This window comes from Canis lupus, chromosome 5, assembly GCF_011100685.1.
Source record: "Canis lupus familiaris isolate Mischka breed German Shepherd chromosome 5, alternate assembly UU_Cfam_GSD_1.0, whole genome shotgun sequence".
NCBI lineage: Eukaryota > Metazoa > Chordata > Mammalia > Carnivora > Canidae > Canis > Canis lupus.
The window spans coordinates 81814712-82101714 of NC_049226.1; the positions used below are offsets into that span (position 1 = coordinate 81814712).

At 43.9% G+C, this 287003-nt stretch overlaps 8 protein-coding genes, 1 long non-coding RNA gene and 1 pseudogene across 36 annotated transcripts; 5 read left to right on the forward strand and 5 right to left on the reverse strand.

Annotated features, from left to right (window-relative positions):
• Positions 1 to 208: 208 nt before the first annotated feature.
• On the reverse strand, positions 209 to 38210 carry SLC7A6 (solute carrier family 7 member 6). 6 transcript variants are annotated; one of them, XM_038538518.1, is made up of 11 exons: positions 38061 to 38210; positions 35563 to 35690; positions 22700 to 23255; positions 13542 to 13667; positions 11497 to 11641; positions 10525 to 10648; positions 10218 to 10321; positions 6169 to 6265; positions 3492 to 3641; positions 3198 to 3381; positions 209 to 2732 (listed from the first exon to the last, which is right to left on the reverse strand). In XM_038538518.1, the coding sequence occupies exons 3-11, from the start codon at positions 23217 to 23219 to the stop codon at positions 2638 to 2640; spliced, it is 1545 nt and encodes a 514-aa protein (XP_038394446.1). In that variant the 5' UTR covers positions 23220 to 23255; positions 35563 to 35690; positions 38061 to 38210; the 3' UTR covers positions 209 to 2637. The 6 variants fall into 6 exon arrangements, with proteins under 6 accessions (XP_038394446.1, XP_038394444.1, XP_038394445.1 ...); XM_038538516.1 differs by lacking the exon at positions 38061 to 38210 and adding an exon at positions 37489 to 37577; XM_038538517.1 differs by lacking the exon at positions 38061 to 38210 and adding an exon at positions 36865 to 37250.
• Positions 38211 to 40891: 2681 nt separating this feature from the next.
• On the reverse strand, positions 40892 to 51675 carry PLA2G15 (phospholipase A2 group XV). Its single transcript, NM_001002940.1, is given in 6 exon segments — positions 40892 to 42824; positions 44931 to 45155; positions 45558 to 45656; positions 45905 to 46023; positions 48320 to 48476; positions 51525 to 51675. Coding segments are annotated over 6 exon segments (1227 nt in total). The 5' UTR covers positions 51640 to 51675; the 3' UTR covers positions 40892 to 42312.
• A 6649-nt stretch (positions 51676 to 58324) lies between these two features.
• On the forward strand, positions 58325 to 68509 carry ESRP2 (epithelial splicing regulatory protein 2). Of its 11 annotated transcripts, XR_005360213.1 has the most exons (17): positions 58330 to 58597; positions 58684 to 58812; positions 60267 to 60380; positions 60489 to 60603; positions 60938 to 61036; positions 61255 to 61309; positions 61383 to 61493; positions 61569 to 61701; positions 61787 to 61829; positions 61990 to 62291; positions 62405 to 62617; positions 62734 to 62932; positions 63078 to 63264; positions 63564 to 63729; positions 63806 to 63911; positions 67036 to 67200; positions 67618 to 68509. XR_005360213.1 is itself a non-coding variant. In XM_038538528.1 (16 exons), exons 1-15 carry the CDS (start codon positions 58400 to 58402, stop codon positions 63893 to 63895), a joined length of 2154 nt encoding a protein of 717 aa, XP_038394456.1. In that variant the 5' UTR covers positions 58330 to 58399; the 3' UTR covers positions 63896 to 63911; positions 67581 to 68509. The 11 variants fall into 11 exon arrangements, 2 of the variants coding, with proteins under 2 accessions (XP_038394456.1, XP_038394455.1); XR_005360214.1 differs by having other exon boundaries at positions 61386 to 61493; positions 63806 to 67200; positions 67618 to 68503; XM_038538528.1 differs by lacking the exon at positions 67036 to 67200 and having other exon boundaries at positions 67581 to 68509.
• NFATC3 (nuclear factor of activated T cells 3) lies at positions 65631 to 204934 on the reverse strand. 6 transcript variants are annotated; one of them, XR_005360210.1, is made up of 12 exons: positions 204517 to 204934; positions 154285 to 155419; positions 151156 to 151318; positions 131941 to 132140; positions 123257 to 123429; positions 119859 to 119999; positions 112080 to 112135; positions 110549 to 110675; positions 97147 to 98154; positions 93115 to 93208; positions 77256 to 77359; positions 67716 to 67854 (listed from the first exon to the last, which is right to left on the reverse strand). XR_005360210.1 is itself a non-coding variant. In XM_038538522.1 (11 exons), the coding sequence occupies exons 1-11, from the start codon at positions 204617 to 204619 to the stop codon at positions 67755 to 67757; spliced, it is 3336 nt and encodes a 1111-aa protein (XP_038394450.1). In that variant the 5' UTR covers positions 204620 to 204934; the 3' UTR covers positions 65631 to 67754. The 6 variants fall into 6 exon arrangements, 5 of the variants coding, with proteins under 5 accessions (XP_038394450.1, XP_038394451.1, XP_038394452.1 ...); XM_038538522.1 differs by lacking the exon at positions 93115 to 93208 and having other exon boundaries at positions 65631 to 67854; positions 77256 to 77385; XM_038538523.1 differs by lacking the exon at positions 77256 to 77359 and having other exon boundaries at positions 65631 to 67854.
• LOC609675 (prefoldin subunit 6 pseudogene) lies at positions 108361 to 108950 on the forward strand (annotated as a pseudogene).
• A 5190-nt stretch (positions 204935 to 210124) lies between the features above and the next one.
• DUS2 (dihydrouridine synthase 2) lies at positions 210125 to 260761 on the reverse strand. 6 transcript variants are annotated; one of them, XM_038538534.1, is made up of 19 exons: positions 260608 to 260677; positions 257656 to 257731; positions 247658 to 247800; positions 237145 to 237428; positions 235727 to 235772; positions 233334 to 233425; positions 232267 to 232310; positions 230831 to 230891; positions 227098 to 227145; positions 221819 to 221854; positions 221178 to 221243; positions 220924 to 220994; positions 218858 to 218944; positions 217353 to 217521; positions 214917 to 215038; positions 213459 to 213608; positions 212154 to 212241; positions 210926 to 210999; positions 210125 to 210699 (listed from the first exon to the last, which is right to left on the reverse strand). In XM_038538534.1, the coding sequence occupies exons 4-19, from the start codon at positions 237151 to 237153 to the stop codon at positions 210462 to 210464; spliced, it is 1401 nt and encodes a 466-aa protein (XP_038394462.1). In that variant the 5' UTR covers positions 237154 to 237428; positions 247658 to 247800; positions 257656 to 257731; positions 260608 to 260677; the 3' UTR covers positions 210125 to 210461. The 6 variants fall into 6 exon arrangements, with proteins under 6 accessions (XP_038394462.1, XP_038394461.1, XP_038394459.1 ...); XM_038538533.1 differs by lacking the exon at positions 237145 to 237428 and adding an exon at positions 243125 to 243406; XM_038538531.1 differs by lacking the exon at positions 237145 to 237428.
• On the forward strand, positions 260741 to 262785 carry DDX28 (DEAD-box helicase 28). Its single transcript, XM_038538529.1, has one exon. It carries the CDS (start codon positions 260756 to 260758, stop codon positions 262337 to 262339), a length of 1584 nt encoding a protein of 527 aa, XP_038394457.1. The 5' UTR covers positions 260741 to 260755; the 3' UTR covers positions 262340 to 262785.
• Positions 262786 to 262926: 141 nt separating this feature from the next.
• On the reverse strand, positions 262927 to 265482 carry LOC111096054. Its single transcript, XR_005360220.1, has 2 exons — positions 265019 to 265482; positions 262927 to 263170 (listed from the first exon to the last, which is right to left on the reverse strand). It is a non-coding gene; the product is annotated as an uncharacterized LOC111096054 (long non-coding RNA).
• Positions 265411 to 267762, forward strand: DPEP2NB (DPEP2 neighbor). The gene is given in 3 exon segments (XM_038538539.1): positions 265411 to 265683; positions 266816 to 267013; positions 267016 to 267762. Coding segments are annotated over 3 exon segments (360 nt in total). The 5' UTR covers positions 265411 to 265616; the 3' UTR covers positions 267111 to 267762.
• An 8670-nt stretch (positions 267763 to 276432) lies between these two features.
• LOC611083 (dipeptidase 2) lies at positions 276433 to 282350 on the forward strand. 3 transcript variants are annotated; one of them, XM_038538538.1, is made up of 11 exons: positions 276433 to 276841; positions 277454 to 277572; positions 278286 to 278412; positions 278678 to 278807; positions 278891 to 279032; positions 279318 to 279387; positions 279506 to 279682; positions 280032 to 280116; positions 280748 to 280823; positions 281769 to 281904; positions 281998 to 282350. In XM_038538538.1, the coding sequence occupies exons 3-11, from the start codon at positions 278296 to 278298 to the stop codon at positions 282241 to 282243; spliced, it is 1179 nt and encodes a 392-aa protein (XP_038394466.1). In that variant the 5' UTR covers positions 276433 to 276841; positions 277454 to 277572; positions 278286 to 278295; the 3' UTR covers positions 282244 to 282350. The 3 variants fall into 3 exon arrangements, with proteins under 3 accessions (XP_038394466.1, XP_038394465.1, XP_038394464.1); XM_038538537.1 differs by having other exon boundaries at positions 277457 to 277572; XM_038538536.1 differs by lacking the exons at positions 276433 to 276841; positions 277454 to 277572 and adding an exon at positions 277740 to 277971.
• The last annotated feature ends 4653 nt before the right edge of the window (positions 282351 to 287003 follow it).

Genomic DNA, 287003 nt, shown 5'->3' on the forward strand with positions numbered 1-287003 from the left:
TCCTATCTACATGTTAAACCTACTTGAGTAGTTAAGTTCTGTATGTACACATACTTAGGCTCTACTCTTGTGGCTAGAAAACTAACAGACTATCCACAAAGGTACAATTCAGTATTGCAAGTAACAGGCAGCAACTTATATGTCTAATACTAGTCATCTTAGTCTCCTGTAGGCATAGAAACAAAGGATTAAAAACCACTCCATGCCATTTTAATGTGCTCACTGCTGTTTATGTACTCATTAAGGTTTGCAAACATTAAAGGACTGAAAATTTCACATACTGTACCTACTGAAAAGGGGATTAACACACCAGGAGAAGGATTGAAGGAGACAAACAACAAAGACCTTGCAGAAATTTAATTCCACCATGAAGCTTGAGTGCTGTAGGGCGTCTCTGGCTTCCTTCCGACAAAACAGTTCCTGGGTAAAGACTGTATCCAGCACAGAGGGGAAGAATGCGATTGCCATCCAGTAATGAGAGGGGGATGACATGGCTCACTAAGCTTGCATTGGGGCACTTGGGGTGTGAGGCCCATGCTTCCTCCCAGGAGCCACTGGGGGGCAGCAAGTTCCTGGGATTAGCTGGTCATTTACTTCAGTGGAGATAGCTAAAACCTGGGTCAGGAATCCTCAAGACAAGCATACTCTGCTTAAAGGATTAGCTCCAGAGGATCCCTGGGATAGATGCCATCTTGGCTCAGACAAGAGTCATGTTTACATAGTTTAGGCAAGTCAGCCTTTGCACAAGACTCCCTATTGCCAGGAAGGAATTTGCTGTACAAATCCCCAACCCGTGACAGTAGGAATGTCCCCCCATTTTCTCATCCATGTGTATCCTGAACCGGAGGCAGCTGTGATCATGCTTCCCTAAATTGTCTTCATTGAGCAAGTATGACCAAAGTTACTCCCCAGGCTTCAACGGAGGCCATTTGATGGAAAAGATGATTAGAAAGGCAGCTTGCCTCATAGTTTTGTCTTTACCACTGACCAGTTCTCAAACGAAAGGATAAGAAGTCCAGGCATGGGATTAGCCAAGTCAGCAGGTTCCTCTGGATCCAGGATGACAATGTCTGGAGGCTTCACAGGACAGCTGTACAGTCCCCTGCAACCATAGCTGCCCATGAGGGAACATCCATTAGGCCAAACCTGCTCTGGCCTGACCTGGATGCTAAAGTACACCCTGAGCACCAGAATTAGTTGCATCCACTCATGCAGTCTGCTGAGGAGCCAGATTGAGGTTGAAGTAGTTTTTCCCCCCAAGGTCTTCTCTGATCTCCACAGAGAGAAAATAGAAGTCCACATAAGTACCAAGCTCTTCCTGAGACTGCAGGCCCACCAGACCTCCCACAAGGGGAGGCAGACAGGACAGGAATGCATTATCCTGATGATCCACACCAAGACAGTTCAGAGTATAAACAAAGCCCAGTGTCAGGGACAGAAGAGGAGGATGCAGTCTCGTGTGAGGTTTTGGGAAAAGGAAAATGACCACTTCTAGCACCAAAGTGGGCTTGTGTGGGTCTGCACAGCAGTCCCTCAAACCAGCCCTTACAGAGAGAAACAAGCTATTTGGTTGCTTGGGTCCATGAGATGTTCTCTAAGCCATTGACAGCTGAGAATTCTGGTAATACACTTGAACTCTAAAACAGTTTATGTCCTCTTAAAGTTCATACCAGAAACCAGAGATCTACCTTCTGTCATCTAAGACAAAGACCTAAGGTCTCAAGTAAAACAAAGGATTATCCTTCAAAATAGTATTACCAGACTTCTGACTCATGAATTTTTTCATTTGTCCTTGCTGATTTGAGCCAGGTACGTGTAATCTGTGACTTACTAACTAAAGTGTAACCAATACATGAGTTTAAAAAAATATATATATATATGTTTGAAGTTCACCTTTGCAGCTAAGACTCAACAGAAGATTGTGTTAAAACCAAGCAAAAAAATCTGTGGTCAGAGGCTGGCCCACCACCACACAGAGACCCCTCCTAAGAGCAGAGGGACTCAGTTTGGGGTACTTTGAGTTTTTAAACACAATCAGCCTATTGCAGCCTGTAGATGAATGAACACCAATGCTCTGTTAGAACTGGTATTCTGGATTAAATAATATCAATAAATAATGAAATACCACTATCTTCCCAGGGAAAGATTTTGAGTCAGAGAAGGAAATGGTAGCATTTCAGGCCTCTAAAGTCAGGTGCTTGGACCTGATCAGAGGGGCTCCCATAAAGCAGCCCCTTTGTAGAGGCTCCTGATTCAAATATCAAATTCAGAACCACCAGCCACAGCTATTGACCTAGCACTTTCTCTTGCCCCAGTACAGTTTGCTGAGTGTTTGGTAAGCTATACCAAGTTCACCAAGAACAAAACTAAACAACTATTCCCCTGACTTCAAGCCCTCCCCACCACCACCCTCTATAAAGTTCTCACCTTCAGGCTGGTCTCAGACCCTGAGTCTCCTCCCATAGCTTACCAGTTAGAGTAACCATCAGAGCAGGCCATCAGCCCTGAGCCCCCCTTATATAATATGGGCCAACAGGCTCCTTTAGAGAAAGAGGGTTGGGCCTGCACAGTCTTGTCATCTGGACTTTGGTGGCTCTGGCTGGCCTTCCAGGCCTCAAGGGACATCACCTCTGGCCTCTAGTCAGCTTTCCTCTCAACCTTTTTTTCTTCAGCTACATCAAGCTCAGTCAGGACACAAAAGCAAAGCTGCTGGGTGACTTTGGTGACAGCAGCTAAATGAAAATAGAGAACAGAAGTCAGCAAGCTGACAGCTACAACCTCAGTATGAATACCCCAAAGTTGATTAAAGCATATCTGGACTCCCTCCCATCTGTCCCTTGGGCATCCTATGCCAGGTTTTGCCTCTTACCGCCCCCCACCCCCCAGCAAGCCTCACTGTCCTTCATTTTGTGCCCAATCAGAAAAGGATGCATGACTCCTCATCTTCCCATATGGATTGCACTTTCCAAAGGGAGTGTTTTAACCCCTTTGGGGTTAAAATAGGACTCTAAAGTTAGAACTAAAATGCTCACGTCAAGATCGAAAGGGGAGAAGTCATGTGGAGCAACCAGGTCTCATGGTCTCCAGCACATCACTAGTATAGGGGAAGCCGTTAACCACCACTCCCACCTCTGCACACATCTGTACACATACACACATATCCACACAGGCCATGAGTAATGGGCAAAGAAGCTCACCCAGGACATTCCGAATAAGGGCTGGCCTCTGGGACTCAGGTAGGTAAACACCCACGAAGTAGACAGGAACCCCAGAGAGGGCAATCGCGATGCCAATAAGGGAATTAATGGTGTCACCAAACAGAGGCACAATCACCAGAAACAAGGAGCATATGCAGAACATGATGGGGAAAAACAGGCTCAGCTGAAATGGAAGGAGATGAGTTATTAGGTAAAGTGCTATTGGGGAACAAGGTACAGAGAGTCACCTTGGGGAGATGGCCCACCCCTCCTACTCTGTCCAGAGTCACTGACCTTGAGAGGCCGGGGCCGCTCGGGCTCCTTCCAGCGAAGATAGAGCTGTCCAGCAACAGACAGGCCCACGAAGAACCAGTAGCTGAAGCTGAAGTAGTTGATGAGCAGGAAAACATCTTCCACAGTGAGGTAGATGAGTGTCATGGTACACTGGAGGGGGAAAGGATGGGAAGGAGGAGTGGGCATTGTCACCACCCGGCCATCCCAAGAGACCAACAACCCAGCCATCAGCACCAGATCTGTCACTCACTGCTGAGTTAGCTTACCAGGTTACCTCCAGTTCTTTTCAGTGACCCCTTGGCATCAGATATGCCTGTTCTCTGCATTAACCTTCAAGGTGGCATCTCTCCCTCTCCTGTTGGGGTCCCTTCCTACACACAGTGCCTCCCATCTTCTTGCAAGCACTGCAAGAACAAGCCAGACTCCTTTCCCCTTTTGATAGCAGAGAGTGAGGCCCTCCTCACTTCGATGCACCAACCTCAACATGAATCACACCACCCTCTGGAGACCATTACTCCTGAGTCCCAACTACCTGGCATACAAACAGAGTAAATGCCTCCAGAAACACCTCACTGTCCTGGGGTCTTAGAAATGCAGACTGACGAAATGGATCCATACTTGTTAAGAAACATATGGCAGAGTTTGCCCAGTGGGACCAGAGTCCTAGGAGACAAAGGGACTAGAGTGCAGTGGCGTGATCAGATTTACTCACTTCATTTTTTTTTTTTTTTAAGATTTTATTTATTTATCCATGAGAGACACAGGCAGAGGGAGAAGCAGGCTCCATGCACCGGGAGCCCGACGTGGGACTCAATCCCGGGTCTCCAGGATCACGCCCTGGGCCAAAGGCAGGCGCTAAACCGCTGAGCCACCCAGGGATCCCAGATTTACTCACTTCAGAATATGGAGTTCCCCCACCTCATCCTCTCTCACCCAGATCATCAACAAAGGACTTTAAAAGGGCCCATTCTGGGGAGAGATGGGGGACTGTATCGGGGAAACTGGGGCAGTAGATGATTAAAAGATGTCACATCTCCCCTAAATTTACAAATTCAATGGTATCCCAATCAATATACTGAAAGGATTCTTGTTATTTTGACAAAATAACAAAGTTCACAAAAACAAATATAAAAATACAAATGTGATAATTGCCAGGAAAATTCCAGGGGTAAGAAGAAACTAAAGTATACTCAAAAGAAAAAAAAAAAAAGTATCCTCAAAATAAAATCTTTAAAAAAAAAGGCGGGGGGGGGGGATGGCTGAGTGGCTCGGTTGAGCGTCTGCCTTCAGCCCGGGGCGTGATCCTGGAGACCTGGGATCGAGTCCCATATCGGGCTCCCCGCATGGAGCCTGCTTCCCCTCTGCCTGTGTCTCTGCCTCTCTCTGTCTCTCATGAATAAATAAAATCTTTAAAAATCAAAAGAAATTCAGTACAGAGCTAAATAATGAAGCTTGATGCTGATGGGGAGGAAGAGTTGAGCTGCTGATACTATAAGGGGTATGTATCATTCACTTGGAACATGAAGCACCATCTACTATATATAAAACTAAAGGCACCTGGCTGCTCACCTAGTGGAGTGTGCAACTCTTGATATCAGGGTTGTAAGTTCAAGCCCCATGTTAGGTATAGAGATTACTTAAAATCTTAAAAAAAAAAATCTATAAAGTGTATAACATGAATAGAAGTCCCTAGGTAGTTTGTATACAACTGCCCTGGCTTTTCTAAATATGATTTAATTAAAATTTTTAAAACAGGAGGAGCACCTGGCTGGCTCAGATGGTGGAATGTGTGACTCTTAATATCAGGATCATGAGTTCTGGCCCCACATTAGGCTTAGAGCCTACTTAAAAAAAAATTAGGGGTGCCTACATGGCTCAGTCAGTTAAGCATCCAATTCTTGATTTTGGCTCAGTCTTGATCTCAGGGACATGAGATTGGGCCCTGCATCCAGCTCTGTGCTCGGCGCAGAGTCAGCTTAAGATTGATTCTCTCTCCTGGGCAGCCCCGGTGGCGCAGCAGTTTAGCGCCACCTGCAGCCCAGGGTGTGATCCTGGAGACCTGGGATCGAGTCCCACATCAGGCTCCTTGCATGGAGCCTGCTTCTCCCTCTGCCTGTGTCTCTGCCTCTCTCTCTCTGTGTTTCTCATGAATAAATAAATAAATAAATCTTTAAAAAAAAAAAAAAAGATTCTCTCTCCTTCTTCCCCTCTTCCAGTCATACAATAAATAAATACATAAATAAAATCTTTCAAAAATAAAAATAATCCCACAAATTTTATAATTTTATATTTTTTGTACCATTTGCCCTCCCTCATATAACTGTTTTATATTTTTAAAAAATTTAAGAAACACTGAGAGGATGGGAAGTAGCTTAAAAACCTAGTATAGGGCAGCCCAGGTGGCTCAAGCAGTTTAGCACTGCCTTTGGCCCAGGGCCTGATCCTGGAGACCCAGGATCGAGTCCCACGTCAGGCTCCCTGCATGGTGCCTGCTTCTTCCTCTGCCTGTGTCTCTGCTTCTCTCTCTCCTCTCTGTGTATTCTCAGAAATAAATAAATAAAATCTTTAAAAAAATAAAAAAATAAAAAATAAAACCTAGTATACCTCCCCACCCACAGTCTTCTCATAAAGCCAGGAGAGATTCTACAATTCTCCACACTCCCCCAGCAGAGCTTACATTGAACAGTAAAGCAGGAATGGGTGTAAAACGCTCAATGTGGATCATGGACAGAAGGTCTGGGAGGTGGCCCTCACGGGAGCCCACGAAGAACAACCTAGAAAGATAAGAAGTGTCAGGATGATCCTTTCATTTGGCCATGTAGCCACACTCCTCACTTGGACAAACTACGCTCAGAGCTCTAGAGCTAGGAGGCAGTCTCTCAGGACCATCCCATATTCTCTATACATGCCTAACCCCCACCTTCACCCCTCAACTTTACCCATAGATGTCTCCAACTTCCAACCATTTGTACTTCAACATTATCCAGGAATGCCCTACCCTACTATTGGCCACAGACACCCCCCAGCCCCTCAGCTATGAAACCCACCATCACCCAATGGATGCCTCACCCGGCCATCGCTCACTGCCACCCCAATCCACTCCATCAGAGGTACCTCCACTCTAACACCCCACAGATTTCATACTTAACACAATGGCTTTTTAAAGAAGGGCAGCCAGCCTTCTGTTGTGCTCTCTATATATCTTCCCTGAGCTCCTGATATATGATAGGCCAGGATAAGCCCAGGGGCTTAGAGATAACCCAGGTTTCCTCTCTTTAGGGAAAGAGCCCAACTGATTGAGAAGCAAAGCAAGAGAGAAATGAACTACCATCTAGAGTAGTCAGCATCATCATGAAGTACAAAGCACTCAACAGGCTTGGCAGTGGGCTGAGAGAACAAAAAACTTCACAAGAGATGACCACATCTGGGCTGGGAAGAAGAACTGGAGTTTGCCAGAAGGTGAGCAGGTGGGTGGAAACCACCATTGGCAAAGGCAAAAGAGGCTTAAGGAATGAAAGAGGGTGAGCTTCCTGAGGTCAGTACCAGAATGCCTACAGTCCCAGGATAAGGTGCATGAGGAGACAGCTGAGAATAACCTACACATGAGGCCATGCTATGGAGTCTGAACAAACACTGACAGTCTGTTGTGGCTTTGAAGTAAAGGCCTCACAGGATTTGACAGAGACTCTGGTGGCATCATGGAGGCCAACTAAAGCAGGGAGAGGCTAGGGTATAGAAAGAAGGCCAGATAAGAAAGTAGTCTGTGGGGTGCCTGAGTAACACAGTCGGTTAAGCCTCCAACTCTTGATTTGGGCTCAGGTCATGATCTTAGGGTTATGGGGTCAAGCCCCACGTCATGCTCCATGCTCAGCAGAGTCAGCTTGGGACTCTCCCTCTTCCTCTGCTCCTCCCCCACTTGTCAAATAAATAAATCTAAAAAGAAAGTAATTTGCGATAACTATCCCATCAGAGAGGAGGCCTGAATGAGGGTAGACACCGTGGCTGAAGAGAGAACAAGAGAGATATGACCACCTCAATCAAATTTGGTGATCCTGGGACACCTGGGTGGCTCAGCGGTTGAGCACCTTCCTTCGGCCCAGGTCGTGATCCTGGAGTCCCAGGATCGAGTCCCACATTAGGCTCCCTGCATGGAGCCTGCTTCTCACTCTGCCTGTGTCTCTGCCTCTGTCTCTCCATGTCTCTCATGAATAAAAAAATACATTCTTTTTTTTTTTTTAAAGGTATTTGGACTTTTTTTTTTTTTTTTTTTTTTTTTTATGATAGTCACACACAGAGAGAGAGAGAGAGAGAGAGAGAGGCAGAGACATAGGCAGAGGGAGAAGCAGGCTCCATGCACCGGGAGCCCGACGTGGGATTCGATCCCGGGTCTCCAGGATCGCGCCCTGGGCCAAAGGCAGGCGCCAAACCGCTGCGCCACCCAGGGATCCCAATAAATACATTCTTAAAAAAAAAAAATTTGGTGGTCCTTTGAGTGTGTGTCTATGTGTGTGCACATGTGTACATGTGTGAGCTGGGAGAAGAGGGTGAACACCAAGGGAAAAACAAAGAGGTCAAGGAAGGAGAACTGGCAACACATAATATCACAACTAAAGACAAAGCATAAGTGGAGTGCATTTAGATACTTGTGAGCCATCTAGGTGGAGCCACAGGAGTTGATGATAGCATCTGGAAAGGTCACAGGGCAAGATGGTGGGAGTTGGCTCACACAGGTTAATAATCTGTACTAGGTAGAGAAGAAATAGGGTAGAGGGGATGCTAGGAGATACTATGCAGGTACAACAAAAGTGTCTAGTACAAAACCAAAGACAACTACATAGGCAACAAAGAAAAAGTGAGAAGTTAACACAGAAACAATTGTGCATTACCTCAACATCACTGCAGTCCCCTTCATGTCCAGACTCTTACTCTCTGAATCCTCTATCCCCACCCTCAAAACCCAGTTTGGGGTGCCAAACTGTCAATCCCACAGTATAGCTGAGTGAGGTTAAAAGGCACCTACTGTGTAAGTATTTTAAGTTTGGCAGAGCCAATTAGAATGTCTTGGGCACAGCGCCTGAGTGGCTAAGTTAGTTAAGCATCTGCCTTTGGCTCAGCTCATGATCCCAGGGTCTGGGGATCGAGCCCTATGTCAAGATCCTTACTCAGCAAGGAGCCTACTCTCCCTCCTCTCCCTCTGCCTACCCATACCCCCTGCTTGTGTGCACACTCTCTCTCTCTGTCAAATAAATAAATAAATAAAATATTTAAAAAAATAGAATATCTTGGGCATCAGTAAGGGTGAGGTTATGGGAAACACCATCTTTGGGTGGGGTAACTTGTGAAGAGTCACACTCAGTGCAACCTTGGCCACATCAGCTTGAAGTAAAGGAAGAGGACACCATACTATTTTCCAGGACTGATCGCTCTATTGCTCTCTGTAGGGAGGCCCCAAGTACCTGGACTGGGGTGTCAAAACCAGTAAGAAAAGAAATAGGACAAAATATTATTTCTTTTACTAATTCATCCTCTACCTGTTCATGCAGAAGATATTTTTTTTTCAAGATTTTATCTATTTATTCAAGAGAGAGAAAGAGAGGCAGAGACACAGGCAAAGGGAGAAGCAGGCTCCATGCAGGAAGCCCAATGTGGGACTCAATCCCGGGACTCCAGGATCACTCCCTGAGCCAAAGGCAGACGCTCAACCGCTGAGCTATCAGGTGTTCCTCATGTAGAAAATATTTACTGAATGCCTGTTATACTCCCAGCCCTAGGGACAGCAACGTGTATAGGGTGAGTGGAAGAGAAATCAGGAAAGAAGGCTTCCTTTCAAATACCAGAGTGTCACAGAGTCACAGGAGTAGTTTCAGAAGTAGAGGGTAGTAAGCATCACTTGCTATAGGAGTCCATAAGAATAAGAACTAAAAGCAGGCTAAGAAGGAAGTCACCAATACACTTAAGAATATTTTTTAGGTAGCAGAAGTCAAAGTATAATGGCTAGAACAATAAGTGGCAGTCAAAATGCAGACCATTCCCTCAAGAAGTGTATCCAGTAAGGAAGAAGAGAGATGAGAAAAGCTGTTTTGTGACTTCACTGAGCAGAGATGAAGCTTGTGCAGAGCTGCTTCCCAAATGAACATCCACCAAAGAGAAGGGCCAAATGATGAAGCAAAGTGCTAAGAAGAGGGATGGTGCTGGAGCCCTGAGACCAACCAGCTAGCAGGGTCAGCCTGGAAAAGCGGAACTACTCCTTTCTCTGAAACAACAGGAAGGAAAAATGCTCTTATAGGTAAGTCTCTACACAGAGAGGAGAGCAGAGCCTACCTATCAGCTTCAGTGATATCTGTGAAGTGAAGGGCAGGGTCACCCTGTACCAATACCTGGTATACAGCAAGTGATCACTAATAATCTTTTAAAGGAAGGAGTCCTGAGCCTACAGTATAACCCACAAGGAGCCTAGAGTATGGTCCCTGACAGGGTCTCTACTCCAGGCTATAACCTTCCTTCCCTCCACTTCTAACCAATCTGTTCTCACCTCAGATGGAAGTGTGAGCTTCAAGCACACAAATGTCAGCACAAAGGCCGAAATACTCATGCACACAAGTGTACACACACACACATACACACCCTATACATCCAAAAGAGGTAAGAAGGGCTCTTATGGGCTCACCTATATCCTCAGAAGATTAAATATTGCAATCTGTTATTGGTAAAGCAGAAATACATTACCTTGAGGAAGCAAAGATAGATGCATTGAGGCCCCCAAAGCAGGACAGGGCAACGGCAATGGGAATGGTCCAGCTGAACATGCCAAATGTCTGGTCAGCAAATGTCTAGGGAAAGAGCACAGAAGTCACTCAGCACAGACCAGGATTTCATAAGCCTCCTATACCTATGCTTTCAGGACAAACACCATCACTACTGAGCAGCCCACTCTCTGGCCTAGACCCATCATCTCACCCTTCAGAGCTGGAGTGGCTGCAGAAAGAGATTGAGCCATACAGTATCATAAGATGACAAGCAAATAGGGACTCACCACAGCCACAGCATCACTGTCAAGGACATCTGAAATGCTCAGCACTGTGTAATAGGCCACATTGGTCAGGATGTAGATGAGCGTCACAATTGGCATAGAAATCCCAATGGCCAGGGGCAAATTTCTGTCAGGACAAGTGAGACAGGACTACCTAGAATCAACTCTTTTTGGAGTCAGAGTTCACCCAGGGACTTTTCTGAAATTTAGCAGTTCCCTGACTCTAAGTCTTTGAGGCAGGCTCCTCTTTCCCACATTGTCTAAGGTGGGTATGAATCCCATGCCCCTTTCTGCTAAGAAACGAGAGAGAGAGAGAGAGAGACCCTTCTCTGTGAAGATAGCTGGGGATCAATATTTGATCCTTGCCACAATAGGACTCATGAGTCCCACTGAAGGAGGAGCAGTGTCCTCCAGGGACTGGAAGCCAGGCTGGGGACCTGGCTGCCCAAAATAAGCTTCTGGCTTCCCAGGCTTCAGTGTCAGCACCAGAGTATGAGGTTCTAACACTTTAGCCCCCGCTGGATCAGCCACTGCTAAATGGAAGACCTCTTCTTTTCTTTTTTTTTTTTTTTTAAGATTTTATTTATTTATTCATAGACACACAGAGAGAGAGGCAGAGACACAGGCAGAGGGAGAAGCAGGCTCCATGCAGGAGCCTGATGTGGGACTCGATCCTGGGTCTCCAGGATCACACCCCAGGCTGCAGGCTGCGCCACCGGGGCTGTCCTGGAAGACCTCTTCTTGAGCAAAGACCTTGGGAATCCTCCAGTGTAAACCTGAGTGTGAATAGCAAGGGGCTTTCCCTCCTTCACTCATCCCCAACCTAGCCCCTTATCCCTCCGAGCTAGAGAAGGAGGAGTAGGGAGAAGAAAGGATGAGAGAAAGAGAAAGGGGAAGAAAGAAGGCAAGTGTGCCCACTATGAGCAGGAGGAGTTCCAGCCAAGTTGGGAAGTGAGAGTGTGATCCCACCGTTACCTTTCTGGGTTTTTGATTTCTTCTGTTACAAAATTAAGGGTGTCCCAACCTGAGTAAGAGAAGAGGGCAGAGTAGAGGGCGAGAGAGAGGTCTCCCATGTCCCAGGAGGAACCCTCAAAGGCGTCTTGAAAGTGCTCAGAGTGTCCTGTGGGGACAAAGGTAAGTAGGGGAAAGAGTTCAGGGAGAAGAAAGAGGAAGAAGAAAGAAAAGAGACATAGTAGGTATAAGGAGAAGAGGAGGAACAGGGAGAGGCAGTAAGAAAAAGGAAGCAAAGATGGGGAAAGAAAGGAGGGTCAAGAAAAAAAAGGAAAAGCAAGTGGGAAGAGGGAAGAAAAAAAAACATAATTTAACATCAAAAGAACAACCATCAGCCATCTCTATACTTTATCACCCCACCCACTCCGTCAAGAAAGTGCATATTCCTCTAACAAACCTATGCAATCTTAGAAAAACAAAGGCATTCCTGGTTGCCTTCTGAAGTGATAATACCATTTCCAGAAAAGCTCTAATAAATTTGCAGTGTCCTCACAGTAGGCCAGAGATCTTCCTCCTTTTTTTAGAAAGAACCCTGTTTCACATAAAGGAAGCATTTTTAATTAACAATTAGACCTTCCTGTGGAACTATCTCTTGTGGCCAAAACCAATGCACAATTTGGGTCAAATAGTTTTCCCATTCTCATGAAAAGAACTCCGTTGCTCTACTTGCAGAAGCTGTGATTACATGTGGCAGGAAATCACAGGCTATGTATGAACTGGGGTCTTCTTATCTCTCATTAGGCCAGGGGTAGGCCTGGGCCACTTCCTCCCTTAGGGAGACAGCCTAGGCACCAGTCATTCTCCTTGGAGGCCTCTGGAGACCATACACTAGAAAGCTGAGGAGGCAGCACCTGCCTGGCCCAGCAGAGAGACCTTTTGGACACACTGGAGGTTTTTAACAAGATCCAGACTTCTAAGGAAGCCTGCTGTCACCCCCTGCAAAAAGTAGACCTAGTCCTTCAATGTGTCAAAAAGGGCTGGATATGCAGCAAGAGAAGGGAAAATAGAGGTTTTTATGTCCCGTGTCAGTCATCATATACAGGAGTGGTTTCCTCAGGCATAGATCTTGGTATAAGGATAACTTATCTACCCAATTTGACCCCAAGATGTTCCTGAGACTCATGGACATCAAGGTGGCTGGCTGTAGTAACTTGGTACATGTGCACTAAGGTACTGGACCAGCTGCCTAAGAATCACTCAAGGCACTTAAAAACAGAGCTTTCTGAACTCCCGAACCAATCAGTGTTTAATCCAATGGATCTGAGATGGGGGAGCCTCAGCCCCCTCCCCAGTAAATATAAACACGGCTGAGTTTAGAGACAATCTATAAAACTAGGTTGTTAAGTAAGTGATTGAGATCCCCTTAGCCAAAAATACCTTAGGGATTTCCCTAAGAGCTCGGGAAATCTTGTCTACCCTCATTGCCAGTCTACTTTGATTCAGGAATGAAAAGCTTCCTAAGGCCAACATGCAGGAAAGTCAGTGCCAACTTCATACTATTTTAATATTTTCCTGAGAGTTGACTTTGAGACCGAATGTTAAATAGAAGCAAATTCAGATGAAAAGTAAAGGCTGCAAAATAACCACTCATTTCTACATTCCATACCTTCCTTCCCATTCCTCTCAAGGATGGCCAGGTCTTCCTACTCACTGCATGGCAGTCACAGACCAAAAACAGGGCAAGAGCAGGGCTCACTCTATCCCCATCAACTACACTTATGACCCAATTATACATGATCCAGGTTTCAAAAACTCCTAGGCTTCCAGCTGCCTTCTTGCAATGTTCCCAGCCTCCACAAAGGGAAAGCAGCCCTAGGGAGGGACTGTTCAGTTGGCCAAGCCAGCCTGGCCCAAGAAGCTCAGGAACAGATGTCTCACTCTCACTGATAGTCCAGGATACACATAAAAAGAGCTAATCAGTAAAGCCAAGATTCCCTATGTCCTCCTTAGGAAATCCATGCAAACTCCCAGAGTCACCCACCCTCCTTCCCAGCCCAGGCCCATCTTACCCTGGCACAGTTTAACGAGACCCATGACAATGATGGCAATGAGCGCTAGGACCTTGGCATAAGTGAATGTGTCCTGAACACGTGTGCCCCACTTGACATAAGCACAGTTCACAAATGTCAGCAGACCTAGAAGGAAAAACATAACATCACTGACAGGCTTGAGCTGAGGGCATGTGACCCAATCTCACCTTGTAGAAAGCATCACATCTGCCCTATCTGCCTAAAGCAAAGGGGCCAATAGATCAGTCAGAACCAGAAGAATAAGCAATGGAGGGACATCCACCATCCGCTCATCACTGTGGACAAGTAAAGATACAAACGCATGCATTAACACATTCTTAAATTCTAACAGCCAGAATCATTTTTTGGAAATTGCCCCCAGGCCCAGGAATAATGGACTTCACCCACTTTTTCCCACTCAGACTCCCAATGTTCCAAACCATCCAAGGCATAAAACATTTCCATGGCCACAAGAGAGGCCCATCAACAAATGAGGTGAATTTGAATGCAGGTGGCAAGTCACCTAGGAATTACAATGTTTTACGTGTAAGTACCTGACAATTTCATATACATCCTCTCAATTAATTCCCACAACCCCAAAATATAGACAACCCTATTCCTGTTTTTAGATGAGGAAACTGGTTGAGAGAGGCAACCTCCCCCACCATCCTCTGCATTTCTATCCAAACCTCCCAATTCTCACTGAGGTCCATGGAGAAGTAAGCTTGCCTGGGCATTCCCTAGGCTCCTGTCTGTGCTGCCGGCTTTAGGGCCCAGCTCCTTGTGGGCTTCAATGATATCCAAGCCCTGTGCTGAGGGTCCCAGCATCTTACCCTGCTAAATAGGGACTTCTCTGACCTACCAGGAGGACACAAGAACAGAATAGGGGTTCTCAAGGGGTTCTACAGGCCTCAAGGGGTTCTACAGTGATGTGGCTAAGTACTGTCACAAGCCTCCAAAAATAGAACTTTTATGTGAACCCCAAACATTATTACCAAATCCTTGGGGCTGATCTTCCAAGCCACCTCTACCTACCCCTACCCATTTTGCGCTCTCTTCTTCAGCCAGAAACTCTCTCCTTACTGGTGCCATATATACACTTAGAAGAAGTGTCCTTTACTCTTCCAGCTGCCACAGCCAACAGCAACTCTCGCTTTCAAGGTCTAGCTCACTCACCACTTCCTCTGTAAAATCTTCTTCAAATATACCAGCCAGTCCCTCACTGAGCTCTCCCTCCCTGAACCCTATAGCACTCCCACTTCACAGCACAGCTTAGTATCTCATGCTATGATCATGTAGACACCTGTCTCAAGAAGGTCTCTCCCTTGGGCATTTGCACAGTCACAAATTATTGGGGAGGGGGGAACAAAATCATATTGTTTTCTTTTCCTTTCTTTTCTTTTTTTTTTAAGATTTTACTTATTGGGACATCTGGGTGGCTCAGCAGTTGAGCATTTGCCTTTGGCTCAGGGCGTGATCCCAGATTCCAGGGATTGAGTCCCACATCAGGCTCCTTGCACTGGAGCCTGCTTCTCCCTCTGCCTAGGTCTCTAAAATAAAAAAGATTTTATTTATTTATTCACAAGAGACACACACACACAGAGAGGCAGAGACACAGACAGAGAGAGAAGCAGGCTCCCCGCAAGGAGCCCGATATGGGACTCGATCCTGAATCCTGGGATTGCACCCTGAGCAGAAGGCAGACACTCAACCACTGAGCCACCCAGGTGTCCCAAGCATATTGTTTTCTTAAGCTTATTGCCAAGAAAAAAGGGGAAATGATAAACTCTGGTTGGAATCAAGATGGTGATGACTTTTCACTTAATCACCGATTCCCTAGAGCAAGGAAACTATCAGAAAATTGACATTCCTCTACTCAAATGGCAGGAGAGCCAAGAGCCTACGGAAATAAACATGGTGGCTAAACACCTCCATGACACTTTAAGAAATTTCACTCTGTAATACGCTAGCAAGTAACACAAATGCTCACTAGTCAGTCATGGGGAGTGGGAGGCAAAAGTCATATGGGAAGAAAGGCCAAAGGAATGCATGCATGGTGCTGCCCTGCAAATCAAAGTTCGCTATGTGGGGCTAAGCCTAGAACAGCTAGCATAAGGATTACCTGATTAATAGCCCAGTAATCCACAGACCCCAGTGCAATACAGTAAGGATATTTTGAGGTATCTGCCTCAAATTGCTCCCCCTCGCCTATCATGGCTGATTACCCAAGCTGAGCCTATTCAGTTGCCTTTCCCAGGAACATAGTTTGGGGTACCAAAAGACTGAATCTACCTAACAGTAGCAGAGTTGGGAAATATAGCAAGTCAAAGTCACATTCAGACCCTTGTAATAGAGGAACAAAAACCACAAGAAAACAGAGGAAGGAAGCAGAACTATGCAAAGCAGAAGTGAGAGGGCGTGCAGCCTGCGAGAAAAAGACTAACAGAGAAAGATAAATACACGAAAGACAGAGGACAAAGAGACAAGAGACAGAGATAAAGAGACATAAGGGACAAAAAGAGAGAGGGACAAAAAGATGGACATATACATGAAGAAAGAGATTATCTCACCATGCCCTGGCTATGCTCACTATGCTTCTGCCTTGTAGCACCAAGATGTGGATGTGAGATGGAGAAGAGGAGCAGACTTACTCCTCAGCCCCACTGACAGGCACTCCCTCTCCCTCTCACTTCTACCCCTCCTTCCCTCCATCCTGCTACAACCTCCCCCCACCCCCCCAAACACACACACACACTTGCTCCTCTCAGCACAGGAGTAAATATTGCGCGCAATTCAATGACTACTGCCAATAAGTGAAAGAAGGCAGCTCCTCAAGAAGTCCCTGCAGAGCCCATTCTGAAGGACAGTCAGAAAGATACAAAAGAGCCTGTCATAGTGGTTGCCTCTGGGGAAAAAGACCAAAGCACTGGAGAGGGAGAGAGACTTTTTCCATTGTATACTATTTTATACTCTGACTTTTTTACTATGCACATACGCTTCTTCCTCAGTAAAAATTAAACTATTTAATCTAAAACAATGTGCAAAGGAGCAAGGCCAGGAGCAGGGTGAGGCAAGGAAGGCACATAATTTAAGGAGGCACTCACTTTCAGGACCACTTGGAGAACCTGAGGTTGAATACACCCTTAAATGCTGGCCACAGGAGTCTTGCTTGCTTCACTGTACTCTCAGCTCTGCCAGAGAACAGAGAGCTCTGACAACAGTCTACCAAACAGAAGCCAAGTCCCCTGAATGTTTTCCTGATTCTAATTAAGAAACATTTCACCATCTAATCCCCACCCCTCCAAACATCCCAAAATTCCCATCCCCATCTAGTGCCATAGAGTCCATCAGAGCCCAAGCACAAGACTGGGCCTGGAGGCCAGGTGCTCAGATAAAACTACCACAATGACAACATCCAAGCCTTCCCTCCTCTCTAGATCTCATCTCCTTGCTGGAAAGCCTGCACCAATGAGTGTGGGGTTTGTGTGAGGGTCTTCAAGCTCTGGGGGCTTGTTGCTGGGAAAGGAGTACTCAAATAGCAGATCCACACCTAAAGCAGAAACAAATGCCCAAGGTCGCTTTGTGGCAAAAACTGCTAGTTATTTTTTAATATCTGTTCTTCCATTTTTCCTTACTAATAGAAACTTTAGCTAGGGTCTAGGTTGCCCAAAACTTTTTTTTAAAGATGCATTTATTTATTCATGAGAAACACAGATTGAGAGAGAGAGAGAGAGAGAGAGGCAAAGGCATAGGCAGAGGTCTCCTCACAGGAAGCCTGATTCAGGACTAGATCTTGGATCCTGGGATCACAACCTGAGCCGAAGGCAGGTGCCCAACAACTGAGCCATCCAGGCGTCCCAGGATTGCCCAAAATTAAGCTGACATTTACCAGGCTTTCTTGCAGGCAGGTATGGCCAAATAAGTAAGTTCTTGCCCCAGCATATAAGCAAAGTTTCATATAAAAAAGGCCTCAGGAAGTCTCTTTGAAGGACAGAGCCTGCCTTTTTTTGTCTTTCCTGTCAGCCACAGTACAGACTTGACAGCTGGGGCTTGAGTAGCCACCTTGGACGACCAGCTAAAAGTCACACGCTGAGGATGGCAGAGCAGTAAGGCAGAAGGAAGGAACCTGTCTCCCTGAAAAATTCTGAAGTCATCCTACCAGCCTCACACTGCCTACCTTAAATATGTGAGAGAAATAAACTTCAGTATATTTGAGCGATGCTGCTTTTGGTTTTCAGGTGCTTAAAATCCAAATTAATCCTGGGTAATACATGCACTCTAAGAACTATGCCCCTCATATTCTCTTTCTGATGAGGAGGAGCTCGTTTGGCAATCTGCAGCTACAGTCCCAGTTATGCTGACAGTCACAGCTCCCTTTTCCACAGCAACGAGGAGAAGAAGGAACCCTTCCAATTTCTCCCAAAAACAAGCTGGATGTTACTAAGAGGCACTCAAGGACAGAGGAATGCAATCCTTAACAACAGCAGCAACATGGTGGAAGAAAAAAAAAAAGCAGGGGAGAGATATCTACAAGTCTATTAGGAGAAAATTGTTCTATAACAGTCCAAGAAAGGTAAACCCTTCCAAATGGAAATCCTGGAATCTGGAGCTACCTCTTGGGATGCATATGAATATGTCAGGTATATGCCTTTTTAAGAATCCTCCTTGTTTTTAATTACACAAATATATACATTTAGTATTATTATCAAACAATTCAAGCTCTATACATGGGTAGACTCCCGGGTCTTTGAGGCTATGGTAAAGACCCAGTCCTTCTGAGGCATGTCACTTCAGAACACGAAAGCTGTTGATCCATAACAACTGACCAAAATAGGGGAGCATATGTTTACTTCTCAGAACTCTGCCCAGGCCAGAGTCCAAGACAATAAGAGACAACAGAAAACTATTCAGGCACTATCAGTGTTTCTTCACTTCAGTCTCCCGCTCAGAAGTCTCCCTCCCCCATCTCTTCCTGTTCCTGCTCCTCCTATTCCTCCTCTTCCTGTTCCTCATCACTGTCAGCCTTCCCAAACAAATCCTGAGGGGTGAGGGAAATGGAGACTTAGCAGTCAGCAAGCCTCTGCTTTGATACCAGTGTCAATGCGGAATGACTTCTATATGGACACCTTCACGGCAAACATTCTCTAATGACGTGTGTAAGCCTACACAACAGGCCGGACTCCACAAAGATAAACAATGTAAGACAGAAAAATCACCCTTCCACAATCAAATCTACTACTCCTGCTCACCTGAGTTACCAAGAATACTGTTGGTCACCAGGCCAGAGAAGGGACCTATGGACCTCAAGAACTGTCATTTCCCCTGACAGTCCCATAAGAGCCTCTAAGCACACTGAGCCCAGTAGGCAGCCAAACGCCCCACCCGCCATAGAACCACGCTCCGGAATATATATGAATAAAATGCACCTTTAGGCTAGAGCTTCTCAACTTCAGCAATATTGACGTTCTTTGTGTGAAGCTGTCCTGTACTTTATAAGATGCTCAATAGCACCCCTGGTTTCTACCCACTGGATGCCAGTAGCACCCCTTCCCAGCAGGTGTGACAACCAAAAATGTCTCCAGACTTTTGCCAAATGTCTCCTGGTGGGCAAACTCACCTCCGGTTGAAAACCACGCTCTCAGAAAATGAGTAGCTAAGATAGTCTGAAATCTAAGAAAGTTGCTAGGCTCTCTCTGCCAGTGTAACCTGGGAATAGGGTGGGGGGCAGCTGAAAAGCCAGGATCTGAAACAGCAATACCTTCAAGGGCCAAAAAGGCAATGCGAGTGAGCAACTAGGTATAAAACAAGAGGGAGGGGTGCCTGGGTGGCTCAGTCAGTTAAGCTTCTGCCGTCAGCTCAGGTCATGATCTCAAGTTCCTGGGATGGAGCCCCACACCAGGCTTCCTGCTCAGTGGGGAGTCTGCTTCTTGCTCTCCCTCTGCCTCCCCCTTGCTCCCTCTCTCTCACTCTTGCTCTCAAATAAATAAAATCTTAAAAAAAAAAACAAAAAGACTATAGCTTTACATATTTAAAAAAAAAAGCCCACAAGAAGAAGTAGAGGGCTGTGATTGACGAAAGAATGCATGTTCCTTTAAAGGGAGCAACCACTAGGCAAGGCAGCTGATTGTGTCAGGAAGGAATTTGGGTCCAAGGTTGCCAAACTTTTGATTTTACAACAGAAAATGCTGGTCCTGATTTTCAAATGTTGCCAAATAATTCAAAATTGCTTACAACACTAGGCCAAACAAATATATCTGTGGGTCAAGTCTGGCCCATGAGCCACCAGCTTGCAGCTCCGACCTACAGTTGTTATATGAAGAATGTCGTGCCCTTTCTTCTAGAATAGAACTTTAACTGCCTAGCTTGCATGGCTATAATTTCTGTAGACAGTTTCCCAAATAACAACCTGGACCCCTCTTATGTCTTAATTTCAAGACTAACTTAATTCTCCTATCCTACCTAAATTTCAGCATGGAATCAGTGCAGATTTTTGTATTTTTCCCCCTAATTATGATCTATTTGGTCGTTTCCAATTTTTTTCTCTTAAGACCAAGCTGCGGGCAGCCCGGGGGGCTCAGTGGTTTAGCGCTGCCTTTAGCCCAGGGCGTGATCCTGGAGACCTGGGATTGAGTCTTAAGACAGGCTACCTGTGTGGAGCCTGCTTCTCCCTCTGCCTGTGTCTCTGCCTCTCTGTGTGTTTGTCATGAATAAATAAATAAAATCTTAAAAAAAAAAAAAGACCAAGCTGCTCTCACTGCCACCCCTGCCCAGAGAGACTCCCTTCGGCACATTCCAGCTTTGTCTGATGATGCATCAACACAATTCTACACCCTAAGTTCCTAGAAGGTAAGCTGAACCCCACAGTCTTGTCCATTAGGACGGGACATCATTTTATGACTTAAGCTCATCTCTGACAAGTTCCTACCTGAAGGTACACGTTAGGGGAAAGCCTGGGCTTCTGGGATAGGGGCCTGAAGGAATTCTGATAGTGAGTGATCTGGGTAAAAGTACACTTGAATAAAAGAAGCTACAGATACCATGACTGTACTTCTAAGAGGCAAGATCTCTCCTCCAATCAAAAGAGCAGTTCCTAGCAAATAAACAAACAAATAAATAAAACAAACAGTTCCTGGGAATGGGGTTCCTAAGCACAAAAACAATGAGGAAAATCATAAAGGAAAAAAGATTTACCAATAAAAGTCTTCTGTACATGGAAAATTATATATAGAGGTGTCCTTTCACTGAGTTACCCTTGGAATTCACCCTAAGGCCATACACATAGGCACTCCCTGGTGCTCTGATAAGAGCACAAAGTCACAAAACCTTCTAGAAGGAAACTGGGTAATAGATGAAGAATCTTCAAACAGTTTATTTCTTTAGACATAGGTATTTCTCCTGTATAATTAATTCTACCCTAAAAAAAAGATGCAAAAACTCTGAATTTTATATACAAAGAAAACTACTTACATGTTCCTAAACCATGTTTTCTAAGAATATCTAATGAAAGGGATTAAATATTAAAATTTTTAAGCATTATACAAATCACAGAGAGAATGATCTCAAGAGTACCTTTAAAAACTGAGATAAGCACCGAAAAAAATACTAGAAGGTATTTCACACAAACAGCAGTAGTAGTTCTGTGGAGTTAAAATTATGGGTGATTTTTCTTTTTTCTATTTTTTTTTTTTTTTTTTTTGCATTTTCAAAGTGCCTGTAATGTCTGTATTATCTTTAAGTAATAATAATAATAATAATAATAATAATAAAATGATACTACTTTAAAAAATGTTTCTTTTAAAGAACATTCCACAAAAAGAGGGAAAAAAATGAGATACCAAATTTAAAAAGCAGAATATAAAATTATATGCAAAGTACAATACCAATTCCATAAAAGAAAGAGATAAAGACACAACTTAATTATAAAAGTGCTCATCTTTTGGTGGTGGATTATGGGTGTTATGAGGGTAATTTTCTCCCTAATGAACACATTTTATAATCAGAAAATTATTTTTTTTAGAGAACTCAGTCAAGCCAGAGGTCCCCTGGCCAGACCCTACCACGCATACCACTGAGTACCTACCCACCTTTCCTCCTCCTGGGGCTCTATGTGGAGGAGTCCCCTTTAACATTTGTTTTTAACAAATTCCTTAAAGTCAGGAGGCACAGTTTACCGTACAATCCTTTTTTGCTAACTCCAAGGTACTCTCGGTCTATTTTTAACACTGTGGATAAACTACATATACTGCCAAAGCTTTTGCAAGCAGAGATATGGAAAGAACAGAGTATAATTAAGTGCCTCTGGCAGCACAGTGGTAAGGAACACAGGGAATTCTGGGCTACTTCTCAGCTAAAACACTAGCTCTATGAGACTAGGTAAATTCACAGTAATCTTCTCTCCTTTTCAGCGATTTCACACAGAATCCCTCCTTACCACCTCATGAGAGAAAAAGGAAAATAAAGAGAGATCAACTGGGATCTCTCAGGTTCTGTCCTCAGAAACCCAAATACGGGGTAGAAGCCACCTTCCTGTCACTGGCCACAGGCAGAGCTTGTTTACAAAGTCAGTATAAAGAAATCTGAAACACCAATGAGAAAAAGCCATTTTGGTGTGGTGCCTGCTGCTTAGAATAGGCTGCAAAGAGTGGCAGTGGCAGAAAACTGTAGTCCTGTGGGCTGAGGGATAACACCTTGGGACCTCAACAATCTAGAGACGCCTCTTTCCTCAGCCTCTAAACTGGTTTAAAATAAAAAGCTAGGAGGCAACATAATTTATTTTTGAGAAGTAGAATAAAGTCTTTACCACTGATGTTTTTTTCTGGGTTAAGTTACAACTAGTGTTGTTGACTCCAATCAAAACATCTGATAAGACAAATTTAAGACATGCACCAACCTGTCACATAGACAGGAACAGAACTCTGGGAACAGTCAAGAGTCAAAGGAATGTCATGCACCAAAAGCCCTACAAGGGATTCAAACTTCTCTCATTCCTGACTTATCTCTCAGGGTTAAATGACTTTGGTGAAATTACTTCTTCAAAAGGTAAGATGCCCCTTTTCCCCCAAAACAGCAAAATATGGTGTTCAAATATCAGGTACCATTAGCATTATTAAAGGAACCCACACCCTCAAACATATGCCCCCACTAAACCCCAGACTTACATATGCAAGCAGCAGCGAGGAGACGGCAGGCCACGTATGGGGGATCACAGGTTGGGAACGAGGGCTGGATGATGTAGTTGGCGAAGGTGATGGCAATGATGGCCTGACTGGTAGGCTCAACAATTAGCAAGGAGGCCCATAGACGGATGAATGCAATGAAGCCTCCGAAGGCCTCTAGAATATAAGCATAGCTGGCCCCAGACTTGGTAATGGTGGTTCCCAGCTCCGCATAGCAAAGGGCACCAAACACGGAGAAAAGCCCACCAATGGCCCATATGACCAAAGACAACCCGTAGGAGGCAGTGTATACCAGCACACCCTTAGGTGAGACAAAGATTCCTGAGCCAATCATGTTGCCCACCACCAGGCTGACCCCATTCAACAGCGAGATCTCCTTCTTTAGCTGCATAGTTTCTGCAGTCCGTTGAGGTTGCACACTGACATCTTCCTCCCTGGGCTGGCTGGCCTCAGGAATGAGATGGTAGGCTGGTGTGGGATTCTCCAGCTCCCTGGCTTCCATGGCAAATGTTTCCTCCACACTTGTGTTTACTGTGGCCTGGCAAAGAATATAATAAGTATGTTAGTCTAGTGCAGGAGCTGGTGAGTCTCTGGTTTTGAACTGCAAAGCCAAAGCCAACCTCTTATGTATGAACAGGAAGCCTTACACACAGACCTAAATAAAATGAGCTCATATCCATTTCCACCACAGGATATAGAGAAATAAATGGAGGCAGGCAGACACCTAGGACTCCCAAGAAAGATAACTGTTAGTGTTTAGCTGATGGCAACTTCCAACAAGAGATACCTGGCTTGACACCCAGAGTAGGTTGTCATTAGATTTATTATAGCACAGATTCTTCCTGAGGTATAGGTTTTGGTCTGGTCTTACCATTTTAAAATCTACAAACCTGCCCTACAAAGACCAGACTCCCAGTAGCAGATTCACAGCCCTAGCTAGCTTGATATGCCTCTCATTGCCCACAACCACTTACCTCTACCCAAACATAAACAGGAACTTCTTTTTTTTTTTTTTAAGATTTTATTTATTTATTCATGAGAGACACAGAGAGAGAGAGAGAGGCAGAGACACAGGCAGAGGGTGGACGAAGTTCCATGCAGGGAGCCCGACATGGGACTCGATCCTGGGACTCCAGAATCACGCCCTGAGCCGAAGGCAGTTGCTTAACTGCTGAGCCACCCAGAAGCACCTAAACAGGAATTTCTGCAGTATCCAGCAACATGCAGAGAAATCTGTAGCTACTCTCAGTCCAGCAAAGAAATGAGCAGGTGGTAGAAAGGGCTAGGAAGATGCTAAGACTAGAACAAGGAAAGGGTTTTCATGAAAATCACACCTGTGTATTGTTGCATCTACAACATCAATCTTACTTCCCACATTGCTACTTGCCCATTCAACACATCTCTTTTTCCAAAGTACCCAGAAAAGAGAAAGAACATAATTAAGACCTAATGGAGAAAGAACATCCAGAGGGCAACCTAAGCTGGGGCTTGACTGCTATTAGTTTGTTTACTTCCTCAGCATGCCGCTCACTATCATTTAGTGTTGCACAGAGATTCTCCCAGAATAGGACCTAGAAATTTTGACACCTCATCAGAGCTACATAGCTTCTCTTATCCACAGACCTGGCATTAGAAGGCATTCTGTAGGGAGATGGCACACACTACTACTTTTGGTCTAGAGTTAGGACAGTCCAGAGAACTAAAAGAAGTTGGAATCCACACCAACTTCTACATACATGAAGAACCCAGAGTCTATCAGAAGAAGACAAACACCTTTCTGATCTTGCACTCAGCATGAGCTTGTCCTCTCTCTCAATTCCTGTGCCCCAATAATCAGGAATTCAGATCACTTACTTACTCCCACCTCATCTTCTGGATAAAGGAATTCTGTAAGCCATATGATTCCCACTCAGGAATCAGTCTTTTAAGGTCACAGAGATAACTTTCAGAGATAAGCATGAAATCAGTACATTATCTTCCCAGAAGCCTCTCATCTACTCAACAAAGACAGAGGTGCCAGAACCTTACCCCATGGAGCTCAGAGCAAGGGAACCATAGCCACTCAAGAGTAAGTAGTTCTCAAGGAAAACTTCAGTCTCCATGGTTCCATCCAAAACTCCCGCCTTACCTGTCACGGTGCCCTGCCAGGGTCTGGACTGGAGATCAATTAAGAAAACTCCTCTGGGGCACTAGGCCTTCTTACTCCCAGAGTTGAGCCAGCCTACCTCTGCTTAGATGAGACCTGGCTTCAAGGCAACACCATTCTTCCTTTCCCTCCTGGCACCAAGCCAGGTAGGTTTCCCTAGGCAAGCACAGGCATGTGGGTACATACTTGTTTTCACGTGTCTGTCAGGTGAGCTAAAGCAACTATGAAAACAAACTTGGAAATAGCAGAGGAACCTATATTCTCACATAAGTCAGGTGCAGAGATCTAGACTGCATTTTTCCACCCAGCTCAACACAGAGTCAAGCAGAGAGACCTGGTCCCCGTGACCACTTTAACCTCCCCTCTATTCTATCAGACCCTAGCTAGATGGGGAGAGGTGGCTGAGGCTCCCATATATTTTTTTGGACTTCTGACACCAGATGTATGGGTTTTCTACACATCAAGCAATTCTGCAACACCAGACAATTTAACTTAATTCTGACGATGAAGATACAGAAGGCAGGGGGATCCCTGGGTGGCTCAGCGGTTTAGCACCTGCCTTTGGCCCAGGGCCCAATCCTGGAGTCCCGGGATCGAGTCCCGCGTCGGGCTCCCGGCATGGAGCCTGCTTCTCCCTCCTCCTATGTCTCTGCCTCTCTCTCTCTCTCTCTCTCTCTCTCTATCATAAACAAATAAATAAATCTTAAAAAAAAAAAAAAAAAGAAGAAGAAGAAGAAGATGCAGAAGGCAAGCTGAGGACAAAGCACAAGCTGACATCCCAAACCATCCCCCAAAGTGGGATATGCGTGATATTGCTCAGCACTCCTGGCTGCCCTAAAGCTAAGGGAAGAAAAAACAAATGGTTAACTTATAAAGATTATAGTCCTGCATCACATGGGCCTCCCTCAATTTATAAATGTCTGGGATCCCTGGGTGGCGCAGCGGTTTGGCGCCTGCCTTTGGCCCAGGGCGCGATCCTGGAGACCCAGGATTGAATCCCACATCAGGCTCCCGGTGCATGGAGCCTGCTTCTCCCTCTGCCTGTGTCTCTGCCTCTCTCTCTCTCTCTGTGACTATCATAAAAAAAAATAAAAATAAAAGTAAAATTATAAATGTCTTAGTGGTTTACAGAAAAAAGCATTCTTATCAATAACCTAACTTCCACAAGGAAGTGTAGATAAAATTAAATGTCCTTATAACCTGCAGCCTATTGACAAATACTTTAGGCTGGCGTGTATAAGGAAGCTCCCAATTGTCTTCACCTTAATGCTTTACTAGAGGAAAAAACAACCTTAACAATGGCAAGGCCCCCAGTATCTCAGGTCCTTTTTAGCATGTGAAAGTTCTTTTGAGGGACACCTGGTGGCTCAATGGTTGACCATCTGCCTTTGGCTCAGGAGCTTCTGCCTTTGGCTCAGGTCGTGATCCCAGGGCCCTAGGGTCCTGGGATCAGGAGTCCTGAATCAGGCTCCCCATGGGAAGCCTGCTTCTCCCTCTGCCTGTTTCTGCCTCTCTCTGTGTCACTCATGAATAAACAAATAAAATCTTTAAAAAAATTTTATTTTGAAAACTTCCCTTTTCCTTACCTCCCCCAACTCCAAGTATATAATCAACTGCTCTTCAAAACTCCAGGGCAGCTCTTTCTGTCCATGGGTCCTGTCCCCTGAGCTTTAACAAAACCAGCATTTTGTACCAAAGATGTCTCAAAAATTCTTTCTTGGGCAGCCCCGGTGGCCCAGTGGTTTGGTGCCGCCTTCGGCCTGGGGTGTGATCCTGGAGACCCAGGATCGAGTACCATGTCAGGATCCCTGTATGGAACCTGCTTCTCTCCCTCTGTGTCTCTGCCTCTCTCTCTCTCTCTCTCTCTGTCATGAATAAATAAATAAAATCTTTTTTTTTTTTAATTTTTTTTTTAAGGTATTTATTTATTTATTTGTGATAGTCACAGAGAGAGAGAGAGGCAGAGACACAGGCAGAGGGAGAAGCAGGCTCCATGCACCGGGAGCCCGACGTGGGATTCGATCCCGGGTCTCCAGGATCACGCCCTGGGCCAAAGGCAGGCGCCAAACCGCTGCGCCATCCAGGGATCCCAAATAAAATCTTTAAAAAAAAAAAAAACTTCTTTCTTGGTTGTGGTCTCCGGACCTCACCCCACCAAATCTCACCTATATTCCAAAACGTCATCACTGACACTATCTACCTGGAGATCCTCCAGGGTAAGGGCTCAGTCCCACAAAACTGCCCTCTGGGGGGGTGGGGGGGAACCTGCCCTCTCTTCAGATGCCAAATGCTTCCAACTGACTGGCTAGGAATTGGAGGGTCCCACTACCCCCTCCTTGGGTTCAAGGTATTCAGGAAGGGGTGTGGTTTTCATGCTTTCTCCAGCCAAGCCACTTGCCCAGCACCTCCACTTGTTCACCAACCTGAAAGCTCTCCAACTCTGTCTTTTGGGGTTTTTATGAAGGCCTCATTACAAAGGCACAACTGATTGTGACTGAAAGTCCCAATCTCCTAATCACAGGGTTGGTTCCTCTAGCAATGAGCCCCCATCCTTAGAAGATCTGGATACTTCCCAAAAATCACCTCAGTAACATAAACTCAGAGGTGGGTGGAAAGGGGCTTGTTATATAAATAACAAGAGAAATCCATTTCATTGCCCTGGAGCTATTTCAGGTATTGAGAACAAAAGCAAATATTGTAACAAAAAAATGCCCTTATAGCTCTTAAAACAGAAAATTATAGGAGTTGTGTCTAGAAACAGTGGATGCAGACCAAATATATGTATTTTTATCACAGTATCACAGGGAAAGAAAGGTAAATTAATTTCACTGGAAAATAAAATTCATATAAAATGGAATTGCCTTGACTTCTAACTTCCATTTAGGATGTGGAAAGCTGGGAAGAGCATCACTACAACTCCAATGACAAGAAAAAAAAAAAACAAATAATCTACAAAACCACAACTTTTCTTGAAGCCATCAGAGAGCTGAGGTTACAGGGCAACCTACTAGACTGAAATTTAAGGAAAAACAGGCACCTCTGTGGAGAGATGCAAGCTCTGGCTCACCTGTGGCAAAAGGAGAATGATGGGACCAAGATATGAGCAAGTAAGTAAGAATAGGGGCAGTCCCGGTGGCTCAGTAGTTTAGCGCCTGCCTTCAGCCCAGGGCTGGATCCTGGAGACCAGGGATCGAGTCCCATGTCGGGCTCCCTTCATGGGCCTGCTTCTCCCTCTACCTGTGTCTCTGCCTCTGTCTCTCTCTCTCTCTGTGTCTCATGAATGAATAAATAAAATCTTTAAAAAAAAAAAAAAGTAAGTAAGAAGAACTCAGGTACAATTTTTAATGAATTACTAAATGTCTCGTGTGGGTTAGCAAGAGCCTAAACATTCAGAGATTTTTCTCCACAGACTTCAGTGGATTGGATGTTCATAAAAAATACTAGACAAGGGCAGCCCTGGTGGCGCAGCGGTTTAGCGCCGCCTGCAGCCCAGGGCATGATCTGGGAAACCTGGGATGGAGGCCCACGCCGGGCTCCCTGCATGGAGCCTGCTTCTCCCTCTGCCTGTGTCTCTGCCTCTCTCTCTCTCTCTCTCTCTCTCTCTCTCTGTGTGTCTCTATGAATGAATAAATAAAATCTTAAAGGAAAAAAAAATACTAGACAAGAGGCCAGAGCCTCTCAGTAGTGCTAATCTGGAGAAGGAAAGCAATCACTACTCTGGGAAAAATGCAAAGGTCCACTTGGTCCCTTCTCTAAAGAATAAAAATCGTACACCACCAGGGTTAGGGTGGCAAATTCTGTCACTCCCAAGGCAGCTGGGGCAGAGTAAAAGAAAAATAAAACAACCCTTTATGCCTGGGGGAAAGACAGGAAATTCTGATCCGGGCCATTAGAGGCGTCCTACCTCTGGGACAAGGGCAAGATCACCAGAAAGATCTACACCCCTCTCCCCCAAGACCCAGAAAAACAGGGGCTGAACCCTGAGGTAAACCAAGATAACAGAGAATCCCTGCTCCCACCACCAGGTAAGCCAGCACCCAGCAATAAAAGAAAGACCTAGAGCTGAGTGTGAAGCGTAAACACTGAAGAAAAACCCTCCCTCCAGCAAACCAATCCTAAACTGGAGGAATTTGAAGCTCTGTGTGCACCTAAGGCAACAATAAAACCCAAACCTAACTCATCTTCTAACTGGAACTCCCACACTAATAAACCTAACAAAAGAAGAGATGTATCCAGAATAAATACTAAATACTATGTACGTAAGTCTCTACTGTTTTAAATCCTGTATCTTGCAATCAGTAACAAATTATAAGCAATACATAAAAAAGCATGTTCATTATCCAGAAGCAAAGTAATCAGGGGCACCTGCTTGGCTCAGTAGTTAAGCAACCAACGCATGATTTCAGCTCGGGTTGTGATCTCAGGGTTGTGAGATCAAGCCCAGAGTCAGGCTCTGCTCTCAGTTAAGGAGTCTGCTCAGGATTCTCTCTCCTCTCCCTCTGTCTCTCCTCCTGCCCATGTACTCTCTTGCTCTCTCTCAAATAAACAAAATCTTTAAAGAAAAAGGAAAGAAGCAAAGTAATCAACAGGATAAGACATGGAGATGACCCAGATATTGGAACTACCAGATAAGGAATTTAAAATAACTATTATTAATAAATTAAATGCTCTAGTAGAAAAGTTGAACAGCAAGTAGAAACGTCAAATTTCAGCAGAGAGATGAAAACCCTAAGAGTCAAAGTGGGAAAAAGTGAAAAAAAAAAAATAGAATGGCGCCCCCAGGAGTTCTAGAATAATATCAAATGGTCTGAAGTAAATATTTAAAAAAATAGGGATCCCTGGGTGGCGCAGCGGTTTAGCGCCTGCCTTTGGCCCAGGGCGCGATCCTGGAGACCGGGGATCAGGTCCCACGTCAGGGTCCCGGTGCATGGAGCCTGCTTCTCCCTCTGCCTGTGTCTCTGCCTCTCTCTCTGTGTGTGACTATCATAAATAAATAAAAATTAAAAAATAAAAAATAAAATAAAATTTATAAAAATAAATAAATAAATATATAAATAAATAAATAAATTACTTTTTGGGGAAAAAAAACGTTTTTTTTTACATGCTTTAGAATATAATTGACTGCCTCAAGTAAATATTGTAGCAATGAATTGTGGATTTGTAGCATATATCAAAGTAAAATGTATGAGGGGTGCCTGGGTGGCTCAGTCAGTAAAGTGTCTGCCTAGGGTCATCATCCCAGGGTGCTGGGATTGCCTGCATCAGGCTCTCTATTCAGTGGGGAATCTGCTTCACCCTCTCCATGCTCATGCTCCTTCTCTCTCCCTCTCTCAAGTAAATAAATAAAATCTTAAGAAAAAAAAAGTAAAATGTATGACAACAGCACAAACAAGGAAGAACTGGGAGTTATACAGTTGTAAGTTTCTTATATGTGAAAAAATGTAGTGTTACTTTAAAAAAAAAAAACACTAAACTAAAAAGATTAAAAGAAGGGTTATAGGGGAGCCCAGGTGGTTCAGCGGTTTAGCGTTGCCTTCAGCCCAGGGTGTGTGGTCCTGGAGACCCAGGATCGAGTCCCAAGTTGGGCTACCTGCGTGGATACTGCTTCTCCCTCTGCCTGTGTCTCTCTGCCTCTCTCTCTCTCTGTGTCTCTCATGAATAAAGAAATAAAATCTTAAAAAAAAGAAGGGTTATAAATAATAAACCAACAGTGGAAATAAATCATAAAAAAATGCTCAAACCAAAAGTAGGCAGCAACTTAGAAGGTATTACATTAAATAAAAACTCGGTTAAGAAAAACAAGTATCAAAAAAAAAAAAAAAGAAAAGAAAAACAAGTATCACATAATTTCACTTATCTAAAAAATGAAACAAATGAACAACAAAAAAGAAACTCGGGGTGCCTGGGTGGCTCAGTAGGTTAAACATCTGCCTTTGGCTCAGGTCACGATCCCAGGGTCCTTAGATCAAGCCCCACATTGGGCACCCTGCTCAGTGGGGAACCTGCTTCTCCCTCTCTCTCTGCCTCTGCCTCCCACCCCATGCTACTATCTCTGTTTTTGTTTTTTTAAGATTTTATTTATTTATTCACAAGAGACACACAGAAAGAGGCAGACACAGAGGGCGAAGCAGGCTCCTCGCAGGGAGCCGTATGCGGGACTAGATCCCAGGACTCCAGGATCACACCCTGGGCCTACTGCAGGCACTCAACTGCTGAGCCACCCAGGTGTCCATTCATTCATTCATTCATTCATTCATTCATTCATTCATCATTTTCAAAGGCAGACGCTTAACTGCTGAGCCACCCAGGCATCTCCCATCTCTCTGTCTCTTAAGATGAATAAATAAAACCTTAAAAAAAAAAAAAGAAAAGAAACGGACTCATAAAAAACAAACGGATGGGGATCCCTGGGTGGCGCAGCGGTTTGGCGCCTGCCTTTGGCCCAGGGCGCGATCCTGGAGACCCGGGATCGAATCCCACATCGGGTTCTCGGTGCATGGAGCCTGCTTCTCCCTCTGCCTGTGTCTCTGCCTCTCTCTCTCTCTCTGTGTGTGACTATCATAAATAAATAAAAATTAAAAAAAAATTTAAAACAAACGGATGGTTGCCAGAGGGGGAGGGGTGAAGGGATGAGCAAAAGAAGTAAAAGAGGATTCAGATGTACAAACTTCTAATCATAAAATAAGTAAGTCATAGAGATAGAAAGCACAGCATGGGGCACTGGGTGGTACAGTCAGATAAATGTCTGACTCTTGATTTCTGCTCAGGTCAGGATCTCAGAGTCGTGGGATTGAGCCCTGAGTAGAGGAGTAGGGTTCATGTTCAGCAGGAGTCGCCTGTCCTTCTCCCTCTGCTCCTCTGCTTCTCATGCACCCCTATCTCTCTTCTCTCTCTCTCAAATAAATAAATAAAAATCTTTTTAAAAAAAAAGTACAGCATAAACAATTTTAAAAATAAAAAATAAATTTAAAAAGTACAGCATAGAGGGACGCCTGGGTGGCTCAGAGGTTAAGTGTCTGTCTGCCTTTGGCTCAGGGGTAATCCCAGGGTCCCAGGATCGAGTTCCACATCGGACTCCCTGTGAGGAGCCTGCTTCTCCCTCTGCCTATGTCTCTGCCTCTGTGTGTGTGTGTGTCATGAATAAATAAATAAATAAATAAATAAAATCTTTAAAAATACAAAAATAAAAAATGTTTAAAAATAAATGTTTTATGTATTTATTTATTTTAAAGATTTTATTTATTTATTCATGAGAGAGATCAAGCCCCATGTTAGGCTCCACACCCAATAAACAAATAAGTAAATAAACATACATAAGTTATAGGTAAGAGATAAAAGAAATAAAAGAGAGATAAAAGATAGGAAAAAAAATAAACCATGCAAAACTAATCTAAAGTTGGAGTAGCTATATTAACATCAGAGAATATAGACTCCAGAATAACAAAGACTGCTAGAGATAAAGAGGGACATTATATAATGATAAAGAGGTCAAATCACCAAGAAGATGATTCTAAATGTGTATTTCCTCCAACAATATAGGTTCAAAACACATAAAGCAGTACCATAGATCTGAAAAGAGAAATACACAAATCCACAATTATAGTTGGAGACTTCAAAGTACCTCTCTCAGTCATCAATAGATTACGTAGACATAAAGTCATCAAGATCTAGGGGGACTTGACTGGCTCAGTTGGTAGAACATAAGACTCTCAATCTCAGAGTCATGAGTTCAAGCCCCATGTAGAGTGTGAAAAAAAAATTTTAAAAACAAGATCTAGAAGACCTGAAAATGGTATGTCCCAACATAGCTCTTACCTAAGTAACTGTGAAAATTCCAAGTGTGGGGAAAAAAAAAAAAAACCCGACATCTGCAATAGGGTTTGTCTCCATACAGGAGATGCTGGACAGGCACGGGTGGGAGACAGGCTTCTAGCAGAAAAAAACACTACTTTGGCTCCTTGAGTTTCACAACAGAGTATCAACCCTATCTCCTCAGTTGGTATCCAAGCACTGTCAGGAACCCTCCCTCAGGTGCTGCCTAAGGCCTTTTTTTTTTTTTTTTTTTTTGCCTAAGGCCTTTAAGACCAATTCCAATCTTCTTAACAGGGCTCTATCACTAGGTCTCCCACCCCACCCCCCCATCCCACTCCTACCCCCAAGTCCCATCCCCACCGCCTCCCCCATATTCCCACCCCACTCCTACCCTCACAGTCCCACCCCCACCCCATATTCCCACCCCCACAGTCCCACCCAAGGTCCCGTGCCACTGAATACTTGCAGCTTCCAGAACCTAGAGTAGTCCAGGGTTTCCAGAGTCCATCAGACAATCTCATCTTTGTTCATACTGAGCCCTCTGCTTCCAAAGCTCTTCTGCTACCACCTTGTCCCTAAAAGCTTGGCTGCCATCTTTCGCCATATATCTCCTTGTGCCCATAAGATTTCTAATACGTACTTCTGCCTTAGCAGCCACCTCATTTGGTTGCATTTACTTACCTTCAGTCTCCCAACTAGTTTGTGAATTGCTTATCTATTTTAACAGCACCCAGTACAAGGCCTAACACAGGCTCAGTACTCAGTCAGTGATCAATGAATAAAATTATAGAAATGGCAGAAAATATCTGTGAGAGAAAATATACAACAAACCCTACTGAAAATCTAACACCTTGAGCCACCTGCTCGCCAGCACAATAAGCAAAACAAGGCTTAAGTGAAGGTAAGTGATCATTAAAAAAATTCAGTCTGAGATAGTGGTTCCTATCATTTTGTCAAAGCACTTGTTCTTTAGGTAACAGATAATAAGGGGGGGGAAATGAGAAAAAGCAACTATGACTCCAAAAATGCTTTTGAATTCATTTGTGTTTAATTAATCACCACAGTATCTACATACATTCTCAGAAGGGCAGTCCATATCTGTATAAGATGCACTGTTTATCCTATCCCCACAGAGTAGATTTGCAAACCTTCTGCAACAATGGGACAAAAATCAAGGAACTCATAACTAAGTCACTAACTCCAGCTCAGTAGCCTGGTATTTGGGTGAAAGAGTATGCAACAAAATCTTACCAAATCACCCTCTCCGAACTCGCTTTCCTTCTGCCTTCAATTTTTATCCATTGGATAAGAGAAATTGGTATGTGAAGATCACACACAATATCACATTCTCAGTCTCTCTTTCTCACACATAGTCTTTAAAATCATGTTGAAGACAATTTCCATTAAATCATTCAGCGTACCCTATAAATTCCTGTCTTGAAAAACTAGTGTTAGGGATGCCTGGGTGGCTCAGTCCACTGAGCATCTGCCTTCAGCTCAGATCGTGATCCCAGGGTCCTGGGAGGGAGCATCAAGTTGGGTCTCTGCTCAGTGGAGAGCCAGCTTCTCCCTCTCCCCCTGCTTATGCATGCATGCTCTCTCTCTCTCTCTCTCTCTCTCACACACACACACACACACACAAATAAAATATTAGAAGAAAAAAAAAAACCCAAAAACAAAAGACTAGTGTTAAACTCTGCCTGTAAGGACACAATGCAGTTTTCAACCTATTTTACAGGCTTCTGCAGCAGATAGTAAAGGAATTCATCAGACTACTAAAATTACCTCACAAAAATTTTTTAAAAATATTTTATTTATTTATTCATGAGAAATACACAGAGAGAAGCAGAGACTAGGCAGAGGGAGAAGCAGGCTCTATGCAGGGAGCCGGATGCGGAACTTGATCCTGGGACCACAAGATCACGCGCTGAGCCACCCAGGCATCCTGCCTCATGAAAATTTAACCATAAAACTATCATATGCAATTTTCAGGGGAAAAGAAGAATCTTTCAAAGTTCAATTACAAAAAATGTTTTACAAGCTGTATTTATTTATTTATTTATTTATTTATTTATTTATTTATTTATTTATTTTACAAGCTGGATTTTAAAAATCTTTTATTTTATTCATTTATTTTAAAATATTTTATTTATTTATTCATGAGAGACATAGAGAGAGAGACAAAGACATAGGCAGAGGGACAAGCAGGCTCCATGCTGGCAGCCCAATGTGGGACTCGATCCCCAGACCTGGGATCACAACCACTGAGCCACCCAGGTGTCCCTAAAAGCTCTTTTAAAATTGATGACTATGAGGGAAAATGCTGTTGAGAAAAATACTAAAATCTTTACTATGGTGAAAACCTAGAGGATTCTTTCTTTTCTATATCTCTCTGAGTTTTATATATTTTCCAGAATAGGCATCAATTTTTTAATGCTTAACTCTCCCTCTTTCTCTCTCTCTCTCTCTCTCTCTCTATATATATATATATATACACACACACAGTATTCCTATCAAATGAAAAATTTATGTAATTCTACATTTATCTTTTTACCTAAGATACCAGGAAATTCAATATCAAATTCAGTACCCAATCACAGTGAATAAATACCCTCACTTTTAACAGTATGTGATGCGTAGTCTTTTCTATTGTTTTGGTTAATTTCCTTTCAATAACCTCATTGGAAGTATCTTTAATTATAAGCCACAATTACTCTTTAGAAAAAGATATAATTTAATAAATACACCAAAATAGTGTTATGTAATTGTTCATTATATGTGAGCCAGTCTGATTACTAGTATCCTGTTCATACTGTGCACAAATAACTGAAACTTTACAAATCACAAAGATCCAAAATCTAATAGAGAACAGAGCAATAATATTCACCTGTGAGGAAATAAGCAAACATCACACTTTCATAAGCTGCCTCATCACAAATGGTCAGGTACTGAGAAGAAAATGGAAGTCTCCACAGCAAGGCCTAATTCCACATGTCTGGCTTGGCCATTTAACCTCTGCAACAAAGAGTAAGAGGCAGCTTATCAAAAAATGAACCTAGTAAGCAGCAGGATGAGATTTCCCTTTGGAAAATTTTAAGTTGCACAGGCCTTGCAGGGGCAGCACTCAGTTACTGAGAAGTTCCGTCACTCTCACGGTGGAGTGTAACTGAAGCAACCAGCCTACACGTGTCAGAGAACTAGCCCGGCCCGGTCATCTCAAATCATGCATGTCCAGACAGCTGCTACTCCCTGAGACCCGGGTCCTCTGAGCCCTACTTGCGTCACTTTTGTAGAAATGTATCCACATCCTGGAGGCTACAGCAGGAAGCACACAGGACGGAGGTCAGGAAATTTCCTGTACCGAGAAGGGCCATAGAGATCAGTCACATAACTGGTATTTACTCTTGGGCTGCAATAAAAATATGTCCACAGCCAGACAGGGAAGAAGGAAGATAAAAAATCAGGTTTGTGGTTTTCTGCATATTTGTCAGGAGAGGGAAATCAAATAGAAGAACTTAGTGGCAGGCTGAGACCGAAGTTAGGGGGCAAAAGTCATTAGCAAGCCAAGGCACCTGAGTAAGGGAGGCAGCCTGGGCGGTTTCCTCCTAAAGGGCTTCACAGCACGCAAAGAGAGACAAAAGTGAGCTCAGGAAGCCCTAGACTTTCAGAAAGTCTGCTCCTCCCGGATCTTCAAATCAGGGAGCAGCTCTCGCAGAAGCACCAGATGGCTGAGCGCTCTGCTACCACAAGCTAGATTTGCTGGCAGTGCTTTTTTTCCCCCCATCAAGGGCAGAGACTGGATTCTTTTGAACTGTGTCACCAAGCACACAGCCCAGGGCGCACAAGAGGTGCTCGAAAATATCTGTTAAATATTGATTCCTATTTATACCGCCCATTACACAATGTGGTACCCGGACTGTTTGCTTAGCGCTTAGTCAAGAATTCTCAGACTGTTTTACAAATCTCTCCTTCCATTTATAACATGAGATGATCAAACAACATGACAGGACATGAAGACACGAGAAGGAGCCATCAGGGCGGGAGCACATGGTGGCCTGGTGCCAACACAGCAGGCCGGCGGCTCGGCCCACCATCTGCAGCATCCTAGGAAGCTGCGACCCTGGTGCACAGCCTTGCACGCGGTCTTCCTCACTTGCCGAGTGGCCACGGCCCAGGTCCTCTTTCTTACCACACTCAGCCTCCGTATTTCAGTCTCGCACTCGGTCCGCATCGCACTCCGCTCCGGGCCTCTATCACTGCGGTGTCCTTCACACTCTCCCCTCTTCCACACTTCTGGAGTCACCCTCACCCTCGGGCTCTCACACCCTCAGGGGAATCACCCCCAGACTCTGGGGCTCACGCGCGCGCGCTCTCCTTCAGCTGTCTTTCACACACACCGAGTCTCCTTCACACCAAGGTCTCTCCCGCACTGTCAGGGTCACCTCCCTCACGGTGTTTCTTGCACACTCACTCACAGGGCCACCCTCAGGCTCAGGGGGTCTCTCACGCTCACACACGTAGCCTCTCCCCCCCGCTCAGCCCCACACTCAGGGCTCCCCACGCTCCCGGGCCACGCTCACGCTCGCGCTCCGTCTTACACGCACAGCGTCACCCTCCGCACGTCCTCGCCGCGGCGTCCCTCACGTGCCCCCGGCCCGCCCGCCCCGCGCCCCGCGCCCCGCGCCCCGCTTGGCGGGCCCGCAACCCGCACTCGGGGGCGGCGGCGGCGGCGGCGCGGAGAGCGCGGCCCCCAGCACGCGGCCCCGGCCCGGCCCGCCCCGCGGCCCCCGCGCGCCCGCCCGCGGCCCGTTACCTCGCAGTCGCCGGGCGCCCACAGGATGCTCCGCCGCTCGAGCGCCGCGGCCGCCGCAGCCGCTCAGGCCCCGCCCCCGCCACGTCACGCGCCGCCGGATCGCGACAGCGCGCCCCGCGTCGGGACAGGACGCCTCGCGGCGGCGCTTCTGACCCCCGGGGCCGCCGAGGCCTCGGGGAGCGCCCGGCCTGCCCGGGAGTGCGGTCCCCGCCTCCGCGTGCGCTGGTGCCGGCGACCGGGCCCGGCCGCCCTGGCTCTGCGTGGCCGGCACAGCGCCGCGGGGCGGGCCGGGCCCTAGAGCGGCTCCCGGAGCGCCCCACAGCCTCGTGCCCCTCCGCCCTCCGCCCTCCGCCGCGGCCTTAGGAAGACTCAGACCCGGGACCTGGGCCCCGCAGCCCCGGCCCAGCTCGCGGCCACTGAGGCCTCCTCAGGCCCTTGGACGCTGTTGCGCTCCTGTAGCCAACCCCGCCACCCCGGGCTCAGGCCTGAGGACGTTTTCCCGTCCTCCTCTTGCCTGGCCCACTGACATCCTCTGGGGGAGCTGAAACCTCCCGTCCTCCCTCTTCCTGTACCTGCCGCTGCCCCCTCCTGTCCTTCTAGGGGCCTTTTCCTCTGGTAGCTCTGGGGCTCTTCTGGTCCCCTCACCTCACGGCTAAGCCCTCCCCCTTGGCTTCCTGTCTACAACCTCAGCCATGCCTCTCTCCTGAGACCTGGAGTCATTTCCCCCAGACAGGCGTCTTGAACTCCAGACAGAGCATACCCGACCCCCTGCTCCGCATCACCAGTAAACCAGCCAGAGCCGAGCAGCACCCTGGAGCTTCCTCCTCCTGCCCCCCACAGCCCTGCAGGTTTTCTCGTGGTTTTCTTCTCCCCAGCTCTGCTAGACTCCCAGTCCCCACCCTCTTCCTTCGAACCCATCCCCACAGGGGAACGACTTTTTATCTCCTCTGCCTGAAACCCTTTCATTCTCCTACCTATAGACCTGAGACCATGATCCTTGAAGAGCCCTCCTCCGTACTCCCCTCCTTGGGCTCTCTGCTTGGAATACCTTGCCTAAGTGTGAATGTTAGGAGTCGTTAGAATCTGACCCTTTGGGGCAGCCCAGCTTCAGCCCAGGGCCTGATCCTGGAGACCCGGGATTGAGTCCCACGTTGGGCTGTGTCTCTGCCTCTCTCTCTCTGTGTGTGTCTCTCATGAGCAAATAAAATATTTTTTTATTTTTTATTTATTTTTTTAATAAAATCTTTTTTAAAAAAATTATTAAAAAAAAAAAAAAAAAAAAAAAGAATCTGACCCTTTGCCCCCGGATCAGTTCCTTCTGTCTCCCTGGCCAGGCAGTCCCTTGTGTCACTCAATGGTAGCTACCTTTCCGACAAATGCATATAGGACTTGCCAGCATCCAGATCTCTGGCTTTGCGGTCTCCTACCTGTTGCAACAACCTATCATGGAAGCCCACTATGCACCAAGCACTGAATCAGATGTTCTCCAATAATATCTGTGTTCCTCAGGGCTACTCTGCAGGGCACCTTTATTCAGCTCCATTCCTTAGATGAGCAAGCTGAGGCTCAGGGAGGTCAGGAGACTCCCAGGCCACTGGTAGAGCTCAGATTTGAACCCCAGTCAGCTGGGGGTAAAGCTTGCTGTGACTCCTTGCCCTCTCTCTGCAGCTATGAAACTGAGGGTGGCAGTGGGGCTGAAATAGGCTAGGGAGGAGTAGGTAGCTGTAAGGCCACCACAAGGAGTGGCATGGACGGTGGTGGGTGGCAGGGCAGAGCTGAGACTCAGGCTGGACAGGACCTGGAGGTAAGGATTTGCACCCTTTTGTGTTGTTATCCTTTTACCAAGATCAGCAATTGCAACTGGACCTTTGTATGGCTAGGCATCCTCACCCTCTCTGGGTCACCCTTCTTCCAGGTTGGGCCAACAACTAGTGCAGTGAGAGGGATCGGAGCGCCCTCTTGTGGTCGAGGATGCACTGAGGCCTAGAGCCCTGGCTGGCCTGGCTCTGTGGAGGCTGAACTGAATGAACCCCATCCCTATACCTCTTCCCTGTCTCAGAACTTTTTTTTTTTTTTTTAAGATTTTATTTATTTCTTCATGAGAGACACAGGCAGAGAGAGGCAGGGGCTCCCTGCAAGGAGCCCGATATGGGACTCGATCGATCCTGGACCGGGAGATCACGCCATTAGCCAAAGGCAAATGCTCAATCGCTGAGCCACCCAGGCGTCCCTCTTAGGCTCTTTCTTTTCTTTTTTCTTTTCTTTTCTTTTCTTTTCTTTTCTTTTCTTTTCTTTCTTTTCTTTTCTTTTTTCTTCCTTCCTTTCCTTTTCTTTCCTTTTCTTTCTTTCTTTCTTTTCTCTTTCCTTTTCTTTCTTTCTTTCTTTCATTTTATTTATTCATGATAGACATAGAGAGAGAGAGAGAGAAGCAGAGACATAGGCAGAGGGAGAAACAGGCTCCATGCCAGGAGCCTGACGTGGGACTCGATTCCGGGACTCCAGGATCGCACCCTGGGCCAAAGGCAGATGCCAAACTGCTGAGCCACCCAGGGATCCCTCTTAGGCTCTTTCTTTCTCTTTTTACCCATCTCCACTTGGTTCCCAGTCTTGGTCCCTTTCTTTGGCCATCTTGGTCTCTATCCTTCTCTCAGCCTAGTGTCTCTTTCTCCCTCAGCCTCTGTCCTCGGAGAGAGAGACAGATGGTGGGCAGCCAGACCGTAGAAAGAAAGTAGAAGGGTGGTATCTTACAAAAAACTCTAGGCTCTGGGGATCCCTGGGTGGCTTGGTGGTTTGGCACCTGTCTTCAGTCCAGGGTGTGATCTTGGAGTCCCGGGATCGAGTCCCACATCGGGCTCCCTGCATGGAGCCTGCTTCTCCCTCTGCCTGTGTCTCTGCCTCTCTGTCTCTCTGTGTCTCTCACAAACAAATAAAAATTTAAAAATCTAAAAAGACAAACAAACAAAAAAACTCTAGGATCAAAAGATGCTGACACCTGAAAGCTGAGAGAGGACAAAAAAGGCTGGGAAGGAAAAAATATGTATATAAATAAAAAAGAAAGCAAGCAAGCAAACAAACAAACAAGCTGGGAAGGAGAGTCCAGCCAGGGTAACCTGCACGTTGTCCTCTGCCCCAGCTCTGAGGCAGCTTGTGGAATCTGCCAGCCACGCAAAAGTCACATTCCAATGGAAATGTTTCAGGTCCTTGTTCTTAGTCCCTGGAGGGGAAATAGATTCCAGGAGAACAGGCAGGAGGATGAAGCCCAAATACGTGCACAGGAGCCATGCTTTGGTGCTAGACCTAGGAACGGTCTAGCCCCTGATTGCCTGCCTCTCTAGCCCCTTTGCCCCTCTGCTACCTCCCTCCTCTTATGCTCAGAACAGACCCTCAGCCAGGGCACTTTACAGCATCCAGAACATTTTTATTGCCAGAATCAAGGTACAGCCTGCTTAGAGCTCCACGAAGAGCCCACCATCCAGGAATGAAAGGAGAGATGCTGGGTGTGTTCATAACAGAGAAAATCCAGCTCCACAGAAACCCTGTGGGAAAGCAGCACAGTCCAGTCCAGCAGCACAACCCCAGACTCTGGCTCTGGGGTCCCATCCTATAGGCTAGACTCAAGTCTTGGCCTATAGCCGTTGCCCACTTGGAGATGACTGCCACCAAGGCAAATCCAGACTCTCCATCCCTGCTATTATAGGAAGATCAGGGAAGCACCTCTGGAACAGACAGAAAACTACCAGGGGAGCCCCAAGCCACCCTGCTCTTTCGGGGGCCCACTCAAGGTTCTGGGCTAGTGTCTGCAGACTAAACACCACTGAGCTGCCTGGAGGGAGTAGGTGCTGTGCAGGATGGACAAGAGCCCCATCTCCTCTCAGCCCTGTGCCAGCCCACCCGGATGCTAGAAAAGCCCTAGAGTGGTAATGTGGTGGTGGGATTCAGGGTAGTTCTGAATGGCCTCAGCTGCATCCTTAGTTTTTCTTCATGAGTCCCTAAAAGGCTATGGGACTGGGCCCTGCTCTCATCCTTGAACCACAGTCCCAGGGCAAAGGGAACCAGCATCAATACTGTGGGTAGGAGTCCAAGGGAATCGAGGCTCCTGGGACAGAGTCCCCAAGAACTGGAGGGCCATCTGCTGCTCAATCCTGAGCTAGGCTGTTCTTAGAGGTGAGGGAGGTAGGAATGAATGCCCCAGGACCTGGGAACCATGGAGAACACAACTCGCCCCTGCCTGCAGGAGGAACCAGGCTGCCTCCAGAAAGCCACAGTCAGGCTCACAGCAACTAGGCCCTAGGGAAGCCAGCAGCTCCAGCCACCCACAGCCAGTAGCAAGCCTACCTGTTTATGGCCAGTTTATGGGAAGATCACCATAGGGACCGGCCCATCCCTGGGACCTTTAGGGACAGGGAACACAGCTCAGTAATATCCCTCACAGGAAGGCTGAGGGGCCAGGGCCTGGTGGGTGAGTGTGAAAAGGCCACAGGGGTGTGAGGAACAAAGAGGCCCCTGAGTTCAGGATTGGGGCCAGATGCCAGCCAATCCTTGCCTGTGGAGCCAGTCCTGAGGTCACAGCAATTCCAGCAGCAGCAGCAGCAGCATTCTTCCCAGCAGGGATCCCTCAAGTGAGTCCAGACTATTTCTTCCTTCCTCACTCCCACAAAGGAAGGGTAAGAAACAGTACCTCCCAACGGCAGGCATTTCACAACCCAAGACTGAGGACCTTTGGCAGTCAGTCACAAACTGCTAAACTCGTGGGCCATGATAGCCCCAGAGGACAAGAGAAACAGCGGTGGCCAGGCCATCCCCCAGTCCCGCCTGGCACAGGAATCAGGGCCCAAGGAGCACACGTTTCAGATAGGCCAAGGTAGTGGCATTGGCCAGCATCTCTATGTGCTCGCTGCCTGGCAGTGCCTGCAAAGACACTTGGTGCTCCTGGTGGCCACGCCAGGCCTGGCACTGCAGGGCACTCTGCAAGTTCACGGTGCCGTCACCGTCGCCAAAGCAGATTTTGGGATCACGGTCTGGGAAGCTCTCATAGTAGAAGGAGTCTGGCGTGGGGACACCAGTGCCATAGAGGCAGTGCAGCGGCACGCCGGGCGGCACCATGGCTTCCACCAGCCCCTCCGTGTCCTGCCGCATGAGCCATCCATCTTTGAAGCCAATATCCTGGAAGAACTGGTGATAGTCCCGCAGCGTGTAGTTGGCTGTGGGCGTATGCACGAAGATCTTTTCAGGTGACCAGGTGTAGTTATAAGGCAGCAGCCAGCTGGTGGAGACGGCTGAGCGCTGCTGCTCCCGGATCTTCAGGGGCCTAATGACGGGGATCCGATTGTTGTCTCCTGCAGGGAGAGGGCTGGCTCAGTCTGCGCTCAGGAACGCAAGCCTCCGGGCAGCACAGTCCTGCCAGGCCCTCTGCTGGGCCCCAGTCAGGGGCCCAGTCAGCACTCCCGCAGCGCTACACTGTCATCATCCTGTAACTTCCATGGTTCCCTTTAAGTTTGCTATATCTGGGAAACACACGACCATGACTGGTTTCTTTCCTTCTGCATTTTGTTACCAGGGATTTGGGCAGCACGTACCCACAGGTGATTCACTGTGTAAACGGTACCCCCTGAGCACTCGTCACCAGGCTTGTGGGCACAGACCTTCGTGAAGGTGAATCAGCAGGTTGGCAGCCCAGACACATTCTTCTTTCTCTTTTCTTACACTAAGTTATGAAAATGTCTTGTTTTGTTTTTTAAGATTTATTTATTTATTCATTAGAGACACAGAGAAAGAAAGGCAGAGACATAGGCAGAGGGAGAAGCAGGCTCGTCACAGGGAGCCTGATGTGGGACTCGATCCTGGGACCCCGGGATCATACCCTGAGCCGAAGGCAAACACTCAACCACTGAGCCACCCAGGCGTCCCTGAAAATATTTTTCTTTTCCTAGGCTCAGACCTGCAGCCAGTCACCCCCGGTCATACTCTACTCATCTACTCATCTGCCTGTCACTGACCCAGACGGCCAGGCCTGCAGGAGACAAGGCAGGAGGGGAGGCTGCAGGCTGAACGACAGTCCTTCTCACACAGGAATTCCAACAACACAGCCAGTGAGGCCTCTGGGGAGTGAGCTGGAACTTGGAAACAGGGGCCCTGTGATCTCTTCAGGACACAGCCTCCCATCTCCCCGCCCCCGCTCTGACTGACTTACACACCTTCAGCTCTGCCTTGTGGGGTCTGGTGGTAGGACCCCTGAGGAAAGGGAAGCCCCTTGCTAGTCCACCAGTCCCCTGTCAGGGCCTAACAGAACAGTTTCCCAGAATCTGAGGCAAAGCTCTAAGGGGACTTACAGGAAGGCTCTGAGCCCCACCACAGCTGTCTCAAATGTAGTTGTGCCCACATCTGTCTTTTTAGGTCCAGGTGGCTGTAATGAGTCCTCATTAGATCTGGATTCACTGTCCAGCCAATCCAGGGTCTACTACTACTGGGAGAGGCACTAGGTCTGACCTGACTGCGATTATCAGTTGACCAACAAGTAGGTGAGGCAATGCTAATGATAGGAGGAAGGAAGCTCTTCAGATGCTTGGCATAGCCATGGCTCCAGGCTCCTAAAGTAAGGGGCCATGGGCTCATCCCCAGGACTAGCAGAGGAAGGAAAGCCCCACGGCTACAGCTGGCAGGCTCTCACAGTCATAAAGAGGCAGGTGAACTGGGGAGGAGTGGGGAAGGAGATGGCCTTCCCCAATGCCAGGCAAGCAGGCCCAAAGAAATCTGCACCTGCTTCCTCCCTGCATTACCCACAAAGGCTCCCCACTGCCACAGATGGAGGTATAACTCATAAACAGGAAACTGTAGCCCAACCTTCCTTCTGTGGGGCTAAGGTGGGCATGAAGAAAGGGAGAAGGCGGGACGCGTGGGTGGCTCAGCAGTTGAGCATCTGCCTTCAGCTCAGGGCGTGATCCTGGGATCAAGTCCCACATCGGGCTCCCTGTAGGGAGCCTGCTTCTCCCTCTGCCTATGTCTCTGCCTCTGTCTCTCATGAATAAAGAAAATCTTTAAAAAAAGAAAAGAAGAAAAAGAAAAAGGAAAAGGGAAAGGAAAAGAAAAAGAAAAGGGAGAAGGCTCCCCCAAAGAACTCTGGATCAAACCAAGTTAGGCCAGCCAGGCTGGAGCACAGTGTATGTGCACACATATGCAAGTACCTGTGTGACCAGCAGTTGTGCCACTGCATGTACTCGCTGTAAACCAATTTACACAGATAACCAAGACCATCAGCTAGAGAGATGAAATTAAGTAGTGTTCTCTTTTGGAAGAAGAGATGTTTGGAAAAGTGTACCACTCTGGAGAAAGAAGGATCCTCATCCAAGAGAAGAGATACAAGGGGGCCCAGGAGGACACTGCTGAAGGAAAGAGGGCACCATCCCTGACATCAGTCCCCCACACTGGCTCAGGCAGGGTCTTACCTGAGGCCAGGACACGCAAAGTCTTGGCCACGCCACCCCAGGGCGCACCCAGTGCCACAAATGCTTGAATATACTTGTTCTTCCAGGCCTGTGGCTGCCGCTGCAGAAAGTAGAGTGTGTACATGTTGCCCATGCTGTGGGCAACCAGCACCACAGGTCCCCCATACAGCTGGTACATCTCCTCGATCATCTCCCGGAGGGCCAGGAAGTAGGGCCCGTTTTCATCTGTAGGCCAGAGCCAGGCAGCAGTCAGGAAAGAAGGGTCCTAGGGCCTGAACCACTAAATGTTCTTTAGGCCAGTTCCAGGACTCAGTGGGTGGGGAAAATGTTAAAACCCAAGTGGAAATGGTCTGGTTTCCCCTCCTTTTCCAGGAAGGGAGGAAACCTAGAAGCTCCTCTTCCCCTCCTCAGCCTCTTTATCTCTCCCCAGGGCTCAGAGGCCCAGGAATCCTAGGGTGAAGACTGGGGAAAGACCGGACAGATTGACCAGGGGTGACAGCTGTGACTGCTGAGCTGGACAGAAGGGCCCTGGGGGCAGGGGACACATGCCTTCAGGGCCCATGGTGGCTGTGACTTCCTCATCCCAACCTCCAAGGCGTCAGGGAGGAAGCAGGAGTGACCACTTACTTGGGGCTCGGCGCCAGTCGTAGGGGGCACCCCGGACATCCTCACCCCGTATATAGCCCCAGTCCACAAGGCTCTCTACCATGGTATGGAAATAGGAACCTGTAGACAGAAATGTCTGAGAATTAGAGAGAGTACAGCCAGTGCCAGCCACCCACACCACACCCAACAAGGAGACTGTGATATCTACTGTAGAAAAATCCTAAGGAGTGCTATAAGGCTCTACGCCTACACTGCTTAGAGACAGTTTACAGGCTATCCTTCCAAACTAACAGCATTCCTCCCACTCTAGGAATATAGCAGAACTTGCATCTCCATTCCCTTGGAGGGCATGAGGAAGGGCTACATACCCACACTACTTTTGCTGGGGTCCAGGAACTCCAGTGAGAAAGTCTTTCCAAAGCCAGGCACGCGTACATCCACACCATCTGGGAACTGGGTGGCCCGGGATGTTCTGTTGTAGACCAGCCTGTCGGGTGTGGGTGTGGGGGGGATATTGAGCTGGTGATCCAGAGGTGACACTGAACCTGGTGTGTCCTAATACTGCGCTGTTTCCTGAGCCATATTCCCTTACTACCCTTATATTTGGTAAGAAGTATAGAGGAGACTAAAAAGTAACAAAGCAAGTTTATAAAGCACAGATCAGAGTAACCATATCCGTCTGAGAACCCTAAGACTCATTCAAAGTTGACCCAATAACCCCCATCAAGGCAGTATTTCCTTCTCCATGTCATCCACCTCAGAATTGAGGTCTTGGATTGTGAAAGGGAAGTGTCAGGCCTGGCTCTGCCATCAACATATTACTTGACCCAAAAGGCAGTCAGCCTAATCTTGCAGGCTCCCGTTGCCCTATCTCCATAGATTCAGCTCTTGCCACCCACAACAACACATCGCAGGGCAAAGGAGGGGATACGTGCAGCATGCCACGTAATCAAACAGAGAAACCCCCACCTTAGAGCCTAAACACCTGTGGCTGCTATGTGGATGGATGGACGAGGCCTGGAAAAACAATGGGACAGGGTGGTGGGAGACAGGAGGAAAGCTTTGTGGTAGGCCAGGAACTCTGTTCTGGTCTCCCTGATACCAAGGAGGAAAATGTGCCCAAGAAAACACAGGCTACACCTGCCATCCCTGGTGGTCCTGAGTCTTACCCCCCTAATATCAGCGAAAGAAAGCTGACAAGATACCCAACATTGACCTAAATACTAGGTCTGGGGGCCCATTTTCTCTAGGGCAATCTGTAGATTAACTCAATGGCCACTCAGCAAATTATAGAAAACTTTCTAGAAAGCCAAAGCAGCTCTAAACAGGTCAGATGTCCAGTGAAGGTAGGCAAGCCCCTCTCAGTATCGCCTGACCCTTCTATTGGCAGTACCTGAGACCATGTCTCGGTATAAAAATAGAATTGCAGATCAACAGCCCAGAAATAACTCTGATCACATACAGAAGAAGAAAAAGGCAACAAAGCAGGTGTCATCAACAACATAGAAAGGCAAGGCACCTGGAGAACCAGCTAGTATGTCTCCGGGGAAAAAAAAGATTTGTGATACTCCGTTCAGCTCAAACATATACTGTGCACCAATTGTGTTCCTGGTTCTACTGCTATAAAGATAAAAGAGATACAACCTCCGACTTCAGGGAGCTGGGTCTTAGCTCAGGGTCACACAATTCTGGGCTTAAATCTTGGTTCTGCCGCTTACTAGCTGAATGGCCATGGGCAACTCTGTAACCTTTTTGAGCTTCCAGATGTCCCCACCTGTAAACAGGGTTGAAAACAGCACCTGTTTCATAGGGTTGCTCTAAGACTAAATGAAAAAGAGTATGTGATATGGACAGTGCCTATATTAAATAAGCAGTAATTCCCAACACATTATTGTCTTACCAGGGAAATATTCTTGGAAACAAAGTTTGGCACCTGATAAGGATGAAAGGAAACAGGTCTGGAGGAGGGGAAGGTTAAGAGCTCTGGGGAGTGGAAAGGGAAACTTGACAGAAGGATCAGGCTCAGGGTTTTCTGTTTGTTTGTTTTTTAAGATTTTATTTATCTATTCATGAGAGGCAGAGACACAGGCAGAGGGAGAAGCAGGCTCCTTGTGGGGAGCCCAATGTGGGATTCGATCCCAGGACCCCAGATCACGACCTGAGCCAAAGGCAGACACTCAACCAGTGAGCCACCCAGGTGCCCTCAGGCTCAGGTTTTAAAGGGTGAATGGAAGGAATTTACCAGGCAAAGGGTGTAGACATAGATTCCAGGCTGAAAGAACTGCATCTACAAAGATATGCAGACCTGGTATGTCCCAGGAGGAACAAGAAGCTCAGGGGCCAGTGGCCAACTCAGAGGCAGGGAAGAGGTGGAGGCTATGCTGAGGATATGAATAAGGCCCAGAGCATACCATCTACAGGGAAGGTGGTGCCTGGCTGGCTCAGTCCAGAGAGCACAAGACTCTTATCACGAGGTTGTGAGTTTGAGTCCCACATTAGGTGAAGAGATTACTTAAAGATAAAATCTTTAAAAAAAAAAAAAAAAAGGAATTCATGCAGAGGGTGTGAAGCACAAGGCATAAATTGGAGAAGGTGGGACAAAAGTTGCAGGAAAGGGAAGAAAGTTCTATCTGGGAGAGTGCAGAGGTGGGGCAGGCCAGACTGAGGAAATGAGAAAGGCAAGACCTCGGGGCCTGTTGAAGCAGGAATGAGACAGAAATGAGTTCTAGAGAATTTTTTAGGCTGTGTCGGTGAGCAGCACCCATCTGTGCCCCAGCCCCCACCTGATATTGTCAATCCAGCAATCAATGATGACAGGCAGCAGCAGTTCGAGATTCAGCCAGAGTGTGAAGTAGCTTTCCGTCCTCTTGGAGCAGAGGTAGTGCACAACCGTTGGCTTGTCTAGCTTTGCCTCCAGCTGGTTGCCCAAATCACCAGGCACTGCAGGCGGACACAGAGCATGCATGAGGCACTGGATCTGACAGCCTGGGGACCTCTGAGGCTTGAACCCAAAGGCCTTCTACCCACTGCCATCCCAGGTTACAGAGTAGGTAGGGCCTTGTTCACTCAAAGAAGGAGTGGGAGACAGGACAAAGCACTGGGCCACTTAACTAGCCAAAACTGAATCCAGGGAAGGCACTCAAGGACAGGCTTGTGGATGGGGGGCAATGAACAGAAGCACCTGCCAGCCTCATGAGAGCCCAGTAAGATTCCAGAGAGCAGGTCATCTGGAGGGCCCTCGCCTCTCGGCACACCTGGACCCTGTGTCAGAAACAGCTACCCTGAAACATCACACCATTCCAGCCACAGCCCAGTAGGGGTGGGTGTGACCAGGCCCCAAGGACGCCTTCTCTCTGTTCAAGCTGGTTAAGAGACCAGCTACACCGAGCCTGGTCTGCACAGAACACTGGGAACCTTGTGACACCTAAACCCATCCCCATGGTTTCACAGCCCCACATTAAGTCCCTTCCCAGAGTATTTACTCCCATTGACCTTCCAGGCCTCACCTTCTTCCACAAGCCATGCTCTTGACACCTTCCAAGCACATTTCCATTTAGAATCCATGACCACTGAGTGAACATCCAGATCTTGGCTCTCCTGGTCTCGGCCTGGGCTCTGTGAACCCAGATCTAAAGAGGGCATGCCCTCCCTGTACATCATCTCACAAAGTCCTCAGGGCAACCATGGGAGGCAGGTATGCACCTACCTTCACCTCCCTTAACAATACAGATGCAGAAGTGAGGAGTCCTCAGCACGATGGTGCAGAGACCTGGGTCATTATCTCCACCAAAGAGGAAATGGCTATAGGAGGAAGTCACCAGATTTGCTGTGCTTGAATGCCCTTAGTCCTGGACAGGCTGTGTGACCTCTAAAAATAGCAGTGGTCACTTCCTAAGCCCCTTTTTTGCTTATAATTAGGACATCTATGTACCTTTCACCTCAAATAACACTAGGAGAGAATATCTTTACTATGCCCACTTTACAGATGAGGAAACCGAGGCTGAGAGGGGTAGAAATGGCTTGCTACAGTCTCCTCCTGCCCAAGGTCTTCTTCTGTCTCTGCTTCTCTGGTCTCTGCTTCCTCTACCACCAATTTGGGCCTCACTCATAGACGCTGGTCACCCTTGGATGCTGATCCTCTGATGGCCAAGGTCAGGTCTATGCTTTGGGCCCAGAAACAACAACTCTTCCATCGCCCACCATGGGGTTTCTCAGGATTAATGCCAACAGCTTCGCTCTCTGAGAAGCGAGGCAGATCAGGATTCTGTGACTCTGGGTGGAGCTTGAGGCTCCTCCACCGTGACCTAGGATAACCAAGAACTGAATGAGTTAATGAGTGCAGTTGGCTACCCGCATCAGGAACCATACATTTCCCAATGCCACACCCTTCATACTCAAGACTCCTTAGGCCTACCCATGGCTTCCTGTGGGCCTGCAGGATAAAGTCTAGATGACCCAACCTGTCACGGGCTCTGCACAATCCACTCCTCCCCCAACTCCATTCCAAACAGCCTGGACTGCTTACTTCCTTCCCTCTCATATGTAGTTTCCTCTGCATGAAACTCTCTCCTGGCCTCAGCTCTAACCACATACTCCAGGAAGCCTTCCCTAACTGGGTTGGTGGACTCTCTGTGCTTGCCCAACACAGATTTCATCTCTGGGGATCCCTGCAAGCTTAGGGAACACATGGCCATGTCTGCCCAAATTCCATGTTGAACCTGGAGTATTTCCTGGCTTAGAGCTCCTGGTGGGGGCCCACCTAAGACCACACAGCCTACCAACCCTACCCTTCTATGACCTGCATCATCTCCATTTAAAAACTCCCATTAGAAAGAACACAGGGGGCACACCTGAGTGGCTCAGCAGTTAAGTGCCTGCCTTCGGCCCAGGGCGCCCAGGGCGTGATCCTGGGGCCCGGGGATCGAGTCCCACATCCGGCTCCCTGAATGGAGTCGGCTTCTCTCTGTGCCTCTGTCTCTGCCTCTCTCTCTCTGTGTGTCTCATGAATAAATAAATAAAATCTTTAAAAAAAGAAAGAACGAACGAACATAGGGGTCATGCTGTAGCAGATTCAGTATGTAGCATATACCTTAAAATGTCTCTGCCCTTGGGAATCCTGGTTGGCCACCAACTCAATACTTGAATGAAGCATCCAAGGCCCCCCAAGACAGAAGTCTCACCCCTGTCCACCGCCACAAGGAAATAGTGTGGCTCCTGTATAGTTGCAGGGGCCAGGACCAAGGGGAGGATAGGCAGGGGAGGTCACTTAGTCTCAACATAGCCCAGTCCAAATTGGTGTGGCAGGGATGAGTACAGGCAGGTTTCTTGACGTCTGTTCATAGCGATTGTCCCAACCCTAACCCCTGTCTTTAGTCATCCTCAGGTTCCCTTACGCTCCTGCCTTAGGCCTAAGGTCACTCACTGGCTAGGTTTGAGGGTGGGATAAGGGAGCCATTCTTTTCCCAAAAAGCTTCCTTTCGGTAATGTCTCTTGAAACATACGGGCTGGAAGGGTGGCGAGAGAGAGAGAGAGCGAGAGCGAGAGAGAGAGAGAGAGAGAGAGACTCCTAGCCATGCCCAAATCAACAATGAGGACCCTGGGGATCAACTCCGAGAACACCCCCACCCACAGCCAGGCACCGGCCCTCGGGAGTGGGGCCAAAGGCCCTCGGGTTCTCCAGCTAAAAAATGGGCAGAAGGCGAGGCAAAGCTTGGGGCCGACGCGCACAGGCGGACAGCCGGAGAGTCGGCCCCAGCCCTCGCACCTACCCCACGATCCACAAGGGAAGGCGAGCGGGCAGCGGCGGACCACACCCGCGCCCAGCACGGCCGAGGTGGAGGCGGACGGACAGACCCAGGTGACAAGACTGACAGTCATACGCTCCCCCACCCCACGCTGGGGGCAGATGCAGACCTGGACGGCAGCCCCGCCCGCATCCCGTCCAGACGGACGCACGAACCAACGGACCCGCCGCCTGGACGCGCTCACCTAGCACCACCGGAGGGCGGCGTCCAGCGAGGAGCGCCGGGTCTGCCAGCAGCAGGAGGAACAGGAAGCCCCCCGGGAGCAGCGCCGCAGGGCAGGGACCGCGGCGAAGGCCCATGGCGGGAGGCCGCCGCTCCAGGTCCCGGGTGCGGATTCAGCGCTCCGTGCTCGCGCCTAGGCCCGGGCGGCGGCGACGCGCTTAACCCCGCCGCCCGCACTCGGCCACGCGGCCGGGCCAATCAGGGCCCGCCTCCCCGGCCGGCCGGCCAATAGGGAGTCGCCGCCCGGGCCGCCCCTCCCCGTCGGAGCTCGCCGCCCCGCCCCTGCGGGTCCCCGGCCCGCCGCTCGGACCGCGCCGCGCGCCGAGCGCATCGATTGATCGGGGCTCAGCCGCGCGTCTCGGCGGTCCCGGAGCGGCCAGAGCCGGGTCGCTGCTGCCGGATGCGCAGCCCAGCCCTGTGCACCCGGACCCCACGCTGCGCAGCCCTCACGTCCGAATCCTGGCTCGCCCCTGACCTGGGGTCTGGAACGGGTCGGGCCGAGCGCGGATTCAGTCCAGTGCGGGCCGCTGCTGGAGAACCGTGGCCAGAGCAAAGGGAGGGAGGGGAGAAGTGAGTCCTGGAGTTATTTGGCCTTAGGGGACCGGGAGCTGACCCGGACCTTTGTGCAATCCCCACACCGATTCTTCACGCCCTGCCCCTGACGGCACGTGGGCTCAAGCAGCGTGTCCAGGGGCCCCGTGCGTCTGTCTGTCGCCTGGAGGCCAGGTCAACGTGTTTCGCCTCCAAGTGAGAGGGCTTCCGGGCCCAAAGTTGTAGTTGGAGTCCCCCCCGCCAGACCGAGCAGTTCTGGTGCCCCGGAGAGGTGGGCTTGAACCTCCACCCTGCGGCCATGGCCCATCGGCAAATTGCCCAGCAGAGCAGGACAGGCCTCGTGACCTTGGAGTCCACCTCCCATCCCCACCCCACTCAAACTGGGGATCCAGAGAAGACACGTAGACTCTCTGCTGGAGGAATCATTAGCAAACAGAATGGGCAGTATTGACAGCTGGCAATGGGACCAGCACCATGGGTCGCTGTAGGATACGGAGACCAGTATGTTTGGAGACTGGAAGTCTTGATCCTCCACACACCTCCTCCAGAGGGTCAGACAACACCCTGATCATCCTCTGGCTGGTCTTAAGACCGCTAGCCAGCCCCTTCTTTCCTTCCTCCCTCCCTTCCTTCCTTCCTTCCTCTTGGTCAATGGCTGACCCTCACTAGCCTTTCAGAGTACTCCTGGATGAATCAACTCACCATCTTGGCCTGCCCCTCCTGCGTTCTTATAGTGAAACACATTGGTGGTTGGTGTACACTACTCTCCTAAGGTCCAACTATCTCCCTCCGGCCCTGGCAAGGGCCCAAAACCCCTCTCCCTCATCTCCAACCTGGGCCCCAGAAGAGGGGGTGCTGAAGACCAATCTAGTGCAGGCCCACAGTGGAAAACCACAGAGATCCTTTTGCCAGTACTAGAGATAGGCAGGGGCCACAGTCAAGGGTTAAGTGGAAAGAGGGTAGGCATCAGGATGGCCTGGGCTACCTTGGACTGTGGCCAGACTGAATGTCTTATCAACTAAGTAACCTCAGGTGACCATGGGCCCTTCATAGGGTGCCCCAGCCCCCCAGGCCCTGCAGATAGGAACCATAGTGATTTCAGGGAGAGGATGTCAAGACCTAGCAGCAATGACCTGTGCTGACACTGTGGAGAGGGGAGGAATCAGAAGGCAAGGATGCCCCCTTCTCACAATGACCTTGTCATCCACATGATTCCCACCCCCCCACACACCCCTACCCCCTACTGACTGCTGGCCTGGGCTCATCCTGGACTCTAGATACTATCCTGATTCTCAGACCTACAACCAAGTGGTCACCAAGTCTTGCCAGCTCTACCTTCCCAAAGCCAAATTACTTTCATCCCCATAGTAGCCTCTTTGCTAATGTCTCAATTTATACCCTTATTCCTATGGGTTGCTCTCCATGTGTCAGGCTGACCCATCAGACATTAAACTGGGCCCATCACTGTCCACTTACCCCCACTCACAACCCTTCTATTGCATGCATCATATGCATCTCACTCATAGTGAAAGAAGACCCTGCAGGGGACTCTGGCCTTTTCCCACAACTTTCACTTCTCCTCTTCCTCAGCTCACAGGTCTCCAGCTTCTGCAGCTTCCTCACTGCCTAAAACAGGACAATCTCATTCTCACTCTGGACTTCAGCACTTGTTGCACTGGAATCATTTTGCAGCCCCCATTTTTGGGGACTCAACTGAGCTCTGCCTTTAGGCCTCAGCCCAGACATGACCATTGACTCTGAAGCAGCCCCTACCTGGCTCCCATTAGAATATAATCAATGGAAGGAACCCTTCACCTGCCTGTTACTGGTACAACTGCCTTCTTGGTTACTGGCTCCCATCAGCACAGTCCCAGGCACACAGCAGGTGCTTAACATATATTGAGTGACTGAGTCATATACCCCATTCTCCAACACTTCCCATTTCTAGGACATGGTCCTGATGCCTGTCAGGCCTGGAGGAGATAAAGGCCTGAGAGGTTCACAGGGCTGGTTGTGAATTCTGGAAAACACTGGGCAAAGAGGGATAATATTCCTGTGGAGGAGAATATGCTGGGCAAAGACCAGATGTAGGAATAAGTCCAGAGACCAGGGAGCCAGGCCAGTTGTGCTACCTTCCTCAGGTGAGAATCCAGCCAACAGCCTTTGCCCTTTCTCTGTTACCCTGGGCCCTTTGCATTCATTCCCTCTTGCTCACACAAATTCCAAGCTACCCTGTCTGGACCAGGTGGGTGCCTGGGTTTAGGGCAACCTAATCAAGACCATGGCTTCTGAGCTGGTTTGGTAGCCAGAGCTGAACCTATTTGGAGGCCAAATGATTCTCCCTAAAGCTCACAGCTCATCAGGCTCCTATTCCTCTGCTGTGGGAGCCTCCCTGGGGTCACAAGAGGCCAAACACTGACCAAATCATGACAGAAAAGGGGCCCAATCCCTGGGTGGTGCAGCGGTTTGGCACCTGCTTTTGGCCCAGGGCACGATCCTGGAGACCCGGGATTGAGTCCCAGGGCGGGCTCCCGGTGCATGGAGCCTGCTTCTCCCTCTGCCTGTGTCTCTGCCTCTCTCTCTCTCTCTGTATGACTATCATAAATAAAAAAAAAAAAAAAGAAAGAAAGAAAGAAAAAAGAAAAGGGGCCCAGAACAGGCTTAGGCATCAACAAATGTTACGTGGTGGAAGAATTATTAGAGATGGGTCTTGAAGAATAAATACGAATTTGCCAGGAAAACAAAGGGATGAGTAGGTGGGTGGGTGCTCCAGGTAGGGTATGTGCTAAGTACGAGCAGCAGCCTGCAGACCTGGTCACAGTAAGTGTGTCTGGGACACAGGGCGGGTGGGAGTGGAAGAGAGGTTGAGGGTCTTGAAAACCAAGCTTAAGAACTGGGCCTAGGTTCAGGTAGCCGGGAGTCGCAAAGATGCTCAAACCAGAGGAAGGCGGTGTCAAGGGCTTTCCCTTTTCACTTCTGTCCCGGAGCTTGGCCCGGGGTTGCACTCTTTGCACTCTCCCGTGCAAGTTTCCTCTCCCAGCTCCCATCACCTGGTTCGGGCGACAGGGTCGGTGCGCCCTCTGGTGGGTGCTCAGTGGAAATTCGGCAACGGCGCGTAGCTGGGAACCTGGGAGGGGAGCAGAGCGCGGTCTGCCCCGAGGCCCAGGAGTTCAGCAAGGCGATCACTTGCGGGCCACCCACCGGGCCACCGGGCCGCACAGGGCGTGGATGGGCCAGAGCCGGCGAGTGCAGATCGCCGCAGTGGATCCCACAAGGCACCCAACGTAGAATCCTCTCCCACAGTGGGATATGTTCTGGCCTGGGAGGGAGAGGAGGGGGCTTTCACACCACTCATCGATACCCGGTAGGTCAAGACCCACACTCCGGGCCCCACGTGAGGATCCCCACCTTGTGTCTGCCCCAACCTTCATGTAGGCGGCTGGAGGGCCAGTTGCCTTCGTGGAAATGCCTCGAAGGGCTGAGGTAAGGATGGGATTCTGTGAGTGTGTGGCCTGGCTCACATAACCAAGTTCCTTTCCCTCAAGTACCTGGATTACATTTTGGGGAACGCTACCGGCTGGACCTTTGGAACCTTGCTCACCCCTTTCATGTATGTTATTATTTCCAATTCATTTGACAGTTTGTGAACCCTAGTAGCTGGGTTGGGATGAGGGCTGTTTCCCAATGAAATACAGAAATCTCAAACTCCATTAAGGACCCCTGCTACAGAGGAAAGTGCCTTGAGAGAAAATCTGGAAGAGCAGGGATTAACTGGGGCAAGGGACAGGTGGAGGGAAGCTCAGTAGAGGAAAGATCCTTAGCCCCAGGGAAGGTTACTAGTGTGAAATATCCAAAGGCTGACAACGCAAAGCAAAGCAAAGCGCTTAGACAACTACTCGTTCATGAAGTCTGGATCAAGCACTACATGCCAGGTACCATGAAGGGCACTGGGGATGAGCCTGTCCTCCAGGAACTGAGTTCCCGGTGTGAGTGGTGAACGGAGACAATGATTTGCTGTGGTAGAAGTTACTTTAGTTTTGGGGGAAAAGGAATGAGGATTGTTTGGCATTCATGGTGTGATCCGGGAGGATTCATCTAAAGATGAGTAAAGGAGGTCAGCAAAGCAGGGGCTCTAACCTTATTATTATTATTTTTTTCTAACCTTATTTTTAAAAATTTATTCTTTCAAGAAGAGTCCAAGTATCGGAAATTGGGATCCCTGGGTGGCGCAGCGGTTTAGCACCTGCCTTTGGCCCAGAGCGTGATCCTGGAGTCCTGGGATCGAGTCCCGCGTCGGGCTCCCGGTGCGTGGAGCCTGCTTCTCCCTCTGCCTGTGTCTCTGCCTCTCTCTGTGTCTCTCATGAATAAATAAATAAAATCTTTTTTTAAAAAAAAGTATCGGGAATTGTGATGCGGGCTGGGGGCAGGCAGACAGGCGCGCAGGAGGTTCAGGGGAGTTGCCCACACTGCCAGGACGGCCAGAGGTGCCACACTGGAGAGGTCACCTCAAGAAGGTGGCTTCCCTGAGGCCCTGGCCTCGAGACCCACGCTGAAGGAAGAATAGGGAAGGGCCTAGCGTGAAGCCCTAACGGTTTAATGGACGGGGGCTCCGGGAAGGCTGAGGTCGAGATCGAGCGCTCCGCCGGCAAGGCGGTGCCGCCAGGACTGTCCCCTGGAAGCTGGAGCCCCGACGGGAGCCCGACAGGGAGCGATGCAGGCCGAGGGGGCGAAGGCGCTTGCGGCCGAGGACGGAAGGCCGACTCCGCCAGGCGCACGCGCGCTCCCCGCCGCCAGGGGGCAGCCTCGCTCCCCGGCGGGCCCCGCCCCCCGAACAAATATTTGACATTCCAGGCTTATCTAGAGCCGGGCCGGACCCGAGGAGCGACGTTCCCGCTCCCGCCGGCCCGATTGGCCTAGCGCTCCGGCGGGTGGGGACCAGCGGGCGGGCGCCGGGGTGGGCGGCCCCGAGAGGGGCGGAGGAGGCGCCGGGCCCCGCGCCGCTGGGAGGTTGCTCCCCGCTCCCGGCGGGCCGCAGCGAGTCGCTTCCGTACGGGGCACCTCGGTCTCTATCCGTTGAGTAGGGACGCGCTGAAGTGTGGGCTCTCTGGGCAAGGCCTCGGAAGCGCCCCCTCCACCCCAGGGCGCCCATCTCCAACGAAAGCGCGAGGTGCGGCTCCCGCCTCGGCGTCCGCGCGGGCCTGGCAGCCCCACGTCCCTTCTCCCGCCAGATTCTTCCGTTTCTCAATCCTATAAATGCGGGAACGTAGGGAAGTCCGGGGCGGCCTGGAGACGCGCCGGAAGGGAGGCTCCCCAAGCACGAGGGGGCAAGAGGGTGTTGGGACGGACCTGATCGCGTCGCCGGCCTCGGAGGGAGCAGCGACGAGGACCCGCGGCCCGTGCGCGCACGCCGCACCCTGGTCGCTGGCCCCCACCCCCGGGCGCTCGGTCTCCGGGCAGCAGGCCCGTCGTCGGGCGGGGAGGGCGACGGAAACGGGCAGCCGTCTCCACGTGGGGCAGAGTGAGCCCCCGGGCCCGGCCGTCCGGCGCCGCCCGCCTCGAGGGGCTCCCCGGGGCTGGGGCACGGCGCTCCCACCTGCGCACCCCAGAGCCAGGCTAAGGCCAGGTGCTGACTTGTGTGGACAAGCCCTGCCCGTCCCCTCGGTCCCCCGATCCCAAGGCTGTAAGAGCCTCCGCTCACCCCCGGCCCGTGGGTGATAGCGGGTAATTCACCGCCCTCTTTGGTGACTTTCATCAGCCCCCACACCGGCCGTCAGGACCCCCACTGGCCCTGGAATGGCTCCCGGTGATTTTCACAAATGCCATGTGACCCCTACGCCCTGCAGAAGGTCCCTGGGCGCAGGCCTCACGGCGGGGAGGGGCAGAGGGCGGCGGGATCGCCCCAGGAGGCAGGCACGGCCCACGGACCGAGTGGGAGTCTGGGCGGCGAGCGCGCACCCGGGCCGGCGAGGGAGCGCGCGCGCTCTGGGCTGGGCGCTGGGCGCTGGGCGCCGGCCGCCTGCGCCGCGCTCCCGGGGCCGCCTGGGTCACGTGGCCGGCGGGGCCGCCAGGTAACTCGCCCGGAGAGGGCGGGGGCCAGTGGCCGCCCCGCCCCACGGGGCGCCGCGGGCGGGTCTCAGCGGCGCCCACTGCGCCGGCCGGGCCGCAGGTGCCGCCCCCGACACACCGGGTCCCGCCCAAGCTGATTGGTGTCTGCCGTCGGCCGGTGCGTGCGTGCGCCTCGTCGGTCCGCGTGTGTCTGGCCGAGCGCCCCCTTCCTCTGCGGCCATGACTCCGCCGCCTCCCCAGCCACCGCCCCCCGGCCCGGACCCCGCCTCGGACTCGGTCGCCGACCCCCGCCCCGCGCCTGGACCCCTGGTCGTGCTGTTCGGGGCCACGGCCGGTGCGTTGGGGCCGGACCTGGGCTCCGACGAGACCGACTTAATCCTCCTGGTCTGGCAAGTGGTGGAGCCGCAGAGCCGGCAGGTACGGCGAGGAGGGGCGGTGGGGCTCCCGCGGGCTTCAGGGTCCGAGGGGAGCGGTGGCTGATCGGCTCCCCCCGCCGCTCGTAGGTGGGGACGTTGCACAAGTCATTGGTTCGCGCCGAGGCGGCGGCGCTGAGTCCGCAGTGCCGCGAGGCGAGCGGCCTGAGCGCCGACAGCTTGGCGCGGGCCGAGCCGCTGGACAAGGTGCTGCAGCAGGTGAGCGTCGGGGCCCGGCCGGGCCGCGGGGACATCGCCCGGCGGGACCGGCGGCGGGGGGCGAGGCCTGGTGTGCTGCGACCAATCGGCCTGGGTGGTAGGACGGGTTCCTGTTGTTTAAAAGTTTCAGAGGTTCCCGCGTGTGCCGGCCCTTCCTGGGGGCGCCCTGCTTCTCAGCCTTCCCGGGATCCACTCCTACTTACGCGGCGGGACGGAGGCCGCGAGACCCCTCCCAGGGCCGGCGGGGCTGGGAGGCCGAGACCGAGACGCCTTTGGGAACCCGCCTGGCCGGGTCTCCCAGCCCAGCAGTCGGAAGCTGAAAGGGCCGAAGGGGCCCAGCCTTGGCCATAGGTCACGGTCCCCGCCGCCTGCGACCTCGGCCCACCCAGCGGCCTGGGCGACGCGGGAGCGGGGGCGTAGGGCGGGGTCTGCCTGGGAGGCAGACGCCGCCAGGTGTAAGCGGCTCGTCTAGGCCTGCCCCGGCCGGCTGGCCAGGCGTGGGCGCTGTCCGGACCCCGCCTGGAGGCTACCTGCCTCCCGAGCGCAGAGGCCCGGTGCCTCCCAGGCCTGGCTCCAGCGGGAGGCGGTTCCCACTGCTGTTTTCTTTCTCTTATCTTCACTAACTGCACTCACCCTGTGCCTGGTCTCGAGCGTAAGGGCTTTAAGTGCTTTACGTGCACAAATTCTTTCCTTTTCCAGCAACTCCGCTGGTTCTCCGCTGGTGAGGTGCTGAACCTGATCCTGTTCCAGGGGCTCCCAGGCTACACCGTACTTGGAGAGTGTGCTGGAGGAGCACTGGGTTGGCTTGCCCTGGGCCTGCGCTTAGTGCTTCTCCCTCTCCTCTGGCTGGGAAGGAAGGCCGGGTGGGGGGCGGGGGCTGGGCAGCTTGGGGAGTGCCACCCCCTCTGTGAGCAAACAACTCCGTGCCAGCCGGTCGATAGGGTGTGGGTCAAAGCTCGCACTGCCCCTGGCGTCCAGGTGTGGAGCTCTGTCCTTGGATTTTCTCTGCCCATGGGTTGGTCAGACCTAGAGGCGGGGCTGCCATTGACCATGAGCCAGCTGGGCCTCAGGCAGGATTGGGCCTCCCCCACCTGTCTGAGGGTGGTGCCTGGTCAGGGACAGGTTTAACCTGCTTTGCCCCGCCCCTTCCCACCTGCTTGTCCCACTCCACCAGGTGTTTGCTCTGGCCCCACTCCAGACTCTTGGGAGTGTGTGTGATGGGGGCTTGGGTGATAATGTGACTGCCCCCATTTGGCCTGGAGAAGCTGACAGTGGACTGGGGGAGAAAAGGGACACAGGACCAGGCCCAAGGACTGTGGCCAACTCCTCCCCAGGCAGGGCAGAGCTGAACATCTAGCTGAACCAGCTTGGTAGCCTGTGTCCTCCCTCCTCCTTCCTCTTGCCCGCCCAGCTCTGAGTCTGTGTCTGTCTCTCTCCCCACTCTCTGTCCCCAGTTCTCACAGCTGGTGAGCGGGGATGTGGCTCTGCTGGGCGGGGGCCCCTACATGCTATGCACTGATGGGCAGCAGCTGCTGCGACAGGTCCTGCACCCTGAGGCCTCCAGGAAGGTATGCCACCGAGGGCACAACGGGGTAGGGTGCCCAGGACCTCCTGTCATGGGGGTGGGCAGGGCAGCTCAGTTCCCCCTATTCATGCCCACTCCCATGTGCCGCCAGAACCTGGTGCTCCCCGACACCTTCTTCTCCTTCTACGACCTCCGCAGAGAGTTCCATGTGCAGCACCCAAGAGCCCGCCCTGCCAGGGAGCTCACCGTGGCCACCATGGCACAGGGTATCTGTGACCCGGCGGGGTTAGGGTGGAGGGGAGGCTGTAGGCTGTTTTTGAGTATGTGCGTCCTGGGGGGTTATATAAACACACGCGGGTTTACGCTATCTGCCAAGTCCTGAGGACACACGCTTCTGTGTCTGCGCTGGGGTGTGTTTGGAATACGGACGTGTGTCCACATAGGTCTGGGCTGGAGACTTGTAAGGACATACAGGAGCTGGATCAGAACCAACATGTTTGCTGGGATTCTGCATGTGTCCCCCAAAGGGACTTGGGCCTGGGTAGGACCAAGATTGGTGCTCATGCTGGGATTTTCTCACGGTTCTTTCTCTGCTCATAGACTTGGGGCTAGAGACAGATGCCACAGAGGATGACTTTGGGGTCTGGGAAGTGAAGACAATGGTAGCGGTCATCCTCCACCTGCTCGAAGGGCCCAGTGGTAAGGTTCGCCTCAGCACCGGTCACCTGCTCTAGGACTGGGCATCTGCCTCTTACTCCCTCAAAGTCCCCATCCCCATTTGTTACCTTCTGTGAGAGACCATAGGTAGGAGCTCCTCTGTCACTGCCTTATCCCCCTCAACTGTCCTCTCTTTGCAGAGCTTGGTGGGGAGACCCCCTCCACCAGACCCTGCTGACCCCCATGCCATATCCTCTCAGGTCAATTGTTTTCGAAGGCAGAGGTGGTAAAGCAGAAGTATGAGACAGGTCCTTGGTGAGTGTGGGGGCCGGGGTGGGCGGTGACACGTGTGGGGGGCGCAGCTCTGACTCTGTGCCCGCCCCCACAGCAGCAAGGCCGACGTGGTGGACAGTGAGACCGTGGTGCGGGCCCGCGGGTTGCCCTGGCAGTCATCAGACCAGGATGTGGCTCGATTCTTCAAAGGGCTCAACATTGCCAGGTAGGTACGGCAGGATGGGTGGGCTCCGGCGGGCAGGCCTGCCCGGGAGGCACTAACGCAGCACTGGCTCGGCAGGGGCGGCGTCGCACTCTGCCTCAACGCCCAGGGCCGCAGAAACGGCGAGGCCCTCATCCGCTTTGTGGACAGCGAGCAGCGGGACCTAGCGCTGCAGAGACACAAGCACCACATGGGTGTCCGCTATATTGAGGTGGGCCTTGGGCCGGGGGAGCAGCAGGGCAGAGCCGAGGCCGGCCAGGCTGGAGACACACGGGCTGTCCCCGCTGTCCCCACAGGTGTATAAAGCAACAGGAGAGGAGTTTGTCAAGATCGCGGGGGGTGAGTGTGCTCCCAGCAGCAGCGGCGGCTCCCCTGGTTCTCCGTCCATGTCCCACTGGCCCACCGCCCCCTGCCTTTCTGCTCCCCATGTGCCGGCGTAGGTGGGTGTTTGGAAGGGCACGGATGAGGTCAGTGGGTGACTCCCATGCCTCTCACCAAGGCACATCACTAGAGGTGGCTCGTTTCCTGTCACGGGAAGACCAAGTGATCCTGCGGCTACGGGGACTGCCCTTCTCAGCCGGGCCAGCGGACGTGCTGGGCTTTCTGGGGCCAGAGTGCCCGGTGACTGGGGGTGCTGATGGGCTGCTCTTTGTGCGCCACCCTGACGGCCGGCCCACTGGTGATGCCTTTGCCCTCTTTGCCTGTGAGGAGCTGGCACAGGCTGCCCTGCGCAGGCACAAGGGCATACTGGGTAAGCGATACATTGAACTCTTCCGGAGCACTGCAGCTGAGGTGCAGCAGGTGAGCACCCAGGGCTCCCCCTACCCACCGTGTGCTTCTCCAGGGTACCCCTTCCATGCCTTGGACCCCTGCCCTATGTGGCGTGACCGGCCTGTCGCTGCCTTCCTTACCAGGTCCTGAACCGCTACGCATCCAGCCCACTCCTTCCCGCACTCACGGCTCCACTGCTCCCCATCCCCTTCCCACTGGCAGCTGGGACTGGGAGAGACTGTGTACGCCTTCGGGGCCTGCCCTACACCGCCACCATCGAAGACATCCTGAGCTTTCTGGGGGAGGCAGCGGCCGACATCCGGCCCCACGGTGTGCACATGGTGCTCAACCAGCAGGTGGGGCTGGTGCCAGTGGGGAGACCTCCATAGTGAGAGAGGGGTTTGTGGTTGCGGGTCAGGTGCTCTAGCACGTGACAGATCACAGACCCTTTACAAGACCACCATGTGCGCAGGGCCGGCCATCTGGCGATGCTTTCATCCAGATGACGTCAGCAGAGCGGGCCCTAGCTGCTGCTCAGCGTTGCCATAAGAAAGTGATGAAGGAACGCTATGTGGAAGTGGTCCCCTGCTCCACAGAGGAGATGAGTCGCGTGCTAATGGGGGGCACCTTGGGCCGCAGTGGCATGTCCCCTCCACCCTGCAAGCTGCCTTGTGAGTGTCCCAGGGGCTGGGGAAGGTGGTGTGTGGGGGCCGAGCTGTTACAACTTTCACTTTCTACAGGGAGACACTTTACTGGCTGCCTCACCCAGGGCAGTGCTGGGCTCCCTGCAGATGCACTCTCTACTTCTGCCTCCAGGCCTCTCACCACCCACCTACGCCACCTTCCAGGCCACCCCAACACTCATTCCCGCTGAGACGGCAGCTCTGTATCCCTCTTCAGCACTGCTCCCGGCTGCCAGGGTGCCTGCTGCCCCCACCCCTGTTGCCTACTACCCAGGGCCAGCCACTCAACTCTACATGAACTATACTGCTTACTACCCCAGGTACCAGCTGCTTAAGAAAACTCCACAGTCTTGCCCCAATTCTGGTTTGGGGGAGGCTCATGATCCCCTTTCTGGGCCAGACAGTCCAAGGTCTGTTAGAGCTGGGACTTATTCTAAGATGGTCAAGGGAGTGACAGGTATGGCCTGGCGGATACCATCTATAGATTGGAATGGAGAGGACGGACTCTAGAGACTGAGGTTTTAGGGAGGAGGAGTTGAACTAAGCACAAGGCAGAGACCAGGGCAGGAGAGAGGCAGGTGGGACTGCACTCCTAAAATCCCTGCCTCTCCCATCCTAGCCCCCCAGTGTCCCCCACCACAGTGGGCTACCTCACCACACCTCCTGCTGCCCTGGCCTCTGCTTCCACCTCAGTGTTGTCCCAGCCAGGAGCCCTGGTCCGTATGCAGGGTGTCCCATATACAGCCGGTATGAAGGATCTGCTCAGCGTTTTCCAAGCCTATCAGGTGAGGTGTGGCTGGAGGGCATGGGAACGTGGCTGAGCCAGGGGCTCCCTCCCCTAAATCTCTTTCCCTCCTACAGTTAGCCCCTGATGACTACACCAGTTTGGTGCCTGTTGGTGACCCGCCTCGCACTGTGCTACAGGCCCCCAAAGAGTGGGTGTGTTTGTAGGTGAGGGAGCCAGGAGGTAAGAGCTGGCTGATGTCTAACATGTCTCTCTTGCGTCCAGAGAATCAGTATCCTCAATCAGGTGGCTTCTGGCTTGTCAAAGCTCTCAGAAAGCACCTAGAGGAGCTCAAGCCCCAGGTCCATCTCCCACTTGTTGCTGTCTGTTCACCCCAAAGATGATGGCTGGACCCCTGCATGCAGGGCTGGGGGTGGAATGGTGTTACCCTGCTCCCAATGGCCTGATCTAGGCCTCCTGAGTAGCAGCAAGAGAGCCTTTGGTTGGTTTTGGCTGTGGGGCTGATGTCCACAGCAGGCTTGGTTTTCTTTTTAAAATGTAAGCCCTGGTGCCTTCAGTGTATGACTCCTGGGAGCTTCTGAGTAAAGATCCCAACGTTCTACCTTCCCCTGTCCCTTCTGGTAGGGGGCAGGGAGACAGAGAATGCTGGCCCCGGCCCCCAGGAGGATACTTGGACCTTAGTGGCCACATTGTGCCATGGGTCTGAGGATGCTAACTCTCCGCTTGGCACAAGGAATATCAGGTGGCAAAATCACAGTTGGTTTTGATGGACTGTACTGCAGTATCCCCAGAGGACACTAGAGGGCAGGAAGCCCTCACACAAAAACTCAGACTTGAATTTTAAAGGGGACTTTCTGCCTACTTTTCATGCACACCTTGGGCGGGCCAGTGGTCTTGAACTCAGCAGACTTCGTGGAATGCCCTTTGCACCCATTAAGAGGGTACATAATTGAAGCTTTGGAAAGAATTTGGAATTCTGCTTACTTCTCCGTAAAATAAAGGTTCCTAACCAGGTGGATTTTTTAAAAGCCAAAGTGCCCTTAGCTTTGGATCCCAGAGTGTGGGGCTCCACCCTTGCCCCAGGCAGAGGAAAACTCAGGCAGATTTCAAGGACACTGTTAACCTGTCATCATTTATTATTTCAGCACTGTAACTGAGGAACCTGAATTGCTGACTCTTCCCTTTGTTATTTGTGTAAGGAGCACTATACTCCTAGAAAAGGTTTTAAAATACAAAATGTCTAAGAAAACACAATTCCAAGTGCTGTAAACATAACTCAGAACCAATTCCTTAACTGAACATCACCCATTTTAAAAAACATAAGGTTTCAGCTTGAGCCCATCTGAGTGTTAAAGATAACCATCTGTACTGAATATTAAAAACAGGGCTTCAAGGCCAGAGGGCGCCTGGTTGGCACAGTCGATTGAGCCTACACTTGGTTTCAGCTCAGGTGGTGATCTTGTGGGGCTCTCTTTGCCCCTCCCCCTGTAAAATAAGTAAGTCCTCAAACAAATAAGAACCACCACCCCAGGGCTTCACTGCCAGATCCAGCAGAGCTCTATAATGGTTAGCCTCGGGCAGGGGTGGGTTGCACAGGCAGCAGCACCAAACGTAAACCCGAAGACAAGACATCTGGTCCCTTTCAAGATGTTTTCAGCCATGTTTCTCTGAGAATCTCTAGTAAGCAAAAGGCTGCTTATCTCATTCCTCAACCCAGAATCAGCACAGGTTGGTTGGGGTAGGGGTAGGGGCCAGGGCATGCTGAGTTGCTCAATGTTGCTACTAGAAGTCAGTTTACACAATCCAATGGATATGTGCTTTAACACCACTTCTGTTGCACAAAGTTTAAAGTCTTTACTTACCTACAAAGCCAAAGAATATTGATTCTTAAACCAAAGATTTTACAAAATGATATAAGACTGCCCACATAGTATACAAAGCTCTATTTTAAAATTTAACTTTTATTTTAAATAGGAAAGCATTTCTAGTGCTACAGGCATCAAGGTATTTAAAAGGCATCGAAATTTGGTGCATAGCAACTCTGGATCATAGAGGCTTTTATTCCTGAAGGCAGCAAAGCAACCCCCAAAGGGTCTTGCAAAAACCCATGTGAGGCAGCTACCCCAGGGGCAAGAGGGTAGAGGCAAGTCCGGCCAGCTGTCTGGAGCTTCCTGTCAGGGGCCGCCTCTCACAACCCCTCCAAAGGCAGCTGTAGGCTACCAACTACAGGCCCTGAAGCAAATCTCACTATCCACACTCTGACACAAAACTTAAAGAAAATATGAAAACACCCAGCTCCAAGAGGGACTAGAGTGATTTGTTGAAGGATATACATTTTTCTCTAACTAGTTTTAGGGGGAAAATTAAATCATCATGGTTTGAAGAGGGCATAAAAATAAAAAGACCATACTTCATCCCGTAGGAGGTGAACATTTCTACCTGGCTGACTAGAGGTGGTGGCCAGTGACCCGGCTCCCTCTGCCCAGGCCTCAGCTGACCTCAATAGAGTCCTGGTATCTAGGACTCATTATCCCCTGGAGTAACATCAAGCCTTTGACCAGCTCAGCACACTGTCGCACATATAGGCACTCAAAAGAATTTCCTTCCTGAATAAATGAAATTACATGATTTTGTGTGCAAGCATTCTACAAACTTCAGGTGCTTTGAAATGGCCCCAGCCTTGGAATAGGTACTAATCCCATTAATGGGATGGGTAAGGGCAGAGTTTGGAAAAAGCACCCAACTCGGGCACCTCCTTTGGTAGACAGCAGGCTGGAGTTTCTTACTGGCCCCTGCGTTGGGCACCAGCCTCACCAGCAGCAGCACCAGGGCATCTTTGGTGTGGAGGGTTAGGTCTATGATGCTACCTCATGTTTGGGTTTGCCTCAAAGCCTTTTGGGGAAAAGGCTTGGTTTTAGGCCATGCAGAAGGGACAAGGTAGGCCAGAAACATTTTAGGCTGTAAACAGAATGAGGGATAAGCCTTTCATGCCACTGTGAACCTTAAAAGCTTCCCATCTGGAGTCCTGTATTTTCTCTGCTCCTTTTTTTTTTTTTCCTGCTCCTCTTTTGAAGCATAGCTTATTTGTGCTTAGCTTCTGACACAGCCTGGCCTCTAGAGATGAGCTAGAACCAGCAAATTTGCCTAAACCGTCATAAGGCTATGGCTTCAAAGGATATAGAGCAGCCAAATGCAGATAAACTACCATTCGGAAAAGGTCTGGGACCAGAGGACACAAGAAAAGCACTCCACAGCGTACTTGTTTGCAGGATGGCAGGATATTAAAGCTATCAAGCTAAAAAACCCACCTTTCAAAGTCACCTTATGTGTCGCTATCTTATCCAAGGCCCTGAGGGAAAAAAGCAATTTCAACATGGAGTCATTATGGAGAGACTGCAGGAAGATTACCTAAAAAGTTATAAAAAGGCTATGCTCTGGAATGTCGTTTTATATTCCAACACTTCAATGATTGGAATGGTCTCCTCACGTTAACAGTTTACTTTTATAAGAGGTATGAGCTACATTTGGCTTTATTTCCTATAAATCTATGAAAGGCTTTAGGGCATGCTGAGTTTCTGAGGCATAGGTGTGGGCTTGGGAGAATTTTTTTTTCATGTTTACCTCTGGAAGGTTTTATCAAAAGTTACTACTTTAAAAATATCATCAAAGCTAAAGAGTCCTTCAAATGACCATAAAGGAGTACAAATCACCAATCACAGCTAAGCAACCAGGTCACTTGCAAAAGCAGCACCTCTGAAATGGAGAGCCTGCTGCATTCACACTCAAAGCACCCATCATATAAAAGTATCCTATTTAAATATAAAAAGCAAAGCTCATTTCCCCAAAGCTCAGTCTATGCTGCTCCTGTTCTTTTACAAAAATCTACCCAAGGCCTGAGGTGGAGGAATGCTGCTTTCCCCACATACAGTGATCCCAACTCCTGGCGCCAGTCCTGAAGGCCACAGAATTGGAAACCCAAGGTCCAAGGAGAGAAACATGCTGAGAAGTCCATGGTGGTGGACACATGGCTGCAGCGAGCACTGTTAGAGCCCATCGGATCTTCCTCTATCCAGGGAATTGGGACCTGGGAGGGGAGCCTCCCTGCTCGCCCCTGTTCCTTGGGAAACAGAAATCTGGGACATGTCTCTCCCAATTATCTCGTTCACTGAAAAACAAGAAAAGGGAAAATGATTAGTGACCTGTGTGTGACTGACCATAGGATGCTCAAAGGCAAGTTCCATTTCAAACACATTTTTTCGCTTTCTGAAGTTTTCTATAAAGGTAAATGCAGTGCTTAAAGCCTACTCCTAAACTGAATGGAGACCTAAGTCCAGAAGTTATTCCAGCCCCTGCTTTTCCCTTTCAGTTCAGTTTGGGTTGGGAAGGGAGATGGCTCAGGGAACAGGAAACATTCTTACCCTCACTCTAAAAAGCTCATGCTTGGGATCCCTGGGTGGCGCAGCGGTTTGGCGCCTGCCTTTGGCCCAGGGCGCGATCCTAGAGACCCGGGATCGAATCCCACGTTGGGCTCCCGGTGCATGGAGCCTGCTTCTCCCTCTGCCTATGTCTATCTCTCAATCTCTCTCAATCTCTCTCTCTCTCTCTCTCTCTGTGACTATCATAAATAAAGATCTTAATAAAATAAAATAAAATAAAAAGCTCTAGAACTGAAGATAGCATACTTCTTAAATGTGTTTACCTTAATCTAACTTTTCCTTAATTTGCATCCCTTTAGGAGGGTCTTCCCCTTCTGATTCCTGGAGAGTACTTTGTATGTAAAGTGAGTGAAAATAAATGCTTTGGTGAGAATAAAAGAATATTTGGGAATTGTTCTGTTACTTTATGCTAATACAAAAGTATCCTTTATTATGTTGGGGGCATTTATACTGTTTCTCATCCTTTCAGAAAAGATTCTTGCTTTTTTGTTGGTTTCTATGACAAGCCAAGCAGTAAACATATAATGCTTTGTGAAGTCCAATGCAGAAAACTTCAGTCTTAAGTAACCAGTATAGAAATTCTCCCAGTAAGAACCTTAAGTTCTCTCATCATGAGAATTCTTTGCTTTGAAATGAAAATTCTTTATCAACTGAAGATTATACTCCTAGGCACATTCTCAAAAGAATTGAAAACACACGTAAACTTGTACTCGAATACAAGGTCACAGCAGCACTATTCATAACAGTCCCAAAGTGGAAACAACCCAGATGTCTACCAAGTGATGAATGGATAAACAAAATATGGGCTATCCATACAGTGGAACACTATTCAGCCACAAGAAGGAATGAAGTTCTAATACATGCTACAACATGGATGAACCTTGAAAAGATGATGCTAAGTGAAAAAACAAAAAAAAAAAAAAAAAAACAGACACAAAAGATCATATACGGTTTGATTCCATTTGTATAAAATAGCACAAACAGGTTAACCACGCACCTCATTACCAGGAGTATGGTGGGAGTGACTGCTAACAGGTATGGGTTTCTTTCTTTCTTTCTTTCTTTCTTTCTTTCTTTCTTTCTTTCTTTCTTTCTTTCTTTCTTTCTTTTTTTGGAGGGATCAAAGTTTTATAAAATTAGATAATGGTCATAGTTGCACAACTGTGAATATACTAAAACCACTGAATGATACATTTTCAAGGATGAATTTTACAGTAATGAATTATATCTCAATATAGCTGTTATAAATGAAAACAGGCCAAGACAAAACAACAACTTAGAAATGTGATGTGATCACAGAGCAAAGGAGACACTATCAATCACTTAAAAAAAAATCTTCAAGTATTAAATTAATATCTCTTTATAGTTTAGGTAATCAAAAAAAATTCTTGAAATTCATATACTGATGGCTAGAAGAAGGAACTAACATTCACTTCACAAATATTTACTGAGCATCTATGAGAGTTTACAACTGAAATTTTATAACTTATTTCATCTTCAAAACATGTTAAGGTAACTACTAACCCACTTTATAGGTCAGTTAACTGAGGCTTTGGCAGTTCACATCATTTGCTTAGTAAATGGTGGAATTAATTTCCAAACACCCATCATTTCTTGGAGGCCAAGAGTAGAGAAACAGAGAAATCTTTCAGACAAAGAAAATATGAAAGACCTGGACAAATGTGATGCTTGGGGAGGGAGAGGGAGTATGTTGAGAGTGAGGAAAGGGAGACAGAGAAGAGTGTATAAAGGGGACAGAAATAGAAAAGGCAGCCGTTGGCACCTGTTATTCCAAGCCCCATAACAAGCAAGGAACAGAGTTTTCAGTGTGGACACCATGTATAGTCTATGGGCTAGTCTTATGCCAAGATGGAGCACAAATATGGCCCATGATCTGTGTGTGTGAACTCTCACATAACTCACCACATTGAATTACTGGTACGGGTCATCATCATCTGTCTCTCAAATAGTTTGTGAGCTCTTAAAAGGCAAGGACCTTACTGATGAGGAAACATGAGTTGTTTTTTTTTTAAGATTTTATTTATTCATGAGAGAGACACAGAGAGAGATGAGAGAGAGAGAGGCAGAGACACAGCAGAGGGAGAAGCAGGCTCCATGCCAGGGGCCCGACGTGGGACTACATCCCAGGTCTCCAGGATTACACCCTGGGCCGAAGGCGGTGCTAAACCGCTGAGCCACCTGGGCTGCCCAGAAACATCAGTTTTTGATGACTGAATAAATGGATCCTAATTCAATATAATTACTTGGAAACTATTGGGATTGGTATACAGAAAGGTGGTAGGGTAGGAAAAGGACCAGAAAATGTTATTAAGACTAATGCATGACATCTGATTTTGATTTTGACAGTGTTTATTTTATTTTATTTATTTATTTTAACAGTGTTTATTTTAGATAGGTCTCCCAGCAGTGGCAACAAGCCAAATATAGAAGGGAGTACCAGCTGACAGTCCTCTTTTCCCAGTGCTTATCCCTTCCAAGGACAGTTAACAACAACAACAACAACAAAAAAGGACAGTTAACTTTGGAGATGTTCCAAACTGCCATTTACCACACCTTCTTAAATTATCTCAATTTTCAAGTTTTACATCTACACAGTGATGAGAAATGGTGCTTTATCATCATCAAAAGTCACATGAGTATTTTTTCCCTGTATCTTATGTTTTCTTTTTTTTTTTATTTTTATTTATTTATGATAGTCACAGAGAGAGAGAGAGAGAGAGAGAGGCAGAGAGACAGGCAGAGGGAGAAGCAGGCTCCATGCACCGGGAGCCTGATGTGGGATTCGATCCTGGGTCTCCAGGGTCGCGCCCTGGGCCAAAGGCAGGCACCAAACCGCTGTGCGACCCAGGGATCCCTCTTACGTTTTCTTGAGGATGAGGGTATATATCCAGCACTATCCACCCACTTAACAAGTACACTTTGATGATAAGGACAAACACATCATTTTCTGAGGTAGCCAGGTGATGTTTACAGAAAAGCTTGATCAAAGCTATTTTATTTCTGTTCCCCCTTATCAAAGTTCTGTTGTTCTTTTGCCTGTGGCTTAACCTCACTTAGCTCCAGCAAGCTGGAAGGTTCTTGACTGGGATTTTCAGACTATGATAAAGCCAAGAAGATTTTCCACAAAGAAGCATTCAAGCTGACTGTACTCAAATATACTTTGATACAGAATATTAGTACATAAAATTAGATTTACATACATATTTACATAAATACATAAAAATTAGTAGATTTAAATTCCAGTAGAGCAAGGACCTTATCTATCTTGTTTTCCACTGAACCCTTAATGCTTGGTACCTACTGCATGCTGAATACAATAACTAGCCAAGTGAATATTTTAATATAATTTGGGTACTTGGAAAAACAACAAAAATTATGCTCAAATAATTGCTACAGGTGAATGCTGAATATGAATTTTAGGACAAGGAGTCAGAACTAGAACAAGGCAGTCCTTTTGTCGCCCTTTAGCAATGACTTGAGCACAGTATTGCACAGAATCCGCTGTTCTTCTCTGCCTCTCACTTCTCCCTGAGGCTGGGAGCTTTGGGCTCAGATTCCTACCTCTGGATTCCTGGAATAGCTTTCTGTTAGAATTGGCCAAAATTTGAGCGTCAACTTAAGCAAGTCAAAATTATTACTGGTAAACAAATCTATGATGTAAATTATTTTTTTTTTTAAATTTTTTTTAATTTTATTTATTTATGATAGTCACATAGAGAGAGAGAGAGGCAGAGACACAGGCAGAGGGAGAAGCAGGCTCCATGCACCGGGAGCCCGACGTGGGATTCGATCCGGGGTTCCAGGATCGCGCCCTGGGCCAAAGGCAGGCGCCAAACCGCTGCGCCACCCAGGGATCCCCTATGATGTAAATTATTAACAATACTGATAAACACAGTATTTTTTTTAAGTATAATTGATACATATTTACATTAGTTTCAGGTGTACAACTTAGTGATTAAAAAATCTTAATGATTTGACATTGTTATTTCTTAAAAATACCAACAGCTTGGTAAATTTGGAAACCAAATTTCATTTTCTACTTTCTTTTGAATATATATGACTGAATTTATTCATTTATTTAAACCCTAGTCCAGAAGGTGTTTGAGGTGGCTTTATGTTTTTTCATCAATTTTTTTTTTTAATTTTTATTTATTTATGATAGTCACACAGAGAGAGAGAGAGAGAGAGAGAGAGGCAGAGACACAGGCAGAGGGAGAAGCAGGCTCCATGCACCGGGAGCCCGACGTGGGATTCGATCTCGGGTCTCCAGGATCACGCCCTGGGCCAAAGGCAGGCGCCAAACCGCTGCGCCACCCAGGGATCCCTTTCATCAATTTAATTAAGAGCAGAAAGAGTTTACAGCCCTATTATGCAATTTTATCATTCCCCCTTAAAAAGAGTAAAGTGAATTAAAAGCCTAAAACAAGAGTCAACAGCCCTCAACACCCATGTTAATAGTTTATGTAGGTCACAGCATTTGGCCCACTTGTGACAGCTGCCAGTTACTCCAACACCTGGGTCTCCTGTGCCACCACAACAGAAGTAGTCAGAGCCATCAGCAGTATTTGCTATAAGAACAAGTTCTTTATCCAGAAATTGCTATCCAAATTAACAGTTTACTGGAATGCTACTTCTATACACAAGAATGAGGTGTTGTAACAACAGGTCTCTTATTTAGAGCTATTTCCAATGCTTAAAGGTTTCAGAGCTGGAAGTGACAATCCTGGTGTGGTATGAAATCTCACCACCAGGTGGAGAGGGGCAGAGTAACCCAGGACACTGCCTCTGGGGTAGGCACATAGTCATATGCGCAAAAGCCCAAAGGGCCTTTCTAACTAGCATCTGAGCATCTTGAGAATTTTTTTTTTTTTTTTTTTTTCATCTTGAGAATTTTTGTAAATGATTTCTGGGTATAATTAGACTATTTATATATATTATTTCATTTTGAAGCTGCAATGATCATTCATCCAGGTTTGGCAAATCCATCTCTTCTTCCCTTCTCTCTACCTAAAGCTTAAAGGTATAATCCATTCTTTGGTGAGCAATTTTATGGAAATGTTATTTTTTTTTTATAAACGAAGTGTGCAATTATTTTCTGAGTTCCACTTGAAAAGAAAAACATGAGAAATTTAGAAGGAATGATTTTAAATGGATGAGAAATCTAATTTTTTAAAAGATTTTCTTTATTTATTCATGAGAGACAGAGAGAGGCAGAGACCCAGGCAGAGGGAGAGGCAAGCTCCTACAGGGAGCCTGACTTCGGACTCGATCCCAGGACTCCAGGATTATGCCCTGAGCCAAAGGCAGACGCTCAACTGCTGGGCCACCTAGGCATCCTGAGAAATCTAATATTTATGGGTTTATTATTCTATAACACAGTTCTGCTAAGATACACTTTTAGTTCTTTTTTTTTCAAAGATTTTATTTATTCATTTATGAGAGAATCAGACAGAGAGAGAGAGAGAGAGAGGCAGAGACATAGGCAGAGGGAGAAGCAGGCTCCATGCAGGGAGCCCGATGTGGGACTTTGTGGGACTTGAACCCAGGAATCCGGAATCATGCCCTGAGCCAAAGGCAGGCGCACTCAACCACTGAGCCACTCAGGCGTCCCATTTTCCAATTCATTCTTAGTAACTGAATTTAGCTATTCACATGGCCACTCAGCTATAAACTACATTTCCCAGCTTCCCTTTTGTAGTTAGGTATGACCATATAAATTTGTTTTTTTCAAATGATATGTGAACAAAAGTGATGTGTGCATCTTCCTCATACCCAGCTCAATAACCTCTTCCCTTCTTTCCCCCCTACCTCTTGCTTTGGGCTAAGTCTCAAATCAAAGTGGTGACTCTTGCTTTGACAATAACTAAGGAAACAGAGAAACAATGAAATAAAAGGAATCCTGATCTCTGAATTACTATGAAGTGTGAGAGAAATTTCCAATGTGGTTAAGTCACTGTATTTTAGAATCTCCATTAGAGTAACCTAGCTTATATTAACAGAATAAAACTCCTCACCATAGGGATCCCTGGGTGGCGCAGCGGTTTAGCGCCTGCCTTGGGCCCAGGGCACGATCCTGGAGACCCGGGATCAAATCCCACGTTGGGCTCCCGGTGCATGGAGCCTGCTTCTCCCTCTGCCTATGTCTCTGCCCCCCCCAACCCTCTGTGACTATCATAAATTAAAAAAAAAAAAACAAAACAACAACAAAAAAACTCCTCACCATAAAGATAACGCAGAAAGAATATTTAAGTATTTTAAGCAAGAACCAAGATAGCTTGAGCTCTACCATGCCAAGTTTTTAATTAAATCATTTTATTATTTTTTTAAGATTTTATTCATTTATTCATGAGAGACAGACAGACAGAGAGAGGCAGACACACAGGCAGAGGGAGGAGCAAGCCCCATGTAGGGAGCCCACGCGGGACTCAATCCCAGGTCTCCAGGATCACGACCTGGGCCGAAGGCGGCGCCAAACTGCTGAGCCACCTGGGCTGCCCTAATTAAGTCATTTTAAATTTTATCCTAAATGTTACACAGCTTTCAACCACAGAACAAAGTGAAAATGTATGCACAAAAATTAGAAGATATCCTTCACTTTTTAACACTAGCTTTATTACTCGTAAAGGAAAATTATGATAGTTTTTTTTTTACCACACACGTAATAACAAGGGAATCAGTCTTGTTATTACGTGTTCTTTCTTCTTTTTTTTTTAATGTATTTTATTTTTTCTTTCTTCTTAAGAAATCTCTTATATGTATGATACCATAGTCAGTGTCATATAGATATTTCCTCTAAAAAAGGTTGTAAATCAAAACATTCTTCAAAGACAAACATTAAATCTGTAGCTGAGTAAACAGTACACAGGTACCTAAAAGTGTATTCAAGTATCAGCATGTATCCTTATTTTAAATCAGCAAAAACTAAAATATGAAAAATTAAAAGCCAGAACCCACTTCTTTTTAATTTGTGTGAAGATGTTGGATTCAGAAGGATTTTAAGATTATAAAAAGATTCCTTCTTTTTCCCTTTTTGTTTTTTTGCACACTGTACATATTCTCTGGATTATCTTGTCCATTTCTATATATGCTCATTCCCAAATCTGACCTCCGGGGACCCAACCTGAGCTCCAGAACCATAAACTCACATGTTTCATTTCACCACCTGTGCTATGGACCCTGTATATACTTGCCTCTTCAAGACATGCTTCAAAAATTTTCTTCATTCTTTCAGCTCTTCAATCAATCTACCCACCTTCCCTCCTGGATCCTTCTTATCATTACTAAGTATGGTAAGGCTTTCTACCTTAAACAAGCAAGCAAACAAATAAAAATCCTAGACCCCACATAGCTCCCTATGTCTAATTTTTTCTTTCATTGCTTAACATCTTAAAGGAGTTATCTACACTGCTTGCTCTTTCATGTTTCTATGTTCATGTTTCTGTTCTTACCTCTTGTTCACTCCTTAGTCATATATTGATCCCTTCATTCCACAAAAACATTTCTTACCAAGATCACTAGTGACCAACTTACTTGTTGCTACATACATAGGAAGAGCTATGGGGTAAACTCTAGAAGAGATAAAACTTTCATTTTGGCTCAGTTGTGACATAATTAGGGTGATTTACTTAATCTTTCTTCAACTGATCTGCTCCATCGTAATATGAGGAAATTCATTTAAATCTTTCTGGTTATAGGGAGGAAGGTTGGGGAAGTGGTCAAAATAGGTAAAAGGGAACTAAGAGAAAAAACTTTGCAGCTGTAAAATAGATAAGCCATGGGGTTGTAATGTAAGCAGAGGAAATATGGTCAATAATATTGTAATAACTTTATATGGTGACAGATGGTAACCAGCCTTTTTTTTTTTTTTAAGACTTAATTTATTTATTCATGAGAGACAGAGAAAGAGGCAGAGACACAGGCAGAGGGAAAAGCAGGCTCTCTGCAGGGAGCCTGATGTGGGACTCAATCCCTCAATCCCGGGACGGGGATCACGCCCTAAACCAAAGGCAGCCACTCAACCGCTTGAGCCACCAGGTGTCCTAGATGGTAACTAGCCTTATCACGGGGATCGTTTTGTAATATATAAAAACAACAAATTACTGTGATGCACATCTGAAAGGAAATTGTATGTCAATTATACTTCAATTAAAAAAAAAAAACCCTCCAGGTTATGACTCTTCTTAGAGAGATGCAGGAATTTAGTTTCTCTTTTTATTCCTCTCATGACTGGAGACAATTAAGTGAGACCAGGGTAGGCTCAGCTTCTGGGAGAAGCCAGTGTTTTGGTGCCTTGTCTAAAGAGGAGGCTTTAGGATCCTAAATATAAAGATTTGGGTAGCCTTTTCCAAATCTAAATTCATTAAAACTAAATTCAAATGGCATTTTGAGAATTATAATTTGTATATTTACAATTTCTATCACATACGTTCATAAAAGGCTTTCGGAGTCTCTGAAAAAAGGAGCTGCATGACCGTGAGGGACTGAAGTGTTCCTGGCGGGTTACTACGGTATAGAAGCCTGAGGCCCAGGCTCTCACTCACACAGACTTCATTTCTATGAATTCTTTCCAAATGGAGTCTCTGAAGAACTATCTAGAGTACAAACATGGGCCTACAAGGCAAGCAGGCTCAAGGGTAAATAATCCAGGTTGCCTCTAACAAATGGATAAAATTTCCTGCTTTATTTCCATTTCATATTGCCTCACATCAAAACTTTATAGAGTACATGACCAGAAATCAGTAGGCTTTATACACCTGATTGGCAACCAGGTTTACTCAGCCACCAACCCATAGAATTCTTTTTCCCCTAAGTCACAGAATTCTTATAGATGGGCTTCTCTATTTTGATTTAATAAATTCAGTTAGACACTTCCCTTCTATTCAAACCCAGATTAAATTTATAAGCACTTTATAAGGCTACAAACCTGAATGTGGTTAGATTTAAAAAGCAGAGTCTTGTAGTCAGAGTGTAGCTCCAAAAAAAAATGAGTGGACCTATCAAGAAGATTGCCCGTGTATGCCCCATCCTCTGTAGCACATGCAAATCCAGCCACTGCATGCAATACCAGACTTGGGTATAAAAACAATGACATATTTCAGTCAACACTCACCCTCTAGATTCTCCAGAAAGGAGCTGGACATGAGAGCTCACTGTGGTTAGGCCATTTCTCTGCTGAACCTGATGGCTGGTGTTCCAAGTCAGACATAAACTGGTCTGTGTCAAAGAAGACAACATCACTACTGAATGGAACAAACCAGAGAGTAACTTAATCTACTACATGCCCAGCCTGTTTTTTCTATTATCAAGAGGAATTTAATCATCCTTCATCTGTCAATCACTACATAAAATGGCTCCCCACATTTTATTAAATAATACAAATATTGGAGTCCAGAGTTTATTTATTTCCAAAAATTAAAAGGACAATAATTTTAAAGTCACAATGATGGTTTCAGCAATTTTATTTTTATTTACTTTTTTAAATAAAGTAAACTCTACCCCTAATGTGGGGCTGGAACTCATGACTCCAAGATCAAGAGTCATGTGCTCTACCGACTAAGCCAGCCAAGTGCCCTGATTTCAGCAATTTATATGACAGATTTAGTTTTAAACAAAATAGTTTATTTAGATCTAATAGTTTATTAGATTGGATCTATTAGTCGTTCCCAAATACTTGTCTATGGCTACCTTAGAATTATCTGGATACTTAATAAAAACAGAACTCCTGGGTTCTACTTCAGACCATGGAATCAAAATGTCTAAAGGGTAGGAGCCAAAAAAAACTATATGCACAGGTAAATCTGAGGGTCATTGGAGGAATACTTTTTAAACTAAAGCCCACATTTATTAGCAGGTTATGAAATCAATTAGGAACTTGGGAACAGCATCTTTTAAAAAGAAATAGAACAAAATACAAGATAGCAGGCTGCATTTTCTTTAATAAAGGTTAAGAATTGGCCTCTGAGACCTTCATGTTAGTTGCATATATATTTTCATTTGTTATATACTAAGTTATGCTATAAAACTTGCTTATTGTAGGGAGCTATCAAAAATGTTTGAAAGTCGCTGTATTCAAGAGTTATCATTGGTCAGTTTTGTGATAACGGCTAACACATTCAGATGCCTAATTAGAGAGCCCAAACACAATGATGCAAAGCCTCCTCCTTTAGCCTAAAAGGAATTATTTTTGGCCTGTGCTTGTTCAACCTCAAACAAAAGGACTTAACCTTTTAGATTCTAGAAGAATGCTTATTTTATCTTAGCACAGAAGAATCTGTATATAGTCTCTGTGAACAATAATTAATACCCTTGTCTTAGGCTGATAAAGGAGGTAAAACAAAGGAGGAGCCAATCTGTGCAAAATGCAATCTCCATTAAGGGATCAAAACAAACAAAACAAAACACAAAAGCCAGAAATCCTTTGTGCTTACAGAAAAAATTTTTCTGCCCTAAGCTTTTTTATAACTAATTTGAGATCACCAAGTTTTCAAAGAGGATTTAAGGACTACAGTATATATGAAGTATTTTAAAGACTAAATATACAGTCAAAAGTCTCCTTTCTGAGGATGCCCAATCTCCATAACAGAATCTTCCAAAACAGACACGAAAGTATAGATCATGTGATTCATAAGTAAAAAGAAAGAAAGAAGTCCAGGAACAAAGCTAAGAGGCCAGCAGACCCTAGTGACTTTTACAAGTAGATTTATGCAATGGTAATTGCATATTATGCTATGGAAATATGCAGTCCCCAAGACATCTTTCTAGTTCCTTGAAACATTGTTGACAGCTTCAAAAAATACCTGATTCATTTCTGTCACAAAAACTTTGACAAAACACCTGAAGAATTAACACCAATTCTTTCTTTAAGATTTATTTATTTGAGAGAGAGAGAGAGAGAGAGAGAGAATATGCAGGGAAGGGAAGAGGGAGAGAATCCCAAGCTGACTCCTCTCAGAGCCCCAGTGTGGGGCATATCACAACCCTGTAATTAAGACCTGAGCTGAGATAAAGAGTTAGAAGCTTAACCAAATGAGCCACCCAGGAGCCCCAATATCAATATTTTCTTAAACTCATCCAAAAGATTAGAGAGGAGGGAATATTTCTTAACCCATCCTAGGGCCAGCATTACTGATACCAAAGCCAGACAAAGACATTACAAGAAAACTACACAATATTCCCTGTAAAGACAGATGCAAAAATCCTCAAAAAATACTAGAAAACTAAATTCTGCAGTACACTAAAAGTATTATATATCACGGCCAAGTGAGATTTATTCTCAGAATGCCAAGATGGTTCAGCATATGAAAAGCAATGAATGTAATTGAAATGATTAGAATGAAAGATTAAAATACTACATGATCAATGATGCAGAAGCAGCATATGACAAAATTCAATTCACTTTCATAAACACCTAATAAACTAGGAATAGAAGGGAATTTCCTTAACATGATAAAGGCCATATATGAAAAACCCACATTACACTCAATGGTGAAAGACTGAAAGCTTTCCTACTAAGATCAAGAACATGATAAGGATGTCCATTCTTGCCACTTCAATTCAACATGGTCCTGAAATTTCTAGCCAGAGCAATTAAGCTAAAGAAATAAAAGGCAGGGGATCCCTGGGTGGCTCAGCGGTTTGGCGCCTGCCTTTGGTCCAGGGCATGATCTTGGAGTCCCGGGATCGAGTCCTGCGTCGGGCTCCTGGCATGGAGCCTGCTTCTCCCTCTGCCTGTGTCTCTGCCCACCCCCAGATCTATCATGAATAAATAAATAAATCTTAAAAAAAAAAAAAGAAATAAAAGGCATCCAAATTGTAAAGGTAGAGGTAAAATTTTCACTGTTCAAAAATCATCTTTCTGTTTGTTTTTTGTTTTGTTTTGTTTTTTACAGAAAGCTTGAAAGAACTGACATACAGGGATGCCTGGGTGGCGTTCTGGTTGAGCATCTGCCTTTGGTTCAGGGCCTGATCCTGGGATCTGGAATTGAGTCCCACATCGGGCTCCTTGTGTGGGGAATCTGCTTCTCCCTCTGCCTATGTCTCTGCCTCTCTCTCTCTCTCTCTCTCTGTCTCTCATGAATAAATAAAACCTTAAAAAAAAAACTGACATAACAAAAAATGTTAGCAGTAATAAATTAAGTCAGCAGTTATAAAATATCAACACACAGGGGCACCTTGGTGGCTGGGTGGGTTGAGCATCTGACTCTTTGTGCTCAGGTTTTGATCTTGGGGTCGTGGTATCAAACTCTGTGCTCAGTGTGGAGTCTGTTTGTCCCTTTCTCCTCCTCTCCCCACTTGTGCTCTTCCTCAAATAAATAATTTTTAAAAATAAACACACAATATTCAGTTGTATTCCTTTATTAATTTTTTATATTATTTTTTTTTTAATTTTACTCATTTATTCATGAAAGACACACACACTGAGAGAGGCAGAGACACAGGCAGAAGGAGAAGCAGGCTCCATGCAGGGAACCTGACGTGGGACCCGATCCCGGGTCTCCAGGATCACGCCCTGGGCCAAAGGTGGCGCTAAACCACTGAGCCACTCGGGCTGCCCCTGTATTCTTTTTTAAAAAAAGAATTTATTTATTTATTTGAGAGAGAAAGAGAGAATGGTGGGGAGGGGTAGGAGAGGGAGAGTCCCAAGCAGACTATGTGCTAAGCACAGAGCCTGAATCAGAGATCGATCCCACAACCCTGAGATCAAAACATTAGCTGAAACCAAGAGTCTGATGTCCAAGTGATTGTGCCACCCAGGTGCCCCCAGTTGTATTCTACATACTTTCAATCAACAACCCAAGAAGGAAATTTTTTTTTAAAGATTTTATTTATTTATAAGAGAGAGAGAGAGAGAGAGAGAGAGAGAGGAGAGACGCAGGCAGAGGGAGAAGCAGGCTCCATGCAGGGAGCCCAACGCAGGACTCCATCCCGGGACTCCAGGGTCACACCCTGGGCTGAAGGCGGCGCTAAACCGCTGAGCCACCCAGGGATCCCCTAGAAGGAAATTTTTAAAAAAAATATTTTATTTATTTACTCATGAGAGACACAGAGAGAGACACAGAAAGAGGCAGAGATACAGGCAGAGGGAGAAGCAGGCTACATGCAGGGAGCCTGATGTGGGACTCAATCCCAGGACTCTAGGATCACGCCCTCTGCTGAAGGCAGATGCTAAACCGCTGAGCTACCCAGGGATCTCCCCAAGAAGGAAATTTAAAAATCAATACCATTTACAATAGCATCAAAAAGAATAAAAATATTTAGGAATTACCAAGGAAGCTTAAGATTTGTATGTTGAAAACTAAACATTGTTGAAAGAAATTAAGATTTCTAAATAAATGGAAAACATCCCCTGTTCATGGACTGGGAGACTTACTAATTTTTTAAATATTTTATTTATTTGGAATAGAGAGAGAAAGCATGCAAACATGTGTGCACACAAGCAGGAGGAAGAGGCTCCATACTGAACAGGGAGCCCAACGTGGGGCTTGATCCCAGGACCCTGGGATCATGACCTGAGCCACCCAGGTGCCCAGGAGACTTAATATTGTTAAGATGACAATACTATCCAAAGCAATGTACAGATTCAATGTAATTCCTAGCAAAATCCCAACTGGATTTTTACTGATACATTAAAACCAATTCTGAAACTCATATGGAATCTCACGTCTTAAGCGAGATTTCCCCCACTTTTCAAATCCCTTGTTTGTGCGGGTCTGGGGGGGACCCCCTGCAGCCAGCACCCTGGTGAGGACAACTGACAGTAGAAGAGGAAAGGGGTTCTATACTAGTCCTGCAGGAAGAACCACATGGCACGACGTCTGCCTTACTGGCTTTCTGGGAGGTATTCCTTCCATTCCTTCCACTCTTCTAAGTGTTCACGTTTAGTTTCAGTTTTGGAAAAATGTTAAGCATTTATTTTGAGGTAAAAATAAAAACTAATTTCATACTAAAAAAAAAAAAAACAGTTTTGAAAACAAGAACAAAGATAGAAGAGTCACATTTCCTGATTTCAAAACTCACTACACAAAGCTACAGTGTGAACAGGTATAAAGACACACACAAACCAAAGGAACAGAACAAAGAGCCCAGAAACAAACCCTCAAAATATATGGCCAATTCACTTTCAAACAAGGGTTCTAAGACCATTAAATGGGGAAAAGCAGTCTTAAACAACAATACAGGGAAAACTGAATATCTATATGCAATAGAATGGAAACTGGACTCCTACTTCACACCATATACAAAGTTAACTCAAAATGGATCAGAGACTTAAACAGAAGAGCTAAAATTACAAAACTCTTAGAAGAAAACATAGGGCAAATCTTCATGACCTTGGATTAGGCGATGATTTAAATATAACACTAAGGGATGACTGGGTCGCTCAGTGGTTCAGCGTCTCCCTTTAGCTCAGGGTGTGATCTCAGGATCCGGGATCGAGCCCCCCATTGGGCTCTTTGTGAGGAGCCTGCTTCTCCCTCTGCCTGTATCTCTGCCTCTCTCTGTGTCTCTCATAAATAAATAAATCTTTAAAAACCAAATAAATAGCAATAAAAGAAAACAGATTAACAGGGTCTCATCAAAATTTAAAACATTATAGGACACTATCAAGACAGTGAAATGAGAATGTAGAGAATTGGAAAAAATATTTATAAATAATACGTCTGATAAAAGATTAATACTCAAAATATATAAAGAACTCCTACAACTCAACAACAAAAATAATGAAAAAATGGCTAAAGATCTTAAAAGTAAAGACTTTTTCAAGAGAAGAAATAGAAATGACCAATAACCTCATGAAAAGGTGTCCAACATCGTTAGTTCTCAGGGAAATGCAAATTAGCGTCACAATGCGATACTACTTCATATCCATTCAGGATGGCTATTATTAATAACAAGTGTTGGCAAAGAAGCAGAGAAATTAGAACCCTCATGCATTGTAAATGTAAAATGCTGCAGCCACTATGGGAAAAATACCAATCTGGCAGTCTCTCAAAAAGTTGAACAAGGAATTTCCATATAACCCAACAATTCTACTCCTAGGATACCTAACAGAACTGAAAACAGATTCTGATACCTGCACACCAATGTCATTGCAGCATTATTCACAAGTCAAAAGGCAGAAGCAAATAAGTGTTTTTCACCAGATGAATGGGTAAACAAAATGTGACTATATACATAATGTAGTATTATTCATCCATAAAAAGGAAAGAAATTCTGATACACGCTTGCAACATGGCTGAACCCTGGATAAAACATTATGTTAAGTGAGGTAAAGCCAGACAAAAAAGGACAAAAGTTGTATCATTCCATTTATATGAGATATCTTGAGTAGGGAAAGTCATAGATACATAAAGTAGAATAGAGATTACTACTGGCTGGAGGGAGAGAGAATGGGGAATTACTGCTTAATGGATACAAAATTATTTGGGTTGAGGAAAAAGTTCTCAAAATAGTGGGGACAGTTACATAATGTGAATGTGCTTAATGCCACTGACCTGTACACTTAAAATGGTTAAAATGCTATATTTTATGTATGTACATTTTACCACATTAAACAAATTCCAAAAACAAACTTTGGGTTTTCTCATACCTGTATGAAATGACTGAATTAAGGTTTTTACAGCTAACCATTAAAGCAAGACGTGACAGATCCTTGTAAATCCATCTTAAAATTTAAAAAATCTGTAATAGGGGATCTCTGGGTGGCTCAGCGGTTTGGCGCCTGCCTTTGGCCAAGGGCACGATCCTGGAGTCCCGGGATTGAGTCCCATGTCGCCTCCCAGCATGGAGCCTACTTCTCCCTCTGCCTGTGTCTCTCCCTCCCTCCCTCCCTCTCTCTCTCTCTCATGAATAAATAAATAAATCTTAAAAAAAAAAAAATCTGTATACAAAATCTGTTCCTTTTGGGATCCCTGGGTGGCGCAGCGGTTTGGCGCCTGCCTTTGACCCAGGGCGCGATCCTGGAGACCCGGGATCGAATCCCACGTCGGGCTCCCGGTGCATGGAGCCTGCTTCTCCCTCTGCCTGTGTCTCTGCCTCTCTCTCTCTCACTGTGTGCCTATCATAAATAAATTAAAAGAAAAAAAAAAAAACAAAAAACAAAAAAACAAAATCTGTTCCTTTTATCTTAAAGTTTTAACAAATTAAATATTTACAGATCCTGAAATATGTTTGTGGAAAGGAAAGCAAAATTTCCCCACTTGACCAAGCTGCTTTCTTTAGCCACCTAATCAATATATATAGACATTTCTGGTTTATACAAACAAGGCAATGACCTGGTGGGTAGATGAAAATAAAGGCTTTGAATCCCTAGTTTCATCACTTACAGTACTGGTGACCCAAGGGAAGTCACTTAATCTGTGTGAATCTGTTTACTTACTTACTCAAAGAAGGTAGAGTCTCCTGAAATGTATGTGCAGGCACTCTGCAACATTTTATAGACATGCAATTATTATTATTTAAGTTGATAAAAGCAGGACATGAATTGATCACTTAGTGCCCTCATCTAGTCTCATGACTAAATAGCATATGCAAGCCAACAACTCTCAAATTTGTATCTTCAGTCTATAACTCACTTCCAAACTCTAGACTCATTCATCCAAATGACTACTTGATATCTCTACTTCAGTGTTCAACAAATATCTTAAATGCAACACATCCAAAACTGAACACCTGATCTTTCTCTAAAACCTACTCTATCCACAGCCTTCCCCATCTTAGCTGATGGCAATTTCATCTTTCTAGTTTCTCAGGAAAGAAACAAAAAAAAAACCTTAGTGCCAATTTTAAATTCTTTCTCTCACACACCTTATATGAAATCTGCCGGGAAATGCTATTGGCTCAACCTCTAAAATATATCCAAAATCAGACCATTTCAAAGCTCCTATACACTACTACCTCGTCTAAATCATTTCTGGCCTGGATTACTACAATTGCATCTTACCTGGTCTCCTTGTTTCTGCCCTTACTTCCCTACAGTCTTTTTTCTAATAACCAGGAGCCAGAGCAGCCCAGCTAAAACTTAAATCAGATCATGACTCATCTGTTCAAACCTTACAGTGGCTACACAACTCTACATAGCAGTTCTTAAAGTATGATCAGGGACACGAGGTTTTGTCCAGAGAACCTTTAAGAGTGCCTACGACTGTCAAAAGAATAATCCTAAAATGTTTTTTTTTTTTTTTTTGCTTTTGTCACTATCATTCTCTCATTAATCTATAGAATTTTTTTTTAAGATTTTATTTATTTATACATGAGAGAGAGAGAGAGAGAGAGAGAGGCAGAAAAACAGGCAGACGGAGAAGCAGGCTCCATGCAGGGAGCCTGACAAGGATGTGATACCTGGTCTCTAGGATCACGCCCTGGACTGAAGGCGTTGCTAAACCGCTGAGCCACCTGGGCTGCCCTATGGTGGAGTTTTCTAGTGGAGCTACATGATGGTGACTTCAGTGCTATAATGGAATGTGTGCCTGTGTCTTGTTTTTAAAAAATAGATATGTGCCACATAAATATAAGTTCTTGGTGATCTTCAATTAACTCAAGGTTATAAAGGAGTCTTGGAACCAAAAAGTTTGAGAACTGTTGCCCTAAATGTTATGGTTCCCTGTTATTTCCTTGACCTCATCTCCTACTACTTTCCCCCTAGATCCCTTTTGTTCCAGGCACATTAGCCTCACTGCTGCTCCTCTTAAATGAAACCAGGCATGCTTCCACCTTAAGGTCTTTCCTCTGGTTGTCACTTTTGCCTGCAATACTCTTCCCACAGGTATTCACGCTGGTAGTTTCCTCATCTTCAAGATGTTTTTTGTTTTTTAAAGATTTATTGATTTATTTATTTTGGAGAGAGAGCGCCTAGAGGGCAGAGGGAGAGGGAGAGGGAGAGGGAGAGAGTGAAGCACAATCAGACTCCCTGTGGAGTGTGGAGCCTGACATGTGGCTTGATCTCACCACCCGTAAGATCATGACTTGAGCTGAAATCGAGTCAGACGCTCAAATGACTAAGCCACCCAGGTGCCCTTCATCCTCAAGTTTTTGATCAAATGTTACCTCATCAACAAAACTTAGATTGCTCTACTCAAAACTGCAATTTGCTCCCCACTTTACTCTTCACAACACTCCAAATATTCTCTACCTTGCTTGCTCTTTTTCTGTTTCAAAGCACTTCCAACATTTTATAATTTACTTATTGTATTTATTGTTTACTGTCTCTTCTTTTTTTCCCCAAAGATTTTATTTATTCATGAGAGAGAGGCAGAGGCAGAGGGAGAAGCAGGCTCCATGCAGTGAGCTGATGTGGGACACAATCCCTGGACCAAGGGATCACGCCCTGAGCTGAAGGCAGATGGCTCAACTGCTGACCCACTCAACTAGAATGTAAGCTCTGTGATGGTAAGAATCTGTTTTATCCACTGAGGGCCTACAATAATGGTACTTAGCATATAACAGGCATTTGATAAATGCTGTTTGAATAAACCAATGAGTACAGTTGGGTTAAAGATTTAAAATTAAAAATTTCTTCTTGTAAGAAGTCCAGAGAGAGAGATCCAAATATACAGGGAAGTTAAGTATAAGATAAAGCTGGCATTTTAAATCAAGTAGAAAAATGATTTCCTAATAAATAATGTTTGGACAACTGGGTAGGCATCTGAAAAAAGTAAAATTGGATCAATTCTTCATACATTCCACCAAAGTACATTCCTGATCAAATAAAGACTTAAAAAATCATAGAAGTTCTCTATGGGAGACAAAACAAATGTTTCAGAAGTTATAAATGTAGGGGCCACCTGGGTGGCTCAGTTGGTTAGGTGTCCAACTCTGTTTCAGCTCAGGTCATGATCTTGGGGTCTTGAGATGGAGCCCTCTGTCAAGCTCTGTGCTCAGTAGAGAGTCTGCTTGGGATTCTCTCCCTCTTCCTCTGCCCCTCCTCCCTGCTTTATTCACGCACATGCTCTCTGTAATAAATTAATAAATCTTAAAAAAAAAGTTATATAAAAGTAAAAAAATTCTTCATGGAATGAATTCATGTTAGATTGGTGAAAATTTTTAACTCATTGCTCAATGAGTTAAGGAACTTAACACATATATTCTATATGTGTTAGGCTTCTATATTCTATAAATTGGTAAGAAAAGGATCAATAATCTAATAGAAAAATAAGTAAATACCAACAGAGATGACAGATGTGACAAAGATTTTCTTAAGCAGTTTTATAAAAAGGTACACAACCCTACTCCTTGGTGAAATGTCAACTAAACTTATAGTGAGAAGCTGTTTTCCACTTGTTCCACTGGCAAATAAGATGTTTGATAGTAGAATGTACTGGTGAAGGTAGGAGAGAAATAGATATTCTCTTACAATGCCAGTGGCAATATAAATTGGTACAACTTTTATGAAACATATCTGGTAATCTTTCTTAAAAAATACTAGTCTAGCAACCTCACTTCTAAGAATTTATCATATATACGTACATACATGGGTGTCTATAAAAAGAATGGAAATAGGCCAGTCGCTGCTAGCACACACTGCTTGGTCCCGAGCAGTTCGGGGCGAGACTCCCAGCACCGTAAACAGAGTCCAAGTGGGCGGGGAACCTCCCCACGCCACCCGCTCCTGTCCCTGCAGAGCCAAGTGTCCGGCCGCCTGGCACAGCTGTGCGCGGAGGAGCAGGTGCTCCGTGTCCTGCGCCCCTGGCCCAGCCCCTCGGCAGGTGCCACGTGGACCCACAGCAGCGCGTGCGGTTCCTCCCCGCGACCCTGGGTGCGGACGGCCCCGGAGGTGGGGCGGAGAGGAGAGCCAGGGCATGCACCTGGGCCCCCGGGCCATGGCGGCGAAGGTGGACCTGAGCACCTCCACCGAGTGGAAGGAGGCAAAACGGCCCCGCCGTTGTCAGCCCTGTCCACGTGGCCTTCTCCAGAAGAGGAGCCTCCCTCCGTGCCAGCCTGTCCTCACCTTTCTGAACACCGTCTAGCCAAGTACCATAAAGACACTTCTTAAAATACATCACTGAATTCCCATTCACCCACTGCACTTTATGGCTCTGGTGCAGCCGGCTTCCTCCAGCTCAGCTTTCATGCCGGGAGCCGCTGAGAGCTTCCTCCAGGGTCAGGCCTCCCCACCAAAATTCACTGCAAACATCTTTTTACAACACCTGTCTCACTGAGCTGTGAAATACTCTTGCCTCTCCACAAAAGAAAGAAAATTAAGACGTATATTATACATCTTTTATAGAAAAATAAAACTCGGGATCCCTGGGTGGCGCAGCAGTTTAGCGCCTGCCTTTGGCCCAGGGCGTGATCCTGGAGACCCGGGATCGAATCCCACGTCGAGCTCCCGGTGCATGGAGCCTGCTTCTCCCTCTGCCTATGTCTCTGCCTCTCTCTCTCTCTCTGTGTGACTATCATAAATAAATAAAAATTTTACAAAAAAAAAAAAAAGATTTTATTTATTCATAGAGATGCAGAGAGAGAGAGAGAGGCAGAGACATAGGCAGAGGGAGAAGCAGGCTCCATACAGAGAGTGACGTGGGACTTGATCCAGGGTCTCCAGGATCACGCCCTGGGCTGCAGACAGCACTAAACCGCTGCACCACCGGGGCTGCCCAAAATTAAACTTTTTTTTTTTAATTAAACTTTTTTAAGAAAAGATTTCTATTTATTTATTTATTCATGAGAGACACAGAGAGAGAAAGGCAGAGACATAGGCAGAGGGAGAAGCAGGCTCCACTCAAAGAGCCTGATGTGGGACTCGATCCCGGAATCCCGGAATCACACCCCGAGCTGAAGGCAGATGCTCAACCGATGAGCCACCCCAGGTGTCCCTCATTAATTATTTTTAAATATATTTTGAAGTGAATTTCTTTTGAAGACTTTTTTTTTTTTAAAGATTTATTTATTTATGATAGAGAGAGAGAGAGAGAGGCAGAGACACAGGCAGAGGGAGAAGCAGGCTCTATGCCGGGAGCCTGATGTGGGACTCGATCCTGGGACTCCAGGATCGTGCCCTGGGCCAAAGGCAGGCGCTAAACCGCTGAGCCACCCAGGGATCCCTCTTTTGAAGACTTCTGATATGCTGTGACATATGCCAGTTAATTAGTCATAGCCTCTCTTAGGCTTTTCTAAGTTTATGTACAAATTTTTTAAAACAAAAATAATCTTTATTTATAAGAGACACACAGAGAGAGGCAGAGACATAGGCAGACCGGGGAGCCTGATGCGGCACTTGATCCCAGGACCCCAGGATCCCAGCCTGAGCCAAAGGCAGATGCTCAACCACTGAAACACCCAGGCGTCCCAAGTTTATATACAAATTTCACTGTCAAGTTGATTCAAACATTTTTTTTTGTTTGAATGGAGTACAATTAATTTGTGTCTATGCAGATAAAAGATACATTTGATGTAAGAAATAAAAAATTCTCTCGGGATCCCTGGGTGGCGCAGCGGTTTGGCGCCTGCCTTTGGCCCAGGGCGTGATCCTGGAGACCTGGGATCGAATCCCACGTCGGGCTCCCGGTGCATGGAGCCTGCTTCTCCCTCTGCCTGTGTCTCTGCCTCTCTCTCTCTCTGTGTGTGACTATCATAAATAAATAAAAATTTAAAAAACAACAAAAAAAAAAACCAAAAAATTCTCTCAAATGCTTGCAGTTGCTTCACTGGGTCTAAAAATTTAGCTTTCTTATCATATACCCAAGAGACACTATGTCTAAGGTCCTGAATCCCCATCATGGTCTGTTCTGCATAAGCCACTATCCAAAGCCTACATGGGCATTATTTATGGGGATTTCCCGCTTCTGGAGTTATTCTCATAAATGTTTGATGCTGGATATTACATGATGCTTTCCAGAAAAGCATTCATGAGCCACCTAGAGTCCCGGTTAAAGGAGAACGTTCACTACTGGTCTCCCTCCACCTCATTTCCCTAAAGTCATTAAATACTTTGTGACCCACTCTCAGTACTGACTATATGTGGCTTTATTTAGTTTTATTTAAATACAATAATCACCAGTAAAAAACTAATATTCAAACAGGTAGAACACAACACTGACAATAATATTTACCTCTGCTCCTCCATACCAGCCTCCTACTTTCCTCATTCTGAATCTTGTCTTTTATCATCCCCATGCTACTTGAAAGGAGACACTTCAGCGTCTGAGGTCATGTCTAGAGTCCCTGTTTACAGTCGAATTTGTAACTGCCCTACATTCAGGATCGGCATGTTACTGCGCAGAGCCTGCAAGTGGCAGTTTCAGTTTTCACCATAGCAGCAGGTCAGGCTATATTTAACATGTACCCTCTTCTCTGCTGAAAGGCTGCAGTGCAGCTCTGTTAGTTTGTGAACAAAAGAGGACAAGTGGGAATTGAGGGATTCTAATGGAAAGCTGTAAATGGATTCAGCTCAGTCACAAATTAAATGGCCTATATTTAAAGGTCAAAGGCAGTCTAGTTTAACAATATTATAATCTTAATTAAATGCTTAAAACACAGCAGTGACAATTTCTATATTTCTGTACTGTTTTAATGTATATCGTTTGGTCCAAAGACTGGGACATACACACTATAATGAATGGAAATGTTTAGGAAAATTACAATTCCAGGAATAGGAACTGTAACAAGTAAAAACTTATCAATAATTTTATGGATGTAGAGAGCACAATTTTCAAGCGGGGGCAATGGTACACCTAGATAGCAAAGAAATAAGAAGTATCAAAAGAACTTTGAATAATGCCCTAATTGGATAAGAGATATTACAGCCTTCCAAGAGGACTTCTTGAAAGAAAACATCCCTTGGTAAAAATCAGTATTCTGCTGTTGTTATTCCCCCAAAGAATACACCTTGGGAAGAGACCCACACTACACTGAAACAGACTGTTCTTAGCTTGGAAGGTTGATATGAGGGGCCAAAATCACCCCAAGGAGACTGAACAAGGATAATTGTAAAGTTTAGTGTTGGATTCCAAAAACAACATACGCAAAAAACAAGGGGGTAGGGAGTGGGGAGAGAAAGGATGTGATTTAGCAGTACTTATGACTCACTAAATTAACATTAAGATGGAGCTAAGAAAATCCACTGACCTCAGACCATATTGATAAAATAAAGCCTTCTGAACAAGGAAGGTAACAGTCCCAATCCACTCTGAGCTGGCTACGAGTGTGCCCTTCTAGATACTGCACTACAAAAAGGAACTAAAACATCAAGGTCGAGCAGAGGTGGGTGAGGGAGAGGGACAGATGAAGTCGCTAGAGTGTTTTTTAAGAAAGGGAAAGAGATCAAGATTTCATAAATGTGAAGGTCTATTACAAGAAAGATTAGGTTTGTTCTACATGATTCCAGAGGCATCAGAGCCCACATAAAATATGGGCAACGAGAACTCAAAAAGGCCCTGAGATGTTGCAAAGAAGGTGAAGAGGAAGACACACAGAGGAATAAATACCAGAGTATAAACTCCAGGGTGAAAGAGAATGGACCAGAGAGCCTTTAAAACTTCTGAGAATTGGGCAGCCCTGGTGGCTCAGCTGTTTAGCGCCGCCTTCAGCCCTGCATGTGATCCTGGATACCCGGGATTGAGTCCCACATCAGGCTTCCTTCATGGAGCCTACTTCTCCCTCTGCCTCTCTTTCTCTCTCTCTCTCTCTCTCTGTGTCTCTCATGAATAAATTTTAAAAATCTTAAAAAAGAATAAGTTGGAAACGTGTGTTAATAACAACAACAAAAGTAATTAAAAAAAAAACACTTCTGAGAATCTTTTTTTTGAGAAACAGAGTAAGAGTGGAGGAGGAGAGGAAGAGAGGAAGCAGACTCCCCACTGAGCGGGAAGCCCAACGTGGGGCTTGATCTCATGATTCTGAGATCAGGACTTGAGCTGAAATCAACAGTCAGGCATAACTGACTGAGCCATCCAAGGCATCCCTGGGAATCTATAATCTTAAGATTGTCCTGGCCCCTCTGACAAAAGAGGCTCTACAGAGAAAATGGCAGTTTTTTTCAACATATTCCGATTGCTCTACATCTGCAGTCTCATTTCATAGACCAATGAGAAACATGACTGCAGATACAGGAAAAATACCTGAAGTACTGAATTAGGAGCCAAGAGACAGGTTTTTAGTCTTTATATGCTATTAACTGTGTGTTACCCTGGACGAACACCACAGACTCTGTAAAACTCAGATTATTCACCTATAAAATGAGAGTTGTATTATTATTATTTTTTAAAGATTTTATTTATTCATGAGACACACAGAGAGAAGGCAGAGACCCAGGCAGAGGGAGAAGCAGGCTCCTCGCAGGGAGCCTGATGTGGCATTCAATCTTGGAAATCTGGGATCACATCCTGAGCCGAAGGCAGATGCTCAACCTCTGAGCCACCGAGGTGTCCTGAGGGAGTTGTATTAGAGGTATTTCTAACATCTGTTAAGTCTTCAACTTTTTTTTTTTAAAGGTTTTATTTATTTATTCATGAGAGACACACAGAGAGAGGCAGAGATGCAGACAGAGGGAGAAGCAGGCTTCCCGAGGGGAATCTGATGTAGGACTTAAGTCCCGGGACCCTGGGATCACAACCTGAGCCAAGGCAGATGCTCAACCACTGAGCCACCTAGGTGTCCCAAGTCTTCAATTTCTTTTTTTTTTTTTTTTCCAAGTCTTCAATTTCTGAGGTGAGGTACACTAATATCTTCTCTGTTAAATGTCATTGAACTGTGTTAATGTCCACATTTCTAAAAATAAGAGTCAAGTAATAATTGGATGATTACTGACTCTATCTATTTAAAAATGCAAAGTAAAAAGAATATTTTATCTTTAATCTTTTAAAATCTTTAATGTGATCTTCATGTATTTTTATTTTAAAATTTATTTTTTTTATTTTATTATTTTTTCTAGAGGGAGGTGAGAGAGAGAGAAAACACAAGTACAGGAGGGGGAGAAGGGGGGGTGAGAGAGAGAAAGAGAGAGAGAGAGAACCTTAAGCAGGCTCTACACCCACCGTGATGCACGACACAGCCTTGATATCGTGAGCCTGAGATCATGACCTGAGCTGAAATCAAGAGTTGGACATTTAACTGAGCCACCCAGGTGCCCTAAAACAGAAATATGATTAACAAAATTTAAGACTAGATGATAAATATATATATATATTTTAAAGATTTATTTATTTATTTATGATAAACATAGAGAGAAAGAGAGACAGAGACACAGGAGGAGGGAGAAGCAGGCTCCATGCCGGGAGCCCGATGTGGGACTCGATCCCGGGACTCCAGGATCACGCCCTGGGACAAAGGCAGGCGTTAAACCGCTGAGCCACCCAGGGATCCCCGATGGTAAATATATTTAACTAGTGTAACACAAATTAAAATAATTGTGTCCTCCAGTTGTAGAGTGGAAATTACTTTGTACTTAATATTTAACACAATATAGAAAAGTTAATAATAAAACCTGAGCTTAGGCTAACTGCAAAGTTCACCTAAGTGCTTCTAATCATTTATGGTGTGTTTTATGGCTTCCTTTCATTTATTTTTATTTTTAAAGATTTTATTTATCTGAGAGAAAGAGCATGAGGGGTGGGGAGGGGCAGAGGAAGAGGGAGAAGCAGACTCCCCACTGAGCTGGGAGCCCGATATGGGGCTTGATCCTAGGACCCTGAAATTATGACCTGAGCTGGAGGCAGATGGTTAACGGACTGAGCCACCTAGGTGCCCCTATGGCTTCCTTTTAAAGCTAACCAAAAGGGAACATTCAAATGCTATGAAGTTTCAAATGTTGTTGTTTTTTAGTGAATTTGTATTAAAACTTTGCAAAATTGTAGGATTAAGTACCTAGAACTTTACCTTTAAAGGCAAATCAAAATAACATCATCAATGAGTCAGCTGGCAAATATTATACATCTAATAATCCAAGATGCCCAGGAGTGCATTTTAGTTCCTTCCCCTTTAAATACTGCTAGAACCAATGGCAATGAGAGGACTCAACAGATCTTCTGTAGGGCTACCATCTGGGAACTTTTCTTGACTGTGTGGCCTCTATAATGAATGGAACAAATATGAAAAAAATTTTATACCTGCCCTCATATTTCCAGATTCTTTGTTTTGACAACATATTTTCACATATTCAAAGGGTAAAATAAAATTTTCATAAAACCTTTCCAGAAGTTCCAATTTGTTGCCCCCAAAATATCAAACTGATAAATTGGAAAAAGCAGTTCCACTACCTCTGGTCCCTTTTTAGGAGGAAAAAATCTTCATTTGGAAAGAAAGTGAGCTGGAATACACTTTGAGGTGTGCTCAATAAATCTCGTGTCTTTAGTTCCATCACAAATGGGTGGCAGGTTATCTATCACTCAAGGTCTTGCTCTTTGTCTCAGGATTAAAATTCTAATTATAAACCTTAAAAGCACAGTGAATAGTCTAAAACTGCTAAAAGAATGAATAAGGAACATTTTAAAAGTATGTATATTTGAAAAAGCCTTATTTTAAATTTGTTTTGTATAATAGAAGTCTCCTCTTTACCTGTTGTTCACCATTATTAAGTAGGCAGTGACACTTATGCCAGCTGTACAAAAAGAGAATAGCAAGACATAATACCAGAGCCCTCAAGTACTCCCGACACAATTGTGATAGATCAGATACAGTTGTGAACATGTGTTCATGCAGTGAAGTTCTGCACACATGTTCCTCTATGAATTAAAGAAAAAAATTAAAAGTTCAAGGGATCTCCTTTAGCACAGAGTTCTAACCACCATGGCCTGCTGTTGCTGGAGGCAACTATATAGTACTGCATGAAAAAAGATTAGACTAAAAAGATCTGATTCCAGTTTCAACTCTGCTCCTTACCAGTTGTGTGACCTTCAGAAAGTCCAATTCTCTAAATGATCACTATCTCAGAGACATAGGATTAATAAGGATTAAAAGAAATAATGAATAGGAAAATACTATGCAAATTGTAGGTGTTGCTTCAGTTTACACATACACAATTGACTCCTGAATAACATGGGTTTTGGGGCACCAGGGTGGGTCAGTTGGTTGAGCACCTGACTCTTGGTTTTGGCTCAGGTCATGATCTCATGGGCTGTGGGATGGAGCCCTCTGTCAGGCTCCACACAAAGATTCTCTCCCTCTACCTCATACACACACTCTCTCTCTCAAATCTTTTTAAATTTTATTTATTTGTGAGAGAGAAGGAACACGATGGGTGGGAGAGGAAGAGACAGAGGGACAAGCAGATTCCCCACTGATTAGGGAGCCCAAAGCTGGGTTCAATTCCAGGACCCTGAGATCATGACCTGAGCTGAAAGCAGATGCTTAATGGACTGAGCCACTCAGGTGTCCCTTCCTTATGATTTTCTTAATAACCATTTTCTTTTCTCTAGCTTACTTTACTGTAAGTATATAGTATAAAATACATATAACATATAAAATGTGTTAATTGATTGTTAATGTTATCAGTAAGGCTTCTAACCAACAGTAGACTATTAATAGTTAAGTTTTTGGGGAACTGACAGTTTTAAGTCAATTTTTTGACTGAGTGAGAGTGGGTGTACCTAACTCTCAAGGTGTTCAAGGGCTAACTGTACTTTCTGTTTACACACAAATGACTTGGCACATTCCGTCGTGGCTTTGAGAGCCATCTTTTACTATGTCATTTGCCCTCCAGCCATTAAGGTGAATCGTGCTTTCCCAGACACAGCTCTCTTTCTACTTATGTTGCCTGATTTGCCCTCTGATATTCATTTACTGAAAACACATACTCATACTCTAAGATCTGGCTCAAATATCATCTCCTCAAGGAAGTTTTGAAGAATCTTTTTTTTTTTTTAAAGTAAGTTCTAGGTCCACTGTGGAGCTCAAACTCATGACCCTGAGGTCAGGAGTCCTAAGCTCTACCAACTAAGCCAGCCAGTTGCCCCACTACTGAATCTTTCTAATGGAATCTGTCCCATCTCTCTGATGATCTCCTAATGTGCTTCTTTTAGACCTTGACTGTAAGTGACTTAGGCCTACTATACTGTGTAGTCAGTCAGGTACTGATCTGGTGGAAGCCCTGGGCAATGGGGATGCCTTATTTACCTTCCTTCCCCTTATGCTTGGTATTTGGGATTTAATACCAGCTTTGCAACTAAGTAGTAAATTCAGCTTCTCCAGATGTGTAAAAGAGATGGCTGACTTAGAATCACTATTCTCTACAGAAAATACAGAATCAGAGAATTAAAATTCTATATCCATGTTTTTAGAGTCTTTACAACTTTCATATTGAACACTTACAGGTAGTTTTCACTGAATTTCTATTTAGACAAAATTTGACTACCATATAAAAGATAAAGCCAAGAACAAACTCTAAAATTATTACCTGAAAATACTTTCTTGGGGAATTTTCAATTACTGAAATAACTAATATTCCAGAGTTTGTTCTCTAATTTAAAAACAGGGATCCATCTGCCAACTTACTACATTTATATAAATAGCTTTTTATCTTGGTGCCGACAGCTGTGCCAGCTACAGTCAACCAGTCTGGTCTTGTACCATTACCACTATCTGACTCAGCAAGCTGGCAGGGCCACAGAGGAACAAGTTCTTTACTTGTGTGAGTCTCCTCAAGGACAGGAATTCTATCTAAACATATTCCTGGTATTTCCAGCATCTAAACTCTGTGCCTTCCAAACAGATGCCATTCAGCAATATTTATTGAATTCCATTCTCCAGGCACTGTGACTTCATCATACATTCTGAAAGAAAAGATGCCCAATCAATTTCATGTCCTTAGTTCCATTACAAATGGGTAATAGGTTATCATTCAAGGTCTCATCCTTTGCAACAGGTATTAGTGGTAAAACAGACTTTAAAGCATAGATTTTCATGTCTGCATGAAACTATATTAACATATTTCTAGTAACAACAACCATTTAAAAAAAAAAGCCCAATCACATGCCATATACCAGTAAGCAATCCATGGTGACCTTTTTAGGACTATCAGAGAAGGAAGTTTCCGAATCTTCATTGCTTCAAGAACATAAAGATAAACTTACCATCATCTAAAGTGATGTCCTGTAGACCAATTGTTGAAAAGTTAGGTTCCTGCTCTTCAGGTTCAGGCTTAATGTTCACAGTTGCCTCATCAGGTGGAAATGAAGCTGGATCACACAAATTGTGACATATTAAGGATGAAGGTGCAGAAAGACCTCCCTGGCCTGTACTTTGTGCTTGCGTTGAGTGCTGTCCAGAATGCATTCTGGTGGTTAGAGACGGTGATGAGGCAGTTCCTGAGCTAGGAGATTGGTAAGGCATAGGCTGTAGCTGAGGAGATGGTGGCCCAGAAAGTGGTGAACTAGCCACGGGATGAGAGGCTGCTGGGGAAGCTGTTGTAGCAGACCCTGAATGTGAAGGACCATATGTAATGGGTTGTAACTGAGGGGAAGGCTGGCCTGTGACCTGGTCAGTCCCTGGAGAAGAAAGAGATCTTTGTCCTGTGTTCGAACAATGGTATCCCAATGACTGCAGGTGAGGCAGGGTCTGCACTGAGTGAGGTGTATGAGCTAAAAGATGTCCTGTTGGGCCTGAATTTGAAGAATGAAAAGGTATGGATGATGGCGGTTGACAGCCAAGATTTATTAAAGTAGGAAGAGTTGCATCCTGTGGAAACAAAACCGGATCAAATTCTTGACTAGAGGCAGCATTAACTGGAAGACAAGTTGGTCCGTTGTACACAACATTAGTTTGCATAGGCTGATAGGAAGACCCCACAGGAGGTGTTGGTGTGACTTGAAAAGGCTGGTGCATGATTGAAGAAGGTATCATTTGCTGTTCTTTACCAGCACTTTCATCCCTACACTGCAACTGTGGCAGATGACATGAAGTTACCATGGATGCATATGTTTGCTGGACGGGACAAACCAAGCTTCTCTGTGTTGACAGTACACTATCACGTGGGTGTCCTGTGTCTGAGGAAGGCCTCTGAGTTTGGGCAGGATGAGGCACAGACAATGCTGGAACTGAAGACAAGTCAACCTCTTCTTTGTGTTCTTGCTTCATCAAAACTAAAAAGAAAATGATTAAAACAAATATTATTACATAATATATACAATGATTATGAAAGGCCTTCATTCTAGGCTACATAACTATAAGGATGCATCCAAGCCAGGGGTTAAAAGTTCAAATGCCTTCAGAGAAGTCAAATACTATAAAATAGGTGAAGTCAATAAGCAAAAGACAACAGGGAGTAGAGTTCTTGCTCTAGAAGTATTCAAGTTAAAAAAACAATACTTCATAGAGCTTTATGAAGTGACGTGGAAAGATCTCTAAAACATTCCTAAATAACAAAAAAAGTGAGTTGCAGAACAATGTATACATATCAAAATTCTTATAAAGTATCATGTCGGGCTCCCTGCATGGAGCTTGCTTCTCCCTCTGCCTGTGTCTCTGCCTGTCTCTCTGTGTCTCTCATGAATAAATAAAATCTTAAAATAAATAAAAATAAAGTATCATGTGTGTATATATATACTAATGCATAATACATGTACACATGTTTTTGCTTATATAGGTATGGATATCTCCAGAAAGATGTCATGAAACTGGTAACTGCTGGAAATGGAAACTAGGTGACTAGGAAATAACAGCAGGAGCCAGATTTACTTTTTTTTTTTTTTTTTAAGATTTCATTTATTTATTCATAGGAGACACGAGAGAGGGGGACATAGGCAGAGGGAGAAGCAGGCTCCCTGTAGGGAGCCCAATGTGGGACTTGATCCCTGGATCCCAGGAACACAACCTGAACCAAAGGCTCAGGTTAACCAAAGGCTTAACTGAGTCACCCAGGTGCCCCGGATTCACCATTTATTTATTTATTTATTTATTCATTCATTCATTCATTCATTCATTCATTCATTCATTCATGAAAGACACACAGAGAGAGGCAGAGACACAGGTAGAGGGAGAAGTAGGCTCATGAAGGGAGCCCGATGAGGGACTCGATCCCGAGACTCCAGGATCACACCCTGCGCTAAAAGCAGGCGCCAAATGGCTGAGCCACCCAGGGATTCCCCATGGATTTACTTTCTATTCTATGAAAGTTTTTATATTTTTTTTAGTGTTTTCAACCTGGTATATATATATATTATATATTCAAAAATAAATGATTTTTTTTAAATAAATGATTTTATAAAACCCTCCAAAACTCTATGGCCTAGTAAAAGCCTTGAATTTTAAGGAGCACCTGGGTGGCTCAGTTAAGTTGCTGCCCTTTTTTTTTTTTTTTTGATTATTTATTTATTCACAAGAGACACGAGAGAGGCAGAGACATAGGCAGAGGGAGAAGCAGGCTCCATTTAGGGAGCCCAATGTGGGACTCAATCCTGAGACTCCAGGATCATGCCCTGAGCTGGAAGGCAAACATTTAATCACTGAGTCACCCAGACATCCCAAGTGGCTGCCTTTGGATCAGGACATGATCTCAGAGTCCTGAGATCAGTCCTAGATTGGACTCCCTGCTCAGTGGGAATCTAGTTCTTCCTTTCTCTCTGATGCTCCCCATTTGTGCTCTCTTGCTTGCGTGCTCTCTCTCTCTCAAATAAATAAATGAAATCTTAAAAACAAAAACAAGACCAAAAACCTTGAATTTGAGACCTCTGGTGGTACCTTAGCAGTAACCTACCAGTCACCTATTTTTCATGTTGTACCATATACCAGAGATCTAATCTAATCTTCATAGAGCTTCTAGTTTACAATGATCTTTACATGCACCTCATCTGATCTTCAATCACCAACAGATACAAATTGCATGAGAAATATGAAGGACCAATAAAAGTACTGGAATGTACAAAAAACCTGTTTGAGCTAATAAACTAATTCAACAAAGCTGTAGGACACAAAATCAGCATGTAGAAATCAGTTATCTTCCTATAAACTAGCAATAAACAATCTGAAAAGGAAACTGAGAAAATGATTTCATTTACAATAGAATCAAAAAATAATACTAAAGAACAAATTTGTAGAAATGAATGCATTTTGCTTATTTTAATGTTTATCAAAACTAAACCATCAGTTAATTTTTTGTGTGTCAAAACAACAGATTTCATTTCTCTTGGGAAATATTTCAGTCCACTTCTGTAAAAATTATCTACTTTATCCTCCTATTAAAGTGCTAAAGTTCCTCTAAAAATAATTTTCCTGGGCTGAACATCCTGACTCTTGATTCCATTTTTTTTTTAAGGATTTTATTTATTTATTCTTGAAAGGCACAGAGACAGAGGCAGAGACAAAGGCAGAGGGAGAAGCAGGTTCCCTACAGGGAGTTCGATGAGGAGCTCGTTCCCTGGACCCCAGGGTCATGACCTGAGCCAAAGGCAGACACTTAATCACTGAGCCACCCAGGTGCCCCCAGCAATGTTTTCTTTTTGCAGAAATAGACCCATCCTAAAATTTGGTTTCAGCTCAGGTTGTGATCTCAGGGTCCTGGGATCGAGCCCCACGCTCATTGCAGTCTGCTTGTCCCTCTCCCTCCCCCCTGCTCTTGCTCGATTTCTCTAAAATCAAATCTTAAAAATAAAAATAATTTTCTTGAAATTGTATCTCTTTGTTCCTTCCATGTTTACACTACCTTAAACTAACATTAAAAATTTCAAGATCTTCACTAAAACGTAAATACTTCATTCTAGGTCAAAATAACAATGAGAACCAAAGCATAGTGAAACCTCATCTGACTATTTATTTTCTATTTTTCTTTAAAGATATTATTTGAGAGAGAAAGAGAGAGCACAAGCAAGGGTGAAGGGCAGAGGGACAAGCAGACTCTCTGATAAGTAGGGAGCTGGAAGTGGAGCTCCATCCCAGGACTCCAGGATCTTGACCTGAGCCACTTAACCTGAGACACCAAGGCACCCCCTCATCAGATCATCTACTGAAACCTTGCCAAGTCTCTTCACATAAGCATGGTCTCAATTGGAGGATATGAAAGTATGTAAAAATTAAAATAGCCCTAATATTATATTTATTATAGAGTAGGTAATTAACAGAGCACTTGTGTGGGAGTGCATCTGAACTTGACACTTTTTTTTTTTAAACACTACTACCTACTTATGTGACCAAGTCAAATTTTACTCCTTACTTTTTTTTTTTTTTTAAAGATTTTATTTATTTATTCATGAGAGGCACATATACAGAGAGAGGCAGAGACACAGGCAGAGGGAGAAGCAGGCGCCATCCAAGGAGCCCGATGTGGGACTGGATCCCGGGACTCCAGGATCACACCCTAGGCCAAAGGCAGGAGCCAAACCGCTGAGCCACCCAGGGATCCCGACACTTTTCTCTAGTGTCCTAGCAAGAACAGAATGAGCTCATTATTCACCTGTGTTAGTCTCTAAATCTGCCAAGTGACACATGAGTACACCCTTAATTAACAAGACAACCCTTAAAACAGAGAGAAAGCATATCACCAGTCTTCTTATTGCTTCTGCCCCAATGCTAACATTCCTAAACCAGGCCTGTCTCCAGTTTCTCATTCTTGCCCAGGTATTCCTGTGTTTGTTTTTCCCTTTTTAAAATTTAGATTCAATTTACCAACATATAGTATAATACCCAGTGCTCATCCCATCAAGTGCTCTTAGTGCCCGTCACCCATTGCCCAGGTATTTCAAATATGGTTCACTGTGCCCAACAACTCTGACCTCTCTTATGTCTTAATGTACTTAATTTTCTTTTGACTCTGGCACAATTAGAACTTTCTACCTGTACTACTACTGGATTCTATTTCCCTCTTCTACTTTAGCTTCTACTCTGGTCCCAAGGCACAGTAAATGCCATACCCAGAATGACATTTTCATGTAAAGGAGGGAGAATATTAAGAAAGCCTCTCATCTCTCAATTAGTCCTGAATGGAGGAGGTGAGGCCCCTGGTTACATAAGTGGCTGGTTATCTAAAAAGGAGACAGAGGGACTGAGAACTACAGCATATCCACCTTTTTTGCATGATCCAATCCCTGTTTTTTATGTGCACTCAGATTGAGAGTTCTGCTTTGCTAAATTGAGTATATTTCCACTTTGCGAAATCAACTATCATTTTTTTGTCTATAGGGATTAAGAATCCAACCTGACCAAAACTGAGAAGCCCTCTTGGCTGGTCTATGATTGTTTGTTTTTACTTAGAGGGAGATACAGTTAAAGAGACCTTATAATATCTAGAATGAGTTGAATATTAGATTACCTAATTTTAGATTTAGAAATAGATTAACTCTACCTTTTGTGTTAAATATGGTCACTCTCAAGTTTATAATGTTATGGATAAAGGGATCCAGGGGGGAAAAATCTACTGGTCTACTGGTTTTCAAATCGTAAGAAACCTCTCTTCTCTTCTTCAAGTAATGGATGTGGAAGAGTAGCATCCATAGAATAGAAGCTCTCTGGATTCCTCTTCCAGTATAACCAGAATACCCAAACTAGATTTCACCCTTTTTATATATTGGCTTTTTGGCTAACACTTTATCTGAAGAGTAAAACAATTTAAATAACTTGAAAACCATGCCTTTTTAGACTTATATCCTCCTTGTATAGAGATTAATAAGTGGGTACATTCTGTGGCAGAACTGAGACCTGATCTCCTGACTGTAAGGCAGGCTCTCTCTCTCAACGGGAGACTGGAAAACCACAATCCAAAAGCCTGTCCAGTCAACTACTTAGAGCATAGAATATACTTTCCCATAGATAATATATTATACATGAAAGTTTGATTCTAATGTTGTCCCCCAAAGCCCCACTATTCCAAAACCAGAGCTCAGATGGTACCTCCAGTACAAATAACTACTGCTAGGCTTCAAAGGGAGGTATATTCCCTCAAAAGCTTCAGGTATACTGGGATGGAAGAAAGGGTTCCCACATCACAAGTTTTTTTTTTGTTTTTTTTTTTAAGTAAAGATTTTATTTATTCATGAGAGATACACAGAGAGAGGTAGAGACATAGGCAGAGACAGACAGAGACATCAGGTTTCCCGTGGAGCCTGATGTGGGACTCCATCCCAGGACTCTGGCATCATGGCCTGAGCTTCCAAAGGCAAACACTCAACCACCAAGCCACCCAGGTGCCCCCACATCAGAAGTTTTGAAGCTAGAGGCTGAGTAGAAATTCAGGCACCACCACTGGGAAGGGCTCCTGATTAGGTAATTTGTGAATCATACACATATACTGGGAATGTTCTTCAATTTATAAAGTAAACTAACTATGGGACAAAGAAGGCTAAATATAATTTCTAATTTAAAAAAAGTTATTACACCTGAAGCTAACATAGCATTGTATATCAACTATACTTCAATAATAAAAATTAAAACAAAATAAAAAACTCAAAACAGCCATTTACAACTGATCATTCTTTGATTGGATATTGATATTGATCAGATTCCTACTGCTGGAGGGTTGTCAAAAAGGTAACAAATTATCAAACCCTTTAATAAAAAACAAGCAACTTAGTAGACACTTAACCAGCTGAGCCACCCAGATGCCCCTGAATATCTAAGATTTTTATAACTAAAATTTAAAAAAGAATTGTCGCAACAAATAAAAGGCAAAAATCTTTAATATAAATAATTCATACAAATTAATCAGACAAACAAAACTCTAATATAAGTATCACACACTAGAATACAAGAAGCTACTTAAATTCTGTAAAACTATCTGCTCATGAGTAAAAAATAAAAATGTTAAGGTTAGAAAACTAGTATACTATATATATTGTGGTCTTATTTTTATTTTAAAATGTTACATTATAAATGGATCACAAAAGGATCTAGAAGGATAGAATGAGAGTTTCAGAGCAGAGGACAATTAGGGTACTTGAAAATATTTTTTCAAGTTGTCTCTTTTCCTCTCTTTTTTTTTCCTCCAAAGATTTTATTTATTTATTTGAGAGAGAGAGAGCAAGCACATGAGCTGAGGAGGTGCAGAGGGATAGGGACAAGCAGACTCTGCACTGAGCGCAGAACCAATGCAGGTCCTAATCCCAGAAACTTGAGATCATGACCTTAGTTGAAACCAAGAGTTGGACACCTAACCAACTGAGGCACCCCTCAACTTTTTTTTTTTTTTAAGATTTTATTTATTTATTCATGAGAGACACAGAGAGAGGCAGAGACACAGGCAGAGGGAGAAGCGGGCTCCCTGCAGGGAGCCCAATGTGAAACTCCATCCTGGGACCACAGGACCATGCCCTGAGCCCAAGGTAGACACCCAGGCGTCCCTCAACTTGTTTGTTTGTTTGTTTATTTATTTATTTATTTATTTGACACACAGAGAGAGAGAGAGGGGCAGAGACACAGGCAGAGGGAGAAGCAGGCTCCATACAGGAAGCTCAATGTGGGACTCGATCCTGGGTCTCCAGGATCACGTGCCCTGGGCTGAAGGCGGCGCTAAACCGCTGAGCCACTCAGGCTGCCCTCAACTTATCTTTTTAAAAAAATAAATTCATAGTAACGTATTCACTTTTATAAAAATTTTATTTAAAATTTCATTTAGAACAAAACAAAAAAAGCCAAATACTACAGAAAAAAAGATAGTAATCAACCAAAATAAGGACTACCCAAAGACCTCTTTTTTTTTTTTTTCTTAAAGATTTCATTTTTTTATTAGAGATAGTGAGAGCATGAGAAGGGGGCAGAAGAAGAGGAAGAAGCAGGATACCCAATGAGCAAGGAGCCCAACATGGGGAACCCAGGATCCCAGGGTCATGATCTGAGCCTAAGGCAGATGCCTAACTGACTGAGCCATCCAGGTGCCCCCAAACACTTCTTGAATCTATTATTCTGTGTATCCCACCTGATTTGTATTGTCAATCATAAGGCCAGTGATGACGGTAGTTGAATGCAGTATTTTTTCTGCACTCTGGGGCCTCACTGATTTCCATTCTCCTATATAATGCCCTCTGGGGTTCTGCCTTTATATTGTCTGCCCAACTCATGAGCTGATAATGTAAAGGCATTATATTCTCTCCTTTCTGTTTGCCTGTTCAATTACTACCGCTATGATGGTAACAATGAAAACCTGTAATCTGCTGATCTTCTTCTTTTATTTTTAAATAAATTTTTATTTATTTATGATAGTCACAGAGAGAGAGAGAGAGAGGCAGAGACATAGGCAGAGGGAGAAGCAGGCTCCATGCACCGGGAGCCTGGCGTGGGATTCGATCCCGGGTCTCCAGGATCGCACCCTGGGCCAAAGGCAGGCACCAAACCGCTGCGCCATCCAGGGATCCTGCTGATCCTCTTCTATTGCTTTTTTATTTTTAAACAATCCCAGAAGCCCTCTCCCTTCTTGTTATTTTTAAATATTTTTTTAAATTTTATTTATTTATGATAGTCACAGAGAGAGACAGAGAGAGAGAGGCAGAGACATAGGCAGAGGGAGAAGCAGGCTCCATGCAGGGAGCCTGATGTGGGATTCGATCCCAGGTCTCCAGGATTGCGCCCTGGGCCAAAGGCAGGCGCCAAACCGCTGCGCCACCCAGGGATCCTGCTGATCCTCTTCTATTGCTTTTTTATTTTTAAACAATCCCAGAAGCCCTCTCCCTTCTTACAAGGTTAGATTCTACACTCTCACATCTTCATAGCGTTTGATAACGTTCTTAGACTGTATATTTTTAGTAAGTATCACCCTAAAGGAACCCTATCCTATTATCTACCCTAAAGAATCTTAGTGCTGCTTAAGAAAGTTATACAGCAAATTAATATTGATAAATTCATGAGTATCAACATCAAAGGTGCCCTTTGGTCATGCTTAGAATCCTATTATGTTTCCTTGTTAACTTACTCTCTCCTTCTTTCTTTCTTTTTTAAAGATTTTATTTATTAATCATGAGAGACACAGAGAGAGAGAGGCAGAGACACAGGTAGAGGGAGAAGCAGGCTCCATGCCAGGAACCTGATGTGGGACTCAATCCGGGAACTCCGGGACCACGCCCTGGGCCGAAGGCAGACATTCAACTGCAGGCATCCCTATTCTCGCCTTTCGACTATTTCAAACTTGTCCACATTATTCAAACTGCCAAAGCACCCACACTCCCCCTCTGCTCAGACAGAAGACTGCATGCTATTCTTTATCTTTTTAAGACTTATTTATTCATAAGAAACACAGAGACAGAGACAGAGGCAGAGGCAGAGGGAGAAGTAGGCTCCCTGCAGGGAGCCATATGTGGGACGCGAACCCGTATCCCAGGATCATGCCCCGAGCCAAAGGCAGTTGCTCAACCGTTGAGCCACCCAGGTGTTCCTGCATGCTATTCTTTAAAGAAAAAAAGTTGATCCTATCATATGGAAAACTCCTAAACTCTCCACTACTAAATGTACAAACCTGCCTAATATACATCCATCGTGTTCATCCATACCTTCACTCCTGTTCCTTCTCCCAACTAAAGCCCATTCAATTTTATTATCATTAATGCTGTGAATCACCTTTTTAACCTTCTTGGGTCTCTGCCATATAAATCTTACTCTCCACAGTTAGTAATTTGAGAAAAGACTGAACTGGTCATTGAAACCTTATAAGACAGAAGAAATAGGGGGGAAATGGTTTTTAAACTTTCTTTTAATTGAATATATTTGACATATAACTCTAAAATTTAATGTGTACAATATGTTAATTTGATACATTCATATATTGTAGGGAAAATTATTTTTTTAAAAGCAGGCTCCATGCCCAATGTGGGGACAGAACTCACGACCCCAAATCAACAGCCACATGCTTGATTGAGTCACCTAGGCGCCCCTGAAAATGGTTTTTGAGATACAAATTTGATGGGTGCCTGGATGGTTCAGTCGATGAAGCACCTACCTTCAGCAAGGTCATGATCCTAGGATCTTGGGATCCAGCCCCACATCAGGCTCCCTGCTCAGCAAGGAGTCTGCTTCCCTTTCCCTCTGATCCTCCCTCTCCCCACCTCACTTGTGCTCTTTCTCTCTCAAATAAAGTCTTAAAAAAAATACAAATTTGATCACGCCACTTCTCTGTTAAAGCTCATTTCTTACAACTCTTTTTTTTTTTTTTAAGAGAAGATAGAGAGGAGCAAGGGGGAGAAGGGGAGAGAGAGGATCTTAAGCAGAGTCCATGCCCAGCACAGACCCCAACACAAGGCTTGATCTCAAAATCCTGAGATCATGACTTGAGCCAAAATCCAAGAGTCAGACACTTAACTGACTGAGCCACCAATGTGCCCTTCTTCTTCTTTTTCCCCCCCAAGATTTTATTTATTTGAGAGACACTGAGAGAGTCAGAGGAGGAGCAGAGCAAGAGGAATAAGCAGATTCCACCATGAGCACAGAGCCCAATGAAGGGCTTGATCCTATGACCCTGAGATCATGACCTGAGCCAAAATCAAGAGTTGGACACTTAGTTGACAAGATTCTTTTAATACTCTATTATCCAAACAACCACAAGACCTTTGCATATGCTGCTGCCTTTATCTGGAATGTTCTCCCTCACTTTCTCTAAGACAGTTATTAACAATATAGATTCTACAGCCAGACTGCCAGAAATAAGTTCTCTTATTTCTGTCACTTATTAGCTGTGTGACATTGATTCACTTGTTTGCAAAATAGGGAAGGCAATATTATCTATCTTATAGCACTATGAGAAGATAAATTAGTTATTATGTATAAATTGCTGAGAATACCACCTAGAACACACTAAATGTTCTACATGTTTGCTAAATAAATGAACAAACCTGAGATGTACTCTAGCATAACAGTTAGGAGCCTAGACTCTGGAACCAGATTGCCTATGCATGACGTTTGGCTCTCAGATTTAAATGCTGTGAGACCCTAGGCATATTACTTAGCTACTCCATTTCTTCATCTATAAAACAAGATAATAACCTACCTTATAGGTCTATTATGAGGATTAAAAGAATATATACAGAAAGAGCTTACAATTGTACCATATGTATGTATGTACGTACACACACATATATAGGCACTATGGATATATATATGTCCATAAACTATTATTTTCAAGTTATCAACTCCAGTATTACTTTCACATAAAATCTTAAAAAAAAAAAAAAAAAAAGAGAAATAATATAAAAAAAAAGGGGGGATCCCTGGGTGGCTCAGCGGTTTAGCGCCTGCCTCTGGCCCAGGGCGCGATCCTGGAGTCCCGGGATTGAGTCACACGTCGGGCTCCCGGCATGGAGCCTGCTTCTCCCTCTGCCTGTGTCTCTGCCCCCCCCCCCCCCCCGTCTATCATAAATAAATACATTAATTAAAAAAAAAAATAATAGAGTGAAGCAAGAACGCCGGGCCAGAAAGGGGAGTTTAGGTACCTCCCAGAGTGAGACCCAGTGCCCGCTCCCACTCCCCGCGGGCCTTCGTCCCCGCCATGGCTGAGCTAATCCAGAAGAAGCTACAGGGAGAAGTGGAGAAATATCAGCAGCTACAGAAGGACTTGAGTAAATCCATGTCGGGGAGACAGAAGCTTGAGGCGCAGCTAACAGAAAATAATATCGTGAAGGAGGAGCTGGCCCTGCTAGATGGATCCAACGTGGTCTTTAAACTTCTGGGTCCTGTGCTGGTCAAACAGGAGCTGGGAGAGGCTCGTGCCACAGTGGGGAAGAGGCTGGACTATATCACAGCTGAAATTAAGCGATACGAATCCCAGCTCCAGGACCTTGAGTGGCAGTCAGAGCAACAGAGGGAGACCCTGGCTCAGCTGCAGCAGGAGTTCCAGAGGGCCCAGGCAGCCAAGGCAGGGGCTTCTGGGATGGCCTGACCCCATGGGGGGGGAGTGGGAGGGAGGGAATGAGGCAGCTCAAGGGTCTATGCTGTAGCTAATAAAATGTGAAAACCCCTGGCTGTTTTCTGACCAAAAAAAATAATAATAATAATATACTTTCACATAAAAGCCTTTTCTCAACCAATTAGCCTACACAAGGGTTCCTCTGTTGTTCTCACCTTGTTTCTAATTACAAATTTGTTAGTAATTAATTAATTTAATGATTTCATTAGCTTCTGTTTATCCCACTAGATAAACTTCCATGACAAAAGAACTGAGATAGGTTTTGCCCACTTGGTAGGCATCCTCAAATACTTAACTGAATTAATATTGAAATGGCTAACCAAAATCTTTCTATCTGAAAATGGTCTGAAATATTTTATTACCAAGTAATGTATTAACATGATCAAATAATATTAATTTTCAGATTCAGGAATATAAATGGCCTTTAGAGGCAAAAAGTGAAATCCAGTCAGGCTTCAAAGAATATGAATGACAAATGAATGACCATTAATAACCAGTACCTTCTCAAATTTAAGTGTTTATTTTTTTCATTTATTATAAACCATTTAAAAGTTTTTGTAAGAAGGGGTGCCTGGGTACTTTAGTCGGTTGGGCATTCGACTCCTGATTTTGGGTCAAGTCATGGTCTCAGGGTTGTGGGATCAAGCTCCGCATCAAGCTCTGAGCTCAATGGGGAGTCTGCTTGAGAGTGTCTCTCTCTCTCTCTCCGAAATAAATGAATAAATCTTAAAAAAAAAAAAAAAAAAAGGAAAAGTTTTGAGGCACCTTGGTGGCTCAGTTTGTGCCTTCAGCTCAGGTCATGATCCTGAGCTCTGGGATCAAGCCCTACATCGGTCTCCCTGCTCAGTGGGGAGCCCGCTTCTCCCTCTTCTCCTCCTGCTTGTGCTTGCTCTCTCTGTAAAATAAATAAATAAAATCTATAAAAAAATCCTAAAAAAATTAAAAATAAAACTTTTTGCAAGAATTAAGTTTTGGAGAATAAAGTTCACTGTGAATTTTTTTATTATCTTATGCTCTGGTGATTAATACAGTGCTTAATACAGAGAAGGCCTCTATAAAGATTTGTTCTCCAAGTATGTAAACATCAGCATGATTACTGCATATAATATTTATGTGTCACAACCAAGACCTGGAAATTTACTGCATTTGAACTACTGCAGAAAGCAGTATGGATGCCTCCTTTGTTAGGGTACATCCATAAAACCAGAAGCTCTAGTAACAATTTTATATCCCCCACAGCCCTTAGTATGCTACAGTCACTACTTGCCAAATGAAAACCTCATGGGAGATTTTTCATATGGTTGGAAATTGCTGAGATGAACACATTGCCTTCTTGCAGTGCTAAGGACATAAGCAGAGTTCACGTATATTCACAAACATGTGCCCTTAACTGTATTACTGGTGATTTCTGGCAGCTACTGAAAAATAGACTTAAAATCTACATTCAATCTTTTAATTTCCTTGTAATAAATAACTACAAAATAACAACTAATATCACATCTAATATTTAAAGTCAACACAAACTTGAGAGATTAGGCATATGTTGGGATTTTTACTGGTTATAAGCACTCCACCCTAAATATTTCCATACAGGCTTCACTGAATTCATTATGTTTCTATTCATTATGAAAACAACCTCTATAGTAAATCATCACAACTTCCCATACCTGGCGTGTAAGTAAAACGTTGAGACTGGCTTTTCTTCCTTTTGCCATTGCAAAGATAAAAGTGCACCTGCACTGCAGCTGTAACTGCTGGGTTATGATATGGAGGAACTTCAAGGACAATGTGAGCCTAAGGAGCATAGAAAGCAAGACTGTGTTACACTCAGAACTACAAATGAAACACGCACCTGCTAAATTCAGCACAACTCATGAGTCTTAACTATTCAAAATCTACCATCATAGATCATTATGCACATCAGTTGGTCATGTAAATCATCTGGAGATTTACTCTATAAAATTCTAATCTCAACAGAGATAAAGTCTTTAAAGTAAACCAGTAAGGAGAAATTGCCTTTTTGTCATCCAATTGGGTTTCTAGTTGTAGCAGAAATAAAAACAGTCATATATATACTTTGTGGTGAGATACTCTGCACTACTGAATATTACATGTTACTATTGATCTTAAGTGGAAGTCTATTCTGGTTTTCTATCAGGTTTCCTATTTCCTGAGTTGTATTATAGTTTAGACTTCTTATCTTAAATTTCATATTCAAAGTGTTCTAAACTGGCATTATATATAATCTGTTCCCACATAAGAAATAATTTTACACAAGCAGAATGAAAAATTGTTAGTCCTAAACCAATTCTAATCCTTAATCATTTTTTAAAGATTTTATTTATTCATGAGAGACACAGAGAGAGGCAGAGACAGAGGCAGAGGGAGAAGCAGGCTCCATGCAGGGAGCCCGATATGGGAAAAGCAGGTGCTCAACCACTGAGCCACCTAGGCGTCCCTGCAATTCTTAATCTAATGTCTCCAGATATTCGAGAGAGCACTGTGCAAAGTGTTATTCTCTACCCCACAGAAGATTCTATCTCCATTCCAACCAGGATGAAGGGACTGCACCATTTAGTGTTGACTCCTGGAAGGCTTAATGCTGAAAAGATGCAAATATCATGCTAAATACACAAACTCATGAGGGTTTGTTCTCCCCCTTATTTTTGCCCATTAAATGTTCTTTATTGAATTTATTTTATTTCATCACTGAATTCAGAGAAATATGTAAATAATAACATCAGTAAGAACCTTCTAATAAAAGGGAAAGACACCAATTGCTTATCTATCCTAAACTTTTATTTTATTTTATTTTATTTTTTTAATAAATTTTTATTTATTTATGATAGTCACAGAGAGAGAGAGAGAGAGAGAGAGAGAGAGAGGCAGAGACACAGGCAGAGGGAGAAGCAGGCTCCATGCACCAGGAGCCTGACATGGGATTCGATCCCGGGGCTCCAGGATCACGCCCTGGGCCAAAGGCAGGCGCCAAACCGCTGCGCCACCCAGGGATCCCGATCCTAAACTTTTAGTGCCAGGAAAATACCTATCTCATGTGCAAACTTCTTAAAAGTTTGAATTTACTTTTCTTTCACTCAATAGATAAAAGACTCTTCATCTACAACAACAGGTAGCATTATCCAATTTTCTCATTAAGCGTCTTAAATATTTCTAAAAAAATAAAAGTAAATTTCTTACCCCTTGACATTTTTCCCTGATTATTTTCCCTTCTACTTCCCACTGAGGTCGTCCATCTATTGAAAGAAACAATTTACAGTTAAAAATAATTTAAGTCTGAAAATATATAAACAAAATCTAATGTATTTAGTATCACAAGCTTATTGGCAAAGGGAATCTTTTTCTCACTGACCTCCATTATGAAAATAAGTACCCATGAGAAAAAATGAGGAGAAATATCTTGGGCTGCCTGAGTTAGTAGACCCCACAGTTTATTCTATTAAGTGATGTCTGAAAACCTTCTGAGAGCACCTTCACCAAGTGGTAGTCAACTTCCATTTGTCTACCTTAGGTAAAAGGAAACTCATTTCCTCACCAAGTAACCCATTTTATCTTTGGACAGTGATTGCTGCTGGAAAGCTCTTCATGATAGATAAAATCTGCCTCCTTATAGTATCCCATCACTGGTTTAAGAACTACTCCTTGCAGCCCCCCAATCCAAAACATCTTGAGTGGTTCTCTCCAGGACAGTAGTCCAGATGTTTAAAAATAGCTATGCTTACATGTGTCTCCTCTTCTATTGGCTAGTATCCTCAGTTCTGCATCTAACTCCTACACAGTATTTTAGCCTTCCGGCCCACTCTTTGAACAATCCTCCAGTGTGACCATATCTCTCCAAATGTACCAAGCCCAGAACTGAACAGCTCAGGTGGGAAATGAAGAGATGGTAGGCTCCTACCATCAGCCTACAGTGATGTAGGCTCCTGCCATCTTATGTCAAGATGCTGCATCTGAATGGTGAGTGCACCACACTGACCTACACTCAGTGTATAGTCAGCAAATTTCCCTCAATCCATTGTATTTCCTACTGCCAAGTTCAAACTCCTACACTGCACTTATGTGTTTTCCTCCCAACCCTTATTAGGTTAATTTCTCCCTAGTAGACTTGGATTGCCTGGCTTGCTAAGAGCTTTTTAGACACTGATGTCTTTGAATATATTTGCTAGGCTTTCCAGATTTGTGTCAAAGATCTGGCCAGCACATTATCTGTCTCTTCATCCTAAGTGAACTGTTCATCTGGGGAGAACCCCAACTGCTAAAGCTCTCATTCCAGTCTGATGTGAGTATTCTAAGGCATTCTTTTTGTAAGTCACAGGTATTCACCCATTGACTAACCCATACATGTATCTTCACAGCTAGCATGACTTCATCTGGTCTGTGAAGATATCAAAAAAGACTCAATCAAACATCTTCTGACCTGTGACTATCATTTTCCAGTCCAATAAATAACTAGATAATGGCTACTCTCGCACAAAAGAGATACTACACTCAAATGCTATGCCTACACAGAAATACAGCTCAGTTCAACAATCATTTGCTGATTCCTGACGTGCCAGGCACTTTGGGTTACCGAGATAATGAAGATAGGATACTCTTACCTTCAGTCTGTGGATGAAGGCAAATATAAACAGTTCATTATAATAAAATGTGGCGGTTACAATAACTAAAAAAGGTGAACTCTGGAGGTGCCAAGAGAACAGAAGTCAGGGTCCTTACCCTAGTCTTAGTGTGAGAGTATGAGACAAGAAGCTTTCCTGGGTTCTTGAACTGAGGCTTAAAAATAAGGGAGAATTTAAGTGATGTGGCGGGGGAAGGGTGGTCTATGCAGAAGAGACAGCACGAGCAAAACCAAGATGAAAGGAAATTACACGATACAGGGAACCATAAGCAGCTGTGTTGGTGGGCAGGGAGCAGTAAGAAATGAGGCTGGAAAGAAAGGCAATAGACTGTGACCTAAATGCCATGTTAAGGGGCCTAAACTATGAAGGGATTACTCATGGTGCTTTCAGAATGGGCTTTAAATATTCGCAGCTGCAGTCTCATCTGAAACAATAACTGCTACCATTTAACATGATTCCATTTAAATCAAAGGTCTCAAAAATAAAGCTCTGGGTTAAATGAATTCTATAATCAAACTGCCATACATACATACATATTTATTATATTCAGGTGCAAATGAATTTTTATAATAGAAAGGGATAGCTTTGAGATACTAAGTCTTCCTTATATTTTTTGTTTTGCTTATATGACTGCTGAGGACGTTCCTCGACCAGCTGATATAAATAGTTCAATATTCAGTTACTATCATGTTACTCTCTTACTTCATAGTACTTTTATCTGGAATTATTTTGCTTACTGATTTGTTTATATGTTTATTGTCTGCTTCTCCACTAGAATGTAGACCATCAAAGCAAGCAACTTGAAGACTGTATTCACCATTATATTCCCAATGCCTAGATAAGTGTCTGTCATTTAACAGTTGTTTCACAAATAATTGATGAATTAATAAATTGTGAAACAGGGATGCCTGAGTGGCTCAGTTGTTGAGGGTCTGCCTTTGGCTCAGGGCGTGATCCTAGGGTCCTGGGATTGAGTCCGGCATCAGGCTCCCTGCAGGGAACCTGCTTCTCCCTCTGCCTATGTCTCCAGCTCTCTGTCTGTGTCTCTCATGAATAAATACATAAAATGTTTAAAATAATAATAAACTGTGCTGAGATGCCTGGGTGGCAGTTGGGCATCTCTTTGGCTCAGGATGAGATCCCAGTTCAGGAACGAGTGCCACATCGGGCTCCCTGTGGCACTTAATCTTAAAAAATAAAAAAAATAAAAAAATAAATATAAAATAAATAAAATAAAAATAAAATAAAATAAAATAAAATAAAAATTCCTTCCAGCTCCTTTGATCCTGACCCATGCCTCCCTGTCTGCAAGGAGTATCAGTTCTGTTTCACAGTTTGTTTTTTCTTAAGATTTTATTTATTTATTCATGAGAGACACAGATAGAGGCAGAGACACAGGCAGAGGGAGAAGCAGGCTCCATGCAGGAAGCCCAATGTGGGACTTGATCCCAGGTCTCCAGGATCATGCCCCAGGCTGAAGGCGGTGCTAAACTGCGGAGCCACCGGGGCTGCTCAAGGAACTGTATTTTTTTTTTTTTAAGGAACTGTATTTTAAAGGAGAAAGACACATGGTTTCCAGCCTAAGAAGAGGAAGACGTGACATTATTAAATCAAGTTGGGGGACCCAGTGAGATAAACTGGTTTGTTAAGTCTGACATGTTTTTATATTTTAAGTATCAGTGGGACATTAATGCACTATTTAGTGGGTACTTTTTTTTTTTTTTTAAAGATTTTATTTATTTATTCATAGAGACACAGCTAGAGAGAGAGACAGAGACACAGGCAGAGGGAGAAGCAGGCTCCATGCAGGGAGCCCGATGTGGGACTCGATCCCGGGGTCTCCAGGATCACACCCTGGGCTGCAGGCGGCGCTAAACCGCTGCGCCACTGGGGCTGCCCTTTAGTGGGTACTTTAAAGCACATGTTAGAAGTTTAAAATAATGCGCCTATGGATAGAGATATGCTAGTTGATGAGATTTCCTAGAATGAAGGAATATAATGAAAAGAAAAAGCTGAACCACAGAACCTTGGGAAACATCTATATTTAAGGGCCAGAAAAATTAATAATAATAATAATAAAAAAAGATGAATGAGGACAGTTAAAAATGTGCCGAGAATAAGGTAAATAAAATCACACAGGCCAAGAAAGAAAACAGTATCAAGAAGGAGAGTGGATAGCTGACTGTCCAAATTTTAGGTTATAATTTCAATATAGTAGAATACAAAAGATAAGTAGGAGGTAAGGAAATGAAGGTAGGGGAAAGATAATTTTTTTGAGGATGATGAAAGAGAAATAAAATACATTATGAGGATGACAGAGTCAAGGGAAAGGGAATAGTTTATTTTAATTTTTTTATTTTTTTTAAAGATTTTATTTATTTATTCATGACAGACACACAGAGAGGCAGACACAGGCAGAGGGAGAAGCAGGCTCCATGCAGGGAGCCCGACGGGGGACTCAATCCCGGGGCCCCAGGATCACACCCCGGGCTGAAGGTGGTGCTAAATCGCTGGGCCACCCGGGCTGCCCGGGAATAGTTTAGTATGAAAAAATTTAAACTTATTTTAAACTCCAAGAAAAATACTAAGTGGAAAAACAGGTACTGAAATCACAAGAGATAGGCAATGAAAGTAATGTATAGCCTTAAGTACTTAAGTTTTACAAAGATGAAAGGATGAAAAATGAATGAGATTACCACTGATATTAAGAAAAAGAAACATGGGCAGCCCGGGTGGCTCATCAGTTTAGTACCGCCTTCGGCCCAGGGCCTGATCCTGGAGACCCAGGATCAAGTCCCATGTCGGGCTCCCTGTGTGGAGCCTGCTTCTCCCTTTACCTGTGTTTCTGCCTCTATCTCCCTCTCCCTCTCTCTCTCTCTGTGTCTCTCTCATGAATAAAATCTTTAAAAAAGAAAAACATATTAAGCCCCAAAAAAGGGGAAAAAAAATACAGAAACTAGGGAAATAGGAAACAAATACACAACTGAAAAGATCAATAAAGCCAAAGTACTCTGGGAATACTGACTAAAACACCAGAGATGTACAAATAAATAAAAGCGGGAATACATTTTTTTAAAAGGGATAGAATTCCAGATGCAGAAACACGGTATTATAATCAGATTAATATCAACAAATTTGAAAACTTGGGTGAAATAAATAAAATCCCACTGTGAAATAATAGGGAAAATATATATTGGTTTCTACCTCTGGTTCCTGGCATAAAACTCCTAAAAAAGTGGTAAGAAGCTCACAAGGAGTACTTTTTGTTCTTGTATTTGATCTCTGACTCCAGTTTCTGACACAGAAGTCTTAAAACCCTTGGAATTTCCTGGGTGATAGGACTATCTCTTATTCTAAGGAAGGGACTCCTGGTGGCTCGTGGATAGAGGCTGGTCACCAAAAAGACCAAGCCATGATTAGAAGCTTGAAATTTTCAGTCCTACTTCCATTCCCCAGACCGGGGTGAGGGGCTGGAAATGGAATAATCAATCAAGCCTGTGTGGTGAAGCCTCCATAAAAATTCCAAATACTGAAGGGTTTGGGTAGCTTCTGGGTCACCAAACACATCAAAGGAGCTGGGACAGGGGCAAGTCCACAGAGGACACAGAAGCTCCATACCCCTCACTATATATATCTTACTCCATGTATCTCTTCCACTTGGATGTTTATCTGTATCCTTTATGATATCCGTTGTTATATTATCAACTAGTAAACGTAAGTTAAGTGTTTCTCTGAGTTCTGCTCTATCAAATGATCAAATCCAAGATAGGGGTCATGGGAACTTCTGATTTGTAGCCAAGTCAGGCAGAAGTTGTGGACTCCTAGGCACCTCCACTTTCAATTAGCATTTGAAGTGGGGGGCAGTATTATGGGACTGAGCCTTTAACATGTGGGGTCTATGCTAACTCCAGTTACTGTCAGAACTGAATTTAATTAAGAACACCCAGTTCATGTCAACGAGTTGGTAGATATATGGGAAACTCACACATGTGGTGTAAAAAGTGTTTTGACAGTGGTTAACATTGTGAGAGTGAAGGAGAAACAGACTGAGGGTTTTTCTTTTTACCTGGAAAAACATAAATCAAGAAAATTACCTCAAGAAGAAATAAACTTAAATGGTCCCTGTACCCATAAATAGGATTATAGCAGAAATTAAGAGTCCCACAAAACCTCTGCCCAGAAGGTTTCAGAAATGAACTCAGCTACATGTTCAAAGGAAGGTGAAATTATATGACACACACTTGGGGAATAGGAAAAAATGAGGCACTTCCCCAAATCACTTTGATATCCAGAACACAGAAAGAATCCTATAAGGCAATAAGAAAACGAAAACTGACTCAATGGAAAAAAAAATGGGCAAAAACATGAAGATACTACACAAAAAAGGATATGTGAATGACCTGTAATATCCTCAATAAATACCAGGCAAATTCAAATCCAAAGTCCAAGATACCATTTTACATCTACCAAATTAACAAAATTTAAGAATTACAACATTCTTATCTATGTCCACCAGGTGATAAGAACTATAGCAGCACTGTTATTGTTTGGTAGTGCCAAAAACTAGACACAGCCCAAATATCCAGTGAGAAAACAGTTAATAAACTGTGGCATGTTTATACAGTGAAACTACATAGAAGTAAAAATGAAAGATCTTTTGTTACATGGATCAATCTTTTTTTTTTTTTTTTTTTTTAAGATTTTACTTATTCATGAGAGACAGAGAGAGAGAGGCAGAGACATAGGCAGAGGGAGAAGCAGGCTCCATGCAGGGAGCCCGATGTGGGACTCAATCCCAGGACTCCAGGATCACACCCTGAGCCAAAGGCAGACGCTCAACAGCTGAGCCACCCAGGGGTGCCATACATGGATCAAGCTTAAGACATTACTGTTGACCTCTGAAAAAAGCAATTTTCAGGAGAATACATGCAATGTTATAACATGTCCAAAACCAGAGAAAACACATAAAACTTTATATAAAGAAATGCATGAACTGATTTAGGAATAGGATCCATCTGGAAAGGGGTTTCAAGAGGAACTTCAGAGATAAATGTCCTACTTCTTAAACTGGGTAACAGATATAAATATCTGTTATCTTCTTCTTATAAAAAAGGTATTTCACAATTTTAAAACAGAGGAAGAGAGGAAAAAATAAAATAAGACAAAGAAAGTGAGAGAGGGAAACAAAACATAAGAGACTTTTAATCATAGGAAACAAACTGAGGCTCAATGGAGGGGAGACAGGAGGGCAGATGGAGTACCTGGGTGATGGGCATTGAGAACATGTGATGTAATGAGCACTGGGTGTTAAATAAGACTGATGAATCACTGAGCTCTACCTTTGAAATCAATAATACATTACATGTTAATTCACTGAATTTAAATTTTTAAAATGCAAAAAAAAAAAATGCTTAAAAAACTGAGAAGGAATATTGATGGAAAAATGTTTCGTTTTGTTGGTACACCTCCAACACCCTACAGGGTCCTAGGACACTGTGTGAAATGGGGGAAGCACTGTTTTTTTTATTTTTTACTTTTTGTCCTCCAGGAGCTTGATAGAAAAATGTTTTAAATATGTTCAAAAGGGCTAAATCAAACATCCTGATAGTCACAGGATTCTTCTACATTTCCAAAATTGAAGATATAATAATTTATATAGTTATGCAAAAAATACATAAAATTCACCCTTTTAAAGTAACAAGTGAGAAGTTCTTTAGTATGTTCACAGAGCTGTACAATCACCATCACTAATTCCAGAAACCCCATGCCAATTAGCAGTCACTCCCCACTGACACCTCCCTCCAACTTGAGGCAACCGCTAATACACTTTCTGCCTCTATAGAATGCTGATTTTGGACACTGCATGCTGATCCCTTTCACTTACCATGTTCTCAAGGTTCATTCATGTGTTATGTATCAGTACCTTATTGTTTTTTTATGGCTAAATATCCCACTGTATGGATAGATCCCAATTTGTTTATCCATGTAACAGTTGATGATTATTTGGGTTGTTCATCTATTTTGGCTATGATGACTAACGTTCTTATAAGTATTTATATCTAAGTTTCTATGTAACATATTGGCAATTCTCTTGAATATATGTATGTATAGGAGTAGAAATACTGGGGGGTTCGTCTAGTTTTGAGACATCTTTAATGAGAATTCAACATTTAGATAAAAATTTAAGAAATGTATGGCTTACAAAAAAAAAAAACTGTGTAAATGATGTCTGTAGCTTTAGGAAAACTATTTTGTGATTAATGTTAATGAAACAACTGAGTAATTCATTTTATGCCCTCTGCCCCTTATTTTGAGGTCAATCAACTCAAATCTTATTTACCTTGTCCTTTTTCAAGAAAAATGATTTTGGATTCTGGAAGAAAATTAGATCCAGTCACAATCATTTCATGACCTCCATTTACAGAACAACTGTTGATACTGTACTTCTCAATATGAGGAAGTTCTTGAGCAGATCGCTGAGCTGTTTTTTTTTTTTAAGAGTTGAGAAGAGATAAAATATTAGTTTACAATCTTCCATACATGAATGACAAATTCAAACTATACAATAAAAATAAAGAGAAGCAAACTTTGGGCTTTAAATGTTTGAGATAATGGTAGCAATATCCACTATTATTTAGAAAACAAAACAGATTTATTAGACTTGTGTGATTTCTAAATAATTTTCTCACAACTGTAAAGAAACCAAAAGAGAAAAATTAATCAATGCCTGCAACTTCATATTGACTCCAAAATACTAATTTCATCCACTTTTCTCCCTTTAGCTTATATCTTCAGTACATTTCTTTCCTACAACTGTTAAAATTGGTAAATCTAAAGCAAATTAATTCAAACATATAATTATATTTCATACAATTAAAAGAAGACAAGTTTCTAAAGGACAAATGCGAATTAGCTCTTTCATCAAGAAAATATCTACATCACCACCGTGAGACAACAGGATTCCATTTTGGGCAATTTGCTAAGTAACTGAAGTACATCCTGAATTTTTAAAAATGGAAGTAAATGTTTCTACAGTGTACTACACTCTTCCTTCCCAAAGTATGAGAACATAATTTTTCTTAATGCCTTAGGGTCATTCTTTAAATTTCAACTTTTATAAAGTGACCTTGGTCACCTTTCTCTCATATATATGTATTTTTTTTGCCTTTCTCTCATACTGACTGATTTCCAGTTGTTATATTTTGTGGAGATCCTATTTCTGGGTTTTCTTTTTTTTCTTTCTTTCTTTTCTTTTTTTTTTAAACTGAGCTTTAAGCTACAGATTATACTTCTTATGATTGCTTAGGTTCACTAAGGGTTTCTTCTTGCCCAATGCCTAATTAGGTTTCTCTCTGGATCAAAACAAACAAAACAAAGTGTGGATTATGCACTCTTCTTCACAGCTGGAAAACAGGTCTACTTTTAGTTCTACTTCGTGGGTGGAAAATTGGTGGCTTTGAAGGTCAGCTTATGTTTTGTTTGGCTAGAACATATTTTAAAGAAATTTAAACTTGAATGCCTTTGGGAAGCACACATTCACAGTTCACTATGGCTCTTCCCTGTCCCAAATATTTATACCAAGCCACAAAATGTATGTGAATTGGGATCACTGCCCCATTCAAAGAGAATGTTAAAACAGACCCTTTTCTTAGGAGATAGGTCTGGGACTTAGGATTAACTACCACTTAGAAAGTACTGAGCACTAATCTAGATCTCAGAAAATGGCTCACAGAGAAGGGGCATGAAAACAAGCACGGACTGGCCTAAGAGGCAGACTAATTCAAGTTTTAGATATTTATGATGGAAACTAGCCACCATGACAGCATTCAAAGTAACAGCAAAAATGTGTTCAACAAATGGCAGTCATAAAAAGCAGGTAAGCTCAACTAAATTTTATATATATACACACACACACACACACACACACATATATATACACATACATACATATATATGTAAAGACAAAAAAAGAAAGTCCAAAGAAAGGTTAATAGTGACTCTGTGAGATTAGTGATATTACGAAAAGATTTTCATACTACTTTGTACCACTCTGCATTTTTATATTCTCAACAGTCACATATTAATTTAATAAACTAAAAGAAAAAAGAAAATAATTTTAGAATAACTTCATCTCAAAAATTCAAATTACTCTATGAACTTAAATTATTTAAATTAACTTTGCTAAAAAAGAGACATATATGTTTATGTAGGCATAGAATAGTCTGGCATGATAATAAAAACATTGGTAATGACAGCTGCTTCCAAGAAGGGGAAACAGTTAACTTGGTAATTTGCTTTCCACTCTATATTCTTTTTGAATTTTGTAGCATGTGTCTGTATTGTTTATTAAAAATTAATACAAAACTGCTTTTACAGTTAATTCTATTACCATGGATTTTCTCAGTGATACCCACGGTCAAGTGGGAAATAATAAAGTAATAGTCCAATTCAACAAACAGCAAAAGGAGCACAGAAAGGTAATATAGTAGGTTTGACCTCATATTAATACATGTGTTTGACAGAAATAAAATGATATAACTGAAAGAGCACTAAGAAAACCTATGTTCTAGGCACAGCTCTGTCACCAAGAAGCAAATAAGATTGAATGAGTACGTCAGATACTTGTGCCTGTTTCCTCCTACACAAAATTAAGACATGAGATTAGAACACTTCTTTTTTTTTTTTTTTTTTTTAAATTTTTTTTTTTAAATTTTTTTATTTATTTATGATAGTTACAGAGAGAGAGAGAGAGAGGCAGAGACACAGGCAGAGGGAGAAGCAGGCTCCATGCACCGGGAGCCCGATGTGGGATTCGATCCCGGGTCTCCAGGATCGCGCCCTGGGCCAAAGGCAGGCGCCAAACCGCTGCGCCACCCAGGGATCCCTGAGATTAGAACACTTCTAAGACTATGCCCTAAACATCTGAACAGCAGTCTCAAAATTTCAGTCCTAACAGCTAACCTGCCAGAGGTCCATAGTTCTCCAGGACTTGAGCAGGGACCAGGTTCTAGGGCCTGTTCTCATTTCCTGCCTTTGTAAATTAGGGGGAAAAGCATTCACTTTCTCAATCTGATGTTTTGAGTAGATTAATGATAAAACCAACCAACCAAAAAATAAAATCCTTTAAGTCTTTAGCTGAGGAGTCAGTTTACAGAGATAGGCATATTCTAACAAGAAGGCTCACATTTTAACGAAACAAAGGTGACCAAGGGATACTTAATATGAGAACTATAGTTTCTTTTTTTTAAGATTTTATTTATTCATGAGAGACACACAGAGGCAGAGACACAGGCAGAGGGAGAAGCAGGCTCCATACAGGGAGCCCGATGTGGGACTTGATCCCAAGTCTCCAGGATCACACCCCGGACTGAAGGCAGGGCTAAACCACTGAGCTACCCTGGCTGCCCAAGAACTATAGTTTCAGTTGGTCCTTAGGTGTCATCAAGCCCAACTACCTCATTTACAGATATTTACAGATAAGAAAACTGTGGTCAAGAGAAGTTGTTTATAGTCCCACAGCTACCTATGGTCAAATTGTCATGAGAACCCATTTTATAAATCCAAGATCAGTATTCCTCCCACCTAAACACGTAGCTTATTTCCATATAAGAAAATCACATCAGCTATCTAGTCTCTGTGCCTCAGTTTATACTTGTGATCCAAATATTACATTATATGCAAAACAGAAAATGGCCTATTATAAACAAAATCTGAAAACATCACCACAAGCTCACTTACAGCACTCAACAGGTATCGAAGCTGTCTGCAGAGAAAGGACTTTTCCATTGGGCTGTGGGATGTGCACACGAAACACGAGACGTACTCTTGTATTCTTTCTGCCAATATCAGTTTCTCCTTTTCGAAGTTCTATATCTGAATTGCGGAGTTTCAAAATACCTGCACAGTCAATACTAGGGAGAAAAATACACAAATTTTATTTGCTTGCTTACTGATATTTAGTGGTCCTCAACAACTCAGGTCAACTTGGCATAGAAGAACTATCACTACCTAAAATCAGGTCAAAAAAGAAAGATGTATGGGGTCTGGGTGGCTCAGCTGGTTAAGCATCCAACTCTTGATCTTAGCTCAGGTCTTACACTCTGGGTCATGAGTTTAAGCCCTGTGTTGGGCATGGAGACCACTTAAGAAAAAAAAAAAAAAGACATGATTGCATTTTCTCCTATTTTGAGATTAAAAGTTTTTTTGTTTTTGTTTTGTTTTTTTTAGATTATAAGTGTTTTGAATGACAAATGTTTAATAGTAAGTGTGGTAGACTGTCCAAAAAGATGGCTGTTAATAATTCTTCCTCATTCCTGTACCTGAATATTGCTTCTCTTATTAAGAGGTGGAGTACCTATGTACCTTCTCCTTGAAAGCTGGCCTTATGATTTGCTTTGACAAACAATGTAACTAACTAACTGATGCAGTGTAAATTATGAGGCCAACACTTAAGCCTCACAACTTCCACTTTTGCTCTCTTGGAGCCCTGAGCCACCATGAAGTCCCAACTAGCAAGCTGGATTCGGGAGCAGGAGTAATCCTAGCCGACACCACATGAATGGACCAACTGAGTCCAGCCAACCGTAAGAATCAGGAAAACATTGAACAGTTATTACTTTGTGGGTTTTTTTTTTAATAAAGTAAACCTCATTTATTTATTTTTAAAAGACTTTATTTATTTGACAGAAAGAGAGAGAGTACAAGCAGAAGGAGCAGCAGGCAGAGGGAGAAACAAGCTCCCCGCCAAACAAGAAGCCCGATGTGGGGCTCAATTCTAGGACCTCAGGATTATGGCCAAAGCTGAAGGCAGACACTTAACTGACTCAGCCACCCTGGTGCCCAGAACAGTTATTATGTTGGGCCATTAGATATTAGAGTGGCTTGCTTTACAGAACTAGGTTAAGTGAAATACAAAGTAAAAAGGCTGTTTGTTTTTTTTAATTTTTACTTATTTATTTGAGAGAAAAGGAGCGCAAGAGCACCAGGTAGGGGGGACAGGTACAAAGGCAAAGGGAAAGGGAAAAGCAGACTCCCTGCTGAGCAGGGAGCCCAATATGGGGCTCAATCTCAGGACCCTGGGATCATGACCTGAGCAGAAGACAGACACTTAATTGACCGAGCCACCCAGGCACCACTAAAAAGACCGTTTTTGTTTTTGTTTTTGTTTTTTTTTAAAAGACCGTTTAATTTTATATAAGTAACCAGGGCAGAAAAGATTCATTTGTAGGACTACAAATCAGTCACTTAATAGGATATTTAGACTTTTCTGGAGACGTTAGCTAGTCAAAACAATCCATCAGACTAAGATTCTTTCATTTCTAAAGTATGCACATATAAGATTAAAGTTTTGAGGGGATCCCTGGGTGGCTCAGCAGTTTGGTGGCTTCCTTGGGCTCAGGGCATGATCCTGGAGTCCGGGATCGAGTCCCACATCAGGTTCCCTGCACAGAGCCTGCTTCTCCTCCCTCTGCCTGTGTCTCTGCCTCTGTGTGTGTGTGTCTCTCTCTCATGAATAAATAAAATCTTAAAAAAAAAACTAAACTTTTGACATTTAAGATCTAATATTTCATTATCTTCCAAATTTATGACTTGTGTATGGCTGGCTGCTTGACACACACAGGGTAAGAAACGACATATCTACAATATATGTTTGTAGTCACATTTTGAAAGAATGAAAAAGGATAACTAATAAACAACATTTTTTTTTAAGATTTTATTTATTCATAAGAGACGCAAAGAGAGAGAGGCAGAGACACAGGCACAGGGAGAAGCAGACTCTACACAGAGGCCCAATGTGGGACTTGATCCCTGGACTCCAGGATCATGCCCTGAGCCAAAGGCAGACCCTCAACCGCTGAGCCACGCAAGCATCCCAATAATCAACATTCTAGTTAAAGTTTACTCTCTCTTATGGTATTCCTTTTCATTCTTTTGCTTTATCTACCAACAGTCCCAACTCTAGTGTTCACTGCCTGGAGGCTGCACCAGTTGCTATGAGGACAGTATGTGTTATAGAACTAGGTAATCAAGGTAAAAACCAGTAAAGCACAAGAAAGAATTCCAAAAGGATGAATATTTTCATTTTCAGAAAGACAAAGGAGAAGAAATTTCCAAAAAAAAGGAAACACTTTTGAAAGTAAGTATTTGCCATTTATGGATAATAATTATATTTAATATTAAACATCTGCATTTTATTTCTTCTTAAAGGTTTTATTTATTTATTCATGAGACACACAGAGAGAAGCAGAGAAATAGGCAGAGGGAGAAGCAGGCTCCCTGTGAGTAGCCTGATGCGGAACTCGATCCCAGGCCCTGGGATCACTAGCTGAGCCAAAGGCAGAGGTTCAACTACTGAGCCACCCAGGCACCCAAACCTTGTACTTTAGATCAAAGCAGTACTGATCAAATTATATCAGGTAGTGATTATTCATGTTAATATGCCAACGTGAGTCTTTAAGGGGAAATACCAGAGATCATCCATTGTATTGAGTTTTGAGGGAAGTTTTATTTTTTTGTTCATTCATTCATTGTAAACTCTATCCTCATCACGGGGCTCAAACTCAGAACCCTGGAATCAAGAGATCAAGAGTCACATGCTCTACTGACTGAGCCACTCATGACCCCTGGGAAGGTAGTTTATCAGAGACCTAAGTATCTAGAAGAAGGTTCGGAAGTTTGGAATAAGAATATGAAAAATGACAATCTTAAAACTTTGGGTAAGAAATATACAGAGAAATAAAAACTATTAATTCTGTTTAAAAGTATGACTATATTTTATTTATATCAGGGTTTTTATTAAGTTTTTTCTTTTTTTCTTTTGAGAGAGAGCAGCACAAGCAGGGAGAGGGTGTAGAGGGAGACTGATAAGAGAAGACTCTGCTTAGGGTGTAGCCTGACATGGGGTTTGATCTCCCCACCCTGAGATCACCTGAGCAGAAATCAAAAGTTGGAGGCTTAACTATCTGAGCTACCGAGGCACCTCCCAAGTATAACTATATTTTAGATCAGAGTACAAAGCTGCCATATCCATATGCATCTAGTTTTAAAAACAAGGAGTTACAAATAGGATAAGGCAATGAATACTGGCATCCTATATTTAAAGTACCTTGTAGGGTGGCTTACAGCAATGGGTTAGTATAATGGTCTTAAATAAAGGGTCTTATACATCCAAGATAGTATTGACATGACCATGACTGTGAGACAATAGGCAAAACAAAGAGGACTATCTACCAACCTTCTCCCATCTTACTGCTTTTAGAGTCATTGAATACATACCTATAACTCACTTATGCATAAATTACTTTGAACAATGGTCTTATCTATCATTCATAAATTTTTTATCTACCATTATGTGACACTACACTACATTCAGTAACTGTAGCTTATCCTTATAATTAGTTGTTACATAAAAAAGGCTCATTCATCATTAGCTACTCTATTATCTAAGATACATGGAAGAGTTTCCTTAGGTTTGGGTAGCTTCCAAGTTGGTTCTTCTGTTTTATTTTGTTTTTAAGATTTATTTATTTGACAGAGAGAAAGAGAGAAAGAGAATCTCAAGCAGACACCCCACTGAGCATGGAGCCTGACGCAGGCCTCAATCTCAACCAAGAACATGAACTGAGCGAAAATCAAGAGTTAGATGCTTAACCAACTGAGTCACCAAGGCACCCCTCCTAGCTACTTATTTGATATGTGAAGCTTTCCCAATTTCTTGAAAATTTTAGAAACTTCTATACTCTTTTAATTTTTTTTTAAATTTTATTTGAGAAAGAGATCATGAGCAGGGGGGAAGGGCAGAAGGAGAAGCAGACACCCTGCTAAGCAGGGAGGCTGATATGGGTGGGACTCCATCCCAGGGCCTTGGGATCATGACCCAAGCCCAAGGCAAATGCTCAGCCGACTCAATCACCCAGGTACCCACACTTTCTTCTTTAATTTATTGATTTATACATTATTTTTAGAAAGGATGAGGGATTTTACAATATAAATACAAATAAGGTCAAGGAAAAATAGAAAAAAATTTAAATAGAAGGAACAGCAAATGTATTCCAAATCTAGGGTTATACAAATTACTAGAATTACTATAACTGAACTTGACTGTGAACTTCTGGAAGCCAAGGCAAAAAAATAAATGTGATAAAGTTTTTATAGGTCTCTCCTTGTTGGGTAAAGCAAAATCTATCATGTTATCAGGAAATACCGGCTTTTCCCCTTTATTTATTTATTTTTAAGATTTTATTTATTTATTCATGAGAGACACACAGAGAGAGAGAGGCAGACACAGGCAGAGGGAGAAGCAGGCTCCATGAAGGGAGCCTGACAAGGGACTCAATTCCAGGACTCCAGGATCACACCCTGGGCCAAAGGCAGGTGCTAAACCACTGAGCCACCTGGGCTGCCCCAGCTTTTCCCCTTTAACTTGAAAAGTTTCTGTGGGTATGTATATGTGACTAACCTAAGAGACAGTACTTTAATACTGTTTTTTCAGATTATGAAGTTATTCATATATTTCTTTTTTTTTCTTTTTGTTTTTGGTGTAAAGTTATTCATATATTTCTTAATCCTTCAAAGTTAAAAGGCATAAGAAGCTTCTGGTAACTTTCTATTTAACTAGATTCAAGTCTAGTGCCTGTAATATCCAGAAGAATGAATGTGGTAACATGGCCTGTAAACTATCTTGTAGGGATCAGTTTTATGAGTTCTTAAAAAAAGATGGTTCAAAACTGTTTTATTTTTATTTTTAGATTCAAGATACTTTTTATTAGACACCTGTTGTTTCTTTCTTATTTTTTTATTGGAGTTCAATTTCCCAACATATAGCATACCCAGGTGCTCATCCTGTCAAGTGCCCCCCTCAGTGCCTGTCACCCAGTCCCCCCGTCCCCCCACCCACCTCGCTTTCCACTACCCCTTGTTTGTTTCCCAGAGTTAGGAGTCTCTCATGTTCTGTCATCCTCACTGATATTTTCACTCCTTTCCCCTTTATTCCCTTTCACTATTTTTTATATTCCCCAAATGAATGAGACTATATAATGTTTGTACTTCTCCGATTGACTTATTTCACTCAGCATAATACCTGCCAGTTCCATCCACATCGAAGCAAATGGTGGGTGTTTGTCATTTCTAATGGCTGAGGAATATTCCATTGTATACATAGACCACAGCTTCTTTATCCATTCATCTGTTGATGGACACCGAGGCTCCTTCCACAGTTTGGCTATTGGGAACGTTGCTGCTATAAACATTGGGGTGCAGATGTCCTGGCATTTCACTGCATCTGTATCTTTGGGGTAAATCCCCAGCAGTGCAATTGCTGGGTCGTAGGGCAGCTCTATTTTTAACTCTTTGAGGAATCTCCACACAGTTTTCCAGAGTGGCTGCACCAGTTCACATTCCCACCAACAGTGCAAGAGGGTTCCCCTCTCTCCACATCCTCTCCAACATTTGTTGTTTACTGTCCTGTTAATTTTCCCCATTCTCACTGGTGTGAGCTGGTATCTCATTGTGGTTTTGATTTGTATTTCCCTGATGGCTAGTGATGAGGAGCATTTTCCCATGTGCTTGTTGGCCATGTCTATGTCTTCCTCTGTGAGATTTCTGTTCATGTCTTTTGCCCATTTCATGATTGGATTGTTTCTTTCTTTGCTGTTGAGTTTAATAAATTCTTTATAGATCTTGAGTACTAGGCCCTTTATCTGATACGTCATTTGCAAATATCTTCTCCCATTCTGTAGGTTGTCTTTGAGTTTTGTTGACTGTTTCTTTTGCTGGGCAGAAGCTTTTTATCCTGATTAAGTCCCATAATTCATTTTTGCTTTTGTTTCCCTTGCCTTCATAGATGTATCTTGCAAGAAGTTACTGTGGCTGAGTTCAAAAAGGGTGTTGCCTGTGTTCTCCTCTAGGAGTTTGATGGATTCTTGTCTCACATTTAGATCTTTCATCCATTTTGAGTTTATCTTTGTGTATGGTGTAAGAGAATGGTCTAGTTTCATTCTTTTGCATGTGGCTGTTCAATTTTCCCAGCACCATTTATTGAAGAGACTGTCTTTTTTTCCAGTGGATAGTCTTTCCTGCTTTGTCGAATTTATTAGTTGACCATAGAGTTGAGGGGCCATTTCTAGATTCTCTATTCAAAACTGTTTTAAATTCACCCTGGCAGCTACTGCAACTGTTTAGTCATACGCTTTTGATGCCAAATGAAAAAGTAATATTCCAGAATAAAAGGGAAGAAGTCTACATGCATGCATTCTCATTCAGTTCTCATTGACCACCTCACCTTATTTGAAAATGTGTCAAATAGGATGTCTGGAGGCAGAGAACTGAGTTGGGTTCTTGCGTACTGTCTATGTGAACAAAGTAGATAAAAATAAGGTTTTATCTCAATTTATATTAACTTGTCTTTTCTGGTAAGAAGTAGGTAATAAGAAAAAAGAAGTAGGTAAACACATAAATTCTTTCTTTTCCTCGTCCCCTTTTTAAAAAGATTTTATTAATTTTAGAGAAAGCATGTGTACATGGAGAGGCGCAGAGGAAAAAGGACAAGCAAATTCTGCACTGTGTGTGGAGTCCAATGTGGGGCTCGATCCCATGACCAAAGCTGAAATCAAGAACTGGACACTAAACTGAATGAGCCACCCAGGCACCCCAAGATAAGTTATTTCTTAAGGCAATTCTTATTTTATAATGATAGAATTATATCACAAATTGCTATGCCTTCAAGGGTATATTCGGTTCACTCAAAAAGTTATTTAAATATGAATTTAAAGGAAGAGAGCTAGAGACCAAAATCTTATTTTATATAACTGTTATTACAATAATAGCCTGGGACAGATGTTACTGCCATTTTAAGAAAGGTCCATAACGTAGTTTGAAACAATCGTGACAAACCTGACTGTAAGTTTCAAACACCTAGTTGTGACAAATTAAAATTAAATTTCCTTTTCCGGGCAGCCCTGGTGGTTCAGCGGTTTAGCGCCGCCTTCAGCATGCGTTGTGATCCTGGAGACCCGAGATCGAGTCCCATGTCAGGCCTGCATGGAGCCTGCTTCTCCCTCTGCCTGTGTCTCTGCCTCTCTCTCTCTCTGTGATGAATAAATAAATAAAATCTTAAAAAAATAATAAAAATAAAAAAATAAATTTCTTTTTCCTCTTTTTTTCTTGGTAATAGGTCCCTATGTTGTTAGAGGTAGTAATATACTCAGGTAAAAACAAAACAAAACAAAAATCCCAGATGTTTCTTGTATATATACAAGGATGAATAATGAGATGTGTTGCATAGGTTTCTGTAACAAGCTCTTTAAAGTGGCTAACTCGGGGATCCCTGGGTGGCTCAGCGGTTTGGCGCCTGCCTTTGGCCCAGGGCGCGATCCTGGAGTCCCGGGATCGAGTCCCACATCGGGCTCCTGGCATGGAGCCTGCTTCTCTCTCTGCCTGTGTCTCTGCCTCTCTCTCTCTCTCTCTCTCTCTCTCGCCTGCTTCTCCCTCTCTCTCTCTCTCTCTGTGTCTATCATAAATCAATCAATCAATCAAGCTTTAAAAAAAAATAAAGTGGCTAACTCGGGAGTACCTGGCTGGCTCAGATGGTAGAGCATGCAACACTTGACCTCAGGGTTGTGATTTTAAGCCCCACACAGGGCACAAACTTACTTAAAAAATAAAGAGGCTAACTCAGATGGAAGTTTTCATTTACCCTTCCTCTTATCCCTTCTTCCTTATTCCTTTTGGGACTACAGTTGTGATGGCTAGAGTTCCTGTATCTTGGGGCTAGAAGTTGCGTGTTAAAATAGCAGGGAAGAAAAGACAGAGAGGGGGCCCCCCAATGACTTATGAAGCCGTTGTGTTAGCCCTAAAATGCCTATCTCTGTACCTTTTTTTATGGAATAACAAACGAAGCATCTAATGTTTAAGCAACTGCATTTTCTAACATAAAATCTAACATATAATATCCTGCATATAATCCTAACTTGAACAAAACTCTAAAGGATTCTCATTCCGAAGCTAGCCACCTCATTTTGTTTGGAAACGAGTCAAACAGTATACCTGAAGATAGAGTCAAAGTGTCCTTTAAGGAAATTTAACATTATAATAATTGTACTGCAATTATTACTTTATTGTCTATTCTACTAGACTGCAAGCAACTACAAGAAGTCCATATATATTTTTCTCTATCATTTAACATAATGCTTGGCTGGTATTACATGGTTCATAAACTTTTGGTAAATTGAATTTCTTTTCTGGAAATTTCCTCCTAACCTTATTAGCAAATATACTATGATTACTTACATAGTATTAGTTAATTTAGAACAATGAATATTTCATTTCTGTACTAAAAAAGAATTAAAAAAATATATTTTTTCTGAAAGTTGCTTTATAGAAAAAAAAAAAAAGAACTATCCATTTGAAGGTATTTTTCAAGATACCTGGCTGACATATTGTTTTCAGGAAGAAGGGGAATTTCCAGAACTTTTGTGCTGGCAATTATTATCTCTTGACTTGCAGTAGCAACAGTCTTCCCAGTGATTCGATGGACCTGGTAAAATGCGTGAGGTCGTAAATATCGATCATCTGCTGTTCCAATAAACATCTGTAGATTTATCGGCTTTTCACTATAGCCCAGGAGCTAAGGAGGAAGAAAAAATGGAAAAATACAACTTATTATTCATGTACTTACAATAAGCTTACAATGGTAAGTCTATTATATCTATAACATATATTATTGATACATAAAATGTTATTTCAAAAAGATAATAAGAAAAAGTAATAAGTGAACAATCTTCCAAATTTTAGTTTATGAATTATAGAATGTTGGGATATGTTACAAAGAGATGAGGATTTGGTTGTTTTTTTGTATAAATAGCTAGAACAATAACAATTTTGCAAAGCCTTCTTTGTAGAATGCTGTGAAAAACCAAAATGAATGCTGATTCTGTACTCCATGCAACATTAACTATCCAGACCAGACTTAAAAGACTGGTTACAGAAAGCTCCTCTAATAAGCTCTTAAAATCAGAGACAGTTTGTTTTAGCAGAAAAGAAAAATCTCAAAACCCTATTATGTATGTTACCAACTTAAAATTTCAACTGACTTAACAGGCTGAGCTATTTGACTTTCTCTGGTATTCTTCATTATTGCTGAAGAAAGTGTTGGAGGTAAAAACAGTAACCACAAAAAAGAAGGAAAATAAAAGAAACAGAGCCTGGCACTTAGGGAGACTCCACCTACCCAATCTGATGGCAGAGTAGCACCTGTCTGACCTATTATCATGCAGATAACAATTACAAACTGGAAGAAACATAAAGAGTGACTTGAAAGCATGGAGGGTAACCAAAGAAAGCACTTACTGGAAGCAAACTGACACATTTATGAAGCGAGTAAGGAAAAATGTGTTTCTCATTAAGGCTTTTTACCTGAGAAGGCCACAGACCATGCTTAAACTCCTATAGAAAATCTACGGTCTGAAGGGTCTGAAGAATTAAGGAGAAAATATAGGACAACCACAGCCTCTGGAGAGTAAGAGGGAAATCTAAGAAAGGAGACGGCCAGAGAAGGGAAGCTCCAAAATATACATGTAAGCTTTGCCGGATCCTTTGGTTGACCTGGCAACCATCCACGAATAGGTTAAATCCCAAGAAGTGTAAGGTTAACATAACTGAAATGAGATTATAAACTGCCACCAACCAGAAAGAGAAAGGTTCTGCAGGTTGACTCTAACCAAGTTAAGTGACTGCTTAGTAAGCAAAAAGAAATTCAGCATTCTAAAAAAAAAAAAAAAAAAATCAGCATTCTTTGGGGGTACATTTGGGTGTACATGTGTATCTGTTTTGCTTTTGAGTTGAGAGTTCTTTATATAATCTGAACTATTAATCTCTTACAAATAAATGATTTGCAAATATTCTCTCTCATTCTATAGGTTTTTTCACTTTCTTGGTATTGTGCACAAAAGCTTTTAATTTTTATGGAATCCAATTTATCTATTTTGTCTTTTGTTGCCTGTACTTTTGGTATCATACTTGAGAAACCCATTTCCAAATCCAAAGTCAAGAAGAATTTCCTTGATGCTTTCTTCTAAGAGTTTTATACTCTTAGGTCTTAAATTTAGGACCTTAATCTATTTTTAGTTTATTTTTTATTTTTTTAAAAAGATTTTATTTCTTTATTGATGAGAGACAGAGAGAGAGGCAGAGACATAGACAGAGACAGAGGCAGAGGGAGAAGCAGGCTCCATGCAGGGAGGCCAATGCGGGACTCTATCCCGGGACTCCAGGATCACGACCTGAGCCGAAGGCAGGTGCTAAACCGCCGAGCCACTCAGGGATCCCCTATTTTTAGTTTATTTTTGTTTATGATGTAAGGTAAGAGTCCAACTACATTATTTTGCATGTAGATATCCAATTCCCCAGCACTATTTGTTGAAAAGGACTGTCCTTTTCCCCTACTGAATAGTCTTGGCCCCCTACAGAAAATGAATTGACCATATACATAAGAGTTCATTTGGGGGCTTTCAATTCTATTTCATTGGTTTGTTTTTATGCCAGTACTACAGCGTTTTAAATACTGTAGCTTTGTAGTAAGTTACAGGTCAGGATGAGTAAGTCTTCCAAATTTCTTCTTCTTTTTCAGGACTGTTTTGCCCATTTGAGGCCTACTGCAATTACATACAAATCTGAAAATACAGGCAGCCCTGGTGGCCCAACGGTTTAGGGGTGTGATCCTGGAGACCCGGGATCGAGTCCCCACGTCAGGCTCCCTGCATGGAGCCTGCTTCTCTCTCTGCCTGTGTCTCTGCCTCTCTCTCTCTCTATGGCTGTCATGAAAAAATAAAATCTTAAAAAAAAAATCTGAAAATACACTGTCTCATTCAGCAAAAAAGGCTGCTGGAATTTTGGTAGGTATAGCACTGACTCTACAGATTGCTTTGGAATACTACTGATGGCTTAACAATGTTAAGTTTTCCAATCTATAAAAATGGGTATCTTTTTATTCTCCATATACTTATATTTTATTTTTTATCTTATGTTTCCATCTATATTTTTCTTTCAGCAATATTTTATCGTTTTCAGCATACAAATCTTGACACTTCCTTCGCTCAATTTATTCCTAATTCCTTTAGATACTACTGGAACTGCCTTTTAAAATTTCCTCTAAATAAATAAATACATACATACATACATAAATAAATAAATAGAATTTCCTCTTTAGGTTGCTCAACAGTGGTATACAGAAACACAAATATTGATTGTATGTGTTGATCTTCCACCCTGAAATACTCTGTTTATTAGCTCTAGTAGCTTTCTTGTGGATGATTTGAGATTTTCTATGTACAAGAACATCTATGAATACAGTTTTTCCTCTTCCTTTCCAATTCAAATGCCTTTTATTTTACTTCTTTTTATTGTCTAATAGTTCTGACTAGAACTTCTAGTACAAATTTGAACAGCAGTGGTGAAACTGAGCATCCTTGTTCCTAATCTTGAGAAGAAAGCTTTTAGTCTTTTACCATTACTTAAGTATGATGTTAGCTGTAGGCTTTCCCTAAATGACCTTTCGTGGTAAGGAATTTTCCCCCTTTCCTAGATTGTGTATGTGTGTGTGTTTAAATGAAAGGCTGTTAAATTTTGTCAAATGCCTTTTCTGTGTCAACTGAGACGATCACATGGTTTTTTATCCCTTCTATTAATGCAGTGTATTATCTCAACTGATTTTCCTATGTTCGGGCACCTTTTGCATTATGGGGATAAATTCCTCTAGGCAATGCTGTATAATTGTTTTAACGTGCAGTTGGATATGCTTTGTTAGTTTTTTTTTTTTTTTTTTTTTTTTTTTTATTCATGAGAGACACAGAGAGAGAGAGAGAGAGAGAGGCAGAGACACAGGCAGAGGGAGAAGTAGGCTCCATGCAGAGAGCCTGACGTGGGACTCGATCCTGGGTCTCCAGGATCACTCCCTGGGCTGAAGGCAGACGCTTAAACATTGAGCCACCCAGGCGTCCCTATGTCTGGGTTTTGTTACACCTTTAGTCTGATACCTCTGCTTTGAGATAGTGGCATCCTTGTACTTGGTTGTTTCACAAGCTTCAGAAAGATCTCTCTCGGTAATCTCCACTCCTACTTTTAGCCACCAAGTGGGAGAAAGATTTGTTCCACAGCTGTTGAAATCCATTAAACCAGCAAGGGAGCGACAAAATATTGGAGGTTGCATAAAGTCTATTTTTTAAGTATACATAGTGGAGGTATCTAGCTCTTCGAGGCAGTAGTGGAGTTTCTGGCACTCTCAAGCACTGTCAGAACAAGTTGTGGACATGAGTCACAGTGTCAGTGATGTTTTCCCTATGGCAGTATTGGGCTGGATGGCTGGACAATGCTCCAAACCACGAAACTTCCAAGCCTCAGATTTTATAATACTCTTTAAAAAAAATTCTGTTTCTGTACTATGGCTTATAAATTAGCTTAACACATGATATCAAATATAAAGTGTCTAGTACAGTGCTATCATGTAGGCAGCGATAAACAAATATTAGCTATTAGTCTGCATCCATGATTCTAGGTATATAATGTAGTCAGAGTTCAAATGTGGTAGAAGGAGTTTTAGTCCACTATGAGGTCTTTCAGGTGAACACTTTACACTCCTGCTTGTCCATTCCCAGATTTATAGTGGAATTTGTAACCAAGCAACATCATCATTGATTATCCTCTCCCCAGGAAACAACATGAAGATTTCTGCCTATTATTGGGTAATATAATTTACTTAGGATGGTTATCAGTACTGTAACATTTACAGAAAAGCAGTTAAAGCCTAGACCACTGCAATGGCCTTATAACTTCTCACTCTTGCTCCCTTACAGCCTATTCACTGTCTGGGAGCCAGAACAAACTTTAACTAGATAATTTCACCTCCTGCTCAGAACTCTAATGGCTTCCTTGCAACATTCAACTAAATCCAAATGCCCTGTGATGATTTATAAGGCCTAAGCGATTTGAACTCTAGCTAACTTGTCTTACCATATCTTACTCCTTTCCCTTCCCCAATCTGCTCTGATTATTCTGCCCTTGTTGCCTGAACCACCTAAGCTCATTCCTAACCTCAAGGCTTTCACATTTAATACTTTATCACTCTGGAATATTCTTCTCTCTGATTTTCATATTACCTCACTCCTTCAGTTCCATACTCAAATGTCAGCTCCTCAGAAAAGATCACCTTACCTAAAATACCTTATCACTATCCCCTTATCCTGTTTCATTATTTTTTATAGTATGGATCACCATGAAAAGTGTGTCACAGGGTCACCTAAGTGGCTCAGTTGGTTAAGTGTGCTATTATTGATTTCTGCTCAGGACATGATCTCAGGGTTTTGAGATCAAGCCCCATGTCAGGCTCTGTGCTCAGCAGGGAGTCTGAGATTCTTTCCCTCCCGCTCCCTTTGCTCCTCACCCAACTCATGCATGTACGCACAATCTCTCTCTAGAAATAAATAATTTTAAAAAAATGTGTTATAGGGGCACTTGGTGGTTCAGTGATTGAGTTTCTGCCTTTGACTCAGGTCATGATCCCGGGGTCCTGGGATCGAGGACAACATCGGGCTTCCTGCAAGGAGCCTGCGAGGAGCCTGCTTCTCCCTCTATGTCTCTGCCTCTCTCTGTGTGTCTCTCATGAATAAATAAAATCTTTTTTTAAAAATGTGTTATACATTTTTTTTAAAGATTGATTGATTTATGAGAGACAGAGAGAGAGAGAGAGAGGCAGGGACACAGGAGGAGGGAGAAGCAGGCTCCATGCTGGGAGCCTGACGTGGGACTCGATCCCGGGACTCCAGGATCTGGCCCTGGGCCAAAGGCAGGCGCTAAACCGCTGAGCCACCCAGGGATCCCCTGTGTTATACATTTATTTATTTAAAAAAAAATATTTTATTTATTTATGCATGAGAGACATAGAGAGAGGCAGGGACACAGGCAGAGGGAGAAGCAGGCTCCATGCAGGGAGCCCGACGTGGGACTCGATCCTGGGTCTCCAGGATCACACCCTGGGCTGAACGCAGCACTAAACCGCTGAGCCACCGGGGCTGCCCTGTGTTATACATTTATTATCTGTTTTCCTCAGTAGCATAAAGTTCCAAAAAGGCAGAAACTCTGTCTTGTTCACTCCTCTACCCCTTCTTCTTTTAACTGAGGATCTATTAGGGAAATATCCATATTGAATAGCAGTGATACTGCTTTAGCCAATACTATATAGATGACAAAAAATAAAGAACAAAGTGGCATGTATTAAACTTTAAGAAATTAGTGAAGACTTTAAAAGGCACTACAAAAAAGAATGTTGGGATGCATATGATAAAAATCAAAGAAGGCTCTATGAAGGAGGGAAAAGACAGAATCATGAAAATCAGCTAAGAGGCTGAAGCACTAAGTACTAACATCATGTGTACTGAAAGTTTAGAGTAGAAGTAAGAACATAATAGAGAATAGAAATGGAAAGGGATGAATACAATAAATCTTTCCCTTTATAAAGAGATTTTTTTAACTGACTATATATAGAATAATAAAGAGAAAGGAAAAAAGAAGCTGTAAGTTCTGAGATTCAGGGGCTCCTGGGCGGCTCAGTTAAGTGTCTGCCTTCAGGTCAGGTCATGATCCCAGGGTCTTAGGATGGAGCCCCCCATTGGCCTCCCTGCTCAGTGGGGAGTCTCCTTCTCCTTGGCTCTCTCCTCTGCCCCTCCCCCACCTAGTCACTAATGTTTTCTCTCTCAAATAAATAACCTCTTAAAAACAAAAGTTCTGAGATTCAGTATCCAAGAGAATGGTGGTATCACTAGCAAAAAAAGTAAACAAGTCAATGATTTAGAACAAGTTTGGGGGAGGGTAATGTTTTCACCGTTAGTCTTAGTATATTCAAAACAACAGTGATACAGCTAGTTGGAAATGTGAGGCTATATAAGATGTATATTCTTTTAGCCAGCCACGTTACTGAACAATAAACACAATGCTTTGCTATCTATTTTGATAACAAAATAATACAATCTATTGTGCCTTAAAAGGATGACGTTTGAAATCTATTTTTCTTTTGTTTTGACATAAGCATGCACTATGAAAGTTCCAGTATAGCAATACTCTGAGGACTTGAAATACACCGAGTTTTAACTGCAACACTGTGATTTGCAGTGTCCTAAGTGAAGTGTGAAGTGACGTATCACCTATGTTCTTTTTCTTTTTTAAAGATTTTATTTAGGGCAGCCCAGGTGGCTCAGCGGTTTGGCGCCTGCCTTCAGCCTGGGATGTGATCCTGGAGACCCGGGATCGAGTCCCACGTTGGGCTCCCTGCATGGAGCCTGCTTCACCCTCTGCCTATGTCTCTGCCTTATTCTCTCTCTCTCTTTCTGTCTCTCATGAATAAATAAAATCTTTATTTTTTAAAAACATTTTATTTATTTATTCATAGAGACACAGAGAGAGAGAGAGAGGCAGAGGCACAGGCAGAGGGAGAAGCAGGCTCCATGCAGGAAGCCCGATATGGAACTAGATTCTGGGACTCCAGGATCACGCCCTGAGCCAAAGGCAAATGCTCAACCACTGAGCCACCCAGGCGTCCCCCACCTATGTTCTCTATCTTAACTACTCTGCCATCTTTGCACAACAAAAACAGCCATAGTCAATATATAAATGAATGAGCATGGCAACATGAGTGAGGTACATTACAAGCATTTTATGACAAGGGGCCAGAGACTGAAATTCCTGTCAATGCATGAGATAATTAGTTCTTCCAAGTACAGAACTAGCCTATGTTGCATAGAACTTCAGAATGTCCTGTATATATTTATATATATATATAGAAAAGTTTATGAATTTAGAATCCAACTCCTTAGTATATATAAAAAAAATTGCAGTTTTAATACGTTTAATGAATGTAACTACCATATAAATCGAAGAAAACTTTACCAAGAGTTCATCGTTTCAGAAAATCATGTCATTGCCAGTAATGCTACTCCCTAATGGAATTTAGGTTGCTGATTAACATGTATCTGCCTTCATATCTGCAACACCTGCAGTGATACTGCAGGTACAAATATCTAACTATTTCATTGTCTTCTACAGTCAATATCAAGCCTTTTCATTTTGAAACACAATTATTCTGTTATAATGTAGTTTTTAAATTTATTTTCTCATACTATCATAGCATTGTTTCGATATTCTTAAATTTATCCATGCAGGTTAATAAAATAGTATTAAAAAATATTTGTTTTGTTTTGTTTTTTAAAGAGTGGGGTTGAATATGATCATTAGTCTGGAAGATTTGCCAAGTCAAGAGGCACACAGGTATTTTCTCTTGACCAGTCTGTCTAAAAATCAAATCTTTCAATCGCCTGTCTCTGAAGAATAAACTTGTTAATAAGCATTTGAGGAGTTGAGAAAAGGGGTGAGCAGTCTCCCTATTCAGTATGTAGACTTTCATTATGCCACCCCTCTTAACCCGCTCCATTTTCTGTACAGATTCTCAAGCTCTGCCTTCAGTAATTCTAGAACCTTGAATCTCTACTTCATTCCTTCTGAAAAGTAAATCTGCAATATTCTCACAGGGTAAGACAGTATTTATCATGTGTCTATGCCACATAAGAGAAAAATCTGGGAAGTCTAACTACTTCTTTTATAGACTTTCAACCAATCCTTTTGTTTCCAGATCCAGCTCACATCCCACTTTCAGAGATATTCATTGCCTCAAATTTCTGAGACTTTCCAGGATTTTTTGCTGTAAAATGATTTTTTATTGATTCTTTCTATCCAACAGGCTTAAGTTGCAGCTGTCTAAACTCTAATGAAAGTAAAACACATGTGTTCAATTTACTATATTAAACTGGAAGTTGCAGTTCTCTGCAAATACTTATATAGTCAAGAAATCGATCAATATTCTCTTTTTTTTTTTAAAGATTTTACTTAAGTAATCTCTACACCTAATGTGGGGCTCAAACCTATAACCCCATGATCAAGCACTGCACACTCTAGGGCACCTGTGTAGCTTAGTTGGTTAAGTGTCCAACTCTTGATTTTGGCTCAGGTCATGATCTCAAGGTCGTGGGACTGAGACCTGTGTCAGGCTCTGGGCTTAGCAGGGTTTCTCCTTGAGATTCTATCTCTCCATCTCCCTCTGCCCCTCCCTCCTGTGCACACTCTCTCTCCCTAAAATAAATAAATCTTAAAACGAACAAAGAGTTGACCAAGCCAGCCAGGCACCCCTCAATATTTTCAGGTGTGATTTCCTTTTATATATTTTCATAGAATAAGTTGATAAATTTTATATAGCTTTAATTAAATTGAAAATAATCCATGAGGGACGCCTGGATGGCTCAGCAGTTGAATGTCTGCCTTCGGTTCAGGTCCTGTTCCTGGGGGATCCAGGATTGAGTCCCATATTGGGCTCCTTCTGGGAGCCTTCTCCTCCCTCTGTCTATGTCTCTGCCTTTGTGTGGGTGTGTCTCATGAATAAATAAATAAAATCTTAAAAAAAAAATCCATGAAAAATAAAATGCCAACACAATCAGAATTAAAAAAAAAAAACCTAGGTAAATTAACTAAAGAAAAAATTGGAAACGTATGGTTAATAAGTGATTAGCTACTCCTTTCTGCTATACCTGTTGCTCTTTCATGTTTAATCCAATTGAACAAATTGTTCCATGGAACCAAATGTTCATCTACATAGAGGAAGAAATAGCAACAATTTTGCCACTCTCCTCTAAGTATTGTGAAAGGGACAGGGGTCCATCTAGTTATCTCCAGAGCATAGTACAGTACTTAGCATATTACAGATGCTTGTTCGATCATTGTTGAATGAATGAATTTTGGAGTAAAGAGTACAATTTGGTGGAGCAAAAGAACCATGAGGTTAGTCAACAGAATTACTTAAATTAGAATAGCCACTAAAGTAGACTGTTCAAAAAATAGTTAAGTCTAAAATAGAAAATACAAGTAAAAATTTTATTGCCATCTAATAAGCTACCCAAATATCACATAACGTACCAGTAAGTACTATATACCAAAGTATCCTAGTCATATTAGATGACTCACATTAATACCCGCTTGGCAAAGACATAAGCCACCTGTCCTTTATACTTCGATAGTAAAATAAACCAGTGATGGGGGAAGGTAATCATGCATATAAGATTTCAAAGGGAATATATTTCATAACACGTACTTCAGTCAGCATCTGCTCCAAGCATATGTATACTATATAGCATATGAAAAGTACAGTTTCTCCTATGTATCTTAGGGATTTTAAGGAGTCAAATAAATTAGATTGTCTTCCCACTTCATTTTCAGATAAGCATTATGTTGTAGGCCATAAACAAATTATTGCTGCTACTACTACTCTCAAAAAATTTTCTTCTAGGATCAGTATACCTCTCTTCAGGCCACCCTCCGCTTTGGAGAAGAAAGTAAGCCAAGTTGTTTGTTATGTTTCTGTATCGTTTCCATAGCAAAGGTCTGTGCCTGCTTAATTTAACTAAAGCTGGAGTGTTAAAGCCCGAAGGTCACTATAGGACAAACTAGAGTAGCTTCAATAAGAGGAATTCTATTATCAGTTCTGCTAAATTACTTGGGGGTAGGGAATCTGAATATATTAGAAACATGAGAACACATTATAGAGATACTAAAAACACAAAATTAAATTTCCATAAGTAAACTGCTTCAAACTGAAAATGTGCATGTAACAACATATAAACAATCATCACCTGGAAAAGGATCTTGGTGCATGAGGAAATACAATCTAAATATGAAAAATTTCTATAATCCCCATTTTTATTTTTTAAAGATTTATTTATTTATTTCAGAGAGAGCGAGCAAGCAGGGGGAGGGGCAGAAGGACGGGAAAAGTGAGAACCTCAACCAGATTCTGCTCTGAGCATGGAGACTAACTCAGGTCTTGATCCCACAAGCCTGAGATCATGACCCAAGCCAAAATCAAGAGTCAGATGCCAAATGAATGAGCTATCCAGGTGCCTCGACAATCCCCATTTTTAAAATTTCAGTAATTTTTGAGGTAACATTCAAAATGTCCATGCCTTGGGGCGCCTGGGTGACTCAGTCTGTTAAGCATCTGCCTTCAGCTCAGGTCATGATCTCTAGGTCCTGGGATTGGCCTGTGTCAGGCTCCCTGCTCAGTATAGGAAGTCTGCTTCTCCTTTCCCCTCTGCCCCCCACCAATGCACACTCGCTCGCTTTTTTTTTTTTCGCTGGCTCTCTTAATTTTTAAAATGCAAAATATCTATGCCTTAATAAAATGATCACAGTACAATAAGATGTACATGTAGTTTTTTTTCATTTGTTGTTTTTAAAAGATTTTATTTATTTGACGGAGAGAAAGAGAGCACAAGCATAAGAGGCAGACGGAGAGGGAATCTCTTAAAAAAAAAAAAAAAAGACAATGTAGTCATTAGTCACACTTCTACCAAGTCTTGAAATGCTGTTAATGCATCTAAAGAAGTGAATTTCTAATTTTGATTAATTTTTTAAAAGATTTTATTTATTTATTCATGAGAGACACAGAGAGAGAGAGAAGCAGAGACATAGGCAGAGGGAGAAGCAGGCTCCATGCAGGGAGCCCAATGTGGGACTCGAATCCGAACCCCAGGATCATGCCCTGAGCCAAAGGCAGACGCTCAACCACTGAGCCACCCAGGCATCCCTAATTTTGATTAATTTAAATTTAAATGCGGCTAGTGACTACTGGATTGGATAGTGCAGTTCTAAACTCTTCCCTCTGCTTAATATTTTTCCTTTCTTAATATCTACCTTTTCTCTGGCTAATGATTGTTTATTAATGAGCTATCAACTTCCTCAAATAAGTAATGCCATTTCAACCCATTCACCTATTTGCTTTCTTAAGGATATGAATTTCCTCCATCCTACTTTATCGTTATTATCTCATTTGCAAGCTTCACCAAACTGTAAACTTCATGGGAGAAGGAAACATGTCTGATCCCCCCCCCCCCCAAATTCCCAGCTATAGCAGCAGACTGGCTTCAATCTATTAAATAGCTGCAGATCATATTAACAAATAAGATTATTTACTTCAGGGACACCTGGGTGGTGCACAGTCGGTTAAGCAACCAACTCTTGGTTCAGCTCAGTAGTGACCTCAGGGTTGTGAGATTAAGCCCTGTGTCAGTGTCTGCATTCAGCACAGAGTCTGCTTAAGATTGTCTCCCTTTCCCTCTTCCCCCAACTCATGCACTCTCTCTTGCTCTTATTCTGCTACTTTTCATGAGCGTTCAGAGCAGTGATCAATGTTTACTTAGTATTAACTCTGTGTAAAGTACTATGGCCATAATAGGTCTAAGATTTTTACTAGGGATTATAAAGGTAGTAGAAACAGCACGTGACTTTAATTCAGGGTTTCTAAAAAGGCTTATCTGGAGAATTAAATGAGACAATGTGAAAGTGTTAATAAAATGAAAAGCACTATGAAATTATAACTTATCTGTAATACAAGAGGCAATATGGTACAACAGAAACCAGAACAGCAGAGTCAAAAGACCTAAGTTTAAGATCTCCATCAATTATATCACGTGTAATCTCAAATCTCTGGCACAATGTACTTGCCTTGCCCTTTTTTTTAAGGTTTTATTTATTTATTCATGATAGACATAGAAAGAGAGAGAGGCAGAGACACAGGCAGAGGGAGAAGTAGGCTCCACGATGGGAGCCTGATGCGGGACTCGATCCCAGGACTCCAGGATCAGGCCGGGGGCCAAACGCAGGCGCTAAACCGCTGAGCCACCCAGGGATCCCTGCCTTGCCCTTTTCAAAGAACTTTTGTGAATATTAAATATAAACTATGAGAAAACATTTTATAAACTAAAAAGCACCACAAAAAAGTGATTTTTTTCTGATTAGAAGAAGCACAAATAGGGATGCCTGGGTGGCTCAGTAGTTGAGGGTCTGCTTTGGCTCAGGGAGTGATCCTGGAGTCCTGGGATTGAGTTCCACATCAGGCTCCCTGCATGGAGCCTGTTCTCCCTCTGCTTCTGTCTCTGCCTCTCTCTCTCTCTGTGTCTCTCATGAATAAATAAAATAAAAATTGCAGTTGTACAAGATAAAAAGAGCTGTAGAGATGGATGGTGGTCAAAGTTGTACATTTAATACCACTAAATACCACTAAATTGTATATGTAAAAATAATTAAGATGGTAAATTTTATGTTATGTGTATTTTACCACAAAAATTTTGGGGGAAAAGGTATAAAAATTAGAAGAAGTAAAACTCATTATTCAAAGATGAGTTGACTATTTAGAAAACCCAAAAGAAGCTAAAATAAACTATTAGGTCAAGAAATATAAAGTCAACATAAAAAAATAAACTGCATTTCTGTATTCTATAAACAAAAAATTAAATGGAATAAAAAATAGTGTAAAAAACAGTGAACACTGGAAATAACAAAAGATATAAAAATGTCTACTTTGAAAACTACAAAACACTGCCAAGAGGAATTAAATAATACCCAAATAAATGGAGGAATAGACCATTTTCATGGACTGGAGTCAATAATATTATTGAGAAGTCACTTAATGACTGAGCCATTCAGGCATCTCTAAACAAAGATTTTTGAACAGGATATAAAAGCACCACCCAGGGATCCCTGGGTGGCTTAGCGGTTGAGTGCCTGTCTTTGGCCCAGGGCATGATCCTGGAGTCCCAGGATCGAGTCCCATGTCAGGCTCCCTGCATGGAGCCTGCTTCTCCCTCTGCCTATGCCTCTGCCTCTCTCTCTGTGTCTCTCATGAATAAATAAAATCTTAAAAAAAAAAAAAAGCACCACCCAGCCACATGTCAGCACCTCAGTTGGTTAAGCACCTGCCTTCAGCTTGGGTCATGATCCCAGGGCCCTGGGAGTAAGCCCCATGTAGGGCTCCCTGCTCAGCGGGGAGCCTGCTTCTCCTGCTCTGCCTCCTCATGCCCCCCCCCCCGTTCATTTGTGCTTACTCTCACGTGTGCATGTGTGCGCACTGTCAAATAAAATGTTAAAAAATAAACAAAAGCACTATCCATAAAAAAAGACTAATAACTTGGACTTCATTAAAATTAAAAACTTCCACAATTAGAAAGTGGAAAAGGAAGCAAAAGACGAGAAGAAATTTTATTTGCAACACATTGTTCTGACAAAAAACTTACATGCAAAATATTAAAAACTCCTACAAATCAGTAAGAAAAAGAGACAATTTAAAAACTAGTCAAGAGACATGAACAGGCACTGGACAAAAGACGACAGTCAAATGTTTGACAAACATGAAAAGATGTTCAACATCACTAGCCACCAGGAAACCACAAATCAAAACCAGTATGATTCCTCTACAACACTACTGAAATGCTTAAAAAATACCAGGAACCAAAGTTTTGGTGTTGATGAGGATGTGAAGTAACTGAAACCTTCATATATGGCTGGTTAGTAGTAGAAATTGGTATAGGTACTTTGAAATACCAGCAATTCTACTCTTGGATATATAGCAAAAAAAGTGAATGTTTTTGTCTATCAAAATATAGGTGTAGTACATCTGAAACTAATGTAACACTGTATGTTAACTATACTGGAATTAAAAGTAAAAAGATATGTAAAAAAAAAAGAGAGAGAGAAAGAGAGAGAGAGAAAAGAACATACTATCTTTATTCAAAATAGTCCGAAAGTGATCACAAACCAAGTGTCTATGAACAGGGAGACAGATGAAGAAATTACAGCTAATTCATGCAATGGAATACTATACTGCAAAGAAAAAGAAAAACTATCCCCCCAAAGTGGATGACTCTCACAGTCGTAATGTTGAAGCCAGACAGAAAATAAAACATACTGTATGATTCTATACATATGAAATTCAAGAATAAAAAGATGAATCTATGATGATAAGCAGTCAGAAGCATGATTACCTTTGATTGGGAGATACAAATTAGGAAGGGTACAAGGGAGTCTTCTAGGTGCTTAAAATCTGTAAGTTGGGGTGCCTAGGTGGCACAGTTGGTTGGGTATCCTATTTTTGGTTTCGGCTCAGGTCATGATCTCAGAGTCATAGAATCAAGCCTTGTATCAGGCTCCAGGTTCAGCACAAGTCCTCTTTTTTTTTTTTTTTTTTAACTTTTATTTATTTATGATAGTCACACAGAGAGAGAGAGAGAGAGGCAGAGACACAGGCAGAGGGAGAAGCAGGCTCCATGCACCGGGAGTCCGACGCGGGATTCGATCCCGGGTCTCCAGGATCGCGCCCTGGGCCAAAGGCAGGCGCCAAACCGCTGCGCCACCCAGGGATCCCAGCACAAGTCCTCTTAAGACTCTTTATGGCTCCATCTGCCCCTTCCCACACTAAAATAAATAATTAAATAAATCTTTTAAAATTATTCTGTATCTTAACCTTTGTGGTAGTTTTGTGTGTGTGCACATGTGCTAAAAATTCACTGTGCTGTACATGTTAAGACTTGTGTATTTTAGTGATGTATTCTTACACAGCAATAAAATGTTTAAAACAAAACAAAACAAAAACAGTACAAAGAGAGCAAAATCAGGGCTTTTTCTGAGAACCAAGCATGCCACTCTAATGTGTGATGGGTCAGACCAGTCTGGAATGGCAAATCATGCCTTCCTTTCCTGAGTATTACAAAATTCTCAGAACAGCAGAGAAATCTACAAATAGTCTTCTTAGCTGCTGGGAAAGGGCTGCCTCTGTTAGTGGGAAAAATGAGGTCTCAGAAGTAGGCATACACAACTGAAGAGTGTACCATACAAGTGTGGTACAGTACACAGAATCAGGCACATTTTATTTCCAATTTGAGATGACCTCTTCTTATCGTGCAATGCTTGTTTTACTCTGATTATTAGAAAGAGAAAACTTTTGGATAAAAACAATGGAATGAAGTAGTATCACAATCATCTTCCCCCAATACCTAACAAAATTAAATATATGCGTGTGTGGTGGTAGCAGGGGCAGTATGAGAAATGCAAAACATAAGATTACGATTTTGATTTGTGTGGCAGAACTGCTAACTAGTTCATACCTTTATCCACTAGGAAGAGTAATAACAAATAACATTACTAAGTAAATTAATGGAATAAAAGTAATAAATTGAGAAAATAAAATAAAATATTGATATAATGCTAACTAATTTACAGCAAAGTAAATCACAAGTGTAAGTAGTCAGCTCTGAAAAAAGTCAAGGAAAAACTTTCCCTCAAGAATAAAAGATACCACATTCTGCTCCAGGGCCTTTGGCAGAAGCAGAAAAGGTCAGGAGTGCTTACCATCTTCCAGGACTCTGTGCTGTACTAAGGGAACAAGTACAGCTCATGAAAATATGATACATACTAGAGTAATGGGAGTGGGCCATAATACATACGTGATACTGTTTACTCTCTTGAGCCAAACTCAACAAGGCCTATCTTAAGCTAATTCTGTACCTCTTCCACCCAATTTCCTCAGGCTATAGACCAAAGTTCTCAAACAAAATGGGGGATAAAAGGCATGGCAATTAGGCAATTACAGTATACATTTTTAATTTTTATTTAATAAAAAAAAAGGAACAAACTATACAAGACATTTGAATAATTTAATAAAGTGAAGGGGTACCCGGGTGGCTCAGTCAGTTAAGTGTCCAACTCTTGATTTTGACTCAGGTCATGATCTCAGGGTTGTAAGATCCTATTTTTGGTGATCCTATTTGTGAGATCGAGGCCTGCATTGGGCTCTGAGGTGGGCATGGAGCCTTCCTAAGATTCTCTCTTCATCTGCCCCTCTCCTTCTGCCCCTCCCACCTTAAAAAAAAAGTGAAAACAAAATCTCCCCCTCAATATAACACACACACACACACACACACAACTGAGAAACTAATTGCCAGTGAATGTTCCACACTACAAAATTTAGGAAGGTCAATAAATCATGAAATCAAATATAATGATAAAATATGAAATAAGTGGAAAATGTAGCTAAAGAAGCAAACTAAAGTACAAAACACAACTGGAGATCTAAAAACTAAATTAAGGGGCACCTGGGCGGCTCAGTCAGTTGAGTATCTGTCTGCCTTTGGCTCAGGCCCTGATCCCAGGGTCCTGGGATCGAGCCCCATGTCAGGCTTTCTGCTCAGCAGAGAGCCTGTTTCTTCCTCACCCTCTGTCTGCCACTCCCCATTTGTGTTCACTCACTCTCTGTCAAATAAATAAAATCTTTAAAATAAATAAATAAATAAATAAATAAATAAATAAATAAATAAATAAATAAATAAATTTTTTTAAAAAGCTAGATTAGAAACCATGAGCGACAAATATATCAAAAACATCAGTGCAAACATCAGGGCAGGGCTTTAAAAAAATCACAATAAATGATAAGAAAAGACATTGAAGGAATCAAAGAAGAGAACACAAAGACATGGGAGATAAAAACAAGTAAACATCTGAATAGTAATTGGAGTCCCCAAAGTAAAGGACAAAACAAATGAAGAAGAAATGTATACAGATACATAATATAAAAAGGTTTTCTTGCATGAAGGAAGAAAAGAATCTCAGATTAAAAGAAGCATTACAGGTACTAGGAACAGACTGACAAAGAACCATCAATATCCAGACATACTCTAGTTAAGTCAGTAATTTCAAGTATACTGATATAATTCTTCGAGGAAGCAGTTACAAAAAAAAAAAAGTAAGTCACTAACAAGGAAAATACAAAACACTGATGATACTCAAAGTGTTAATCTCCCCTTAAGCAGAGAACTAGTTTATTTTGGGGGGAGTTGTGGGGTTTCTTAATTTTTAGTAATCTCTACACCCACGGGGGCTTGAACTCATGACCACAAGACTAAGAGTCACATGTTCTACTGAGCTAGGGAAGAGCTCCAACAAAGAATCAGCTTTTACTTTTTGTTATTTTTAAAAATATTTATTTTAATTTTATTTATTTTTAAAGATTTTATTTATTCATGAGACACACAGAGAGAGAGGCAAAGACATAGGCAGAGGGAGAAGCAGGCTCCCTGTGGGGAGCCGCGTGGGGGACTCGATCCCAGGAACCTGGTATCACGACCTGAGCCCAAGGCAGATGCTCAACCACTGAGCCACCAGGTACCCCTAAAATATTTATTTTAGAGAAAAAACAGAGAAAAAGAGAGAGAGTATATGAGTAGGGGGAAGAGCAAAGGGACAAGGACAAGTAGATTCTATACTCAGCACAGAGCCCAATACAGGGCTTGATCCCACCACCCACAAACAAAAACACTTAAGAGTAAAGTAAGTAAAAATTAGTAGTAATCATTGAATTCAACTAGATATAGGACTAAAGCTAAATAATGGGGGTGGTAAGGTACAAGGGTGGGGAGATGGCGGTACATCAGTAGGGAAAAATAAGCAACAAAATTTAGACAGCAGAGGGGGAGAGCAAAAGGAGTTTAAAAAAAAACATTATCTCATTTTTCAAAGAAGGGCGTCAATTCAAACCATCTAAATCTTTTAAACAATGATTAATTTCTCAATTATTTAGTATCTCTGACCTTAGATCTTCTTAGGACTCCTGAAAGTGAAGAACAATATCTAAGATTCGGTAGTTCTTAGTTTTACTTGTTTCATTTTTTAAAATGTTTTATTCAAATAAAATTAAAGTTAATATTCAACTATTATGATTCAAAACTTACATATTAAATATATTTCACACACTCAACTATCACAATTTTTATGATTTCACGTTAGTTTTATTTTCTAATAAACTCAGATAAACAATATTTTATTTTATTTTATTTTTTTAAAGATTTTTTCTATTTATTCATGAGAAACACAGAGAGAGAGAGGCAGAGACACGGCAGAGGGAGAAGCAGGCTCCATGCAGGGAGCCCGATGTGGGACTTGATCCCAGGGACCCAGGATTAGGCCCTGGGCTGAAGGCAGCGCTAAACCACTGAGCCACTCGAGCTATCCGATAAACAGTATTTTAATCACAAAGATGCTCAATATAATCTTATCCTTAAAAACTTCATTCTATTTTCTAGTCATCCACTCAGTCTTTCACTAAATATACACAGAGAATTATTTGGAATATTAATCAAATATTAACTGCTTATTTCTGAGGGGTTTAGATTTGGGGTAATTTATTGCTTTATTCTACTTTTTGGCATTATTTAGATTTTAAATGAGCATGTATTATAAAACAGTTGTGTTTTGTGTTGTTTTAATGAGAAAAATAACTGTTTGACCACTATAATCTTGACCCAGAGTTCCAAAGCTGGAGAGTCAGTCCACAATCAAAAGACTGGTTTTTGGGGCAGCCTGGGTGGCTCAGCGGTTTAGCGCTGCCTTCAGCCCAGGGCCTGATCCTGGGGACCCGGGATCAAATCCCACATCAGGCTCCCTGAATGGAGCCTGCTTCTCCCTCTGCCTGTGTCTCTCATGAATAAGTAAATAAATCTTAAAAAAAAAAAAAAAAGACTGGTTTTCAACATAGCAAATAACAACAACAAAAACAACAAAAAACCTTCAATGTAGATAGAAGTGCTGCCATCAAGAACACAAAACCTCAACAGAGGTTTTTGTAAGCTTTGAACTTTCTCTTTTTGGGCACAGTAGTACCTAAATGAATAGACTTTATCATCAACAGATGTAGGACGTCTCCAAAAGCCAACTCATATCCCAACTCATACCTTTACAACAGGATGTCCTCCAGTAGATGCTTTAACTGCTCCTCGGCTACCTTCAGTTTCATAATGGGCTCGATGATGAGTTTTAGGTTGCACTTCAATTTTCAGTTCACATTGTCCAAAATGAGTTGGTAAAGGCCAGTCTAGTGGAGGTAATGAAGATGTGCTATAAACAAAACACACACAAAAAAGACATTTCATCATACTATTATTGCCAACCAATGATTCAAATCACTTCTTTGCCAGCGCCCAACATTTTCTTCCTGTGATCTCTGAAGCTGAATATTGCAAAATAAAACTTCAGTTAGTAAGTGATAACATTGGATTTGACAGGTACATAAGAAATAATTCTTTAATCTTAAGAATAAAATCAATTTCATTTACTTTTTTGTTTCCTTTATTTTTTTTTAAAAGGACAAATTCTGGGATGCCTGGGTGGCTCAGCAGTTCAGCGTCTGCCTTTGGCTCAGGCCATGACCCCAGGGTCCCGGGATGGAGTCCCGCATCGGACTTCCTGCGTGGAGCCTGCTTCTCCCTCTGCCTGTGTCCCTGCCTCTTTCTCTCTCTCTGTGTCTCTCATGAATAAACAAATAAAATATTTTAAATAAATAAATAAATAAAAGGACATATTCTAACATTCTGTAAAACTATAACTGATTCTCAACTATGTATACATAATTATAAAAAGAATTAAAAGAATAATGTTATTTTTTAAAGATTTTATTTGGACAGCCCAAAATAAAATCTTTAAATAAATAATAAAATCTTTTAAAAAAAAGAAATTTATAAAAAAAAGGATTTTATTTATTTATTCATGAGAGACAGAGAGAGAGAGGCAGAGACACAGGCAGAGGGAGAAGCAGGCTCCATGCCAGGAGCCCGATGTGGGACTCAATTCTGGGATTCCAGGATCATGACCTGAGCTGAAGGCAGGCACTTAACTGCTGAGCCACCCAGGTGTCCCGAATAATGTCATTTTTAAGGCAAAGATATCAACCTGCATGAACATATACCAGTGTCTCTCTAAGGAACCAAACAAACATCCCTGTATTTCCCAGTACAAATGTCTCCCTCCCTGGTGTGTAGCTATAGCAGTTAATCTATTGTACATGTTGCTTCCCTGCTTCCTCCCTATTGCTCTTTTCCCTGTCTCTGTGAAATACTGCTTAAGTCAAAGGTATACTGCAATTTGAGGCACAAATTTAATTCCACTACATACTCAGCTGAAAATTATAAGGCCTATCAATACAGCACTCTAAATGTCTATTTCAGAGAAAACATCAGTTGATCAGTAAGATAATTTAAACCGCTTAAAGGGACACAGATTCATTCAGATATTAATATTGAAAATGTGGAATTTAAAAAAGAAATAACTTGGGACGCCTGGGTGGCTCAGTGATTTAGCGTCGGACTTCCTGCATGGAGCCTGCTTCTCCCTCTGCCTCTCTCTCTGTGTCTCTCATTAATAAATAAAAATCTTAAAAAAAAAAAAAAAAGGTAACATATGTCTACAGGTCTAATATCAAAAGACCTAAGGCTACAATGATTTATATTAAAAATGTCTTCTTGAGATGCCTGGGTGGCTCAGCAGTTGAGTACCTGCCTTTGACTTAGGGCATGATCCTAGAGTTCCGGGATCAAGTGCCACCTCAGGCTTCCTGCAGGGAGCCTGCTTCTCCCTCTGCCTATGTCTCTGCCTCTCTCTCTCTCTCTCTCTCTCTCTCTCTCTCTCTCTCCCCCCCTCTGTGTCTCTCATGAAAAAATAAACCAAAACTTAAAAAAAAAAAAAACCTTCTTAGTGACTGGGGAAATTGGTCTTTTAAGGTCTCCTCCATCTCTGAAATGCTATCATTCTTAGTTGTAAATTTCTAAATTACCTCATCACTTCTTTGAATGTCCTCAGCCTAGCTTTACTACCTACTGTGAACCTCATAGGTATTAATTTTTATTAGTCTGAAACAACTCAATTTCAACTCTCAGCTAGTTTCTACACTTGTTCCCCAGACTAAAGCAAACCCCAAAAAGATTAAGACAATTTTCAGAAGCAGTGTGATAGGCTCAAAGGCACCTTCAAAACCCTAATTCCACATTGTATCTTCCTAAATACTAATGAAAAGGCTTTAAAAAAAAATGAAATAAACTCAACTCCACCATGTGTCACTTTAATATATAATAAAAGCTGTCTTTTCTAATCAATTAGACTAGATTGATTCTATAAAATAGAATTGTGGGAAGTGATCAGTCATTTGGAAAATAAAGTTGTTACACTGTTCTCTACTCCAGTCCTCAGCTAGACTCAAAATTCAAATATATATATAAAACATTATATACATAGATCATAAAACTAGTCTGTACATTAAATTTACTAGAAATTTGCAAGTTAGATTTTTGTTTATTTTTAATTAGTTTAGATTGGGGTAAGGCTTTCAAATATAACACAAAATCCAAAAGCCACAGAGCAGACAACAAATTTGAATATGTAAAATGTTAAAATTCCTCTACACTAATAAAAAAGTCAAATTTATAAAGCCAAAATATAGATAAAAAGCAAATTATGAAAAAAAAACTTGCCACAGTATACAAATTTCATTTGTACAATAAACTCTTAAAAATATAAAAAGCCTGTTCGCAATTTATTTTATTAGTAATTTAACCCATACTATAATCAATCTTTTACAAGAAGCTTTTTTAGGTAGGAAAATTCTTTCTAGGGATTCTTAAATGTAACTTATTATTATCTACAACTCATTATCCATATGTTTTTAAAATGCTAAATCCAGGGAAGCCTGGGTGGCTCAGTGGTTGAGCAACTGCAGGGTGTGATCCTGGAGTTCCAGGATCAAGTCCCACATCGGGCGCCCTGCATGGAGCCTGCTTCTCCCTCTGTGTCTCTCATGAATAAATAAATAAATAAAATCTTAAAAAAAAAATAAATGCTAAGCCCAGTCTATCCAAGGCCCTTTTAAGAATCAAAGGAAAACACATGTTGACTTTAATTGATTTAACCAGAAGACACTGGGGGAAAAGGAGGGGAAGGGAACGGTCAAACCATTCCATATAGATAATGTAGTCACATGCCGCCAATAACCCATAAGCATGAAAAATGACCAGCAGACATTTCCATCAACTCACCGAAATATTGGGGTGTGGCCAGGCTTTGGTTTGCTCCAGGTAAAAGGTGAAGGAACTGAAAGAAATTGGTCACCAGATGAATCTTTCTTTAAAGGATATTGAGATCCAAGGCCATCATCTATTGAAGTCTCCCGGGATGGTGATAAATTCCCTTGGTCATCTGAACAGAATTCTAATTTTCCTGGTAGTACAGCAGCTTGGTCTTCAGAAGTCTTCCTTGTTTTCAGAGGGATATCAGTCTCTACACAGCACTGAAATGGAAAAAGTGCAGGGCCAAGGCCTGATCCACCCTGGACAGAAGCATTAAGCCAGGTATCTTCTGTGACACTTCCCCTGGGGGAGTGACCAGGAGAAGGAACAGGTGAGTGATGGGGTGAAAGGGACCCAGCATAACAAACCTCAGCGCTGGAGTGCCTTCGTTTCCCACAGGGGGAAGTAGGCCTTGATGATGGCCCTGAGGCTGGCCTGGGGCTCAGCCAATTCTCATCAGTGACACTAGATCTAGGAGAGTGGCAAGGAGATTGTCTGGGTGACAAGGAGTGTCCAAGTCCATACTGTTGATGCCAGGACTCTTCTCCAGGGCAGCCTCCTGGCGAGCCACCAGGAGAAGTCAGAGGGGATCCGAGAGTAAATCGGGCGGCAGCTTCATTCAACTCTGAATCCACATCATCATAAATGTGTGAAAGAGATTCACAAGAAGATGCATCTGAAAACCAGCTCCTAGAAGATATGCTGCTGGCAGGACTAGGACTAAGGGAAGACTCCCGGTAGGATGGCTCAAGAGGAAGATAGAGATGATCTCTAGAAGGCCTTTCCAAATACTCCCTTTCTGGGTCATTTATGTGTAGGTCATCTTCATGAGCATCTATTTCTTGATGACAGTTAGGAGAGATGGATGTAATTTGAATACTTGGGCACTCAAAGGGTTTGGGACCACCTAATGGGCTGTATTTAGATTCAGGAATCTCACAAGTTCCTTCATAGTTTTTGTGACCCTGCAGCTGAAACGATGATGACAAAACAGAAGAGTGAGACGGTAATCCATGATGTGGTAAGCAAAGTGGTGAGTTTAAGGTAGATGGAGGTGGATCTACATTAAAGATGTAAATGGATGCACAATCATCTGGCTCAAGATCTATGGAGGGAAAGAAAAAAAAGAAAAGAAAAAAAATCAACAAAACAAGAAATTAGAAAATTTAGATGTATAAATTATTAGATGAGAAAGTAAATAATAATCTTGAGAGAAAAAAGGACATAAAATGTATATCATTAGCTCCACTAAAGAGTGGTATGTGTGTTTTGTTTATATTCAAATCACTTCTCTGCCTACACCAACAGTGTGGGTTTAAAAAAAAAAAAATTTTTTTTTTTAAGTAATCTCTATACCCAACATAGGGCTTGAACTCACAACCCTGAGTTGCATGCTCTACCGACTGAGCCAGCCAGGCACCTCAACGTGTGTTTTCTAAAAAGTGTATCTAATTATTTCTTCAAGTATACATAATTATTACATATTTATATTTGTACCTATATATGTAATTTTCTCATTTCCACATTTTCTAAAATGAAAATCAGAAAACATCTGAAAATAAATGCTTCTATAAAAGAATCATATCCACAATTCTAAAAAACATTTATAGAATTATAAAATGATATAATCCTATAAATTCAGCCTCATCTGGGGTCTGCAAGTTAAAACAGAATAAAGGATAGAAGAGAATCTGAAACATTTTTAGTTATAAGCATACATACTAAGTTTATTAATGAAAACGATTACAGACTCAACTGAGGAGACCTAGACTCTAGTCCACCTCTGCCATTAACTGTGAGCTCTTAGCCATATTATTTAGCCTCTCCAAGGCCTCAGTTTCTGTGTAGCAGTACCAGATCTTTTCATTAAAGGATTTTTTTTAGGGAGAGAGAGAGAGCTTGTGTGCACATGACTGGGGATGGCGGCAGGGAAGGGGGTGAGGGAGAGAAGGAGAGGGAGAATCTTAAGCCCCCACCGAGCACAGAACCTGCAGGGCTTGATCCCAGGACCCTAAGATCAAAACCTAAGTCAAAGTCAGATGCTCAACCAACTGAGCCACCCAGGTACTCCAAGAAATTTGTATGATTAACAGTAGCTGCTTCTTCCCTCAACATCATACTATCAAGAATTCGTATCTTTGGACACAGCAGTCCAGGTTACAAGAGCCACATGACCCCACTGGATCCTTTACCTCAACCAGAAAAAAAAAACTGATTAGAGCTTTTAACCTATGATTGACTGTTAAGGTAAACCTTTTAGGGGCAGAGCTTTTAAAATGCAACCCTTGCTGGATGGAATATCTAACACTTGTTTGTCCTGCCAAATGACTTGAGCGCAACTGCAGCAATAAGGGTATTTTGCAACTTCACTTTTAGAATGGAGTGATTATTACCCTTTGCACAGAAAAAGTAGTTCAAAGCATTAGCACAAGGTGCTGGTTAACACCTTCACTTTCTTCAAAGAGATCATCATTGGGAAACCAAAGACAAAACTGTTCATAGGTAGAACAGAGAAAAGCACAAACCTTTAGCCTCTTCTCAAAAGTACTCAAGGAGATCACATTATTTCATTACATTAGTAATCTTGGAAAATAACATATCTTCAGACTCCTAGTGCTGCTGCTATTAACCAGCATCCATAATTTCACTATCTCCTTAAGTCCTAGATTTTGAAACTTCAAAGATGCTCTGTGGTTAGTGAACACATTCAGTAAAGTTTTTACATGTATTAAAACAACCTCCTCCCCCCATGTTTAAACCCTGGCTCTGCGTAGCGGTGCAGACAAGTTATTTAACCGGCTTGAACCTGTTTTCTGAGGCAGTTTTTTTTTCTATAAAACTGTTAGAAGGTGACCAGAGTATCAACTGAAACACACAGGACCATTCTAAAGTAAGCAACCTAATATTATGACTAATATTCAGCAAGAACTCATCACATGTTAATTACCCGGTCTTTCCATTTAAAAATTTTAAGGTGGATATGTTATATTATACTTTTTTTTTTTTTTTTTTTTACTCTTAAGTATTTATAAACTGAAACAGCTTTTTAAAAAGTACACCCCTGGGACGCCTGGGTGGCTCGGTGGTTTAATTTAGCATCTGCCTTCGGCCCAGGGTGTGATCCTGGAGTCCCAGGATTGAGTCCCGCATTGGGCTCCCTGTGTGGAGCCTGCTTCTCCTTCTGCTTATGTCTCTGTCTCTGTCTCTGTCTCTCTCTCTCGCTCAATCTGTGTCTCTCATGAATAAATAAATAAAATCTTAAAAAAATAAAAAAATAAAATAAAATAAAATAAAATAAAATAAAATAAAATAAAAAGTACACCCCTCACGTCACTTACTGAATCAAGTAGGAAGGTCAGAGATCCAAAGAAGAATAGCTGTACTTAACAGTGACAGAAGCTGGAGAAAAAAGCTTTTAAAAATAAACACCTTGTGGGGGGGGGGGGGTGTGTGGCTCAGTCAGTTAAGTTTCATCCTTCGGCTCAGGTCACAATCTCATGGTCCTGAGATCAAGCCCCACATCAGGCTCTCTGCTCAGCCCATCACCCTTGCTCATGCTCTCGCATTCTCTCTCTCTCTCTCTCATATAAATAAAATCTTAAGAAAAATAACGAACTTGTGGTAAGCACAGCATAACGTACAGAGATACTGAATCACTATGTTATACACCTGAAATTAATTTAACATTGTGTGTCAACTATACTCAAATAAAAATTAATAGAAAAACAAAAAGAAGAGGTTTGGGGAAAATGGTGAGTCACTTCTAATGGGTATTGGGTTTCTTTCTGGAGTGATGAAAATGTTCTAATATTGACTGTAGTGATGGTTACTCTACTCTGTAAATATACTAAAAACCAATGAATGGTATGCTTTAAATGGGTGAATTGTATGGCATATGAATTATGTCCCAATAAAGTAGTTATGAAAATATAAAAAGAAAACAATATTACCTATATTTTATCACAAATTTTTTTAAAAGTTAAAAACATTTGTTTCTTATCTACGAAAATCATAAACAAATGTTATCACCTAACACTTAACTAATGTTTAACATTTTCACATATATCTTGGTCTACAGTAGTATATTTTTCAAATAGCTGTGGAACATAATATTTTGGAGGTTTTTTCCTAACCTTTTATTGAAGTACAAGATACATCATAAAAGTGCAGACATTATTTTAAAAATTTTTTTTAAGATTTTATTTATTTATTCATGAGAGACACAGAGAGAGGGGGGCAGAGACAGGCAGAGAGAGAAGCAGGCTCCATGCAGGGAGCCTGATGTGGGACTCAATCCCAGGACTCCAGGATTACACCCTGGGCTGAAGGCAGACCCTCAACCGCTGAGCCACCCAGGGATCCCAAAAGCAGACATTATATACAGCTTGATAAACTGTCACAAATAGACATATTCTGTAATGGTATCCTTAAAAAAAAAAAAAAGATTTTGTTTATTTATTTGAGAGACAGAGAGAGAGAGAATGGGTAGAGGGGCAAAGGGAGAGTGAGAAGCAACTCCCTGCTCAGCAGGGAGTCCAAAACAGGGCTCAATCCCAGGATCCTAAGAGCATACCCTGAGACAAAGGCAGACGCTTAACCAACTGAGCTACCCAGGCACCCCTGTAAAAGCATCCTTTAAGAAAAACAAATGCCAAAAGCCCGCCTTTGGCTTGCTTTCAAGTCATTACCTCTCCACCAAGAGTAACCACTATACTGACTTCTAATGGCCTAGGTTTGTTTGTTTATTGTATGTATGTTTTTTTGTATTTTATTGAGGCTTAAAAAAAGTTCCTAAGCAATTTTCAAGGCCACGTAAAACATCAAGGGTCAGTGATCATAGCTATTTCCTACTTTTTTTTTTTAAAGGTTTTATTTATTCATGAAAGACACAGAGAAAGAGAGAGGCAGAGACACAGGCCAAGGGAGAAGCAGGCTCCCTGCGAGGAGCCTGATGTGGGACTCAATCCCAGATCCCGGGATCATGCCCTGGGCCAAAGGCAGACGATGCTCAACTGCTGAGCCACCCAACCATCTCATACTTGTTGTTTTTATAAATAATGTAGCACTGAACATCTCTATACATACGTCTTTTTCTCTTCTTTTGAATCCCTCTCCAAGAATAAATTCCTAAAGGTGGAGTTACTAGATCATAGGGCATCCATTTTTAACACTTCTACTATGTAGAGACATTTGTTTCAAAAGACTTGTTTTAATATGCAACATGGGAAGGGCATGAGTATCAGTTTTACTTTAGTTTCTCCAACAAGGATATTATTTTCAATTTTAATATAATTTAGGAGTAAAATGGTTCTGTAAGGTATACAATGTTTCTAGGCTGCAAAAAAAAGAAAATCCAACTGAAAGTAGCTGAAGAAGGGAGGATATTTTCTAACATGACAAGAGGTCTAAAAGTAGGACAGTTCCAGAACTGGTTATTTCATCAGTTCAACAAAGTCACTGATAAATCCATTTCTTTCTGTTTTTCCCATTTTGCCACTTTTGGGGTGGCAAAAGTTAGCACTTTGTGGTGTTCACTTTTCTTTTTTTTAAAGATTTATTTATTTATTTATGAGAGAGAGAGAGAGAGAGAGAGAGAGAGAGGCAGAGACACAGGAGGTGGGAGAAGCAGGCTCCATGCCGGGAGCCCGACATAGGACTCAATCCCGGGACTCCAGGATCGCGCCCTGGGCCAAAGGCAGGTGCTAAACCGCTGAACCACCCAGGGATCCCCATGGTGTTCACTTTTCAACCACAAATATGTATTCTGTCCTAAACCAGAAGCATTGTGATAATTTGTTTAAAAATATTTTTTGAGTAGCTGCTATGTAACAGACATGTTCTAGACACTGAAAACACAAGAATAGACAAAACAAAATCCCCATCCTCATATAGCTTCCATTCTACTGTGAAAATTAATAAAAGGAAATTTCATTTTAAATGGAGTCTGGAGGCCAGCAGGGGGAGCTCTCACATCCTCCAAGTCTTCCTCAATTGCTGAACAAACAGGAAGAAATGAAACCAGCAGGGGAACAGCAGTTTACCATCCCAAGGAGGAGGAAGAAGTTTTTCTCCTCCCCCAGGCAACAGCCAGCCACTGAGAGACTGTCACAACTTAGCCAATGAAAAGTCATCACACTTTGAGCTCCAATTAATGCCAATGGGCTTTTTTTTTAAGGTTTTATTTACTTATTCATGAAAGACACAGAGAGAGAGGCAGAGACCTAGGCAGAGGGAGAAGCAGGCTCCCTATGGGGAACGTGATGTGGGAATCGATCCCAGGACTCCAGAATCATGCCCTAAGCAAAAGGCAGACACTCAACCACTGAGCCACTCAGGTGCCTCGCCAATGGGCTTTCTGATTAAAACAACCCAACTCCCTCACTTTCCTACATAAAAGAGCTTTCCTCTCCTTTGTTCTCGGATTTGCCTATTGTTTTGCCATAGCTTGCTTGTCTCAAATCACAATTCCCTATTCCAAATAAACATTTTTGCTGGTAAAATAACTGGCAGTTTTGTTTTTAAGATTAATACCAATAACATGTAATTGGCAGTAATATCTGCCATAAAGAAAAATAAAATAGGGTAAGAAGAAGAGATGTGAGGGGAGAAGCAAAGTTAAACTAGATAAGGGGGTCAAGGAAGGATTTTCTCCAATACATGAGGAGCTACCAAAAGCATATGAGAAACTGAGCGATATAGAAATCTTTGGGGAAAACACTGCAGGTGGAGGAAATAGTGAGTGCAAAGTCCTGAAGACAGAGAATTTCTAGATTTTATGAGAAAAAGAAAGAAGGCCAATGGGAAAAGAACTGAGTGAGGGTGTGGAGCAAGGACTGGGGGTGGAGGGACACTGGCTAGTAAAACTAAGGCCTCATAGACCATTGAACAACTGATTTTTATTATGAGATGAGAATCACTGGAAGGTTCTAAGCAAAGAAGTGTCATAATCTGACACATTATAACCTGATATATATTTTAAAAAGTATTGTAAGGGGTACCTGGGTGGCTCAGTTGGTTAAACATCTGCCTTTAGCTCAGGTCATGATCCCAGGGTCCTGGGGTAGGCCCCGTGTGGAGCTCTCTGCTCAGCGGGCAGTCAGCTTCTCCCTCTCCCTCTGTGCCTGCTCCTGCTCTCTCTTGCTCACTCTCTCAAATAAATAAAATCTTAAGAAAAGAGAGAGACTATTGTAATAATCTAGGTATAGGACCTGGGTCGTGATAGGTTACAGAAGTAGAAAAAGCAGTAAGAAATGAGGTGGGTTTTTTTGCTTTGTTTTTTTTTTTTTTTTTTGATAAGGTAAAGCTCACAGAACTTGGACTGGATTTAAGAAACAGAGGTGAGTCCAGGATGATACCAAGGTTTGGGGCCTGGACTACTGTAAGAACAATATTTCTAATTACTGAAATGAAGAAGAAAGAGAAATTTGGGAGATAGGAAATCAAAAATCCATATAGAATGTGAGATGCCAGTAAGCTTTTCAAGTGGAGATACCAAGTAGATAGCTCTATAAAGTCTCAGGTTTACCACATAGATTTGGGAGTCATTAATGTACAGATAATACTTAAGGATATTAAGACCAGAACAGGGGCACCTGGGTGGCTTAGTTGGTTGGGTGTCTGCCTTCTGCTCAGGTCGTGAGGGTCGTGATCCCAGGGTCCTAGGATCAAGCCCCACATCGGGCTCCCTGGTCAGCGGGGAGTCTGTTTCTCCTTCTCCAGTTCACTCTGCTTGTGCTGTCAAATAAATAAATAAAATCTTAAAAAAAAAAAAAAAAAAAAAAAGACCAGAACAGAGGATTAGGGAGTGCAGATGGAGAAGAAAGCAGGCAAACGAGGCATAGGAGATTTCAAAGTTTAGGGATCGGGGAGACAGAAAATGGAAGAAGGGTCAGTCATTGAAATGAGGGGAAAAAAAAAAAAAAAAAAGAACGTAGCATCCCAGAAACCAAGAGCTCATTTATTCAGCATTTATAATTTCATTGCTATTTTCTACAACTGTTCCAGATGCTAGGTATATAAATAGCAAATAAGTAAATATACATGCATGGGCCCTGACCTCATGAAATGTACAGTCTCAGGGGAGATTGACAAAAATACAAATTAAACACTGTAACTACTACTAAGTGGTAGAAATTTCAGAGACTAAAGAAGAAACCTACTTTACAGAGTACAGGGATAGCCTTTTTGAGAAGGTGGCATATAAGCTAAAACCTGAAAGATGAATAAGAACCAGCAAGCAATGAAAAGGGGGTGAGTATGGGCAGGCACAGGTAGAGAAGATGACAGCTCCAACACAAGGGGATGATACAACTAAACACTGAGTCAGATAAGACCTTTGCTTCGTTGAGGAAGTGAAAAGCCTAATGTATGGCTAAAGCCAACAATACAACAGGAGAACTGAAAAGCAAAAACTAAAAGGATAATGGTAAGAAGCGTGACTTTTATTCTAAGGAAAATGGAAACTATACGAGTTTTAAAGGGAGAGTGATAGGGACCGCCTGGGTGGCTCAGCGGTTGAGCATCTGCCTTTGGCTCAGGAAATGGTCCCGGAGTCCTGGGATCAAGTCCCGTAACAGGCTTCCTGTATGGAGCCTGCTTCTCCCTCTGCCTATGTCTCTGCCTCTGTGTGTCTCATGAATAAATAAATAAAATCTTTAAAAATAAATAAAAGGAGAGTGACATGATCTCGATTATATTTGAGAATAACTTTGACTACTACATATCTAGTATCGTAAGTCCCTAATGCTTAGTAAGTCTATAGTAATGTATTTGTTAAGGTTGTGTCAAATGTCTTAAAGCACTGCAGAGATCTGAATACAAAATTTGGGAGAATGCTGCTACATCTTCTTCCCAAGTGTCACCAAAGTCCAAGCTCTGGAAATGATGTGAATGGCTACTATAACCTCTCTATGATAAATAATTCTAGGTCGGTATTTCCAACTCTACAATTCTCAAATTCATGGTGCTTCAGAAACTTGATCAAGACTTATTTGCTCTGTGTTCATTCAGCCACTAAGAGGTTCCACACAGGTATACAGTAATCTGTAACTGTAGAACAAAGGTTGGCAAAATATAGCTCATGAGCCAAACCTGGCCTCCACTTGTTTCTGTATAGCCTACAAGCTAAGAATTCCAATCATTCAAATGGTTGGAAAAAAAAGAATCAGGTAATACTGTTACATGACACAAAATGATGTGAAATTCAAATTCTGGTGTCCACAGATAAAGTTTTATTGGAACAGATCCATGCTCATTCATTTATGTATGGTCTATGATTATTCTCATACAAGGGTAGAGCTGAGCAGCTTTGAGAGATAAGTGCTTCCACTGCTACCTAACAAGTTGCACTACTGGACAGCATTCCCCATGCAGTGCATATTGACATATTGCAACATTGTTTTAAGCTTACAAGTACATACCTGTCAAAACAGGCCAGAGAAAAGTGGATTTCAAATCTAAGTCACACTTCCAAGGCACACTGATAATTTTGTTATCAAATTACATGGCAAAGTATCATGTTTACCATGCAATGACATTATGGCTGTGCTATAAGAATACCCTATACATCAGCAATTCCGCAGTAAATTCGTCACAATAGCCCAACTCACAAGAAAACAAAGGAAAAATTAGAAAAAAACAATACCTTATAGCAAGATTTCTTCGCAAAAAAAAAAAAAAAAGAATAAAAAATGAGGCTGCAACCAAAGAAAGTTTTTGAGTGGCTCATTTGTTAGCCAAGCACAGAAAACTATCTTCTAATGGTGATTTATTTAAATTGTTTGATTGCAGCAAGGGAAGAAACTTGCTCAGAGAAAAATAAACTGTATTAGCTTTTCAGCAAGCATGGTTGATTGAAAAATTGAGGAAAAATTGAGGACACTGTTAACAACATCAATAGGCAATTACAAAACAAGGCAAACAGTTTCTTTTTTTTTTTTTTTTTGGCAAACAGTTTCAAGTGGTTTTCCTTGGCTCCTGATGTGTAACAAGATGTTACAGATTATGTTCAATTACTATTTATTTAAAGAGTCAATGTGAAATTTATTTTTAAATATTTTATTTATTTATTTATGAGACACACACACACAGAGAAGCATAGACATAGGCAGAGGGAGAAGCAGGCTCCCCATGGGGAGCCTGATTGCGGAACTTGATCCCAGGACCCCAGGATCACAACCAGAGCCAAAGGCAGATGCTCAACCACTGGGCCACCCAGGTGTCCCTCAATGGGAAATTTAAAGTGACTAAGAATTAGCCTCTATGAATAGTCTGCATGGAACAATGTCAGGTAAGAATATTTTTGAAAAAGTTGAGAATACAATAGTCGAGTACAAGCTTTTTTTTTTTTTTTTAAGATTTTATTTATTTATTCATGAGAGACAGAGAGAGGCAGAGACACAGGCAGGAGAAGCAGGCTCCATGCAGGAGTCCAATGTGGGTCTCGATCCTGCGACTCCAGGTTCACATCCTGAGCCAAAGGCAGACGCTCAACCACTGAGCCACGCAGTTGTCCCTACTTGAGTACAATCTAAATGGACTCTTAGGATGTATTATAACTGGTGTTGCTAAAAATATGTATGAGAATACAATGATAATAATGCTGTGAACAACTGTAATCCACCAAATTAGACAATCGATAAGAAATAAGCAAATTCTTACAAACACACCAATTACCAAAAATGACTCAGAAGAAGTGAGAAAATCTCAACAGATCAGTATCAAATAAAGAGATCCAACCAGAACCCAGAAAGTCTCTCAACTAAAAAAGTCTAAAACGAAATGGCTTCACTGGTAAATTCTACCATTTAGAGAACATTCCAAGAGGCCTGTATTACCCTGATGCCAAAGCAAGACAAAGATACAAGAATACTACAGACTATATCCCTTAGGATTACAGACATAAAAATTCTCAACAAAATACTAGCAAACCAAATTTAACAGCATATTAAAAAAAATAAACAAATGGAATTTAGGGCAGGAATGCAAGGGTGATTCAACATATGAAAATTAATTACCATAGTACTAGAATGGAGGATCTGAATTGACAGAGAAAAACATTTGACAGAATTCAATACTCTCATGATAGAAAAAAAAAAAATCAGCAAACCAGGAATAGAAGGGAACTTCCTTAAAACGATCAAGGGATTTATAAAAACATAGTAACTAACATCATACTTACTGGTGAAAAATTGAAAGCTTTCTCCCTGAGATCAAAAACAAGACAAAGATGCCACTTTCACCACAGCTATTCAACATTGTACTGGAAGTCCTAGCCAGAGCAATTAGGCAATAAAAAGAAATAAAAGGCATCCAAATTGGAAATGAAGAAGTAAAACTATCTCTTTGCAGATGGCATGATTCTATATATAGAAAATGCCACAGAATGCACAAAACACAATTAGAACTAATAAACAAATTAAGGAAAGGTGGAAGGTAGAACTTCAACACATAAAATTCAGTTGTGCTTCTATACACCAAAAGGAACAATACAAAAATTAAGAAAATAATTCTATTTACAATAGCCTCCAAAAGAATACTTAGAAATAAATTTAACCAAAGAGGTAGAAGACTTACATCCTAAAAACTACAAAATATTGCTGAAAGAAATTAAAGAACTAAGTAAGTGATAAGAATTCCCTCGTTCATGGATTGGAGGATTTAATACAGTTAACACTGAAATATTCCACAAAACAATCTAGCCAATGCAATCTGTACCAAAATTTCAATGATTTTTTCTGCAGAAATGAGACCAATCATCAAATTTATATGGAACTGAAAGGGGTCTAGAACAGCCAGAACAACAATAAAAATGAAAAAGCAAGAAGACTCCCAAAACAGTGTGATATTGGTGTAAGGATAAACATATAGACTAATGCAACATTAGTGACTCCAAAAATAATTATTAAATTATAATAATTCAAAAAAATTAATTTTTTAAAAAGATGATAAAATGATTAAATAGGAAAATAGCAGTTCCTTCAACAAATGGTGCTGGGAGAATAGGATAACCACATACAAAAGAATGAAGCTGAGGGGCACCTGGGTGGCTCAGCTGGTTAAGCATCTTGCCTTCAGCTTAAGTCCTGGGATCAAGTCCCACATATTGGGCTCCCCACTCAGTGAGAAGCCTGCTTCTCCCTCTCCCTCTGCCTACTGCTCCCTATGCTTGTGCTCTCCTTCTATCAAATAAGTAAAATCTTTTAAAAAAAGATAAAGAATGAAGTTGAACCCCACCTCACACTACATACACAAATTAACTCAAACTAGATCAATGACCTTAATATAAGAGCTAACACCATAAAACTATTAGAAGAACACAGGTGTATACCTTCATGACCTTGGATTTGGCAATAAGATTCTTAGATTTGATATTTAAAGCAGGAACAAAAGAAGAAAAACTGGATGAAACAGACTTCATAAAAATTAAATTTTGTGCATCAAAAGATACTATAAAGAAAATAAGGACATTTCTTACTCAGCCATAAAAAAGAATGGTATCGGGGATCCCTGGGTGGCTCACAGTTTGGCACCTGCCTTCGGCCCAGGGCGTGATCCCAGAGTCCTGGAATCAAGTTCCACATCGGGCTCCCTGCATGGAGCCTGCTTTTCCCTCTGCCTATGTCTCTGCCTCTCTCTCTCTCTCTCTCTCTCATATGAATAAAATCTTAAAAAAGAAAGAAAAAGGAAGGAAGGAAGGAAGGAAGGAAGGAAGGAAGGAAGGAAGGAAGGAAGGAAGGAAGGAAGGAAGAAGGAAGGAAGAAAGAAAGAAAGAAAGAAAGAAAGAAAGAAAGAAAGAAAGAAAGAAAGAAAGAAAGAGAAAGAGAGAGAGAGGGAGGGAGGGAGGGAGGGAGGGAGGGAGGGAGGAAGGAAGGAAGGAAGGAAGGAAGGAAGGAAGGAAGGAAGGAAGGAAGGAAGGAAGGAAGGAAGGAATCTTGCCACTTGCATCAACATGCATGGACCTAGAGAGTATTATGCTCAGTGAAAAAAGAGAAAGACAAATACTATGATTTCAGTCATATGTGAAATCTAGAAAGCAAAACAACAACAACAAAAAAGAAACAGACTCATGAATACAGAAAACAAACTTGTGATTGCCAGAAGGGAGAGAGTGGGAGGATAGGCAAAATAGATGCAGGGGTTTAAGAGGCACAAACTTCCAGTAATAAAATAAATAGGTCACAGGGATGAAAAGTACAACACAGGAAACAGTGAATAATACTATAATAATGCTGTTTAGTGACAGATGATGACTACACTTAAGTGGTGAACATTAGGTAATGCAAAGAAGTGTGGAATCACTATGTTGTACACCTGAAATAAATATAAAATTGTATGTCAACTATACTTCAATAATAAAAATTTTTAAATATTCAAAAATAGTTCTTGAAAAATGCCACTCAACAAGACCCTCTGATTACCTGTAATAATGACATTTTCCCTTCAGAAAGTTAATTTCCCCCATATATTAAAAAAGAAAACAATCAGGGACACCTGGGTGGCTCAGTGTTTGAGCATCTGCCTTTGGCTCAGGTCATGATCCTGGGGTTCTGGGATCTAGTCCCTCATCGGGCTCCAGGCAGAGTCTGCTTCTCCCTGTGCCTGTGTCTCTGCCCCCGCCCCCACTTTCTGTGTCTCTCATGAATAAATAAATAAAATCTTCGGTAGCCCGGGTGGCTCATCGCCGCCTTCAGCCTAGGACATGATCCTGGATTGAGTCCCACGTCAGGTTCTCTGCATGGAGCCTGCTTCTCCCTCCGCCTGTGTCTCCTCTGCCTCTCTCTCTCTGTCTCTCATGAATAAAAAAATAAAATCTTTTTAAAAATAAACAAATAAAATCTTAAGAAAAAAAAGAAAGCAATCTAAAAATTGAGAGAGGAAAAAAAGACAACCCAGAGAATGGAAAAAAATATTTGCAAATAATGTATCTGATAAAAGTTTGAGTGTCTAGATATATAAAGGATCCTTAGAGTTCAAAAACAAAAACACAACCCAATTTTTAAAATGGGAAAAAGATCTGATGGACATTTCTTCAAATTAGATATCCTAATTGCCAACAAGCACAAGAAAAGATTTTTAAGGAGCACTTAGGTAGCTCAGTTGGTTAAGCAACTGACTGTTGATCTTGGCTTAGGCCTTGATCTCAGGGTCATGGGTTCAGGCCGTGTCAGGACACACACTGGGCATAGAGCCTACTTTAAAAATAGATAGATAGATAGATAGATAGATAGATAGATAGATAGATATAAAATTTTATTTAAAAATTTTAAGATTTTATTTATTTCATTTATTTTTAAAGATTTTATTCTCTCTTATGGCAGAGAGAGCACAAGCAGGGGGAGTAACAGAGGGAGAGGGAGAAGCAGATTCCCCACGGGGCAGGCCCAATATAGGGCTTGATCCTGGGATCATGACTTGAGCTGAAGGCAGACATTTAACAGACTGAGCCATCCACGTGCCCCTAAAAATAAATTTTTAAATAAAATATAAAGAAAACTGGGCAGTCCCGGTGGCGCAGCGGTTTAGCGCCGCCTGCAGCCCGGGGTGTGTTCCTGGAGACCCGGGATCGAGTCTCACATCGGGCTTCCTGCATGGAGCCTGCTTCTCCCTCTGCCTGTGTCTCTGCCTCTCTCTTCGCTCTCTCTGAATGGATAAATACATCTTAAAAAAAAAAAATAAAATAAAGAAAACTAAAAAAGAGAAAAAGAAGACGTTCAATATTGGTCATTAAAGAAATGTAAATCAGAACCACAGTGAGATACCACTTCATACCCACTAAAATGGCTTTCATTTTCCCCCCAAGATTTTATTTATTTATGTGCTGGGGTGGGGGGTAGGCAAAGGGAGAGAATCTCTAATAAGTGCATTGCCTGATATGCGGCTGTATCTCACAACCCTGAGATCATGACCTAATAAGCCAAAATCAATGAGTTGGGTGTATAATTGGCTAAACCACCCAGGCATCCCAGGATGGCTTTAAAACAAACAAACAACAACAACAAAATCAAGTACTGATGAGGATGTGGAGAAATGGGAATTCTCATATATTAGTGATGGCAATGTAAAATGGTGTAGTCATTGTGGAAAAACAATTTGACAGTGTCTCAAAAAGTTAAACACAGAATTAGCTAAGACCCAGCAAACCCACCTCTAGATATATATATACATACACAAGAGAATGCAAATATACTGTCTTCATAGAAGCTTGCACACAAATGTTTACAGCAACATTATTCATTAATAGCCAAAAGGTAGAAACAATCCAAATGTCCATCAGTAGATGAATGGAGAAGAAATTATGGTGCATAGAAACAATGGAAGCCATAAAAAGAAGCGAAGTATTCAAAGATGCTGAAATCTGGATTAACCTAGAAAACATTACGGTAAGGGAAAGAAGACCAAAAAAAAAAAATAATAATAAAAAAAAAATCAGGGATCCCTGGGTGGCTCAGTGGTTTAGCGCCTGCCTTTGGCCCAGGGCACGATCCTGGAGACCTGGGATCGAATCCCACGTCAGGCTCCCGGTGCATGGAGCCTGCTTCTCCCTCTGCCTACGTCTCTGCCTCGCTCTCTCTCTCTGTGTGACTATCATAAATAAATAAAAAAAATTTTTTTAAATCACACATTATATGATGCCTTTTATATGATATATCTGGAAAAGGCAAATAACAGAGACAGAAAGCAGACTAGAGATGATCAGAGGATGCAGAGAGAAGGAAATAGGGAGTGACTTCTTAATTGAGTATGAGGTGTTTTTAAGGGGTGATGAAAAAGTTTTGAAATTAAAGTGAGTTGGTGGTTGCACAACATTATAAATACACTAAATACCACTGAATTATATATTTTTAAATAGTTAATTGTATACTTTAAAATGATTAATTGCATGTTATGTAAATCTTACCCCAATCAAAACAAAAACAAATTGAAAGAATTTCCAGAAAGAGGACTGAAGACAGATGTTTGCCCATTCCTTACTGAAACTCCACTAAATGATAGTAAAAGATATTTTTTAAGGGTGTAAACTCACAAGAACAAAAAGAACAGAAGGTAAAGCTATGGCAACAAAACTTTTAGAATGTGCAATACAGAACACATGGCAACTGATTTAGCATCTGAAAACTGAAAACTAATTTTTCAGTAAAGAACTCCAAAAACTCAAGAAATGAACCACCAGGTACTTTTGGTGAAGGCAAAAATGAAAACAAGATGGCACAAAATTTAATGAGTCACTAACCTTCCCAATTTCCCACACTGCCTCACTTTGCACTACTGGATGACCATCTCTCTAGGTAGAACACTGGAAATTTTCTCAAGAGGTAAAACAGGGTAAGTGAGAACCACGACACTGAAAACAGAGTGGACGATATTAAAGTCTCTCTAAATCATTAAAACCCCCAATACTCTTCTCTCCTTTGGTTCACAGTAATATGTGCTTATACTCTGCAGGTAATAGAAGAGATTCTTCTTTTGGGAATCTGATTAGCCAAAGAGAAAAGACCTACAGTTAATGACATCACAAGGTAACCCAGTAAAACTCCTAAAACAAGGCCTACAAGTTAGCAAGTGCCACTTGTTTTTTTTGTTGTTGTTGTTCATGAGAGAGACAGAGAGAGAGAGAGAGAGAGAGAGGCAGAGACACCGGCAGAGGGAGAAGCAGGGTCCCCGCTGGGAGCCCGATATGGGACCCAATCCCGGATCCCGGGATCACGACCCAAGCAGAAGGCAGGCGCCCAACAGCTGAGCCACCCAGGCGTCCAGCAAGTGCCACTTGTGATCACGTAACTGCCATTAAGATTTTGGTGCCTCATTTTAAAAAATAAGCAGATAGCCACAGATCATCAAACATCTGAGAAAAGCTTCACCATTAAAGAAAGAAGCAAGGGCAGCCCTGGTGGCTCAGCGGTTTAGTGTCGCCTTCAGCCCAGGGTGTGATCCTGGAGACCCTGGACTGAGTCCCATGTCAGGCTCCCTGCATGTGTCTCTGCCTCTCTCTGCCTCTCTCTGCCCCTCTCTCTCTCTCTCATTAATAAATAAAATCTTTTTTAAAAAATTAACAAAAAGAAAGAAGCAAAAAGAGAAGTAGAGGGAAAAGGCTATGCAGCAAGATGAAAACCTCAAAAATAAAAACAAAAGTTGCCCTCAATAACCTCAGAGGAAAAAACAAGAACATGCGCTCATTTAAAAAGATGAGGGGTGCCTGGGTAGCTCAATCAGTTGAGTGCTGAACTCTTGATTTCAGCTCAGGTCACAATCTCAGGTGGTGAGATTGATTCCTGCATGGATTCCTTCTCTTCTCTCCCTCTGCCCCTCCCTCCACCCCATGTGCAAGCATGCTCTAAAAAAAAAGTTAAAAAGATGAAATAAGAGCCCCTAGAAATTAAAATAACGAATGAGAGGATCAAAGAAAAACTGAAATATCAAGTTGAAAAAATTATCCAAAGAGTTAAGCAAAGAGAAAAACAGGAAATGAGAAAGAATATTAGAATCTGTCGAGGAGTCTCAGAGTTGAAACTCTGAGTTCCGGAAGAAGAGAACAGAAAATGAAGAGGAAGAAATAAAGGATCACTGAGGGTCTATTAAGCACAATGGATGAAAACAGATCCACACTAATGCACATCATATGAAATTTCTGAACACAAGTGACAAAGATTTTATTATTTTATTCATTCATGAGACACACAGAGAGAAGGCAGAGACACAGGCAGAGGGAGAAGCAGACTCCTCGCAGGGAGCCCGAGGTGGGACTCAATCCTGGAACTCCAGGACCAATGCCCTGAGCCGAAAGCCGTCGCTCAACCGCTGAGTCAGCCAGGCGTCCTCCTAAGAGTTTAAAAAAGTAAAGGATTCCCTACCTTTAGGTTCTATCTAATAATAATGAAAAATTGTTCAAAGGAATTTTCATACGAAAAGAAAAAAGCAGGAGAATCATTGGGCAACCACTGACCTAGCACTATTATGCTTGATTATAGGGACGAAGTCAATAGTGAAGAAATGGTACTGCCACCACAGATTAACATCCAAATGTAGGAAAAAATAAGTAAGGTCAATTCACAGTCATCAAAGAGAACACAGAACTATATATACTAATATGATTTTGTTAAAAAAAAAGTCAGAACAATTTAATTTTTTCCTACAATTGCCATTATAGTGGCCTACAAGGAGAAAACAATTAGAAACTCAAATCTACCTAGATTATAATAAGAAGCCTTTGTTTGAATACACTGCATGTGACATTCTCACCAATGGGGCAAGAAATCATGGTAGCAATTAGGTATACAAACTATTGTTTTGTAAACAGTGACCCATAGATATCAACATTTAGAGCTTATCCTTTTCAATTTACTTATGAATAAACAATATAACAATATTAAATATATATTCATGTTTCCAAATATTATATTGGATTAGTATTATTAGTCCTTGTATAATACTTGTATTAAATACATAATGGCAATGGCAACTACTATGGAGGACAAAATTCTAAATTACCATGAGAAGCTGTTGAAAACCACTTAAAAGGAGAGAGAACAGGGGCGCCTGGATGGCTCAATTGGCTAACCATCCGACTTCAGGTTTTGGCTCAGGTCATGACCTCAGTGTGGCGAAATGGGGCACCAGGCTCCAAGCTCTGAGCTTCAGCATGGAGTCAGCCTGGGATTCTCTCCCTCTCCCTCTGCCCCTCCCTCATTCTCTAAAATAAATAAATAAATCTTTTTTAAAAAAGGCAGAGAGACCTTGTCTGAGGAAAGCGGCTTCTCCAGCCCAGCCGCCTGTGCTGCAGACCGTCCTCCAGTCCTGCCTGTTGCTCCTGCCTAAAGGACATCTGGACACTTCGAATTTTTCCATAAAACTGATCCTTAAAGGATCATTAAATCTTTAGAACTGTTAGGAACCAAGGACTTCCCTTCAACAGACTTTTCCCTGATTCCAACTACGTTTCAAGTTTGCTCAAATTTGTGGGTGGCTTCATCCCCGCGACTAAACTTTTAGTCCTACGTTAGCCTGACATCACAGAAGTGCTGAAATCAACAGTCCAATAAAATATGAACTAGTTATGGGAAAAAATAATAATAATTAAAAAAAGGGGGGGTTCCCTGGGTGGCTCAGCGGTTGAGCACCTGCCTTCTGCCCAGGGCATGATCCTGGAGTCCTGGGATCGAGTCCCACATCGGGCTCCCTGCATGGAGCCTGCTTCTCCCTCTGCCTGTGTCTCTCCCTCTCTCTTTCTGTGTCTCTCATGAAAAATAAATATTAAAAATAAAAAATAAATAAAAATAAAAGGCAGAGAGAAAATAACAACGTGGTTGAATTATGATCCAACATTAACACAGACTACACTAAGACCACACTAGACAAATAATGGATTGTGTATTATATTTAGAAAGTAGTGCAGAATAACACCAAGGTAGAGGTGGGTAGTGATCAAAAGAAAAAACACAATGGAGAACACTGACGTTGGAGTCAAATAGACTACTTAATAGATGCCTTACCTTCATCACGTTAATTACCTTATCAAGTTTCAATTACCTCATCAAGTAAATTGAGGATATTATTGACACTGAAATGTTGTGAGGATTCTAGATAATCTGTATCAATATCTAGTATCATATCGGATAATATACCAAATAAATGTGTATATATATGTATATATACATACACATTTATACATATATTATATATATATAAAATATTTAATAGAACAGAAGCAAATCTGGTTCTCAATAATCTGTTACTATTGACTATAATTTTTAAGTCAACAATAGATATCCATTATTCAAAATGCCTATTATCAGAGAATAAAAGCATAAGAACTTTCAAAGTAGTCATCTAATAAACCACATGGATAAGTCCTTTACCACAGTGATATGAATGCCAACGCTTATGCTTCCAATGAGTGTACAAGAAATCCGTGATTTCAGAAAGCAATGTCTTACACTATAGACTTTTGATTTCTTCCCAAACCAGCATTCTCTTTTAGATACCATTTCTTCTTAATCCCTTACTACTATCAGGCTACTAAGGATGGCACCTCCCACCAGACTCCTCTCCGTTCTCAATTTCTTAAGAGATTCTCCATCCTCATCTCTCAAACTTTTTTTTTTTTAAAGATTTTATTTATTTATTTATTTAAAAGATTTTATTTATTTATTCATGAGAGACACAGAGAGAGAGGCAGAGACATAGGCAGAGGAAGAAGCAGGGTCCCTGCAGGGAGCCCGAAGCAGGACCTGATCCCAGAACTCTGGGATCCCAGAGAGCTAGCACTCTCATCTACTCCCACACATCTCTCCCAGCTTTTTCAACATTTCTTACCATGTCTTTGGAAGGCCCATACCATCCAGCTACATCAACTTCCATCTGTTATTACCATTATCTAACGTCCTCTGGGTCACTGGCATCTGAAACAGGCTTCCTCTATAACTCAACTCTACTTGACCCTAGGCACCTTCAACATCCAATTCCCACTTCAGTATCCAATTTCCAGGAACTTGGACTTTGACATTGCTTGGGCCCATTTGATTCCTTTAATTTTAAATTTTTAAAATTCCCATCTTTGACTACTACCCCTACCTATTCATCACTCTTTCTCTTACTCCATTAGACCCACTGTGTTATCTCGTTTAGATTCACAGTTTCTTAACCCTTCCCCTTTCTCTCAATCTATCTTTCATCTCCTGGCTTTACTTAGTACCTTATCTACACTATATCTCAAATTCTGTCACTTCAACTGCCTTCTTTCAGGCAGCTCATTTCCATTCACTCTTCAACCTTCCACCTAGCAAATTTCAGCCCAGAATCAATCCAATCATCTGTTTTTCTGTTAGTACATAAAAGTAGTCAAATATTGCTGGAGGAATGGGGGAAGGGGTCAGAGGCAGTTGGAAAAGGACAACAACCATCTACACTGGCATAAACACAAATAACAGCAGAGAACTACTATCTCCCACTATACCACCCTCAAAAATATATGATCTCTATAAATATCTATAACTGCCCTTTTCATTTCTTCCTTTCCCAGAAAAAAAGTGACCCATCTCCCATAGAAATCTACTCTTCTCCGTCTATGCTCTAAATTCCATTCCCCAGAGTCATCACTGGTCTTCTCTTTCATAGCTTCAACTTTCCCCTTCTCGTCACCCGCTACTTCCTTCAATCAGTCACTTCCTTTAAAAAGCCTCCCTGAGATGAGATCTTCTATTTTAGATGAAGAAGGGTCTTCATTCTTCTTTATCGAAAGTACTGTTTTAAGATGGGGCAATTCTGATCCCCAGGGCAATACTGATCCCCATAATATTCCATTGTATACATGGGGATCCCTACCAAAATTCTGCTGGCATTTTTGGTTGTGATAGCTGAAGGGGTAACTATTGGCAAACACCAAGTAGGGGCCAGAGATCCTGAGTACAACTCAACTCCCCCAAAGAATTATCCAGTCTAAAATGTCAAGAGTACCAAAGCTGAGAAACCTTGCTCTAAAAACTATGTTTTTAGGGGAGACTTTAGTGGCTCAGTCAGATAAGGGTCTGACTCTTGATTCTGGCCTAGACCATGATCTCAAGGTGGTGAGATTGAGCCCAGTGACAGGCTCTGCACTGGGCTTTAGACTCTACACTGGGCATGGAGCCTGCTTAAGATTCTTTCTCTCCTGGGGTGCCTGGATGGCACAGTCCATTGAGCAGCAACTTGGTTTTGGCTCACGCTGTGATCTCAGGATCATGGGATTGAGCCATGCATCGGGCTGAGCTCAGCACGGAGTCTGCTTGAGACTCTCTCCCTCTTCCCTGTTTTCTCTCTCTCTCTTCCCCAAATTAAATCAATGCCCAGAAATCAGTGGCATTTCTATACACGAACAATGAGACTGAAGAAAGAGAAATTAAGGAGTCAATCCCATTTACAATTGCACCCAAAAGCATAAGATACCTAGGAATAAACCTAACCAAAGAGGTAAAGGACCTATACCCTAAAAACTATAGAACACTTCTGAAAGAAATTGAGGAAGACACAAAGAGATGGAAAAATATTCCATGCTCATAGATTGGCAGAATTAATACTGTGAAAATGTCAATGTTACCCAGGACAATTTACACATTTAATGCAATCCCTATCAAAATACCATGGACTTTCTTCAGAGAGTTAGAACAAATTATTTTAAGATTTGTGTGGAATCAGAAAAGACCCCGAGTAGCCAGGGGAATTTTAAAAAAGAAAACCATATCTGGGGCATCACAATGCCAGATTTCAGGTTGTACTACAAAGCTCTGGTCATCAAGACAGTGTGGTACTGGCACAAAAACAGACACATAGATCAATGGAACAGAATAGAGAACCCAGAAGTGGACTCTGAACTTTATGGTCAACTAATATTCGATAAAGGAGGAAAGACTATCCATTGGAAAAAAGACAGTCTCTTCAATAAATGGTGCTGGGAAAATTGGACATCCACATGCAGAAGAATGAAACTAGACCACTCTCTTTCACCATACACAAAGATAAACTCAAAATGGATGAAAGATCTAAATGTGAGACAAGAGTCCATCAAAATCCTAGAGGAGAACACAGGCAACACCCTTTTTGAACTCAGCCACAGTAACTTCTTGCAAGATACATCCAGGAAGGCAAAAGAAACAAAAGCAAAAATGAACTATTGGGACTTCATCAAGAGAAGAAACTTTTGCACAGCAAAGGATACAGTCAACAAAACTAAAAGACAACCTACAGAATGGAAGAAGATATTTGCAAATGACATATCAGATAGAGAGCTAGTTTCCAAGATCTATAAAGAACTTATGAAACTCAACACCAAAGAAACATGGGATCCCTGGGTGGCTCAGTGGTTTGGCGCCCGCCTTTGGCCCAGGACGTGATCCTGGAGTCCGGGGATCGAATCCCACATCGGGCTCCCTGCATGGAGCCTGCTTCTCCCTCTGCCTGTGTCTCTGCCTCTCTCTCTCTGTGTCTCTCATGAATAAATAAATAAAATCTTTAAAAAAAAAAAAAAAAAACACCAAAGAAACAATCCAATCATGAAATGAGCAAAAGACATGAACAGAAATCTCACAGAGGAAGACAGACATGGCCAACATGCACATGAGAAAATGCTCTGCATCACTTGCCATCAGGGAAATACAAATCAAAACCACAATGAGATACCACCTCACACCAGTGAGAATGGGGAAAATTAACAAGGCAAGAAACCACAAATGTTGGAGAGGATGTGGAGAAAAGGGAACCCTCTTACACTGTTGGTGGGAATGGGAACTGGTGCAGCCACTCTGGAAAACTGTGTGGATGTTCCTCAAAGAGTTAAAAATAGACCTGCCCTATGACCCAGCAATTGCACTGTTGGGGATTTACCCCAAAGATACAGATGCAATGAAACGCCGGGACACCTGCACCCTGATGTTTATATCAGCAATATCCACAATACCAGGCTGTGGAAGGAGCCTCGGTGTCCATCAAAAGATGATTGGATAAAGAAGATGTGGTTTATGTATACAATGGAATATTATTCAGCCATTAGAGATGACAAATACCCACCATTTGCTTCAACGTGGATGGAACTGGAGGGTATTATGCTGAGTGAAATAAGTCAATCAGAGAAGGACAAACATTATATGTTCTCATTCATTTGAGGAATATAAATAATAGTGAAAGGAATTATAAAGGAAGGGAGAAGAAATGTGTGGGAATATCAGAAAGGGAGACAGAACATAAAGACTCCTAACTCTTAGAAATGAACTAGGGGCAGGGGGTGGGGGTGAATGGATGACAGGCACTGAGGGGGGCACTTGACAGGATGAGCACTGGGTGTTATTCTGTTTGTTGACAAATTGAACACCAATAAAAAATAAATTTATTATTAAAAAAAATTCCCTCCAACTCCTTCTGCCCTTCCCCCTCTCTAAAAAATAAAATAAAATAATTAAAAAATTAAAAAATAAAAAATAAATTTTTAGAAAGAGTCATATTCTTTTACTGTCTCTACTTCCTCATTTTTCAATGTTATCTGGCTTCAGGTCTCATCTATATACCAAAACAACTCTTTTTTTTTTTTTCCCCAAAACAACTCTTAATACAGTCCTGCACTTTCATCCATCTCACTGAAGAAGTAGATATTAACCACCCCTCCTTCTTAAAGTCTTCTATTTGAAAAAACAACCATGAAGACATGAAAGCAGAAAATACATGAAACAGAATAGAGAAAAATCAATGAAACCAAAATATGATGCTCTGAGAAAATCAAGTGAGCTAAAAACTTAAGGTCACATAAAAACCATGTGTAACTCTGCAGATTCATTCATAATTGCCTAAATCAGAAAGAAACAAGATGCCTTTCAACAGTTGAATGTATAAACTAACTCTAGGGGTGCCTGGGTGGCTTAGTTAGTAAAGCTACTGCCTTTGATTCAGGTCATGATCTCAAGGTCCTGGGATCGAGCCCTGCATGGGGCTCCCTGCTCTGTGGGGCACCTGCCTCTCCCTCACACTCTGCCTGTTGCTCCTCCTGCTTGTGCTTGCTCTCTGTTAAATGAATGAATAAAATATTTAAAATAATAATAATAAACAACTAATTCTGGCACTTTCATAATGGAATACTTTATAGGATTAAAAGGAACTAGTTATTTATTCATACAATAACATGGATGAATCTTAAATACATTTTGCACATTTGTGAAATAAATTAGACACCAAAGGAATGACTCATGGGAGGATTCCTAAGATGAGCAACTTTTCTCTATGTTAATGGGGTAAGGAACACATAACACTATGCATTTGTCAAAACCCACAGAACTGTTCATCGCAGAGAATGAACTTTAATGTATGCAGTGAAAAAAAAATCAAGGAGTTTGGAGGGGGGGTTCCTGGATGGAATGCACCCACTGTAAAAAGAATGTACTGTATATAACATGTTATGAGGCCATAACCTCCAAAAAGCATCTGGAATATATAAAGAATTCTTCCAACTAAACAACAAAAAGACAACTCAATTTTAAAATAGGACTATTTTTAGGACTTACATACTTATTTCTCCAAAGAAGCTATACAAACAGCCAGTGAACACATGTAGAGATGCTCAACATCATAAGTCATTAGGGAAATGGTATTAAAACCATAGTGAGAGGGACGCCTGGATGGCTCAGTGGTTGAGCAACTGCCTTTGGCTCAGGGCGTGATCCTGGGGTTCCAGGATCGAGTCCCACATTGGGCTCCCTGTGAGGAGCCTGCTTCTCCCTCTGCCTATGTCTCTACCTTCTCTCTGTGTCTCTCAGAATTAAAGAAATAAAATCTTTATAGAAAAAAAAAAAAAGCTACAGTGAGAGGCCAAAAACAAAAAATAACAAATATCAGTGAAAATGTAGAAAAACTGGAACTCTTGTGCACTGCTAATAAGAATATAAAATAGTGTGGCTAGTGTGGAAAACAGTTTGGCAGCTCCTCAAAAAGTTAAACATAGAATTAACATATGATCCAGCAATTCCACTCAGGTATATACCCAAAAGAAAGGAAAACATGTCCACACACAAACTTTTAGCGTTTGAAGGTTTACAGAAGCATTTACAATAGAAAGATCTACACACTGAAAACCAAAAAATATTGCTGAGAGAAATTACATAATAGCAATATATAATAAAACAATAATGATATATAACAAATTAAAAAAAAATAAGTAGAGACATTTTATCCACAGGTAAGATTCAATACTGGTATCAGTTCTCACAAAACAACTGGTCTATAGATTTAACATAGTCTGGAGTGCCTGGCTGGCTCTGCTCGTGGAGAATATGACTCTTGATCTTGGGGTCATGCGTTTGAGCCCCATGTTGGACACAGATGTAGAGATTATTTAAAAAAAAAAAAAGGCAGCCCCGGTGGCGCAGCGGTTTAGCGCCGCCTACAACCCAGGGCGTGATTCTGGAGACCCTGGATCCAGTCCCACGTCAGGCTCTCTGTATGATGCCTGCTTCTCCCTCTGCCTGTGTCTCTGCCTCTCTCTCTCTGTCTCTATGAATAAATAAAATCTTTTTTTAAAAAAAAAGAAGATTCAACACAATCCTAGGCAAAATTCCAGTAGGTTTTTGGGCACCTGGGTGGCTCAGTTGGATAAGCATCCAACTCCTGATTTTCAGTTCAGGCTGTGATCTTAAGGTTGAGGGATGTAGCTGCATCCAGCTCCATGCTCAGCAGGGAGACTGCCTAATATTCTCTCCATCCCACTGCCCTTCCCCCAGTGTGTGCACACACTCTCTCAAATAAACTTTTAAAAAAATTCCAGGAAGTTGAAATAGACAAGCTGATTCCAAAACTTATATGGGAGGGCCAAAAGGATTTAGAATATCCAAAAGAGTTTTTAAAAGAACCAAGCTGGGAATCCCTGGGTGGCTCAGCGGTTTGGCGCCTGCCTTTGGCCCAGGGCACAATCCTGAAGACCCGGGATCGAGTCCCACATCAGGCTCCTGGTGCATGGAGCCTGCTTCTCCCTCTGCCTGTGTCTCTCCGCCTCTCTCTCTCTCTCTGTGACTATCATAAATAAATAAAAATTTTTTAAAAATTAAAAAAAAAAAGAACCAAGCTGCAAAGTGATACTGATTTCAAGAGTTATTATAAAGAAACTTATCATGATAGTGTAGTATCAACAAAGGACAGGCATAGTGTTCAAAAATAAACTCACATATATATGGTGAACTTATTTTTGACAAAGGAGCAAAGGCAACACTGGGAAAAAGAATAGCCTTTTCAACAAATGGGGCTGGTAAAATTGGAAATCCATATGTAAAAAAACAATGAACTTGAGCCCATACTCACACCATACACACAAGAAATTAACTCAAAATAGATCTAAATGTAAAACCCAAAACTATAAAACCCCTGAAAGAAAACCTAGGAGAAAATTCTGGTGAACTTAAGTTAGGCAAAAATTTCTTAGATGTAACATCAAAAGCACAATCCTTAATAAGCTGATAAATCAAACTTTATTAAAACTAAGAACTTCTACAAACCATTGTTACTGAAAAGACAAGACATATATTGGGAGAAACTGAAAGCATATAGTGGATAAAGGACTTGTGTCTAAAAAAAGTAAAGAACTCTCAAAACTGAACAATAAGAAAACAATCCTATTTTAAAAGAGGCAAAAAATAAAATAAAATAAAATAAAATAAAATAAAATAAAATAAAATAAAATAAAATAAATAAAAAATAAATAAAAGAGGCAAAGACTTAAATGGACACATGACCAAATATGATACAGAAGATAAAAAAAAATACTTAATAGTATTAGTCATTAGGGATATATAAATTAGAACCATAATGAAAAAAAAAAAAAAAAAAAGAACCATAATGAAACACTATTACATACCAATCTGAAAGGCTAAAAATAAGAAATAGTGATAATACCAAATGCTGTCTAAGATGCTGAGAAACTCAGTAATTTGTGCAGCACGTGCTGGTGGGAATGTATAAATTTGGCAATTTCTTATAAAACTGAACTCATACATTTGAGATTGGGAGACATACACTCTTAGGTATTTAAATGAGAGAAATGAAAACTTACATTCAAACAAAAACTTGTAATAAATGTTCATAGCAACTTTTTTCATAATAGCCTATAACTGGAAATAACCAAGTGTTCTTCAATAGATAAAAGGTTAAACAAATTTTAATACATGAACTACTTCTCAGAATTAAAAGGAACAAACTATTTAATACAGGCAACAACTTGGAATGATCACCTGAGAATTATACTGAGTGATAAAATCCAAACTCAAAAGGTTAAATACTATATGACTAAATTTATATAACATTTTCTTGAAATAAAATTATGGAGATGGAGAATAGATTAGTGGTTGCCAGGAATTAGATAATGGGGTGGGGAGGAAGGAGGGAAGTAGGTGTGGTTATAAAAGGGTTAGTGTGATGGAACTTTGTGGTAATGGAACAGTTCTGTATCTTGATTATGGTGGTCGTTACATGAATCTACACGTGATAAAATTGCAGAGAACCACACACACACACATAAAGGAGTGCATGTAAAATTGGTGACATTTGAGTAAGTTTGGTGGATTGTATCAATTGTCTTAATGTCATTTTCCTGATCTTAATATCATACTATAAAAATGCAAGATATTACCAGGGGAAACTTAAGTGAAGGACTCTCAGAATTTCTCTATATATTTTTTGCAACTTTCTGTGAATCTATAATTATTTCAAAATTTGAGGTTTTTTTAAACAGGCAAAAACCTGAACAGGTATTTCACCCAAAAAAGATATACAGATGGTAAAAAAGCATACAGAAAGATGCTCAATAGCAAGTTCTTTATAAAGTAAAACTACAAGGAGATACTACTATACACCTATTAGAATACTCAAAATTAAAAAGACTGACCATATCAAATGTTGGTGATGATGTGCAAATGTACATTTCCACTAAGAGGAATGTAAAATGATACATCCACTTTGGAAAACAGTTTGGCAGTCTCTCATAAAGTTAAACTTATACCTATCATATAATCCAACCATTCTGTTCCTAGGTATTTATCCAAGACTAAAGGAAATATGTGTCCACATAAATATTTATACATGAATGTTCTAGGAGCTTTATTTGTAATAGCCCAAACCTGGAAACAATCCAAACGTACATCAAGAGGTGAATGGATAAACAAATTGTCATATATATGTATACAATGGCAACTACTTTTCAATAAAAATGACCTACTGATATACTTTTTAAAAAAATTTGAGAGGGAGAGGGAAAGCATGTGCAAGAAAGAGAGACACAGAGGCAGAGAAAATGTGTATGAGCAGGGGGAGGGGCAGAGAGACAAGCAGACTTTGTGCTGAGGAGGGAGTCCGATGTGGGGCTGAACCCCAGGATCACAACCTGAGCCAAAGGCAGACGCTTAACCAATTGAGCCACCCAAGCACCCCTACTGATATACTCTTTAACAGAGAAGAATCTCTGGGCAGCCCAGGTGGCTCAGCGGTTTAGCGCCGCCTTCAATCCAGGGTGTGATCCTGGAGACCCAGGATCGAGGTCCATGTTGGGCTCCCTGCATGGAGCCTGCTTCTCCCTCTGCCTGTGTCTCTGCCTCTCTCTCTGTGTCTCTCATGAATAACTAAATAAATAAAATCTTAAAAAAAAAAAAAAAGAAACAGGGAAGAATCTCAAAAGTAACAATGCCCAATAAAAGAAGTCAGACCAGGAGGCCTGGGTAGCTCAGCGGTTGAGTATCTGCTTTAGGTTCAGGGCATGATCCCAGAGTTCTGGGATCAAGTCCCCCAAAGGTCTCCCTGCGGGGAGCCTGCTTCTCCTTCTGCCTATGTCTCTGCCTCTCTGTCTCTCATGAATTAAAAAAAAAAAAAAAGAGTCAGACCCAGGGGCGCCTGGGTGGCTCAGTTAGTTAAGCATCTGACTCTTGATTTTGACTCAGGTCGATTTTGACTCAGGTCGTGATCTCAGGATCCTGACATCAAGCCCCATGTCACCCCAGTTCCAGATCCTTGCTCAGCAGGGAGTCTGCTTGAGATTCTCTCTCCCTTTCCCTCTGCCCTAACCTCCACTCATGTGCTTTTTAAAAGATTTTATTTATTTATTCATGAGAGACACAGAAAGGCAGAAACACAGGCAGAGACAAAAAGCTCCCATTGGGAGCGTAATTGGGGACTCGATCCTAGGACACCAGGATTGCGATCTGAGCCAAAGGCAGATGCTCAACCACTAAGCCACCCAGGCACTCGGCGCTCTCTCTCAAAATAAAAATTAAAATAAAAGAGTGAGAACCCCTTGCCCCTAAGTATATACTCCATGGCTTCATTTACATGATTTTTATAGTGACTTCAATGGTTGTCTAGGAAAGTGAAAAGAGAGATGAGTGGAAGGAAATGACCATTAAAGGGACATAAGGAAACTTCTGGAGGTGATAGATATATGCACTATCTTGAATAAGGGTAAAAGTTCTATGGATACACTTGTGTCAGAACTTATCAGACTAGGGGCACCTTGATGGCTTAGTTGAGTGTCTAACTCTTAGTTTCAGCTTGGGTCATGATATCTGGGTGTGGAATCAAGCCCGGCATCAGGCTCCATGCTCAGCACAATCTGTCCCTCTCCCCCTGCTTCTCCCCACACCTACACCCAGCATGTGTGTTTGTGTCTCTCTCAAAAATAAATTAAATTAAATAAAAAAACCAACTTATCAGAGTATACACTTTAAATAAGTACTATTTATTGTTGAAGGAGATCAGAATACATCATCCCAAAATATGCCACTCTGGCATAAAAATTTGAGCCTGAAGGCAACTAAAAAACAGCAGACACAGGAAGAACCCTGCCCTCTCCTTTTTTGCCTAAAAGCAGGGCATAAATTTTCCTTCGTAAGTGACATAAATTTCCATTTGTAAGTGTTCTTCCCTTCAGTACCAGGAAGGGAAGTATTCTTATCTGCATAACAAATCTTACTAAACAACCCTTATTTATCATACATTTCCTAGTCATCTCCCCCTCTAGAAGCCCAAACTCCCTTTTTACTTGGTTTAATCTCTTCTCCACACTTTATCACTCTGGTAAAATTATATATATGCCTCCCAGATTTTCCCCACTGCCTGAAACATTTTATTAAACTGAATCACCTTTCCTTCTCACCATCCCCAAATCTGCTTCTTCTCCTATCACAACTGACCTGAATTAGAAAAGCAGAAATAACCCTACCCTCCTTCCTCTTTTTACTCAACTGATACCAGGTCCTATTGATTTCTTTTCCCTAAATCTATCTCAGCTGTATTCCCACCTTGACATCTTTAGTCCTCTGCCCTTATCATTTCTCAGGTACATTTGCTACCCCCATCCCCTGGGGCCTATTCCACCAATTCCTGCCTTAAACCATGATCCAACCTAGCACAGTGATCTAAGCCATAGATCTGGATTCCTACAGATTCAAATCCTTCAATGGGAGACACCTGGGTGGCTCAGCGGCTGGGCATCTGCCTTTGGCTCAGGGCGTGATCTGGTCTGGGAATCAGTCTGGGAATCCAGTCCGACATTGGGCTCCCTGCAGGGAGCCTGCTCCTCCCTCTACCTGTGTCTCTGCCCCTCTCTGTGCGTCTCTCATGAATAAATAAATAAAATCTTAAAAAAAAAAAAAAAAAAAAAAACAAATCCTTCAGTGGTTCCCTACAATCTTCATTCTAAAACCCAAATTCCTCATTATAGCATAATAAGCTCTCCTATGGTCAAATCTGGATACCATAGACTGATATTCAATCTTTCCAAATTAAAGGACTCTCTCTAACTCGGGTCTTTGGATGTGGTCATCGATGAAACTAAAATATACTTCTTCCTTTATCTATCTAGGAAAATCACTCAGGATTCAGCTCCATGTAACTTTTCTGACCTCTCAAAGTTGTCATTTATGCATTCAGAGGGCTTTCTCTGTACCTATATTACATAGATATTGCTGTATTTATTTACATGTCCACTCCGATAAACTGAACCATTCACACGTAATATTGATATAATAAATTTTATTACAAGATTGAATGATTTTGTACATTCAGCTAACGGTCTTGAGTTCCCCTCCCTTGCAGTTACTCTGAGATCTTATACAATGCTCCCATCTAGTTTCTGTCTTCCCAGTGCATATCCTTCTATTTTACCATTCAATAAATTCTAGGTTCCTTTCAGGTTAGCCTTAAAGAGTAAAATAAAACACTTGACATTATTTTGAAAACTCACGATTGGCTTAACTAGATGACTGTCTTTATGTTTCTGTATGCCTACGTGGCCATCCGATTCCACTTGAACCACACAAGAACATGAATTCGCTGTCCCAAATATTTCAATCACCAAACACCAAGCCCACCCACAATTCACAGGCACCTATTAGTCATACTTGATTCTTTCTCCATACTTATATAAGCTCCCACATCCACCCCAAGGACTTTGACAAAGCAAGAAAAAAGCAAATGCCAGAAAAAGTAACTGCATAGTAAAAGCTGCATTTACATTTTAAAGTTCCTGAACGGCTAACAAACTATGAATAGTAAGTGTAGAGGATTCTTTGGTTGAACTTCTCCCTGCCCCCCAATTTTCTCCTTCCTCCTTGATATATTTTCTCACAAGTATCTATCTACTCCTCTCTCATGCAGCCATGTTTCAGGGGAAGTCAAACACCTCCTCAGGCCAAGGGATGGGCCTGGTTGGCTAAGAATAATTCCCTCAGTCTTTACGAGTGACTAATTTAGGAAAGGGAATGTAACCCAATTTTGGTCAATGAAATGAGTGGTTAAGTTTGCTACAGGCTTCTGGAACAGTCCTTCTGCACCCTTAAAAAGAGCCATGTGTAGCCCTGTTTGTATCTCTTTTCCTCCCCCTACCAAATATATCAACCCCAAATATAGCCATTTTGCACATGTTTAAACTAGAAAATTTAAAGTATTACTATTTCTTTCAAATAGTGATCAAATGATATGAAGTTTCAATAAGAGTGATCAGTTAACATTTATTAGGTAAATAAAAACGTACTGAAAAGGAGAGTTCTGGTAAAGCTCAAAGACAACTGTGTGTGTTAAAACAAATAGGTAGTAAACAAAGAGAAACAAAGGGAAAGCCCAAAAGGCAGAGTAGGTGACAGATGGCAAACTGATCACAATATCAAGGAAAAAACTGTGAATCAGTGTTAGTTGGCTATAGAAAGTACATCAAGGGCGCCTGGGTGGCTCAGTCAGTTAAGCATCTGCCTTCGGCTCAGGTCATGATCCCGAAGTCATGGAATCCAGTCCCATGTGGGGCTCCCTGCTTAGCAGGGAGTCTGCTTCTCCCTCTTCTCCCTACTCATACTCTCTCTGTCTCTCTCTCTATCTCTATCTCTCTCTCAAATAAATATTTAAATAAAATCTTATTATTTTTAAATAGTATCTTTTTTTTTTAAAGATTTTATTTATTCATGAGAGACACGGAGAGAGAGGCAGAGACACAGGCAGAGGGAGGAGCAGGCTCCCTCAGGGGGCCCCATGTGGGACTTGATCCGGGGACTCCAGGATCATGTCCTGGGCAGAAGGCAGAGCTAAATCGCTGAGCCACCCAGGCGTCCCAAATAAAATCCCTACAACAAAACTAAACAAAACATCAGTTTTACTTAGGATCTAAATTCAACCAAAGAAATAAATAGGACATACGTATCTTTTGGAACAAGTGAAAGCAAAATGTTAAAACAAACAACAAAAAAACTGCTCTAACTAGTAATTTCACATTTTTTAAAATTCTAAACTTGGGGCACCCGGGTGGCTCAGCGGTTGAGCTTGAGCATTTCGCCTTCAGCTCAGAGTATGAAACCCAAGGTGCTAGGATCAAGTCCCACATTTGGGCTCCCTGCATGGAGCCTGCTTCTCCCTCTCCCTGTGTCTCTGCCTCTCTCTGTGTGTCTCTCATGAATAAATAAATAAAATCTAAATCTTTAAAAAAAATTAAAATAAAAAATAATAAAATCTTTAAAAAAAAATTCTGAACTTTTCCTTCATTTAGGTTTAAAGCAATCTTGACAACAAATCGAAAAATGCTTTGAATTTTAAATTGTAAATTGTAAGTGAAAAACTGCCTGCAAAGGTCACAAATCAGACCCTAATCAGGGCACCTCGGGAGGGAGCTGCCAAAGAAAAAGGCCAAGTCCTCATTACTGAAAACCTAGAACAAACGACCTCTTAACCTCCAGATCCACAAGGAAGCAAAGAAAAGAGGCCTAACACCTAAATTTGGGCCTAGCACAGTGCAGTACCTTCTATTGGTCTGGCTGTAATACTGCTACCATTTAAAATTTTCTAGTACAGGCTGAAGTAGAGGGATCATCCCTCAAAACAGCCATTCTGAGCCAAAAGCAGAAATCTAGCCACAAGAACACACATTACTTGTAAGCCCTAGCCCACATATATTTGAATCCTTGTACTTATCATGAATCTTGGTTTCACCAAAGGAAAATTTCTGCTCTTAAAAAGTCCAAGTGGCAAGAGGCATAAAAGAAAGAACCTAAATTAAAAACAAAAACAAACAAGGGATCCCTGGGTGGCGCAGCGGTTTGGCGCCTGCCTTTGGCCCAGGGCGCGATCCTGGAGACCCAGGATCGAATCCCACATCGGGCTCCCGGTGCATGGAGCCTGCTTCTCCCTCTGCCTGTGTCTCTGCCTCTCTCTCTCTCTCTCTCTCTCTCTCTCTCTGTGTGACTATCATAAATAAATAAAAATTAAAAAAAAAAAAAAAAAAAAAAAAAAAAAACAAAAACAAACAAAAAAAAAACAGGGTTCGGGGCATCTGGCTGGCTCAGTAGGTAGAGCATGTGACTCTTGATCTCATGTTGGCAAGTTGGAGCCCCAAGCTGGTTAAAAAAACAAAACAAACAGAAACAGGATTCAAATGCTGTATCTTCCACTTTCTAGATAGATGGTCAAACCTGGCATCTGTTTCCTCAGATAGAAAATGGAACTAACACCTGGGTACCTGGGTGGCTCAGTTGGTTAAGTAAGCATCTGGCTCTTGGTTTAGGCTGGGGTAATGATCTTAAGGTTGTGGGATCAGGCCTCCAGATGTTCCCAGTTCAGCAGGGAGTCTGCTTGAGATTTTCTCTCTCTCCCTTTCCCTCTGCCTCTGCCCCCCATCCCCACTCCTGCTAGTGCTCTCTAAAATATGTAAATCTTTTTTAAAAAAATGGAGATAACATCTACCTCTTCCAATTATCATAAAACTTAGAGATAATATACATAAAAATATCTTGCACATAACAGGTACTCAAATTAAGTATTTACCTAATAAAACACAAATGAAAAACAATTACAAAAATGATCAAAATTATAAGCTGTGCAAAAACAATTCTATAATTTTCAAGAAGAAATCAAACAACTTTCTAGATAAGAAAAAAAGAGTAAGAGTCAGAGGTCCTGGGTCTTCGTCTTACAACTAACTGGTTAAGTGACTCTGGGCAAATAAACTTGAACCTTAATTTCCTCTCTTATAAAATAAAAGGACTGAATTAGCCTAAAATTATTCTGTGATTTTTAGCAATGTAACACAACCACAACAAATGGGAAATCTAGAACCTAGACCTACCTCAGTACTACCTCAAAATAGTGTTTATAAATTGACTCACAAAAGATAGACTATGAAATGACATGTGGTTGGCAGAGGCAGTTTAAATAAATGGGTAGAGCAAAAGGTTTCACACATGGAGACTGAAGAGATGAATAAAATTAAAGATGATAAACTTGTTATTAACATACAGACTGAGGGAATAAAATAGGTAGGGCATGATGAGAAAGACCAGTGAGAAGGCAAGGTATAGATGTGGGAGCAGGAATCAAAGATGCCCTTAGCTGTGACTTTCAAAAATGATTTTTGGGAAATAAAATATGAAGAGAAAATTTCATAAATCCAAACAAGAGATGACCAAGATTTGAGTTTGGTCACAGAGCAGAGAAAACGGAGGTGATAAAACCCCTTTTCAGAGAGTGGCAAAACTTAGCAACAAAGTAATCCAATAAAAGATAGCAATAAAGTAATTCAATAAAAAATAATTTTTAAAAAATGTATTGAATAACTACTGATTAGGATGCCTGGGTGGCTCGGTGGTTGAGCACCTGCCTTTGGATTCAGGGTATGGTCCCAGAGTCCCGGGATCGAGTCTCACATTGGACTCCCTGCATGGAGCCTGCTTCTCCCTCTGCTTGTGTCTCTGCCTCTCTCTCTCTCTCATGAATAAATAAATAAAATATAAAAAAAAAAAAAGAACTAGTGACAACGAAATATGGCCTGAATAATAAAAACACCTCAAAGACCTAACAGTTTTAATATGTCAGAACTATGAAACCATTAGCTTTTTTTTTTTAAGATTTTATTTATTTATTCATGGGGGGGGGGGGGGGAAGCAGAGACACAGGCAGAGGGAGAAGCAGGCTCCATGCAGGGAGCCCAATGAGGGACTCAATCCCAGGACCTGGAGATCATGACCTGAGCCAAAGGCAGATGCTCAAACACTGAGCCACCCAGGTGCCCCTGAAACCATTCCTAAAGCTCTGTTTTTCAAACTGAAGGTCTTAAAAACAATTTTTTTTTTTTTGAGATTATTTATTTGGCAGAGAAAGCACAAGCAGGGAGACTGGGAGGCAGAAGGAGAGGGAGAAGCAGGCTCCCTACTGAGCAGGGGACCACCCCCTCCCTTGTGAAGCTCAATCCCTGGATTTGGGGCTCATGACCTGAGCTGAAGGCAGATGCTTAACTGACCAAGCCACCCAGGCACCCTTGAACAATTTTCTAATATAATGAAAAAGAAAATGTCAGGGTAATGTCACAGAATAGGTATAAATGCTGCTTGATCTGAAACTTCTATCTCAGTTTTCTGTATATAAATATGTATGCTGGGGGATCCCTGGGTGGCGCAGCGGTTTGGCGCCTGCCTTTGGCCCAGGGCGCGATCCTGGAGACCCGGGATCGAATCCCACATCGGGCTCCCGGTGCATGGAGCCTGCTTCTCCCTCTGCCTGTCTCTCTTTCTCTCCCTCTCTCTGTGACTATCATAAATAAAAAAATTAAAAAAATAAAAATAAAAAAAAAATAAAAAATAAACTGGTGAAATTTAAAAAAAAAAAAAAATCTTAAAAAAAATAAATAAATAAATAGATAAATAAATATGTATGCTGGGGATCCCTGGGTGGCTCAGCGGTTTAATGCCTGCCTTTGGCCCAGGGCCTGATCCCGGAGACCCGGAATCGAGTCCCACATCCTGCTCCCTGCATGGAGCCTGCTTCTCCCTCTGCCTATCTCTGCCTCTCTCTATCATGAATAAATAAATAAAATCTTTAAATAAAAATAAAAAAATAAATATGTATGCTTGTGCTATGTTGAAACATAAACTAGATTTCTTACATTGCATTATATTCAAAAAAGTTTCAAAACTTTGTATTATGGAAGTTTTCAAACAGTTTAGTATAATAATAAGTCCTCACATATCATTTAGCTTCAACAATTTCTGAATATCATTTTTTTCCTAAATGTCACTTTTATTGAACTTTTCTTGAAAGGAGGTGAAAACCATAAGTGTTAATAGCAGAGGAAATACCAAATTTCCTTAAAACTCTTATTCTGCAATTAAAAAAAAAGAAAAAGTAAAACTTTTAGATGAAACTTTCTATATTTTTCCCAAAGGCTTTCCTTTTATAAAGGAGAAGTTTAATACTTAAATTCCTTTAATACTCAATATGCTCTCACAAATGTCAAGATATAAAACATAGGGGACGCCTGGGTAGCTGAGCGGTTTGGCACCTGCCTTTGGCCCAGGGCGCGATCCTGGAGTACCTGCATGGGGCCTGCTTCTCCTCCATCTGCCTGTATCTCTGCCTCTCTCTGTGTGTCTCTCATTAATAAATAAAATCTTAAAAAAAAAAAAAAAGATATAAGACATAAATTTCAGAGCTTGTTTACTCTGAAATGTTTACAAATCAAAAGATTTAACATGTCAATTATTTTGCAAGTTAATCACTATAAATTATATAGTAGAATTAAAAATTAGGCTTGGAGTACCTGGGTGGCTCAGTCAGTTAAGCCTCTGACTCTTGATCTTAGCTCAGGTCTTGACTTCAGGATCCCAAGTTCTAGCCCCATATTGGACTCCACAGTGGGTGCAGAGCCTACTTTAAAAACTAAACAAACAAACAAAAAACTAAACAAACAAGGAACACCTGGGTGGCTCAGCGGTTGGGTATCTGCCTTCTGCTCAGGGCGTGGTCCCAGAGTCCTGCATTGGGCTCCCTGCCGGGAGCCTCCTTCTCCCTCTGCCTACGTCTTTGCCTCTCTCTCTCTGTCTCTCATGAATAAATAAAATCTTTAAAAAATAAAAATAAAAAATAAACAAAAAACTAGTCTTAAAATTAAGACCAAGTTCTCTAGCTTCATTTCATCATAAATCTAAAAGCTCAAGTGAATTGACAATACTTAAGAAATATTAGACTGATGGATACAACCAATATAATAAAGCATTAACATCTGCAAAAATAATTTCAAGCCCAGAGCTTCTGGGTGGCTGTCAGTTAAGTGACCTATTCATGATCTCAGTTCAGGTCTTCCTATTTTTTTTTTTTTTTTTTTTTTGCAGCTCAGGTCTTAATCTCAGAGTCATGAGTTCAAGCTAGGCTCTGTACTAGGTGGGGAGCCTAAATAAGAAAATAATAATAATAATAGAAATAATAACATCAAGCCCTTAAATTACTAAGCAATAAGTGAATTTTTCTGATCCTATAGTTAGAAATATTTTTTAAAGATTTTATTTATTTATTCATGAGAGATACAAGCAGATGGAGAAGCAGGCTCCATGCAGGGAGCCCACTGTGTGACTCGGTCCCAGGACTCCAGGATCACACCCGGAGCGGAAGGCACAGGATCAACCACTGAGCCACTCAGGCATCCCAAACAACTCTCGGTTTCTGTTGGGGTCATGATCTTGGGGCTAGTGGGATAGAGCCCCACCTCAGGCTCCACCCTTCACTGGAGAGGGAGTCTGCTCGGGAGGCTCTCTTCCCCCTTTCCCTCCATCCTCCCCTCTCCCACATATGCTCTCTTTCTAAATAAATGGATAAAATCTTTTTAAAATCTTTAAAATACTTACTATTTTTTTTAATATTTTTTTAATTTTATTTATTTATTTATTTATGATAGTCACAGAGAGAGAGAGAGAGAGAGAGAGAGGCAGAGACACAGGCAGAGGGAGAAGCAGGCTCCATGCACCGGAAGCCCGATGTGGGACTCGATCCCGGGTCTCCAGGATCGCGCCCTGGGCCAAAGGCAGGCGCCAAACCGCTGCGCCACCCAGGGATCCCCTAAAATACTTACTTTTAAAAAAAGATTTCTTTATTTACTTGAGAGAGAACATGGGAATATGGGGGGGCAGAGGGAAAGAATCTTCGAGTGGACTCCCTGCTGAGCAGTCTGAAGCAGGTCTCCAGGGCTCAATCCCACAACCCATGAGATCATGATCTGAGCCGAAACCAAAAGTCCAATGCTTAAAAGACTGAACCATCCGGATACCTCTAAAAAAACCTACTTAAAAGCATATATCATGAGTTCACTTTCTATTTATGTACATTAACTCACCTCACCATCCCACTCTAATACTATTTTTTTTAAGATTTGATTTATTTATTTGACACAGAGAGAATGCAAGCACAAGCAGGGGGGAACATAAGGGAGAGTGAGAAGCAGGCTTTTCCCTGAGCAAGGAGCCCAATGCAGAGCTCAATCCAGGACTCTGGAATCATGACCTGAGCTGAAGGCAGATGCTTAACCAACTGAGCCACCCAGGCACCCCCACTTTAATACTAATTAAATAGAGAAATGAGTTTTGTAAATCAGATATACCATAACTAATTTTCATATTCTGTTTACTTGCTAAACCAGGTTTTATTTTTTAAAGATTTTTATTTGAGTGAGCCCAAGCATGCAAGGGGGGAGGGCAGAGAGGGAGACAAGCAGAATCCCCACTGAGCCCAGAGCCTGATCCCATCACTAGAGATTGGAGATCAAGACCTGAACCAAACAGGAGCCCAGCTAAGCCACTTTTCTCTTAATTACATGCAACTGCAAATACTATTAACCGCATAATGCTGTTTTATTTTGTTGTTGTTGTTTTAAGTAGGTTCCATGTCCAGCAAGGAGTCCAATGCAGAACTTGAACTCAGGACCCCAGAGCCAGACCTGAGTTCTGGATGCTTAACCGATTGAGCCATCCAGGCACCCTTCACAATGCTATTTTAAAACATTTTTAAAAAATATATATATATATATATTGTTCCTGGGACACCTGGGTGGCTCAGCGGTTGAGAATCTGCTCAAGGCCTGATTTGGCTTGAGCATTTGGCATTTGGCTCAGGGCCTGATCCCGGGATCAGGGATCAAGTCCCACTTCGGGCTCCCTGCCTGCTTCTCCCTTTGCCTGTGTCTCTGCCTCTTTCTCTCTCTCTGTGTCTCTTGTGAATAAATAAATAAAATCTTTAAAAAAATAAAAATAAAACATTTTTCCTATCCTAATGTAGCACCTTAAAAAACTTGAAGAGTTTTGGAATGTTATTTTGTAAACTTTCTATCAGGGAAATTTTTTTTTTTTCAGGGAAATTTTAAAACATACGCAAAAACACCAGGACACCAGTGTGGCTCAGCGGTTGAGCATCTGCCTTTGGCTCAGGGAGTGATCCTGGGATCCTGGATTAAGTCCCATATTGAGCTCCCTTCGAGGACCCTGCTTTTCCCTCTGCCTAGGTCTCTGCCTCTCTCTCTGTGTCTCTCATGAATAAATAAATAAAAGCTTTTGAAAAAATAGGGGATCCCTGGGTGGCTCAGCCGTTTAGCGCCTGCCTTTGGCCCAGGGCGCAGGGCGCAATCCTGGAGTCCTGGGATGGAATCCCAGGTCGGGCTCCCGGCATGGAGCCTGCTTCTCCCTCTGCCTGTGTCTCTGCCTCTCTCTCTCTCTCATAAATAAATCCTAAATAAATAAATAAATAAGGGCAGCCCGGTGGCTCAGCGGTTTAGCGCCACCTTCAACCCAGGGTGTGATCCTGGAGACCTAGGATCAAGTCTCGCATCGGGCTCCCTGCATGGAGCCTGCTTCTCTCTCTGCCTGTGTCTCTGCCTCTCTCTCTCTCTCTCTCTCTCTGTGTCTCTCATGAATAAAAAAATAAAATCTTAAAAAATAAAATAAAATAATTAAGCATACACAAAAAATACAGAAAATATTATAACAATTCCAGGATGCCTGGGTGGCTCAGCAGTTGAGCGTTCACCTTTGGCTCAGGGCGTGATCCTGGATCCTGCATTGGGCTCCCTGCGGGGGGGGGGGGGGGGGGGGGCTGATTCTCTCTCAGCCTGTGTCTCTGCCACTCTGTGTGTCTCTCATGAATAAATAAATCTTAAAAAAAATTTATATATATATGTGTGTGTGTGTGTGTGTGTGTGTATATATATATATATATATAAAATAAGAATTCCCATATGCCCATTATCTAGCTTCAACATTTTCTTTCAAAGATTTTAGGTATTTATTTGAGAGAGTGTGTGTGTACAGGGTGAGGGGGCAGGCAGGGGTAGAGGGAGAAGCAGATTCCCCACTGAGCAGGAAGGCAGAGTCCAGGCTTAATCCCAGGCCGCAAGATCATGACCTGAGCCAAAAAAGCAGATACTTAACCAACTGAGCTACCCAGGGAACCCCAACAATTTTTTTTTTAAGTTTAGTTATTTTTTTTAGTAATCTCTACACCCAAGGTAGGGCTTGAATTCACAACCCCAAGATCAAGAGTCACAAGTTTTTGGGGTTTTTTTAAAAGATTTTATTTATTTATTCATGAAAGAAACAGAGAGAGAGAGACAGGGACATAGGCAGAGGTAGAAGCAGGCTTCCTGCAGGGAGCCTAATGTGGGACTTTACCCCAGAACCTGGGATCACTCCCTGAGCTAAAGGCAGTCGCTCAACCAGAGCCACGCAGGGTCCCAAGAGTCACATGCTCTTTCAACTGAGCCAGTCAGATGTCCCTAGCTTCAACAACTTTTTTTTTTTTTGTAAGACTTTATTTATTTATTCATGAGAGACACAAAGAGAGAGGCAGAGACATAGGCAGAGGGAGAAGCAGGCTCCCTGCGAGGAGTCTGATGTGGGACTCAATCCTAGGACCCCAGGATCACGACCTGAACCAAAGGCAGATGGCTCAACCACCGGCAACCACCACGTGCCCAGCTTCAACAACTTCTGAATGTCACTCTTATTTAACAACCTTTTTTATTTTTAAAACAATACTGAAAAATAGTTACATGTAAGTACAACTTATAAACTGTCCATTGAAGTGTTCTGGCCAATGATTACCTTGATGGAAAAATGCTTTTAGAAATATTTTTTCATAGGTGCCTGGGTGGCTCAGTTGGTTAAGCATCTGCCTTCTGCTTGGGCCAGGGTTCTGGGATCCAGCCCTGCATTGCCTCCCGGCTGGACAAGGAGCCTGCATCTCCATCTCCCTCTCCCATTCCCCCTGCTTGGGCTTCTCTCACTCTGTGTCAAATAAATAAAATCTTTTAAAAATGTGTTTTTTCATATGATACAAATTAACATTACTGAGAAGTTTTGTTTTTTTTTAAAGATTTTATTTATTTATTCATGAGAGATGCAGAGAGAGAGAGGCAGAGACACAGGCAGGGAGAGAAGCAGGCTCCAGGCAGGGAGCCCTACGCGAGACTTGATCCCGGGTCCCCAAGATCACACCCTAGGCTGAAGGCAGAAGCTCAACTGCTGAGCCACCCAGGCATCCCTGAAAAGTTATCAATATTAATTTCAAAGCTCATTTAATCCTATTTTCTATTTAAAATAAACAGGAGGGATCCTTGGGTGGCGCAGCGGTTTAGCGCCTGCCTTTGGCCCAGGGCGCGATCCTGGAGACCCGGGATCTAATCCCACGTCGGGCTCCTGGTACATGGAGCATGCTTCTCCTTCTGCCTATGTCTCTGTCTCTCTCTCTCTCTCTGTGTGTGACTATCATAAATAAATAAAAATTTAAAAATAAATAAATAAAATAAAATAAACAGGAAAGCTGATAAAAATTTACCACAGAATTTAGAAACATAATTATCTTAAGACACTGAAAATATATTTAAAAAAATTAAAACTGTTGGGGCACCTGGGTGGCTCAGCCAATTAAACATCCGGCTTCAACTCAGGTCGTGATCCCAGGGTCCTGGGATGAAGCCCTGCATCAGGATCTCTGCTTAGTGGGGTGCTTCTGACTCTGCCCCTCCCCTCGGCTTGTGCTCTCTTTGGCTCGCTCTCTCAAATAAATAAATAAAATCTTTTTTAAAAAATTAAAACTATCGGGCAGCTGGGTGGCTCAACGGTTTAGCGCCGCCTTCAGCCCAGGGCCTGATCCTGGAGACCCGGGATCGAGTCCCACGTCAGGCTCCCTGCATGGAGCCTGCTTCTCGGTCTGCCATTCTCTCTCTCTCTCTCTCTCTCTCTCTCTCATGAATAAATAAATAAAATCTTAAAAAAAAATTTTTAAACTATCACCTGCTTCTTTAGCATAAGACATATCCAAACTTTACATTTTGTAGGACAGTGGAGCCTTCAGAGTTACTTCTCCAATGTACCAGGGATTTTCTGGCTTTCAGAGATATATAGTTCCCTTACACTCAGGATATCAACACAACTATAACTGTCCCAATGATTCAATTTCAGGTAGCAATTCAAAGAAAATTTATAGAACATAACTTAAATGTGGGGATCCCTAGGTGGCACAGTGGTTGGGCGCCTGCCTTTGGCCCAGGGTGCGATCCTGGAGACCCGGGATCGAATTCCACGTTGGGCTCCCGGTGCATGGAGCCTGCTTCTCCCTCTGCCTGTGTCTCTGCCTCTCTCTCTCTCTCTCTCTCTCTCTCTCTCTCTGTGACTATCATAAATAAATTTTAAAAAAAAAGAACATAACTTAAATGTTACAGGTCCAATTGCTCCTCTCTTCTAAAGTCTGCTGAATTCAGGCAAGCAAGTGAGAGCCATGCAATATAACTATACAAACATTACCAGAAATCCTAAAATATATGCAGATCCATACTATGTTTGAGTTAAAATTTTGGCTGTTAAAAAAGCTTACTCCTGCTTGTGACTCTTCTAAGTCTCCATGAACAAACTCGCTCCTCAAATTCCACTGTTACTTGAACCTCATATGGCATGCCTGGGCAAATTTGATGACTTGGATTTTGTTTTAGAAGCCAGGCTTCTTGCCAAGTCTGCTGTGTCTACTCCCCTAACCCACCAGGACAGCTTTAGACAACACCTCCCTTATTTATGTTACTGCTGTGAGCAAACTGCAGCTTACTATCAAATGAGGCTTAACCTACTCAGGTTTCCTATCTCTTAAGAGTAATGCAACTGACTTCACTGTATTATGGCTTCCTCAACCCCACCTCTTATTTAAAATAAAACATCACCTTACAGAATCAACTACTTAAAAGGAAAATAAAGGACGCATTAAACTTCACTCTCAAAAAAAATTAAAAAATAAACTTCACTCTCAGTAACACAACTGCATTTATCTTTGTTTAGCAGGCTTCCATGTTATGTATCAGTATTTTATTACTTTCTCTGAAGAAAAACAAATTTCACGTTTTCTTACCAAAAATGTCCGTATGATCACACTTCACTGAAAGAATAAAGAGCAAAACTCAAAAGCAGAGCCTGGGATATGCCCTCAATAAAAATACATGTAATTACTGGCAAAGTTTACAGAAAGGCAAGTCATAATAAGTTGATCCTACAATTTACCTTTAAAAAAAAAAAAAAGATTTTATTTATTTATTCATAAGAGACACAGAGAGAGAGGCAGAGATACAGGCAGGGAGAAGCAGGCTCCATGCAGGGAGCCTGATATAGGACCCAATCCCAGGACTCCAGGATCACACCCTGGGCCAAAGGCAGGCGCTAAACCACTGAGCCACTGTAGCCATCCCCTACAATTTACCTTAAATTAATACCTTAAATGTCCTAAAAATGCTTCAGATACAGGCCTTACAAGAGGCACAATTTCATGGCCATGTATATAATACTCAAGTTTTAATTTTTATATCATGTAGGATAACTGCTACTGTATTACCTCTACTAAATTTAGAATATATGCCAAAATATTCCTTTTGTATTGGTACATGGGAAAACCTAAGAGCGCAGGTGTAGCCATGCTCTTTAACTGATGAGGTTTTAACACAACATATGACAGAGAATTAATTAATTAATTAATTTATTTATTTATTTAGAATTTATTTTTCTTCCATTTTTCCCCAACACATTTATTCATTAACCTCCATCACAAAATTCTGCTAATACCCTCAGGACCATCTACCCCTATCAGGAAGTGTCAAAGAAACAGAATATCAAATTACTCTTCCAAGTGAAATGCTGAAATGTTTATCAGTGACTCAATCACCACATACTCTCACTGCATTCAAGTCTAAAGAAAACGCTGACCTATGGTATGAAAGTAAGGCTCTGCAGTAATCATCTCCGCCTATACACTATCTAATGTGCTGTACAAATACACCATTAAATTTCTACAGGAAACCATAGAGGCAACTTCCCTTTTTTCATACTGATTTAAATATCCAATTATACTTAGTATGGTTAGCAAATCAACCAACTTTCACACCATACCAAGTAACAGGTCAATTCCAGAAAGTAGAAAACATAAAAGCAAGTGACTTTCAGTACTTTTATTTGGTAAAATACAAGAATGAAGATTACTATTGAAAAGAATAGAAATAGATTAAAAAAAAGATGTCTAAGACAAATATTCCAACTTCTCTAAGCAAGATTTAAATAACTGGATCTCCTATTTGCCCCTACACTCTCTGTGTTTTAGTTTAGCATAGGGAAAAGGCTTTAGGAAAGAAGAGGAAATAAAAAAATAACCTAACATCAGTGTGCGTGTGTGTGTTAAGAAATATTAACTATCGGGGCACCTGGGTGGCTCAGTGGTTGAGCGTCTGCCTTTGGCTAAGGTCATGATCTTGGGGTCCTGGGATCGAGGCCCACATCTGGCTCCCTGCTCAGTGGGGAGTGTTATTCCTTCTCCCCCTCCCTCAGTTTGTGTCCTCTGTAAGGGAGCCTGCTTCTCCCTCTGCTTATGTCTCTGCCTCTCTCTCTGTGTCTCTCATGAATAAATAAATAAAATCTTAAATAAAAATATTAACTATCAGCACTTAATGAATACTACTGGACCAAAAATTGTGCTAAGAGCTTTAAATACATTTTTAAATACATTATCTCACTTAACACAGGTAAAACAAGAACTCTGAGTAAAAATTATCAATAAAAACAGAAAAGTGAGAAAATTATCTGAGACAGTAAATACAAAGAACATATGAATCAGATTTTCAAGCACTAAACAAAGTAAGAACACTACAAATTTAGGACTTTGACAATCATCTAGGAAAAGTTCCTCAACTTTACATAGGAAAATGCTATGTATTTGAGTGATATCCAACAAAAATACACATATCTTACCCTTTAGCTAATTTCTTACAAAAATACATATTGGGGCACCTGGGTGGCTCAGTGGTTAAATCTGCCTTTGGCTCAGGGTGTGATCCTGGGGTCCTGGGATCGAGTCCCACATCAGGCTCCCTGCGGGGAGCCTGCTTCTCCCTCTGTCTCTCATGAATAAATAAATAAAATCTTTAAAAAAAATACATATGGTATCTAAGCTATTTCTCCCCCCTTAAAAAGCTGCAGTAGAAAAGATATTATGTAGTCAGTATATAGCACACACTTCTCCCAGTGACTTCACTCAGAATTGAAAAGTCAATATTTAATACTGGACCAACCCTGAGAGTGAAACTTTAAATCTGAAAAGATTATTATAACATCAAACTAAACTAGAGATACACAATCAGTACCCTCAAATAAAGCACCAGAAGCTGCCCTTTATAATGGCAAATAGTGTTAGTGAAACACATTAAACACCAATTTAAAACTGTATTTACTATTGAAGTTTACCTTCATTTTGAAGCAAGGTATTAAGAGAAAATTTAAAAATAGTTTGATTCAGTTTTAACTGAACAACTAACACTGTCCTTATAGCTAGGGACTCCAGGATCTTAAATTTTCTTTAATGGAAAAATTTCAAAACACCTTGCTAAGCAATAATCTTTTAAAAAGTCAGTCATGAGGCACCTAGGTGGCTCAGTCACCTGTCTGCCTTCAGCTCAGGTCATGATCCCAGATCCTGAGATTGAGCCCCAGATCGGCCTCCCTGCTCAATGATGAGTGGGCTTCTCCCTATCCCTTTGCTGCTCACCCCACCCCGCTCCCGCTCATGCTCTCTCTCTCTCTCTAATAAATAAATAAAATCTTTAAAAAAAAAAAATAGGGATCCCTGGGTGGCGCAGCGGTTTGGCGCCTGCCTTTGGCCCAGGGCGCGATCCTGGAGACCCGGGATCGAGTCCCACGTCGGGCTCCCGGTGCATGGAGCCTGCTTCTCCCTCTGCCTGTGTCTCTGCCTCTCTCTCTCTGTGTGTGACTATCATAAATAAATTTAAAAAAAAAAAAAAAAAAAAACCCCAGTCAGAAATGTATCCAACATTATCAAGTATCAAAACATCTAATTTGTACTAGAACAAGCTTGATCTTAGGACATTAATTCAGCTTCTCAGCTTATCTTCAGTTCCCATCCATTATCCCTTTCTCCAAATATCTTTCAAAAATCTTCTGTATGAAAATGTACATGTGATACAAGCACTCTCAAATTCTTGAGATGGAAAACCTGCAGCCCCAAATTACCAAGATCTGCTGTCTTATGGGACTGACCAATAAAAGTCAAAGAACTGAAACAAGTCTCACCAACTTCCTCTACCACAAAAAAAATAAGTATTGACTCAAAACATAAGCGGTATATATTCATTAATTCAACAAACAGTGTCCTCTTAGGTTAAAGGTACTGTGCTAGGCACTGATAATACAACTATGAATAAGATATAGACACTATCCCTGCCTTCATGGAACCTTCAACCCAGTAAAACAGAATCCAAAAACAAGTAAACACACTGATATAATCCCATGCTGATCTTAATTCTATCAAGCTATTTTATTCTCGTAGTTTATTTCACTGCATATTACTACCATCCTAAAGCCATGTCAGTTAATCCACTTAGTTCCTTCAACTACACTCATTATCATGCTTACGGAAACTAATTTTCTGAACAAATAATTTTGAATATATAACATAACCTTCTCAATAGAACTTTTAAATCACCTGCTATGCTATTCACAATAACCAAAGGTAGAAGAAATAGCCAAATGTCCGTCAGAGGAGGAATGGATAAATTGGGGTATATATACAAGAATATTATTCAGCTATAGAAACAAATGAAGAAATGATGTATTCAACATGGATGAACCGTGACATACTATGCTAAGTGAAAGAAGCCAAACACAAAAGCTCACATCTGTATGATCCCATTTACATGAAATATCCAGAATTGGTAAATCCACACAAATCCCAGATTAGGGATTGGGCAGCCAGGGAGTGGGAGGGGACAAGGGAGAATGAGGAACAACTACTTAAATAGGTTTGAGGTTTCCTTCTGGAGTGATGAAAATGTTTTGGAACTAGATAGAAGTGGTTGCACAACACCGTCAATGCACTAGATGCCACTGAATTGCTCATTTTAAGAAAATTGACTTTAAAAAAAAAAAAGAAAATTGACTTTTTCTCAAATACAACTGCTCAAGTTTAAATTTGGGAGTTTCAGTTACAGGTCAAGTTTCAAACCTTACCTCCTTTGGAACCCATTTTAATACCAAAATGGTTTTGGGGGTTTTACGGCAAAAATCACTTCTTAAAATGCTGTTCTCATAGCTTTTATTTTTTTTTTATTTTTATTTTTTTTGTATCATAAACATCAATGTAAATCTTTATTTTTTTTAATTTTTATTTATTTATGATAGTCACACACAGAGAGAGAGAGGCAGAGACATAGGCAGAGGGAGAAGCAGGCTCCATGCACCGGGAGCCCAACGTGGGATTCGATCCCGGGTCTCCAGGATCGCTCCCTGGGCCTAAGGCAGGCGCCAAACCGCTGCGCCACCCGGGGATCCCTTCTCATAGCTTTTAAATGTTATCCAATATTTTGGAATTCCGACTTACGTGAGGATACTCCTTTATTGATCATGAATTTAGTATATAACATGCTCTAATCAAGTCCGTGCTAAATAAAAGCCTACAGACATCAAATGGTTTTCTTTATAATAAAAATGCTCACTAAAACTCATTAAATCTCAATAATCTAAATACACAATTCAGCGCTACTCTCTGCACAAATGCCACTTTTCCCATTTCTACTTATAACAAACACACCACCCTTCAGTCTGCCTGGGAGCCTAATTATTTGTCCCCCCCCCCCCCCATTTCCCAAGCTCCTTGAGGGGCCTCAGTCCTTTTCTGCATGCAACACAACACTACAAAGTACCTAACAGTATCTTCAACCTAATGGGTGCTCAAATAACGTCAGTAGAATTGAAATAAACGCAAGCAACAAATTAACTATTACAGATTACTATGTTTAAAAGACGACATACATAGACTAAAAATAGTCCACAAAGAAATCCTTTAGCTTCACGTTCAGATATATTTTTGAGTTATGTTTTCAGATATTTTTCAACGCAAAGCTACAGAATTAGTCGTCCGAGGAACACCAATGTGATCATGAAGTAATTCACCTAATACCCAGAAAGAATAAATAGGAATTAGTCTTATCCATCTCTCTTTTGAAGTTCGCCTGCATATGCAATAGGGAAACTGAACTTAAACCAGAGTATTCCAAACCAGGTCACAGGAGAGCTCGAAGTCCCCAGCCATCCTGTTTTCTGTTTCCTGATTGGTCTGACCTCCAAGCATTATGGTGCCCAACCTTCGCAATTCACAATCTCCTTTAAAACATCTTCTGAGGTGAGCTTTTGATTAAAATAAAAATTGACTTCCAGAACTTTCTAGAATTATGAACAAGGCACCTCACCTTTTTTTTTTTTAAATCTTCCGAAACACTTTGCTCAAGAAAGGAAATCCAGTTTTCAGTCAAGTCCCGTTATAGTTACACTTCGAATTAAATGTGGGCCATAAACTTGCACAAGTGTTAGCGCGATGGCATTACTCTCCTAACAAAGTAGATTTAAGCGGACATGTGCGAGAATCTTTGAGAACTCCTACACCTCAAGAATGTGCCCCCTTCAGATTAAAAAAAAAAAAAGTTTAAAACCTGGGTTAGATGACAAGCCAAGTGCGCTTATACTTCACAGGGGCAGCTTTCTCCGCACCACGCTGGCAAAGCAGCGACAACCAGACGCCACTTGGGCAACGGCCCGGACCCTCGGCCTCCAAACCGCAGGCGTCCACTGGCACAGGCGTCCCGGAGTCGAGTTCCCCTAGTCCGCTCCCAGCCAAGCCCGCGGCTACTTCCACGTCGCTGCGACCCACACACCTCTTCAGCGATTTAAATCCGCCTTCACTCACCGCACGCGCACGCGCGCGCACACACACACACACACACTCACACACACACGGCGTTACCAATCCCGGGACAACTCAGGGACCAGGGAAGGGGCGAGCTCGAGCGAACCAGGAGAGCAGGGGACGGTCCTCGGTCCCGCCCGGCCCGGCACCCACCTGCAGGCCGCGAGCCCGAGGGCGGCGGCGCCGGCGCCCCGTCCTCGCCAAAGACGAGTTTGAAGTCGAGCTCGTCGTGGGCGCCACAGTTTGCAGTAGTCATCGGCGTGGCCCGGGGTGCAGCGGCTCCTCCTCTGGCGGCGGCGGCGACGGAGGCGGCGGCAGCGGCGGCAGCGGCGGCAGCAGCTCTTCAGCGCCGCTTCATGCCGGGCCGCGCGGGCCAGGAGGTCGCGGCTCCGCGGCGAAGTTTCCGGGCGAGACCGTGACACCGAGCGTTCCTTTCCAAACTCGAGAGCTGGACGCACGCCGAGCCGCACCAGGAGCCGCCGCCACAGCCTGTCGCTGGTGCCTAAGCCGCCACGGTCGCCTCAGCCGATATTCCCCGCCCCCCAACAGCCGCCGCCGCCGCCGCCGCCGCCAGCGCGTTGCCGCGCCGTGTAGCACGCCTAGCCCCGCCCCCGGCCGCGCGCCCATCGGACCGTGCTGCCTATAGGCCCCTGGTGCGCCTGCCAGCCCAATGGCTCCGCCCCCATCACCCGCCTACCGCGTGATTCCCTCTCGGGGAGAAGGAAGTCACGTGCAGACGGAGAGCCGGAGAAGCCCCACTACCTCTTGGGAGTTGTAGTTCGGCGGTTATTCTCTCCTCAACTTCTAAAACCAGGGCCCTCTAATAGGGTTGAGTGCAATCCAATCCGCCCGCCAATGGAAGATCCCTCTCCTTATTGGGCAGAGCTCACGTCGAGTGGGGTTCTGGGTTCGGTGACGGGCGGCTGAAATGTTACTCTGATGGCTGGGCTGGAGGAATGTGTCGGGGCCGGAGAGGGTTACGTCAACGCCATTCACTCGCCCATCCCGCCACCCCGACCCTAATGGCGGAGTCTAGGGAAGGCAGGGCCGGGCCGAGGCTCCAGCTAGGTTGGGGCTGAGCGGGAGGAGACCTGCGCAGCGTTAGGAGTCCCGGGTCTCAGCTCAACAATGCAGACCCACCCCCTCGGGGCGGGGCCCGCGCCCGCAGGCTGCGCCTTTGTCTGCCCCTCCGAGCTGGCAGCTGCTCCCTGGAGGACAGCCGGCGCATTCGAGGCCTCGGCAAAGCCCCACGGGCAAGGTCGATCCGTTGCTGGAAGTCGAAGCCGACTGAACCAGAAAGCCTGTCCTGAACTCGCACCACTCACGGGCTTATGATCTCAGCATCCCAGCGCACATCCGTGAAAGCAGGAGGGCCCGCTACCCAAACTGAGTGGTTGGTAATGGAGAGGAAGTGACACTGTATCTGAAAAACTGTTTTTCGCTCTCGGTCCCTCCCCAGCGGGCCTATCTTCCCTTGAGACCCAGGACGCCTCCTCCTGGGCCTGGGGTGGAGGCCGGCCGTGCCAGGGGACGCTGAGCCTGGCTTGTTTACTTAGGGCTCCTTCAAGATGCAACGTGGATTGGGAGCTGGGAGAAGTAGCAGTGACCTACTTCCCTAACTCCAGGTCCCACAGGGCAAAGTATCTCTAGAAGCAAATTGCTGTAAGAACCCAGGGCACTAGGTCTCAGAGGCCTGGGTGCAGGTGTAAGAGCCCAGGCACTCACCCACAAAAAGGTGAAGAGGACAAAGTCCAATGCTTTGCAGAAAGGTCTCAATATATGGACTGATACTTGAGCTACCAGGGAGCCGCAGGGAAGGCCTAACTAGGCCTTGGGTCAGGAGGACAGGTAATGTCCAGGGCAGATGAGATGTTTGTCTTGGATTGATTCAGCCCTGAAGTCAGAAAATCTTTCCTGCCCAGTGCTCTGTACACATACCTGAGCTGAACCTAGGGACACAGAGATAAATTAGTCTCCCTTCAGGGGTTGGGGAGAGGAGGCCATCAAGTCTACAATCACTACACAAAAAGATTAGGGATGTGCCAGGATCTACAGCAAGGTTCACAATCCCTTGGGGTTACAGGGCCTCCACACGACTAAGTAGGAATTGGAAAGATGGCCAAGAGGTGAGGAAGATGATTCCAGGCAGCAAACAGATTTCCAAAAACAAAAAGTACCTGCAGTGAGCAGAAGCCAAAGGTAAGGCCAGATGAGTGGGCAGAGTACTATAGTACTATAGGCCACTGCAAAGTATCTAGACTTTTTATCTGAGGGCAGTAGGGAGCCATGGAAGGATTTAGAGCTAGGAATTTACATATTTAGAATTCTGGGAGAGGAGGAGATTAGGAGCAGAAGAAAATAAAGGTCAAAGAGATGGAGCACATGGTATTGTGTGGGTGAAACATCCTAATGAACAATTTCAGGATGTGTTGTCATCCCCCTGCTAAGTCCCTCCCCTACCCCCCCACCATACTTCCCAGGTTACCATCTGAATGGAGAAAATAGATCTTTATCTAGCCCTTCTGCCCTCCAAACTAGGGGCTCAACTAGGCAGCCTAGGGGGACTGCAAGAGGGAGACCCTGAACCTGTCAGCCACACCACTGGGAAGGGACCACACAGGAGCTGGAGATGGCTTGAAAAATTCACCTGTTCACCAAATGCAACCGTGTGCGCGCGCACACGCGCGCAATCCATCTGTGTTCCCAGCCAATGTGCACCTGGAGAACACTTAGAAGGGGTTAGGTCTTAGGAAGATTTCTGGTCTGGAGGAAACTGAGAACTCGAACCTGGATTGATCAGAGCTGGAGCAGCAGTGGGCCCTGACTGCGGGAAGAGTGTTACCACTTTCATAAGAAAGGCGGCCATGGCTAAGAGCTCTGCAGGCTGGTACTGAGGCCTGCCCCACTCACACATGAACTCTCTCCAAACCCTTTTCCTCAGCCAGGACCTCCCTTATCAGCTCTTCCTCAGGCCAGCTCGAAAGCTCTTTTTTTTTTTTTTTTAAGATTTATTTATTTATTCACGAGAAACACACAGAGAGAGAGAGAGAGAGAGGCAGAGACACAGGCAGAGGGAGAAGCAGGCTTCATGCAAGGAGCCTGATGTGGGACTCGATCCCAGGTCTCCAGGATCACACCCTGGGCTGCAGGCGGCGCTAAACCGCTGCGCCACCCTCGAAAGCTCTTTTAGATGGATAGCAGGGGATGGCCATCTGACCTGCCTCCAGCCTTTGAGAGCCCTGTGAAACCAGGAGGCCAAGGGACCACTACAGTAGATAGGACTCCAGACTAGTGGACAGGACCGTGTGGGTCCCTATACACCCCGTCTCCCTCCTGTGTGAATGTGAGCCAGGCCTGAGATTTGGGGAAAGCCATTACTTTCACCAGCTGCCACAGGCCTGGCTCTGAGCCCCCAATGTCAAAGACTCTCCTGTAGTGTCTGAGCCATGGGATGGTACAGCTTGGCCTGGCACAGCCCAGCCCAGCCCCCTTTTGTTCATTAGGGGAAACGGGAACCTTAGAGGAAAGTCAGAGTTTAGAAAAGTTCTTTCCATGCCACATATCCCATTCAACGAGCTTGTTGGATTCTTTTTTTGTGGCCGCTCCCCACTCTCAAGCCAAGGAGGGACTATAGCAGACACAAGAACTGCCCTTGAGCAGCTCCCAATCTGGGCAGAGGTAATACTGGCCAGCTACAATTGAAGAGAGTTGGTTGCTGAAGTCAGCACAGGGTGCTGAGAAGACAGGGTCAGCGCTTTGTTCTCGGATACTAGGCTAAGGGGTTTGGACTTGATCCAGAGGGCAGTGGAGAGCCATGGAAGAGTCTTGAGCAGGAACCAGGGATTCCCCACTCTTCTGTGCACAAAGTCCAGTCTTCTTGCTGTGGCCTTTGGAAGATGTGCCATCCTTTCCAGCTTTGCTTGTCCCTACCTCTCAGGCTCAAAACCATGTGTCCCCAAAATGTGATGAGCTAATAAGTCCTCAGTGTAGGTGGCTGGAATGGATGAATAAGTGTCATGGACACTAGCCCAGAGAGGGGTTTGGGCATCAGAGTGGCCTGAGTTTAGGTGGGCATGGTGAGAACAATGTGTAGAGCTTTCAGATCTGACTGGGCCCTCCCAGTTGGTCCCAGGTCTTAGGCAGGTCACTCTGAGACCAGGGCAGGCATCACTGAGGTATGCTAAAGTGAGACCATTTGAGAGCCAGCATACCCAGCCAGGATCTTTGCCAGGTATCCTCAGTCGTGGAACATACACAAGCCCCTCCTCACCTGCTCCCCTGTGAATGACACTCTCCCTGGTGCTTTTCCTGGGCCCTCTAAGTTTTCATACACCAGCCTCCCATCTTAACAGCTGACCTCCACCCCTGCCTCTCCTTTCTCATAGCCCAGAAATAAACCGACCCCATCAGAGAAGGGGCTTCCCCAGGAACAGTACGTTGGTGGGAAAGAGGCCTGAGGGTACCACCCAACCCTACAGAAGAAGTGGATCTTAAGACTGGTATTTGACCCACCACAGGGTCCTTCCACAGCCCCTGACAAGCTTAGGATGCCTGGGGGTCTACTGGGGCCTCGGTGTCCACCCTGTTCCAGTTGGGGTATGAAGAAAGACAAAGGGAGCATTTTAACTGAAACGGTTTTTTGGTGAGAAAAATCAGAAACTGTGCCTAAAGCTTGATGGCTGAGACTGTACCAAGTCTCAGCCTGTCTCCTGGGCAGAGCTCCTTCTCTTGGAGCATTAGTCTGGGAAGCTAGCATGGAGTGACCCTGTTAGCCACACAGTGTGCCCTATCACAGGCCTATTTATCCTCCAGCCTGCCTCATGCAAGCAGAGAGCAGATCTCCCTCTCAGAGGAGGTCCCTCAGGCCCAAAGAGAACTAGAAGTGACTTGCCCAATGTCGGTCAGCAATGGGCTCCGGGAGGCGGGAGGCGGCTGGTAGTGTGGTATCCTTATCTGCATACAGAACAAGTGTGCAGGGAGGGGCAACTCCAGGACTGAGAGGCCTCACCTGCCTGAACTTTGACTCAGGCCATAGGGCCAGGGGCTGCCAAATGGCCGTGAGGCCAGACCCTAGGCCTAAGGGAGAATCGGCCTTGTCCTAGAGGGGAATGCCCCTCCCCACAGAACTTGGAAAAGGGGAGGAGAAGTAGTGTGTTTACAGTGGAGGAAGCGGGGGTGGTGCAGGGCAGGGACCTTTGGTCAGAACGCCCCTCCCAGTAAGAGGGGGAGGCCCCAGGAGATGTGGTAGCCGTTTGTTTGCTTCTCACTGCCAAGAGGAAATTAAAGAGAATCTGCCACTTCCTTCCGGCCCAAGGGATAGTGGGGGCTGGTGGCAGGCAGTGGAGTGGGTGGGCAATTGTCAGGGCCCCAAGCTGCTGGCATCAACAACACATACGCTCAATGTTCCCCGTCTGGAGCAGACACTTCATCAGGTCTGAGCTCCAGCCAGCTGGGGGTCAAGCCCAGGAACCTCCCCCTCACCTGAGATGGTCCCTCACTGGAGCACCAGATACCCTAATTGTTCCCCAGATTCTATAATACCTCTCATCATGAAAGTCAACTGATAGGCAGTACCTCAGGTTTGCCATCAGTAGAATGGGCTTCTTGGGCCTTCCTGGCTCAGCCCAAGTCCTGCGAGCGTTAAAGTGATACCTCATCCCCCACTTCCACCCAGAGGAAGGATGGGTAGGGGTATTTTTAGGAAGCTCCAGCTGTGCATAAAGGGTGGGAGTAAAAAAAAATATGCCAGGCCATGAGTATGTGTGTGAAGATGCGCAGGGCTAGAGCAGCCAGCCATGGGTAAGGGTGGGGGTATCTTTATTGCACTGTAGCAATGTCAGGTTGAGGGGGTACCACATGAAAAGCTCCCGTTTTCAAAGAAAATACTGAAGTCACTGGGAACTTGGCCTTGCTCCTCAAACCCACCAAAGGAGATATACACCTTAGGCACCCTTTAGCCAGTGCTCCAGGCTGATGGCCCAGGTAAGGACCTCCTAACTCCTGTCAGGAACAGAGAATTGTCCAGTGGCATCTGGTTCATACCCACAGACATCTTATGGCCAGGCTTCTGAAGTGAGTGACCAAGGTAGGGACAATGGTCACCAGCCTTCCAGAGGGCTCTCTTCACCACTTCCCAAGGCCACAAAGAGCTTCTTGCACAGCTCCCCAGGCACTGCGTGCTCCTGAGCTCCAGGACCCCCAGGGTCTTGGTCAGGGGCCTCCCGCTTGCGCTTGTGCCAGGAGGGGTTCTCTTCACCCAGCCGACCCTCAGGGAGGCCGCGGCTCCGCAAACAGACGATGGCCGCAGCCTGCTCCGCCAACTTCTTAGACTTGTCCCTGGGCAGACAAGGCATGGGGCAATAAGGCAGGTAGGCAGGCGGGCTGGTTGCAGGACTGGAAGCAGGGAAGGCCTGACTTTATACACCCTTGCCAAAGATTCTGACAAAACTGAGGCAAGGGGTCATCGCCCAGGATGCCACTAGCCAGGTATGCCATCCTCCCCAAACCCTCCTCAGCCAGGCCCCTCATCCCAAGCCCCAAACCCAATGATGAGGAAACTCACCACAAGGTGGACTGGTACTTTTGCTCAGCAACAGTCACAACAGAGCAGAAGAGGCGATCCAGGGGGCGCTGAACCTGGTGCAAAGAGAGCAAAGGAAACAGGGATGGCTCCTTGGGGGCAAAAGAAATGAGCCCTGGGGCTCACCTGCAGGGACCACGTGGAAGACAGAAAAAGGGAAGTACTTTCCACATAAGATAAATGAAAGCTACCCATATCACATGCTCCTCCCCAGCAGAAGTGCCTGGTGCATCTGCCAAGGAAGAAAGGCAGAGACATAAGCAATGACATTCCAGTGTGTCAGGAGTTCAATCATGTACCTAAGCAAAGGGCCATCAGAGCCCTGAGCTGCATGTGACTATGGATCCGGATCCTACTGACATCTGGATGGGCCAGGTCACCAAAAATGAGAAGGAATTACCAGATGGCAAAGGGGTGAGAGGGGACAAGGATGGGGCAGAAAAGGTACACTTGGCAGAGCGACCAGGTGATAGGGCTGGACAAAGAGCTGAGTGGATGAGACATGAAGCAGAAAGGCAAAAAGGGAGCTTTGTGCTCTGTGCTGAGGTGCTAGGACTTGATCCAAAAGGCACTAGGGAGAGGATGAGGACTTTTCAAGGAGGCAGAAGTCAGATTTATTCTGGAAAAGTCACTCTGGAAGAGGAGGACACAAGTTCTGAAAGGTGTAAGCTTGGAGATCAGAGATTGAAGGCCAGTCTAGAAGAGACAGAGCAGCCTTAATAACACATGGTCATAGAGACCAAAGAAGGTGAAGCAAGACTGTTTTAAAGTTTCCACCAAGGAGCCTCAAGTCTGGGGCCCAATTCTGTGCCCCATTGGCTGAAGCCTGGTCTAAAAACATGCCTGCCTAACTCTTAGGTTTGAGCATCCTTCCTAAGTGAGCCAACTAGTCCTTTCCAGAGCAGTCACTCTTATTTAAGAAACACCACTGGCAGAGACTGGCCCCAGTGGCCCCTTACATAGGTCTCAAGTTCAGTTTATGAAAGTGGCCAGAATTAGACAACGGGCCCGCTGTCATAGGGAAGGGACTATCATATCAGCAACTGGTCCGGCCACCAGCAACCACTGCATGCCCCTGGAGGGCAAAGCCAGGCTGCAGTCAAGCAGTCTGGAATTCAGGGTACGAACTATGGGTGTGTTGGGGGTGATGGCACCAACAGTGGGAGCACTATAGAACTGAATGCGGGGCAGGCCACAGCTAGGAACTCACCGTGTCATACACAGGCTGCGCCAACTTCTCCTTCCGGCACCATTCCAGCAGGCACATCTTGGGGGTGATCTGGGGTGAGTATGCTCTCCTGGGGCAAGGAGGGAAAGGAGTAAGGCTCACCTACCATCACCACCAGGCTGTTGTCTTAGAACTCCTGTACTTATTCCCCTGAGCTCCCATTTCTGTCCCACCAGTCGTGTGTGGCCTGGATTCTACCTAATAGGAAGATGGGCTTCAGCATGCTTAGGGAATTGGGATATGAAGTGAACTCCCAACACTCTGAACTCTAGCCTAGAAAACAGCCTTCCACAGCCAGAAATGACAGTACAGGGGCTCTTGTGTGGCTCAGTTAGTTAAATGTCTGACTCAATCTCAGTTCATGTCTTGATCTCAGGGTTGTGAGTTCAAGGCCCCCATGGGGCTCCACACTCACTGTGGCACCTACTTAAAAAAAAAAAAGGAAACAAAGTTCAGTTTGCCTCTCAAGACAAGACAGAAGGGAGTGAGTGGGGGTTGGGAACATGGGTGGCTGCATGATGGTCTCAGATCTAGCTCAGTATCCACCCTTATTATGTCCCCTGAGTATTAGGATGATGTTTCTGCCTTGAACTCAGTGTACTCTTATTTCAGAGTCAGAGTTGGATTGTGACAGGGTGACAGGGTAGAAGGCTCTATATTCCAACTTCCCACCAGAAGCTCTCCCCAGACTGCCCTACAGCTGTGCCCATAGTCCTCTCCTCCCAAGCCCTTGCTAGACAAGACTGGCTCCTGGTATGGGCCTGGGGACCTGGGAAAGGCTCAGATCCTAGATGGCAGAAGACAAGGATAAGGACCTCCCTCAAAGCTGAGTCACACTCTGAGAGCAATAATCATCATGGGCTACTTCTGACTAGAAAGGGTACCACAGGGCTGGTATGGGCCAGTGGGTATGGGCAGAGGTTGCACAGCCAGATGAGGGCAAAGGTCCCAATGCCTTGGAGGCACCTAGCTGTTTGGGACCAGGAAAAATGTACAGACTTTCAGGAACAGGAGACAAGCCCTCCCACCCTGAGTTGTGGGATGGGGTGGATCTAAGAAAAGGTGAAGTTTTGTCATCGTGGGACAACATGCACATCCCTGACAGTGCTGCCTGGGCTTTCAGGGACCATCTTCCTCAAAGTGCCTTCTTGGAGATGCTGAAAAATAAGAATAAGTATCCCAATCAAGAAGACTTGGGGTCCCTAAACTTAGCATTAACCATGTACAGAAGCCAACCATGTACACTGCCAGTTGAGGGCAGTGGCTCTGGCCCAGCTGGAGACCTACCGGTCAAACTTGACAGCCATCTTAATGACACCTGAGGTATCTTCAACTGGCTCCCGTGCAGCCTCTGGGGTCCTAGCCAAGAGCTCAGCCCGCCGGGCATTTAGCTCTCGTGTCGTCTCCTCGTAGAAGGCACCAAGGCCAAAGGCCTCACTATGGAAGGACAAGCAGAGCAGAAAAGACCCCTTAGTGGAGCCAGCATCCAGGAAACTACTGCAAGAGCCCAGGGACTCACCAATGAGATATGCCTTCTGCCCTCCCCCCTCCACACACACACACATGCACACGCATGCAAGCACCACCAAAACCTAGCCATCAGAAGGTGCCACTACCTACCCCTGGGATCAGCCTGGACTGGCAAAAAGTGAATGTGAGCCTCTGAGGGTGGACACTAGAGAGTAGGCTGAGTGAAAGGTCACCTCTACCACCTAAGCCCAGCCTCTCTTCCAAAGAAGAAAATACAAGCAAGTGTCCCCAGCCAACAGTAAGTGAACTGACCTACACTGAACAAGCACCTGGGTTTTACACAGCCTCATCCTCATGTGGGCCCAAGGGAGGAAGAGACAGAGGCCACGACCACTAAGTGGTTCCCCACTTCCTGCCCCAGCCACAAGCACACAAGCAGTTAGACCTAGCCTAAACTGAGGTACCACCCAGAACTACAGTGTTACATTCTTTCCCTTGAGTTCACAAGACACCCGCGTCAAGCTGGTTAGGCTCTATGGGGTAGGGCCAGCACCAACAGCACAAGCCTGGGGTTAGGAAGAGAGTTCTGGCAACTCTTTGCCCTTCTAGAAAGCATTTGGAGGGCTGAAGAATATTCGTGAGGATGGGTGCGTGGGCTCAAGTGTGGTTTAGGAAAGTTTCTTTGAGGAGGAGGAAACAGCAAGGAGGAAAGAGCATTCAGGCAGAAGACCCAGTATGAGCACAAGTATGGAGCTGGGGATATGGACAAATAGGGAGCCACAGGGACAGGTAGTAGGCCAGGCTGTGAGGGGCCCCAAAAGTCAACCACCTGAATTGGAGCTATACCAAATGTAGAGGACCAGCAGGTAGCCTTCCGGACTGCAGAGTAATGGGTTGTGGGAGCAGGCTCAGGCCAGGGGCTTGATACTACAACCCCAACTCTCCTGACCATTGAATCTTGATGGCCTGATGTGTGACAGATCTGTTACCGTGAAAGCTCTTTGCTCCCCAGGAATTCCCAAGCCCAGCCCCCACATTCCTCCATCCTACTGGCACTCCAGTTCCCAAAATTCTGCTATGAGATCAGTCCAGGGATGGAAAGCTCCAAAGCTTTGTTAAGTATCGTATTCTGGGAGGTGAAACTGTACCACCATCCCACTCCTGTACATCCATTTCCAGAAGCTGTATCTCTGGTCCCTGATAGTCAGCTTAGAGCTCATAGTCAAGTCCGGGCAACGTCTGCAAGGAATGAAGGACAGCCATTGCCCCTCTCACCAAATTTCCTGGGAAGACTGGGCGGCATGGAGCAACCTTCCCTGGGGTGATTCCAACTGTTCTCGCAGCATCTGGCACAAGCAGTACTTGGTGTTGGTGTAGTGGTTTTCATACTGTACAGCCTGAGGGAAGAACCAGCATGAGTCTACTTGCTGCCCAGGCTATGCCCTGATGGCAGAGAAAGGGGCTTTAAGGGGGCATGAGAGGTGTGCTTGCAGCTGAGGTAATATGAGCCCCTGAGAAAAGCCACTTCCATCTTGACCATCTACTCCTCTAGTTAGCAGTACAAAGCTCTAGAGTCATAGCCGAGATCAGGATTAGGAGCACACTCGACTAGACAGCCTGAAGGAAGTCTAGGTGTGTAGGGAGCCCCTCCTGCTGCAGCCACCACAGGCCACTACAGAGGACCTGCTGCCCTTCCAGGGCAGGGAGGGGGAACAAGTCAAATTCTGATGTAGCAGGAGCAGCACCAGGACAGGGGCGAGATTCTTCTATTTCTATACACAGTGAATACCTTCCTTTCCCACATCTTAAATGACCGGTCTCCAATATATGCTTGCATGGGAAAGCACAGCACAATCCACCAGTCATATTCCCATATGACTTGTCACCTCATTGAGCTTCACAAACCTCACAAGCGTGTGGTGCAGCTGTTACCACGACTCCTGACAAATGCAGGCTTAGGGAGGCAGGCTGGCTACACAGGGATACACACTAGAAGCCCGCCTGGCTGGGGCAGACAGAAAAGCGGTGGGTAAAGAGTGCCCTGGCCCAGGATCCCGGGGTGGCTCAGTGGTTTCGCGCCTGCCTTTGGCCCAGGGCGCGATCCTGGAGTCCCAGGATCAAGTCCCGCGTCGGGCTCCCAGCATGGAGCCTGCTTCTCCCTCTGCCTGTGTCTCTGCCTCTCTCTCTATGTCTATTATAAATAAATAAAAATAAATCTTTAAAAAAAAAAAAGAGCGCCCTGGCCCTGTAGAACACCATCCCAGCCCTTGCCGCCTACACTCTTCTAATATCTTCAACTGGGCCTATATCTTCAGTGCCTGGGAAAGGTGCCCTGACATGCTAAGGACAAAGCAGAGATACATTGGTAAGCCCCAGCTAGTGGCAAGGCCTTGACTGAGTTTGTCTGGGACAGAAGGCACCTGGCTGGTCCAGAAGCAGCCCTGCCTATGCTTGAAAGCCACTCCCTTCCTCCAGGACAACAGCTCTTGAGGAGCTGCCAAAGGATAGACTGAGTAGGAATGATAATATCACCTTTTACCCAGGGATCAGCGCTGAGCCTATCTTCTCTGCTACAGACATACCAGCCAGCTGCAAGAGCTAGCACAGGTGGCCTGGGCTAAAGTAAGCCCTCCTTGTCTCTGGCTGACCCAGAGTACTGGGGAGCCTTGGTGGTCACCAACTTGCCCAACAGGACACCAGGAACCCAGGAGATGAGGGCTGTAGCATCAAGCAGGGGAGGCTCTAGGGCAGAAACCGCCCATTTTTGGACAGAAGCCTCAGGGCCTCCCCACCCCCAGCTTGCACAGTCTTGGGGATACCCACATGCCATGGCAGGCAGCCACAACTGAAGAGGGCATGGGCAGTCTGAGGATCTAAGAAGCTCTTGACTCTCCCAGGAAGGTGTGAGCTCCAGGATTGAAGAAGATGAGGGCTGGACTGTCTGCTCAGACCCAATGCACTGAAGAATTAGAAGTCTAGTATCTCTGCCTACAGACATGTACAGCTAATCAGAGTCATAGAATTCCAGGATTGTGCCTAATGCACAGGGCAGATGAACTGGTCAGAAAGTTCCTATAGAGGGAAATGCCTTTGGCACTACCATCAAATTCTCAGTGAGAGGAAAAGGCCAGTCCCTAATTAGAGGGTTAAAGTTAGGCTAGTCCCTAAGTCAAGGGTTAAAGGTTTCTGGGAATTAGCAAGAGAAGAGTTTTAGAAGTGATTCTGACTCATGACCAGAGAGAAGTCTCTACAGAGATAATCTGTCCTCAACAACAGTTACAATGGCTCCTCCTGGCTATGGCTGCTCAAGTGCCAACCCATTGGCATGAATGTCTTCCTGACACAGATCCCACTGTCATTGTGCATACATGTATATGTTGCGGGGGGGGGGGGCATAATGAGAGAGAAAGAGAAAGATATCACATGTTTGAGCCCTGGTAGCATCCTGAATCCGGGGGTCCTTACTATGACCCTCACACCTAGAAAGCTTTTGGAGGAGGTAATGATAGGGGCACGCCTCCCCAGCACACTGTCTTCACGTTGCAGTCAGGGAAACCCAATGCTACGTTACAAGAACTAATAAAAAAAAAAAAAAAAAAAAGGAGAGGAACAACAGGGCTGCTGGGGGCTGGGGGCTCACCCAAAGCACTTTTTGCAGGAATGTGGCAGACAGTAAGAAATGTTTCTTTTGAAAAAAGCACATAGACGTACATATCGGATGTACTTCTGCATAACTTCCTCCAGGGGTCGCAAACCCTCCTTGAGAAAGATGGATGGGTTCCACATGGCGGCTCGGGCAACCATCACTGAAGAGGCTGCTGTAGCTTGTCGAAAGTCCTCTATGTCCAAATACTTTTGGATGTGGTCATGAGATCCTCCACTGAAAGGCAATAGGGGAGTAAGGGGTGTCCCCACCCTCATACCAGCAGTTTCAGAAAATGACAACTCCCAGAACTGCTACTTATTAATTGTGTGGCTTGGGCCAAATCCTTTAGCTATGAGCACTTTGAGAGCCTGGAGGTCATAATACACACCCCGCTAAGGGGTCAGGAACACCAAATAAAATAACACAGTAAAAAAGCCTGGAACCAGGCCTTGCACTTACCATGTCCCAGAGATTTTTACTTTCCTTCCTCCTCATCCTAAACAGTGGCTAAAGCCAGCCCAAATCTGAAGACATGGGTCTGTAAGTAGATGCTGGGATCACAGGAAAACCCCTAGCCTGGGGCACCTATATACTGACTAATGGGTAGGTCAAAAACCACAGACACAGTAGAGATGAAGAAAGGAGGCCCAGTTTGGTTGCAATTTCCCTTCCTGCCACTCTGAGGCCCCAAGGGCCTCCTTGGAAACAGCTCTGTTTGCATCTGTTCCATTAGGAGTTGAATGACAATCTCAATCCAGAGACAGCGTTATAAGTATTATGAGGAAGACCCTCAGGTGGCAGCAGCAGCAATGGTATCCAGGCTCTTGAGTAGCCCTACCCTCTCTAAGCCACTCCTACAACTTCTTGGCCTAGGGACAACCAGGCCTGGCTAACACCCCCGACTTTACTTCCCTCCCTCCTTCCCACCAGTCAGGTATGCCTTTCATCAGGGCTTCGGGACTTTGGAACCTCTCTGTTCCCATCCTGCCATCAGACTCTGTGCATCCTAAGGTGCAAGGCTGCACTGAACTCCCGACTGATCCACACGGCCAGCTCCCCAATGACAACTGGACACTGTCTTACTACTAAGCCTCTGGGCTAGTCATTGATACCTCACAACTACCCATTTCAGTTCCTGGTCCGATAGCTGCCCAGAATGCTTTGGATTGTAACCTGCCTTATGCCCCCTGAGCCATATCTCTATACACTCTGGCTTGTGACTACTCACCCTCCACCCTGCACACCTAACGCTGGGTGTGACATCACTTTCCCCTGGGCCTACTTCAGTGGCCACCTTCTCACTCTCCCTGTTCCCTGAACCCTCCTTACCTCAACCCATCCATCAGAATGCCCTGCCTGCTGCACACCAACCCCAGCCACTCACCATAGGCTAGGGGACTCAACAGGTACTTTTCAGCCTCATGCCCAACCTCATTTTTTTGTCCCACCCTTTTTTCCTTTTCCCTTAGGTCATTTTTTAATGCTATCTCAGTCCTTTTTTGTAGGCTATCTCAAGTCTCTCAGAGTGAGGTGGACATAAAACAGTAAATGATAAACAGGAGAGGCTTACTTGGCTATGACAGGAATGGAGACGGTTTCAGCAATGGCTTTAATGGCTTCACAGCTGACAGGGTGCTGAGGTCGTTCCTCCCGCTTCCTTGGAGATAAAAAGATGGGGCCAAGGGCTGAGGCTATGTCACAGTTCGAACAGGTTTACCTTAGCCAAACCCTACTGTCCTCCCTGCTGAACCTCAGCAAAGTCATGTGGCCATGAACCACAGTGTTCTGGACTGCAAAGGATGTCTCTCCATGACCTCTGTTTGAAGGGACAAAAGCAGCATAAGCCCCTGTTGGGAAAGCAAGTTCAGCTCTTGCAGGCCCGCAGGTAAGGCATGGCTGCAGACGGCTGGTGTGGGTGGCCTGGCTCCCAAGGTCACAGTGCCTTTCCCTGGCTTCCCTTCACCTCTGCTAGAGATGAGGGACAGTGCTATAAGAATGCTGCCCCTACTGTCCGGTCCTGCCCTCCCCACGAGACTGGGAACAGCTGCTGCCCTCAGTCTGGCCACTCCCACACAGCTGCCTATGCTGAGGCCAAGTTGGGCAGCTGATCCTGGGGAGAGGCACCTGGCACAGGGCAGACCCAGCAGCCAGGATGGGCCACAGATCATGGTTGTCACAATGTGCCCTGGGGAGGCAGGACAACAACCTGGGGCCCCTCCTTCCAAGGTCAATTGCAAGAAGTTCTTGTGTATGAGTGAGTCTTAGGGATACAAAATGAGTACTGATCTAAGTCGTGCCCAGGAACGAGCAAAAGAGATGGTCAACCAGACAACCCTTGCACAGGTCTTGCCTGGGCACATCCCTTCTGGTACACTCCTCAACAAAAGGGTCAGGAACCACACTACCTCAAGCCTCTTCCACCTCCACCTCTTCACACCCCCAGCAGCCAGTCTAGCCCATCCTCAACAGCTTTGATGGCCAGAAGGCCCCTTTTCAAACTCACCCAAATCTGTCTTCCTGGTGTTTCCAACTACTGGCAAAAAGGAATAGCTGTGTTTATTCAGAGAATACCATATGCCAGGCATTGTGCCAAGGTTAAATATTCACAACCTCATAAAAGCCTCAAGACAACTCTATAAAGCAGAAATTTCCAATTAAATTTCCCCAATTAATTTCCAAATGGGGAATGTGGTGCTCAGAGAGGTTAAGTGATTTGTCCAAGGATACACAGCCAACAAGCAGCAGAGCTGGGAGCCCAAACCAGGAGCCTACAGCCTGCTGCGACAGGGAGGAACATGTGTGTACATGTGTGTGGCCTTTCACCGCCCCCTACTGGCTTTGACCCGCACAGCTCTGCTTTTCTCTTAAATGTTGGAGTTACGGATTCACTTCTCTGAAATGCTGTAATAGACACAACCAGCAAAATGTGGACTGTTCCTACAAGACCCCTGAACCCGAAAGGAACAACACTCAGAGAAGAGAGGTCATTCTAGCCAAAGGCTGTGGACCTGGGATATACAAAAGCATATCTAGACACAGGAGGCAAGTCTGACTGGGAAACCAAAAGTAGCTGTCAGCAACACCACAGCTCTCAGAAGAGAGCACATTAGCTACAGATACAAGGGCTGTTTCAAGCAGTCATTGTGACAGCTGGAAATCCAAGAAGGGCAGACAAAAGAGATAGTGCCTTTAAAAAAAACAGCCATCTGCCTGGGATCATTCAAGGGAGAAGCCATTGCTCAACGTAATGGAAATAAAATGAGATTCAGAGTCAGAGTTCTAATTCCACCACTTCCTGGCTGCAAGGTACAATTCTGAACCTATCACTCAATCTCAACCATTTACACATCCTGAAGGTATGGGCGTTTCTCCTTCCTCTTGTATCTTTAAACTCAGTCTTCCTCTCCTTCTGTCTGTGTCTTTAAACTCAGGGCAGTGTCTACCACCAGTAAGGTGCTCAGGGAATGAAACAAGGAACGCCAGCCTGTAAAGGGTGTGACTGCCCTCAGGACTTACAGGATGTTAAAGAGCTAGGCAGAGTCAGGCTGCATATGTAGAAAAGTTGGCTGTCACCTGGGGTATGGTGATGCCTGAGGATCTCTCTGCAAGTCAGTCACTAGATAGGCAACTACTCACCTCCCATGAACTGTGACGGCAGCGATGCCAGTCCTCTCTATCCGCTTCACAAGGCTCAAGGTATCTTCCAGCTGAGGAAGAAGACAGCCCAGGGTGGTTACTGAAGCTACCCACGAAACAGCTGCCAGCTCCCAAAGTAGGCTCAGCCCTGCTTTCTCCTCCAAACCTAATTCAGCTCTTCGAGAATCATCCACCACCCCCAAATCAACATCCCAAGAGAAAGTGGACCTTGAAATGTAACATATCATCCTTACTGAAGGCAGGATGCGAATCTTGCAGGTCACAGGTCTGCGTATCCCTTTAACAAGAGTGCTGAGGATCTGCAGAGAGGAAAACACAAACTCTTCTGGAAAAATAACCACATTGCTCATACTAATTACCTGTGCTACAGACCTTTGCATCACCATGGCATGGACAAGTCCATGTTCATGTATGTGTCCTTCCTTTCCTACACTGGCACCCCAGCACCAGAAGCCCCTTGCCTGGTATACTGTGGTATACATATATTTGATAAATGAATGAATGAATGGGTCTGCATGCATGTCTATGAAGAACACAGTAAACCTTTTGCCAGGCAAACATCAGAATCATCTGGAGATGGGACACCTGGGTGGCTCAGTGGTTAAGCATCTGCCTTTGGCTCAAGGTGCGATCCCAGGGTCCTGGGATTGATCCCACATCGGGCTCCCAACGGGGTGCCTGCTTCTCCCCACGCCTATGCCTCTGCCTCTCTCTGTGTCTCTCATAAATAAAATCTTTAAAAAAAAATCATCTGGAGAGCTTAAGAAACACAGAATCTTAGATTCTACCCTGAGTCTCTAGAGGCAGGGCTTAGGAATATGTATTTTCAAAAAGGCTCTATATTATTCAACCATAAAAAGTAAGGAAATCCTACCATCTGCAAAAAACACGGATGGACCTTGAAGGCATTCTGCTAAATAAAATAAGTCAGAGAAAACAAATACGGTATGAACTCGCTTATACATGGAAGCTAATAAAAAAGCAAAGCTCCTAGAAAAAGAAACCAAATTTATGGTTACCAGAGGTATTGGGAGGGGGAATTAGAGAAAGATGGTCAAAAGGTACAAACTTCCAATTAAGTACTAGGCATATAATGTACAACATAACGCCTGCAGCTAACACTGCTGTATGATATCCAGCAAAGTTGTTAAGAGAGAGGATCTTAAGAGTTCTCATCACAAAGACAAAGTTTGTTTTGCTTTGTTTTGTTTTATCTTTATAGTATAGTTGACAATGTGACAGTTTAAGAAGAGTTTTCTAATTTTCATTTTATTGTAGCTATATGAGATGATGGATACAGAATACAGTGCAGCTTACTGTGATAACCACTTCACAATATAAGTAAATCAAAAAAAAAAAAAAACAATATAAGTAAATCAAACCATCATGCTGCATGCCTTAAACTTAGACAGTGATGTATGTCAATTTCTCAATAAAACTAGAAAATCTTTTCAAATTTTAAAAAACACACTCCTTCGTCAACATAATTCTGAGGCTTCATCCTGGTTGAGAAGACATAGCCAACAGCTTCTTTCCTGATTGAAGGCAATGTTCTCTGAGTGCTGTTCCAAGATCTTCCAAGTAAGAGAACCAGGAAGGTTGTACAGGTCCTGCCTAGGCCCTGTCCTCATGCGACTCTCTTTAGGTGAGTTGGATACACAGAAGCAAAATTGGCAAAGGAAAATATAACATATTCAACACATTGAAAAGCGTTAATTTGCACAGTAACTGCAAAGGACTTTTCAAAGAAAGACCAAGAAGTCACACAGGAAAGAGTCAAGAGAAGTAAGCGATGCCAGATCTCATATGAATCAGAGATCAAGAGACATGATCAAGATGACAATGAACATCTGTCACATTACTATATTCTTCCCTCACTAAAAATTTCAGGCTAGAAGTGCCTGGCTGCTCAGTTGTAGAGCCTCCAACTCTTGATCTCAAGGCTGTAAGTTTGAGCCCCACATTGGGTGTAGAGATTACTTTAAAATAATAATTTTTAAAAACTAAAAACAAATTCAAGTTAGGCAAGCTGGAGGGAAGGTGATCCCAAGAGCCCTCTTCCAAGAACTGGATTGCCATCAGGGCACAGGGGACACTCATGCAGCTGCTGTCAGTCTTGGTTCTAGACAAGTGGGGGCAGCAGAGAGCCAGACTGCAAGAACCACTCTAGGAGGCCGTTCTCTCAGGCCTCAGCTGAGGCAAACCTCTCTCGAAGACATCAGACCAAGAGGCTGGGCTGACAAGGCAGGTAGACAGATCATGGGCAAGAGAGGGCCTACTAGCCTAAGCACAAATGCCAGGAACTGGTAGAAAGGAAAAGTCCCTGGATGCTGCCCTGGGAGGCAGACTGGGCCTGTGGTCCTAGGGTCACTCTGGCAGGCTTTAAGGGGGCAAACTACCCTTTAAGGAGGGGGGACTGCCAGATCCACTGAGATACACAATAAAAATCCTCCTTCTAGTCTTATCCCTCAGGCTGGCAGTACCATCTCTGGAAGGTTCCTCTGCTAGTGCTGACTTAGAATCCCCTGAAGTTTCGTGACTAAAGCAACGTCAGCTGGTTTGATCCAGTTCTCTGTTTTGCAGAACTTCCTTTGCCGAATTTCATCCAAGTAGCTCTAAGCACTTTCTTTGGTATTTCTGTTCATTTCATGTGCATTTTCAGAATCAGGAAGGAAATTAGTAATCAAAATCCCCAGCCACCTGCAAGGGTCACATTGAGGGGACCAAGTGAATAGAGACTGTTTCTGGCTAGGCTCTAGCATGAAACCCTGCCGGACTCAACTCTACCAGACCCAAGTCACACCACCCATCTCTGTGGTGTGCAAGTCTGTGGGGGAGAAGGACCTGAGATAAGCTCATAACACAGGTAACATGGCACATCTACCCACAGGAAGCCTCATCTCACCAGATCTACTAGCTGACTCAGGAAAAGCAGACTCGTAGCTCCCCTGGTTGTTGTGGAATGGGTAGAAAGGTGGATGGGAGAGCATAGGTTTAGGAATCACTGAGAACTGACCCCCACCAATTGTTAGTCATAGCCCAAGTGTACAGAGCAGAGGGGAAAGCCCTGGGCACCCAAGGGAAGGGGGACAGGAAATCTTGGGCAGAGAGGATATTGGGTGAAAGAGAGGATATTACTAACCTAGAGTCTAAAACTGAGCTTCTTAGTCTAGGGAGGATACATCAGAGTTACCTAGGAAGTTGTTTGTTTGTTTTTAATTTTTTCTAGGAAGTCTTTTTTTTTTTTTTTTTAATTTAAGATCCACTATGGGATCTTAATGATTTTAGTTTATTTTTTTTTAATTTTTATTTATTTATGATAGTCACACAGAGAGAGAGAGAGAGAGAGAGGCAGAGACACAGGCAGAGGGAGAAGCAGGTTCCATGCCCCGGGAGCCTGACGTGGGATTCGATCCCGGGTCTCCAGGATCGCACCCTGGGCTGAAGGCAGGCGCTAAACCGCTGCGCCACCCAGGGATCCCGGAAGTCTTTTTAAAAGACTAATTCATACTCCCTCCCAGCCATTATCCACCCCAAGAGTATACAGAATTCTCAACAGATAAAATCCTTTAGAATCCTTTATTATTATTATTATCATCATCATCATCAAATATATATAACATAAAATTTCCCATTTTAGCCATTTTTAAGTGTATGATTCAGTGGCATTAATTATATTTGCAATGTTATATAACCATCACCACTACCTATTTCCAAAATTCTTCATCACCCAAACAAGTATCTTTGTTTTGAAAAAATGCTGCAGGTCATCCTGAAATGCTCCCAGAGACAGAACCATGGACCTAAAACACCAGCCTGGAAGAACTCACAAAACTCTCACCCAGGTCCCCAAGTCTGCCAGCTGAGTTTGAACCTGTATCTAATCCAGCCCACTACTCTTGGGTCCCATCTGGCTTTGTTGTGGAAGCCTACAACCTCCCCTCCATGAGGCAAACCACAACCACTAGCCAACCCAGCCCATCCAACCACCCCACCAAACAGAAAAGGAATGGAATAAACTGAGCAGTGTAACTCTGCTGTCTCATGTATGAAATGTGCCTTTTCCAAAGAGGTGCAGTGGAGAAGACAGAGCCAACAGTATGGGAGGGAGCAGCCAGGAGGCTGGAGGATAGGGTAATGTCTGTGGGCACATGCTGTAAAGCAAAACCACCTAACACTGGGGCCTCTCCCCTAAGTGTGGTGATGAGCTGAACATCCACAGTTGTCCAAATCCACTCCATTCTGCAGAGATGTCTGACTGGAGGTTCCTAAATCCAGATGTCTACTGACCCGTAGCTAGACACTTATAAACTATACCCAGGCACCGTTAAACTGAGATACCATCAAGAGGGTGCAACTGATACTGGGCTAGGGGTCCCAAGATCATGGCTCTAGCCTTGGCTCTGCCTGCTATTTATTTGCTACATAATCTTGAGCAAATTATTTTTATCTCTCTGTGCTTCAGTTTTATTATTCTTAATCATATTAACATAACAAATGCCTCCCCTGTCTACTTCAAGAGGCTTGAGGAATAAACTGAATATATATACATGCATACATAAGCACATTATATATGTAATCATCATATAATATGTGATACACATATATTATTATATACAGTTACATATAATATATATAATGTGCCTATGTGTGTGTGTGTGTGTGTGTGTGTGTGTGTATATATATATATATATATCCCTATCTACACATGGGAAAAATGAAAAAGCACCAAGCCCATCAACACACTGGTCTTCCAATATCCCAAAGACAGTGGGGCTGAGGAATATACATGGCTGAGCTGCAATACAGCAGCCAGCACAAGAAATGGCAGCTTTTCTTGGTAGTGCCTTATTCCAAGTTGCTCTAGCCTATGCGAGGCACTTGGAGGCTTAAAGCCCAGACAGGGAAGTGGGAATGGAGAATGAAAACAAAGGAACTAAGAAGAGCAACAAGAAGAGAGCTGGTGGACTGAGAAAAAGTTAAAGGTATAAATGGTGCTGCAGAAATGTCACCCTTACAGGCCTTGGCAGCTCACAACACTGGGCAGCAATGCCAACCTGTCGACAGTGCCTTATAAACCTGGCCTTTGGAATCACCAAGGGAAGGGGACCCGAGGGGACCAACTTCAGCTCACCTCAGATGACACTGGCCTGACTCTCAAAGGCTGATGACAGACTCAGGGGACCCACAGCTGCTCTCAGCAAGCCCCCTGGGAGAGGCCATCCCACCCCCACTGCCATTGAGTCTGTCCACAATCCATGGGTATCCTGGCCTATGCTCTCATAATCTCCTCAGAAGAGAGAACAGGCCATACACAGGAGGCTCTAAATGACTCCTCAAGCTACCTGGCTCTCAGGTGACCTGTCCCTAAGCCTTGGACTTTTGAGGAACTCCAAGGCTCTTGTATGCTCTCTCAGATGTTCCCAAATCTAGCTGTATGTCACAATCACTGGGTAGCCTTTCAAAACTTTTCCAGACTCCAGGGGGGCACCTGGCTGACTCAGTCAGTAGAGCGAATGACTTTGGATCTCGGGGTCATGAGTTCAACCCTCATGTTGGCACAGAGCTTACCTTAAAAAGGTGGGAAGGGGGAGCACTTGGATGGCTCAGGGATTGGGCGTCTGTCTTTGGCTCAGGTCGTGATCCCGGGGTCCTGGGATCGAGTCCCGCATCGGGCTCCCCGCATGGAGCCTGCTTCTCCCTCTGCCTGTGTCTCTGCCTCTCTCTCTCTGTGTCTCTCATGAATAAATAAATTAAGTCTTTAAAAAATAAACTAAAATAAAATAAATAAAAATATGGGAGGGGGAGGGTGCCTGGGTGGCACAGTTGGTTAAGTGACTGACTCCTGGTTTCAGTTCACGTTGTGATCTCGGGGTTGTGGGATCAAGCCACTATCTCTCTGCACTCAGCAGAATCTGCTTCAGATTCTCTCTCTCTCCCTCTGCCCTTCCCAATCATGCACTCTCACTCATTCTCTCTCTCAAATAAATAAATCTTTAAAAAAAAAAAAAACTTCCAGACTCCAGGTAGAGTAACTGAGTAACTGATTCACTAATCTTGGGGGAAGGGGGCATTGGTCGGGGGAAGGTTGTTCCAGACATCTCTATTCACAGACATGTTTAAGACCTCTGCTTTCACTCCTGCAGGACTTACCTTCTCAATCTTGTCAGGGTCTGATAGCAGAGCAGCTCCCATTCCTCCCTAAGGAAAAAGCACACAGAGGGTCTTCTTATGGCTGGAGGAGGGTGGTCCATCCCCACGGTGTGGCAACCTGGCATCGCCCCAGCACTCACAGGCAAGAGACCAAGGTTCCCTGGCAATTGGCACTTCTAGTCAAGCAGGAAAGTAGCAGCATCCATGCCCACAATGTCAGGGATCAGAGTTTGATAAATTCTAAAACTCATCACTCTGATCCTCTTAGCAAAACCCACAGATCTATCAGCAAGTGGGTCCCACAAAAATTGTTTTTTAGGAATGCCCATTCCTTACTCAAGGTCTCAGAGTCTTAATAAACTAAACCCCACAATATGGCAACCCCTTAAGAAAGCAATGAATCATTCTCCCTTTGGAATGAGATCCAATGCACCTTCGTCCTACCCTACCAACACTTGTTTTAGTACCATCACTGCCAGCAAAGCCACTTAGAGGAACATAACCTGCAAACCTTGTCCAGGCTCTTCTTCCTTGCTAGCAACAATGCTCCAGACCAACATCAAACTCTAGCAAAAGCCCCAGCTGATGAAAACCAACAACCTGCAGAGCCACTTAAATCTTGACATTAACAATAGTTGTCTCTTGATGGCGGGGTTATTGATGATTGGTCTTTTTTTTTACTTTTCTATATCACCTAAGTTCTGGGCAATGGTATGAATTACTTTAATAATCAGCAAAGAGGAGGATGTTAACAAAGCTGAACTTGTTAAAAATGAGGTGAAGGAAAAAAAAAACAAATCTAATAAATAAATCCCTTGTCAGTATTTAGACTGCGATCTAATGAATGCTCATAGGATATGCTCAGAAGTTTGAAGTTTGCTTATTACAGTTTAATTTCATATTTAAGGATGATAGATTAGAATCAGAGAACCTGAACCACCCGCAGACTCGGCCAGCCTGAGTCTGCATTTCAGAGGAAAATGGAAAGGGCAGAGGAGCTACCAGCCCTGGCCTACCTTGGCTACAGATACAAACCTTAGAAGCCTTAAGAGAGTCCCAGCCACTTATCCTGGCTCCGTCTATCCACCCGACACACAATCCAGCCCTGCCTTGTGGAATCACATGATCTAAAATCCAGCCCTCCCACAACAATAGCTTTGTCAATGAGTATTTCCTTCCTTCCTTCCTTTCTATTTAACTTATTTATTTGCTTTTTTGAATACATAACACATTAAAAATTTTAAAGGTTCAAAAGGGTAAAAATAAGAACTCTTCTTCCCTGAGAAATGGAAAACTTTTCAATTTATGCTTTTTATAAGGCTTCAATTTTTTAACCATCGCTATTCAGGTGGTATATACTGGTATAGCATACTAGTACGTATCTGTTCTGACTGGCCAGGACCAGTGCTGTGCCAGTTGTTAGTTATTTTGAGGAGCACCCCTACAATGGGAATTTATTCCTCATGCCAAACCAAATAAAAACTTGGTTACCTTCCCTAGGGAAAACACTAGTTTCTTGTGAGTCTTTCCAAAAATATTCTATGAAGAGAAATGTAAATATATATAAATATTCATTCCCTATCCCTCATATACAGATGGTGGTACATCTTATCTAATTTGGCTCCCTGCTTTTTCATTCTACATATATCAGGGAAATAATGCCAATAATTTAGGCTCTATGCTTTATATTATCTCAGAGCATAAAGGAGTAATTAGAAGACAGCAAAACAAGGTCCCAAGTTTTCAACTCCTCATAGACAATTTTAAACTTCCATAATTCCTTGAAGTAGGCCCTATGGTTTTCAAGCATCCAAAAGAGCCTTTCCCTCAAGTAATCTTTTACCTCCTGGCCTAAAGCCAAAGTTCTCAAGCCACTAAACTCCTGGGAACAGAGTGGCTGACTCTGGGCAGGGGAACCAGGGGGACATCTGCTATGTCTACAATGCAGATTATGACTGCATACCCTGTGATAAGTTTCCCAGCGGCAGCCCCACAGAACTCCCTCTGGGGCCTCACATGCAGCCAACCCCAAGCTGTCCTTGTTATCTGTCCCAAACATGCTTTTCCTCCAGCAGTCCCAATCACATTGAAGACAAACTGTTCTCCTGGCTACTGGTCTTTCCTCCCTCTACCAAATACTCACCTCACCTTCCCACACCCAGTCCAGTCAATTGCCAAGTCCTATCAAATTCTGTGTTTCACTTCTCCTCTCTCCATCCCTGATCTCCCCAATGCACCCAGGACACTCATCTCCTAAACCTGTGTCCTTACCTCTAGCCCAATTTCCACTCAAATGTACCAGACATGGCTTTCAAATTAGTATTTCTAAGTATTTCTATCACAGAATATATTTGGAAAGACACACAAGAAACTAGTAACACTGGTTTCCCCTGGGGAATAAAGTTTCTGATCACATGCCTTCTCTGTGCCAAAAGGCCAGAAATATCAAAAGTCCACATTCAGCTAACCTGGTCCTAACCAAGATTTTCAATCCTGTGCTCCGGTTTCCTCTTCGTCTTCTACTCCCCAGCTCTGGTCAAACCAAGGCTCTCTGCCTCTATCTCATATTGGCCTCCAGGCCCCTGCTTGTACCACTTCCTCTGCCTTTAGGGTCCCAAATCTCCTCATCGAGGACCACATTTCCCTATTAAGATATTAAGGGCTGCCTTTCCACTCCATTTTCTGAACTGCCCTAGCACTGTGGTCTGATTTTATGATATGACAACGGGCACACATATACTGCATCCTCTTTTTCTTTTTTTAATGTACATCTTGGTTTTTTTCATGAAAAACCAAAGCAATGTTCACATTTTTTCCTTTTAACATTTACATCATTAATTACTCAGGCATGAGTGCTTTATGTGTGTTTATGTGTGCATGTGCATGTAAATAAAGTTTGTCCTGAACCACTTGCAGGTAAGTTACTGATCATTGTATCATAGCCCTTTACATGTAAATATTTGTGTGTATTTTCTAATAGAGATACTCTTGGGGCTTCTCCCTGGCTGAGTCTGTAGAGCATGCAACTCCAATCCCAGAATTGTGAGTTTGAAACCCATACTGGGTATGTAGAGGTTACTTAAAAATAAAATCTTTAGGGGCGAGGTGCCTGGGTGTCTCAGTCGGTTAAGCATCCGACTCTTGATTTTAGCTCATGTCATGATCTCAGGGTCATGACATCGAGCCTCACTTTGGGCTCCAGGCTGGGCATGGAGACTACTTGGGATTCGCTCACTCCCTCTCCCTCTGCCCCTCCTTCTCTCTCTCAATACAATTTAAAATTTAAAAAAATAAAATCTTAAAAAAAAAAGAAATATTTTTACAAAACCAGAGTTATCAATTTCATAAACATATTGATACAATTTTTTAAAAAGATTTTACTTATTTATGCATGAGAGACACACACACACACACAGAGAGAGGCAGAGACACAGGCAGTGGGAGAAGCAGGCTCCCTGCTGGGAGCCCGATGTGGGACTCAATCCCGGGTTTCCAGGATCACACCCTGGGCTGAAGGCAGCACTAAACCGCTGAGCCACCGGGGCTGCCCTGATACAATATTTGTAGCTATTCTGCTATGCTCCATATTCCAATTTTGCCAGTTGACCTAATAATATCCTTTTGAGCATTTTCCCCATCTAGTATAGGATCTACTCCAGAGTCAGGTAATGTCTTGTTAGTCACTACTACTCTGTACTCTATATTTGTAAGGCATATAAAGAAATCAGTTTACCTTGGTGGAATACTCTTTTGGACAGCCCATGTTTACATCAATACCAGCCACATCATTTTCCCTGGAAAAACATGAAGTAGAAAAGATAATAAATATCCAACTTGAGGAGAGAATTTAGAGTCAAAGGCATGGATCTGTGCTCATAAACCTCTTCCCATGTTCCTGGCCATATTAAACATACCAACCCTCAGAGACAGAAGGTGAAAAGCTGGTCTCTGAGGGCAGCCTGGGTGGCTCAATGGTTTAGCGCCTGCCTTCAGCCCAGGGTGTGATCCTGGAAACCCGGGATCGAGTCCCACCTCGGGCTCCCCGCAGGGAGCCTGCTTCTCCCTCTGCCTGTGTCTCTGCCTCTTTCTCTCTGTGTCTCTCATGAATAAATAAATAAAATATTTAAAAAAAAAGAACTGGTCTCTGAAAGGTAGAACTGCCTTCCTTGAGCAGAGTTCAAGAGGAAGAGCATATTGCGCTCAAACATCTACAATGGGCTAGTTGTAGAGGACTTTGCTACTTGGGAATTATATCAGATAATCCAAATACCAAGTGACGGCCACACTGAATTTGATCTCAGAGTTCCAGTTCTGATTGGGGTAGTACAAGCTATTTGTCAACACATAGAGCCCTTTCCAGAACACTGGTTCTAGGAGAAGTTACAAGACTGCCTTTGTTTGCTGGGCTATACGGTTGGCTTACTCCAACGATTTTGTGGCAAGGACCCTTAGCCCATCTTCTGGTATGTAGACAGTTAACAATCTGTAGCTAATGCCTAAGTTCCTTCTCACCATCATTTCACTTAATAATAATAACTAACATTAATTACTCACTATGTGCCACATTACTGTGAAGACATTTATGTGCATTATTTCATCTACCGTCACCTATAAAGACAGAGGTAGGTAGTACTATTGATCTCATTTCATAGATAAGGAAACTAAGTTCCCTTGGTTAAAGTATGATTAGGCAACTTATCTAAGATCAAATAACCCTTGGGAGGGTGCTCAGCCCCTGGAATCTCAGCAAGCAGCAACTCAGAATTCCAACCCAGGTCTGCCTAACTCTAAAGCCCATCTCCTAACCACGTACTCTCCTGCCTTCATTAATCTAGGCAGCAGTAAACCTTATCTACACTTCATGAGCCTCAAAATGTTAGGGCTCATAGTCATAAGAAACCCTGGAAAGGGAGCTTCATGAATAAATACTAAAAAATAGTTGCCTGAACAGAGGTTATCTGGAATCTGGGTACTGTTGGTACACATGAGTCCCAGGCCAGCCCTCAGATGCCAAAAACAGAGAAAAACAAAAAACAACAGAGACTCTTAATTTGGAAAGAGAAGGTAAAGAGCTAAGAGACAAAAGGATGGTCACCTCCAAGGTCACCAAAACAGTAAAGTTTCACAGCCCATAGGAGAGGAAAAGGCAGTCCCAAAGACAGAACTTACACAAGTTTAGCCACAGCAAGGGCTCGATCTGCATCTGAGGTCCCCTGGGAACAAAAGAGACTGCATCAATCACCATCCCTGACACAAGTATACATGCACAGATGCATAGACAAACACATCTATGCACTCCATGTGCACGCACACTTCAGCAAGTAGAGTCTGCCTGTCATCCTCTTAAACAGCCAGGCCATTGGACTAGCTCACTATCAGAGGTAAAAATTGGACCTGGAAGGCCTAGAAAACGTCCTCAATGCTGTGATTATTTTCTAATACAAAAAAAAGTTGACAAAATTATATAGTGAACATATATTCATATACTCACCACTTATATTCTACAATTAATATTTTTGCTATATTTGCTTTATCATATGTCTACCCATTGTTAAGTTTAAAAACTTAAACATCTGGGGCAGCCTGGGTGGCTCAGCAGTTTAGCGCCTGCCTTCAGCCCAAGGCGTGATCCTGGAGTCCCAGGATCGAGTCTCACGTCGGGCTCCCTGCATGGAGCCTGCTTCACCCTTTGCCTGTGTCTCTGCCTCTCTCTGTCTGTCTGTCTGTCTGTCTCTCTCTCTCTCTCTGTGTGTCTCTCATGAATAAATAAATAAAATCTTTAAAATAAATAAAATAAAATAAGATAAAAATAAAAACTTAAACGTCATACAGAACCTATTTGTGAAAAAGTGAGAGAAGAGTGCTATGGAGTCATTACAAGCCAAACATAAATCAACTAGTCTTGAGGAAACCTAATTTTCTTTCTATGGGAAGTATATACAGACTATACAAAAACAAAGAACATGAACTGAATAACCAATCCTAGCAGGTAAAAATATATAAGTCATGCCAAAAAAACAATTCCAACAGCTAAGGAAATTATATTTGACACTGGAGGCATGTAACAGAGTGCTCTAACTTGACTTCCTTAAACTCTCTCTGACAACATAAACACTCATGAACAAATCTTTGAAAAACATTAAAGCAGTCTCAGGAAACCACTACTATGCAACAGCGCCCAGGCATTTAAGGATGCATAACCCTTGGGAGGGTGCTCAGCCCCTGGAATCTCATACCATCTGGAAAACAACCCTGCTCTGCTCTCTTTCGCAGGTGCGGAAGACGACTCGTTCATCAGGGGCGACAAAGTCCACTGTGCTGAGCACCTCTGCAAGAAAACACAAACACACAGGGCCACCCAATGAAGAAGCAAGTTCAACCTAGCCTAATCCCTGGGAGAAAACACAGCAAAAAAATCACTCTGAAGGGGAGAAATGGATGCTGGAAATACATAATTCTTTAAAGAAATCAGTGAGCACCTGGAAGCTTCTGAGGTGCTAATGATGGTCTATTCCTCGATCTAGGGGATGGTTAGTTACAGCTGGCTGCTTTACAGTTATTTGTTATACTGCATGCTTGTGTTTTATGCACTTCCTTGGTGTAGTATTTACATTTTGTAATTTTTAAAAGACTGGAAAAAAATGTGCATACATGGAACCTTGTCTATGTTTTAGCCTTGGCCCAAATTTTCCCAGATGTCACTCTGAAGTTCAGTAAAGTTGCTGTTTCTTAATTATTTACCATGTACTGTGAGTGGAGATTCACTCTATTACAGTCAACCCTCATTATGTGTACTTACGTACTTCCAAATTTGCCTGATTGCTAAAATGTATCTGTAACCCCAAAATCAATACTCATGGCATTTTCATGGTCATTCACAGACTAATGTAGAACTGCAAAAAAAGTCAGTCCCCTGATGTGTGCATTTCCAGCTAAGGTCTTATACTGTAAATAAGTGTCCTTATGGCGGTATATTTAACGTCACATATTTCTGCATTTGTGGGCCTTTTGTTAATTCCGCTGTTGAAAATGGCCCCAAGCACAGTGCTAAAGTGTTATCTCGTGCTCCAAAGCACAAGAAGGCTCAGAGATGCCTTACAGAGAAAATACACGTTAAACAACCTCTGTTCAAACATGAAATTAGAGAACTGAAGTCTGTGAGTTCAATGTTAAAATAGAAACACATATAAAACAAGGTTATGTACTGATGTTAGTGAAAATGCTGTGACCAGATGCTTGCACAAACTTAATCCTGTATTTCCCCTAAAAGCAATGGTTCAGTATTTGCTAATTTGTTGTTCGATGCAACCTAATAGAACATAATTGTTGTAAATAATAAGAATTTTATATGCTGCTCAAAATACAGCTCTATAGTAGGTACTACCATTATTAGCTCTCAAAGATGACGGGCACATCAAAGAGATCCAATGTGGCAGACGGGAGATTATGCCTACCTTGTGCATTTATTTTGAGAAATGAATGAGATCTTTAATACACGTAAGGCATTTCCAGAAATGGAAGCAGTTATTATCAACTCAGCACTAAACAGATTAGGTTAAAAACGTAGGGTAAAGGTGATGACATGTTGGGAGAGGCAATTGAAGTAAATTCCAACAGCGCAGGCTTTTAACTAGCAAAGAAGTCTGAGAGAAGAACTGCAAAAACTTACTGTGTTTATACAGCTTTATTTTTAACAGCAAAATACTGGAAACTCCCATTAAAACACTGATGAAATCAAGTCTGACATAATTATCTACAGGTACTGACATGGGGAAAGGTTCTAGTAAAAAAGTAAGGGGCAAAACTTGCAGAGCATGATCCCAAGGGAAAGCATATACAGAAACATTCTCTATTTTTACATACATGCTTTACTAAACGTGTAAAAAATATATATTATTCCTCCTCATGATTACCTCTTCAAATATGAAATTATGGGCATTTTCATTTTCTAGGCTATATGGTTCTGTAAAAATGAAATTTTTGTAACAAAAAAATAGAAATCTAAAACAAAGACATAATGAGTCACAACTTCTGATATTAAGATTTCAAAAATGGGTATACATTTCAAAAACCTCAAACAATACCACAACTCTAATCAAAACAGAATCAGCTTCATCAATAAAACATAAGCAAAACCACAATTTAGCACAACCACTTCTATCTGCAAAGTACTTACATGTACCTTATCTTATTTGATTTTCACTTCAACCATATGATTTAAGTAAAGCAGGGGTTTTGATTTTCATCTTAACAGCTGAAGAAATGGAGGCAGAGAAGTCATTGTGACTTGCCCAAAGTCACACAGCTAGGGAGTAGCAGAGTCAGGAACAATGCTGAAGCTGGCCAAGCCCAAGGCTTTTAGGGTCCCTCCTCTACTATGAAACCTGTCACTGTCTATGCCAGCAAGCCTGTGGGTGGAAGGTATTCTCAGCCTATTTTATATTTGGTCTTTGTCAGGGTCTCTGGAGAGTAGTGACTGCTGTCAAAGGAGGACACTATCCACAAAATGACACAGCCAGGCAAGGAGCACACTGGCAGGACACTGTCACTCCACGCAAGGGCAGGAGTAGTTGGTGCTGCTTGGGCCTGACCAGGTGCCACACAATCCTGGGATCAGAACTGTACTCACCATTGACAACTCTCTTGCACTGAAGCATCTTGAGGTCAATCAGCTCCTGCAGAGGAATCAGAGGGCACTTATCAGTGCTGGTCATGTAGGTCCTGGGCCCAGGGGGAGGGACCTTCACTGGAGGTCGCTAATGGGAGGGTGGTCACTCAGCCTGTTATCCTACTACTAACAACAAATCATGGCTTTTGGGAAATGTAACACTGATATCCTCACCTAAACATGGCAAGCAGGAGCCTGAGTGAGCTACCCTCGGTCAGCTGTTCCTCCCAGTGGCTGTGAAGACATCGGGGGCCTAGGAAGGATGAGCTACTCAGGGAGCCAGAGATAAGACAATAGCCCAGATTATGGACACCTGGACACTCTCCCCACCTACTCATCTCAGTTCCAGTCCATCCCCTCAAAGACCCTCCTACCTCATCCCCACACAAACAGCAGACAGTGTTGGGCTCCCAGGAAATGTCCAAGGACAAAAGTGGGACCAGTGAATAAAAGCAGAGGGAGGAAGCCTTGAGATCAGTTCTAAAACTCCTGCCCAACATGGGTCACACTGTGTGGAAACAAAAGGGGTGAGCTCTTTGACTCTGGACATCTTCAAACTGACTTAGGAAAGAAAAGAGAAAGAGGTTTCTTCAAAATCAGGATCATGAAAATGAAGGGAAAGCTCCTGTCTCCTGAAGGACTAAGATCCTCTGCCTCTTGGTAGGAGACAACTGTTCTGCTTTGTTCAGTGATCATTTCAACAAATGTGTAAGATAAAACCTGCCACACTGCCCAGAAGCTCATACCAAGGGGTTCTGCAGGTCCAGAAAAATGGAGAGGAAACTCTGCCCCCTGGTATCCATCGCCATACTGACTACCTATGAGCCTCAGCAAGTCACAACTCCAGCCAGGTGGGCACAATACTGTCAATATCTCATGGGAGTATGCAAAGCTAAAGTGGCCAAAGGGCACCTATGGCTTCCCCACATACTCATCATCTGAGTTAGTACACACATAGGCGTTTCTCTGGCTATTCTCTCTCTATGTTGCATTCAGGTCATCAAGTACCCGATGTCCACCAGTCCTGGCCAAACAAATCACCACCACCAAGCAGTTATGGATATGTGGCTGGCAAGAGTCCGTGTAGTGTCTCAAGGGATGGACAGAGCCCAACACAGAGTCCCTGGAGCCAGGATCTTAGTTGCAGGGGCAGGCCAAAAAGGCAAGTGGGAAAGCGGGCAGAGCATCAAATGGCCTGTGCTCATAAAAAGAAGCTTTGCAGGCAGGCTGAACTTCAGCCAGAAATGAGCAGGAGACAGCAAGGCAAGCCTTTGCTGAAGCCCCAGCCCTGCCAGATCTAACTTGTCCTCCTCAGGATTCCCAAACGCCCCTCCTCCAAGTCCACATTTGCTACTTCATCAAATGCTAGCTATACATACCTCAGTCATACCTTTACATTAGACTATACCCCCTGAGGAGGATCCTGTGATCACACAAAGGTAGGCCTTGAGGACCCAGGCCAGGTAGCCTGAGCCACAAGAGGAGGAATTAAGGCAAAATGGCCCTTGAAATGTCTTGTTTTCTTTTCAGTCTCCCCACCACACCAAAGGAGCCTGTGGGGCCTGGATGCCGTTTCATTCATCACCAGCATCTAGCATGTTGCAAGTGCTCACGAAACATCTGCCAGAACCTCTTCAAGACCTTGTATGCAGCAGATGTTCAACTGTTTAAGCGGAGAAATTAAATTGTCACCAAAAAAACCACAAGTGTGTCTGCTCAACACGCACCCTCAACACCACTGTTCGTCAATTTTATTCATTTTAGTTAGTTCTGGGATAAAATGGAACCTCCTGGTTTTTTCACTATATTTCCTTAATTAAGTGAAAACAAACATCGTTTTTCCTAGTGGTAGTTTATGATCAGTGAATCTTCAGAGCAAACTGCCTTTTTTTTTTGTTCTTTTTTTTTTGTTTTTTTTTCCAAACTGCCTTTTACATCTATACAAGTTGCAGGAAAAAAATCTATTCTTTGTCAAATTGTATATTGAGTTTTTCTGAGTTACCTACCACAAATACTTTTCTTCTATTACTACCACTTCCTCAATTGTTTTTTTAACCTATGCTCTACTTTTTTTTTTCTAGTTTTGAGATATAGTTGACATATAATATTATGTTACTTTCAGGTATACAACAGTGGTTCAAACAATTCTATACTTTATGAAATGCTCACCACAAGAAATGTAGTTACCATGTATCATCAAACAAAGTTATTACAGTATTATTGACAATATTCCCTAAGCTTTACTTTTTTTTTTTAAAGATTTTATTTATTTATTCATGAAAGACACAGAGAGAGAAAAGCAGAGACATAGGCAGAGGGAGAAGCAGGCTCCAGGCAGAGAGCCTGATGTGGGACTCGATCTTGAGATCACAGATCACACCCTGAGCGAGGGGCAGGTGCTCAACTGCTGAGCCACCCAGGCGTCCCAGTGCTTTTCAATCCTATAACTTATTCATATTATAACTACAAGTCTGTACCTCTTAAACTCCTTTGCCTACTTCACTCATCCCCTAACTTCCTCCCCTCTGGCAACCACTAGTTTGTTCTCTGTATTTATGAGTTTGTTTCTCTTTTTTGTTGTTGTTTTTTATTTGCTTTGCTTTTTAGATTCCACAGGTAGTAAGATCAGACAGTATTTGTCTTTCTCTGTTGACTATTTTACTTAGCATAATACCCTCTAGGTCTATCCACGTTGTTACAAACCTTAATTTCTATCATACATAACATTCTATTTTTATAGGAAAGATCACCCTAACTTGGCCATGAACAGTACCTTTTACTTCCTAAGTATATCTCCATTATATAGTGAAGAACATAATCTTGGGGCACCTGGGTGGCTCATTGGTTGAGCGACTGCCTTTGGCTCGGGACATGGTCCCAGGGTCCTAGAATCAAGACTCACATTGGGCTCCCTACTTCTCCCTCTCCCTCTGCCTATAGTTCCTCCTGCTTGTGCGCTCTCTCTCTCTCTCTCTCTGTCAAATAAATAGATAAAATCTATAAATAAATAAATAAATAAATAAATAAATAAATAAATAAAATAATCTCAATTGTTTTTTCCTCTTCTTAAAAATAATTTTTTTAAGATTTATTTATTCATGAGAGACAGAGAGAGAGGAGGCAGAGACATAGGCAGAGGGAGAAGCAGGCTCTTCACAGGAGCCCGATGTGGAACTCGATCCTGGATCCCGGGATCATGACCTCAGCCGAAGGCAGCCGCCCAACCACTGAGCCACCCAGGCGCCCCATTCTTTTTAAAAATAATTTAGATTTTGTTAAAATAGTCCTCTTGTAATATTTTTTAAAGATTTATTTATTTATTTATTTATTTATTTATTTATTTATTTGAGAGAGAGAGAGAGCACGCATGCATGAGCATGAGCAGGGGCAAAGGGAGAGAAGACGACTCCTGCTGAGCAAGGAGTCCAATGCAGGGCTTGATCCCAGGACTCTGGGATCATGACCTGAGCCAAAGGCAGTCACTTAACCAACTGAGCCACCCAGGCATCCCAAAACTAATTTAGATTTTAACTTGCCTGAAAATTATGGCCATTTATAAGTCATTTTTTCTTCAAATGAGTACCCAATGTTCTGAACAACATTTTTTTTTTTTTAAAAAGTAGCCTCCATTGCTCAATGTGGAGCTTGAACTCAAAACCCTGAGATCAAAAGTCACATGGTCTACCGACTAAGCCAGCCAGGCACCCCACAACATTTAGTTTTAAAATGCCTTAGGGGCACTTGGGTGGCTCAATATAGTTAAACATCAGACTTTTTTTTTTTTTTTTTTTTTTTTAGTATTTTATTTATTTATTCCTGAGAGACACAGAGAGAGAGAGGCTGAGACACAGGCAGAGGGAGAAGCAGGTTCCCAGCAGGGAGCCCTGTGTGGGACTTGATCCTGGGACCCCAGGATCACAACCTGAGCCAAAGGCAGACGCTCAACCACTGAGCCACCCAGGTGCCCCTAACATCAGACTCTTGATCTCAGCTTAGGTCTTGAAAGTAGAATATTTCTGAAAGTAGAATATTGATTTCCAGGGACTTGGGAAGGGAGAAATCGGGGAGATTTGCTAACAGATATGAGGTTTCTTTTTGGTGTGATGAAAATATTCAATAGTTTATTGTGGTGATGGATGGACAATTCTGTAAATATACCAAAAGGCACCAAATTATACAGTTTGAATTGGTGAATGATGTGGCATATGAATCATATCTCAGTAAAGGTGTTAAAAGGGGAGTCTGCCTGGTTTAGACAATAGACCATGAGGCTCTTAATCTTGCATTTGTAAGTTCAAACCCCATGTTAAATGTAGAGATTACGTAAAAATAAAATATTTTTTTTTTAAGATTTTATTTATTTGAGACAGGAAAAGCACGAGTGGGGGGAGGAGTGGAGGGAAAGGAAGAAGCAGATTCCCTGCTAAGCACAAACTAGCCCCAGGGCTCAATCCCAGGACCAAAGGATCAGGACCTAAGCCAAAGGCAGACAGACACATAACCAACTGAGCTACCCAGATGCCCCTAAAAATAAAATCTTTATTTAGCTATTTTTTAAAAGATTTATTTATTCATGAGAGAGACACACACACAGAGACAGAGACATAGGCAGAGGGAGAAGCAGGTTCCCTCTCTGGAGCCTGATGTGGGACTCAATCCCAGGACCCCGGGATCACGACCTGAGCCAAAGGCAGCCACTCAACCACTGAGCCACCCAAGTGTCCCAAATAAAACATTGGGGGGAAAAAAAGATGTTAAAATAATGCTTAGAAGAACAATTTTGGGTCAATTGACAAAATTAGAACATAGAAGGTAGATTTTTAAAAAGTACCGTATCAATATTAAGTTAATCAAAGATGATGCCTATATCATAATTGAATAGAAGAAAGACTTAATTCTGGGAAAATATCAGTGAAGTACTTGAGAAGTAAGAAATCATACTGCATGAAACTTACTCTCAAATAGTTAAGGAGAAAAAAAATAGTTAAGGAGAACACATGAAACTAACGTAACATTGTGTGTCAACTGTACTTCAATTTTTAAAAATTAGTTAAGGAGAAAATATATATACATTAGATAGAGCACAAATGATAAAACAAATCAAACAAAAATGTTGACCATTGGTCAATATGGGTACAGATAGATGCTCTCTGTCCATTCCTGCAACTTTTCTTTTTTTTTCCTGTAACTTTTCAATAAATTTTTCCCTTTTAAAAAATTTTTTACTGAGGTATAAACATATAGCAACTTTTCCATAAATATGAATTCTTTTTTAAGCCATTCTGGGGAAAGGACTTAAATAAAAATTTCTCCAAAGATGATACACTGACACTCAACAAGCATATGCACATACTCAGCATTGCTAATCACCAGAGATATGCAAATTAAAACCACAATGAGCTATCACCTTTCACCCATTAGGATGGCTGCTATAGAAAGAAAGAAAGAAAGAAAGAAAGAAAGAAAGAAAGAAACAAACAAACAAACAAACAAACAAACAAAGAAAGAAAGAAAGGGAGAAAGAGAGAAAGAGAAGAAAGAGAAGAAAGAGAAGAAAAGGAAGAAAGAGAAGAAAGAAAGAAAGAAAGAAAGAAAGAAAGAAAGAAAGAAAGAAAGAAAGAAAGAAAGAAAGAAAGAAAGAAAGAAAGAAAGAAAGAAAGAAAGAAAGAAAGAAAGAAAGAAAGAAAGAAAAACGAATGAACAGAACTGGTGTTAGCAAGTATGTGGAGAAATTGTGCACTGTTGGTAGAATTGTAAAGTGGTGTAACTGCTAGGGAGAATAGTCTAGAGTTTCCTCCAAAAATGAAAAACAGGGCAGCCTCAGGTGGCTCAGCGGTTTACCACTGCCTTCAGCCCCAGGTATGATCCTGGAGACTGGGCGTGATCCTGGAGACGCCGGCTCGAGTCCCACCATGTCCCATGTCCCATGTCGGGCTCCCTGCATGGAGCCTGCTTCTCCCTCTGCCTGTGTCTCTGCCTCTCTCTCTCTCTCTCTCTCTCTCTCTGCCTCTCTCTCTCTGTCTCTCTGTGTCTCTAATAAATAAATAAAATCTTAAAAAAAAAACCCAAAAATGAAAAACAGAACTACCACCTCATCTAGCAATCCTACTTGAGGATATATATACCCAAAAGAATTGAAAGCAAGATCTCAAAGAGGTATTTGCATACCTATGTTCATAGCAGCACTATTCAAAATAACCAAAAGGTGGAAGTACCCAAATGTCCATCAACAGGTGAATGTATAAACAGAATGGGGCATATACATACAATGGAATATCATTCAGCTAAAAAATGAAGGAAACCCTGCCACATACTACAACATAGATGAACCTTGAGGATACTATGCTAAGCGAAACAAGCCAGTCACAAAAAGACAAATATCACATGCTTCCACTTCTATGAGGTATCTAAAGTAGTCAAATTCATAGAAACAGAAAATAGAAGAGTGGTTACCAGGGGTTGGAGAGATGGGGTAAGGGGGAGTTGTTTCACAGATAGAGAGTTTCAGTTGTGCACAAAGAAAAGATTCTAGAGATTTGTTTCACAACTGAACACTACCAAAGTGCACATTCAAAAATGTTTAAGATGGTAAATTTTATGTTATGTGTTTTTTACCACACACACACAAAAAAAATTTAAGTGCCCATTCTGGAAATCAGGGCCTCTTAAGAACACCACCTCCTCCCTTGATCTTGCTTAGTAAAAGGTTTAAGTCTAACAGGTAGGTGTCCTCTCACAGTTTAAGGGACTGGAGTCCCCTTATAATAAGGAATAGATAGGAACACCTGGGTGGCTCAGTGGTTGAGCGTCCGCCTTCAGCTCAGGGAGTGATCCAGGGGTTCCAGGATTGAGTCCCACATCGGGCTCATCGGGAGCATGCCTCTCCCTCTGCCTATGTCTCTGCCTCTCTCTCTGTATCTCCCATGAATAAATAAATAAAATCTTTAAAAAAAAAAAAGGAATCGATAAATGACATCTGAGGAACTCTTGGAAAACCCCTAACAATAAGGCAGACCTTAGTTTCAGTTGTGCACAAAGAAAAGATTCTAGAGATCTAACTCCCTTGACTCCCTCGACTTCTGCTGAGCTAGTTCATCCTTTCTTCACTTCCAGCTGCTGAGGGCTTTGCAGAGCTTTTGAGGAGGTACATGCATGCCTGGTATGTCGTAGACCCTATATGCTGGTCCTATTAGGTGGGTGGGATGGTTTAACTAAATCCACAGTTGTGCCACTTCATGTGAACCCAGGAAGATTGATCATCCAGGCAGCGGGCCTGTAGAGCAACGCTGGATCCACCAGGGGGCACCAGGCACCATACTGTGCCATGTCTAGTATTTGGCCCAGTCCCTGGCCACCTACCCATGCTAAGGGTCCACTGACCAGCCTGCCTCTGCTCTTCATAGGGGTTAGGCTTGGGTAGAAGGTCGAGGTGTCCTCTGGCAGAGGCCGGTTTGTTCATAAGCCATATTGATTCTCCCAAAGTAAATGCCCATCAAACATGCCAAAGAGGGCATCACAAGCAACAAAACAACAGTTGAGTTCTCTGGGACTTGATCTTTTTGGTCTCCGTTCCTTAGGCTCTGAGTCCACAAGTCCTCACAGTCCTTCCTCCCAATCTTCTTCTACGTCCAAGAGGTTTTTCTGGAGGGCGAGAAGGGGGCTGGCTAAGAAGGGCTATCCCTGGGACGCCTGGGTGGCCCAGTGGTTAAGTATCTGCCTTTGGCGCAGGGCATGATCCCGGTGTAGGGATCAAGTCTCACTGGATTCCCTGTGAAGGGCCTGCTTCCCTCTCTGTCTATATTTCTGCCTCTCTCTGTGGGTCTCTCATGAATAAATAAATAAAATCTAAAAAAAAAGAAAAAAAAGAAAAAGAAGAAAGAAAGAAAGAAAGAAGAAAGAAGAAAGAAAGAAAGAAAAAGCAAAGGGAGAAATAAAGACAGACGAAGGACGAAGTACGACTTGGTGTGACGTCAATAAGTCCTCATTTCTTATTTGAATTCCTTTCATTCCTTCCGCCCTTTCACTCCTCCCTTCCTCCCGTACCTCCATTCCCTCCCTTCCCTTCCTTCCCTTCCCTTCCCTTCCCTTCCCACTCCCGTCCCTTCCCTTCCTTTCCTTCCCTTCCCTTCCTTAAATGCAACCACCCTCCCCCACCCACACTGACCACTTGGGGGCCTGAGTAGTGGCTCCAAGGATGAGTGACCAGAAAAATAATGCTCAGTGCACTATCACATTCCCTCAGGACTGGCCTCTGGACACAGGTTCCTTCCTGCCCTGGGGATATTCCGACAGCCTGGAAAGCTTATGGATGCCCAACTCTCATTTCTTGGACCTCCTTGACTCTATTTCAACAACCCCCTTAGAAGTCAGGTTCTATGCCCGTGACCCTAAACTCGGGAACCTCCCTTTCTGACTCCCACATTTGGACAACACATAGCCCCTCTCTCCCATTTCACCTTGCTAGCACCCTAGCTGGCTCTGCCTCTGCCCAGCTGTAGATACTGACATGCCAATCTGCAGCCACGGGCATCTGTCTGCCCGGCTTTGCAGCTCTCGTTCCCATAAAGCTAAAAACCAGCATGACTATGCATACCTAACGGCCAGGCAAATCTCCCAGTGCCCATTCCCCATAGGAATGGGACCAAAATGCCCTCACTTTCTTTCCTCAGGTCCCCATCCCACTCCTGCCACCTTCATCACCGACAGAAGATTGGCTTTCCATGTCTTGTAAAACAAGCCACTCAGGCAAAATCCCTTGGTTTCCCTGCCTTCCACGGTTCTCCCACTTCCTCCCGCCTCATGGCCATCTCTCACTCGACCTTAGAGCCGACGTTCCGTTGGGGGCGAAGCTACAGTCCGTGCACGATTTCCCTAATGAGCCAAGTAATTAGAATTCCAGTCGAGTAGAGCGGTGTACCGGCAAGAAAGGCTCATGGTAGGACAGTAAAGAATGTGAAAGAATTGCTGGACAAAAAGGAATCGCGTACTGCGTTATACTACAGAGACGTTTTAACGCCATAATTGTGAGCTCGGGTGAAGTGCTCGTAAAAGATTGGTCGGGCGGATAGAAAATCGACAAGGGTAGTGGGTGGAAGGGACAAAAATAAGATGAGGAACACTAAGCGTGGGGGGGGGCTTGGCCAGATGGGAAAGGCGAGGGTAAGGATGTAGGGAGCGTGGATTGGTGGAAAAGACCACCTCATCTAGAATCCTGCCCCTCGGGGATCCCTGGGTGGCTCAGCAGTTCAGTGCCTGCCTTTGGCCCAGGACATGATCCTGGACTCCTGGGATTGAGTCCCGCGTCGGGCTCCCGGCATGGAGCCTGCTTCTCCCTCTGCCTGTGTCTCTGCCCCTCTCTCTCTCTCTCTCTCTATCATGAATAAATAAATAAAATCTTAAAAAAAAAAAAAAAAGGAATCCTGCCCCTCCAAGTCCAGCCCCTACCCACCCCACAGTGATCTGCCAAATCTTCAGGCCTCCCCTCACTGCTAAGAGCTTTCTCTTATGTTGCAAACATGCAAGTCACCCAGAAACAACTCCCTTCACCATCTCCCCTACTTGCATGTACTCTTTGCCTCCCTTCACCTCTCGAATTCCTGAAGGGTAGTGGGCAGCTCTGTTTCTCTTTCCTCATTTCCTGCTCCTTCCACAATGTTGCCCCAACAAGTCCTCATCTCTGTCACAGCTGTCCTCCAATCACCTGGTTTTCAAATCAAACACCTTTTTGGTCTTTTTGCAAATTGGATTTCTCTGCATCATCTGTCACATTTGACAAACCTGACTTTTGCCTTCTCTGACACACATTCTTAATTTGCCTATTCTTCTCACTCTACATTTTTTTTTAATTTTAAGTAGGCTCCACCCCCAACGTGGGGCTTGAACTCACAATCCCAGGACCAAAAGTCACATGTTCTACTGACTGAGCCAGCCAGGTGCCCCATTCTTTCACTTTTCTATCATAAATTACTTACCTGTCCCCCCACATATAAACATCCAGTATATTGGAGTGTATTTTTCCCAAGTTCCCTCTTAAGCCCTCCCTTCTCTCTACATCAGTGGCTATCTATCTATCTATCTATCTATCTATTTATTTGGCAGATAGAGAGCACAAGCAGAGGGCGCAGTAGAGGGGAAGGAGAAGCAGGCTTCCCACTGAGCAGGGAGCCTGACATAGGGTTCAACATGGGGCTCAATCCCAGGACCTTGGGATCATGACCTGAGCTGAAGGCAGACACTTAACCAACTGAGCCACCCAGGCACCCCTCAGAGGCTTTCTTCTTAACTGAAGTTTTTATTTTGAAATAATTGGAGGTTCATATGCAGTTGTAAGAATGTGAGCTCCAAGGGGCGCCTGGGTAGCTCAATCAGTTAAGCATCAGACTCTTGATCTTAGCTCAGTTCGTGAATTCAAGCCACTGTCAGGCTCCTTGCTGGGCATGGAGCCTACTTTAAAAAAGAGAAAGAGGGGGGCAGCCCTGGTGGCTCAGCGGTTTAGCGCCACCTTCGGCCCAGGGCCTGAATCTGGAAACCCAGGATGGAGTTGCACATCAGGCTCCCCTCATGGAGCCTGCTTCTCCCTCTGCCTGTGTCTCTGCTTCTCTCTCTCTCTCTCTCTCTCTCTCGAATAAATAAATAAAATCTTAAAAAAATAAAAATAAAAAAGAGAGAGAGAGAGGGCAGCCCGGGTGGCTCAGTGGTTTGGCGCCGCCTTCAGCCCAGGGTGTGATCCTGGAGACCCAGGATCGAGTCCCATGTCGGGGTCCCTGCATGGAGCCTGCTTCTCCCTCTGCCTGTGTCTCTGCCTCTCTCTCTCTCTCTCTCTCTCTCTCTCTCTCTCTCTCATGAATAAATAAATTTAAAACATCTTTAAAATTTAAAAAAAGAGAGAGAGAGAGAATAGGAGCTCCTATGTACTGTTTGCCCACCTTCCCCAATGGTAACATCTTACAAAATATAGTATAATATTACAACCAGGATATTGACACTGATACAGTTAAGACACAGAAACATCAACACCAGAATCCCTTGTGCTGTCCTTTTATAGCCACAGTCCCCATCCACCACCAGTGCCTCTGAAAGACAGAAATATCTGAAGCATTTGAATGGCTTCTTCTTACTTCTCACACACACTAGGGAGACACATTGGTACTGGAGATGGTGGGGAGCTCTCCAGATAATTCTTTTATATGCCCAGCTGAAAAACACTGCTCACACCCCCACACTATCCAATATCAGCTATTCTTGTAATGCTATTTTTCCTGGAAAATACTTTTTTAAGATTTTATTTATTTATTTGACAAAGAAAAAGAGAGTAAGCACAAGCAAGGGGAGCAGGAAAGGGTGAGGGGAGAAGCAGCCTCTCCACCAATCAGGAAGCCCAATGCAGGGCCTGATTCCAGACATTTAACGGACTGAGCCACCCAGACACCCTGAAAATGCTTTTTAAACCTGGGTCTCAAGTCCTACTGTTCTCCACAGCAGCCAGGATGTAGGCAACTCACTAGCTACTACTACTAGAATATCCTGTGGCTCCCCAAACCAACCCTATCCAGCTTCCCTAGCCTGAATCTGGTCCTTTTCATCCTCCTCCTAACCATGAGGTAATTCAGTCATGCACTGAACATCTATTAACTCCTACAGAGGCCAGGGCAGTGACCTGACATGACACTCATCCAACTATCCAGCCCAGGAATCCCACAATGCCTCCATGCTGCCTGGCCTCCTGGCCCTGAACAGGGCCCAGATAATTCACAAGTGTCATACATATTTGCCTTCAGTGAGGACCTGTGAAGTGAGTGCCCATTCTCTCTCCCAACTCCTGGCCACTTCAACTCACAGATTAGGAGGCTGCACTGGTGAAAAAGTCCTCCAGGAAAATTAGGAGCCTCTTACCTCACAGTACACAATGTCCGCTCCATAGTCCAGGGCCAGCAGCCGCATGGGGAGAGTGCCTACCCGAACCATAGGGGCTAAGATGAGTTTGTTGTGGTAGCACAGTGAGAGGCTGTGCTCAATCATTCCTCCTCTGCTGAAGCCTGCAGAAAAGGAAAACAAGAGTTAGAAATTCAAATAAAGAAAATCTCTTCTGTTAGATAGGTTTTTCTTCTTCTTTCCAATACATAAGACTTTGTTTTCCTTTTCTCTGACCATAAAAATAATGCACGCTTATTCATTCATTGAAAGAATATTTATTAGGTGTCTAGTCTGTGCCAGTCACTGTCCTAGTTTTGGGGATACATTACAAAACAAAACAGACAAAAATTCCTGTTCTAACAGAGCTTTTATTCTAGCAGGAAAACAAAGGCAAAAAAAAAATACATAATAAATAAATGATACAGTATGTTGGAAAATTAGTAATGCTAGAGAGTAAAAAACAGCAAGAAGTGGGGTGCCTGGGTGGTTCTATTGGTTAAGCATCTGCCTTCGGCTCAGGTCATGATCCCAGGGTCCTGGGATCAAGCCTCATGTTGGGCTCCCTACTCAGTAGGGAGCTTGCTTCTCCCTCTCCCTCTGCCTGCCACTCCACTTACTTGTGGTCCCTCTCTTTCTGTCAAATGAACAAATAAAAATATTTTACAAAAGAAAAAAAAACAGCAAGGAGAAAGGAAGATTGAAAACACCAGGGATGGATTAAAATTTCTTTCCATTTCATTGAGATGTGATTGACATACAGTATATTAGTTTAAGGTGTACAACATAACGATTTGATATATGTGTATGCTACAAAATGAATACCGCAATAACTTAACATCTATTACCTCATATATTAATAATTTTAAAAATAATAATAATTTTTGTCTTGTGATGATGATGACCTACTATTAGTAGGGTGCTTGAATGGGTCAGTAGGTTGGGTGTTTGACTCTTGATTTTGGCTCAGGTCATGATCTCAGGGTTGTGGGACAGAGTTCTGTGATGAGCTCAGCTCACAGAGTCTGCTTGGGATTCTTTCCCCCTTGCTGCTCCCTCCTGCTCGCTCTCTCTCTCTCTCATTAAGTAAGTAAGTAAGTAAGTAAGTAAATAAATAAATAAATAAATAAATAAATAAATAAATAAAATCTTTATTAAAAAAGATCTATTCTTAGCAACTTTTAAATACACAATATTGTCAACTATAGTTGCTATGCTGTATATCACATCCTCAGAAGATATTTATCTTCTAGCTGGAAGTTCATATCTATTTTTTCCTTTTTTGAGAGAGAAAGAGAGAGAGAAGGGGGCAGGGTGAAGAAGAGGATGAGAGACAAGAGGACTCCATGCTGAATGTAGAGCCTGACACGGGGCTCAATCACATGACCCTGAGACCATGACCTGAGCTAAAATCAAGAGTTAGACATTTAACCAACTAAGCCACTCAGGTGCCCTAGAAGTTACTATCTTCTGACCACCTTCACCCACTTACCTCATACTCCCAGCAGGAAAAATATAAATAAATGGTATACTAATGGTATATTTTACATTAAAATATAAAAATATGTGAAAATATTTACATTAAAATATAAAAGTTTAAATAAGGAAACCAAGATAGGCTTCAATGGGAAGGTAACATTAAAGCTAAGACTTGAGTTGGTCAAGTTGGTATCTAGTAGAAGAATATACAGCAGAAGAAACAGCTTCCCTGATGTGTTAGAGGAACAGTGAGGAGGCCAATGTGGTTGGAACACAAAGAGGAGAAGAGAGAGTAATGAAAGTCAGATACACGATATCACAGCAGTAAGCAGATAGGACACAGTGTCAGATCCCATACGGACTTGAAGTACACTCTGTGGACTTTTTCAGCTCTTCACAAAACAGAAGCCAGTAAAGGACTTTAAGTAGAGAAGTAGCATGACTGAACATGTTTTCTCATGATCACAGTGATTACTCTAGAACAAGCAATTGGTTAGGGGCCAGAGTAAACACAGGGAGACCAAGTACAAGGCTCTTTGATAACCAACATAAGAGACGATGGTGGCTTGGCATGCCTGGGTAGCTCAGCAGTTGAGCATCTGCCTTCAACTCCAGGTGTGATCCTGGGGTCTGGGGATCGAGTTCTGCTTTGGGCTCCCTGCGGGTAGCCTGCTTCTCCCTCTGCCTATGTCTCTGCCTCTCTCTCTTTGTCTCTCATGAATAAATAAGTAAAATCTTAAAAAAAAAAAAAAAAAAAGATGATGGTGGCTCAGGCCAGGAAGCTGGTAGTAGAGGTAGTGAGAAGTGGTCACATCCTAAATATATACTTTGAAGGTAAAGCCAACAGGAGTAAAAAGAAAAAAATCAAAATTCCATATCCCAGAGAAAACTGTTAATATTTACTTATGCTGAGCAAATATGGACCCCCCTAAAAAGTCACAAACCTAGCTAGCCAATGTTCCATTCTGCTCAGTTACTAACAATGTCTCCATTTTCTCTTTACTATTTAGCCCATTCCGGCTGGTGCCCTCCTCTACCATTCTACTAAAACTGCTCTGATTAAAGTCACCAATTACCTGGAAGTTGGGCAATCAACCACACACACACTTGTCCACAATCTGGTTTCACTAACAGTACAGTGACATGGTTGAGCCTCCCCTCTTCTTGACCTCTCCCCTCCCTAGGCTTCCCTGACCCCACACTTTCCTGGTTTTTCTCCCACCTCTCTGTCTTGCTTCTCAGCATCTTTGCTGGTTCCACCTCCTCAACTCACATGTTGAGTTTCCTCCTTAGTCTTGGGCCCTCTTCTCTTCTAATTCCACACATTCTCCGATGTAAATGTATTCACTCCCATGGCTTACAATATTGGTAATATACTGGTGATCTCTTTTTTTTTAAAGATTTTATTTATTTATTCATAGAGACATAGAGAGAGAGAGAGAGGCAGAGACACAGGCAGAGGGAGAAGCAGGCCCCATGCAGGGAACCCGATGTGGGACTCGATCCCGGGTCTCCAGGATCACACCCTGGGCTGCAGGCGGGCTAAACCGCTGCACCACCACGGCTGCCCATACTGGTGATCTCTAAAGGTATCTTATACCAACTGCTCAATATACATCCCCACCTGGGTATCTTAAGGACATCTTATAAGAAACATGCACAAAACAAAAATCTTGATCTGATCTGCCTTCCTAAGCTGCCTCTTCTGTCTTCATTAATTCATTCAACAGACATTTATTGAGCCCCTATAATATGCCAAGCACTGGTTGGCACTAGAGATAAAATGCAGAGGAGGAAGTCGAGTAGAAAAAGAGGGTTATAGAAAGAGAACTTACAAATACTTGGGAAATTAAACCACATACAGTGCTATGAAGGACATGAGGTTTTGGGAATCTGTGTCAACAGGAAAGGGACAGATAGAGGTTGAGAAGGGCTTCCCTTAAGAAATAATTGTTTCATTTTATTTTATTTTATTTTATTTATTTATTTTATTTATTTTAGAAAGACAGCGAGCACAAGGGGTCAAGAGGGGAAGTACAGAGGGGGTGGGAGAAGGAGGGGGAAAGAATCTCAGACTCCACATGAGCACAGAGCCTGACATAGGGCTTGATCTCATAACCCCGAAATTAAGACCTGGGCCACAATCAAGAATCAGATGCTTAACTGACTGAGCCACCTAGGCATCCAATAAATAATTTCTGATTCAAGATCCCAAGGGAGTGAAGGTGTTAATCAGGCCAATACAGGTAGAGAAAAGGTTTCCCATTTCAGCAACTAACACCTCCATTCACCCAGTTACTCATCCTTAATCCATATTCCCCACATTCAATCTATCACTAACTCCTTCTGAAACAGCCTTCAAAATATAACTAATCCATCGGCTTGGCTCCATATCTAGTGCCACCACTGTGCACAAAGCCCAGTCATCTAATGGCTCTCCCCAAATCTAATCTTACCTCCTCCTATCCTTTCTTTTAAAAAAAGATTTTTTTAATTTTTTTTAGATTTTATTTATTTATTCATGAGAGACACAGAGAGAGAGGGGCAAAGACAGAGGCAGAGGCAGAAGCAGGCTCCATGCAGGGAGCCCGATGTGGGACTTGATCCTGGGTCTCCAGGACCACGCCCTGGGCCGAAGGCAGGCACTAAACCACTGAACCACTGGAGCTGCCCAAGATTTTACTTATTTATTTAAGAGAGAGAGAGAGAGAAAGCAAGAGACAGAGCATGAACAGAGGGGGAGGGGTGAAGGGGGAGGGAGAAGCAGACTCTCCAATGCACTGAGCCGTGCATTAGGCTCAAACCTGGGACTCCAGAATCACGACTTGAGCCCTTGAGCCGAAGGCAGATACTAAACCGACTGAGCCATCTAGGCGCCCCTCCTATCCTTTTTCTGTTCCATACTGCATGGGTTTTGAAAAAGACAACTCTGGGGGATCCCTGGGTGGCGCAGCGGTTTGGCGCCTGCCTTTGGCCCAGGGCGTGATCCTGGAGACCCGGGATCGAATCCCACATCGGGCTTCTGGTGCATGGAGCCTGCTTCTCCCTCTGCCTATGTCTCTGCCGCTCTCTCTTTCTCTCTCTGTGACTATCATAAATAAATAAAAATTTAAAAAAAAAAGACAACTCTGATAATACCACTTCCTTGTTTATATCCTTCAGTGGTTTCCCACTCAGTTTAGGGATAACTCCCAAACCCTTCTGATGGCCCATCAAGCCCTGCACGACCTGTCCCTGTTCACATCTCCAGCTCATCTTAAGCCTCTCTTCCACTCATTCTCCTTGCTCTGGCCCCCTGGCCTTCTTTGAAAGTCTCCTACACTAAGCTCTCTGCAACCTGGGGCCCATGCACTTGCAGTCCTCTCTGTCTAGAACACTCTCCTGGACTCAATCATACACACCCACACTAAGGTCCTCTTTACCTTGAACGTCCCCTTTTTGGAGACATTTCCCTACCAGACCATCTAACTTCAGGTCCCTAGTCACATGCTCTCACAACACTTTGTTCTTCCTTATAGCTCAGTTACAATCCATGTGTCCACACTTACTTGTGTGGTCTCTCGTTTATCCCCCATCTCCTGCTCTAGATCACCAGGACAACAAGTCCCACAAAGACAGGAACATGGCTACCTAGTTCACTGCCAGGTTTCTAGCCCTGAGCCAGGGCTTGGCCCTTAGCAGCAGCTTCGAAAGGAAGGCGTGACCAAACACTTACTCTGTGGTGGCTGAGGACACCCTCTTGTTGGGACATTGGTCCAGGGACTCCCTCTGGTGCATGCCAGCAGGGCCTGACAGGGCCTGCCTCCAAGAAGGCTCCTCTCAAAGAAGCTAGGCTGTCCCCACCCTTTCCCAGTTCCCATCACAACCATTCACCCAGCCCTAAAATCACACCCAGATCACCATTTTAGTCACACAAACTGAGACAATCTCTCTACCATTCCTTTAAGGGCTGGTCTTCTCTATGACAGTTTGATGACCTTCTCAGTAGCCTTAACTTCAGTTTCATGGATACAAAAATCCCAACAATTATAATGCTTTTTGATTAAAGATAACACTATTCAAGGAAAACAACAAACTGGACTGGAAAAAAACCTTCCCAGCAGCCCGGGTGGCTCAGTGGTTTAGCACCGCCTTTAGCCCAGGGCCTGATCCTGGAGACCTGGGATCGAGTCCCATATTGGGCTCCCTGCAGGGAGCCTGCTTCTCCTTCTGCCTGTGTCACTGCCTCTCCCCCTCTCTGTCTCTCATGAATAAATAAATAAAATCTTTAAAAAAGAAAAAAAAACCTTCCCAGTCCCTTCCACATAAATTTTCCTGGAGACTATGATATTGCTTAAAAAACAATTTCTTTAAAATTAAATTTAGGGGGATCCCTGGGTGGCGTAGCGGTTTGGCGCCTGCCTTTGGCCCAGGGCGCGATCCTGGAGACCCAGGATCGAATCCCACGTCGGGCTCCCAGTGCATGGAGCCTGCCTCTCTCTCTGCCTGTGTCTCTGCCTCTCTCTGTCTCTCTCTGTGAGACTATCATAAATAAATAAAAATTAAAAAAATAAATAAATAAAAATAAAATTAAATTAAATTTAGGGATCCCTGGGTGGCTCAGCAATTTGGCCCCTGCCTTCAGCCCAGGGCCTGATCCTGGAGACCTGGGATCGAGTCCCATGTCGGGCTCCCTGCATGGAGCCTGCTTCTCCCTCTGCCTCTGTCTCTCTCTCTCTCTCTGTCTCTCACGTATAAATAAATAAAAATCTTTAAATAAATAAAAATCTTTAAATAAATAAATAATAAAATAAAATATAGAGTTAAAATTAAAGTCAATTAGGATTAAATATTCAGAGAATTATCCTACTTCCCACTCAAAACACCTGTAGATAAGAAAAAAATTAAAGTGACCTAATATATTTATAATGAGAAAGAGGTACTACAGTATATCTCTGTTACAGTTCTAAACACTGAATCAGAAGACCTGCCCTGAGGGCAGCCTGGGTGGCTCAGCAGTTTGGGTGCTTGCCTTCAGCCCAGGGCGTGATCCTGGAGACCCCGGATCGAGTCCCACATCGGGTTCCCTGCATGGAGCCTGCTTCTCCCTCTGCCTGTGTCTCTGTCTCTCTGTCTCTCTGTCTCTCTCTATCATGAATAAATAAATAAAATCTTAAAAAAAAAAAAAAAGAAGAAGAAGAAGAGGACCTGCCCTGGAATCCCAACTCTGCCCTGGGCAGATGAATTAACCTAGTAGAGAATGGAATAATTAACCTTATTCCATTCTCCCTCTGGAATATGAGACCCCAGCAGAATCTGCCAGGTGGGATATTGTGAAGAGTTAATTCTATGATGCTCAGTAGCTCTCCACACGTAGTAAGGGCTTAATAAATGTTCACTGCTCTCGCTACTGGGCTTTTACACTTTCAATACATTCTAAGTCTACTCTTCTATCAACAAACATCTACTAGCTGTTTTAGGATGAAGGCACTATGTGAAGTGCTGAAGGTAAAGAAATGGAAAGAACTAAGTTCTTGACCTCAAGAAGCTGCTCGGATCTGCCACTGCCAAGTGACTGATGACAAGAGCCTACAAGCCAGTCTCTCTGCTTCCAGGCCTATTATGTTCTGTATATGTTCCTTCCAGCAGCCAAAGGGGTCTTTCAAAACACAAATCAGGATAGGATATTATTCCCGTTCTCCAAAGCCTTCCCTACTGCTCTTAGAATTAAGTCCCAGCTCCTTCACAAGGCCTGCTCCCCCCCTTTCTCAGAAGCCCATTCATCATTTGCCCCCTGCCCTCTTAACTCCTCCATGTTAAGCTTCAGCTATTCTGATCTGTTTCTAGCTCCCCAAACTAACCTGCTCTCTCTCAGTTTGGAGTCTCTAAATAAGATGCCCCTGCTTAGAACCCATATTCCTATTCTTCCACCTGGCCGACTTCCAGTAGCCTTTCAGAACCTCCATACAGATGTCACTTCCTCCAGAAAGCCTTCCCTGACACTTATGTCCCAAACACAGAGTAAGGGAGCTCCTCTTAGCTCATTCCTGTCCTACATTGGAATATACTCTTGTAATTACAAGAGCAACTAACTATCAATCTGCCTTCCTCATCACAAATTAAAGGCAATCACTACATCTTGCTCATCACCAGGTCCTTGTCACAAAGTACACATCTGGCATAAGGTAGATGTTTAGGGTTTGTTGTGAAAAAAAGCTAACTGGGATGCCTGGGTGGCTCAGCGGTTGAGTGTCTGTCTTCGGCTCAGGGTATGATCTCAAGAGTGCCAGGATCGAGTCCCACATCGGGGTCCTCGCATGGAGTCTGCTTCTCCCTCTGCCTGTCTCTGCCTCCCTCTCTGTGGCTCTCATGAATAAATAAATAAAACCTAAAAAAAGGGTGGCCCGGGTGGCTCAGCGGTTTAGTGCTACCTTCAGCCCAGGGTGTGATCTTGGAGACCCAGGACCGAGTCCCACATCGGGCTCCCTACATGGAGCCTGCTTCTCCCTCTGCCTCTCTCTCATTCCTTTCTGTGTTTCTCATGAATAAATAAATAAAATCTTAAAAAAAAAAAAAAAACCTAAAAAATTTTAAAAATAAAAAAGAAGCTAACAGGTCAAATGGCAACAAGAACCACAATACGGTTAATGTTTCAGCCAAAGAAGAGCTCTATCACAGACAAATGTGTACTCTATAACAGAGCATTTCAAGTGCCTTGCCATACCTCAAGTATGATTACAGAGCAGACAAATGTCTACCCCAATCCCTTGCTTACCCAACTTGCATAAGAGCTACCACTAAAATGAATAAGATTCGGGTAGGAAAGCAGGAGGGGCACCCAGGTGGTGGCTTAGTCGGTTAAGTGTCTGCCTTTAGCTCAGGTCATGATCCCAGGGCAGATCAAGCCCCGCACTGGGCTCCCAGCTCAGTGCGGAGTATGCTGCTCTCTCTCTCCTTCTACCCCTCCCCCTATTCATGCTCTCTCTCTCTCTTGCTCTCTTTCAAATAAATAAATAAAATATTTTTTAATGCATTTTCTTTTTTTTAAGATTGTATTTATTTATTCATGAGAGACACAGACAGAGAGGCAGAGACATAGTTAGAGGGAGAAGCAGACTCCCTGCGTGGAACCTGATGCGGGACTTGATCCCAGGACCCTGGGATCACGCCCTGAGCCAAAGGCAGACACCCAACCACTGAGCCACCCAGGAGCCCTAAAAAATACATTTTCAAGAAAGTAGCAGGAGATGGAGTTGGGGGCAGATTCTGCAGAATGATTAGGAGATAAGCTGTAGGCCACAGGCATCCATCCATTAATAGCTTCTGAGTCAAGGAGTGACAAGGCCATGGCTGTGCTTTTTAGTAAGATCATTCGGAAAACAGATGATGGACTGGAGAATGAAAGACAGGAAGGAGGTAAGGAGTTGGGTTAGAAAGAGGATGAAATGATCTAGGCATATAGTGACACAGGCTGAAAAGAAAATGTTCAGGGGATCCCTGGGTGGCGCAGCAGTTTAGCGCCTGCCTTTGGCCCAGGGCGCGATCCTGGAGACCCGGGATCGAATCCCACGTCGGGCTCCCGGTGCATGGAGCCTGCTTCTCCCTCTGTCTATGTCTCTGCCTCTCTCTCTCTCTCTCTCTCTCTCTCTCTCTCTCACTGTGTGCCTATCATAAATAAAAAAATTTTTTTTTAATTTTTTAAAAAATGTTCAGCACTTGTACAACAGTCCTGATGCAGGCAGGAAAATGAAGGAACAGGGAGAGAATACTAACTAACAGCTACTTTTTATTTTTGCAATGCCTTGCAATTCCCTAAGTGCTTTGTTTATAACTGTGATTCTCAAATGGGGAGGCATATTAGAATCATTTGGAAAGGCTTTAAAAAATAGCAAAGTCCAGGCCTTACCCCCAAGTCAATTAACTCAGAATATAAACTCTTAAATGAATGAATGAATGAATGAATGAATGTAAACTCCATTAGGGCAGGAATTTTACCTGTTTTGCCCACTGTCTGTTTGAACAGTACCCAACATATACATGGTGCCCAGGAAATATTTATTGAACGAATAAATGAATGAATGGCTGTACCATTATCACCTGAGATCCAAGGGACAATAATTCTGTTTAAAACTTATGGAGTAACCAGGCAACGTGAGTTACTATGACAGCCCTGGGAAAAAAATACTACCAAGTTAGGCCCCTATTCTCATTCTTTTCACAAATAAGTAAAACTTTCTTATTTCTAGAGTACTATAATATAAAACATGTATCTCAATAACAACTAGAGATTACTCAATGTCTCCTGCGAACAGCAGGAAAAGAGAGGAGACTTATTCAGTAGCTGACAACTGACAAAAAGAAATCAAGGACCAAGGGCAAAGACTGGCTCAGACAGACTCCAATCTTTATGAGATTTTGAGTTAATCATCTTGTAAGGACTTGAGCATGGTGAGAAAGTAGCCATATAGTAACCAGCTTCCCTGCCCCAAATATTTCGGTAGAACCCAAATGCAACTACATACCTATGTATTATTCTTTTCTGATAATTCCTTCAGTGTATCTACTCTGGCTTGGTGCAAAGTAAGACTTTGTTTTTATCTGAAAAAAACAGTGCCACGTGTAAATGGATAAGACCTGTTGAGTCAGATGTCAAAGAAGCTACATAGGGTAGCCCCCGTGGCTCAGTGGTTTAGTGCTGCCTGCAGCCCAGGGTGTGATCCTGGAGACCCTGGATCAAGTCCCACGTCGGGCTCCCTGAATGGAGCCTGCTTCTCCCTCTGCCTGTGTCTCTGCCTCTCTCTCTCTCCTCTCTGTGTATTCTCATGAATAAATAAATAAAATCTTTAAAAAAAAAAAAAAAGAAGAAGAAGAAGAAGCTACATAGATAAGGAGCAAGGAGCTCTGATTTCTTGAGAAGAATCATAAAAGTAGTATAGAATCACAATATCTTGCAGTGCCCTTTATTTTTTTATTTTTTTTAATTTTTATTTATTCATGATAGTCACAGAGAGAGAGAGAGAGAGAGGCAGAGACACAGGCAGAGGGAGAAGCAGGCTCCATGCACCGGGAGCCCGACGTGGGATTCGTTCCCGGGTCTCCAGGATCGCGCCCTGGGCCAAAGGCAGGCGCCAAACCACTGCACCACCCAGAGATCCCTGCAGTGCCCTTTATATCAACTCCCTTCGATCATATTGCCAACCAGCGGTCATCCGGCCTGGATATGAACTTTCAATGATGGAAAAACTCAGCATCCTCAAGACAGACCTGGGCAATTCTAGTTGTTACAGCAGTTCTTTATATCAAATTCAGAATCTTCCTGTTACCTATGGGTCCTAATTCTGCACTCTGGAATGGTACACCCCATGGCACACTTCAGCTCTTTTCCATTTGGCACATTCCCCAGACCCATGAGGACAGTTTTGTTCTCTCTAAACTTCTCTTCTCCAGCTTCACTTCCTTGAGTCACTATTTCTTGTGTTTATGACTTTCAGGAAGGACCCCCAACTTTCCTAACCCCAAGGGCATAGCAAGCAATGGCATCAGTGTCCTAATTACAAATTCTGGGGATGAGGCAGAGCCAGCGCAAGAGGCTGTCAGATATGCCTACCTGAAGTGAAAGCACATGTAACCTCAGCCTCTCTTCAGTCCTCATACTCTATGCAGGGTTTCTCAACAACACACTATTCACATGTTGGGCCAGATAATCTTTTTTTGTGGGAGGCTTTCCTGTGCACTGCATAATGTTCAGCAACATCCCTGGCCTCTGCTCACTAGATGCCAGTAGCACCTCCCCAGATGTGACAACCAGAAATGTCTCCAAATTCTGTCAAATATCCCGGGGTGGGGTGGGGGCAAAAATCACCCTCACCTGAGAGCCATTGCTTGCTCTATCCAATGACTCTGTTCACCTGTCACTACTCAAAACTCTCTCCTCTGCTGGTTTGATGGGTAACTTTCCAGAAAGTCTACTTATGTATCAGAATGGCATTTGAAATTTTCAAGTATTTATCTCTTTGGAAACAACATGCATTGGTGAGGATGTGGAGAAAAAGGAAACTTCTTGCACTGTTGGTGGAAATTAAAACTGGTGCAGCCACTGTGAAAAACAGTATGGAAGTTTCTCAAAAAATTAAAAATAAAACTGCCATATGATCCAGCAATTCTAGTACTGGATATTTAGGCAAAGAATACAAAAACACGAATGGGGGGGGGGGGGAAGCACCTCTATGTTTATTGCAGCACTATTTACAATAGCTAAATTATGGAAGCCACCCAAGTGTCCCTGGATTGATGAATAAAGAAGATGTGAGATAGGGGATCCCTGGGTGGCTCAGCGGTTTAGCGCTTGCCTTCAGCCCAGGGCGTGAACCTGGAGTCCCAGGATCGAGTCCCATGTCGGACTCTCTGAGTGGAGCCTGCTTCTCCCTCTGCCTGTGTCTCTGCCTCTCATGAGTAAATAAATAAAAAAAATCTTGGGATGCCTGGGTGGCTCAGTGGTTGTGCGTCTGCCTTTGGCTCGGGGCATGATCCTGAAGTCCCAGGATTGAGTCCCACATGGGGCTCCCTGATGGGAGTCTGCTCCTCCCTCTGCCTGCCTGTGTCTCTGCCTCTCTCTGTGTGTCTCTCATGAATCAGTAAATAAAAGACCTTAAAAAAAATCTTTAAAAAAAAAGAATTAAATCTTGCCATTTGCAACAACATGAATGGATTCAAAGGGTATAATGCTAAGCGAAGTAAGTCAATCAGAAACAGATAAGGGTTTTTTTGCAACCTGAACAACTGAATGCAAGTAAAATACTCTGGCCAGGGCTATGTAACACAAGCCACATATTTGATCACCTGAGTGATCAAGGACCCTCCTCACCACTATTTAAGCAATTTATGTATCTTGACTGGGAACCCAGTGAAGGTGAGCATACTGCAAGAATAGTAGGTTCAGGATGAAAGTTGGGAGGGTTGGCAAGAGAATGGAGAGCGAACCTCAGGTGAAAGGTGGGGGTAAGTACAAAGAGAAAGGTCTACTTGAAATAAAGCCTGAAGATCTTACAGCTCCCGCTTCACAGAGGGGCCATCAGTTTGCCCTCGGGGCTCTCAGCTCTTGGCCAAGGGAAGGGGGGGCCTAGATCTAAGACACCTGGCCCTCGTCTTCTCCCCCAGGCCTGACCATGCGTTCAGATTCTCAGTAAACATTTATTACCAGACCTTGCGCGGGGATCACACCTGGGAAAACACCACCGCACCCTCGGAATTTACAGGAGACCAACACTAGACAAGCCACCAAAGGAGCGGTGGGAGCGACAAAAGAGAATGACCAGGACCGACACCCAATCGCCAGAAGCCCTCCGTCCTCCTGTCCATTAGGCCCGGCCCCCAGCGCCGCGTATCGCCGGACCCCGCGCCTGCCTCCATCGCGCCCTTTTCCCCCAGGCCGATCCGGGTCTGGACGTCGCCAACACCTGCTCGGACCCACAGACCTCGCCGCAGTTGAACTTTACAGACTCTCCCTCCTTCCTCAGGGTTCGCCGACTCCACAAGCCTTACTGAGCCGCGCCGGACACCGTCCACGAGGCCTCGCGCGCTCGTGACGTCATCGCCGTGCGCCTCTCGCACGCCTAGGGGACTATGGCTGTGGCGCGGCCGCCGCGGCTGCTGCGGCTCGCGGCCCGGTGGCTTTGCGCGCCTCGACGGGACCTGGCGGGCCGCGGTCCTGAGGAGCCCCTGCCCGTGGTTCGCATCCCGCGGGCTCTACAACAGCGGCAGAGCGGGCGACGGAGTTCCCCACGGCTGGTGCTGGCGCGGCCTGGCCCGCTGCTCATCTCGGCGCGGCGGCGGGAGCTGAGCCAGCCGGCGCGCCTCACGCTGGGCCGCTGGGAGCGCGCGCCACTAGCTTCGCGTGGTTGGAAGAATCGGCGCTCCCGCAGAGACCACTTCTCCATCGAGCGCGCGCAACACGAGGTACCAGCGCTGCGGAACCTCTCATCCGAGGGCAGCTTCGCGGATCTGGGTCTGGAACCCCCAGTGCTTCGTGCGCTGAGGGAGGCTGCGCCTGAAGTCCTTCGGCCTACAACCGTGCAGTCCAGCACCATTCCCCCTCTACTTCGCGGCCGCCACATCCTTTGCGCCGCGGAAACGGGCAGTGGCAAGACTCTCGGATACCTACTACCTCTGCTTCAGCGGCTCCTGGGCCGGCCAGGCCTGAATCCCCACAGTACACCTGCTCCTCGAGGCCTCGTCCTTGTGCCTTCGCGAGAATTAGCGGAACAGGTGCGGGCAGTGGCCCAGCCCTTGGGCATCTCTTTGGGCCTCCAGGTGCGAGAGCTAGGGGGAGGCCATGGCATGAATAGGATCCGGGTGCAACTGTCCAAACAACCTCCAGCAGACGTACTAGTGGCCACTCCAGGAGCTCTGTGGAAGGCCCTGAAAAGTCACCTAGTCAGCCTGAAGCAGCTCTCCTTCTTGGTGTTGGATGAGGCAGACACACTATTGGATGAAAGCTTCTTGGAACTAGTGGACTACATCTTGCAGAAGAGCCATATAGCAGAAGACCCAGATGACTTAAAAGACCCCTTCAATCCCAAAGCTCAGTTAGTGCTGGTGGGGGCCACATTTCCCGAAGGTGTAAGCCAGCTGCTAAGTAAAGTTGCCAGCCCAGACTCTCTGACCACCATCACCAGCTCTAAGCTCCACTGCATCATGCCTCATGTTAGACAGACATTTATGAGGCTGAAGGGAGCAGAGAAGGTGACTGAATTGGTGCAGATCCTCAAGCAGCATGACAGAGCATATAGGACTGGTCCCTCGGGAACTATTCTGGTGTTCTGTAATAGCTCCAGCACTGTGAACTGGCTGGGATATATTCTGGATGACCACAAAATCCAACACCTAAGGCTGCAGGGACAAATGCCAGCCTCAATGAGAGCAGGTATCTTCCAGTGCTTCCAGAAGGGCTCCCGGGACATACTCCTCTGCACAGACATAGCCTCTCGGGGCCTGGACAGCACCCATGTAGAGTTAGTTGTCAATTACGATTTCCCCCTCACCCTGCAAGACTACATCCATAGAGCCGGTAGGGTGGGCCGTGTAGGGAGTGAGGTGCCTGGCACTGTCATCAGCTTTGTGACCCATCCCTGGGATGTAAGCCTGGTTCAGAAGATTGAGCTGGCAGCTCGTCGGAGGAGAAGTCTTCCAGGACTAGGTCCTCAGTGAGAGTCTTTGCCCTAGCAAGTCTGATGGCAGCCAGCTTAAACATGATGCCATTAACAGGGATCTTTCCCTTTGTTCTGAGTGTGTGAGTGCACTTGTCAGTAGGATGCACTGGGCTGAGCAGCCCGGGTGGCTCAGGTTTAGCACCGCCTTCAGCCCAGGGCATGATCCTGGGGTCCTGGGATCGAGTCCCACCTCGAGCTCCCTGGGTGGAGCCTGCTTCTCCCCCTGCCTCTGTCTCTGCCTCTCTGTGTCTCTCATGAATAAATAAAATTAAAAAACCAAAACGGATGCACTGGGCTACCTAGTCACCTCCCTGAATGCCTGGCGAGCTGCTGTCTGGTTTCCAAAGATAGATGTGGCCCTAAATGGAGAGCGAGCTACTGAGCACAGTTCTTTGCAGTCTTTCACATGACTTGGGAAAAATAAAGTAGATTTTTGGCTTTGTATTATGTCATAATTTCTAACAATAAGTAATGTTTTTATGGGTCTCGCTTAATAATAGTTACCACTGGGGTGGAATTCATTGGACTGTGAGAAGATTCACACTCCAAACAACACATCTGGGACAGAGACTCTTTCTGTTGCCGTTTTAATTAGTAAACACTTAGATTTTATTTCCTGCCCCCAAAACATCCCTTAAGCCCCCCGGAGAAGTGAAAGGGGACGTGACTAGCAGTAGAGATTTTCTTCACCAACGGTGCTCGTGGCAAGCTTGGGCATTCTTGGTGAAGTCTCTTCAGGAAGTACTGCCAGAAGAATAGAAAAGACAGACTGACACAGAAGTATTGCTTGGTGTGCATTTCCAAGCTCTGCATTCTTAATCTTTGTGGCCTGGGAAGAGAAAGAGGATTAAACTTTTTACAAAACTGGCAAAATAAGCATGTAGCATCCTCTCACTGTTTCCTAGGTTCCAGTTTCTATAGTATATAAGCCTAAAGTAATGTGCAGTTGAGAGTCATACTCTACAAAACAACTTTAAAATACTTGCACGCACACAGACACACAAAAATACTTGCACACTGCAAAGGACAAGGTTGCAGAGAACAGAAGATTGCACTACATGTATAATCATGGCTCTCATATGAGGAAACTTAAAGATTTTATTTGAGAGTATGAGCAGAGGAGAGGGGTAGAGGGAGAGGGGTCATATAAGGAAACTTGAGGCTCAGAGGGATAAAGTTGCTCAAAATCCTACACATAACATAATGATGACAATTTTGTCTGTGTGCACCAAGGGTTGAGTTAGTTGCCAACTTTTAATATTGCCCACTTTAACTCTCAAAAGTAACCCAGTTTGGACAATAATTTGGTCACTACCCATGGATCACTTGCAGTACTGCCCAGGAAGTTTGTTAAAAATACAGATTTCAGGACAACGTGAGTGACTCAGTGGTTGAGCCTCTGCCTTTGGCTCAGCTAGTGATCCCAGGGTCTTAGGATCAAGTCCCACATCAGGCTCCCCACAGGGAGCCTGCCTCTCCTTCTGCCTGTCTCTGCCTTTCTCTCTGTCTCTCGTGAATAAATAAAATCTTAAAAAAAAAAAAAAAAAAAAAAAAAAACAGATTTCAGAGTCACCTGGCTGGCTCAGTCAGTAGAGCATGTGACTCTTGATCTCTAGGTTGAGTTCAAGGCCCATGAAGGGAATAGAGATTACTTAAAAATAAAATCTTAAAAAAATAAATTACATATTTCTGAGCTCACAACCATTTGTCTATGCTATTCTCCCTTCCCCAAAGACCCAGGTCCTGATAATGTATCAGTAACCCTACGAGGTCAGATTGATGTTCCCAGATAAATAAACGCTCCTGAGCCTTGGAGAATGTAAGTGGTCTTCTGCTGGCCCACTTGGCCAGAAAGAACCTCCCCCAGAGCTCTCCCCTTCACATCTTCCCTCCCAGCACTCTGCAAGGGCAGTCAATTCTAATCAGGCCTGATTTCATGTGTCCTAACATGCACCACACTAATTCAAGCAATTTAGGAATAGAAAGATGATGTGGTTCTCAACCACGGTTGCCCCACTTTGTTGTTGTTGCCCAACTTCTAAAATAGTCCTGCATCATTATGTACCTCCAGGGAACATGCCTTTTGCAACTGCCCCAGGAAACAAGCATCCCATCTCTGCATATTCAAGGTCAGCAACAGGGGGCCCCCTTTAAGGAAGATTATCTCTCATTGCTAGGAAGTGTTGATTGACTGTATCCAGGGCTGCCCCAAATGTGGTTCCTTCCTGTGGGCCTGATCAAGCTCAGGGCAGAGCTATTTCCTCCTCCTCTGAGTAGGACCCAATCAGCTTTTAGTAACGCCTCTTCACAGTTTGACCATGTTTTTCACCCACACTTCTGCTGAGCCCACACTTCATCCTTTCACAGTGGTAGGATTGTTATATCAGTAATTTGCCTTTTTAGGGGAGAGATGAATGTAATGATTAGGTTGTTGTTTTGTCGTGAATTTTTTTTGAATTTCATACTAAAACGCCCCCACCATTCCCACTTGGTGAAAGCCATTCAGGACCCTCATTTGGCCTTGGAGCACCTTTAACATCTCTAGCAGTGTCACTTTGAAAAGGATGAGTTTGTCTTCACATTCCTATCAGGTATAAATCCAGAGCCCACCTGAAGCCCTACCATTGAGCTGAACACCTTTCCACTACTTGTATAACCTCACGTAGGCCCCCTTCACCTCTTAGTTTTTTGAGTCCTCAGTTGTAAAAATGTGAGGGTTCTGTGAATTTGCATTTGGAGAAGGACAAGTTCAAGAAGACTTTGTCTTTGCTTTTATTCTTCTCAGCTGGAAGTTCTTCCCTCTCCTCTCCATGAGTCCAAATCTAACTTATCCTTGAGGGCCACTGCCAAGGAAACTTCCACACAAATCTCTGCCTCCCCAGCTGTTGAATACTTAGGGTCAGTGCCATACAACCTGACTGTCTCTTGGGTTAGTCTTGCCTCTCAAGCCAATCACAGAATGTGGGTTCTCTTGCCCTATTTTGGTCCCTGGCGCTGTGCCACAGTTATTTCCTAGGGCTGGCTGGGGAGAGAAGTGTGAGGGCCCAGACAAGGTGCTTTTCTGTCTCCACCCTGCTCTCCTCCACAAAACCCCAAGAGCCTGAAGCCTGCCCTTCAAGTCACAGATTCCTTATGTGACCTCACTGGATAGTGATGACTTCACAAGCCTTCTCACAGTTTCCATGGCAGAGTAACGACGCAAACGTGATGCTCTCGGGGAAACTTCCCTACCAGTTCTCTACCAGATACCAATCTGTTCGGTTGCCTGAGAGAGAATGTCTGACCGGATCTTCTATATTCATTCTAACTTGTCCTCTGTCCCCTGGGAGGGCAGCATAGCAGGTAGGCCTAGGTCAGGCATCTGTACAAGAGTCATTGGTATACACACAACTTCACCTGGCTGACACAGGTTCCTTCTGGGCTTGCCCACCACACCTCAGAACTTAATCAGCTGTAAGTAATACAAGTGACCTGGGGCCCCCTCAGGGACTTACAGTGTTCCTGCTCACTGCTGAGGACAAGTGAAATGTCATCCCTGGGCAACTATTCAGAAAGCTTCTAATCTTTATAAATGCAGCCTTCCCTTTTGGCTACAAGATACTTCCATTCTGACCCTTTTCTGAGTGGCCTCTCAGCAAAAGTCAAGCCAATTTTTGTTGGCAAGTGATAAATGGAGCAGTTCAAGGAAGAATTGTTGAGGGCCACTCATGAAACCCTCCTTCAAACCCAGGCACCTTCACCATGCTGTCATGTAGACATCCACATGGGTCCCCTCAGACACCCCAGAATGAGCTGCTGAGTGCTGGGAAAATGTGGTGTCCTATCAATGGGAAGAACAGAAGAACCAAGGAGAGTGATGAGTGATACCAAGACTGGAGGGCTGACGAAATGGTGTCCTAGGAGGCTGGGTGGACGTGAGCCTAGATTTGTCACCCAGAATCTGGCTCTGAACCTCCTGGTCACTCTGCCTCAGTATTTGGCCTTTTGCTAACCTAGGTAAAAGTACCAGAGGGCTAGAGATCAGTGTGGTTGAAATAGGCAGTATGAATGGGGCCCCAGAGGGGTTGCCAAGATGAGAGAAGTTCTTAGCCCATTTATATTAATTTTTCCAACACTAAAAAGGTATTTCCATTAAAGCCTCAGAAGTGATAGACCTTGAGAAATGCTTTTTCTGCTGTGGAAGGGAGAGATGGAAAGGATCCCAGATGCAATTGTTTTCAGGTTCTACTATTTCCTCCAAGAATGTGGAACAGATTTCCGCATCTCCTGCTGCTACCCTGAGCTACATAGAATCGTTTTTGCAGCCATATTCCTTCTCTAGGGGACTCATAGAGGCAATGGGCCAAGGCTGTGTTCCAGATACCAAGCAGATTAAAGGACTTCAGCCAGAAACTGGGAGAGACATGAGATGGGAGGTCCTGGCAGGTCACTGTACATAGCAAAAATGACTGATTAGATCTTATTTTCTTTCCAGCAACAGTGGCTCCCATTTCTCCTCCTACACCTGGTCACTACCATGTCCTCTACCGAGGCTGTGGAGAAACCCAGGTGGGCTGGCATGGAGAGACATACTGCCTGGTTGGTGGCTACCGGACCTATGGGGATGCTCCTGTGGTCACCCCAGCAAAGGTGGAAGCAGAGAAACCAATTTCCAGCAGGGCTCTCCAGAGGCATCAGAATCGGATAAAGACCTAGGTTGCTCCAGCCCCCAAATTTGACGATTGCAGTGTGGTGGCAGGAGGCTGACCCCACAGAAGCTCAGTGGCTGAGCCACTCTGTGGGGAGGGCAAACATTTAACCACCTAAGACAGCCAATGCCTCTTCCTGCAGTGACTCCGACTATCCACCGCTGGAACTAGAACCTGAGCCGCTCTGTCTCAGCCTTCCTCAGCCAGGAGCCTCCTTCCATACTAACTGGCCGTGGGCAAGGAGCCTTGGAACTGAGGTTTAAAGGAAGAGGCTGCTCTGAACATCCCAGGGCTAAAACCGGCCTGGAAGAAAACCTGACGTTTCTCTGCTCAATCCTCTAGAGCCCCTTCTTGGGAAGAAGAAAGAAAAGTCTGCTGTCTTGGAGCCAAGGACGATGCAAGAGCAGAGAGAGGGTTCAGAGTGGTCTTAGCAGGGGCCAATCTAGCAGATAGACTCCTGCCCTGAGTCACTGCCAGAAGCTGCCAACACAAACCAAGAGGAGCTGGGCTTTTTGAAACTGAAAAGAAGCAATTTGCGTCTACCCAGGGAGCCTCTTGTCTGGAGCCAGGAGACAGAATAGAGAGACCCAGGAAGACCTGCTTCCCAGAGCCAGAAGAAAACAGAGAGAAGAGTTGGGTGGCACCAACGCTGAGGCTCATGTGCTCCTTCATTCCCAGCCCTTTCTGCCCCAGTGGGATTACTTACTGTCCAATAAAATGATTTTGCCCAACATATTTGGCTTGAAACCTAGCTTGTCCAAGGCCAGGCCCCAAACCTTCCTGTTCCCTTGAAGTACATTCCCACATGGGGAACCTGATGCTCTAAGACCTTCTGCCTCCGAAAAGACCCTGGAGTACAGCTTCTAACTGTGACTATCACAATGACACCTGCGCAGATCGGGGCAGGACACAGGCAGGTTCTTTAAGAAATGCAAAGCCTGATGAGAACTTCCCTGTGTATATGTACATGTGTGTACGTGCGTGTGTGCGTGTGTGTGCATGTGTGTGTAAGAAGATGAGAGGCAGGACTGAAAAGACATTCTGTCCATCAACCCATCCATCTATCCATTTACTCAACAAATGTTTACTGAGCACCTGCTAGTTGCTTGGGGTATATTAGTGAGCAAGATGATTAAAGCCCCTCACCTCAAGGCACCCACAAACTAAAGAGGTAAGTAAAGGATATAATTTCAAATAATTATAAGTGCAATAAAGAAAAGTAAAAGAGGGGCACCTGAGTGGCTCAGTTGGTTAAGCATCTGCCTTTGGCTCAGGTCACAATCCTGGAGTCCCAGGATCCAGAGCCCCATGTGGAGGAGCTTGCTTCTCTCTCTGCCCTTCCCCCAACTCATGCACATGTGGGCTCTCTCTCTTCTCAAATAAATAAAAAAAAATTTAAAGATTTTATTTATTCATGAGAGGCACAGAGAGAGGCAGAGACAGGTAGAGGGAGGAGTAGACTCCATGCAGGGAGCCCAATGCAGGACTCGATCCCAGCACTCCAGGATCATGCTCTGAGCCAGAGGCAGAGGTTCAACCTCTGAGCCACCCAATAAATAAAATCTTTAAAAAAGAAGGAAAAAAAGGAAAATAGGATAAATAGGATAAAAATAGGATAAAAGGATACAGTGATGAGGTGGTGCTAGGTTTCACAAGGTAGTCAGGGGAGACTTCTTTGAGGAGGTGACATCTCAGTGAAGGAAGATGTGAGGGAATCCTAGTAAGAGCTGGAGGGAGTCAATTCCTGGAGGAGGAAATGGAAAGTGCAAAGATCCTGGGGCAGGAATGAGGCCGGCCTGTTCTAAAACTAACAGAAAGGCCAGTGTGGCCAGAGAGAAAAAAGAAGAATGAAAGATGTGGTTGGAGCAGCAAGCATGGACCAGGCCATAGCAGGCCTTGTCAGCCATGGTGAGGAATGTGGATTTTAAGCGTGTTGGGCAGTCATGGGAAGAAGTTGAGCAGGGTAGTGAAATGATCAGATAGATATGCTTAAAATATCATTCTGACTACTGTGTGCAATGGCAGTGAGGTGCTGGCTATTACCAGTGGAATGTCTCACTGAGCAGTTAAGGGGACAGAGAGTAGGGGTGAGGGAATGTCAGCAGAGAAGAAAGAGCACAGGGTGTGTGTGGACCTGTGTGCCGGGTCCACTTGTCTTCAGCATCCTAGATCAAAAGCAGGCACTGCCAGCAGCTCCTGACCCTCAGGTCCCAGTGAAGCAGCTCACGCCGTGGATAGCACACTCACTCTCAGGGGGCCACATGAGCAAGAGTGTTGCTCCTCCTCTGACACCCTCAAAGCCAGGAAAGGTCCTGATAATTTAAATAGTTTCCCTAATCTGAGTTAGAGGAAGGAGTCACCAGCTCTGGGGGGTTCCCACTGTGAGTCTCAATTAACTCACAAAAGACAGGGGATCCCTGGGTGGCTCAGTGGTTTGGCGCCTGCCTTTGGCCCAGGGTGCAATCCCACTTCGGGCTCCCGGCATGGAGCCTGCTTCTCCTTCCTCCTTTGTCTCTGCCTCTCTCTCTCTCTCTCTATGTCTATAATAAATAAATAAATAAATAAATAAATAAATAAATAAATAAATAAATCTTTAAAAAAAAAGCTTACAAAAGACAGCTAATTCCTCTTCCTCCTACTCCTCACCTCTGGAGATTATAATCTTATATTGCTCTCTGAAACTTGGGGTGTCTGAGGACAATTTGCGATCCTGGAGGAGTCAGGTAGGTTGGCAATCCCCAAACATGAGGCAAACAGACTCACCTGGGACTTCCAGGAAAACAAGGGATCCCCAGCACCTATGCCAGTCCTACAGGAATACATTTTTAGAGTGGGATCTGGAAACCTGCACTTTAAAAATTTTCCCATACAAGTGACAGAGGAACCTGTGAAATGACACCATGGGATGCAATCAGCAAATTCCAAAACAGAACACTCTAAAGAACAAAGGACCTGATTTTTTCAACAAATAAATTACAAAGAAAGAAGGAAGAGGAACCAATGGATTGAGAGACATAAAAACCAAATGCAATGTGGATGACCTTATCTACATTATAATTAAAACAATTATTTAAAAATTAGACAATCAGGGAAATTTGAACATGATAGATAATTCATAATAGTAAGGAAGTATTGTGACTCTTTTAAGATCCATAGTGGTATGGTAGCTGTCTTTTTATTTTTTTTAATATTTTTTTCTTTATTTATTTATGATAGTCACACAGAGAGAGAGAGAGAGAGGCAGAGACACAGGCAGAGGGAGAAGCAGGCTCCATGCACCGGGAGCCCGACGTGGGATTCGATCCCGGGTCTCCAGGATCGTGCCCTGGGCCAAAGGCAGGCAGCAAACCACTACGTCACCCAGGGATCCCTTTTATATATATATATATATATTTTTTTTTTTTTTTGGTAGCTGTCTTTTTAAAAAGCTGTTCGTTATTTTTTGGGATGCAAACTTAAATATGGGTAGAATAAATGTTCGATTTGCCTTAAAATATTCTGTAGAAGGTGTAAATGAGTAAGGTATACATGAAACAAGATAGGCCATCCATAATTGTTGAAGCCAGGTGCCTGATATATAGGGGTTCACTATACTCTTCTGTTTTGTTTTGTTTTGTTTTTTCATGAGAGACACACTGAGAGAGGCAGAGACACAGGCAGAGGGAGAAGCAGGCTCCATGCAGGGAGCCCGACGTGGGACTCGATCCTGGGTCTCCAGGATCAGGCCCCGGGCTGAAGGCGGCACTAAACTGCTGAGCCACCTGGGCTGCCCATCTTCTGCTTTTTTATGTTTGAAATTAACCTAATAAGTTAAAAGAAATTTTCAAAACTTTATTTGAGAGAGAGTGAGAGAAAAAGAGAGAGAGAACAAGCAGGGGGATGAGCAGAGGGAGAAGCAGACTCCCCACTAAGCAGGAAGCTGGATGTGGCTAGATCCCAGGACCCTGGGATCATGACCTGGGCCTCCTAGGATCATGACCTGAGCTGAAGGCAGGTGCTTAACTGCCTGTGCCACCCAGGCACCCCAGAAATTTTTTTATTATTTTATTTTAAGATTTTATTTATTTATTCATGAGAGACACAGAGAGAGGCAGAGACACAGGCAGAGGAAGAAGCAGGCTCCATGCAGGGAGCCTGATGTGGGACTTGATCCCGGGTCTCCAGGATCATGCCCTGGGCTGAAGGTGCCGCTAAACCGCTGAGCCATCAGAGCAGCCCAGAAATTTTTTTAGAAAGCTTCTCAGGTGCAGTTCAATGTTCCATCCAGATTTGGAATCAGTGAGGACTTGGGGGTCACTTCATAGCATAAATTAGCTTGTGGGAGCCATGGCAGCCAGGCAGAGTAGGGTAGTCTTTCTGCATAAAAAATAGGAAGCTCAGAGAGCTCTGAGGCAGGGTGCGCTGTGTATAGCATGCTGCTGCAGGTCTGAAAGGCCTCAGAGATGAGCAGGCTAGGCTGAGCAAACAGCAAGTCTGAACTTAAGACTAAATGAAAACCACATATGCCACACGATAGATGTTTGTTTGGTCAGAGCCCATCCTAGCACCTGGCATCCACACAGCCCACTCCTCTGATGCTTATGTGAGCAGATGTGGTAGGTAACTGGAGACTTGTCCAGCCCCTTCACTGCATACCCCAGCGAGGGGCCAGCTCCAATGGGTGATCAGTAGGGAATGTCTAGACAGATGATTTAAGGGACTTGAAGCCTCTCCTGAAGAGAGAGGCAGCAGCTGGAAGTCAAGAAGTCCATGGAACCCCAATCTGACTTGGCCAGGAAGGCATCATTGTAATCATTGTAATCATTTGCTTGTCCAGCTGCTGCCTCCCTATCTTTCCTCCCCTTCAGCCAAGTTCAAGGAGGGCTCTGTTGTACCCCAGATGGTTTCCTTATGTCCCATGAAGCCACACTGAAAAGAAGGTCAGTACACTCCAACTTTGGTGAGCCTGACAGTGGTGAACAGGAGGTGAGCGGCATGTGCAGAAGGGGATAGGACAGGGTGCCTGGGTGGCTACGTGGTTGAGTGTCTCCCTTGGGCTCAGGTTGTGATCCTGGGGTCCTGGGATCAAGTCCCGCATCGGGCTCCCTGCAGGAAGCCTGCTTCTCCCTCTGCCTATGTCTCTGCCTCTCTCTGTGTGTCTCTCATGAATAAATAAAATCTTAAAAAAAAAAAATAGAAGAAGAAGCAGCAGCAGACAGGACAGACCTTACGAAGTGACAATCATTCTTCAAAGTTCTCTCTCCTCAGGGCCTGGACACCCAGAGAGAAGGTGTAGTTCTGAGTAGCTCTGGCCTATGGTCCCACAGAGCCTGGACATCAGAAAGCTAAGTACATTCCTCCACCACAAACTTAGTCCCATTGCCCTCACAAGTTGTCCCCAAATTTTGAATTCCCCTGCCCAGTGTTCTGGATTTAGATTCAGGGAGGTCTCCAGACAGAGGGGTGCAAAAGTTAAGAAAGGGCATCTGTTAGCTGGGGCGGCTGCTTCGTACCTGGAGTGGTCCGAGACAGAGAACAGAATTAGAGAGCTCAAAACTCATCAAGTCTAGGAGTAAGGGAATTTTGGTTTCAGATCCCAGTTCCACCTGCCAGCTTCACCTCGCTCAACCTCAATTTTCTCACCTAGAAAATGAGGCTGGTAAAAACCTACCTTGTGAGCTATTGAGATCAAATGGACTACAACACATCAAACTGGTAGTACAGCTCTGGACACACAGTAACTTAGGCTGCTCTGACACGTTGTCACTGTTGTCACATTCCCCTGCTCCACGAAGGAAGGAAAGGTAGCAGTCTCCTGAGCTCCAAGCCAACTTGCTCTTCAAGGAATGTTGGTTGGGCGTTTGTTGTGTGCAGGTATGGCACTAGGGGCCAGAATATGGTGATCATGGCCTCACTGAGTTCACGTGCCAGCTTTAGTAGGGCCAGCCACTGCAGACTTCTGTGAGGAAGATATGGACGAAGGTGAGGAGGAGGAGGGGGAGGAGGGGGGTGAGGAGAAGGAGGAGGAGGAGGAGGAGGAGGGGGAGAGGAGGAGGAGGGAGGGGTTCCAGCAAACCTGAACCTGAGCAATCTGAGAGGCTCATCCATATTCCTGTTTTAAAGAGAATAAGTTACCAAAGAAGATTTGGATTTGTTGGAGTTCTCCATAATATGGCCCCCTCTCTAGGCAACTGAATATCACAGTTCAGAAGGTGCCATCTGAATCTCAGGGACTCCCTGTATGATCTTCCTCAGTCAATCTCCTGTAGCACATGCCCCTCTAGCCTCCCCACAGCTGATGGCACTACCTCAAGAACTTGGGACAGCAAGCAAACCAACCTCAGGATAAGAGCTCCAAGCCCTGTGGACTTTATGCCTAAATCACCAGAATAACTGGTCCCAGGAGGCAGCCCAGTCAAACACTTAAAACCTGCCAGCACCACCATGACTTTGCTCTGGGGATCTTGTGCACTGGATCCTTCATACTGCCTGAAGTCAGGCAGAGTCTGGCTGCAGGAGACCCAAAATGGACAAGAAGGGTGTGGAAGACAAAAGTGGGGATTAGGGAGAAAGCTAGGTGGAAGCAGGAGACAGAGATGCATTCGTGCTTACTGCACTTCGCCTAGCAAGGTGGATGGTGGCTGCCTTTTGAGGAAGGAAAATGTGCTACCTGTTAGCCACTTCCAGAAGGGTAGCCTCAGCTTTGTGATTAGAGGATGTGTGTCCCTGGTGGCCAGGCTGTCTTCTGGCCAGAGAGGCTGTTGTGTCGGGAATTTGGCTATGTCTGTCATTGTGGCAGCAGAAACAGAGCAACACCCAGAGAGAAGTAGGGGTGAGTCTTTAGGAGTCTGAAGTCTTCAGGAGCAAGGCGCCCTGAAAGAGGCTGAACCTCACCTGCACAATACTGGATACTGAGGAAGACCGTGCTTCTGTCCCTCTCCTGCACTCTGAGCATGTGAGGTGGCCTGTCAGTCTGATATTTTTCTTCCCTGCATATTCTTGTAATACACTGGAGATCAATGGGGTTGGATCGGCTCTGCCCAAGAAAGCTTGGTCCCAGGAGGAGCCTGTTTCTATCACTGTGTCCTCTGCAGGTCTTGATTTATGTAAACACTACATAGGTAAAGATTAGAAGAGAAGGTGCTTACTCACATACTGTCCCTTGTGTCAAGATTTCCCACACTGGCCCTGCCTCAGCAGCCATACCAGTTGGAGGCTAAGGGGACAGCATGTAACAAGGCTCTGTGGTAGTAGGCAGCAAGGCAAGAGGGCAAGAGGGTTTATGCCATTTGCTGAGACTAGAGAGGCCGATGGGAGACACACCAGGACTTGAGTGCCAAATAAAGGTATTTGGTAGACAGACCTACATTAGTATAGTAATGGCTTTCTCCCTAAAAGCAAAATCCTCTTCAGATTTCTTTTGGTTAGTAAAAATGGGTACTAATGTAAATCTTTCATAAAAACAAGGTGGCACAATGCAAACTTTCTGAAAGCCAGGGTACTCATCCCTTTACATCATTTTGACTTAAGGTTTCATGGGAAAGCTCTGACTTCAGCTAGTGGAGAAATCTGTATCCTAAGAGCCACGAGAAGCTGCAGAAGAACTTTAGCAAGAGGATGACAGATTCTTCTCAAAGAGAGATAGGTCTGATTGCTCAGTTGGGGAATGGACTGGAAGTGGGGAGACCAGGAGGAGGTGAGAGATGAAAGGGGTAGAGGTACTGGGGAAGAGATAGTAGGAATGGAGAAGAGACCCCTGGGAGATGTTTGGAGGTTGAACCAGAATGATCTGGAGATGCTATTAAAGAGGAGAAAGGGGCAGAAGGTAGGAGGCATCACAGATAACTTTCAGATCAACTCTGGAGCCAGGCCCTGGGCTTCCCTGCTTCCCCGTTTTCTCTGGTATCCACTGCCAGCACTCGGATAATTTCTGTCATAGCCTCTCTCCCCAAATTGTCCAGGTCTATCCACAGATACTGGAGTCTTCTAAAGGACAAGGCTTGGAAGGAAGGAAGGAAGGAAGGAAGGAAGGAAGGAAGGAAGGAAGGAAAAGAGAGAGAAGAGGAGAAGAGAAGAGAAGAGAAGAGAAGAGAAGAGAAGAGAAGAGAAGAGAAGAGAAGAAGAGAGAGAAGAGAAGAGAAAGAAGAGGAGAGGAGAGAGAGGGATCTCGAGATAGGATGCTCTTCTTATATTTCCGAGACTTCTTTTCTTTCGAGGCTTTTTTCTTGGCTTTTCTCGGCTCTTCTGTGTCTTCTACTGTCTCTCTCCTCTCCTTTCCGAAGGTCATATTGACTTTCCTTTCCTTTCCTTTCCTTTACTGTCGTTCCGTTCCTTTCCTTTCCTTTTACTTCCTGCATCCTTTGTCCCTCCTTCCTCTCTACTATCTCTCTCCATCGCAGCTCCTCCATTCATCTCCTCTCTAGACTCGCCTCTTTCTCTGAGGACAGGAGAGAGGAAGGAAGGAATGGGACAAGGCTTCTTTAGTGCTTGCTTATTTCCCCCTGCACAGGACAGGGCAGAGAGAAGGCCTCAAACAACGTAAAAAGGAGAACAGTCCGTCCAGTTGGCTCAAACCCACCCACCCCTTGAGTATGAGTGTTCTCATGTCCCTGAGTGTATAAGGGGCTGGGTATGTCTGTGTTTCTGTGATTGCCCTTGTATGGTCACCTCGAGGCCGTGACTAGCAATGCCAGTCAGTTTAGGGACTGAAGCTGAACATTGCTGAAAATTAAGCTGCCTGGTTGACCTTCTACAGAGATGGCGCCCACTTGCTATGGCTCAGCACCACCTGTCTCTGCTGGGCTAGAGTTTCCTCCGAGCCTTGGGATGTAAGACATCTGATCCTTGGAGAAAAGCTAACAAACCTTGAAAAGCTAAATAAATTCTCCCTTCTCTGTTAGCAGCTGCTGTTTGCTCTGGATTTCCTGCCTACCCCACTTCCTGGGGGGCTATTAAAAGTAGAACAGACAAGTTGTTTATTCTCCCAAACAAAGTTTTTGTCTTGGAGACCGGCCATAAGAGTTTCTCCTCCCTCTCCTCACTCAGCCCGCTGCTTGAGTAGGTACCAGGCTGCAGGCCAGCGGTGAGGGGAGAAAGGAGGGAGCCAGGTCTGAGTTTGGGCTCCCCAGCCACCTAGGGCAAGCACAGACCCTGGGGGACTCCCACTCTGCAGTGGGGCTGCCAGAGAACCTTCCAGCCGCGGTAGTCAGAGAGCAGACCGACGTCCAGCACAGCGCCACTGGGTAGCCCTTCACCCCTGCCTGCCCGCACCGGGCACCACCATTTGCACAATCATTCAAATATACCCAAGCCCAAGCCGGGCGGCCTCTGCTGGGTAGCCCAGGACCCCTAGAGCCTCTTGCAGAGTTTTGCTCATTTCCTTTCTAGGGTGGTTTCTAGGGTCTCCAGTCCTCCGACTTGGGTCACTACCCCTGCACTGGTCACGCCTGCCACCTGTTAAAGGTTCCAAAGGCAAAGCAGCTCCAGGGGGTGCCAAGGTTCAGTGTAGAAGCTTGAGAGGCTGGGGACGGAGTCTGGGCAGAGACCTCGAAGCCTCTCAGTGGCGGAGCTTCTGAGAAGATGCATTTCCCTGTGTTTGTGTGGTGCCTGGTGGAGGGAGGTGGTTCCTGGAGGAGGCAGCCAGGGTAAGGGCCTGGGGCTGGGAAGGAGGGTGGGGCCTTCAGAGGAAAGACGCAACTCAGCCTGGAGTTTTCTGGAGAGCTAGAGCCACAGGAGCTGGAAGATAAGGCGGATGTAGCCTCAGGACCCAGATGCCAGGCGTTTCCTCAGGACCCATACCTCTAACTTCATACACTGAGGACTTCCACACTGAGGTAGGAGGGATCCTAACCGACAGCTCAGCCAGCAGCTGGGGCGGGAGGGGTGCTGGGATGGGGGGAGGGGTGCTGTGCTGCCCTAAAACTGACTCAATTTCCTTCCACTCAAATCGCTTACTGAGTTCCTGCTCTGTTCAGTTAACCACCCCGGACCCTCCTCAGATGCTTGCTCAGTTCACATCCCCAAAGTCCCTCCATTCAGACCCTGGGGAGGTGTAGCATCTCCTGAGGAGCTAGCTCTTTCCTGAAGCTGGGGAAGACTGGGGGAGGGGCGCCCCGACAGTTCCCAGTTTCAGCTTGAGCCCCCCAGGGGATGGACGGGTAGGCAAGGGAGGAAGGCAGGGGAGGGAGAGGTCAGGGCAGAGGACCACTGCGAAGTCTGCAAGGTCAACCCCCCATTCCCAGAAACTGTCCCTTCCCTCCCCCACCCCCACTGTGGCTCGGCACCGGGAGCCAGAGCCGCGGGGTACTGTGGCCAGAGACCTTTGCATGTGGCCTCGGGGCGCTGGCGCAGGGTCCGGCCTAATTGGGCACCTGACGGGGTGGAGAGAGGCTTCAGGGCTGAGGGCTGCCCTGCGCGGGGCGCCCTAAGACTTCTCTCTCGGACAGCAGGATTAGAGGCGGTGGCAGAGCAACCTGGGTCAGCCCGGCCGCGCCCCGGCGGGGCGGCGAGGAGAAGCCACGGGCACCGAGGGCCCGCCCAGCGCCCAGCGCCCAGCGCCCAGGGGGTGAGGTCTTGCGGGCCGGGGGCGGGCGGAGGGGAGGCGAAGGGAGGGGGAGGGGAGGGGAAAGGAGGGGGGAGGGGAGGGGAGGGCGGCGCGCCCGGGGTGGCCCGAGTCGGCGTTCCCGTCGCCCTCTGCCCCTCGCCACCCCTCTCACGCACCCCTCTCGACAAGGGCTGCCAGTGCGCTGCGCAGCATGCGGCCCCCGAGCCTGGAGCGCACCCCCGCGCCCCGCGGGCCACCCCTGCGCCGGCTCCTCCTAGTGTTGCTGCTGCCGCGGCTGGTAAGCGACGCCCACACCACGCCGGGCACCTCCAGCTCCGCGACCGGGCCGGCCACCCCCAGCTCCCCAAGTCTGCGGGAGCGCGCGCGGGCCCTGATGCGCGACTTCCCTCTCGTGGACGGGTGCGTAGGTGCGGGGTGGGGCGGTGGACACGAGCCCGGCCCAGGGCAGGGGAGCCCCAGGGCAGGGGAAGCGGTCCTCAGGTCCTCAGTGATTCACTCTCCCAGCATCCGTGGATGCCTTTTCCCTTCGTCTGTCACTCTGCCCCTGGTGGGAACCCCCAGCGTAGGCCTCAAGGGGTTCTGGTACAGTCTGTGTGACTGTGGTGTGGGGGACATCCCCCTCCACCAACTTTGACCCACGTCCTGCTTGATCCTAAGGCCTAAGAAGCGCACCCATTTGCCCCTGACCTGACCTTGCCTTGCCCTCCCTCCAGCCACAATGACATGCCCCTTGTCCTGAGGCAGTTTTACCGCCAGGGGCTACACGATGTCAATCTGCGCAATTTCAGCCGTGGCCAGACCAGCCTGGACAGGCTTAGAGACGGTCTCGTCGGTGCCCAGGTACCACAGGGACACAGCATGGCTGAGGGGGAGTGTGGAAGCCCCAGAGAGCACAGGTTAGTCACAAGGGAACTCAGTTACTGTAGGGCCCCCCCAAATGCTACCATATGGATGCTGGGGGCTGCAGGGCTCACAGTGAATTAGTTTGGTAGGCATCCAAGTACCAGAGACAACCATTGCATTACATGTGACCACATTTGCCATGTGGGCTGTCAAGGAACTCCAAAGCAACCCCTGCCCAAGCCAACCCTTGGCCTTCCCCCAGTTCTGGTCAGCCTACGTCCCATGCCAGACCCAGGAACGGGATGCCCTGCGCCTCACCCTGGAGCAAATTGACCTCATCCGCCGCATGTGTGCCTCCTATTCTGAGCTGGAGCTTGTGACCTCAGTTAAAGGTAGGCAGACTGGTGGGGGGTGTTAGGGACTTGACTGAATACCGGAGTCTCTGAATGTGACCACCTGACCTACCTGCCCCCAGCTCTGAACAACACCCGGAAGTTGGCTTGCCTCATTGGTGTGGAGGGAGGACACTCACTGGACAGTAGCCTTTCCATCTTGCGTACCTTCTACGTGCTGGGTGTGCGTTACCTGACACTCACTCACACCTGCAACACACCCTGGTGAGCTCAGTGCAAATGGTATGCACCCACTGATGCAGGGACATGCCCAAGATCATACTGGGGCTCAGACCAAGCTTTACCCCTGGGATCTGAAACTGACCCTGGAGTGGAGAGAGGAGCAGGAGTTGGTACAAGACTGGATCCCCAGTAGGGACCACCTCCTGCCAGGCACAGCCCAGCTTGAGTCCCTGCTCTCACTCCAGGGGTTGCAGGTAGAGAGGGTTCAGTAGGCTCTTGTGACTAAGTTAGGGCCACCATTCAGACAGCCTCCTGGTCATCCTGCAGGGCAGAGAGCTCAGCTAAGGGCATCCATCCCTTCTACAACAATGTCAGTGGGCTGACCAGCTTCGGTGAGGTGAGGACTCTAGTGCCATACCCTGCCACACATGAATTCACATGCCCCACCAGTTCCCTACAGAAAAGGGCACATGCATGTGTATCCCTAATGCCTCTTCCCCAACCTGTCCCTGCAGAAGGTGGTGGTGGAAATGAACCGCTTGGGCATGATGGTAGATTTGTCGCATGTCTCAGACACTGTGGCTCGGCGAGCCTTGGAAGTGTCACAGGCACCTGTGATCTTCTCCCACTCGGCTGCCCGAGGTGTGTGTAAGAATGCCAGGAACGTTCCCGATGATATCCTACAGCTTCTGGTGAGAGACTGCCCTGGCCCTCAAACCTAAAGCAAGAGGTTTAAACCAGGAGCCCTTGAACCTGAGCCCCTGTTCCCTCAACTTGCTCAAACCCTAGGCTGAACATCTGTCCCACAAAACCAGAGTCCACAGCCCCTGAATTCTTGAACTCAGGTGTGGGGGTTCTAAGTGGTAAATACTCCAAGACATTTCCATCCCAACCAGAGCTTAGACTCCTCCATCCACACAAATCTAGAGGTGATGTCTCCTCTGACCTCAAAGCCAGAGCTGAATAGTTTCCTCACAGGAGCCTAGAGACAGGTGGTTGTTCTGGCAGCCAAGCTGAGTGTCCATTTGTCCACCCCTGCAGAAGAAGAATGGTGGCATTGTGATGGTGTCTTTGTCATCGGGGGTGCTGCAATGCAACCTGTTAGCTAACGTGTCCACTGTGGCAGGTAAGCCCTGCCTGGGCTCTCTGAGCAGCTCTGATTTGGACCTGAAGCCTTGAGGGAAGGGCCTCAGAATAGTCCCAGTGGTCTGACCTATTGTAGGCAATAGGCACCGCTCCCCAAAACTCAATGATGGATGGTATAAAGCACCTTGGTGCCATGTGGAACTGCTGAAGACACAAGAGTTGGTAACTATGACACTCATGGATATAAGGGAGGCAGTCAGACAGAGAGCCCAGGTGCCAACCATCTGGGCCTCGGCAGGGGTTCCCAAAACTCCTTGCCCCTGCCTCTGACCAAGGGACTAAACATCCCCTTAAATCTCTGTGGTCTTTGTCACTTGTATTTTTTTCCCTCTCATCCTCTATACTTATGGAAAGGAGCCCTCATAGTTCTCAAGGAGACTGGAGGCAGGGTGAATCCTGTATGAGAAATTGCCCAAATGGGGTCCACTCCAAATCTAAATTCCAGTCTAGAGTCAACTGGGATCAGCTTTCTCAAGCCCTTGAACTGGGAGTCAGGCCATGAAGGAATAGGCCTGTATGGCCTACAGGCTGCAAGAAGGGGAATCAGTAGAGTGCAGTTCCCACGCATCCCTGCCCTGGAAGCCCCACAGTGCTGACTCTCCATCCCTCAGATCACTTTGACTACATCAGGGCAGTCATTGGATCCAAGTTCATTGGAATTGGTGGAGATTATGATGGGGCCAGACGGTGAGTGCTTCTCTGTGGCTTTTCTGGGGCTAGCTGTGGGGTTAGCTTAATAGACATCATATCTACCACACCATGGTCTTCATCGCCTTTAGGCCCACCTTGCATCTCTGCACACCCAGAGTCCTCTTTCCTTTTCTTTCTTTCTTTCTTTCTTTCTTTCTTTCTTTCTTTCTTTCTTTCTTTCTTTCTTTCTTTCTTTCTTTCTTTCTTTCTTTCTTTTTCTTCTTTCTTCCCTTCCCTTCCTTCCTTCCTTCCTTCCTTCCTTCCTTCCTTCCTTCATTTCCTTTCCTTCCTTCCTTTCTCTCTTTCTCTCTTTCTTTCTTTCTTTCTCTCTCTCTCTCTCTCTCTCTCTATCTTTTTCTTTCAAGTTTTATTTATTTAAGTAATCTCTATATCCAATGCAGGGCTTGAAGTCATAATCCTTAGATCAAGAGCCACATGCTCTTCCAAACAAGCCAAGCAGGGTGCCCCTGACCCACTGCTTCTGAGCAGACTCTTAGCAAAGTCTGGTGTGAACTGACCATTTTCTTTGCCTGCAGCTTGGTGTGTGCCTGCAGGATGTCAGTCTAGGTCCTTCTGTAAATGGAGGAAAACTTTGTATTCAGTGAAAGGCTGGAGCCCAAAACAGGGCTTGAATTCACTACCCCAAGATCATGACCTGAGCTGAGATCAAGAGTGGGATGCTTAACTGACTGAGCCACCAAGGTCTCTCTGCATAGATCTCAACCGTACAATTCAGTGAGTGTTTATGAATATTGAAAGAGGTTAGGAGCTTCCTTCTGCAGGATAAAGAGCAGGTTTGAATCACTTACCCTCTCCAAGTCTCCTATTCCCACATCTGACCAGGGCTGGAGTTCAGTAGACCTGGACACATATGGCTGTGGCTGAGTCATGAACAGGGAATAGGGCTGAGGTTCCACAGCTGACTAGCTCTCGGCCACACAGTTTCCCTCAGGGGCTGGAGGATGTGTCCACATACCCAGTTCTGATAGAGGAGTTGCTGAGGCGTGGCTGGAGTAGGGAAGAGCTCCAGGGTGTCCTTCGAGGAAACCTACTGCGGGTCTTTGGACAGGTGGAACAGGTATGCTGGGCTGGGCAAAAGAGTAGCTCGGGGGTCTGAGCAAGCATGTCAGAGTTGCTGTGGGAGCTGCTGACCACTGACTGCTACCTCCAGGTACGGGAGGCAAGCAAGGGGCAAAGGCCCTTGGAGGATGAGTTCCCGGATGAGCAGCTGAGCAGCTCTTGCCGCTCCGTTCTCTCACGTCTGCATCAGACACAGTACCCTGCTCCATACCAGAAACTAACTGAGATTTCACCTGAGTGGTCCCCTAAACAGTCATTGTCAAAATCTCTCCCCATCATGGCCCCAGGCCTCATAGTTATTGCTGCTTGTTCAGTCCTCATTCTGTGGTTCTGGTGACCCAGTTAATCCTACCAAATGTCACTATGGCAGCTGCGGATACCCCACAATGTTCCCCCATCATGCAGGCACAAACATTTCCTGAAATAAATGTTTTACACAAGGAACCAGGCATGACTGTCCTTCTCTGTGGTGGAGTCTGGTGACACAGGTTCCCAATTCCGGTGGTTGGTAGGGGACCCTGCAGTTCAGCCACCAGTTACTCAGGTAAGACCTGAGTCTCACTAGCATGGCCTGAGTAGACCCAGATAGTTGAACTCAACTCTTGAGGAAGACAGTGGGTAGTTCCAGCTGTGGGAGAGTGGATCTTCCTCTGAGCTGCTTCACAATAGCTCACCTCAGTCCACATCCTGACTCAATGACCACCACCCAGGGAATTTGAAGGGAACTCTGGCTCAGATTCCCAAGAAGGGAACCTGCCTGGATCACAAATGATCTTTGTTCCTATTTGGACAGAGCCCAGGATGCCAGGCTACATGATAGGCCACAGGGCCTCCAATCACTGAACTTCCCTAGATGTGAACTCAACCCCTCCTCTGCCTCTCAGGGACTTCCTCTCTGAGAGGCAGAAGCTACTTAGAAAACCATAGTGTCTTTTCCACAGGCCATTAATGGTAATAACAACTGCACTACTAATAGCCAAAATTAAGAGTTAATGCTAATAATGACAGCTAAAAATAATAAATAACATATGATAATAGATAATGCCTAATAAAAATAATAGTTAATACTAATAGTCTATGCAGACCCCATGACTGAGCAATTTCACTCCAGGTCTATACCCAACAGGAATATGTTCATAGGTTTTCCAAAAAAGGATGTGAAATAATATTTAAAGTGGCCCTCTTCATAATAACCCCAAACTGTGTACTTTAAAGTTGAACTTGAAGAAGTCAAATACAAGAGATGATCTTAAAAGCAGTCATATTTTTAAAACTCACATTAATTTGGGGTGTCTAGGTGGCTTAGCCGGTTGAGTGTCTGACTTGATTTCATACCAGGTCATGATCTCAGGGTTGTGAGATCAAGCCTGACCTCAGGCTTAGCACCTGATGTAGAGCCTGCTTGAGGCCTGCTTGCGATTCTCTCTCCATCTCCCTCTGTGCCAACCCCTCCCTGGCCCACACGCATGCATGCTCTCTCTCTGAAAAAAAAAAAAAAAAAGAGAGGGATCCCTGGATGGCTTAGCGGTTTTGTGCCTGCCTTCGGCCCAGGGTGTGATCCTGGAGATCCGGGATCGAGTCCCACGTCAGGCTGCTTCTCCCTCTGCCTTTCTCTCTCTCTCTCTTTCATGAATAAATAAATAAAAATCTTTAAAAAAAAAAAAAAAAGAGAGAGAGAGATTACTTAAAAATAAAATTTTTAAAAATAAAACTTTTAAGAAACACACAATAGGGCAGCCCTGGTGGCTCAGTGGTTTAGTGCCGCCTGCAGCCCAGGGTGTGATCCTGGAGACCCTGGATCGAGTCCCGCATCAGGCTCCCTGCGTGGAGCCTGCTTCTCCCTCTGCCTGTCTCTGCCTCTCTCTCTCCTCCCTGTGCATTCTCATGAATGAATAAATAAAATCTTAAAAAAAAAAAGAAAAGAAAAGAAACACACAATAATGATACTTAAAATCAGCATTGTATTTGGATTTTCAAAAACTGATTAATAGGGGGGTATCTGGGTGGATCAGTGGTTGAATGTCTGCCTTTGGCTCAGGTCATGATGCCGAGGTCTTGGGATCGAGCTCCACATCGAACTTCCCAATAGGAGCCTGCTTCTCCCTCTGCCTATGTTTCTGCCTCTCTCTGTGTCTCTAAAGAATAAATAAAATCTTAATAAATAAATAAAAATTAACAAATTTTGCTTTGTGGAATTTTACAAAAATTTGGAAATGGCCTTAAAAAATAAAGATTTTATTTATTTATTTGACAGAGAGAGAGAGCACAAGTAGGGGGAGCAGCAGGTAGAGGAAGAGGGAGAGGCTAGAAGCAGCTCCCCACTGAGCAAGGAGCATGATGCAGGGCTTCATTCCAGGACCCCAGGATCCCAGAATCACAACCTGAGCCGAAGGTAGACACTTAACCAATTGATCCACCCAGGCGCCCTCTTGAAAAAAAAAATTAACTATACCAGTCATGATGGCATCCTACAAAAGAAGTTAACAAGCTGCAGTTATTTAAAAATTATTTAAGATCCTCACTTGGTCAAGAGAAATTGCCAAGCATTCAATCTCTCAATAGAAAATGAGCTAAGGGACACCTGGGTGGCTGAGCGGTTGAACGCCTCCTTTCAGCCCAGGGTGTGATCCTGGGGTTCCAGGATTGAGTCCCAGGTCAAGGTCCCTACATCGAGTCTGCTTCTCCCTCTGCCTATGTCTCTGCCTCTTTCTCTGTGTGTCTCTCATGAATGAATAAATAAAATCTTAACATAAAAAGAAAAAAAAATGAACTAAGAAGTAGTTTTGAAAATATTATTTATGAAATGTTCATCATCACTTACTATCAAGGAAATGCAAATGAAAACCACAATGAGGTGTCCCCTCACACCTTTCAGAATGGCTAAAATCAACAAGACAAGAAACAACACATGTTGGCAAGGATGTGGAGAAAAAGGAACCCTTGTGCACTGTTGATAGGAATGCTAACTGGTACAGCCACTGTGGAAAACGGTAGAGATTCCTTAAAAAGTTAAAAAAAAGAACTACCCTATGGATCCAGCAATCCCATTACTGGGTATTTACCCAAAGAACAGAAAACACTAATTCAAAGGGACACATGCACCCCCATGTTTATAGTAGCATTATTTACAATAGCCAAATTATGGAAGCAGCCCAAGTGTCCATCGATTGATGAATGGATAAAGAAGATGAGGCATATATATACATATATATGGAATATTTTTCAGCATAAAAGGTGAAATGCTTGCCATTTGCAATGACATGGATGGAGCTAGAGAGTGTAATGCTAAGCAAAATAAGTCAGTCGGAGAAAGACATGATTTCAGTCGTACGGAAATTAAGAAACAAAGGGAAAAAGAGAAAGACAAATCAAAAAATAGACTCTTGGGATCCCTGGGTGGCGCAGCGGTTTGGCGCCTGCCTTTGGCCCAGGGCGCGATCCTGGAGACCCGGGATCGAATCCCACATCGGGCTCCCGGTACATGGAGCCTGCTTCTCCCTCTGCCTATGTCTCCGCCTCTCTCTCTCTCTCTCTCTCTCTCTCTGTGACTATCATAAATAAATAAAAATTAAAAAAAAACAAAAAACAAAAAACTAGCATTTAAAAAAAAAGACTTGGGATCCCTGGGTGGCGCAGCGGTTTAGCGCCTGCCTTTGGCCCAGGGCGCGATCCTGGAGACCCGGGATCGAGTCCCACGTCGGGCTCCCGGTGCATGGAGCCTGCTTCTCCCTCTGCCTGTGTCTCTGCCTCTCTCTCTCTCTCTGTGTGTGACTATCATAAATAAATAAAAATTAAAAAAAAAAAAAATAAATAAATAAAAAATAAAAAAAAAGACTCTTAACTATAGAGAACAAACTGATGGTTACCAGAGAGGAAGTCGGTGGGGGATGGGTGGAATAGGTGATGGGGATTAAGGAGGGCACTTGTGATGAGCACCAGGTGATGTATGCAATTGCTGATACTAATATAGTGCACCTGAAACTAAATTAATACTGTATGTTAACTAAATTAGACGATTAAAACAAAAGCTTAAAAAGCCAAAAACATTTTTACGCATGAGTTTGCCTCCATTAAAGCCATGTAAGTAAAATTATAATAAATTCTGGTTTGAGTATGAATAAAATAATGTTGTGAGTTAATACACCTACTTTTCAGTTCTCTAATATTTTTCAACTATTTTATTGTTCTAGAAAAGTTCATCATTGAAAATACATTAAAAATGTATATAGTGATACACATTTTCCCTTTGCCTCAGGCTCCAAATTGGCTGTGCTCTGCAGTATTACTCAGAAAGTGCTAATAGTTCTTTCTGTTCATTTTACCTCTTCTCCCTTTTCTTGACTCCTTTGGGTGGATTGAGTAGCACTCTGAGATGACCTAATCCCTTTACAGATCCTTCCAAGCAGAGCTGATCCAGCTCAGGGTCCATTTAGGAAAAAATGGAAACAGGAGGTAGAAGACCGAGGCTTATGGGGGTGCCCTGCGCTGCTGGGGAGCAGACCTCTTGACGATCTTGCTCAGCAGTTGCAGGTGTTCTAAACACGAGTGGTAAGGGTGCTCTCTGTGACAGCCAGAGGTTGGGGATTACAGCCAACCATCACTGCTGGCACAGAAACTGCCTTTCGGTTTCCTCTGTAGCTCCTATTGGCAGAATGTAACAGGAAGCCAGCTAGGAGTTTAGGAAATGCGGTAAGAGTTTGAGCCCCAGCCTCACAGAGCAGAGAATAGGAGACCGCGTCTGGAATTGAAAGACAATTGCTTAATCACTAGAATTGCTACCGGCCTGGGATAGCTTCATTCATTCATTCTTTCTCCTAGGTGCATTCTTTTGTGTTCAAACTCAAAACTAAGTGTTCATCAGGGTCCTGCTTACTTTGGTGGACTCTAGACATGAATCATTGTCTATTTAGACCACAGCACCCCTCATGGAAGACACAGCCCGAAAGTTGGCCTCATTTCTGGGTTTCTACCCTCCCTCGGTCCTCATCAAGTAATTTTCTGATATCTTGTTGAACTCTCTGATGTCTTCGGGAACATCCTTTATATATATATATTTTTTTAAGATTTTATTTTTTTAAAGATTTATTTATTCATGAG

Coding starts and splice junctions, on each gene's coding strand:
- SLC7A6 (XM_038538518.1), bottom strand. CDS start 23,219: ATGGAAGCCAGGGAGCTGGAGAATCCCACACCAGCCTACCATCTCATT. Junction 11,642..13,541: donor TCTCGTTAAACTGTGCCAGG/GTAAGATGGGCC, acceptor TTGTCCCCACAG/GACACTCTGAGCACTTTCAA. Junction 2,733..3,197: donor CCTTATTCGGAATGTCCTGG/GTGAGCTTCTTT, acceptor ATTTTCATTTAG/CTGCTGTCACCAAAGTCACC.
- ESRP2 (XM_038538528.1), top strand. CDS start 58,400: ATGACTCCGCCGCCTCCCCAGCCACCGCCCCCCGGCCCGGACCCCGCC. Junction 60,381..60,488: donor ACCCTGAGGCCTCCAGGAAG/GTATGCCACCGA, acceptor ATGTGCCGCCAG/AACCTGGTGCTCCCCGACAC. Junction 61,702..61,786: donor TGGGTGTCCGCTATATTGAG/GTGGGCCTTGGG, acceptor CTGTCCCCACAG/GTGTATAAAGCAACAGGAGA.
- NFATC3 (XM_038538522.1), bottom strand. CDS start 204,619: ATGACTACTGCAAACTGTGGCGCCCACGACGAGCTCGACTTCAAACTC. Junction 120,000..123,256: donor TTCGATACCTGTTGAGTGCT/GTAAGTGAGCTT, acceptor AAAAAAAAACAG/CTCAGCGATCTGCTCAAGAA. Junction 98,155..110,548: donor ACGTTTTACTTACACGCCAG/GTATGGGAAGTT, acceptor TTTTCTTTTTAG/TTTTGATGAAGCAAGAACAC.
- DUS2 (XM_038538531.1), bottom strand. CDS start 247,783: ATGATTGAGCACAGCCTCTCACTGTGCTACCACAACAAACTCATCTTA. Junction 233,426..235,726: donor GTGCAAGAGAGTTGTCAATG/GTGAGTACAGTT, acceptor GTTTTCTTGCAG/AGGTGCTCAGCACAGTGGAC. Junction 227,146..230,830: donor CAAAAGAGTATTCCACCAAG/GTAAACTGATTT, acceptor CTTTTTCCTTAG/GGAGGAATGGGAGCTGCTCT.
- DDX28 (XM_038538529.1), top strand. CDS start 260,756: ATGGCTGTGGCGCGGCCGCCGCGGCTGCTGCGGCTCGCGGCCCGGTGG.
- LOC611083 (XM_038538536.1), top strand. CDS start 277,763: ATGCGGCCCCCGAGCCTGGAGCGCACCCCCGCGCCCCGCGGGCCACCC. Junction 279,388..279,505: donor GGCTGACCAGCTTCGGTGAG/GTGAGGACTCTA, acceptor CTGTCCCTGCAG/AAGGTGGTGGTGGAAATGAA. Junction 281,905..281,997: donor TCTTTGGACAGGTGGAACAG/GTATGCTGGGCT, acceptor TGCTACCTCCAG/GTACGGGAGGCAAGCAAGGG.